General features: G+C 35.4%; 3 protein-coding genes and 1 long non-coding RNA gene across 6 annotated transcripts in view; 3 read left to right on the forward strand and 1 right to left on the reverse strand.

Moving 5' to 3' along the window:
- Positions 1–9257: 9257 nt before the first annotated feature.
- Positions 9258–13774, reverse strand: LOC149802300 (uncharacterized). Its single transcript, XR_016420521.1, has 2 exons — positions 13687–13774; positions 9258–10718 (listed from the first exon to the last, which is right to left on the reverse strand). It is a non-coding gene; the product is annotated as an uncharacterized LOC149802300 (long non-coding RNA).
- A 7676-nt stretch (positions 13775–21450) lies between these two features.
- On the forward strand, positions 21451–219202 carry LOC149802301 (uncharacterized). The gene is made up of 13 exons (XM_089956728.1): positions 21451–21620; positions 34774–35369; positions 129924–130722; positions 135263–135399; positions 157395–157527; positions 160698–160838; positions 180134–180374; positions 184622–184757; positions 188629–188939; positions 189674–189788; positions 199052–199184; positions 211764–211818; positions 216965–219202. The coding sequence occupies exons 2-12, from the start codon at positions 34792–34794 to the stop codon at positions 211776–211778; spliced, it is 2739 nt and encodes a 912-aa protein (XP_089812854.1). The 5' UTR covers positions 21451–21620; positions 34774–34791; the 3' UTR covers positions 211779–211818; positions 216965–219202.
- A 33591-nt stretch (positions 219203–252793) lies between these two features.
- LOC149802302 (multicopper oxidase 3-like) lies at positions 252794–271406 on the forward strand. Its single transcript, XM_089956730.1, has 3 exons — positions 252794–252937; positions 264533–266521; positions 269939–271406. The coding sequence occupies exons 2-3, from the start codon at positions 264538–264540 to the stop codon at positions 270058–270060; spliced, it is 2106 nt and encodes a 701-aa protein (XP_089812856.1). The 5' UTR covers positions 252794–252937; positions 264533–264537; the 3' UTR covers positions 270061–271406.
- Positions 271407–280074: 8668 nt separating this feature from the next.
- Positions 280075–288358, forward strand: part of LOC149802303 (uncharacterized) — a 105231-nt gene continuing 96947 nt past the window's right edge. For all 3 annotated transcript variants that reach the window (XM_089956724.1, XM_089956726.1, XM_089956727.1), the window contains exon 1: positions 280075–282424. The gene's annotated coding sequence lies outside the window, so the exon portion shown is untranslated. The remainder of the gene's footprint in view (positions 282425–288358) is intronic.

Raw genomic sequence — 288358 nt, forward strand, 5'->3', positions numbered from 1 at the left:
TAGGTCAGTTACGAAGAATTGTATTAGATGATGTTATCAACGACAGCATCAACAGATCAATCGCTGATGATACAATAAGAAAGAAATTAGCCGGTTACAAACAGAGCGACAAAAAAAATGGCAACGAGTTTGATCTCGACGAAACATTTATTATACAATTACAACAACAGCAGAATAATCACTGCGCGAGTTGTAATTGTTTATTGCTGTGGCAGTATTCGAAAAATAATCCAAGGCAATTTACCGTAGATAGAATAGATAGTAATCGCGGTCATACGCGTGAAAATGTGATGTTGACCTGTCTTGAGTGTAATCGACGCAGAGGTGCTGCTGCAGTTATTTAAGTGATCGAGGTGGTAATTGTGTATCCGCGGGGATCACCTGAAGTTGCTCGCGTGTGAACCCACGCTGAGGAGCAGTTGAATCTAATCTGTAGATTGCGTTTCTCCCAGTTGATCTGGTTATGCTAGATATCTTGTGCGTGGTAACACTCCATGTGGGATCGGTTGCTCTTTTTTTTCCTCCTTCGAGTTCGCCGGGTTCGTATAAATACCTAACGGTGACATTACCCAGCAACGGGGACGCTAGCGTCGTTGGCTGCGTTGAAACACGTTCACTGACGCGGGGTATATATTTTTTTGTGATTGCATTTACAGGTCTCATGTTTGTTGTTCTGGTAATTTCATTATTCAGTGCGGCTATCACGTTTGGCAGTCTTGCAACCCATTCACGAGATCTCGTATCGTAAATGAATTCCCTCGCGTACTGGTATCCGAATAATCTCTCAGCGAGTGTTCTATTAAATCGCTCAACAATTGCCTGATCCCGATGAATTTCAGTATGTCCTCGTCGTATGGTAACGTTATGTTGCTTTGTCAGTGATGACACCGCGCCCTGAAATTCCTTGCCAGGATCAACTTGTAATAATCGTGGCCAGTTTAGAGGTCCTCGCTGATAAATTCGCGAAAACGCAGAGGCGACTTCGGACGCTGTTTTAGTCGCTAACGGTTCTGCTTCTTTGTATCTACTAGCAACATCAACTACTGTTAGCGCGTATTTGTATATTTTTCTGCGGACAGTATCATGAGGCAGGAATAGTATGTCAGCCTGATGAACTTCATTGGGGATACTAACATCAAAATGTGCAAAGTTGATTTGTCGAGGTGGTGGTAAGTAGATTTGCCATATTGCTTGTTTTGACAGCCATTTTTTGGCAACCTCGCGTGTTACTGATGCCGCGTTGGCGAGTTTATTAATTGCTGAGTTACCTCTCCAGTATCCGATTGGGGAATAATAAATCGCTTGCATGGAAACACTAGCGTTGGAAGTCCTTGGACTTGTCTGCATCGTTATTAATTATCCAGCCCCGATTACTAATTTAGATTTCATCGCTGATCTTACTAACCAATTAGCGAGTGACTCCCTAAATGATTTATTTTTTATGGCGCTTAGTGCATGAATTAATTTCACATCCGCGATATGCCTGTCTTGTAGATCTTTACTTCGATAAGCAATATCATGTATGTGACACGCTGCGTCAATAGCGTTTATCGGATACTCGCCGGGTTTGGGCTGATCGTTGCTGTCAAGCCTGATATCTAGTCGTGTTCCCGGACCGCAGTAATTGTATCCTGGGAGATGTTTTTCTCCGGGATATTTAGCCCAAGGGGTACCTGGAAGTCGTCCGAGGGTTGCTGCGATGTCACCTCCGCCGACTTTGTCAGGCTTTTTTTTTGAAATCTAAATTTTTTTGTGCCACATTGCGCACACTTACCTGAAGTTGCTAGTCTGTTATTTTTTGTTGTAATGGTTGTTATGTCGTTTGTAGGGGTTCGTGCCTTACACTTCACACAATATAGATCCATAATTATTATTCCTTATATACAAATGGAGATCACTGATTTTTCTGCGACGCGAAGGAAAGAACCAGTCAAGCATAATTCAGTGCTACCAAACTCTATTAGGATGATCATCATAGGACCGTCAGGATCAGGTAAAACACAGCTGTTGCTGAACATGATAATGAAGTGGATGAAATGGGACAAACTATACTTGATAGCTCCGTCTGTGGATGATCAACGTTGTTATGATGTTATAAAAGATTTTAATGAGAGTGCAAAAGCGCTGAGTGAAGACGGCGAGGATGTTGTTGAATTTATAACTGATATTGAAGAAGCTCCGTCCGTGGAAGACCTCGACGGGGGAATAAATAACCTAGTAGTGTACGATGATGTGATGCTGGACAAGCAAAAAAATCCTGCAAGAATATTTTCACGAGGTCGTCATAAAAACACCGATGTGATTTATGTTACTCAGCGTTACACACAAATTCCAAAAGTAATCAGGGATAACTGTAATCTTCTTGCTGTGTTTAATGGAGTTGATGTTCACACGCTGAGAAATATTCATCAGACATGGTGTAGCGGCGATATGGATATTAATAAGTTTAAGAATTTCTTTAGTCACGCTCGAAGAAACCAGCATGGATTTGTGACAATAAATTTACACGATCCCAGAACAAGATACCGTATCGGACTTGATACACTGTATGGTTAACATAAAAATGTTTTCTTGGCGCGTTAACGCGCTCGGAAACTCATTTCGTAGAGCAGCAGAGGGGGCGCAAACTACACCTGATTTTCAATGATACCTCACCGTGGAAATTATCAGATACGAGTCGGATTTATTGAAGTAACTCGCGCGCCAGCGGAAATGCGAAGCATTTCTCAAGGACATTTTTTTTTGTCCTGTATTCTGAATAGAAGGGTTTATTTGTCGAAATAAGCCCTCTATCGGGAAAAGTTTCCGTGAAAGGGTTTATTGTGAAAATAGTTTCGGTCTGTTCCCCCCCTCTGCTGCTACCGTTGTCAACAAATACTTTATCGCAAGTGCCGCGACCATGCCTGAAGCCTGCCTGCTCAACAATTATGTTCTGCAAGTCAGGACCGAAATGGATAATTAGAGACTTCAGCACCATAAACAGACTGAATGCAAGGAGATTGGTACATTTCAGAAATTGCCCATACGTTGAAGGTAAATTGCTTGAAAGTTATTTTTCTTCAGAACCCATCGAATACATTTGTAACAGATTTGCAAAAAATCTGTCAACACTTTCTTTCGGGAAGTATTTAAGCCAGAATTTTACAACAATTATCATAAGAGTTAAAAATAATCTGGTTAGGTTGAATATTAAGAGAAAAGGCATATTAGAGAAAAGATTCGAGGCTTAAGTGACATTTAAAATAATTAATCTAAAAAATCCACAAGAGTGGGCATTACAGCATATCTCCGAGCTTTCCGCTCTGTCGTAGCTGTTTTGTGCTATCTCGTATGACTATGTTGTACAGCGGCAACAAAATGGCAGAATAGTAGAATGTCAAATGACAAATATACCGTGATAAAACGACATAATGAATTCGCCAAAACGGTGATACAATGGTATCGTGTTATCACGTTAGTAGGTTGTTTATCGCGGTATACTAGCATGTATCGTTATGGCATCTTGTCGTACTATGTTGCTGGTTTTCCTGTTTTGTTGCTGTGTTAAAAAATGACAAAGAGAGAGGGACGAGATCACGACATGGATTTTAAAGGTTCTCTCGGTACTCCTGCTTTATTGGCTATGTCTTGCAGACGAAATGGAAGCTAAGTATCTTTTTCAAGTTCATGCCGAGGCAACCTCTCTCTCTCTCTCTCTCTCTCACACACACACACACACACACACACAGACACACACACAGTGATAACGGAGCAAATTCAAAACAGTTTCCCAACATTTGGGACTAAACAAGCTCTTACATCTTACATATACTTGACAAACACTTAACACAAATTGTGTAGCATGCAACCCAGTCTAGATCTTACCATAGACTTTCTTATACTGATCTAAAGCCCAGATTTTCTCAGATTTTTCTGTCCTCCCTATAACTTTTGTTGACAGTGACATGTTAAATCTTTTCAAAGATCACAAGGTCATTAACCTTACTTCTTAAGCCTATAACAGTATCATTCCCTAAATAATACGCGACAGCCAGCCTCTTTCCTTAGGTGGCACGGACCAGTTTCGTGAATTGGCCCCTGGCAAATTTCTTAACTTAAGGCTATGGTATTATTGTTTACTATTTAAAGATATGGATATATTTGTGAACTAGGTGTTTCAGGCTTGTGCTGTTCTTGAAACTGATATCAGGCATGTACACCTTCCATGGCTACTCTGGAGTATGTTGAGAATGAAATACCAATAGTCGGCTAGGAAAAAGAGCTAACCTCCCATAACAGTAAACACATCGGTTTGGGGCAAGTAGAATATCTCAAAAACGGCTTGGATGACAACTATTTTCAATTGCATCGGTATGTTTAGTACACGCTGTTTTGCAGAACTGTTATCTAGGAAAAGGGCTTGTGTTTGCACTGTGAGCATTACATGGTGTCAAAAATGACCTTCGCACATTAAAATTCCCGGTAGAAATTTGGGGTTGCATAAACTTCTTCTGATATGAACTGCCACTGACTTCTCTGGTCAAGTGGATAATATTATTATGCTTTATTTTAATATAAGTATCTAAAAAAACATGGACCTTTTTGACCTCACTTGCGTATTTTATTTTTTTATGATTTTTATACTAGATCGCTGATTGCGGCATTTAATTTGTACATAAAAACTGGCCCCTGCCCCCTTATCAGATCGTTTCTCCATTTTACGATGCCATAGACAAACACTGGCTTAGTCACAGCTGCTCGTCGCGAGCTTGATGTTAAAAAAAACAATGATCTAAAGGAAAAAAAATCATACAGAGTGACAAAAATACCTTAGATTACCCCCATGACCCGTTCTGACATAGGACCCTCTCTATCATAATATATAAGAGAGAAGGTACGGAACTTCTAAATACTTCGCTCCACCCATGACCCTCGATTTCCATCTGCTATTTCCGTCTTTAAAGGCACACGACCATACTATCTGGCTTGTTTTACTTCTGAGATATTTTTCTATCCATCAAGCCATCGTTGACTTTTCTGCGTTGTACCAAACTGAAGTTACGGGCTCCGAAACGTGCGATTTTCGCGAAGTTTTTCATTGTGGACACTTGCGTGCTCCTATGGTAATAAGTATACCCTTTTGAGCCAATCATATTTCGGCGTTGACGCGTGTGCCGCATAGTTTACCTATTTTGAAAATAGAATCGAATGTATACAATGTATGTGCAGTGAAGAAGACAATGTCTAATTCTTGCATGGAACAGGATTCCTGAAGTTGAATCGAGTTAATGGTAAGTAAAAAACTTACTTTTGCATCTACCGCTGTTCTGTAATTCAAGAAGGGATGCACCATAGAGTTGAAAACATTGTCCATATCGCTCTTGTTACCGTTTTCCACATGTGCACGTACTTGTCTCAGCAGTAAAAAAAAATCGCGAAAATCGCACGTTTCGGAGCCCGTAACTTCAGTTTGGTACAACGCAGAAAAGTCAATAATGGCTTGATGAATAGAAAAATATCTCAGGAGGAAAGCAAGCCAATAGTATGGTCGTGTGCCTTTAAAGACGGAAATAGAAGAAGGAAATCGAGGGTCATGGGTGGAACGAAGTATTTGGAAGTTCGTACCTTTTCTCTTATATATTATTATAGAGAGGGTCCTATGTCAGAACGGGTCATGGGGGTAATCTAAGGTATTTTTGTCACTCTGTATGATTTTTTCCTTTAGATGATTGTATCTTTTTTTTCTTAACATCAAGCTCGTGTCGTGCACCTGTGGGCCTAGTGTGTTCTCTATCACTTAAAAGGCTAGCTTTGGAAACTATTAACAAAGTCGGCAAAGATACTTTGCTACAAATTCTACGAAAAATTCTGGACTCCTACGTGTTAGAATCACTATGGGACAATTTACAACAATAGATATACCAGTACAGCGTTGTGCAGAGATGATATACGAGCGGGTTCTTGTTTCTATCACCTAGCGAACCAGTATGTTTTGACCTAATTCTACGTTGTGAACAAAGGATGGAAACAGAGTAGCGAGAGATGAACGCCATCTACAGGATTTCGAAACGAAATTATATCACTGTAGAGTTATGGGAAAGCTTCTGAAGGAAAGATGTTAAAATAATTGTATATCGGGTTACTGGAAAATAACTACAATAATAATAATAATAATAATAATAATAATATCTTGGGTAAATATTAGTGCAAATCTTACTTCGGCAGAAAGACTGTCCGTAATTTTGGAAGCTTATATTGTTTCATTTAGGCCAAAGTCCGCATGAGTTTTCAACTGTAATGTCCAGTATCTTTCCTTACGTATGCGTTCTATGTCTGTTCACCTCAGGTTTGATTCAATCGGTTAACATCCCAAGAGACTCGACTGAATGTCCTTTCACGTTGTAAATGGTTGGCGACTTTTTTTATTACGTGCTGGCGGTGGCTGCTGGTCAGGAGGAAATTTTGGTGAGAGTCAGTTTAGAGTATAGATCAGTTTCTATGTTCCCCTCCAAAAGGTTAGACTGAGTAAATAATATTGATGGCATTCTATAATGCAAATAATATTGAATGTTTGATGACTCCGACGTAAATTTAATCGTAGAGTGAAAATTATTGGCGAGTTCAAGAAATATTTTGAAATTGTTGCCTGTTGCAATCTATGCAGTCTGTCGTCAAATGAATCTACACCAACTTAAGTGTCTATATTGTGTTATATATATATATATATATATATATATATATATATATATATATATATATATATATATATATATATATATATATATATATGTGTGTGTGTGTGTGTGTGTGTGTGTGTGTGTGTGTGAGAGAGAGAGAGAGAAAGCTAATATGGCATTTAGCTGTACATTTTATCTCTTTACATATTATACATACCACGGCATGTTTTAATAGGGTTTTAAAGAATAGGAAGAGTGGCTGTTAATTCATATTTGTATAAAAATATATCTAATGCTAAGAAATGCATGCACGTGACACCATCTGCTACATACATATATCGAATAACCTCCTACACTGCAATTTCAGTTTCGTTCATTAGTTCTTTTATTCTCACATTCATTGGTTTGTTTGCATTTCTGCGCTTTATAGTTTCACTGTCATAACTCGGTCATTCATTCACTTTTTTATTCACCCTTGTCCCCTTCCTGTTTTTTTTTTTTCTGGTCTAGAATCCCATCTTCTATAATATAACAGCTGGAAGATAAACTCAGTTTTCCTTTCCAAATTTTGCTTGTGACATTGCTCTTATTAACGTGAAACTCACATAACAGGACGGACAAATTAGATATTTAACTGATGATTTGGTTTATTATCTGGATAATAATTAGCATAAATGTATTGCAACTACATAATGAATAAAAGCATATGCAGCTGTATGGTTCAGATGTATATAAAATGTGTCCATTTATCATGTACTCGTAATCCATCATGAAACAACTTCAAACATTACATTTGGAATTTACAAATATTCTCATGGGAAAACATTTAATATTTGGCCATTTGCAATCAGCACAAAACAACAAAATATATATATCATTGTTTCATGTTCCATTAAATTGATATTAAAACTTTATTAGGGTAGAAAATGTAACTCGTGTAACAAGGACGGAAGAACGAACTTTATTCTCTATTTAAAATTCATAAATACTTGGGAGCCAGCGATTGACAGGTTTGGTGCTGGAACTAGCCACACTGTATTCAGCTTCTTCATTGCCCCTTAATTTGCCAACTTTCTTGACAAACTGGGCTAACAATGTTAATTCTGAAGTATTCTAAAAAATAGAAATATTTATGCACCATGTATTATTTAGTATACTGGGTCTGTAATGTATTTGTACATTTTCTTTAAAATATTGATATAGTCCTAGACGTATATTTTATTGCATTATTTTCATTTGTAATATATAATACTGATTCTTTATTCACCTCTTGGCTTTTATGTATGCTCAATGGCACGCCAACATGCTTACGGTGACTTTTGAACTAAGTACTTGATGTCAAAGGAAACGTTTTGGTCCTTATTGTTTATCTGATGTTGCTGTTGACATAAAGTTTGATACCTTTTTATTCTATTTGCTGAAAGTTTTGAATCAAATTGCAGTCAAAAGATTTCTAAACTACTTTGAAACAACCCCTGTAAGATGTACACCGCAGTAAATGCGCAGGTGACTTCATACCATACTGTTCTTAATAATTTCATTGTTGCCGATAAAACATTATTGTATCTACTCATAGCCAACACACTGAAGCATTAAAGTCGATATGACTGAACGAGACCCTCTTTCCAATCGAATCGACAGAACCAGGAAAAATTATTTTAGAAAGAGGGATTTTCTTAATATAAGCACTCACTTTTCGTTACAACTATCTATTAATAGGACTGCAAATTTATGGTTTTATAATTTGCCGGCATTTTGGTAGTAACAACATGCATCGGTTAAGTAGTATCTGCTTCAGTCTTTTTCGTATTTTCACAAAAATGAATGACGTCGACACAAAACAGCCTTGACCTTAACAGCGGTTTTTCGAATAATACAACATACCATTCGTTCTGCATGTTTCTGATCTACGTGACTGAATATTTAGACTAAATCTGCTATCACATAATATTTAGACTTTGTTTTCACTGAATTATATATCTTCCTTCATCTTTCTGTCCATTTATTTACGAAAACTGACAATATAATGATGTGTTATTTCTTAGACGCAGTGATGTCCGCCATTACAGGTTCAATTACGGTTTCAAACTGATTTTATAAAGAAAATAACGCAAACACGGCAGTTAAAATCTTCATGTTAAGAAAAATTAAATAAGAAAGTCCTCTTTGCCGCTTCTTTTCTCCAAAAAGTTATTATTTACATACCGATGTTTAATCTTGAAACAGAAATACATTTTCATCGTCAAATAGTACACTTTAGGAATCGAGCAGTGATATCTTGCTTTGAAAAGAGTTAATGGCTAGTTAGCTATTAAAACAGGGCTCATGATCATTCCGTACCAAAGAAGTTTCGTACCCAGTGGAAATTGGTCGTTTCGTACCCGAGGTGCTGGTTGTTTCGTATCCAAGGTGATAGTCGTTTCGTACCCGAGGTGGTGGTCGTTTCGTACCAAAGGTGGTAGTCGTTTCGTACCCATTAATGTACAAGGTCAAATATACAGTATTGTCATATTTACCGCTCCCTCTCTAGGCCTAATCTTTTTCCTACCTTAAAAATTGCATGAGCAAAGCATATCTGGGCAAAAATTAACCAAACGCAAATAATTACAGTAATTGTATTGTTTTCACTGTATAATAGCATATATGTGCTATAAAGAATGAACAAAAATTCACATTGCCATTAAAAGAAAAATAAAACGTTGGCCAGGTTTATTAACGTAATAATTCCATTCTTTTTTCTTAAATCTGCAGAAAATTATGGCTGCACACATCGGTGCAAATGTTTATCATATCAAAGCAACTAGAAATTCTGCGATATTTTTTTAACGGGGCTGAATGCAGATAAAACAGTGTTGCTTGATTACGTTTCTCTTCTCCAAGGACCAATACTGGTGTTAATTTCAATTTGTATAGCGTGATTTTAAAGGTGTTGAACGTGGTATACTATACGGACCGCCAAGCCAGTTTTGGGTACACTGCAGGCCGCATTAGCATACTTGTGCAAAGTTTTGGACACTTTCACCGATCACAAGAAACTAACAAGTTGGTGGCATAATTGAAATTCTCTCTGTTTTCAACTAAGTATAAATATTAATATTTTTTTCATGGCAAGTTAAAATTTGTTTTCATTGTTTAGCATAATCTGTTTTATTTTGTTATCCTCCTAAAAATAATGCACATAAATAATCGTGCACAGACAGAGAGAGAGAGAGAGAGGATAATTTAACTTGGCACTGCATTTGACAAATATTTACTTATGTGTTTTAAAAGTGATTTAATTATTTCAATAATCGAATATATGTATGCATGTTTTGATTCTGGCAGTATTGAAACGTTTGTAATACAGCACCCCAGTTAATACCGCATATATTTTTTTTCCAGAATAGAACAGCAAAAATTACAATCCAATGAATGATTGAAGGAGACGTCCCAGTAAGACGAAAGATTAGCTGAAACAAGTTTCTTAAAGAACAAATGACTAATAACATTATTCCGAATTGTACATTCCAGAGTTTGATTACATACATGAAGAAAACATAATTACTATAAGCATTTATGTTTTCAGATTTGAAAATCATTGTATAATAATGCAGTTAATTTGCCTTGTCAGCCAGTTGTCGGTCCGTATATGCTGCTGCAACGTTTCGGTAATTTTGAGGAGATAACGCCGTTCTGGTACTCTTCCCACACCGAGAATATTCTCGCCTGCATTTTTTATATGTTTTTCTCTGGTATCTTCTCAGCTTTTTTTCTGATACCAGTTGAATCTGCGTAACAACTGAAGTGGCTTCGTCGTATAAGAGGCTAACTAGCACATAGAAAGGAAGACTGGCTTTGCCGGCTTTTGCGTTGATCCTACGATGCCAACCCTCTACATCGTTGTTGGTTCGAACAGATTTTCTGAACACAGACCATGATTTACCGGGAATGTGGTGTTCGTAATCCAGGTTGACTCCACATAGTCAACCCAACTGTATAACAGGGGAATCTTCGTGGACTGTTCCTTAAGACTAGCAAAGGCAGGGGCTATATGTCTGCAGGCAAAAATGGTAGTGCCATCACCTGAAAATGAGACACATAATGAAAGCAACTTGTGAAACTGAATTAAGCTTGAAAGCTTCAACTTACTAGATATCCGTGAATTTTAACATTTGATAATTTAACATTTCAATTTTGCTTCCCTTTAAAGTATACAGGGTCATATAGTATTATCCCTTCATTATGTTCCTATTATTAATCGTATTATTATTATTATTATTATTATCCATTTATGTATAGCCGTTGCTTCACTAACACGTAAATTGATTTTAGCATTGATCGTTCGTGTAATTACCTTTGTAATATTGGTTGTTTATATCTATCTATCTATCTATCTATCTATCTATCTATCTATCTATCTATCTATCAGAAAGGGACAAAAGCAACATAGAAATAGTTTGTTCTGATGAAATGAAAACTATAGCATTAGGCACGAAACGACCAGCACCTTGGGTACGAAACGACTCATTTGGGTACGAAACGACTCATTTGGGTACGAAACGACTGTCAGAAATTCCTGACCACAGTGAGGGATACTCTCAAAAGTTACAAACTACTGACAGTATGAACCAATAATTTTTTTATTTCAAAGAAAACTCAATCAAAATTTGCACACATGTAATACTATTTGAAAGAAGCACGTAAAAGTTTATTTTATGAAAATATGTCAAACTGTATATTTTATGAATTTTTTTCAAACAATGTCGACTTAATACTGTTTAAAAATGAATTATGTTTGTGCCAAAAAGTGGTACCATACCCAGCGTTATTTTATTTGAAGAGATATCAAAACCAAATTTGGCACATTCATAGATATTATTTATCTGTTTATAAAATGCTATGTTTTCATTTTAAAATTTGGACCACAAATAGATTTTCTAGCATTTTAATATTTGTATAATTATATCAATTTTTAACAAGAGAGGACACTTCTCTCCTTTCTCGCGCGACCTATTTAAGAATAAACGCTTATAGTCAAGCTACATTTCTCGTAGCGTAAGAAATCTGGTACCGATGTTTAGCTCACGCATTCGACTTTGTATGCGTATCCTAAGTTGGGCTTACTATCATACCTTTAAAGAATGCCAGACCATTTACCACGCTAATGCTCGATATGGCCGTGATCGCACCCGCTTAATATGCAAGAACAACGCGCTGAATGGAATAATGCCTTTTCACTGGCCAACTGAAAATAAGGTATAAACAAATGCAGGACGTCATTTTTTTAACCAATGAAAGGACAGTATTCCATTCAGCGGGATTTCACTTGCATATTAAGTATCAACTTCCGGCTTGCTCACACACGACCCCTCAATTCAAATCGAAGTAAGTTCATCAAACATTTTACGGTAATTACACATAAAATGCTTGAAGGTATGTATTGTTAATTGATTGCGCTTCAAAGATATGCTAAACTTAAGCAGAGCAGAAGCTAGTACTATGGAAATCAAGCTTCTGAATTTTTCAAAACAATCGGAATCGTCGATTTCAGCAGGTTTTTTGGAACTTAATGTCACTGCACTACAAGCTTAATGTATCAAGAGTTCATATTGGATGTTAATTTTAAACAGCCAATGAAAATGAACGTAAGAAACGGCGTAATAGAACATCCCTGAGAGGCCAGTCAACGTGGACATGAAAGTGAGGCTGTTTTTTTTTTTAGTGCGGTAGGAGTTGGTTGTGTCCCTTGTTGGTTCATACCGTCATTGTACGTCCAAACAAGAGCAGGCTAGTATCGTTGCTTACAATTGACCTGTCATACATGTACTATACAAGTAGTTATTATATAGTACATGCATGACAGGTCAAATGTAAGTAACGCTACCAGCCTCTGTGGGGCAAAGTCGTTTTCGCGTTCCTAACAGGATCACAGGTGCTCGACGCGAGCTTGATGTTGAGAAGAAGAAAAAAAAAACAATAATCTGAAGGAAAAAATCATACAGAGTGACAAAAATACCTTAGATTACCCCCATGACCCGTTCTGACATAAGACCCTCTCTATGATAATATATAAGAGAGAAGGTACGGAACTTCCAAATACTTCGTTCCACCCATGACCCTCGATTTCCTTCTGCTATTTCCGTCTTTAAAGGCACACGACCATACTATTGGCTTGCTTTCCTCCTAAGATATTTTTCTATTCATCAAGCCATAATTGACTTTTCTGCGTTGTACCAAACTGAAGTTACGGGCTCCGAAACGTGCGATTTTCGAGAAGTTTTTACTGCTGAGACAAGTGCGTGCACATGTGAAAAACGGTAACAAGAGCTACATGTACTATATTTGCGACTCTACGATACATCCCTTCTTGAATTACAGAACAGTGGTAGATGCAAAAGTTTTACTTACCATTAACTCGATTCAACTTTAGGAATCCTGTTCCATGCAAGAATTAGACATTGTCTTCTTCACTGCACATACATCGTATACATGCGACTCTATTTTCAAAATATAGGTAAACTATGCGGCACACACGTCAACGCCGAAATATGATTGGCTCAAAAGGTTATACATAGTATCACATGAGCTCGGACTTGTCTCTGTAGTGAAAATTCTCGAAAATCGCACGTTTCGGAGCCCGTAAGTTCAGTTTGCTACAACGCAGAAAAGTCAATCGCTTGATCTATAGAAAAATATCTTAGAAAACAAGCCATATAGTAAGGACGTGTGCCTTTGAAGACGGAAATGGCAGAAGGAAATCGAGGGTCATGGGTGGAACGAAGTATTTGGAAGTTCCGTACCTTCTCTCTTATATATTATGATAGAGAGCTATTTTTGTCACTCTGTATGATTTTTTTCCTTCAGATTATTATTTTTTTCTCAACATCAAGCTCGCGTTGAGCACCTGTGAACAGAATAAGGTGAAATTTTAACATTTATCTGGCGACTTAGTCGCCCACTTTGCTTGGTAGCGCGATCCCTGCAATTTCTATTAAGTATATTTGCTACCACTAAAGAATTCTCTCATTTTGTCACATATCACGTAACTTACCGGTTCACGTAACATCCTTAAGGACATCCTTAGCAAGCAGCAACTGTAAACAACCCCTGATCGGTTTCGTGATGGTTTTTCACAACAGGATAGCAAGTGTGTCGTGTGCAAACTGAATTTCGTGTGCAGCTGTTTGGGGTTTCGATGAAAAAAGACCCCAATTTTACTCACGTAACGGTGACGATTTGTATATTAATTCGTAAATATCAAGTGTTAAATATATAAAAGTAGTTAAGGTTACTTTATTCAAACACAGTATAAAATAAATCTACAATGAACATCTTACTATTTAATTTACTGAAAATATTATGACAGGGTAAGTCGGTGACCATAACGTAACCAGTCCGACAGATGCATCACAAGTAACAGTGGAGTGATACAAATTACATTTTTAACATTATTTTTCCAACCAGCATGACCATTTTTACAAGTTATAAATCAGAATACACAAGTTTATACCAAACAGCCACAGTTGTATGCACTTGTAAAGATAAAAAAGCTACTGTAATATTTTTATGTAGATAAGTAATATCGAATTTTTATCTGGAATGTAATGTTTTAGAAATGACAGGAAATTAATAATTAACAAACACATGTTTTATGTCAAAACTATATTATCACAATAGCACACACACACACACGCATATATATATATATATATATATATATATATATATATATATATATATATATATATATAACAGTTATATTTATGAGCAATTTAAGTCTGAAATGCTTTTTACAGCCTTTTTTCAACAAACACTGGCAGTAGACTGTAGACACAGCCATCTAGATATCGTCAAAGGAGCCCTTCAACCGACGGTAACTCAACAGTCGCGAGAAGTACCAGTAAGGTCTCACTGGATAGTTTCGTATTTTGACACCCCCCTAATTTTTTAGGTAGAAGGCATGAATCTAATTATCACAAGCCTAACATTTATAAAATCACAAGCCTAACATTTATAAATTCACACATAAGCTAAATCTATAATGTGGTTTAGATTTACTTTGAATTAGGCTTGGAAATAGGTTGGCTTGTTGGTGACTGCCTGTCACAGATAGATGAGCAGTGAAGATCAATGCGTAACTTGGGCTGCAAATGAGCTGCCGATTTGGCTTACGTATTTATATGTGTCTGCTACAGAGGTAAATGTCTAAAAATCTAGATGGTTGACGGGTGATTAAAAGTATGCTAATTTGTTATAGTACTAGTGAACTTTATTCATGCATAAGGCACATACTGATTCTTTTAGCTGCCTTGTCACAGGAAAATATTCAAAATAGCTATTTCTTGTCAAAAATGAGTGTAAAATTTAGGGGTTGGTGGCAGTGTTGGTTCAGTATAAAAACCACCAGTTGCACCAGGAATTAACCTGATTACTGCAGTCAGAATCTCACATGTACGCTTTCCACAAAAATCATTAGTTTGTTTTTATTTGTATCTTCAGTGTAAAAGTATTCTCATTTTTCTGTAATTGGTCATTGTTGGATCAAAATTCACCAGATAAACTGTCCAGTGAGACTTAAGTGTATAAATTGTAACCGATGTAAATAGTGTAAAGAAAGAGAAAAAAAAAATAACGGAGAACTAATTCTTGGTTTAAGAAGAGTGTGTGCAAATATTTGCATGTATTGATAGATAGGCGAGATCAAATCAAAAAAAGAATAAAAAATACAGTCATGATCATTAAGGTTTGGGCTGATTTACCGGCTACTGACTATGCTCCATGCTAATAGATAGCAACACCAACAACAATAATGTGCGTGTTCTGGTGTCTATTGAACAAATATACTGCAAATGTATTGGCCCAAAAGGTAAAATAGAAATTTACCTTGCCTTCCGTATCTTGCTTTTTATGTGTTGTTCTTAAGTTACGTTCTTTTTCTTTCTTTCTTATTCGGACGAGGAAAGGATTCTTATGAGCACGCGGGATATTGCCACGGGAATGCACTCCATTTTTGAGGCCGCGATAATAAGTAATAAACTTAAAAGAATTATTTCCCTTTTTCCAGTACTGTTTGTATTCGTGGTGGTTCTCTGTTAATATTTCATCTGTAGTGGCAGTTATGAAAATAATTGAATAATCCCACTGCCTATGGAGTTAGAAGTAAAATAGTTGTGTGCTCTTTGACGTTAAACGCACGCACGCACACACACGCGCGAGCCCCGAGTGACCGAGTGGTCTAAAGCGCTCACCGTTACGGATCACTGCCATCTCACCTCTGTCTGCGATGGTATTAGTCTCGAGTTCGGCCATTGTGGGTACGTGAGAAAGCTTGCCAGCAGCTTCTCGTGGGTCGGTGGTTCTTTCTGGGGTTTTCCCGGGTTCTTCCTCTACTATTTATACTGGCTGCCATGTATAGCCTCTCTTGTGCTGAAAAGTGGCGTTAAACCCTACAACAACAACAACAACGACACAAGCGCGATTTATTCTTTTAATGGTAAATGATTGTTAGGTGTTGGTTTCGTTTGTAGGAGAGAGAGAGAGATAGAGACAGAGAGAGGGTGTGGGTGGATGGGTGGATTATGAAATAATTTAATAATCCCACAGCCCATGACGTTTGGAAGAAAACTCACAGCATGTCAGAGTTACCTACTTTTCAAGTTTCAATCATATATATTGCTATATCTTTACCAACATTTTATTTCTAAGACTGCTTGTCCTAATCAACTGTATTTTATTCGTGGATGCATTTTTGCAAATCTTCTCGCACCACACTGTAAAGATGCCACCGTAATATACAGTTTCATTCGCTGACAGCTTTGTCAGTGTAATCAAAAGCCGTCTATATATTTTGTGTATCCCAAACCCATGACACGTTTGCCACACACAACTTTTGTACTAGTCATAGAGATGGTCTTCTTCATTATCCAAAGAGTTGGTGTGAAACTGTTTCGTGACCACGGCGACTTTATTGTTACATTTCCATGTAGGCAACATGCTATATCTTGCAGGCATCCAAAGTTGCGTTTGATTCGTTTTGTCATGCTTCATACTGTACTAAACGAAATTAATGTACTATTTGTATTTACGCATCGATTTACAGCTTTGGTAGATTTGATTGATTCTTTTTGTTATTATTGGAAAGTATTTCTTAAACCGAGCAATTAAAAGAAATGTATCGGGGGCCCGAAGTAGCCGAGTGGTCTATTGCACTCACCGTTACGGATCACTGCCATCTCACCGCTGTCTGCGTGGGTTCGAGTCTCGGATTCGGCCAGTGTAGGTATATGAGAAAGCTTGCCAATATATTCGGTGGGTCGGTGGTTCTTTCCAGGGTTTTCATGGGTTCCTCCTCCACCATTTATACTGGCCGCCATGTATATCCTATCTTGTGCTGAAAAATGGCGTTAAACCGTACAACAACAACAACAACAAATTTCTCGGAGTAGACGTCATAATATACAGCACTGACAAGACTTTATCGTAGCACTGATTAGTTTCATAAAGTGGACCCTCTTGAATTTCGTAACATAGGGAATTCTCGCTATATTTGTAGGTATACCATCTTCGCTAGCCAAGGTTCCGGTGCGGTAATCCCATCTACACCTTGGATGAGCGAACATATATTTCAGTGCTTTGTCCGAGCAACATCTGTTGGGGTTCATGAATTATCTTCTTTAGTATGTTGTGCCGACTAACCAATAGCGTGCAACAACGGCGTATTGTACGTAGGTCGAAAATGGTGGGGGCAATTTACTTCAGAAGGATACCTTGTAAGTTTAACATCGAAAGTATGACTAAATACCAGAGATAAGTAATTACAGATGTATTGGCGGTGAGGGATGTATTTATTCAAACACGGACGGGCAGTGGAAAATTGCTGATTTATGAGTCCATTCCATTTTCGCGCTCCCATTGTCTAGATCATTATGGACAAGTGTTCAAGTTTGAACAACTTGATTTTGATTGGATGCGATGGCTTGCCGCCGCATCCAGTGAAATTAAAAAACCCGAAGCACTCAAATACATGTTCGATCCGCCAAGGTGTAGATAGGGTTAACATATTGGAACCTTGGCTAGCGAAAACGTAGGTATACGTATTTAGTAATTTAAGGTAGGAATACTTCTTTGTGTTAGATATTTGTGTTGTATCTCATGGTGCATGGCGTTAAGTACCAATCTTCAGCTTTGAAAGGCTTACTGATGGGTCATACAATTGTGAAACAAGAAAACCCATGCATGTTTTAAAGTAGGATTTCATGATGTGTGAACATTGGGTGTATACGTGAAAACTTATTTGTATCATTTGCGCTTTTAAAAAAAACCTTCATTTGACAATAGCTGTTGGCTTGAGGTACTTGGAAATAGGGGAAGCATCGACTTCAAGCCATGTTGATGCGAATGTTGTTTGAAATTTTCAGAAGTGAGTCCCGAAGCATATTGTTCAGTGAATCGCGACAACGTTCACATTGCGATATGCAATAATTCTTCCACTCACACTTGAATAGTTTTGAATCCATGAAAATTTATATTTAAAAAAAACAAAACAAAAAAAGTCTTTTTGTTTGAAATTTAATTCCTTTGAAAAGCTGAGACCTTTTTCAAACTATATCTATATGTCCTATTTGTTTTCGTGTAATTAATGAGTGGCGCGGACGAATTCACTTTTTACTTCCTTTGATGCAACTGGAGGCTGTGTAGATTCATACTATTTTTTTGGGGGGGGGGCAAAATAATTAATTTTTGTATTGTTTTGGTCTTTTAATTTAGCCATTGATTCTTGTCTGAAAACAATCTGCAGGTAAACCATGTAAATTTAATATTATTATTGCCTCCATTTTTCAAATATAACTCTGTTAGTAATTATAGCAAATAGCAATAACACAATAAGGACAGACCATTTCATCGGGGGCTTGGAAGTTTTAGGGCAAAAATTTCCGACCCTCAAATGGACTGAAAAATTGATTTATAGAAGATAAAAACAGTTATCCATTATAATAGTTTTATAAATATATTGAGGTAAAGAAAATAAAAGAAAATAGCAACAAAAACAAACAATAATAATGTAATAATTATTCTTAACTTAGTAACATTGCATTGCATATGCTCTCACAACTTCATCCTAATGGGTTAGTATGAGAATACTGGCATGCTGTGGGGGAACGATGGGGTCCGTGATACGTGTGTAGGGTGAAGATTTGTTATTCTTGTAGTTGTTTTTCAGTTCTTTTTGGAGAAGGGAGGATGTGAGAAAAAATAATTGATGGGCTCTAACGAGCCATGTAGCATACAGATATGAGAGCAAACCTCAACCCTACCCTTCAGGTTTGGGGTGGGGCATCATTACTTCACAATTTCGTCGCTTGAGACTTCGGATAGCTTAACTAATTACAAATGCCATCTTGTTACTTAGAAGTTATCTTTCTGACGTTATGGATACAAACTACATGTACGCAAAAAAATGCTTCTCACGTTGTCCTAGTGATTTACAATTATGACATGGAATCTTGAACAACAATGACACCTAATTAGGACGTTCTCTGAATACATATACATATCTTCCACCGAAATAGAAATGATTATTCACTATCATTGTAAGTTTCTCTGAATTTTTATGTAAAGAAAGTATATGTTAATAAATATGCATACGACAAAAATGTATCAGTGTTTATAATAAATCCCATTAAAGATGATATAATATCACACCATCCATAAATACGAATCTTATGTCTGAACGTATATGTGGGGTGAGAGAGAGAGAGAGAGAGAGAGTACGTGCGTTCCAGAATTGCAAAACCTTAGCCAATTTCATAAATGCATTTTACATTTTGATCAGTTTATTTCTGTAGTGTTATCTATGTTGCCATAAATGTGGAGCTGTATTTACCTATGGGTCGATGAGTGATGTCATTGAAATCCCGGCTGATGAAGATGACTCAACGCAGCATTCACTTCTAAATATGTAAGACATGAATTATTATCATGTCCATTGTGCTACAAATTGATTACCGTATGTATCCGACTATGTATGTATGTATGTATGTATGTATGTATGTACGTATGTATGTATAAAAAACTATTTTCCCTCCTAACAGAGATTACATAAGATTTATAAAATTCCCGAATACACTGTCTTAAAACATAACAAATAGTCGCATTAGCTATTAAATGAGTAATGCTGCGTCAGCTAACTATGTACAAAATGGAACATCTAAATAATATAATTATACACAGCCATGTGTGTATGTGTTTGATCTGATTGCTAACGTAGCTTTAACAATTTTTTCAGTCATATCGCTACGATGTCTGTAGTCTGGCAGTTTATAGTGTTGTCTAGCATTGGGGCATCATGCCGCAGACATGCAGCATCATGTCCCACCCAGTCACATTATCCTGACACCAGGACGACCAGTCCTAATATTAATATATTAATGCTGGACGCCTAGCGAAGCAGCTGTAAATACCATTTTTATGTCTTTGGCATCACTCCGCCGGGGTTCGAACCTGCGACCTCTCGCATCGGAGGAGGACGCTGTAACCACTAGGCCACCGGAACGGTCCACTATGATGTAAATACGTCTTTAGGTGTATCAGAACTGACATTGTTTAAGTTTGTATAGCACTGGTATTCTTTAAAGATGTGTGTGACGTAAGTAACGATACAAAGAATTACATGCAAAGTATTCGTCCTATCTACTGTGAAGTGATTAACATTTACTTGTTTTGGAATATATTTAAGATAAATGTTTTTTGTTATTTCTAGTACGAATATTATCAGACATATTAGTGAATTTTTAATTTGTTTCCTATTAAAATTTTAACCCAGGTCTGCGGATTAAAGTAACAATCGATTTGCCGGTACTCACAAACTCGTATGTCTTTGACCATGCGAACATCTTCCCGAAAATGTGTAACTATTCGTACGTAGCAGACATACACCCATGACAACGCAGCAAATAACTCTCCTCTTATACATATACACTCCGATTCCTATGACAAAAAAGCAAGGCATATATAAATTAATATCGATATACACCAGACAGAGCTTAGGGTTCGAAGCCATGGCAAAATACTCGGTACTTACCATTCTATGACGCTCACTCAACTGCGAACAATTTAAACCATTGTCTACCGTCGCATAATGCTCTTTCAAATCAGTGTCTGCGCTAGTTTTTGAAACAAAATGTAGCTTTGACAGAATAAACACTAATTTGGGGGCGTATTACGCAATGGCAAACATGGGTGACGGTCACCATGTTCGCATCTTTGTTCACCTACATATACGGTATAGACTGTATATCGGATACGGCCCATGCCTGCTTTTGTACGTATGGTCAGTTTTGGTCTTTGCGAAATATACAAATATTTTTGATAATGACAATGTTACCATGTTGTTATTAAATATTATCGCTGTGATTTTTTTTAAAATCACCATCCTCCTTCGTTTTCTTTTTCTTTTCATCGTTATCATATGATCATTTTCATCATCATTGTCATTATCGTTTAATATTGTTGAAGATACAGATGGTCGATATTAGTTATGCTGCATTCGAATACGGTTAAAACATAAGCTGATGAAATGTGATGTAGATAATGAAGTATTTACTTTGTAAACAAGCTCAACATTAAGTGTCTAAAACAGGCGCGCACATCAACAGAAAGATGCGACTTTTCAAACCACGTGGCTGTGTTGTTCCTCTCGCAACTACCGCCCCAAGCCATCTATGCATCCATTGATTGGCTAACACTTATTGTGGCTAGCCAATCAGAACTCTGCAAGCTGGCTCCTCGCTCAAGAATTGAACATTGTAAGGAAATTTCAGCCTCCCAAGTCAAAGAACATTTCGGATGATGGAGTTTGGAAGTCATATTTACATTTCAGGAAAGATCGACCATTAATTCTCACACTGTAGACGTCACACATTTAGAAGTAGACGAATTGTGAGAATATGTGAAAGACTGAACACGTGGAATATTGGTTTTATATTGGTAGGTGAATTTATCTAGCACGGGTTATTCATGTATATTGCTCACGGCCCGTCTCGCAACAGGCTATCAGGAAGATTGACAAATAATTGTGCTACTTCCTCTTTCAGCCGCATATAAGATGTATATGTTTGACGCAGCCTTAACGTGTCATTGAGAGGAAATTTTTACCTGTTTGCTTTTTTGTTTTGTTTCGGTTTCGTGTCTTTGATAGTGATAAAGCATGGGGGTATTCTAAAAACCGTATATCAGGCTTGTGAGTGGCATGCAGCTGGCCTGAAGGAATATTGAGGTAAGCAGTTTTATAATAAATATGTCACTGGCGTAGTACATGTTTGTTAACTGTACAGTAAGATGAGCTTATAGTACCACCTTATCCAGGATTGTTTCAAATGAATTTGTTACAGCGTCTGCCTCAGATGCGGGAGGTCGCGGGTTCGAACCCCGGCCGAGTCGTATTAAAGACATAGAAATGGTACTAACAACTTGGCGTCCAGTATTATGAGGTTAGTGTTTGGACTGGTTGTCCTGGTGTCAGGATAATGTGACTGGATAGGACATGATGCTGCATGTCTGCGGCATGATGTCCCAGTGCTAGGCAATACTGTAAACTGCTAGACTGCAGACATGATAGCGATATGACTAAAAATTGTTATATCTTCGTTAAAAATCCAAATCACACACACGCATGCATGCACGCACGCACACACACACACACACACACACACACGCGGATTAAATAGGTGGTTCGCATTGTGTAAAAGGATTACATTTTACCGTTTTTACATTGGAAATATTTTTTTTTATTAGATAAAAAGGCATGTGTGGTTGACTCCCACCCCACCTAAATCTGCCCCTGTAAATGTCATCGTTTTTGCACGGTGGGGTAGGAGATAAACTGGGAGTCTGTGAATTTTTCCAGTGTCAGCTCGGAAGTAACTTGAAAACAGTTTTGCTCTGATTTATAGCAACAACCACAAAATAATCATTGTTATATCCATTATATTAGTCGAAAAGTTTATTGAGGTAACATAAGAAAATAGCCCGGCTTTAAAAAAATTCCGGGCCCACACAACCCCTGAAAATAAAATAGTAGCTCCGATGGTCCATCAGCTTAGGCGTTATTTTCTTTTGTGTTATTGAGTTTTCTTGTTCAGGATTACACACGCAGGCACGTGTGAGTTTATTGTACGCACACCTGGGACTAGAATTATACAGGGGCATATCTCTCCGTCTCACCAAATAGCTGTCTTACTAGCAGGAATTCCAAGCACTTGATGCATTATTTTACAGTACGTAAGTACCGCTATCAAAGAAAAAAATATATATTTGTTGTTTCTAACAGTACCTGATCTGTAACCACACTACATGGTTATAATTTATTAATTTAAAGAGTTTATGCATATCTTTACATTTGTAAAATACATAAAAATGTACTGATGTGTGCTAGTTATAATAAAGAATTGTGCTGAACGAAAAGCTTTGAACTGTGCATAAAAATGGGCGCATCAGCGAACAGCAGTGGCGCCCGCAGAATATTTTTGTGTTGGGGGATGGAAGCAAACATGTAGTGGTCAGCTACCAAGATTTACGGATGTAGGCCAAAACTTGTTTGAATGTCAAATGGGGGGGGGGGGGGGGCAAGTGTCCTCCTTCCCTTTGCTCCTCTGTATCGGCACCTATGGTCAACAGTGAATAATTTATAACTTTATTATTATTTTTTTCATTTTGAAAAAAGTAACTCATGGGGGGATTTTGACATGATTTTATTCCATGTTGTAGATTTATTTTCAAACAAATGGGTAAAATGATATATAGAAGGGATTTGACATTATATTGATGCAAGTTTCCTCGGACCCTCCCCTCCCACCCACCCCCCACCCCCTTTGAGCTATTTTAACATTTATATTGGGGTGTTGGAAGAGTCAGAGGAAACTGGGGCTACAGTTTTAAGTAACCTTTAAAATTGTATACATTTCATAAGATTGAGAAACAACAAATATTCCCTCTATCAAAACACCAAATTTCACCTTCAGAAATATCTTCCATAGGCAATACAATAAGGTAATTAGCCCCAGGTAGGGATACCCTGTTGCTCAAATGTTGATGATCCTTTGATCTAAAAACAGATGCTTAAGACGATTCCATGTCATCTTGTGATGTGGGATGTGTATATGAGATGTTTTATCATAGAGGAACAGGATCACTACAATGCCTTGGCGCAAAGACCAGTACCATCACAAATTGCCCATCTATATATAAGCACAGTGTCGCACAAATCAGGGGCGGGGGGGGGGGGGCTCAGAATATATACAGGTATTCACAGACTTACATGACCATGGAAAGAACTATCTTGCAAGTTGTGGGTTAGCTCTATATCTGTATTTTGTCCCTGTGGTAGTTAATAATTTTACTTCTTTAGTCCAGTTAATTGTTAATTGACTATATTTCTTACATGGATTATAAAATTAAACTTGAAACTTCAGAAACAGCTTAGATAACAACCCCATTGTAATTTTAGTCACAGTACAGAAAAGACAGACAAATTCTCCAATACCTTTGTAATTTTTCTGATGCTATGATTGCCCCAAGCCATAGGTGCCAATCTACTATTTTGTTTTTATCACCCATGGCTTCCTGTGCTGAAATTTCCACATTTCTGATGACTGTGCATAAATCTGTTTAGCAAATCATTTTGTGTATGAGTAAAATGTTTTTGCAGTGATGACCTTGCAGGAACTTTTGATGCTGTTTGAATGAGCCAGTCTTCTGAACATGGTCTCCAATAAATAGGCACTTTAATTGGTGTTTATGAGATTATTGCATTATTTTGTTGATGACATAATTTTGTTTAGGAGATCTCAGGGCCACCACAGGAGATAAAGGAGTATAGTGGATTGTCATTTGTGGCTTGTGATGATGTGACATTACTGGCTGTGGCTAATAATGTAGAAAAAAAGCTGAAGAGAACATACATACATACAGTATATATAACACTGTTTCTTATAAAGTAGGTAGGGAATGATCCCATTTTAGTATGTAGTATGAAATTGCAGTCTCACCATAAGGTAATACACACTTCCATGGCAGAGTTGTGATTATTGGTGAAATGATAAATTGATGAATCAATATTTTTCTAAGAATCAATGCAAGAGATGAAGAATTAATCAAAAGCAATACTTGTCCTGTACAGGTTCCGTTAATTTTCAGCAGTCAAGAATAATTACTAGTTGTTCTGCCTTTTTATTCTTTCAGTTGAGAATTCATCTTAGATGTTGTAGGCACAAACACTCAATATTGTCACTAACAAAGAAAAACTATTGACAACACCGACTTGCCTTCTACAAAGTACCAAACACAGGGTGACTAACTAGAGTGGTTTGAAATCTTGAAATCAGTGAATTATTTTGTTACATCAGCACATAGCCGTAGCTTCACATTTAGTTTACTTGTATCAAATATGAGTTCACTTCTGGTGTGTCATGCAGTGAAGTGTGTTACATTCATTTCTGATTGTTTTATTCTGGACTTGATAAAACAATATAAAACAATCACCACCAGTAAGTACTAATGGGTAACTGTAGCTTATTCACTGCATGACACAGCAGAAGTATTGGCATCCAAACTCAACCTAAATACATGTATGTACAAAGCAAGAGAGAATCTTTGCACAAAAAATGGTTATTAAAATAATCTGTAGAGTACTTAAATTGAAAATGGGGAACCAGTTAGGAAATGTCTTCTGTACACTGCTTTATGTAATCACCAACTTAAAATGCCAATGGGGTAAAACAAAATTGGCACAGAATTGGCAAGGGGCTAGATTTCAAACTGCATGATTTATAGTTACCTTGTTAATTTTTAGTTCAAGGGGATTGGGTGTTGACAGTAATTTTCATTTGCACTCACAAATGAGTTTCTGTGCTTGCAGCAATTGTTTTGCATCTCCAGGAGGTACAATGAGAAGGTTTTGGTTGTCAGTCCTCTTGACTTCTATAATTAGACTTACTCTAAATAAGATTTTCCTTGCACAAGGAAATTGTACTATTTCTTCTGTTTTGAAGATAACATCATAATACCAAGTTCCAAATTAAAGTGAGGACATGAAATCAGTAATGTTTTAAAAGCACTTATGCAGTGCAGAACAAAGGGCATGGTGACCAAGACGAGTCTTGCACCTGTTTAAATGGAGATTGACCATACAGCTAAATAAACATCACTGACACCTTACATGTAGTCTGCTTTTGAGGATTAATTTTATCTTGTCATGGATCAGAATGGCATATGTACAAATGATAAGTCGGTGTCAGTCTGTAATCTGCATGCTAGAAATGTAAAATGGCACAACTGTTCCACTGAGAGAACTTCTAAACATGAAAAGACCATCACATTGATATGTGTATCAATAATGTACTGTAGGCTGTGTATCATGAATCAGATCGCTCTGTGGCAGAGGTGTATTGTTTCACCTCTTGTTGTAATGCGTACTGTGTAATGTATTTGATTAAAAGGGCATCATACTATAAGGAGGTAAACTATGTGGCTGCCAAAGACAGTGTTTTAATGAGGGAGTACTGTATAATATATTTCATAAAGTAGTCACACTGTAAGGTGGTATACTCTGGTTGCCATGGACAGTGTTATATTGAGGGAATAGTGTATAATGTATTTCATTACAAAACCATTTCATGATAAGGAGATATACTCTTGGCTTCCATGGAAAGTGTTATATTGAGGGAATAGTGTCTAATGTATTTCATTATAACATCATCTCATTATAAGGTGGTATACTATATGGCTGCCATGGAGAGTGTTATAATGAGGTAGTATTGAATTTCATTATAAGGCCATCTCACTATAAGGTGGTACATTTTGACTTCCATGGCCTTGAAGAGTCCTATATTTCTGAAAATATAAGCATGTCCTTGAACAATGTTTGTATGTTAAGCACTTACTCAATCTAACAGCTCTTTGATATTGCAAATTCCTCCTCAGATTAACTAAAGAATACCAAAGTTTATTCTGCAGAAGTTGTGTCTTTTTCTGTGGACAATTTCATTCTTAGGGCAGGTGAGGTAGTGTAAGTTTTGTCATGCACTTGTGGTATTGATTTTAAATAATAACCAGTCGAGTTACATATATCCAGTGCAGTTACATATTAAAGCAGTGCAGTTACAATAACCAGTCCAGTTACATATAACCAGTGCACTAGTGATAATAGCCTGTCCAGTTATGCACATTGAAACAAAATTAAATACCGGTAAGGTAACAAAGATTAGAAAGTTGGTTCTTTTAAAATAAATATTCCATGAAAATTTGTGATATCCTTGAGAAACCATTGAAGAAAGTTGTGTGCGTGTGTGTGCTTTGGATTTTTAACATAGCTTTTAAAAAAAATTAGTCATATCGCTATGATGTCTGCAGTGTGGCAGTTTATAGTGATGTCAAGCATTGGGGCATCATGCCACAGACATATAGCATCATGTCCCACCCAGTCACATTATCCTGACACCAGGCCAACCGGTCCAAACACTAACTTCTTAATGCTGAGTACCAAGAGAGGCAGTGGTTAGTACCATTTTTATTAGTCTTTGGCATGACTTCGTCAGGGTTCAGACCTCCCACAAAAGTATTAGACAGACACTCTAACCACTAGGCGAATGGATTGCCATGAAACTGTACAAACCATGTACACGATTCTGCTGCCATAGTACATACCATATCCTTTTATTTGACTTTAAAAGTCCAAAAAAATAAGGTGCTTTTTTCAGTAATGAGTGGATCACCAAAAAATAAATATGGGTTCAGTGTTACCAACAGTTTGTTTTAATCCATCAGATCCATCTACAGCTTGAAATTGCCACTAGAGGTCTAGTATTTTGCTAGCTACGATAATGCTGGCTTTAAAAAATGAATTAGATTTTTCTTGTTAGTGATATTTTGTGTTCAAAATATGAAACTTGCTTGTGCATATTGAAAATTGCTTGATTTTTGCTCTAGTTATTAGAACAATCAAAATGCTGCTAATACTGAAAAAGTTCAGTTTGATTCCTCATGTAAATACCTACATACCTTTTCTCCATCATTTTCTTTGATTGAAACTGTCCAGTCCAAAAGAAATGGTCAACTCCACTTTAAAGTACACTTTCAAAACAATATGTACATGATTGTGATATTTGTGGACATTTCAGCATGATGTTTTGAAAATAACATGGATTTTGCAATAATGCATTCATTTATAGGATTATAAGACCTTGTGTACACAGAATAAACGGTTTCAAGATCAAACATTCCTTGCACAGTAACAGTTCCTCCATTGCTTGGCTAACCATTATTGAAGGTTTAAGCAACTATCGCACATGTGCCAATGGTGACACACCAAACTCTTTGGAAAGGCACACAGTTCGAGTTGTAGTTTTGTATTATATGTACTGAAAGACATAATTAAACTAAATGAATGAATATGACTTGGTACACAGCACTCTACAACTGAGACGACCTGACACAGCAGGTCTAAAAGGCTGCAATGCCTGCATTACAGGAAGCATATTTATGTATTGGTAGAAAATTGAGCCATTGGAATTTATTGGTAGCATCTGTGTAATTGTGGTTTTGCTTGCCAGTAATAAGTCATTGAAATAATAGAGAAGAAAACATGCAGACATGGGAGATATTTGGGTAAAGTTTAGTGCAATTTGAATTGCTCTATCGATTCACATTTACTTTAATGTGACTGCTTCAATTAGATACAGCTATATGGTTGATATGATACATATCAGAGGTTGATATGATACATTTTTTAGTTGATAAATGTTTATAATTCTTTTATTCCATAATTAAGTTTAGCATGCTAAAAATGTCATTTTGGCTACATGGTACCACAAAAATACATTATGACATCACAACATTGCAATACATGTCATGAATTGTGTGTTTCAAATGATATCACTATATGTATGTCTGCAATGACAGATTCCTCTAGTTTGTATTACCTATCATTTCCCATGATCCTCCCACTCCTGGACTATTACCTAGGGTTATTACTGAAAGCATTAAAAATGTATGCATTTTGTGTCTTCCTTTTTTGACTTGATCTTAAATGTTTTATCGAAGAAATATGAAATTGTCACTGTAAATGAATATTTTGTACAAATTATGCATGCATACATACATACATACATACATACATACATACATATATACATACATACATACATGCAGTACATACATGCATGCTTGCACACACACACACACACACACACACACACACACACACATATTCTGTTGTGACTCTATGGTCTTTAACACTACAGAGTAAACACAAACAAGTTTAGTAAAATTCAACAAATAATTGTTTTCCAAGAATACAAAGTGAAAATTTGAAAAGAATTTAAATAATAGTGAATCAAATCCCAGATAGTTCTATCACAAGTCCAAAAGTAAAAAGTATTCTATATGAATTCCAGTGGTGTTCTGAATAAATTCCAATTTTGAACGTGTAGATGTACCAATAGCCTGGAATGGTGTTAATGTGCTAACATCTTAATGTATCACAGTTATATTAACTAAAATGTCTCTAAATAAATTCACAATAATCCAGAAATAATAATTTAGTCTGAAATTAGCACTTTATAATTCCAAGGATTAATTTAAATAAATAAATTCTCTCAAATGTTAACTGAAACACAACTAAAATTGATTCCTGTAAAGACTGATTTTAGGATAGGAATAAAATAATCTTGTTTACTTCAAACATGTATTAAAACTAAAGACATACTATGAGCACCAGGATGAGAGTGATGTTAATGGTTATTTCCATCATACTGTAAGCAAAATTTGTATCTGGTATCTTCATGGATTTAGAATCAAGGCTGAATCTAGAACTCAAACAAAATAAACTTGTTTACCCACAAATAATAATAATTTTTATATATATAATGCCCAATCATAGATGAAAATTACAATTTCCAATCATATAGTAAAATTTGCTATGTAATATGTTGTTTATTAAAAAAAAGACATTGGTGGGGTAGGCTGAACCTCTTACCCTCAATTGTGGACAAGGGTCAATTGCACAATACACATACATACATACATACATACATACATACATACATACATACATACATACATACATACACACATACATACATACTTTCTAAGTTAAGCAATTTAATATAGGAAGTTCTTATACTAAACAGTTCAGGCTAAAAAGCTAAACTTTAGAATGTTCTAGAAAGTGTGAATTTGATTGTTTGATCACTTGCTAGTATTTATACTTGGAGCTTGTTTATTGCAGTTCTGTGAAATAGGAATTTAAATAATGAGAAAGCGGACACATGGGTCATGAATATACTGGCAGCCTATGAAATGGACCATGGAAGAAATGGGAGCAAGTGAAAGTTTCCCATTAATGAGTGTTTCAAGAAGATAAACTTGTACTGGCTTCCTGTAATGTACCTGTCAGGTGTACTGATAAGGCACGCAGTGTTTCTGCACACTGCATACTAATATTTGAGGGATTGATGGGAAATGATTGATGCATAGTTATCCACTAGCCTGTCCACGCATATTTTTCTGTTGTTAGAACTTATATTTTCACTATACATGATTGCTGAAATTGTGTAGCCATCAGTCTCTCTCACTTCCATTATGAAAAGTCTTATTATATTGGCAGGATCTTCCATGTAGAAATATCTCCTCTTAATGCTTAGGGACTAACCATTTCATTTTCTAAGTGGGGCTTGGAATTTTATTTGGAACAGGAACTTTTTTCTCATTTATCTCAAGATAATTTAATTTTTTCAAATAATATAATAGATTCAAGGGTATTTAAAAGTTCAGAATATTAGTGCTCTTCATAATAAAGCGCTTTCATTAGTCAGTGCATGACCCCTCAAAATACTCCCCATCCAACTCTACACATTTTCTCAGTCTATCTGATTAATAAATGCATATTTCGTATTCACAGGTTTGTATGATGGTCATACACTGGAAAAACTGTACTTTCAACCATATGGCCTGACTTTCAGGTTATCCAGCAAATCTTTGGTAGAAGGTTTCAGCCAAAAATCACTTGGAGATTACTCATGGCTGTATAGAGGTCAAGGTCAGATGCTGTGCCTCTTTAGAAAGTCTGTTATGATGGCAGATTTAGTTACTGGTACACTGTCTTGGAGTAGATCAATACTGTGTGGATAGTTAGTTTTGTAGTGTTCAAGAACTCTGGCAACACTTTGGAGGCACAAAAATGTCCAGTGACGATAACATTGTACCTGGATGACCAGGCCTTTTACATAAAACAATAATGTATATAAAACTCTATTGACAGTCTAACAAAGTTGAATGCTTTGTGTTCTCTGTTCCAAACTTTATTTTCTTTTGAATAGGGTTGAGAAAAATAAATCCATTCATCATCACGTATGATCTCTTTCAAATGTATCTTGTCACTCTTCATCTTTGTTGAATACCTGTTTAGCAATTTCGGCCTAAGTCTGTTTTTATGAACTATTGTGTGTCCCATTTTGCACAAACCTTTTTTTCAAATGACTTTCTGTATATTACAATGTCTTTGATAATATAAATATATTACACTGTGGGGGCCCTGAGTGGCCGAGTGGTCTAAAGCGCTCTCTGTTATGGATCACTGCCATCTCACCTCTGTCTGTGTGGGTTCGAGTCTCGGATGCGGCCAATGTGGGTATGTGAGAAAGCTTGCCAGTAGCTTCTCGTGGGTTGGTTGTTCTTGCATGGGTTTTCCCGGGTTCTTCCACCATTAATACTGGCTGCCATGCGTAGCCTATCGTGTGCTGAAAAATGGCGTTTAACCCCACAACAACAACAAAAATATTCCACTGTGTACTGAACACTTTTGCCTCTATACAGTGGCCACTTTCCACTTTCAGACAAGCCTTCCAGAACATGGGTCATTCATGGACTCATGACCATCATTAAAACAATGAAATCAGCTCCAGTTCTTTAGGATACGTCTGTAAATTTTATACAAGTCATCCATGATATCAACAAGCGAACACCCTTAGAGCACCCAGATTTTACAATATGCTCTTTGTACAGTCACTTTCATTTACCTGTGTTGCGTAATGCATATATTTAGTGTCCAGTGTACTGCATTTGATGCTGCAGATGCTTTTTGATACAGCTTAAATTAGTCTATTGATTGTCATTAAAAGTTTTTGACAAATACCCAAGTACCCATTGTGATAGTTCTCTCTCTACATCTCAAAGAAAAAAAATTCTCAAGCTGTTGGGGGTGGGGTGGAAATGTTTTCATCCCCACCCCCAACTGGAAATTAAATGCTGGATCCCTTAGTGGTATATTGTTTCCTATAATTATTGCATCTCTGAAGTAGAAATTATAGGGACAGAGATGTCTAATAAAAGGGCAGATGAATTAGTGTGAGATTTTTTAACTTTGCACATAGAAAACTTGATTGATTGATTGATTCCCACATTTTTAGAACAAAGGATGCAGATTATGTGATTCTCAGCAGCCAGTCCATACATGTATACATTTGTAATGTCTTGCAGTCTGTCCATACATGTGTACATTTGTAATGTCTTGCAGCCTGTTCATACATGTGTACATTTGTTATGTCTTGCAGCCTGTCCATACATGTGTACATTTGTAATGTCTTTCTGCCAGTCCATAACATGTATACATTTATAATGTCTTGCAGCCTGTCCATACATGTGTTCATCTGTAATGTCCTGCAGCCTGTCTATAACATGCATACACTTGTAATGTCTTGCAGCCTGTCTATAACATGCATACACTTGTAATGTCTTGCAGCCTGTCTGTACATGTGTATATTTGTAATGTCTTGCACCCTGTCCATAACATGCTTACACTTGCAATGTCTTGCAGCCTGTCCATACATGTGTTCATTTGTAATGTCTTGCAGCCTGTTTATACATGTGTTCATTTGTAATGTCTTGCAGTCTGTTCATAACATGCATCCACTTGTAATGTCTTGCAGCCTGTCCATACATGTGAACATTTGTAATGTCTTGCAGCCTGTCTATAACATGCTTCCACTTGTAATGTCTTGCAGCCTGTCCATACATGTGTACATTTGTAATGTCTTGCAGCCTGTCTATAACATGCATACTTATGTCTTGCAGCCTGCTCATACAAGTGTTCATTTGTAATGTCTTGCAGCCTGTTTATACATGTGTTCATTTGTAATGTCTTGCAGCTTGTCCATACATGTGGTCACTTATGTCTTGCACCCTGTCCATAACATGCATCCACTTGTAATGTCTTGCAGCCTATCAATACATGTGTACATTTGTAATGTCTTGCAGCCTGTCTATAACATGCATACACTTGTAATGTCTTGCAGCCTGTCCATACATGCATACACTTGTAATGTCTTGCAGCCTGTCCATAACATGCATCCACTTGTAATGTCTTGCAGCCTGTCAATACATGTGTACATTTGTAATGTCTTGCAGCCTGTCTATAACATGCATACACTTGTAATGTCTTGCAGCCTGTCCATACATGCATACACTTATAATGTCGTACAGCCTGTCCATATAAGTGTTCATTTGTAATGTCTTGCAGTCCATACATACATACATACACTTATAATGTCTTGTAGCCTGTCCATAACATGCATACATTTTTAATGTGACACAGCTCTTCCAGTATGGGTCTAAAAAGGGATATCAGATCTTAGGATATGATTGTGGGCGGTCTTTTCATGCATAGAACCATTTTAGAGTTTAGATCCAGCCCTGAGTGAGGACAAAGGGGTAGTGGCTGTTTGGCATATATTTAAAATTAAACTCCCAAGTGATGAGATCAACTTGTGGTAAAATTGTAGTCCATAATCACTGATCTAAGTCTTAAAAATATCAGATAGTGGTGGCATTCGTGGATTCAGATGAGACTACTGGGTCATGTCCTGGGCATAAAGTTTACAGTTGTGGCCTCAGGGTCACAGCTTAGCAACTGTTAAGATCCCCTCTCAATGCAATGACTGTGTATGCACATGCATACATACATGCATACATACATACATACATACATACATACATACATACATACATACATACATACACACACACACTTACTGGGTAAGAAAAGAGATATTAGAATACATGTAGTGGTCAGCTATTAAGTTTATGGATGTATGCCAAAACATTGTTTAGAGGTGAAGTGTGGGGTGGGGGCAGGGCAGGTTCCCACCTTGCCCCCATGTGTGGGCACCCATACTCAGGCCATTTTGGGGTGGGTGGAACTAAGTAGGAATGTGTTCTTTGCAAATGCTCTACATGATTGTTGGAAATTGAATGGAAAGTTGCATCATGACCTTCTGATTACAAGTTGAGTACACTAACCACTGAACCCTTGCCTTAGCTTCCCACACTGAAAGGGTTGACATGTGACATGAATGGATGGATTAAATGGGGTCCCAGGTGTCTGACTGGTCTAAGGCACTCACCTTTAGAGATCACTCAATTGTGTCTGAGTTCAAGTCATAGCTTGACCAGTGTGGATATGAAAAAGTTTCTCAGCTTCCTTTGGATGGACAGTTCTTCCCAAGGTCTTTCCAGATTCTTCCTCCACCAAAAAACAATACTGGATGTCATGTATGGCCTGTAATTTGTTGGATTTGAACTCCACAAAACCAACCCAAACCAAACCAAGATTAAACATGTCTGAATAGATGTCCTAATGTGAAATATTTAAATGCACAAAACTACATATGTATTTGTTTGTGAGTTAGTGGGAATTTGACATTCCATTGGGTAGAAGCAACTTCCTATTGCATTGCAAGGTCAGAGGTAAAGGCTGCAGGAGCTAAATTTGTCCATTAGGGTTCCACACAATAAACCTACTTTCCCCAAGTTTCCCAGCACACAGTTTTTATCATCTTTATAGTTGTATTATATTTGAAGAGGGCAGCTCCCTATAGTGATCAATAGGTCAAAGGTGAAGGACATTAGATGTGAAATTGCAAAATGATTTTTATTTGTGTAGTACCTTTGGTTGGTCATGGGGGCTGCATCCATTTTTCTGACAACAGTTTTTCTGTCATTAGTGTCTTCAGGTTCATCACTCTCAAATTTGTTACTTATGAAACTAATTGTGGCCTCGTTCTCACTGTTTTGTTCTCACTCTTTACAGCTAAAGAGGCTACTAATAATGGATACACTGAAAACTTACTTCAGCAAAATGAAAATATTTCCTGGATCATCAGGACATTTCAAGTTCCAAGGAAAAGGAAGCTTGGGAAAGTCGGCTCCAAGAGCCAAGTACAGTCGCAGTCAATCTCAAAACACATACACTGAGCAATACAATCCTCGGATGAGTGCATATAAAGTCACAATTGAATGTTCTACACTTCCTTCAACTGTACCAAATTCAGCAAAGGATTCTTGCAGTTATATGGACCTTGAGAAAAGTCCCCCAGCAAAACCGCCACGTAGGGACCAAATTTTTTGTGTACAGTTATTACAAGTTCCATTAGCTGGTCTAGGTATTGAAATTGACAGAGTTGTTTCCCATCCAAGCAAGATTGATGACTTCAAAGACAAAATTGGCAATGAAAAAGGATGTGATAAATGTTACGGATCTACTGATGATCTCAGTGAGAGAGGCCTGGCAATCAAAGTTGTAAAAGTTCAAGAGGGGAGTATTTTACGGGACCGTGTTAAGGTCAGTGATGAAATTCTGGAGATAAATGGCAAGTTGGTTGAAATGGAAACAATTCAGAAAACTAGGTAAGGTCATTTTTTCCCCTTATTTGTTTTATGTATAATATAAATTGTTATCTGAGAATTCAGTGCTTTAGATACGAATTTAATAAATTGATTAATTTACTCCTTGGTTTAAAACTAATAGTGTTTCTTGAAATTTGATGGGGTATTTGTCATCACAACAAAGTGCCAAAGTTGCACAAGAAGACTGGTTCGTAATATCAAGATGTTTACCATGCCTTTCTGAACAAGACAAATAGCTTAGTGACAAGTCACAAAGACTCATTAAGGGTGCATTTTATATATTGGGTCAGTTTGAGTGAGTGTTCTCATAATGATCATTTCTGATGTACATAGCACATCTGGAACTTAAATCTATGCAATAGTTTATAATGATAGAATGCACAACCATGCATATGGACTGTACAAGTTTACAGTTGGAGCAAATAATGTTGACAACTTTGGACTTAATGCTTACATTTGTTTGCACAATTTTAATAGATTTAACAATTGATGCATCCTGAATTGACTGTGTAAAATATGCCAGTACTTTGCTTATTTAGAGCACAGTGATCCGACATGTAGTTCCACACTTTCCATAATAAATAGTGCCCACTCGCAATTCTTGTGGCTTAAATTGTATATTATCTTAATGTTTTATTAAATTTGGCAGCCATCTGTCCTTCCTTTCATCCATCTGTCCTTCCTTCCAGCTGTCTGTCCTTCCTTTCATCCATCTGTCCTTCCTTCCAGCTGTCTGTCCTTCCTTTCATCCATCTATCCTTCCTTCCATCTGTCCTTCCTTCCTGCTGTCCGTCCTTCCTTCCAGCAGTCTGTCCTTCCTTCCAGCTGTCTGTCCCATTACTGTTTCAGCGTAAAGAGCTTCCTTAACTGTTATTGAATTTAGATAACATCTGGCATGTTGCTAGCTCTTGATGAGAAATTGGAAGACCTTGATTGTCAGTGTTAAACGTAATTGTTTAGCAGAGTTATAGCCCCTGATTATCAGATATGCCTCTTTCTGAGACACTAACTCCCACAATTATTATTGATTTCAACCAAATTTTATATGCTGACTGATACTGAATTTGGTTTCCATTGTTCTGCATCATTCTATGCAGTCACTTGATTTCAACCAAATTTGGTATGCAGCATGTTATTAGCAGAATTCGGTTATCAGGCTTCTGCATCATTGTTTAGTAGATATATCCCCTAGTTGTCAGACCCATTCATTTTCTTTCTTACAAAAGAAACCACGTGGTTATTATTTAATTTTAAAAGAAAAATGGCATGCTGCTTGATAATTGTGGTTCACTGGCAGAGCAAGATTGCCAGCTTTCTGTTTGCGGTGGAGTTGTAGCTTCCAGTTATCACAAAAATCCACTTTTTTCCATCACATTTGTATTCAGACAAATTTGGTATGCAGCTTGATTTTCATTAGACCTTGGTTGAGTTTGATGTTCGTGTTTTGCATCATTTACCAGAGTTATAGTCCATGATTGTAAGCCCAAGCCCCATTTCTTTATGCACAGTAACCTCTTTATTTATTGAATTTCAAGCTTGATATTGATAAGGCCAATGAAAAACAGAAGACATGAATTACTGCAATTTCCTTGTATAACGTACATGTATAAATTGAAATGTGGAAAGGGTACATTGTAGGGCTGTATGTTCATGAATATGTCTGTCAGAGCTCTAAATAATAGCCTGCATCTGTGTGCATTTTACACAAACAATTTGACTTCAAAACTTTTGAGGTGGTAGTACTTAAATTGAGAATACTCGAAGAAGTAGATCCATACAATCAAACATGTACTGAATTTTTATTGGTGTGATAAACCTCTAGATGATTCATACTCTTTATTATAAATTTGTGTTCTGCAGTTTTCAGCCAGTAACAAATGCATTTGGTTCTGTATTACAATTGAAATGCCCAATAAAAGAGAGTTTCATATCTTTTGATGTGAAATTAAATTGGTATTTATGAAAAATTTGCTTTTCAGTTCTGTTGTCGGGGATAATTTTTTCAATTTCTTTTCAGCAAGAAAGAACTCTTTGCCAATGAAAAGTAATAATCATCAGTACCTCTTAAATTGTTAAGTAATTTTCAGTACCTGTAACATTGTTAAGTAATTATCTCAGAATATCCTTGGCCTTTTTCATCAAGTCATGAAAGGAACCTCAGGTGTAATTCGTTGAAATTGAGAACTTCATTATGTCCTACTTTCGTTCATATGGAACAATACAGTGGCATAAAGAGACAAAGTCACAATTGGAACAATCTCAGCCTTTGCTGTTGTGATATATGTGATGCATTCTGCCAGAGGCAAATCACCAAACACATCAAACTGATGTGTATTCCCATAATTAATATTTCTTAGGTTATTTAATGTGTGGCTGAGTGATGTTCCTATAGTAATTATCAGTGCCAGTTACATGAAGTAATTATCAGTGCCAGTAACATTAAGTAATTATCAGTGCCAGTAACATTATTCATTATCTGTAACTAACATTGATCAGTTCATAACTTCATTCCAGTTGTGTGACAAGATGACAGCAGGTTGAAAGTGATTCTTTTTTAATAGTTGTTAGAAAGTTTGGTTTTAACTCAGTTATATTCATGTGACAGTGTATGTGTCCTGTTGGTATCTCAGACTAATTTCATAATTGATAAGGGGCCCCAAGTGGCAGAGTGGTCTAAATCGCTCTCCGTGACGGATCACTTCCATCTCACCTCGGTCTGCGTGGGTTTGAGTCTCGGATTCGGCCATGTGGGTATGTGAGAAAGCTTGCCAGTAGCTTCTCGTGGGCCGGTGATTCTTTCCGGGGTTTTCCTGGGTTCTTCCTTCACCATTAATACTGGTTGCCATGTATAGCCTATCGTGTTCTGAAAAATGGCATTAAACCCAACAACAACAACATAATTGATATGTTTACTAAATGAATCATGAATAATTACTGTGTTGTACATGTAATTCAAAGTGGAAATCTGACAGCCAATTATAAACAGTTTCCTTGTGTATCATCATTATCTAAATTCATCTTCATTATTTAAAACATAGTTCAACATCATTGTTTTGTGTGATTCTAAAGATCTTGACAAAGTAGTATTCTACTAGTCCCATTTTCGGCTTTGGCACAGGTAAAGCACCTCACTTAAATGTCAAATGTGCTCTCTTCCTAGGCAGTAGGCAGCAGTTTGGTGTGATTTTCATAGCATCTACCCCCTGGGGAGGGGGCTGAGGAGTTAAAGTGGTACATACTTGTACATTAGTTGTACATGCATGGTACATGTTTTTTGTACACTTGATAAATACTGTTGTATCTGGAATTATGAAATATGGTAGGTGTGTTTGAAGTTTATTTTTCATGCTCTCTTCATGTTAGAATCACCAAAATGCATCTTTGTTAGTACCATACTCATAACATTCCCTTGCAATAAAGAAGTCACACTTTATTGATGTTGCTTAAATTTTGTTTTTTTATGGTTATTTATAAAGGTCTTTTCATGGTAGAATCATCAAACTAGGTGACTGCATGCATCTCTGATAGACATCTATTTTTACCACACCCATACAAGAACAAAAAGTCATTGTGACCTTTTACTGGGTTTGGTAAAGTTTCTACTTATAACTTAATATTTTTTTACCCAGCATCCATGCTGTTATACAGAGATTCATTAAAATTGATGAAGGGATGCATCTTGATGTCTAATACACCCTTGTTAAAAAAGTAGGCCACTGACCCATATTTTGAAGTGTTCATGCCAGATGACTGTATGCATCTGTATTATCCTACAAAAAATGCAAGATCTTTTTGTCATGTACATTTACTGGCATATGTTATTTGCTTTATAATATTGTTAGATCTAGGTTAGAATCATAAAACTTGCGAAGCATTGCAGTTTGATGAGTGCTACATGTACATCTTAAACATAGGTCCCTGACTCACTGTGACCAATATTTTATACTTCACTAACTTTATTTAAATTGTGCATTTTGAGCTTATTTCTTAAGTTCTCTTCATAGTTGATTTTGGCCTTGATGGAGGGAGTATAGGAGCAGTCTGCGCCAGGGTCCTTGGTTCATCATGAGTTATATCGGAGAAATAAAAACTTCTGTCTACCCAAGATGATGTAACATATTAGCCTTCCGAGAGGAAGCCACACGCGGGAGGAGGTGATTATGGGACATGAGCCACAGCATCACTTTGACTGTGAGGGCAAGGCCCACTAGCCTTTGGGAGCATAATGGACCATGGACCCTGAGGTGGAAGGTCCCACAACCCATAAGGGTTCATAGATCTAATTTGTAGAAGTCATTGACATGTAGGTTGCAAGATTTGTTTAGTCATGTGACTCAGAATGCAAATGACCAGATCCAAGTCAAATTTCAGCAACGACGCACTTTTGTCTCATCTGTCAGCAGATTAAAGACGTGACAAATGCTGTGCTCACGATTTTTGAGAAAATAAATTATATTCCTATTGATTTCATGCAGGTATATCACGATGAAAGGTCATTCAAGTTTGCTGGGCCGGCTTAAGTAAGCGGCTACCCCATGCCGACACCAAATGGTGTCGGTGAATTCCAACATTTCAATAGAGAATGGACTCTGACCCTACACCCCAACATAAATGTCCAAATATCAAAAATGGGGTGACATGGGTCAGAGGAAACTTGGACTGGTCCTTGAAATGGTGCCCTGGGTGGCTTTAAATGATTTGAGATGCTTGCCTTTACAGATCACTCATGTCTCACCTGTCTCTGTGTGGGTTTGAGTCTCAGTTTAGGCAGTATAGGTATGTGGGAAAGCTGTATCTTCCCATGGGGTGGTGGTTCTTCCTAGGTTTTCCAGGTTCTTCCTTCACCAAATATACTGGCTGCCATGCATCAGCCATTATACACTGAAAAGTTCCTCCATTTTCATAGTAATGGATATTTATTCCTCTCTAATTTAAACATTTATTTTTACCATCTGTTTGGATACTTAACAGTACAGTACTTAAGTTGCTAATGAGCAGTACAACCTTTTTTTGCTTTTAAGTACATAAATTGAATTCAAGTCCCAAAATTCACCTGGCAATTTATGCTACGAGTCACATGGTGTGACATACTAAATAATTTTATTGACAACTTCACATCCAATGCATAAAATAATGTTTTTTAATGATGGTAAGATTCCTGCTTCTTTACTGAAAAGCAAATATAGGTTTTAATGAGTGTTTGATATTTTAACTTGGGTCTGCTTAGTAAATATGCAGCAGAATATTCCTAGTCTTTGAAAAAAACCAGAATTTTAATTTGATGTGATAAGCTAACCAAAGGTACCATATAGAGCCCTGGTGAGTGATAATTATTATAATGCAGCCTAAAGTATGTTTCATGAATAGAAATAATTTCTTGGTTGCAGATTCTTAGTCAACTTTACTGAAAAGGTTGTTTTTTTCCAAATTAAGGACTGTCCACAGTATCATATTATTAATCATGGAATACCTGGAAGTGGGCTGCATGTGTGCCATGGTTGCAACTATTTTCAAGAACTATTGATTTAAGTAATACTTTCAATGGGCAAAGAAAGCCTGAAGTGTTAATATTCTCAGCAGCAGGACTCATATGCTTGCATTGATCAAGCTTTTGCTTTTCTTTTTTAAAATATTGATGATCAATGCAACTTGTTCATAATCTGGATGAATTGTACTGCTGTCACCTTTCAGTTTTCAAAAATATATTATTCTGTTTTCAATTCACTTAATATCATATTTGGAGAATGTTTTAATGTCAGATTTTAAAATTCTGTAAAGGTTAAAATAAGGTGCACAGCAATAATATGAGAGAAGAAATTGCTTTAACCAAGCCTTGCTACAAATTTGTGATTTGTCTTATCTCTCTCTCTCAATTACTTCTTTTGAACATTTCTGTTGAGAGAAGATGATCATATCTTCTGTACTTAAAGAGGAAGAGTAAATCACGTAGAAAGTTTCAGATCCTTGAACCTTGATACATGGCTGGTTGGGTCTTGGGGTGGGAGAAAGATTTTGAATCTGGATACATGGCTGGTTGGGTCTTGGGGTGGGAGAAAGATTTTGAATCTGGATACATGGCTGGGTGGGAGTTGGAGTAGGAGTAATATAGAATCTTTCATGTAACCTGAACTTCATATGCACTGATTGAAGTACACATTTAGAATACTTTGGCTATTTCTGTGAGACAAAAATATGCCTCAGATATGTTGCCAGTGTGGTTTGAATTTTGTTTGGCAGAATTTTCTTTACTAAAAAGAAACAAATCTATTCAGATGACTTTATCTATTCTACGATTGGATCGAATATATAATTGACTGAGAAATTACAAATGAAAAAACGTGTATTTTCATCTTTTCGTTAAAAACTTGTTTCGTAAATAATCCAAATGTCCAGAATGGCAGCTGTTGGCATACATTTGCAATGTAAACTGTAGGATTGAATGTAAGGGAGTATGATTGTAATGGTGCAAAATTTTGTCGATAGTTTCACAGCACATTCTGTCGTGGTCAATATGACAAGTAACCATTAAGATTGATGTATGGGTTAGGCTCACGATAACTTGGCAGCTTGTGATGGTGAACCTATCTTGTTTGAAATACATAATTTAATTTTAACTTGAGTCCGTTCAAGGACCTCTCTAATGGCCAAATGGTTAGAGCATCCGCCTTGGATGCAGGAGGTCATGGGTTCTAACCCGAGCCGAGTCATACCAGAGACTTAGAAAAATAGTATTAACTGCCTCGCTAGGTGCTCAGCATTAAGAGGTTTGTGTCGGGACTGGTTGGCCTGGTGTCAGGATAATGTGACTGGTGGGACATGACACTACATGTCTGCAGCATGATGCCCCAGTGCTAGACATCACTAAAAACTGCTAGACTGCAGACATCATAGCGATTTAACTGAATCATGACTGTTAATCATGACTGGCTAAGTGAAATGAATGATTCTAGACTCATTTTCATGGTTTAAGTGTCATACAGTGAAGTTTAGGCAGTCTGAGTTTTTCTGCCAAAGATCAGTAAAAAGTACTCATTAAATAAATCACCCAAGTGACAGGGGGTCTGGAAATTTGAGAGCCCAGAGTCAGAGAAGAGACAGAGAATTCTCAGATGATAAGTGAGTAAGGGCTCAGGAAACAAAGGTATGGTCTCGGTCACTTAAAATACGCATTGATGTTAAGTTTGTAATTACTTGTTGAAGTTATTCTTTTAAATTAATGCTTCAGTTTTCCTCCAGTTCAGAAAATAATCATCCATTCATCTGTCTTGAATGTAAAAGAAATCGTGTAGTATTGGAATTTCATGTATTATTCTGATAGCATTATGAGATTTAATTTATTTGTCTTGAATATTATAGCAATCATGTATTCTAAAGATTTCATGCATTATTCATGTATGCATTTTGAGAATTTATTTGTCTTCAGTGATTTTTATTATGTATGGTGAGAATTGCTTTTTCTGTGTATAGAAATGTATGTTAATAAATGGCTAATTAGCAAAGGAACATAGAACATCATTTGTGTAATTAAGTTGTGAATTCTTTTCAACTGAGAATCGATGGTATTAGCATTAGGAATGTGTGTTGACAAATATAGTCAGCTTGTAATTTACAGCCCACAGCTGGGTGTAATGGTTTCTTTAAGAGGTCTACTAATGTCACGGTTCCAGCAGGAGTATGAGTAGTTATCAAAAAAGACATAAATTCACATTAATATGCTGTTTGTTTATCAAATCAGGTTGCAGACTGACCATAGCTTAACTCTGTTGAATTCCCATGACTTAAAAAAGAGTGGGAATAGTGTTTGATCCCAGAAGAAAAAAAATACCCTGATACATATTTAGGTTGGGTATTATATTTTATTTAAAGGAAGAAAAAAATAGTACCATACCTGTACTGCACAGTGGAAAAGAGCAGTCTTCAACCAAGATGGTTGATAACCCAAAGAGGTTAGAGGGGGAGAGAGATAGGGGAAAAACATGACAATGCCAACCTATCACCAACAGTAGTTTGGAATGGACTGGAAGTAACCAGGTGATGCTGACATGCATGCAGTTTGAGTTTGATCATTCACTCAACTATATGATGAAATTTGTTTCATTGGTGAAACAGAATGGATAATTGAAGTTCCTATAAATTTTGTAACTCTATTTTACTCTAATGTCATGTTCAATTTCATTTTGTTTATGTAATTGATTAATTTGTTATATTTTACATATGGGGGATCTTGTTCTGTTCGATATCTCTACTCAGATCTCTGTTATTCCATCCATTAATTTCATATTTTATGTTATTAATTACTCAGTCTGGGCAATAACACTGTGGTCGATCATTTCCTAGATAACAATAACCAAAACACCATAAAGAAAGTGGATCTCACACACTTCATCACCACCTCTGACAATTATCATATTTAATATGATGCTACACAAGGATGAGTAATGGATAAAGGATTCAAGTTTTAATCCTAGATGAAGTTGTAGCGGAGAGGGAATTAAATAAAGCAAGCATGAATATTTGTGATTATTCCATCTTTATCATTTGTCTTCTCTTAGTTATAGAAGCTGGTCATCAATTGGATTGATCGATTATCATACTGGTGGCTGTTTTGGTGAGGCATAAGACTACTAATCCAAGAGTTTGATTTCCAGCCATGCTTGCCAGTCTAAATCAGTGTGTCCTTGATAAAGATGCTAAGTTCTCATTTCCTTGTCTTGATATAGCCAATAATGTGTTAGAGTGCCATTAAAACCAACCAGCAACAGCAACCCATTGTGGTCTGCTCTTCTGTGTTTGGAGATGGGTTGATTGATTGGTTGTTGGGTTTAATAGTACTTTTAACACATCACTGACTATATCATGCCAATGAAATTGAGACTAAGTGACTTTTCTAAGAAACCAAAGTGAACTGGCATAGGCATGTATCAAACCTATGACCTTTGGATTATGACTGATGCTCAAACGAGTTGCCATGGCTGCCCATTTTTGAATGGGAAGCACAAAGTTATATGTTTCATTTAAATGCTTTTAAATTTAATTTAGCCCAAAACTTCTGGACTCTGAACCTTGTAAAATTAGTATAAATTTACCATTAAGCATGTGGGGCCCCGAGTGGCACAGTGGTCTAAAGCGCTCTCCGTTACGGATCACTGACATCTCACCTCTGTCTGCGCCGGTTCGAGTCTCACATTCAGCCAATGTGGGTATGTGAGAAAGCCTGCCAGTAGCTTCTCGTGGATCGGTGGTTCTTTCCGGGGTTTTCCCGGGTTATTACTGGCCACCATGTATAGTCTATTGTGTGCTGAAAAATGGCATTAAACCCCACAACAAAAACAACCACCACTACCATTAAGCATGTCTATGAGGAACACATAGTGGTCCACAGAATGATTTCCTCTATGGACAGGTATATAGAATAGTAAAATATGCCCACAAGTTGGTTTCAGTAACAAACTGCATTGACCCAGATCTGCCATCACTTAATGCACCAGCAGATCTGGGTTTGTGCAGTTTGTTAGGATTAATCAGTAAAACAAACAACATTGACCTTGATCTGCCAGCACATTATGTGTAGATCAGATACTTTGTCGTCTGTAGTTGGATTCGACTTTGAAGGGAGCATATATATATATATATATATATATATATATATATATATATATATATATATATATATATATATATATATATATATATACACTTGAATCCTCACTGGAACAAAAACATGCTTCTCAGAGAACTCCAAATAAAATGTTCATGAATTGAGTTTTCTACTTTCTAAGCTTGGAACCTAGTGTTTTTAAAATTTTTATAGGGTATTTTGTGGACACATTACTACATAAATACAATACAGACACAGTCTTAATCATCCAGATGTTTATCATGCATGTACAAAAATTGTCAAATGGCCAAGTAAAAGAAAGACTAACTAAGGGCGTACTTGATTATATGTCTCTATATAATGACTCTTCTTTCCTTTGTTGGGTACTTGTATTGATGTGAACATGCATGGAATGTTACAGAACTTCTTCCAGTCTCATTAATTATATTAATCTACTGCACTATAATACACATGAACTGTACTTATGGCAGGATAAATATAGACAACGTAAGCTGTAATTCTTAAAATTACATTGTATCACATCATTTTTTAAATAAATTAATGATTTTAAAATAAAAAAATTATGGTTGATGAAAACACAGGTGGCTTGGATTACCACATCACTGTGTGAATGTACAATTGTTTAAATTAAGATTGATCAGAAAACAAACTCTCTCTCTCTCTCTCTCTCTCTCTCTCACACACACACACACACACTGCACGCACGTCCACACACACATCCACACACACTCTTGTTGCTATTTGCAGTTTTACTAACTCTAACACCTGTAACTATTAATGGTTCAAGAGTTTAAGATAAGTCCAAGGGGAATATGGAGAAGCCACATGCTTATTCTATTTTAAAACAAACCATTCCATTAGAGTGAAGACCTATTTTCTACTCTGGGAAGATACAGTTCTATGTAGCCACACACACACACACATCATTAGAGTGAAGACCATTTTCTATTCTGGGAAGGATACAGTCATGTGTATCCACACACACACACACACACACATCATTAGAGTGAAGACCATTTTCTACTCTGGGAAGGATACAGTCATGTGTAGCCACACACACACACCATTAGAATGAAGACCATTTTCTACTCTGGGAAGGATACAGTCATGTGTAGCCACACACACACACCATTAGAATGAAGACCATTTTCTGCTGTAGGCAGGTTATAGTCATATGTACCCATATATACACACAAAACATTAGAGTGAAGACCTGTTTTCTACTATATGCAGGATACAGACATATGTACCCATATATACAAACAGAAAACATTACAGTGAAGACCTGTTTTCTACTGTAGGCAGGTTACAGTCATGTGTACCCATATATATATATATATATATATATATATATATATATATATATATATATATATATATATATATATATATATACACACACACACACACACACACACACACAAACCATTAGAGTGAAGACCTGTTTACTACTCTGGAAAGGATACAGTCATATGTACCCCCACACACAAAAGATTAGAGTGAAGACCTGTTTTCTACTGTAGGCAGGTTGCAGTCATATGTACCCATATATACAAACATAAAAGATTAGAGTGAAGACCTATTTTCTATTGTAGGCAGGTTACAGTCATATGTATCCATATATAAACACACAACCATTATAGTGAAGACCTGTTTTCTACTCTGGGAAGGACACAGTCATATGTATCCTTGTATACACACACAAACATTAGAGTGAAGACCTATTTTCTACTGTAGGCGAAATATACACACGAAACATTTTGTGAAATATAGAATTGTTGTTCTTGTTGTGGGTTTAATGCCATTTTTCAGCGCATGATATACATGGCATTCAGTATATCTGGTGGAGGAAAAACTAGGAAAAATCCCGGTAAGAACCTCAGACCCATGGGAAGCTACTGGCAAGCTATCTTACATACCCGCATTGGCTGAGTCGGGGAATCAAAACCATGCTGACAGAAGTGTGATGGCAGTTATTGGTAAAGGCGAGCGCTTTAGACCACTTGGCCAACCAGGGCCCCAAATGTATATTTGTAAAGGAAAATAAATTGTTTGCATCAATATAAGTAATGATGTAACAAAAATGAATTCATATGGGGATATATTATCGTATATATTTGTGAACAAGTCAGATCCAACTGTCAGTTGCATGACCCATTATCAGTTTTGCGTAATGTGCTTGCAGGTCTGGGTCTATGCAGTTTATTAGAAGTAATCAGTAGAACAAATAACATCTGCTAGTGCATTACATTGTATCAGTTCTGTATTTCTAATATCACTGTATTATCAGTAACAATGTAAATGACAATTATTCACATTGGGAAACAGAAGGATGCATAATAATTACATATGCTAACCTTTGTTATTGCATGCTCCTGATGGAAGGAAATAAAATGGTTCTTATTAAAACAGGTGGCTGCCAAATGTTCATTTCATCTACACTTAATCCATCAGGACTGACATTTTGTTAAGTACAAGTAATTCTTTATTTTAGATTAAAAGTCACATAGGTCATGTATGGATTCAACACACTTGGTATTTCAGTAATGGGTGTCATTTTTTAGAATTTGATTCTACATACCTTTAAGTGGCAAGTATTTACTTCCTTTGGATTCTTATACATCCACATTCCTTTGGAATGTCATTATTTAGACACCCTAAGAAGTGCATATGACAAAATCAGTATTGCGACCATTCCACCTGACATGCCCTTTACTTGACCCAAGTTTAGTACATGGCCACCATTGCAAAAGACCACAGAGATTTAAATTTTTTGGCTGGAAGTTTATTGATGACAGTTAAGGTTCAGAGCATTCAATAGTCAGGATTGAATAGACTTTGGTCAAAGAAAATTAGTGTTAAATGTTAAAAGAACAATTTATATTTAATTTAAAATGAGTAAATAAATGCGCATACATGACCCATGTGATTTTTACCTTAGAAGTGATTTTGATGGCCAGTTTCACTATAGACAGTAGAGAATTTAATTTATTTAAGAACACAAGGCCAGTATTTTCTAATGGAAGAATAGTGGTTTTCAGGTTACTTTAGTCAATAAAGTATGTGTGTGTGCATGTGCATGCTTGCACAGTTCTGGCTGTATAGTGCTGAGCATATGAGTGGCAGCAAAGCCTGTAATGGTGAACCACATAATATCAAATTTTTATCCAATTTGGGATGCACACACACTGATGGACAGAGTAGATAATGATACATGTTGAAGTACATGGACAACAGTTAGTGGTGAAGTGATTGATAATGCCAGTTTGTATTGAATGGATTGTCAGCACCAAAAACAGGCTGTACTGGAAATTTAACAGCATACATAAACAAAAATGATGTATGGTTTATAAAGGCCATCAAGACAGCATATACAAGGGGCGTTGGATGAATTCTATCTGGCTTGGTGGCTTCTTTGAGGAAGGAAGAAATTTCTAAATTGAATGAATGGCCATAAATCTTAACATCCTGAAGAGAGAAAAAAGTGGTTGGTCTGTGGTCATATCTATAATCTAAATTGACCCATGATCCATGTATGCATATAGGACTCAGATCATTTATGGTAAACTGTAATACCATGGGATAATAGTAATGACAGTTTTGAATCAAAAGGCACCTTTAAAATGAATACTTTGGTATATGAGGGATCACAACCATATGTAGTGTAATTAGACTTTCATTAGTCTTGGTAAACAGCTAGTGTCTGCACTATCACCTGCCAATCTGACCTACTGGAACATTGCTAATGATACAGATCATTATACTGTAAGCACTGTAGTCTGGTACAAGGGCCCTGCTGAAAATATCTTAAAGGTCTGTCTGAAGGGTTTCTTAAAGTAATTTTTGAACATTTCACAGTTACTGATAAAGGTGTCTCTGGCACAAATCAGATGTTAGGGTGGAGTTTGGAACAATTGTGTCAGTCATTTTCTTTCACTAACTTATACTTAGCTAAATATAGGTACAAACTCTATAATGGATTAAAAATCTTTATCTCTAGGGCACAATATAATCTTTATTTACTAATATCACTGCCTTGCTGATGTGTAATCAAAACTGCCTTCTGAATCAGGATTGAACTACTAACAGAGTACTCTTCCAGCTGAGCTATGCTTAGTCTGGTTCCCTGCTTTGTATGCACCCTCTGTTGCACTAGTATAGCGGAGTGGAACCCAGGGAGCATACAAAGTAGGGAACCAGACAAAGCTATACTGCTTATTTGTAGTGTGCTTAAATATGGTGATGTGCTGACAGTCATGCTGCTAATTTGTAGTGTACCTAAATATGGTGCTGTACTGACAGCCATGCTGCTAATTTGTAGTGTACATAAATATGGTGCTGTACTGACAGCCATTCTCTTCATTTGTAGTGTACATAAATATGGTGCTGTATTGACAGCCATTCTCCTCATTTGTAGTGTACATAAATATGGTGCTGTACTAACATCCATGCTGTTCATTTGTAGTGTACTTAAATATGGTGCTGTACTGACAGTGATGCTGGCCATTTGTAATATAAATAAATATGGTGCTGTACTGACAGCCATGCTGGTCATTTGTAGTGTACATAAATATGGTACTGTACTGACAGCCATGCTGCTTATCTGTAGTGTACATAAATATGGTGTTGTACTGACAGCCATGCTGCTCATATGTAGTGTACATAAATATGGTGCTGTACTGACAGTGATGCTGGTCATTTGTAATGTAAATAAATATGGTGCTGTACTGACAGCCATGCTGGTCATTTGTAGTGTACATAAATATGGTACTGTACTGACAGCCATGCTGCTTATCTGTAATGTAAATAAATATGGTACTGTACTGACAGCCATGCTGCTTATCTGTAGTGTACATAAATATGGTGTTGTACTGACGGCCATGCTGCTCATATGTAGTGTACATAAATATGGTGCTGTACTGACAGTGATGCTGGTCATTTGTAATGTAAATAAATATGGTGCTGTACTGACAGCCATGCTGGTCATTTGTAGTGTACATCAATATGGTGCTGTACTGACAGCCATGCTGCTCATTTGTAGTGTACATAAATATGGTGTTGTACTGACAGCCATGCTGCTCATTTGTAGTGTACATAAATATGGTGCTGTACTGACAGCCATGCTGCTCATTTGTAGTGTACATATATATGGTGTTGTACTGACAGCCATGCTGCTCATTTGTAGTGTACATAAATATGGTGCTGTACTCACAGCCATGCTGCTCATTTGTATTGTAAAATTAAATCACTGGGAAATTGGGAAACTACTGTCCATCTGATTTAAATGAATTAAAAAATTTGTTTTAAAGAAGTAAAATTTGAATGTAACAGATGAAATTCTAAAATTTGATCTGTAAATGAAAAAGATAACAGAAATGCCCAATTAATTGGAAAATCACCCATTTATTGCATTTGATGGTTTTGTTGTTTACCTTTTTTTTATCTGTAATCACAAACTAAATAGTTATGGTCATTATAATAAATTTATTTTCCCCTTTTACTGGAAAATGTAAAGAAAAGCACTGACTATAATAGAATATTTTTCAAATGTCAGCTTATTTTAATGATTTTTAAATGTAAGTAGTTTCTGGGAAGAAATAAGATCTTTCTTTCATAATATTTATAATAACCTAATGAGTAAATAATCACTTTTATAATTACTAAGGAAAGGATGATACAGATTCAGCCAAAGTCTTTGATAGGCACAATCATTTATACTTTTTATGTTTTTCTTGGGAGTTTTCAGATTTGATATTTAACAGCAGCAATACCTTACATTAGAGAGAGCCTGTCTGTTCCTCCCTCTACTTTGAGACCTATGGTCTCTGCCTCTACTTAGTACATTCCTTGAAGGGCTCCCCAGTTGGATGCAGATGTGTCTCAGATGGGTATTACAACTGGAGCCTAGGCATGCCTTCCTGTAAAAAACATTGAACAGAAAGTCTGTCTCACGATAATCATAGCTTTCCATGCTGACTCTGTTGTTTATTTTACCCAGTCTCAAGAAGGTTGTTTATTTTACCCAGTCTCAAGAAGGTGGAACTTGCTCATCTCAGGACTTTGTTTGCATGGGACAGATATACCAAATCCTGGCACATCTGGAGGCACTATGAGTTAAAAGGTCATTGTCTGCTCACTGTTACCTTTACCTAGGGAAAGCCACTGAAGGACTTGTTTCTGACCAGGTTCAACAACAGACTTCTGTTTTGCATCTCTCCAGTCCCAGACCAGAGAGCATGGGCAGTAGATGCATTCAGCTTCCAGTGGTATTATCTGTTCGTGTATGCCTTCCCATGGTTTACAGTAAAATCTTACCCAAACCGAAACATACCCAAGTCAAAATGTAACCAAATTATTTTTTAGGTTTTAATTGTTTAATCATAAAAAGGTCTAAAGAAGTTGTTAATCCTCAATTGTATACATATCTGTTTCTAATGTGAAGTAGAAAACGGATTTAATTTTTAAAACTAATGCTACTAATTGTATGAACTATGCACATTTGAGTCATGGTTAAAACACTTGAAGGAGTCATGATTAAAACATTTGAAGGAGTCATGGTTAAAACACTTGAAAGAGTCATGGTTAAAACACTTGAAGGAGTCTTCGTTAAAACACTTGAAGGAGTCGTGGTTAAAACACTTGAAGGAGTCTTGGTAAAAACATTTGAAGGAGTCATGGTTAAACACTTGAAAGAGTCATGGTTAAAACACTTGAAGGAGTCTTCAAGCATCAGGTCAGTTGGTAGAATTTTCTCCACAGGAAAACACAACATCAGTATATTCAAACGATACTTCTTAACTTAAAGACGTATTTCTTAATGTGAGTTGGAGCTGGATCATAAGATTATAGTTCCATTGTGCCTGCCAATTTCCATTGCTCATCAGGCCGGTCACTGTCATATGAAACACAATACACTAAAATTATGTCATTATTTAAAGCGAGTGTGGGTCATGAATTAATTTGAGTACATTTTGACATGGGTAAGTTTTGGTCTGGGTACCTTTTGACTTGTGTCATTTCAGAGACCTGTTTCCTCTTCCCACCATTCCAACTGTTTCCTCAAGTTCAACAAAAAGTCAGAATGTCCACTGCTCATATCAGCCTGCTAGCCCCATTATGGCCCCATTGATTGTGGTTCAGTGATCTACTAGGCCTGTTGCAAGATAAACCTCAGTCAGTGCATCACAGGAGGGATCTTCTGTCAAAACACAGCTGCTTCCTCCTACACAACAATCCACACATTCACCACCTTCATGCTTGGTTCATCCCAGAACAAGTTTTGAAGACAGGTTGCCAGTTGCATCATTCAAGCCAGGAGAGCTTACACATCCAAGGTCTATGAGCCAGGTGGAAAATTTTAAGTGATTGGTGCAGTAGAAAAATTAATGATTCTGCTGTCCCTCTGTAATGTCTTGTTGATTTCCCTTTGTTCCTTGTTGAGAACAAAAACTTTCAGTATCAGCTATAAAGGGCTATAGAACCACCATTTCCAGCACACTTAAATTCAGTTGGCTCCGATTGCTGATCTCATTAAGTTTTATAAGCTGTGGAAACATTTTTTCCTGCTCTTTTACACCCAGGTGGAATCTACCTTGTGTTTTATGGTACTGAACCAAAACCCCCTATGAACCCCTGAGTGTTGTTGTTGTTGTAGGGTTTAACAACATTTTTCAGCACATGATAGGCTGTACATGGTGGCCAGTATTAATGGTGGAGGAAGAACCCAGGAAAACCCCAGAAAGTACCACCGACCCACGAGAAGCTAGTGGCAAGCTTTCTCACATACCCACATTGGCCGAATCCGAGACTCGAACCCACGCAGACAGAGGTGAGATGACAGTGATCCGTAACAGAGAGTGCTTTAGACCACTCGGCCACTCTGTGCCACAAATCCCTGAGTGAGGCATCTATTTGGAAGGATGTATTCACATCAAACAGACTAGATTTTTTGGCATGAAAAAATATTAAGCTTTGTAATAGTGATGGCACTGGGTAACTAAAACAGGAGATATGTTGTTTGTTCGACTGATTGCTTGTAACAAACTGCATAGACCCAGATCTGTAGGTGCCTTATGGGATGGTAGATTTGAGTTTGTGCAGTTTACAGCTAGCTCTGACTTATAAACAAGTACATGCAGTCTGGTATGCAGCTGTCCTTTTAAATAACTTATGCATGAGTACATACAGTCTGGTATGCAGCTGTCCTTTTACATGACTTATGCATGAGTATATACAGTCTGGTATGCAGCTGTCCTTTTACATGACTTGTGCATGGGTATTAACAGTCTGGTATGCAGCTGTCCTTTTACATGACTTATGCATGAGTATATACAGTCTGGTATGCAGCTGTCCTTTTAAATGACTTGTAAGATAGAGAAGACAACACTATTTTTCATATAAATTCATTTCAGGTTTACCTTGGAAACATAAAACAAGTGAACATTTGTTTTTCAGGTTTACCTTGGAACATAAAACAAGTGAACATTTGTTGTTGCAAGCCATGAACAGTAATCCATTATACCCTGTGGCAGCCTGTGCTGAGAATGCCTCAGTTTTCACAAGTACTCATCAACAAAATACACCATAGCAACACAATGTAACTATCACCAACATATCAATGAAAGTGCTTATTTTATTGGTCAATAAGGGACTATGTTTAGAAGAGATACTTTGATTGGCTCATCCAAACAATGTGAATGGTCATGTTTGGTCACTGACCAGACAAATTTATTTGCACTCGCAGTGATTGGTTAAGCAGGTTTATGCATGTTCATGAGAAATGAGAAAATCTCCTCACTGGCTGCTACAGGTGATAAAGGAGCATAGTGGATTAGCACATGTGGATTATAATGATGCTGTTTAAAACTATTGCATCAATAACTTTCTTATTTCTTTGAGATAGTTTTATAAGAAAGACAAAAACAAAAAAACAAATCAGAACTGCAACAGCACTGGAAGGGAAAATAAAACTTTCTCTAATTTCAGTGATAGGTTTTTACATTCTTGCTGCTGGAAATGGAAAATTTAACTGAATTATGTTTCCAGGATAAAAGATTGTACTGCCTTAGTTTGAGTTGCCATAAAAAGTATTAATTCAATAATTTTGTTCGCACGAGTTCATGTCTTCATCTGAAATAATATTGATACTTGCAGTCCTGGAAAAATGTAAAGAAAAGTTTGCTTACCAAGAATTGAGATGTTTTTAGTAACAAGTTTTTTCTTCAGCTAGAATTAATGTTATTATTTACAGTCTTGCATTTAGGAAATGGCTATTTCATTTTTGAAAAAAGTTGGGTGTAGGTGGGCTTTGGATTTTTCATACCCCCCCCCCCCATTCAGCAAAGTGGAACTAGATACTGTTCCTCTAATTTGTATAAAAATGAACTAATTCTATCCATCATTTTTTAAAATAAATTTATCCAGGTTGGAATTATAATTTCCAAGTCCGACCCAACAAGATCGGTCCCTTTTACCTTGAAATGGAAATGTATTCCATCCAAGGAGAAGAAAAAAAAACCACCATGGAAACAAATGATTTCTTATGCTTTTGGACTCTACATACATGAAGCTGCAGTAATGCATGTGCAAGAATAAAACTGGAAAAACACAAAAGTGGACATGAGTGAATTTTTGTATGAAGTATGCATGCGGTCTGAATATGTTTTCTCTATTTTCACAATGATAATGGAATACAATTTTGAAAGTCTGTTACAAACTGAGATTGAAAAATAGAAAATTCTGTTTGATGGTGTCCCCAGTTGAGTAAGAAAGTTATTATGACCACATTATACCTATTATGGGTGTTAATATAAGTGATAAATGTGAATGCATTTCTGAAATTGCATGACCATACATAAAGACGAAGAAAAAATCCAGAAGCAATCATCCAGGCTTTTTACATTTGATTAGGATTATACCCCGAGAAGTATGACCTCAGGATTCAATGAGTTGTCTTGGAAACCATTAAAAACAGAAATGGAAAATAAATTAAAACAAGTCTACAAAGGTATGAAAAACAAAGCTTTACTTAATATAACAGAATCAAACCAAAACAAACCAGTAGAAGTCAACATGATATACTGTATGATACCTTATACACAACCTGTTGCTGTAGTTACAAGTTTAGCTTTATCAACAAAACAATCACAGATCAGAACTCATTACCACATATATTAATCAAAACTTCTGAATCCTCAGAGAACCAACATTGAAAATTAATACAGACATTTTTTTCTAAAATAAATTCTTGTTGTAAAAATGGTTGCCTTGTGTTACAAAAGTATAATTATAATGTTGCATTATCCCAGTCAAGATGAATCTTTTCTTAGAAACTAAGCTACAAACGATAAAGAAAATGTACATGGTATACTCTGCCAAAACAGCTATAATTGCTGTCTCTCTCTCTCTCTTATATATATATGTTGTAGGGTTAAATGCCATTTTTCAGCATACAATAGGCTATACATGGCGGCCAGTAATAATGATGGAGGAAGAACCAGGGAAAAAACCCGGAAAGAACCACCGACCCACGAGAAGCTACTGGCAAGCTTTCTCACATTATATATATATATATATATATATATATATATATATATATATATATATATATATATATATATATATAATGTTACAGCATAAACTTTAATTCCGTAACACATTGAGAGACCCCCATGCTGCAGATCATTACAAAACAAAATGTCTTGCTTTCCCTATTGCTCTATAAAATATGGATGAAAACAGCTTCATCCTTGGATAATACATTATTATGCATGGAAGCAATTTCATCCCATTTGCAACAGCAGTTAATAGCCCTTTATTAGGACAGAAATTAATGTGAAAGTATCTTGAGGTCTACCTGCAGTATGCAATTCCTAATGCACATTAAAGTGTCATGTGACCATATTACTTATTGTCAGGGTCTATTATGTGGGGAAGCTCCAATGTGGTCTCAGCTTGACCTGTCTGTGCTCTTTATGTCCATTTTACTTTGAACATAATCTTAAATTTATGGTTTTTGACATATTCAGTCGTACCAAAGAAACCAATTCAATTAAAATTTATAAAACAGTGCTCTTTAAAGTGTTACTCCAAATTTTAGCAGCTAACGTTATTGGCATCCTTTGATGAAAATCTGCAGAATCTATTTTGAGCAACCCTATAAAGTGTCTTATGTATTTGTGTGGATGCTATAAATACCACGTCTGAACAAAGTACCGTATATACTCGCTTATAAGCCGAATGATTTAGGGGAAAATAAAGGCCTGGAAGAAGCGGGGGGGGGGGGGGGGGGTCAGTTTATCGCGGGCCAATATGTAAACGTGTCAGTTTTTAGGTCTTTTTGTTGACTACTGTAATGGCTGTAAATCTTGGGACAAGCAACAATACTTTCTTCTGTGTCCTAAGACATTGGCATGTACAAAAAGTAACTTTCGGTGACCCAACAATTATTAAACTGTTATAAGGTACTGAGATTGATTTTGTTATTATTTTCCATGTGCATATTTTCTGATTTCTCCAACACGAAGTTAAATAAAGGTAAATACAGAGTTCATAATTCGCGGGCCGGTTGAGTTTACCAGGGAGACCATGCTGAACTATAATGTTGTTGTTGTTGTTGTTGATCTAGGGTTTAACGCCATTTTTCAGCACAAGATAGGCTATACATGGCGGCCAGTATAACTGGTGGAGGAAGAACCCTGGAAAACCCAGGGAAGAACCACCGACCCACGAGAAGCTACTGGCAGGCTTTCCCACGTACCCACGCTAGCCGAGCCTGAACTATAATGTACATTACTTAGTGCAAAGTGTGCATAGCGTCACTTAAATCCTTACTTATTCCTAAACACAGATGCAGATTTTGCTTTATTCATTGTTTTGACCAAATTGCATTCTTCCAGATAACATTTCAGCTGGTCCTTAATAGCTGTTTCATTTACGTTGAATCACTGGCTCATGAGTTACTCATTTTCAATAATATAAGCGATCCTACAAATTGATGTCGTATTTTTAAAAAGGTACAAACGTTTATTTGTACAAGGCACATAACCATCATAATTTACATGTTCACGAAGAATGGTAATAATAAAGGCTAAAATTCTTATATAGGTCTACTAAGATCAACATCAATCAATGTTAGTTTTGTGTTTTAGCTAAACAAACAACTTTCCACACAATGGAAAGCTTGATGTTTCGGTGTCTCCTATGTTGATAGTCGATGAATTTATCTTTAGTACAGGCCGGTTAATCATTAAAACCCTGAAACTGGCTTGTGATAAGAGGGAAGTTTGACCGGTAACTATGCCAGTTTAACATTGGTATATACGGTATAAAAATGCCAGGTGTTCACTCGTGTAAGTTTCTTTCGTAGCATATAGAGTTGCAGCGTTCGTAGTGATTATTTTTGGGATTTAAATTAATTGATAATGATTTTATTGTTGTGGGGTGTTTTTTGTTTGTTCTGGTTTATTTTTTTATTTTTGTATTATTGTTGAGGTAAAAAAAAATCATTAATATACATGAATAATGTTTAAGCTTAACATTCTATTTAGTGGAGAAGCGAATTCTTTATACTAAAATAATTATTTCGTCACAACAATAATTCACAGGTGATACAACAGAACATATAAGACTTTTCTTGTTTAGAAGTAATGAAAATGGAAGACATAATGTAATAATCAGGAGATCTCAGCAAAAATCGGAAGATATTAGGAAATCGGGAGGTAGGCGTGGAGCGACCCCAAAAAATATGTATTGTTTTTCCTCTAGGCGTGAAAGTTGACAGGTATGTATGGTGTAAGGTTGCTTGCATCAAAGCAAACTACAGCTCAGCTTTTACGGTATTAGTATAATTTTTGAAGCATTATTTCAGAAACTTTAATATTGTATTTTGGAGATGTCATAAAAGTTCAGCGCGATGGTGCCCAAGGGATGTATTCAGCGTGTAATCAAACCTACAATGTACATGCGGTGGCGCCATTATGTAACGTTCAGTTGCCTAATTGCGAGCGTTGAATCGAACCGTATTATTTGTTCGTTGTGTTGTCATGCTGACACTATATTTTAATGAGTTTAGGTACTTATAATTTCAAAGCAAAGTAAAAACGTAATTACTGGTGCACTGATATAAAATGTCGAATGCAATAATGCATAAAAAAAAACAGTAATCGAGTCAAAAGTGAGAGGTAGTGTTACAGGAACTCGCGATTGCTAAATTCTTGTCATCGTTCGATCAAATTATACACAAATCTAAATTAGGCAGAAACAAAAAGAAAACAGAAAAATAAATTACTTTTCAAACAAGTTTATACCATTTCTTTTTAATAATCATGCACGCCAAACTCGAGATAAGTATACATGTAATTTTTTTAATTACAAGTTTGCCTAAATAAATCCATTTAGAACTTACCTCGTGCATCTTGAGATGCCTCGGAGTTGTAAGTGGGCTTATACGCGGGCCATGCACGTTTTAGTGTTTATACCTGTTAAGTTTGGGGGTCGGCTTATACACGAACGGGCTTACACGCGAGTATATACATTAGCTTGTCCATGCCGCAAATAAGATTAATGTAATTCAAGGAAATTATTATTCCATTTAGAGCACGAGTTTTGTTTTAAAACTTCTTCTTTCTTCATTTCCACTTTTCCTTCTGCAATCCCCAGTACGTATGCAATGGAAATGGAATGGAGACATGATATCATTGAGAAATTAAATTCTTGTTGTGTACACTGCTTTTTTTTTGGCATCAAGAGATTTGTACACAATATGCCTATTATAACATAATTATGTCTTGCATCAAGGTGTGACATAAGAGTCCAACATCTATTTACATTATACATGTACTTGATACACCATTCTGCTATTATGGTACATCTTTCCTAATCAAGGTGAGAAAGACAGAGTAACAAGGAAGCACTCCGTTACTTTAGTAAATGAAAACAGCTCCAAATACTTGTAGGTCGAAAACTGGTCAAATAAAGTGGACACTGTAGCATCCTTTAATAAACATTTACTCTTTTAATGTATATGATACTTACCAAAAGAAATGCACCATATTTTTATGATACCAATAAAGTCTGTGGATATTGTTTCAGCATTTCTAGTTCAGTTTGTTTTATAATAATAAACCCTAATAAATAGGCGGGGAAGGTCACCTGAATGAAATGTGCTCATTAACCTTTTTGTGTTAATCTAGTTATTCTAAGAGGGCAACAAGGCCAAACGAAAGATACAATTTTCTGTTGACTGAATAGATGCATGACATTTTTTTTTACAACATCGTCACCTCCTTGCTCTTGCATGTTCAATTCCCACACTAAAGTTGCAGTGATGTAGCAGTAAAGTCATTTGCATTGGTACAAGATACCACATATATACTCTTACAAGTCCACTCCAACTGCAAACCGCACAGACCAAGATCTGCTGTTGCATAATGAGCCAACAGACCTGGGTCAGTGTGGTTTATTTGGAGTAATTAGTAGTACAGCATAGATCCTGATCTACTGGTAAATGATGCATTGGCAGGCAGATTAGGGTCTGTGTTGTTTGCAGTTGGACTCGAGTTACGTGCAGGTATATACAGTAGGTCAGTTGCAACAGAATTTATGGAAAGGAGAACATTTGACGCTTTTTAACTTTGTTCCTGGTAATAATCTTTGATCCTAAGAATTTATCTCTCCCATACCAGGGCATTAATGCTTACTGTGTTTCTCAGATACTTAAATCAGAACCAGCTGATACTTTCCGAAATAAATACAACCTGAACTACACATGTAGGAAATGTAGAAACATGCTTGTGAACTGCATGGCTATAAAATGAGGTCAGTAACGATCTTATTGATGACGATGCAAAAATACTTCGTAACACATGATTCAGTATTAACAAAAGGTTGTAAGCACTTGTGATTAAATTCCTGAAATTGGAAAGGTCTTGCTCATGTATGTATGTATGTATGTATGTATGTATGTATGCATGCATGCATGCATGCATGCAAGTATGTATGTATGTATGTATGTATGGGTATATTATTGGATGGATGGATGGACAGACAGATGGATGTACTTATGTATGTATCATTTTAAGATCACATCAGCATAATTAATCCTGGCTACTGAGGAAAAGTGAAGCAGTTACAAGGTTGATAAAAATCTTTAGGTGGAAAAATTAAGAGTAAATATATACTCCTATAAAAGATAAAAGACACTGAAAATTGTAGATAAAAAAGGAATGGCCAAAATCCTTAAATGTCTGAATTTTCAATAGTTTGTGATGTTTCTTTGTGCCTGCCCATTAAATGTGCAGGAGTCATTTTAGGCTGTACCCTTGTGCCATTGATGCTTATTTTTTTATATCTTTTGGTGTAAGAAAGTTCCATCAAAAGCTCCCAAAATCATATAAATAGGACTCAAGAAAATAGATTATGTAAGGTATAAGACTGTTATGCTGGATTTTCACGCTAAGTGAACTGAGTGCATCCCAAGCTTGCTGAATAGGATGTGTATAATCCCAAAGAAACAAAAGATAACCGATTTTATTGGCTGACAAATTTCTCATTGATTTTGATTAGCTTGGGCACCAGTCAAGAGGACATGGTTGATGATCACTTCGGAAAGAGTGAAAGAAAAATGTAGATATAAGAATAGACCTAAATTAGATCATATTTTAAATATTTTCCATTTTTTATCTTTGAGTCACATGTTTTATCTGTAATGACTTGAACTGTGACCTTATAATGTATGTTTCATCAGATATAAAAGAATTTGATATTCTTATGTCTGTTTTGTACTATATTTCAATGCAGCAGCCATAATGTGCCATAAGCCAAGCTCTTAAATCCATTTTAAGGACTGTGTGGTAAGACATACTGACTTCCATATCAAAAGTGGGGTTGATTTTGTCAGAACTGTGACCCGCTATATATATATATATATATATATATATATATATATATATATATATATATATATATATATATATATATATATATATATATAAAATTCTGTGGACAAATCCTAACTAATATTTCAACATTGTTTTATAACATCCCTTTGTCACATAGATTACTTAGTAATTGGTTTGATTTGTTTGGGCTGCCAGAATAAATTAGCATTATTATAATGTTTTTATCACCTGGTGTGCCAAAACCAGGTAGCAATGGTGTGATAATCACACATCATTCATAATTGGTACTTTATAATCACAAGTTTCTGGTTCACTATACTAGTAAAGAAAGTTTTATTGCATGAAAAGAAATGATTTTGTTTTGTGCTTGTTTGACTTCATAATTTATAATTTAGAAATATCCTTTATCTATGATTTTGCACCTGTATGTTGACTAAGCGAGTACAGTTCAAAGTAAATCTCTCTCATGTTCATTTTGAATTCTGACTGTAATGAAAACGGCTGAAAATTCAAAAACAAAAGTTTCTTTGGACACGAAGCAATATGACCATTTGCATATCACTGAAAAATATAACAAACATTCTCAGATTAAAAAAAAACATATCACTCATGACAATTTTGTTCCATCCAAATAAATAAAGGACTAATTTGTTTGTCACAAACAAAGACATTTTCACACAAAAATAATTTGTATGAGTCACCAGCTGATACATGTACATGTATGTTGACACTTTCATCAAATGGTAAAAAAGTTCTGTTCTGTCATTTTTAAAAATCTAAATCAGTGGTTCCAAACCTTTTTGAGAATGAGGACCCCATCTTATCTTCAAAAAATGTTACTGACCCATACATGCTAGTAGTTGTACTTTTAGGCTCTGCTAATTGAGAAAATACATACCCCTTGGCCAGTTGCCCCCTTGTAATAACCCAGTTGCCCCCTTGGAATAACTCAGTGTTCCCCCAGGGTCCATGGCCCACACATTAGGAACATCATTGACATGGAAAAGTACAAAAACATTTTGAAAAGTATGAAAATTGTGATATTATTTGGTCATAGTGTTCTTAATTTTCAGTCTCAGAAATGTTGAACACAATCATTACTGTATATTGTGTTAAATCGTATTTGGATGGCATTTCAATAATGTGTATGTAAGCTTGGCTCATTTTTGTACAGATACTCTATGTATTTCATTTTTGATGGAAGTATATGCATTTATGTATAGATTTAATTAACACATAAACACAATTCTGGTTATTTAGTGCCAGTTAAATTTACTTGTCCCAAAAGGCATGCAGACCAAAGATACCATTACAAGGTGGTAAAATACGTAAATACTTGGTCCAGTTTTTTATATATAAATATCAACGGCATTCTTTTAAAAGTCCAAGATCTTTTCAGCTGATACATTATTTCAGAAGGCATCTGGTTGTTGTTGTAATAGGGTTTAACACCATTTTTCAGCACAAGATAGGCTATACATGGTAGCCAGTATAAATGGTGGAGGAAGAACCCAGGCAAACCTCAGAATGAACCACCGACCCACAAGAAGCTACTGGCAAGCTTTCTCACTTACCCACATTGTCTGAGCCAGAGACTCGAACCCACACAGATAGTGGTGAGATGGCAGTGATCTGTAATAGTGATCCTTTAGACCAGAGGTGGGCAAACTTTCCAGTGCAAGTGCCACATACACAAATTTACACCTTGTCGAGGGCTGCATAGTTTATTGAGAAAAATAATTAATATTTGAAATAGCAAAAACAAAATGTTTTTCTAAATAACATCTAATTAATTTTCAGTTGTTAATATGTTGTTAATATTTGAAAAGTTAAACTTAAACTTCAAAAGAAGCACATTTTTTGATAAACAGAGTAACATAAAGAGAGTCAGTGTGAATGATGACTTGTTCCTAGGCTGCATGAAAGCCCTTGGCGGGCTGCATGCGGCCCACAGGCCGTAGCTTGCCCACCCCTGCTTTAGACCATTCGGCCACTCGGAGCCCCGAAGCATCCGGTACAGTACATATAAAGTGGATTGACAAGTAGTTTTTATGAAGAGTGATGGTGAGTGTAGTTTAGTGACATACTGGTGTAGTTAAGACAATTCTTGTACTTCACTCAGCAGATGGTACTTCCACTGGACATTACAGACACAAATTGGGGTCTACCCATGCCAGTTAGGGAAATATCTTGTGTATTTGACCCCATCTTGAAAAGCCTTACAACAGGTGATTACAGTAATTGCATGTAATGAGTACACTGAAAGTGGATTGACCATGTTACACTTGAGCTGGGAAAGAATGATGTTGAGTTTAGTTTAATGACATAAACTCACTTTTTGTACAGGTGTAATTCAAGTAATTATTGTACTTCACTCAGCATGTACTAATTCAGACAAATATTTATTTGCAAGTGCCAGCTTATGCAAGCTGTAGGATGACACAAACTTTTATCCCGAAAAAAATAGACCTTGGAAATGAAACAATAAGTTGTTTTTAAACCAGTCCATAAAACTAAGCAAGGCAGTATGCAAGCTGTAGGATGACACAAACTTTTATCCCCATAAAAATATACACTGGGAATGAAACAATAAGTTGTTTTTAAACCAGTCCATGAAACTAAGCAAGGCTGCAGCTCATCCACATAGTGGAGCCTGCCTTGGCAGAATCCTATTTATATTGGCTGAATCAATCATGGCAGAATTTTGATGCAGTGTTTACCTTTTTCCAGTGTCCATACCAATCATTAAAGTCAAGGTTAAAGCTCTTAAGATAAAGCTCAGGGTTGAAGTTTTAAAAAAAAAATACTTTCTAGCTAAATCATGTGTGTGCAACTTCCTCTAGGGCATGGGCCAGATAGCCACTTTTAAATGTACAAGTACGATGTAAATGTAACCAGGTAAAAAAACCAGGTTGTGAGTTGACCAAGGAGCACATGCCTGAGCTACAAAAAAAGGTACCCTGAACAAAAGAGGATCACTTGTCCTATTGCTTTTAAATTTAGCATATATCTTCATTAATAGCTATATCAGTTGGGATGTCTATAACTGGTTGTCAACTGTGAAATGGAGCAGAATGTTAAGTGACATTTTTAATCTAAAATTTAAATTTGTTAAGGCTTTTATAGATGTATGTTAGAGACCTAAGCTTCATCAGAAATTAACCCAAGCTAAGATTAATGTTGATAATTCTAATTTTGAGTCATTTTTGTTTTATCTCTGGCAAGATCATAATGCTTGATACAATCTTCTAAAAAAAATGAACTCAGATCCTGCAACTGTATAAATCATGAGTCCTATATTTTGCTTCTTACATGAAGTGTGTACTGCGCCAGTGGCCTAGTGGTTAGAGCGACCGCCTCAGATGTGAGAGGTCGCGGGTTTGATCCCTGGCCGAGTCATATCAAAGACTTACAAAAATGGTACTAAGAGCTGCCTCGCATGGTGCCCAGCCTGATATCTGGATAATGTGACAGGGTGGGACATCATGCTACATGTCTGCGGCATGATGCCTCAGTGCTAGACATCACTTTAAACTGTCATACCACAGACATCATAGCGATATGACTGAAAATTGTTAAAGCTGCACTAAAAATCCAAATCACACACCCACACACCATGAAGTGTTATAATGGGGACAAAAAGTCTTTTCTATAAGAGTTAGTATGTGACTATTTGTTTGACTGCAAATTGATAGATTTCTCCTGTAATTGGTGTTTAAGGCAGTAAACATAATGAAAATTAGGGATGTTACGATTCATTTATTGTATTTGATAATAAACATATTGTATTACAAACAAGTATTATGATGCAGTTGCCATAAACTTGAGCCTAAAAACAATGAACAGGTGAGTCAAGTCAACTGCAGACAACATAGACCCTAATCTGTCATTGCCTGATGCCTAGTTGTGCTAGAAACAGCATTTTTCATTGGTTATTTTGCTTGCGCATGAGCAGAAGGGTAAAAGTTAGAGGTTTTTTTTTTTTGTTTAATAGAGCCATCATTTTCATATTGAGACCACTCTTTATTCCAAATGCCCACCTTATCCTACATTTTGCTGTTGTTGTTGTTGTAGGGTTTAACGCATTTTTCAGCACACTATAGGCTATACATGGCGGTCAGTATTAATGGTGGAGGAAGAACCCAGGAATACCCCGGAAAGAACCACTGACCCACTAGAAGCTACTGGCAAGCTTTCTCACATACCCACATTGGCTGAATCCAAGACTCGAAACCATGCAGACAGAGGTGAGATGGCAGTGATCCGTAATGGAGAACGCTTTGGACCACTCGGCCACTAGGGGCCCCCCTACATTTTGTAAAGGTTTTACCTGTCTGTGTGCAGTTCAGACCGGTCAGCCTTAGATCTGAGGCCAAAAAGTCTAAAATCCAGACACAAAATCAGATTCCGACCAGGGTGAATTTTGAATGAAAAAAAACAACAATGGGTCCTAAAAATTTGTTTTTTCGCTCTGTATTTTGTAGTGCAACTCAAAATTCCAGACTATTTGGTATTATTGTAGAGCTACATCTGTCTACCTTTCTATAATACCATCCACTTTAGTGTATCATGCTTGACCTTGACGTTACAGAGCTCCGCAGTAGGCTACTACCTCCTGCCACATAAACATGGTGCCAGGGGTTAATGAGTTAACCATGACTTCCTTTATGATTGCATCATTAACATCAGTAGGGCCAACTGCGGAGAAGCACCAATGCACCCATGACTTGATTTAAGGCACATTTAGTGTTACTTTCATTATCAACTACATGAATTTAGTCTTGTTAAATTACACTCTTGAACAAAACAGATGAGAAGACAAAAGAGAATTTACCGGGCAAGAAAGTAAACAGAAACAAGGCCTTTTACATGGAGTCACTTTTTTGCTTTTTCACTCTTGAACAAAACAGATGAGAAAGCAAAAGAGAATTTACCGGGCAAGAAAGTAAACAGAAACAAGGCCTTTTAAATGGAGTCACTTTTTTGCTTTTTCACTCTTGAACAAAACAGATGAGAAAACAAAAGAGAATTTACCGGGCAAGAAAGTTAACAGAAACAAGGCCTTTTAAATGGAGTCACTTTTATGCTTTTTCACTCTTGAACAAAACAGATGAGAAAACAAAAGAGAATTTACCGGGCAAGAAAGTAAACAGAAACAAGGCCTTTTAAATGGAGTCACTTTTTTGCTTTTTCACTCTTGAACAAAACAGATGAGAAAACAAAAGAGAATTTACCAGGCAAGAAAGTAAACAGAAACAAGGCCTTTTAAATGGAGTCACTTTTTTGCTTTTTCACTGCCTACATGGCTTCCAAAATGATACATTTTGTTTTATTTTTGTTATTTTTTTTGTTACAATTATGAATTTCTTACAGTATTAATTTAACCTGTTCAGTTTACTTGAAAGCAACTGCGTATCATAATCATTCTGTGTGAAATGATTTTGGTTTCATTATGAGTATGTAGGGAAAGAGTGTTTTGATGGAAAATTTGAAGACATTTATATGGAGTCATCAGCTTAAACATGTTGAATCATGTGTTTTCAAGATTTTGGACAACTCTCAGGGAGGCTTCCTATTGGCTCCTGAGAACAGTTAATTTACTTGATCAGACTTTGTGGATAAGAAAGATACTTATTGATTTAGGGGCAAAAATGTCAAAGAAAACTGAAATAGAAGTTTAATTTCAAACCATATAATATAAAACTTTCAGGATTGCTTGCTGTTATGGAACAAAAAAATGCCATAGATTAAATGTTGAGCTAGTCAGCTTAAGGTTCAAGGACACAATGACCAACTTGAGAGTATCTGTTTCTGCATCATAACTTGTGTTCTCCACCAATTTCTTTGAAAGACTTCATAAATGTTTTGAATTTGGGTCAAGAAAGGAACCTGTTGGTGGGCACTGTATACTGAGTAGGCAGTGCAGGATATATTCAAGAAATAGAAATTATGGGAGGTGAAGGGTATGGTTAATTGCAGTCTCCACTAGAAAACAGGATGGAATTTTCTGAATATGAGAGGTTTAATTGAGAAATTAAAGTTGGGCTTGAAAATGTGATGCATGATTTTGCATATTCTAAAGTAGACCAAGTTGTGTCAGAGTCAGCCATACCCTTTCAGTACCTGGAAATAGAACCATTAAACATAGGTTGGGCATTAAAGGTACTGTGTACAGTGTTCCTCCAGTTTGAGAGAGGGTTTCATCATAGTTTATTGATTAATGACTTCGTTTAGCATGGGACATTAAACCAATTTCAATGAAATAGCATCAGTATGAATCATTGCAGGGAAATTTAGATGATTGTGACCTACATTTTGTATTGATACACCAGTATTAGGATATCAATACAAGTATAGAACTTTTTTCCTCAGAAAGTGTATGGTGATACTATAATTGCAGCGTACACAATTTTTAGTGCTCATCCTCAGTCTCGTTTATTACAATAATGCCTTGTACATCCAACAAACCCTTGCTGGTCTGGCCTATGTATTTGCAAGCCTTTGAGAGATTTAGATAAAACTTTACCCAGACATTTCTGTGAGTATAGTCAGGCCTCATCATCATGCTCAAAGGTCAAGGCTGTGGCATAGGAAACTTAAGCTTGTGTATGCATTTCCTAATAACAGGCCTGCAACTTTTAAAGTTTTGTGACAACAGAATATTTTCATGACATTATACCCAGATATGCATCATATAGCTAGACGGTGTGTCATGTACCAAAATCACGTCTCCTTCCTTAATCAGATAATGGCAACGGAAAATGTACTGTATGACATGTTTTCTTGTCTGGGCTGCAGCTTTTTTAATACAGTCTCCCAAATATCACACAAACATGATTTGCTCATACAATCTGAATAAAGCAATCTGTACTGCTGGATGCCTGGACACATTGTCATTATGGGTATAAAATAGGGTGATAAAGCAGTGAAAGTTGCCCATCTGTCACCAGCTTGGATGCCTGGACACATTGTCATTATGGGTATAAAATAGGGCAGATAAAGCAGTGAATGTTGCCCATCTGTCACCAGCTTCTGAATGGAAGATTCTGTATTCCAACCTGAAATATTATCTAAATCTGCATGTTATGTATACTTGGCAAAATGAAAATCCACAATCTTCAGTTCATCAAAGCCATCATTGGATAGCAGCATCCATCAAATATAACAATGTGCAGAGATGAAGACTAGCACAGTGCCATTCAGGTTTTGGATATCGGACTCATAAATATCTCGTGAAGGATGAACTTTGACTAGAGTGCACAGTCTGCTTTAGTACACTGACAGTGGAATAAATTCTTTCTAAGTGTTTTGACTTCAGCCTTATTGTTGCAAGCCATGAGCAACAGTCTGCTTTATTTCTTTATGAATAGCATCTGTTGTGAAGATATTCCACCCTGTGAGACAGAAGTATTTAGAAACGATTCGATGAAGATACAGTACCACCCAAGACAGTCTTAGACATTTTGAGAAATGCCAATGATTTTTCATTTGTATTTTATTTTGTATACATGTCCGTTTATATAATTTTAACCTTGCCTTTCATATTTTATCTTGTACTTGTTATTTGCATTTATTTGGAAGGGATTATCTTCCTAAAGTTTCATGCAATTTTTCTAATTTTTACATCATTAGAGCATTATGTTTCATTGACACCATAAGCCAATTGTTGGTGCTGATGTTCCATCACACACACATACACACACACACACACAGACACACACACACTGGTACCTTCTAGATAGTGTCACATTCCTGATCTCAAAGGCAAGATAAGAGCAAGGGAAAATGTAACACTATGTCATGTTTCTGTGTGACCTTAAACTCCTCTGTGTCTGGTCTGAAGAACTTCAGGAAACATTTCACAGATGAACATCAGTTATTCCTTCTTTCATTCCTTCAGTTTCTTACCTTTAATATTCTCATCACAATATCTGACCATTATTCTTTCCATTTTCCATGCAAGGGAAGTGTCACAAGACTGTGTTTGACATGTGTTACTTGGATGATTTTAATTAGGGTTTTTAGGGAACTATAGTACTCTATGATGTCATTTACCCACTAGGCATTTCACCATGGGACATCCTGTTTTCGAACAAACATATGATACTGCGTTCAGTAGACCTTATTGTTTTTTACATCTTTATTTTAAGTGATAACTTTTGTGTATTGTCCAAGAGGTACTTTTAAATAAATGTTGTGAACCAATGTTACGGAAACTGGACTGACTGTTTCTGTCTTTATACATTGTTTTACCCAGCATAAAGATATGAAGATACTACTACTACTACTACTGCTACTACTACTACTACTACTACTGCTGCTGCTAATAACAACTATTATTATTATTGTTATTGTTGTTTTTAGTCATCTTTATATGATTCAGTTGCAAATTTTTGGAGGCCAATTACAAGAATAAGTGTATTTTAATAATAAAAACCCTTTCAAATTTGATCTTAAACACCCCACACCCTTCTGAAAAATCCTGTGATTTTAACAGACAGTAAAAAATATTTTCCCTTTGTTAAGAGTACAAGCTAGTTTATCATTAATTGCCATGATGTTACAGAAATGGTACAAAGACCCAATGGCCTGGACTCATAAAATGTCTCTAAGTTCACATCTTTTTATCATGCACTTTAAAAAAATGATTAAACAATAATATGTTGACTGAAATTCAAGCAGTGGGAGTCCATCGGGGTGCATACATGCTAAGATGTTTTATACCGAGCATTTCCCTACATGCTATTGTATTTTCCATTAACATTAGCTGAATTTATTTGAAAGGAATTACTAATATTTAAAATTACGTATTATTTTTATTAAAAATGCAAAAAAAAGTCATTTTAAAAACGTTTAAAAAAAAATAAAACAACAAAATCATAAAAATATATCACGAGTCTAAAATGGATCTTAAAATAACAGTTTGTATACATATGTATCATAGTGTGTTAATACACAGAGATGTACGAACAGAACAGAACATCTGTACATAGTAGCTTGCTAGGCAGCAAGAAAAGTATTTACAAAGAGATCGGGCAGATTAATTACTGCTTCATTATATTGATTAAAAGTTAATTTGCTTTATCCATTTTCTTTAAGTATGGTATTTTATAATTTAAATAATGGTACTGGCCTGCCATTTTATAATATTATCTGTTTGTCCAAAGCTTGGGCTACATTCTGTTTTTAGATACATGATGGTAATTCCTGATGTCATACAATGGCCACTACTAAACATCACTATTTGACACACATTTCCCTACAGTCATTAGTATCCAAGTATCATTTGTAATAAAATGTCTGTTGAAAAGCACCTTAATTTATATTGACTGCTAAATATACCATATGTTGATTGTACTTAAACACTAATAGTCATAGTTCAAATTTGTTAGCTTTGATACTATTATCTTGTATCATTGATCTTTATCAATCCATGAGGGGGTGGTGATGATGTAGAATAGATTCAAATCACTTGTATACATAAGAAATCTAATGGAGCGGCACAGAATTTAGCATGCTGAACTTGCAAATGAAATTATGCAAGTTTCAGTTCACACCTCTCAGATTTTCTCCATGTTAGAGCACAAGCTACTTCATTATTTATGTTACAGAATTTATAAAAAGACTCAACAGCCTGGACTCACAAATGACTATTAGAAAAATGATTAAACAGTAATATGTTGACTGAAATTTGGGTGTACATATGTAATTTCTTAATTTGGATGTTTCATATGCAACATTTCTACATATGCTATTTCATTTTCCATTAACATTATTTTATTTTAATAGAGAAGAATTACTAATGTTTATGATTATGTATTTTTATTATTAAAAATGAAGTCAGATTTAAAAATTGCTAAAATTACAATAAACAATAAAATCAGAAAAACATATACATGTATAAGAAGATGGACCTTAAAATAACAGTTTGTAGTTATTATAGTGCATTAAATCACAAGAATAGACAGTGTTGAAGAGATAGATGTACAAATAGAACAGAATGGCTTTACATATGGGTTGCTAGGAAGCAAGAAATGTATTTACAAAGCGATTAATTAGACTAATTACTGCTTCATTATATTGATTAAAAGTTAATTTGCTTTATCCATTTTTTCTTAGTACTGGATTTTACAATTTATAATTTATAATTTAAAATGGCACTGCCCCACCATATTATTATTCATTTGTCTGAAACTGGAGGTACATTCTATTTTTAGATATGAGGTAGTAATTGGCGATATCACAAGAGGGCCACTGCTAAACAACCCTATTAGGATCTTGTGGTTTTTACTGTATGTAGTGAACTTGGGTAATTTTAGGGTTATATCACAGTGCGAGAAAATTATTTTTTTTCTTCAGGCAAATTGCATGTAAATTTTATGACCCAAAAAAGTGTTTAGTACGAAGGTCATTGTTTTGCCTTGTGCGCAATATTCACTCACTTCATTTAATAGAGAAGTTTTGGACCAGTGTAATGGCTTCTAGAATATCAAGCAGTGTTTAAAGTACAGCAGATCTCAAGATAACCTCTATTTGCAGTGCCTCCCATAGATCAAAGATAGGTTAGGCCCTGTCAGAATCTTCACCTTACATTGTAGGCTTCTCTTGATAGGATAGGTTGGCTGTCTCTTGGAGCAGGGAGGGCATTTTTTGTGATCTTATCTTCCCCAAGTAAAGATAACATCTTGTTGTAAGACTCCACTTCTGGGTCTGTCTAAATGGTTCATGGAATACCATATTGTCTTCAATTTCAAACACTCTTTGTTTATTGTACACCATCAGTCCAAGTGTAAAATAATTTGATTAAAATTTTGAAAATTCTATTCATCAGACGTATACGAAATTGTACTGCTATGATTTGCAGTGCATTCACATCTTTTGACATAGTTAATTCCACATTATTCAGTAAGCTGGAGTAAATTACATTTTTTTGGGAGAGTAATTTCGTGCTAAACCAAAAATTTAATTTCATCAGTGAAATACATGTAGTAGAGTTAAAACAAAATAAAATCAATGAAGACGAAGTTAGCGCACTTGAGTCTTAATTTTGGAATCATTTGAACATTTTCACACCAGAGATGATTGTGTTATCCTCAATCTGTCTGTTTGTCCATCCATATATCCCTTACCTGCTCTATGTACTTGCTTATAAGTTTGTTAGGAGTCAGCAGTAGAATGGATATTCATCTACTGGCACATTTTGAAAGGCAGATCAGGGTCTATATTGTTTGCAGTTAGACTTATAACCAACGTATATATATGGTTTCATAACAGTTGGATTGTGTATAATTTGTTGGAATTGGTAGCTAAATTTTAAGGTAGCTAAGTTGAAAGCTATAATAGTGAATAGGTTTTTGCTCCTTCACTTGGGATCACAGTGAAAGAGGATGAAAGATTCAAATGTAAACAAGTTGTACTTGGATTGGACTTGATCCATTAAATTCATTCCTAATGCCAAGAGACAGCATATAACAGGTTTTATATTATCAAGGTTAGCTGTTTGATGTATTCAGAAAGACATGATTTATAACCTGAGGATTAAGATTAAGTATCAGGGAAAATGTTTGTTTTGTGGTGTTTTCAAAATACACCATTGAATTTCTAAAATGAATTCCAAATGAGAAAGAGGAAAGACATAAAGCCTCTTACTCATCATCTTCCTTCTACATTTAAACGGTATGTTGGAATTCTTAAAAAATTTAGTAGCACTGGTATGAAGAACTAAGTATAAAAGTGGATACTCTTATCATCAGCACCAATAAAATCATTTAATCTCAGCCTATTACCCTGACCTGTTTACTTGCTTCTGATAAGCTTTATGATTAAGCCTTGCAGCAAATAGTGTCAGTAGTTCATTACACAATGTGGCATAAGGAAGAAACTAACACAACTTTTGGACCATTGCTATGAATCTGTTGATATAAGAATACCAGATAGCATATATGCTTGCATGCATGTCAAATCTAACTGCAGTGACCCAGATCTGCCATCGCATAATGAGCTAGCAGAACTGGGTCTGGAACTGGGTTAGAAGATTAATCAGTAGAACACACAACATAGACCCAGATCTACTAGTGCATTATAAAGCCTGCCTTGAGTGTTGAGAGATCAATAAAAAGTGATCTTTCAAGACAAGTATCTTCCATTAGAGGTAATCCCATATTATATAACAGTCAAGTCATCATGAAAAAGCCTGGTCTTTCATGACAGGTGGTATTCCATAACTGGTCTTTGAATACAGTTTTGATTGTTCCAGTGGAATTAGGGGCCCCGTGTGGCCGAGTGGTCTAAAGCGCTCTCCGTTACGGATCACTGCCATCTCACCGCTGTCTGCATGGGTTCGAGTCTCGGATTCGGCCAATGTGGATATGTGAGAAAGCTTGCCAGTAGCTTCTTGAGGGTCGGTGGTTCTTTCCGGGGATTTCCCGGGTTCTTCCTCCACCATTAATACTGGCCGCCATGTATAGCCTATTGTGTGCTGAAAAATGGCGTTAAGCCCTACAACAACAACAAAAAAATCCAGTGGAATTAAACCTTCCTCATAGGATAGTAATCGAACAATACAATTATGTCCTTTATAGAAAGGTGTCCTCCAGAAAGTTAAGAATTTAAATTTAAAATATGTACATACCAAAAATGAGTGATTATAGATATCCACCATCTTGCATGATTTCATCTTGTGTAAATTTTGTGATGTGATTTCATGATTTTTCTTTAAATGTAATAGTTTCATTGAAGAGAAAAATCTAATGAAATTATTTGTCTAAAACCAAAAAATCAGGAAGAAACTAAAAATGTCCACATTAAACAGACATGTCTTTTATACAGAAGTAGTATGTCCTTAATATTCATGAAATTTTCATTATGGACAGGTAACCATAATATAGAGGTATTATTTAAGGCACGTTTTACTGTTCATTGGCCATCATAACCCAGATTTCTTGTTTGTTTCTTAAATAAATTAAAAAAATCAAATGAAAAATATTCTTTTTCTGGAATTTTTCTTCAAAATGCTAAAGAAAATTTGGGGAGTTGATAAAAAAAAATCTTGCAGATGATGAAATAAAGATGTCAATGTCAGACTGTTTATTTAGGTTTTTTGTGTGTTGATGTATCCTCTGTTCAGTTTTCATGTCACTGAATTTCTCATTTTATTAATGCAGACAAAATTTAAGAAGAATGTCAGTCCAGATCACAGGCTGGTTTCCAACTTGAGGCATTATTTCACATACAAAATGAACAATGTCTAGCATGCAGACTAGGTAATATGGGTTTTAATAGGAGTATTATTGCAAGAAGATGGAACTGTTTAATTTTAGAGGAAATAAGTGAGCCAGCTGGTTAATATCCATATTTACTTGTGCCAACTTTATATATACCCATGGTTCCTCATATTTTATCCACTACATTTAAAGATGTTGTTGAGATTTTAAAATGTGTGTCCGCGATCAGACAAGTGCAGTAAAACCTGGCCACCCTTTCTCCATCCACAAATGGTCCTTGACACTATCCACTCACTCTCTGAAGGTTTCTTGACTATGCCAGTAATTAACAAATTATTATGTTAAATAGGATGTGCATGGATTTTACCGACATACTTCTAGTCTGGATGCTTCTAGGTGGCATATCAATCATTCATTATATACAACTAGGGCATTCAACAGTTTAATGAACTATGAGAAAACAGAACTTTAAATCTGAGTCACCCCCAAACAAATAAAATGCTGAAGCATTAAAAGGTAAATTAAACAGTCTGTACTTAAAACGGAGTATGCATTATAATCAACAGAGACATGGAATGAAAGCGATAAACAGAGTATTCAATATTATCAGTAGAGACATGGAATGAAAGCGATAAACTGAGTATGCAATATAATCAATAAAGACATGGACTGAAAGCAATAAACTGAATATGCAATATAATCAATAGAGACATGGAATGAAATTGATAAACAGTATGCAATACAGTCAATAGAGACATGGAATGAAAGCGATAAACTGAGTATGCAATATAATCAGTAGAGACTTGGAATGAAAGCGATAAACAGTTTGCAATATAATCAGTAGAGACATGGAATGAAAGCGATAAACTGAGTATGCAAGATAATCAATAGAGACATGGAATGAAATTGATAAACAGTATGCAATACAGTCAATAGAGACATGGAATGAAAGCGATAAACTGAGTATGCAATATAATCAATAGAGACATGGAATGAAAGCGATAAACTGAGTATGCAAGATAATCAATAGAGACATGGAATGAAATTGATAAACTGAATATGCAATATAATCAATAGAGACATGGAATGAAAGCGATAAACTGAGTATGCAATATAATCAATAGAGACATGGAATGAAAGCAATAAACTGAGTATGCAATATAATCAATAGAGACATGGAATGAAAGCGATAAACTGAGTATGCAATATAATCAATAGAGACATGGAATGAAAGCGATAAACTGAGTATGCAATATAATCAATAGAGACATGGAATGAAAGCGAAAAACTGAATATGCAATATAATCAATAGAGACATGGAATGAAAGCGAAAAACTGAGTATGCAATATAATCAATAGAGACATGGAATGAAAGCGATAAACTGAATATGCAATATAATCAATAGAGACATGGAATGAAATTGATAAACAATATGCAATATAATCAGTAGAGACTTGGAATGAAAGCGATAAACAGTTTGCAATATAATCAATAGAGACATGGAATGAAAGCGATAAAGTGAGTATGTAATATAATCAATAGAGACATAGAATGAAATTGATAAACAATATGCAATACAATCAATAGAGACATGGAAGGAAAGCGATAAACTGAGTATGCAATATAATCAGTAGAGACATGGAATGAAATTGATAAACAGTATGCAATACAATCAGTAGAGACATCGAATGAAAGCGATAAACTGAGTATGTAATATAATCAATAGAGACAGAATGAAATTGATAAACAATATGCAATACAATCAATAGAGACATGGAAGGAAAGCGATAAACTGAGTATGCAATATAATCAGTAGAGACATGGAATGAAAGCGATAAACAGTTTGCAATATAATCAGTAGAGACATGGAATGAAAGCAATAAACTGAGTATGCAATATAATCAATAGAGACTTGGAATGAAATTGATAAAAAGTATGCAATGCAATCAATAGAGACATTAAATGAAAGCGATAAACTGAATATGCAATACAATCAGTAGAGACATGGAATGAAAGCGATAAACTGAGTATGCAATATAATAAATAGAGACATGGAATGAAAGCAATAAACTGAGTATGCAATATAATCAATAGAGACTTGGAATGAAATTGATAAAAAGTATGCAATGCAATCAATAGAGACATTAAATGAAAGCGATAAACTGAATATGCAATACAATCAATAGAGACATGGAATGAAAGCAATAAACTGAGTATGCAATATAATCAATAAAGACATGGACTGAAAGCAGTAAACTGAGCAAAATCCATGCACCAGAAATTAATGAATCAATTTACCAGCATATATTTTTGCAGCATCAACATACCCACAAACATTTGTACTTAATTATAATTTAAATACCTGTATTCAACAATACCTGGGAAATTTAGTTGTTTGTACATAAGTCATCTGAGCAACCTGTATCTGTAAATATTCAACAGCAGTAAGTGTGACAGAGGGATTCTATCATAGGACAAAGTTGTAAATCCTGAATGGAAAGTCATGCCTTGAAAATATTATCTCTACTCCTCTCCAAATCAATGTTGATATCATCGTGGGGTTTTTACCACTAGGCTTCTTGTTATACCTAGTTGGTCTTAAATGAAAATATGGCTGCCATGAGGACTGTCTTAAAAATCTTGTTGTCACTACACCCCTTGAATGAATGATCATTATGACATGGATTTTCACCAGAAGACTTCTCATGATGCCCTTTTTGTCCTAAATAAAAACTGTGTCAAGCTGACATTCAGTATGTGAACCACAGCAGCTAATTTAAAAATGTTGTTTCTGAAGAATATCAGAGATGGTTTCAAAACTTAACAGTTGCAAGGAAGAAATGGTCTTATTTTGAATTCCTGGAAATTCTTTTCACCTGTTAAATTATCAGCACCTTCAAGGGATTCTTCTTAGCCAAATTTGACAGCCAGAGTTTATTGCTAGTCAATATGGCACTAGAAAATGGTAGTTTTAAATTTGCTGATTTTAAATATTGATCTCTCTCCTTTTCCCAAATGTAGCAATTTAGGTCATATTTTACTGTGGATGCTTTTATTCTTGTTGAAAGATATATATATATAATTTATAAAAAAACGTGTTTTGAAAGCATTAATTGTGTGCAATCTGTACTTCTAACACCACTGCCTAGGCAAACTGGGACCTGGGTACATGGCATTGTGAAGTTGGTGTATAAAAAGTACAGATTGAGAAATGCTGAAATTTCTCACTGTCAGTTTAGAAACTTTTACAAAGTTAAGATTCTTGATCAGTTAAATAATTCCAATAATTACTTTAACTCTTTAGATCCCTTGCTACTTGTTATTGTAATTTTCCGGATAAATAGCATCAGATTTTTTGCAGAGTTCTGATTTTTTGCCCTCCAATGAGAAAAAGAATGGACAGTTTATTGCATTGAGAATGGGCTCAAATGTTGATGTCAAGACAGGCCCAGAAGATACCTTGCATTTGAAACAATTCTTTTATAAGAAGCATCGAGAAGAATTTGGCCAAGTTGGACAATAAACCTGGATTTACTAGCAAACTGCACTTGTATCAGGCTTATGCCATGCCATGAGCATCTTTCAGCCTCATTGAACCCACTGATCTTCTAGATGCAGTTAGAAACCATGCAGGAAATGAAAAAAAAATTCATGTTACTCAGTGATTTTTTTTTATGTGTGTGTGTGTGTGTGTGTTGCAGTCTTTAAGTAGAAACTTGTTACAAACTGAATTAAGCACAACCAGTGCTGCATGAATACAACAGGCTGCTACTGAACAACTAGTGTTGCATGAATACAACAGGTTGCTGCTGATATGGAGACAAACTACAGAAGAACCTGTCTTGAAAAATCACTTGTGCAAAAAAATAATGGTCTCCCAGAACATGGTATCTCATGACAGATCATAACACATTATGATCAATAAATCTGCAAAAGCAAAACCTGGTCTCTCAAGACATGTGGTCTGTCAGTAGTAGTAGTCCCTATAGACTGGTTTTATTGTATTATAATAATCAGTTGAGGCTGAGCTATAGCATGCCATTCATGAAGCTAATCCACCATTGGTTTGGACACAATTTCCAATAATTTGTTTTAAGTGAATCCCCTGTGGTTCAAGGATGTAGATTAGCATCCCTCTCCATGTGTGTTTTCTATTGCAATGCATTTAAAATTAGGGTAGGTAGGAAGGTTTTTTCTCTCTATTTATAACATTATATATCGATATATTATAATGATTATTATATACAGTGTACTAAGTACTTCAAGTACTGGATCAAACTGCTCAGTTAGAAACACACATTTCTGGAAAGTTTTTAAAAATTTAATTTTTTTTAGATGTTGTCAGGAGGTGGTGGTAATTTGAGATCTCCCCCCACTCCTTAGGTTTTTTGGTTATTGTTGCCTAGGAGATGATCGACCTTAGTATTATTGCTTGGATAGACTAAACAATAAAATATGAAATTAAGGGATGGAATAACAGAGATCTGAGCAGAGATATAGAACAGAATATGAAGAATCTCTGTATGTAAAATATAACAATTTAATCAGTTACATTTAGAAATGAAATTGAACATGACCTGTGAATCATTTATTTTCTTTCAGAAATAGAGTTACAAAATTATGCAAAATTCAATTTGCCATTTGGTTATGCTGATAGAACAAATTTCATCAAATGATTGAGTGACTGATTGAGCTCAAATTGCCAGGCTATGCCAGCATCACCTGGTGCTTCTGATCTTTTCCAAATCACTGCTGGTAATCAGTCAGCATTTCCATCTCTTTCTCTCCCTCTCTTTAGCCTCATCGGGTCATCAAACTCTTGGTTGCAGGCTGCTCTTTCCCCACTTTCTAATACAGGTGTGTATAGAGCTATTTTCTTTCCTTAAAAATAAAAATATAATGACCAACCTAAATACATGTCGGATTTCCTTCTTCTAATGGGATCAAACAATATTCCCACTCTCTTGCATCAGATATTGTATATCGAAACTCGGCAGAACTAGCTATGGTCATTTGCAATGTAATATGGTACAAAATCACTATCCTGTTATCCTAAATCGATGTCTTGTTATCAGCTACTGCATTCCAACTGACCATGACATAATCAGACCTCTTTAGAAAAACCATTAAACCCCACTGTTTAAAGGTGCCAACAGGTACCTGGGTACCCACCTGATCATAATTACCCAGGTAAGATAATTAGCTATAGGGTACACGTTTAATCCATGTAAAAAAAAAAAGGTTTCCAAGTTCAGATAAAAGATTATATCTGGCAGCGTCAGGAGTGAGTGAGACACAAAATAACGAGAACAGTTCGAGGTTCGTTTTTTTTGTGTGTAACTTTGATCCATTATGTACTTTCATCTTCTTATCATCTTGTATTTTTAAAGTATGCCACCATTTGGCTATATGTACGTCAAACGGTTTCCTTTTTTTCTATTTATAGTAACTGTCCATGACACATTTCTAAGAAAATGGATGGGTTTCTAATTTGAAACCATATGCCACAGATTTGTTATAGTTAAATACACACTTGAGTAGCAGAAGTCTATATTGAAAAAGTGGCACCAAACAATAGGGAGTTATTGATGTGAATCTTGGAAGTTATATGATTGAAAAATATTAGAAGAGAGGGATTTTGTTAAACTGAAGAACATGTTGCATCAGGAAAAGGACAAATCAATAATGCTTTACAAATTTGGCAGGAGTAATTCGATAGTGATGTAATACAGCATTCAGAATTTATGGACTTGACTTTATGACCTTTTCGAAAGTTTAACCTGTGATGTAGACTAGTTAAAGTGAATGTTATGCATATAAATAATTTATCATTTTGTTTTGTGTCTGTATTCTCGTACTGATCCATATGGATTTAGCCGATTTGTGACAAGAATTTTAACTAATTACAGATCCAGGCAAGTAGCAATAATAAATATACGTTTTTCATATGGTTTTCTGTAATTATGCTATGTAATGTAGATCTTACTCTTTTTGTGCTCAGATTGCACTTTTTGCCGCTCATATTAATAATAATTTGAGATCTTTACCGCTGTTGCTATTAATTTGCCAGCAGAACTAAGCCAGTCAACACACATTACTTGATATTGGTTGAAGAGAATTCACAACTTATTTACATATGAATTAGTGGACTTCACTCCATGTCCTAACTACATTACTTTGCTAATTAACAATTTATTGACATACATTTCCAGACATAGGAAAAATCTGTTCTCAGTACACCTCATACAGAGAATGAAATCTTTATGTTACAAATCATTTAAGATGGATAATTTACTCCTCACAATTTGTGTCAGAAGAAATACATGAAATCTAACAACATGATTTCTATTACATATAAAACAACTGAATCTGAACTCATACATATATCAAAATATTATATGACATTCTTACCCAACATGAATCATATAACATACATGATTATTTTCTGCATACATATAAAAAATATTGTATGACACCCTTACCAGACATGAATCATATAACATACATGATTATTTTCTGTACATAGATAACAAAATATTATATGACATTCTTACCCAACATGAATCATATAACATGCATGATTATTTTCTGCATACATATAAAAATATATTGTATGACACCCTTACCAGACATGGATCATATAACATGCATGATTATTTTCTGCACATATATAACAACATATTATATGACACCCTTACCAGACATGAATCATATAACATGCACGATTATTTTCTGCATACATATAAAAATATATTGTATGACACCCTTACCAGACATGGATCATATAACATGCACGATTAATTTCTGCACATATATAACAACATATTATATGACACCCTTACCAGACATGAATCATATAACATGCATGATTATTTTCTGCACATATATAGCAAAATATTATATGACACCCTTACCAGACATGAATCATATAACATGCATGATTATTTTCTGCACATATATAGCAAAATATTATATGACACCCTTACCAGACATGAATCATATAACATGCATGATTATTTTCAGCACATATATAACAACATATTATATGACACCCTTACCAGACATGAATCATATAACATGCATGATTATTTTCTGCACATATATAGCAAAATATTATATGACACCCTTACCAGACATGAATCATATAACATGCATGATTATTTTCAGCACATATATAACAACATATTATATGACACCCTTACCAGATATGAATCATATAACATGCATGATTAATTTCTGCACATATATAACAAAATATTATATGACATTCTTGCCATATATAAATCATACATCATGAATTAATATTCTAAAATCAAAGAAAAATTGAAGTGTGAATTTAAAATGAATAAATTTGACAAATAGTTACAGTTTACATCAATGAATATACATTGCATGCAACTGAGACTAACACTGTGCTTGACTCACTCTTACTATGCATCTTTTTGTGTCCTCAACTTTCCAACACTTTTCCTTAACATGATTTATATAATGAGAAGAGTACTCATCTTAGAGCCCCTCAGGCTTTACCCCTCAGGCTTTGCTCCTCAGGCTTTGCCCCTCAGGCTTTGCTGCTCAGGCTTTGCCCCTCAGGCTTTGCTCCTCAGGTTTTGCCCATCAGGAGAAAAATTTGGACTGTCTAATATCATGAGGGAGATTATTTTAAGACTCCGAGTTCTGACTGGGAATACACACACCCTTGTGTAGCTTAGTTAATTAGGATTACAACTTGAAATCTTTATCCATCCCATCAAAGTCAGAATAATCCCTCTAGTCTGCCTTTTTGAATAACTATGGGAAAATTTTGACACCTGTTCCAAACACTTCTCTGAGGGAGTCCTAATTAAACTTTTAATTCATGACCTTAACAGGGGATGTTAAATGTTGCTAAGCTACCAAATTCATTGGCAGGGTAGCCCATATCCAGTCTTAATTTTTATGTGACACAGTGACCATGAAAGGATGTACTGTGAAATATTCTACAAAATGTTGCACCTTACAAACATCATATATAATAATTGGCATATATAATGTACTTAAAGCACTTCAAACACCAGCTCAATGAGATGCACAAATGAATTTGTTTTGTTTTTTTAAATTATTTTTTACCCTGGGGGAAAAAAGTGCTGGAGTCAGTACTGAAAGAAACATGATGGTCAGCTGACCGGAAATACATACATGTATCTTTTTTTTTGGGGGGGGGGGCCTTACACCCAATGTACCCTCAGCATGTTTGTTAAGTGACTAATGGAGTCAGAATTTTGGACCTGGAATGCAGTTGAGAAGATCTTGGAAATGTTAAAAGAGCAAAGTTGAAAATCTGAATTGATATTTTAAGGATTTTACCCTTTAGAGATTTTTTTAAAACCTTTTTACTTCTATGTTTTGTGCACCTTTCTTGAGGAGGACACCTAATCCTACTCATCAATGTATAACTAGGATTGTGCTTATGTGTTATTAAAACCCATACATACATAGATACATACATACATACTCAATCTCAGGCAAAAATAATTATATTTTTTAACTTGAAGCATATTAAAGCATGAGATGTAGTATATTGTTTCAAGTTTAATGGACATTGTTTACATTGTGAATTGTGTAAGAATTATTTGTTTTGTTTCAGAATAACTTGTTAAAACTTATATCATGGGACAATGGAATTTCCTTTGCTTTGATGATTAAAGACTGCTTTAAACCACATCATTCTGAATAACTTTGCAAGTGAAGCCATACTCTAGCACTTTGAGCTTAGCAGGTGGAAATAAAATCTATCCTCTAACTTCCAAGTTTTGGAAGTTGAATACATGTGCTCCAACCACTTTGTCAGTTATATGATAGGGTTGAGGTGTAAATTTATCTTAGCAAGGTCAGCAACACTGAATACCCCTTGAAGGATGAAAAGAAAACTCCAAACAACTACAGAAGCAGTAATTTGCCCTGAATATATATCATAGACACATTTCATTATTGATAAGCCAAGGACTCTAATTTTAGCATCATCCTTGTAGTAATTGAATATATCAAATACATTTATAGGTAGAGAGAAGTATGTATACATGTGTGTGAGGGAGTGATATGATCCCCCACTCCTTGTGGGGCTTTGGTTATCATTATCTAGGAGGTGATTGATCATGGTGGTGTTGCCCAGATCAGGCAACAGTAAAGTAAAATATGAAATTAATAAATGGAATAACAGAGATCTGAACAAAGATACAGAATCAAACAACACGAGCCCCCATATATAAAATATAACAATTTAATCAATTACATAAACAAAATGAAATTGAACATAACGTGTGAATGATACACTTCCTAATAGAAATAAAATTACAAAATTTTTACAATATGCAATTTGCCATTCTGTTATACTGACAAAACAAATATCATCATAGAATCGAGTGATAGTCAAATTCAAATTGCCAGGATGTCAGCATAACCTGGTTGCTTCCGGTCCTTTCCCAATCACTGTTGGTGGCCAAGTCACTGTGTTGTTTTCCTTCTCTCTCTCTCTTAAACCTCTTTGGCTCATCAATCATAACTTGGTTGTAGTCTGCACTCCTTTCCACCATGTATCACAGGTATGGAGCTATTTTTCCTATTTGTGAATTTTCGAAACTTGCTCTTTGTTTGCAGCCAAATCTTTCTCTCTCTGATTCTGTGTCTCTCAAATTCTTTAGTGGTTAGAGCATTTGCTTCGGATGCAGGAGGTTGTGGGTTCAAATCCTGGCTGAGTCATATCAAAGACTTATAAAAATGGCACTTGCAGCTGCCTTGCTTGTTGTTCAGCATTAAGAGGTTAGTGTTAGGACTGGTCATCCTGTTGTAAGGATATTGTGACTGGGTGGGTTATGATGCCACATGTCTGTGGCATGATGCCTCATTGCTAGACATCACTATAAACTGCAACACTGCAGACAGAATGAAAATTGTTAAAAGTTACATATAAATCCAAATCATACACACACACACACACACAAACACACATACACATACACAAATTGTTCCAGACCCCTGTCCCTTGGGCACTTTATTTAATGAGAAAAATTATTTGTTAATATCCTCAGTCACTCAGACTGTCCATTCAGCAGAAAAGCATGGACTGCCAAAATTTGCAAGGAAATTACTTAAAACATTGAATTTCATGTGGGAAATACACCCCCTCATTTAGCTTAACCAGTTGTAATTAACTCTAACAGCCAAAATTTTACCACTCCCATCAAAGTGAGAATAATTCTCTCTAGTCATCCTTTATTAATATCTATTACTGGACAATTTCATTTTATGATACCTATTTTCAATGGCCAAAGATTGGTTCTGGCTTGTCTCAACTTTCTCATTTTCTGCTACTTGATCATATGTTAACATTTTCTCTTCTGTCTTACCATTATCTGAACAGATTCTAATCAAAATTTAATCATGCCCCCAAACACAGCATATCTCATTCTTTTGCAGGCAGCAATTTATTTCAAGTCTAGCCCATATTTCAAAGTTAATGGTTACGTGTCATGCTGACCACAAGAAAATGTGCTGCAACAAAACATTTAAAAAAAATATGCATCATTAGAGTGTGAAACATGCACATTAAATAATCAGATACATTACTAAGAAAACACGTTGAATTTTTTAGCTTTTCATATAATTTCATCTTTTAGACATCCATTTGAAAATCACAATCTGCAAATTTACAAAGAGTTAAAGAGAAAGAATTGTAATATATAGTCTTTAAGTCTGTTCAAGGAATACATGAAACTGCATTACAGTGAATCATCTGTGTGCAGAATTTTCTGTTATCTTCTGCTATCAGTAGTTAATTTACAAAGAATGCTTCAATACTTACCTGCACCAGTAAAAATGACTATCAGTAAAATTTGTACACAAATGAAATATCTTCGGGGCATGCAGTTAATCCATAATACATGTAATTCCATTGCAAAAATTGCGTACATATTTAAACTACATGTATTCAATAATTTTGTCAGGATCATTTATGTGTCTGAATTCAGTAGGAAAAATTAACAGCAGAATTAGGTTAAGAAAGATGAAGCATGTGTTTGGTTCATTACATTCCAGGGTCTATGAACGGTGTCTGTACAAATTTCATACTGCTAACATTTTCTCATATGCGTTTCTGTGTACATTTATCCATTGCAAATTTCCAATAATTAACGCTTGTACACAACAATCAACACATGCTTTCAGCATGCATATAACTTTTACTTCAGATTTTTTGAATATCGAAAGAAACGTGTGAAAACTACTATACTAATCATTGCGCAAAGTGTAGAGAATGACTTGCATTTGTGAACTTGCATTCCATAATGGTAAAATATTTTTATAAAAAGTATGAAATTAATAACGAGTTCATAAGTAAACCCCATACACATGTAAAACCGGACAACCAAGTGCAGTAGGCCTGCAATTGTCACGAGTCACTTTTATAAAACTTTTTAAGCTGAACGCATGTACAATTTCATGCCCTTTAAATTTTCCAGCTAATAAAGTGGACATTATTTAATGGTCAACTGATTGTGTCTAATAACACCGCCAAGCCCAGCAAACATGTTGGCCGCTTTCGTTTTTTGATGTTTATTAAATTATGAGAATCTTTTATCAACCACTGCATTGTCTTCCAGGGATGTCATTTCAACTTTTTTCGGGGGGAGGGGGGACTTGATTCAGGGAAGGGGAAAACTTGATGGGCTTGTTAATTTGCGTATATAGGCTACAGCAGTTTTACAGCACATGCAAATTCGGGCAGGGGGTAATGCCTCCCCCTCCCAATAACGTCCCTGTTGTCAGCTGCTTGGTTGTGTATGCAGTTAAAGAAGAAACAGATGTTGGCTATTGTTTGAGCAATGATTGTATACAGAATTAATTGAAGACAATCACAAAGATGAACTACTGGCTTTACTCGTGGATCAGTAATAAGTAATATTTCCGATAATGTTTATTTTGGCATAACAATTCAAGAACCTGTACTTGGACCATAAATATTTTTCATGTGCGAATGAATAGACAAAATTTTGGGAGCCATGCCACGACAGCGTTAATCTGAATTCGCATTATCACGGGGCGCATTATGGCGGGGTTACACTGTACTCCTGCTTGAAGCCTTATACATATTTTATTGTAGCTAAACACCAGTTGTCAATGTTTTAATATCTTTTGTTATCTAAAGACACCTCATCTTGTAAAAATTGTGCATTTTATATATATATATATATATATATATATATATATATATATATATATATATATATATATATATATATATATATATATATATATATATATTATGTCATTGTAGAAGCCCCATGGAAGATTGGTCAGTTGACCAAACGAGCTTCTTCTTTAAATAAAGTCATTATTATTATTATTATTATTATTATTATAATGTATACAACATCGATATGTCTCTTAGAAAGTGAGTCATTGAAATTGTCAGAAACTGATGCTGTATGATAGATTCAGTCCATATCTGGCACCAAGAGGTCATCTGATCAGTATTGTGGATCACATGACATTATTTGACATAAACAAAAGGAAATGGGCGAAGCTCAAAATTTCACTGACCAATAAAACAAGTGGTATAGAGAACAGGGTTGTGAATTGTTCGGTTAGATAGATTAGAAACTGCTCGTCCCATTCATTATACATAACAGATTTGATTCATGTCCCATTCAGTATACACAACAAATTTGGTTCATGTCCCATTCATTATACATAACAGATTCAATTCATGTCCCATTCAGTATACACAACAGATATGAGTCATGTCCTGTTCATTATAAACAACAGATTTGATTCATGTCCCATTCATTATACACAACAGATTAAATTCATGTCCCATTCATTATACTCAACAAATTTGGTTCATGTCCCATTCATTATACACAACAGATTAAATTCATGTCCCATTCATTATACACAACAGATTAAATTCATGTCCCATTCATTATACATAACATATTCGATGGAGAAGATTACGAGTAGTAGGGGTTGTAAGTTTTAATATTTATGAAATAAATGCATTTCTTAGGTCAGTACTTTAGCTTTCTTTTATTCATAACAACTGGTATGACACATGTATACAGTATGCTGTATAGATTTTTGTAAATTCATTGATGAATTAGGCTTACAAATATTTTAAGGATTTCCATATTAAAAGTTAAAGCTCCAGGTCAACTTTCATTAGGTCTCTACTATTCATTGAATGATTATTATCATTAATTAATACTGCTTGTTTTCATGTTTCACAATAAATATGGTAGGTTGGTAAGGGACATACAGTGTAACCCTTTTATCATGATACTGGCTGGTTGGGGCATGCAATGCAACCCTTTTAATATGGTAGGTTGTTAGGGGCACATACCATGTTACCCTTTTCATCCAGTTTAGTTTTGTGTTTATGTTCAGTTTTGGGCATTCAGATGGGGCATTTGTATTCCTTAATCACATTTGAATTATTTTTGTTATTATTAGAATGCTTTAATGTATTGTCATCTCTTTGAGGTCTTGTTACATGTCAGGTCGTGAAATGGATCAATAACCCTTATCTCCATATTAGGCAGTATAGATATTAAGTAGGATGACAGACCCTGATACAACGGCTGATTATATTAAAATGCTGTGTAAATGTGAGCACTGTAAAGCCTCTTGTGTTATGTTCTCGGCTACAAGTCGGGACCAAACACAAACAAAATAGACTCTGATCTTCTGTTGCATAATGTGCCAGCAGATAATGGTCAATGTTGTTCATTGTATCAGCTACTCCTAACAAACAGTGTACACCTAGATGTGCTAGTGCATTATGTTATGGCAGGTCTGGATCTATTCAGTTTGCAGTTAAATCTAATATATGAGTGTATATGGTGTTATGTTTACAACTTACAGTACCAAAATTCTTCTTGTTATTGCAAGTAATTATTCTATGCTGAGTCACCCTAGTTATACTTTCCAGATGCCTTTACTTATTAGAATATTTTGTGACAGCCAAGCAAGTTCAGATACAGAGGAATAACCAGATCTGATTAGAGGATCTCACATCAAATAAGGAAAAGTTTTATCAATCCAGTTTTTCTCATAGCTGTGAAGCATAATGAGACAAAGATATCATTTTTCTGACATTGTTTCTATTCGCTGCTTCTCTGACACTGTTGTATGTACAGTCATGAAACTCGATCAGTGGTTTTAATCTACGTAAAAGAGTAAAAGAAAAGAAATGAAATCAAAAAGTTTTGTAAAATTCAAGAAATAATTAATTTTTTTAAAATACAAAGTGAAAATTTAAAAAGAAGTTACAGTACTGTGAATCAAACCCCAGTTAGTACTAAATGTTCTATCACAAGTCCAAAATTATAGAGTATTCCTAATGAATTCCAGCAGTGTTCCAATTTTGAATGTGCTGATGTGCCACTAGCTTGGAATAGTGCTGCTGTGCTAACAGTCTTGATGTATCACAACTATATACAGTAATCCACAATGTCCTTGAATGAATTCACAATAATGCCAAAATAGTGATTGAGTCATAAGTCAATGAACACACTTTAATTCCAATGAAGGATTTAAATAAATAAATTAAATCCTGTCAACCAATACAACTAAAATTGACTCCACAAGGACTGATGCAAAGATATGGAATGAGTAATTCTAATATAAAAACCTTAATATTAAAACCTGAGACACAATTTGAGCACCAGGTTGAGGGTCATCTTGATGGAAATTTCCATCAAACTGTAAAGAAGATTTGTTTGTAGAAAATTCATAGGTCAGAGTCAAGGCTGCATCTAAAACTAAAACCTAGTAAACATGTTTACTTGACATGACATTAGACATGTAGGTCAAACTCCTACTCTCAATTATGGATGATTGTCAGTTACACAGTGCAAATTAAATATACATAACATATAATCATGGACAAAGCCAACACACAATACAAATTAAATATACATAACAGTTCATCTTGGAGGGTGCTACTAACCATGGTCAAGAGTAGGTCACAGTGACCATCATTTTGTGCTTACATGATTTTGCTCACTTTTTTTCATGTTGCTTAATTTACTGACATTTTTATATTGTACAGTTGTGAAACAAGATGGGTATATTCATCTTGAATGATACTCTTCACTATCAGAACAAAATAGGTCACTGTGACCTTCTTTGTTGCTTTACTGACTTCATAATGGTTTTGGATTATGTCACATTGGAGCAGATGAGATATAGCATTCTGCAGTATTCTTGTTTGTATGTTAAACTGGATGTTCACATGTATGTACTTGATCATCGACTGGATGTTGTGTACGTTATACTTGTGAAACAGCCTTCAGGGAGATTCATCTCCAGGAGATTTTACAAAATATGTGTACAATGAATAACCAAATTCTTGGTTTCAGTTAAAAGATTTACAAGTTTTTTATTTCCTGATCAAATTTTAGAGTATGAATCAGGAGACTATCTGCCTAAAAGGAAGATATCATAGATTATGTTCTTATCATCCTAGATATTTATAGATTACTGCATTTGTATGGGAAAATATGAACAGTTTTCTGACTAATACTGTATGACATACAAACATTGTATAAAAAAAAATAAACACAGAAATTTGCAAAGCAGTTACTGTATGACACCTAGTGGAAAAAATACTTCTTTCTTGTTTTGGCTTATTGGCTTCAGGCTCTTAATTTTGTACCAGCTATGTAAAAAGTTATGATCATTTCTCCTAAATTCCTCTTTCAATGATCAGAATGGTATTATTGATGCTGCATCTCTCACATTTGTTGTGGACATTGCAAATAACACATTCATTTGTTTGCTTGTTTGAAAGTTTCATTTGTGACTCAGTGAACTCATTCATATCATTACAGGCAGGTACATGAAATTTGCTTGTCTTTCTCACATCTAATATTTGCCATGTCCAGCAAGAGGACTGTTATATCTTGACATAGTTTTCTTTCCTGATTAAAATATAGTACAACATTATTGCGCCAGGGATTAAAAAAAGGGTCAGTGGAACATTGGTGCATCTAAGAAAAAACACTGTAGTGCCATATTTTCACACTGAGATTTAATTAACACCAGAAATTTAATTAATTTGGTCAAATAACCTTTTTAAATTTTGAAACTTGTTTGTTAAAAGAGAATGTCCATCTTAGTTGAATAACTCACCATGTTGTCTTCATTCATAATCACTTTAATGTATAACATGAAGGGTGTCTGGATTGTGTTGACATAACACCATGCTGTACCTAACAGACTGGTTGCTCTGATACAGGTGAAACATACCTCAATAGAACCTCAAATAAACAATCAAGCTCAGTCAATAGATAACTGATACTACAGAGTATAACACTGAAGATCACAATTGGGTACACCATCATGATGACATTTTACAGAAATGGTCACTGTCCCATTTAGGGATTTAAAATTTATTCTTGCTGATAAAATGGCATTTAAAATTTGCCTGAGTGAAAATTGTATACATGTATTTCAGTCTTAATTAAGTGGATATTTATGGCAGATTTTAAGGTTATAATTTAAAGCCAGAGCATCCAGATCACGGCTTTTGAAGAAATAAAATTTGAAATGGTTTGGCAGTGGCTTAGGCATCAACATTAAGCATTTGCTGAAGTAAGAAATATAATTAGTAGCATGAAAGTGGGTGGTTTGGCATTTTTGGCTCCTTTGGGTCCCTTCCAACTGTCCTATCACCCCCCCCCACCATGACATAGTTAGCCCACACATGACCCATGTATGTTTAGCACTTTTAATTTTGCACACACATAACCTAATCATGAGGGGGTAGAATCTATGATGTGTATCAGTGCCCCAAAGGATATCCACAAATTGGCACCTTATGCTGCCTTACTCTTTCCTCCTTTACTGTGTTTTCAAAGCTGGGCAGATATAGAGTATCATAAAATCCATCACATGACTCTGTGGTAAATTTAAGTCTAAAAGGCATTCTCATATAAAATAACCCATTATCTCTGGTACTATCAAAGCCATCTGCAAAGTCAAATAAAGTATGTCTGAACTAGCCATCACCCCAAATGACCTACTACCACAAAATATTACACCAGTTAGAGCAACATCATCTGAGCAATATCAAATTTCTGAGAGCATTAGTAAATTTCCTCAATAGTGTTTGCTCCATTGCTTTTAGCAATAGCTTCTGAAAATTGCTGTCAGTGCTTGTGCTGCTGCTACTCTGTTTCATATATTATTTCGTACAAAATTTTCTCTTGCTTGGTGGGTCTGTTGATTACAAAACATATATATTCAATTGGCATATGGCATATGTCTGAATGCCATTGGTGTTTTATATAATAAAGGCCAAAAGTATTTGTTTAATTAGGCTGTACTTGGATAGCTTATTACTGGCCTCATCAAAAATGTCACTCCCTTCAGATGCAGTGTTGAGTTATTTTGCTTTTGTTACTGTACTTTTTCTTGCACAATAATCTGCAAATTCTTTTTAGCCTCAAAAATCCTCCCAAGTTCATTTTGTTCCATTCTGAAGGTCATTCCCAGGTTAACCAATTTATCAATGTGTTCTGATATGTTTCTGAGAATGCATATAGCACTTTTTGTGCTTCCTTGATAAATCTGTATGATGCATTCAAACATTACAGTGATCTCAGTTTATACATTACACTCTTGGTATTCCAATCATATGGTAAGTTAAGTTTAAGACTTTCATAAATTCACTCAGAATACTTTGAGAATCCATCCTGACTATTGCTTAACATTTGTATACAAACTACTGCATGCAATCCTTCAGTATGAAAATATTTGCTATAGAATATACCACACTGTGTAGGTATTGTTATAGAGAAAATCAGTACATGTACATAGCTTCTGCTGATACAAGTATAGTTACAGTCAGTAATACAGGCCTGTCTGTATGCAGTACTGATTAGTAACAAACATAGCAATACCACATCCATAACAAGCACAAGTAGTATCAAATGGTGGTTTGTCCCTTTTTTTAAAATCCTTTGGAGCACTGACATACATCATACACTCTGCCAACCATGACTGGGTCACATGTGTGCAAAATTGAAAATTGCTAAATATGCATGGGTCACATTTTACATTTGGGTTAACTATGTCATGGAGGGAAGTAAATGCTAGGATGGGTGGCAGTAGACCAAATGGGCCAAGAAAGCCAAACCACCCATTTTAGAACTAATCAGTTTGACTTTCTTTTAATAATGAAGGCTATTTTATTAGGATTCTTGTTAGGATATGTTGACTGGGGTTTATGGCTTGCTGGAAATATTTGTCAAGATTTCCTCTAAAGTTGGCTCTCTATGAATGCGACCGGTAGGTGTTTTTTAAAATTAAGATTGAAAAAATATATTTCTTATGATTTAGATGTACTAATTTTAGTTAAATATACATTCTGTTGAAAATACTTTATAATAGCTGCTAATTTTTATCACATGCTGACTCTAGAGAAAGTTTCAATATAGAGACATAAAAATGCCAGGCATTACAAGATAATTAGGCATAAAACCTATTTTCCATAAATATTATTTTTAAATCTGAACTTGTTGATCTTCCTATCTGTGAACATTTTAAAAATAAAGCAAGTATCTCTATGTCAAATTGAAGTAACAACAATTTGTCATGTATAGAAAATTCACCATATACAGGACGATTGAAGGTACACAAACGTATGTCACACAGTTTTTCTCACTGTTGTAGTATGTACAGTCGGTAAGCAATCATGTACATGAGAAAACTAGGTCACAGTCACCTACTTTTAACACTCCAGTAGAGACATTTTTAGCTCACCAAGAACAAGGCCAAATAAACTTATACTGCAGTGCATCTCATGCATCAGTCTACAATTGTTTGTTACCACTCTGGAGACCATATTTCTGATCTGATTTTGATCATCGTTGTTTGGGACATTTCAAACTTGAGCATGATCCACACATTTGTTGTCTGTTTTTTTGGTTTATTTTGTTTTGTAGGTTTAGCAGCATTTTTTCAGAACATGATAGGCTATTCATGGCACCAAGTATATTTGGTGGAGGAATAACCTTAGAAAAACAAGAGAAGAACATCCAAGCCAATACTCTGACCCATGCAGACAGAGATGAGATGTCAGTGATTGGTAAAGGCAAGCACAATACAACCTGGATGCTCCGGGCCCCCATCCACATATATTGATGAGATTGTCTTGCTTCTGATTGGTTACCTTATTAGAACTCTTATTTACAGTGAAATGTTGAGGACCTTTTAAAGTCCTTGCCATGTGTATTCAGCCTTCTTCATGTCAGGCACACATGTAATGAGTTGCCCTGATGTGTGTTGTGACACATGTAAATCAGAACCATGATGTGTGTTGTGACACATGTTTTAATCAGTACCCTGATGTGTGTTGTGACACATAGTGGCTAAAGGGAGATAAATATATATGAACTTTTGTAGTCTGAAATGGGATAAACATGTGGAAATTAAAGGTTAACAAATTTCTGTAAAGATTAAAGTGAGTTAAGCATAAAATATACAAACTAAAAAGTCTAAAGGACATGGAATATTTTGTATTACAAGATAATACTTAAAGATATTACTTGTAGTTCACTTAAATACCTTTCACTGACAATTACTGTTATATAAATACAGCTTCAGAGTTATGACATCTACCATTCCTGTGATGTTTACTGTTAACACTGCATCTGCATACATTGCAGACTGCAGACATTGTAGTGATATGGCTGAACTAGTTTAAAGCTGTGTTATAAGTCCTAATCACACACACCAGGCTGTGGCAATTGCTGTTGAATCCTATGATTTGAGATAATAATTGTTTATCTGTGTTGTGATTTCCCTAATTATATGAGCTCTCTTACTATAATTAATCATGTCCCTAGTCTGTCAATCTGTTTTCTTTAGTCTGTGCATCTGTACATCATTTCATCTGTCATTGTTAGTTCTGCCTTAGAAGAAACTTTTGGAATGGTCTGTTGTCCATCAGTTGTGTGATGTTCATGAACCTGTTCATCCTTTACCACAAGTTCCTTAAATGGTTGCTCTTCCTAAACAACTTGGAGAATTGCCATGAAACTTTACAGATGCATTCATCACATGGTACTAAATGAAAATGGTGGTGCATGGACATCCAGTTTGGCATGAACACCTTACAGGTTTGTACAAATGATGCCAGTCCATTATTGGATGTTGCCACCATTACTAAAAGTAAAAACCTTTTACTACATGTAGTCTAAACAAATTTACAAATACTAACATAGAGACAGAAAAACTGAAAAGCTTTTAAACGACTTCTTTCAAAAAAGTCTCTCAGCAAAATCTTATCAAATTTGACCATAAACAGCTTGGCATAAAGAACCCTCAGATTTTTTGTTCAAACAATTCTACTACGCTCCAACCCGATGGTGCTTTTCATCTGACCCATTAGGTTTCTATCACTTCTGATCAGTAGGTTTCCTTCTTCTGGCTTCATGGTGAGGGTAGACTCAGTGGTGTAATATTTAAAACATTAAATTATTTTGGCAAATTGCTGTTTATTTCTAAATATACGTGTTCATGTTCTGTCAACCTCTCCAAGTTCTACACTATAGTTTAGCTACGTGGTTTCCTGATACAGGTGTCTACTCTAATGCTATCTATCATTCCATTATGTACATCTTTAACCATTATGTCTTTCTATATTATGTCCATCTCTATCCTTCTTCTATTAAACTCCTCAGTTAAATTCCTATCAAGTTCCTGTATCATGTCTTGTATTTCCTAATTCTATCTGTTCTCAATCTTTATGCCTTTCCTGTCTGTTCTGTCTCATGCATCCATATATATATATATATATATATATATATATATATATATATATATATATATATATATATATATATATATATATATATATATATATATATATATATATATATACACACTGTATCACATACCAACCCCTCTTCCCTTACATACAGAATATGATTGGCTAAGCCTTGCTAAATGAAGGACAGCCTTAACACAGACCATCCTTTATACTAAATGCCAAATGGTACTGAAACAGCATTTAAAAATAGGACCCAGTTTCCCATATTTGTCATGATTCTGGCATAGAAGAATATGACCCAGTTACCCAGAATTTTCATAGCCTTCCTGAATCCCACAAACTGTCCCTGATATTGCTGTTTTCCAAATTCTTACCCACCCAACTTCTTGTTAAATAGAAACCTGATACTGGTAACATGCAGCTGACTGTGTTACTTCCTCTACTCAGCCTTGTAAAATTTTAGCTTTTTCCCACACTAGAATGCCTTTGGTCATAATGTCATCTAATGCTGTTAAAATACAAACAGCAAACTTAAAATGACTGACTTTCAGAAACGGAATTACACAATTTGATAAAATTCAACTGAAATCAAACTGGCATAAAGGCCATTCAAGCCAGAACAAATTATGTCATTCTGGTATCAAATTTGGCCATCAATACAAATGACTTAATATTGCTCAGCATAATTTAACTAAATTGTGGAAAAAGCATCTTCGGATGAAGGCCTTTGACATTAATACCATTGATGGAAATCTGCTGTCCAATATAGCTGTTTTTAATAAAAATATAAAAATTGTTAAGGAACTTCTGGAATTGGACAAAATCATTCTGGTTGAAGGTCTTTAAATTTTGTTCCATTTATGATGATCCATTATCGGATATTTATAAGGATGATAGGAAAACATGACTTTTTTCATAACTGGTCAACAAAAGTTGAAGAAAGTTTGATGCAAAGGTATTTACCAACCCAGGTTTCATTTTAAACTGCCTTGCAGTTTTCTTTTTGGTAGATATAAGATAGTTAAGGAACTATTGGGCCTCTTTTTGCATTTAAGTAATTTTTTCTTATACCTTTGTATGCACAGTCATGAAACCCCTCTTTGAGGGTATTACTAACCAGAGGCAAAAGTAGCTGTAGGTCATAGGAGTGACTTACTTTTTAAACAGCAGAAATGAAGTTAAATATATAAATTTAGTTGACCATGAAACTTGATGTGTACATTCATTATAGAGGGTACAATTCACCACAGGCAAAATTAAGTCACATTGACCTACTTTACATGCTTAAGCATTTAAGTTTCTCTTAAACCATTGTATGCAAACTCATGACATTTGACGGGTACATACATCTTGGAGGGTAAAACCATAATGAATGGTAGGTCAGAATGGCCTATTTTTCTTGTTCAAGCAACTTTGCCAAGTTTTTTTTCAGTATATTATATCATGGTGGAGCAAGTTAGACATAATATTCAAGAGAAATTATTGTTTCTTTCCAGGCCTTGAATTCTCAAGATGTAACTATGAGCAAGTATTCAAGAGAAATTATTGTTTCTTTCCAGGCCTTGAATTCTCAAGATGTAACTATGAGCAAGTATTCAAGAGAAATTATTGTTTATTTCCAGGCCTTGAATTCTTAAGATGTAACTATGAGCAAGCATTCAAGCTCATACTCTAAGAATAAATCTTGTATCAGTAACTTTAATTAGAATTTAGAACTTTAGAATCATAGAATTTCTTAAAGTTTTTTTCTTCTTATATGCTTCCATTAAATGACTACTATGCCTTCATTTTGGTTTTGAGGGATGGCCAGAGCAGGTACACTGAGCAGGGTTGGTCTGACTTGTTCCCTTTGTTTTCTGATGCTGAATTTGCAATGCCATGTGTGGTGTCTTTCACTGTCAATTTATACACTAACACGATGACCTCAGTTTTCTTTATTTGACTTCACAGTGGAATATTTATATGTGCTTATTCCACTCAAAATGTGTACATTGTGCCTGCATGTTTTGTCATGGTTATCTTGGCATCCAGCATGAACATTGCATATTATATTACTATACTGTATATCCAGGTTTGTAAAGCAAGCCCAATATGAAATGGTCTTTCAAACAATTGTATATACTAGAACTGATGAAGTATATTTTTATAATTGTATATTTTATCTACTTTAAGTCAGTGGACAATTACTGAATGTTAAAATTTCTCTGTAATTGGGAAGACAGTTTTTAGTAAGCGGCTAGCTTTTTAGATAGTATTGTTATAAATCATGCATAAAAATATTTTCTTGAATAAATTCTTTTCAAACAAGTCCACAAACAAAACTGCAGAAACCTGATCTGCCATTGAATAATGCACAACCAGATCTGTCTCTTCGGTTTGCTAGGATTAATTATTAGAATAAACAACATATACCCTGATCTGTTGGTGTGTTATGTGATGGCAGATCAGGGTCTTTTTCATTTGCATTTGGAATTGTCGTATGAATGAGTATATATGGTAATTTTTTCTCACATATACTACCAGTACTAGGGTCCAATACAATATGTAGCCCAATAAGATCAAAGGTGAGAGAGACAGGTCAATCTTGCCTACTTAGATATTGGGAGCTACTGGTGACAAATTAAGTGAAGTCATTGAGCTTTACAGATCCTTGTAACTTTGGCATGGTATGTAGAAATGCTTGCCAGTAGCTTCTTGTGGGTCAGTGGTTCTTCCTGGGTTTTCCTGGGTTCTTCCTCTGCCAAATATACTGACCACCATTAAATTGACAACGGCCATTAAAGTCATAACAATGATACAAGTAGTAACCTAGATATTGAAATAGGACTTTCTTGCTTGCAACCTACAATTATGCTGTTTAAATTCATTAGAATGGCCACATATTTTTCATTCCGTACTTTATACTCTTTGTAAAAATTTCTCTTTTTTTCTCAGAGTGACAGCTGTTACCAATCACTTTTAATGTATCCCTTTTTTTCCACTATTTAAGCAACATAGATCAGCATCAGGTATTTTAGCACAATTGGGACCCCTGGCAAATTTCAATGAACCTTAAGTTGTTTGTTTCCTCATCAGCTGTTAAGTTCATCCAGCACATGATAGAAGTTTACAGGGCAGGAAATTGTGCAAGTCAGAGTAAACTGAAAAAATTGGAGAGATGTGTTATCACTTTGGAACACATGGCTGACACAAAGAGAGAGACTGTGTTCCACATTTAACTCTGTAATTGCCTGCCTTTCATAAATAAAATGCAGTATTCATATTGGGGGAAATACTGCATTCCTCCAACTGTGGCAAATGAACAGGCAATAAATATAAAGCTATGGGGAGGAGGCAGATAAGTGTCAGATCCAGAGCAATTATTTACCTGAGGTTAGACAAACATGAATCTTCTTTTTACTGTAATCAGATGTGTGCACAAAGATTTGATAAAGGTCATAGCTATATTCATATAGTTTAGGATGAGGTTAGTGAGATTAATCAGTGTTTAAAATTGATGTTATGTTGGTGGTTGTGATATATTTGGCTGGGGAGGAAGTGTGTTTGATGGTCCTTATATTTGTCAGTCATAAATCACATTAAAACATTAAACTGGGAAAATGGAGCAAGCTTTATATGTGCTCAGATATGTGTATTATCGCAATTTTAGTTTGTACTTAATATATTGAAAATAAAAGAAATAAACATCCTGAAAGTTGAAAACTGTTTGGTTTCATCGTGATGTATTGATTGCTCCGGGTGAAATGATAAACCTGTGCCAGGTATCTATATGATTCACAGTTCATTGCCATTACAGTCAGCGCAGATATTTATAGGGTATCAACATAATCATGTTTATTGCTGATTATTAACTTTCAAGGAAAAAATGGATTGTGAAAAAAGTAATTTGTTCCTGTATTCTTCACTTACATACGAGCAAAGAACATTCCCAACTTTATTGTTTCTGGTCAGAGTACATGTAATAGAATCCATGAAGGACAAGATGAGAAATGGTCAACATTTTAATTCCAAAAATTAATACATGCATTCAAAGAAAAAGAGATTACAGACTTTAAATTGTTTTAAACATAAATGTGTCAGACCCAGAATCTCAATCCAGTAGATTCTTTATCAGCATAAATTTTACGTTATAAATGAGATTTAAATTCTGATTTTACAATATTAATTAATAAGTCAGTATATCGTCAGTTAATGAAAATGGAAGATTGTTTATCTTAGAGTTCACTGCAAAGAATTTTGAATAACATTCAATAGCATTTTTAGCTTCCTTCATAAGATTACTGTCAGGTGACCACTGATGACATTCACTGTGGTTATTAAGCTTCACACTTAACAGGCTCTCTGTAGTTTTCTGGTCCATATTAATTAGCCCCTGAAACACTATGTATTTTGTAAAGAATGGACAATGTCCCCTCTGTATCAGTATTAGAATGATTTAATGACAGGACAACTATCCTCAGCCTGCATATAATTTTGGGTTCCTGTTATTGGGTTTGTAAGGTTGCGGTTTGCTCTCCAATCCTTCAAGTTAATGTTCACTCTTGGAAAGAAGTTCCTGACTTGGAGTTGGGATGCATTTCCGAGTCTTATCCTCAATGACTTCTTTCTCTTCATAGCTCATACAAATCTTTTTCACCATTGTAAATTTACCAACAAAAAACCCCATTAAGATTCAGACTTTAAATAAACACTAAAAATTACATGATGTATTTATGCTTTTGTGAATAATTTATCCCAACATTACAATTAATTGTCTTGTAATATACTATTAAATGATATATTTTATCAAGGGATTGTACTTAATTTAGGTGCATGAAACAAGATTCATACCTTTCTAATGCACAATGCAAATCAAGACCTTTGCTACTTGCTTGCACCAATCTAAAGCAGCATAAAGCATGCTAACTTGAAGACCTTTCAAAATGGTACAAATAATGCACCTTGATAAAAATCATGCTGGCATAAATCCAACATTAAGTATTGCACAAATGATTCTGAGGTGCTGGCAAATATGGATGAAGATACATATATAGAGAAACCTTGAAAATTTGTTTTCATAACATATGCAATAAATAGGATTGGAAGAGATAACTACAGAAAGCATATTACTGACTTGCATGTCTTGGCCAACAGCGCTTGCATTGGGCTGTTAGGCAGATGACAGATCTAACAGCACTTGCATTGGGCTGTTAGGCAGAGGACAGATCTAACAGCACTTGCATAGGGCTTTTAGGCAGAGAACAGATCTAACAGCACTTACATTGGGATATTAGGCAGATGATAGATCTAACAGAGCTTGCATTGTGCTATTAGGCAAATGATAGATCTCAGGCCCACTTTGACCTCTTGTTCTGCTACACTTAGACCTCTTGTTCTGCTACAATCTTGGTCAAATTAAACCACTGCAAATTGTTTTTTACTTAGATTATATTGCAGCCAGCTGTGCTACATTATCATTGTTTATGTTATCTGTTAAAGGTTTGCATGATCTATATCAGCATTGTTCTAATGGCAAGTTGTAATCTGCCCTGTTACCCAGGCCTCCCATGATGCTCCACATACAAGGCCAAGCATGAGGGGGCAGGGTCCAGTTTTTATGTACAAATTCAATGCTGCAATCAGTGACCTAGTATAAAAAATCATAAAAAATCAAATAAACAAGTGAGGTCAAAAAGGTCCATATTTTTGGATACCTATATTAAAATGAAGCATAAGAATAATATCCACTTGACCAGAGAAGTCAATGGCAGTTCATAGCAGAAGAAGTTTATGCACCCCAACCCCAAATATCTGCCGGCAATTTTCATGTCCAAAGGTCATTTTTTATACCATGCGATGCTCACAGTGCAAACACAAGCCCTTTTCCTAGATGACAGTTCTGCAAAACAGTGTGTACTTAACAGGCTGATACAATTGAAAATAGTTATCATCCAAACCGTTTTTGAGATATTTTACTTGCCCCAAACCCATGTGTTTACTGTTATGGGAGGCTAGCTATTCTTCCTAGCCAACTATTGGTATTTCACTATCAACATACTGCAGAGTAACTATGGAAGGTGTACATGCCTGACATCAATTTCAAGACCCTGTCACCAGAACTGTTGAGAGGCTGATATTGGTGGAAAAATTCAAGGTGGTGAAAGCAATAAAAAGAGTGGAATAATAAAAAAATGTCTTGGCAATAATGAAATAGCAATAAATCAGATATTTCCAGCTATGTTGTTACTTTTATGTTGCATTTAGTCACAACTGTGTTGATTAAATTAGTCCATATTAAAGTGTCACTATGCAGAACTGTCATTATCAGCCATTTCAGCCATAATATGCGAGTTGGGGTTGGGGGAATGGTAAGATATTGCAGAATCATATGGTTGTGCTTCTTGCATGTTTGTGTGAGTCAGAGATGCATTATTTGAATGAAAGGTTGATCTGTTGTGTTTTACTATTTGTTTACATTAGGTTTCATTTATTTTTAATACACAGACTTTCCTGTAATGATGCATACCGATATGCATTTTAAATGTATTTATGGAACACATACTGGAGTTGGGGTGGATGAGATTAATTTGGTAATGCAATAGATACCTGTTTATGGAACACATACTGGCATTAGAGTGGATGGAATTAAGTTGGTAATGCAGTAGATACCTATTTATGGAACACATACTGGAGTTAGAGTGGATGGAATTATGTTGGTAGTGCAATAGAAACCTATTTATGGAACACATACTGGAGTTGGTAATGCAATAGGTACCTATTTATGGAATACATACTGGAGTTGGGGTGGATGGAATTAAGTTGGTAGTGCAATAGATACCTATTTATGGAACACATACTGGCATGGGGGTGGATGGAATTAAGTTGGTAGTGCAATATATACCTATTTATGGAACACATGATGCAGTTGGGGGTGGATGGAATTAAGTTGGTAATGCAGTAGATACCTATTTATGGAACACATACTGGAGTTAGAGTGGATGGAATTATGTTGGTAGTGCAGTAGAAACCTATTTATGGAACACATACTGGAGTTGGTAATGCAATAGGTACCTATTTATGGAACACATACTGGAGTTGGGGTGGATGGAATTAAGTTGGTAATGCAATAGATACCTATTTATGGAACACATACTGGAATTAGAGTGGATGGAATTAAGTTGGTAATGCACTAGAAACCTATTTATGGAATACATACTGGAGTTGGGGTGGATGGAATTAAGTTGGTAATGCAATAGATACCTATTTATGGAACACATACTGGCATGGGGGTGGATGGAATTAAGTTGGTAGTGCAATATATACCTATTTATGGAACACATGATGCAGTTGGGGGTGGATGGAATTAAGTTGGTAGTGCAATAGATACCTAATTTTGGAACACATACTGGAGTCGGAGTGGATGGAATTAAGTTGGTAGTGCAATAGATACCTATTTATGGAACACATACTGGAGTCGGAGTGGATGGAATTAAGTTGGTAGTGTAATAGATACCTATTTATGGAACACATAATGCAGTTGGGGTGGATGGGATTAAGTTGGTAGTGCAATAGATACCTATTTATGGAACACATACTGGAGTCGGAGTGGATGGAATTAAGTTGGTAGTGCAATAGATACCTATTTATGGAACACATACTGGAGTTGGAGTGGATGGAATTAAGTTGGTAGTGCAATAGATACCTATTTATGAAACACATACTGGAGTTGGAGTGGATGGAATTAAGTTGGTAGTGCCATAGATACCTATTTATGGAACACATAATGCAGTTGGGGTGGATGGGGTGGATGGGATTAAGTTGGTAGTGCAATAGATACCTATTTATGGAACACATAATGCAGTTGGGGTGGATGGGATTAAGTTGATAGTGCAATAGATACCTATTTATGGAACACATACTGGAGTTGGGCTGGATCGGATTAAGTTGGTAGTGCAATAGATAACCTATTTATGGAACACATAATGCAGTTGGGGTGGATGGGATTAAGTTGGTAATGCAATAGGTACCTATTTATGAAACATACTGGAGTTGGGGTTGATGGAATTAATTTGGTAATGCAATATAGGTACCTATTTATGGAATACAATTTTTGGAGCTTTACAGTTTGGCCATTTCTTACTGTCTTGTTTAGAATAATATTTTGCAAGTTACCACAACAGGAAATCTGGATAGGTCAAGTATTAATATTAGTACCGCATGAAGTAATTGTTCATACTAGTAGAATAGATCTCTTTTTTAAATGACTGATTCCTTTTAAGACACAAACTACTAGATTTATGTTGCTGGTAAAAGAGCATTGTTAACAGTGAAAAAAATGTACCCTGCAGTAAAGGACATGTTGATACTAGGTTTAAACGCAGACAGTCTGAAGGTATCTGTAACATTTTTACTACCAAATATATCTGTAACATTTTTACTACCAAATATATATGTAACATTTTTACTACCAAATATATCTGTAACATTTTTCCTACCAAATATATATGTAACATTTTTGCTACCAAATGTATATGTAACATTTTTTCTACCAAATATATATGTAACATTTTTACTACCGAATGTATTTGTAAGGATTTTGAATTCTTGTAATGATCTTTTAACTTTGGGGTATGTCATTTAAGATATAAATGTTTTTGAAACGGAACAGGTGTTAGATGTTTTAAAGTATTATTATTCCCTTTTTTTGCATATATACTTGATAATTCTTGCAAGCAAAGATTCTGACCAAGCATTCTTCTAAAAAATATTGCATGGCATCAATAGGTATCTATTGTACAGCTAAAATAATACCACTGATCCAACACCATTATCTTTTTGAATAATGCATTCTAAAATACAATTATGAAATGAAAATTAGTTTATTATAAAAAGATAAAACCTAATGAAAAATAACACTAAAACACAATCAATCAAATATAAAAGCATCACACACAACACACACAGTCACACACTATTATAACATTTTGCAATCACTCGCTTTACATCCACTCATCCCCAACTCAAATATTTTTGCTGAAAATGACTGTACTGCTTAGTGACACTTTAAACAAACACTTAGTACTTCTTTAATTGACATAGTTGTGAATAAAACAATGAAAAACCCAGTCATGACTTGACTATAAATAACTATTTAATGCTATTTCTTTATTACCAATGCATTTTTGTATTACTGTGGCCATCTTGAATGTCTCTGCTGGTATCAGCCATTCAATGGCATGTGCCTTGTCTTGTGTGTAGAAGGCCTGGGCTAGTTGTTAGCATCAAGTAAGTACATCAACAATCACTACTGCTACTTACAGAGTTTTTGTCTTAACATATGAACTTCACACATTACAGGAAATCATGTAGTTAGGAAGCTTAGAAATTGATTACACACTGCATGAATGGCCATAGCAAAGCAAAGCAAAGGCCATTCATACATATAGTATAATTGATTACACACTGCATGAATGGCCATAGCAAAACAAAGCAAAGGCCATTCATGCACAGAGTGTAATTGATTACACACTGCATGAATGGCCATAGCAAAGCAAAGGCCATTCATGCATAGAGTGTAATTGATTACTATGTCACTTTATGAATGGCCATAGCAAAGCAAAGGCCATTCACGCATAGAGTGTAATTGATTACTATGTCACTTTATGAATGGCCATAGCAAAGCAAAGGCCATTCATGCATAGAGTGTAATTGATTTTTAGGCTTCATGAATCATGAAAAATATGAAGTAACATTCTTTAAAATTACAAATAATTATAAGATTAATGATGAATCTTGAAAAATAATTGTTGTTGATGTTTTGGGGTTTAACATCATTTCTTAGCACAAGATAGGCCATATATGGCTGTCAGTATAACTGATAGAGGAAGAACCTGATGAAAGCATGAAAAAAACACCAACCCATTGGAAGCTACTGGCAGCTTTTTCACATGCCCATATTGGCCAAGCTTGAGACTTGAACACAAGAGGACAGAGGTGAGATGACAGTGATCGGTAAAGGTGAGCGCTAAATTGGACCATTCAGTTACCCTGGTCCCCTGAGAAATAAATGACAACTGTATTTAACCATTGTGTACAAGTACTGTCAAAGAACACAAGAAAGGTATATGAAACAGAAGTACAGATGTTTGGTCACATAGCTCTATATTTTGGGGTTCACTGCCTTTAATTTTCATTGAAAAATATGTCAATTTTAATACCTTCATTTATTTTAGCCATTTATCAATCTTGTATGTTTTGTTTTATACAAATAATTTCATTTTTTTTTCTTCACAAATAAATTTAATTAAAAAACTTTCATACAGAATTGTTATAATGTGAAATTGATCTGTATTGTTTGTAACCAACAGCAAATAACTTAGTTTTCTGCATCATGTGATGTGATTTAAACCCAGTCTTTTGCAAGCACTTGATACAATGGCTTGGTAAAATTATTGTCAAATGTAGAGGGACATGATAATCAGTAATCTTTGTTATAGAACTGTAATGCGAGTAATGTTTGCAAACTATTAAAATTATCCACAGTTACTTACTCTTTGGTGCCTATTGTGACCATGTTAAGTTTTGGTTGGTAGGCTATGTGATCCTAATGGCACTTTAACACATTATTGGTTCTTTGATGAAGAAAGGCGAACCAAGTGCCATTCTATATGAACACGAAGGCAGCTGATCCATTCTGGCCTTGGTCAGCATTGAACATGCAGCCCTAGATTACAAGCAGACACTCTACCAGCTGATCGATTCTGTCTTGGGCAGGCATTGAACATGCAGCCCTAAGATTACAAGCAGACACTGACAGATGATCCATTCTAATAATAATAATAATAATAATAATAATCTTTCTTTAACAAGGATAGCACATTCTGTTATGACTGACCCATTTTCCATGTGATCCTCAAGTTTTGAAATTGGTTTTACTAAATGTAAAAAAAAGAATAAAAAAATCCTAAAACCACACAAACATCCAGGTATTGTCACAAACTCATTCTTACATATTTAATAATGAATGAATATGTGTGACTATATTGGGAAACACACATATATGAACAATATTCTATACACAGGTACATACATTTCAGCATGACCTCTCGGCTGGCGTGGGTACATGGGAAAGCCTGCCAGTAGCTTCTCGTGAGTCGGTGGTTCTTCCCTGGGTTTTCCAGGGTTCTTCCTCCACCAGTTATACTGGCCGCCATGTATAGCCGATCTTGTGCTGAAAAATGGCGTTAAACTCTAGAACAACAACAACACCAACAATCAGCATAACCTAAGTCATATATATATATATATATATATATATATATATATATATATATATATATATATATATACACACACACACACACACACACACACACACACACACATACACACACACATCAAATAAGACTTGGACATATTATTTATGGACATAATGATAACATTTTTTATTCACAAGTTTTAAAATTATATTCCAGCTGGTCAAGAAAGAATTTCTTTAATGATATTATAAAAGAAACAAGGGAATTTGAATATGTATCCTCATTGGTAAGGAATTCCATACAGTAGGTGCTGATTTGGTGAATGAGCTCTTCTTATGGTTGGTGTTTGACTATGGAATCTGGAGATTGTTGTTAGTCATTGATCAGAAGTTATGCTCAGTATTCGATGATCTTAGTTCATTTAGGATAGAAAAATAATCTGGAGAAAGATCATTTAAAGACTTATGTCATGATTCTTTTAAAATAAAGAATATATTTTTGTATGGGTAGCCATTGCAGACATGAAAACAAAACATTCAAGGGAGTCATAATAGGAGGTTTCAGTATTATTCGGGCTGTCCTTTTCTGGAGTTTATCAATTCTGGACAGATTATAATTAGATGTGTTTCTCCATATGCTACAGCTGTAGTCTATCAGCGGTAGTTACATATATCCCCAAAAAGTTCAAATGACTGGGGATGTAGAAATCTTGACAGCAATTTTAACAGAATTATTCTTTTGACTACGATTGCACATAGGTGATCGATATGTGCATTCCAGCTGAGATATTGATCAGTGTAGATACCAAGAAGTTTTGTTATTTTTGACAATAGACATGTCTATACCATTTTGAGTCAGAAGTAAATCCAGGTTAGTAGATAGGCACTGCCTTGTTCCGATGGTCATACATTTCATTTTAGAGATATTAATATGCATGTTGTTTTGTTGACACCAAACTGATGTATTGTTGAGGTCGATTTGAAGTTTATTTTTAATGGTAGTCAAGAGATTAACCAGAGAAAGCAATTTAGAGTGCACTGGATAAACAGTAGAAAAAGAAGAGGCCCTAATATAGATCCTTGAGGAACACCACTTAAGATATGACTTGGCTTGCAAGTATATTTACCTATGCATACAACCTGGTGTCAGTTAGTAAGATATGAAGTGAACAAGGTAACTGAGTTTGAAGAAAACTTGTTGGCTGAAAGTTTTTTAATGAGCACCAAATGGATGGTCAACCTAATTGAATGATTTTTTTTCTAAATAATGAAGATTGTGCCAGTAAGTACACCTGATTCAATTACTAGTGCCACTGGTCTGTAAGTTTTGTACATTGAAGTTTGATATGAATATTCTGTCGAAAACCTGATTGTGATTTATGGGGGAGTGGGTACTTGTCAAGATATTTGAAAATATGCTTGCTGACATGTTTTTCAATAATTTTTTGAAGTACAGATAGAACAAATATGGGTCGATAGTTGGATGGGTCATTCTTTTCATTTCCCTTAAAATTGTGAATACTTTTGCTAATTTCAATGAGTCGGTGAATTTATAGGAAGTGATACTACAGTTATTTATTTCTTTCAATGACTCTGAGATTGATAAAGCTGAAATTTTCAGAGTTTTGGGGTAATTCCATCTAGACCCACTGATTTGTTTGTGTCAGTTTTATTGAGAATATCAAAAGTGTAATTTATTGTTATTAAGGGAATGTTGAAACTATCATGATCAAGTACCCTTTCATTCATGAATTTAGTAAGTTGGTCTATATTAGGCTCTGTAAAATTAAATCTGTCAAGGGTTTGGAATATATTAGTATATGATATTTTTCAATATGAAGTTTGATCTTGCAAGTGATTCCAGATTGATGTGTTATTGGACTTTGAGGTGATGGTTTCTTTAAATAAGGAGTACTTGTGTTTTACAGCGAGTGATTTGACTTTCTTCCACCACAAACAATAGTTTGTAAAATCTTTATATTTATGATAGTATTTTCATTTATGTTGTGCCTTGGTGATTTCATTAGTATTGCATTCTGGTTGCTTTGATCGTTTAATTCCTTTGATGTGTATGGGGGCGCGCTTATTTAGCATAGTAAGAAAACAGTGGTTCTAGATAGACAAGTCATAATTTGGGTCTATATTAGAGAAAGTTAAGTGGTTGATCAGGGTAGAAGTATATGTACAGGCTGTTACTCTTGTTAGAGCATTGATTACCTGTGTAAGGTCCTGTTACTCTTGTTAGAGCATTGATTACCTGTGTAAAGTCCTGTTACTCTTGTTAGAGCATTGATTACCTGTGTAAGGTCCTGTAGTTGTATCATTTGTATCCATATAATAATAATAATAATAATAATGAAGACTTTGTACAGCGCCTAATCTTTAGAAGCTCTAAGCGCTTTACAACATTAGACAACACCTATAAGATAAAAAACATATAATGATATGATTACAAAAACAAATAACATGAAATTAGAAAACATTAAAAAACATGCTGAGAATATTTAAGGTAGGAAACATTATTAGGTCTTTAAGTTTGTTCTTGCAGTCGAAATAAGTGAGTTTTGAGAGCCCTCTTGAATGTGATCACTGTGTCTTTGTGTCTAAGTTCAGTGGGCAATTAATTCCACGTTGCTGGGCCCTGGTATGCAAAAGAACGCTGTCCATATGACTTTGTTTTCATAGTGAGAATAATGAATATACGATTGTTAGAAGAGGAGCATTATAAAGTATCTTGCTGGTGTGTACACATGGGTGAGGTCAGATAGGTATGTTGGGCTAGAGTCCAACAGTGAAACGTAGCACAAAGAAAAGATCTTGTGTTTGATTCTGGATCAAATGGATAGCCAGTGTAGGGTACAGAGCAGTGGGTAGGTGTGCTCTGATCGTGGTACTCTAAGTGTGATCCGAGCAGCTGTGTTTTGAACTTTTTGAAGTTTCTGGAGCAGATATTGAGATGAACCAGACAGAATTGAGTTACAATAGTCCAGTCTTGAAAGTACTAATGAACACGCAAGTGTTTTAGTGGCATCAGCTGAAAGATATTTGCAAATTGAGCTGATGCGTCTCAGCTCAAGATATGCAGCCTTGCATATGTTCATGACATGTTGGTGCATTGTGAGAGTACTGTCCAGAGTAACAGCTAGGTTTCATACTGATTGTGTGAATTTAATGTTGGTGTTGCTGATATTTATTGTTTGAGGTAAAGGATGTGAATGAGAAAGTCTTTTTGTTGTGATCAGAATGGCCTCACTTTTATCATCATTCATCTGCAGCTTGTTACATGTCATCCATGATTTCACATCAGAAATGCACCTCTCTACACCTTGGATGGTAGCATCAACTTCAGTTGGGTGGCTAGATTTGTATATTTGGGTGTCATCAGCGTACAATTGGTGAGACACTGGATGATGATCTATGACACTTGAGAGTGACTGAGTGTACAGAATGAAGAGAACAGGTCCAAGAATAGACCCCTGTGGAGCACCACAACATAGATCAACTGGGCTGGAGTGTATTCCATTTGCAGATACAATTTGTGTCCTGTTGACCAAGTAGGACTTGAACCACAGTAAGGCTGTATCATGAATGCCAAATACATGCTGGAGACGGTGAAGTAATATATCATGGTATATTGTGTCAGATGCTGCAGACAAATCAAGGAGGGTGAGGACTGTAATCTTTCCGCTATCCAAAGCAGAGAGAATGTCATTAACTACTTTTAGAAGAGTAGTTTCAGTACTGTGTCTAAGGCGATATGCAGATTGTACATTGCTAAAAAGACTGTTTGAATTTAGATGAGATACAAACTGGGATAGAATAACTTTTTCTAAGGTTTTTTATATGAATGGGAGATTAGAAACTGAGCAGTAGTTCTCTAAATCATTATGGTTTAGTGTTGGTTTCTTTAGCAAAGGCTTTACAATGGCAGTTTTGAAAAATGATGGGAATTCCCCAGATGAGAGAGAGATATTAATAACATCAGTTAGTGAAGGCAATACTGGATCTAGGCACTCAAGCAGCAGTGATGTTGGACTTGGATCAAGTTCACATGACTTTGGTGCACTCTTCATCAGGATTGTACCTACGAAATCCATAGAGACAGGTTCAGATGCTGCTAATGGTTGCCGCTCAAATTCTGTATCCCAACTGTATGGTGACAACGAGTCAATTGAAATTGTGGTGTCAAGCTTATCTCTAATGGTTTGTACTTTGTCATGGAAGAAATTTGCAAACATGTCCAGAAGGTTAACTGGAGAGAAGGTAGTTGGAAGTGGTGTAGATTTGTTCCTTGACATTAGCTTGTTAGTAATCTCGAAGAGCTCTTTGCAGCTGAAACTTTCCGTGATCTTAGTAGTGTAGTGGGCTGATTTCGCTGCATGGACTATATTTGTGACCTTCTTCTTAGCGGCTTCATAGATTTGCTTATGAATAGTGAGTCTGGTGGAAAGCCAACGCCTCTCAGCTTTACGGCGGTCTCTTTTAGCAGCGTGAAGCTGGTCCCTAACACTGCTATACCATGGAGAACACTTTTGAATTGATACTCTGCACTTGGTAGCTGGTGCATGTTTGTCAAGCAATGAACGCAGGCAGTTATCAAGTTGTTCTGCAGTAGGAGGTAAGCAAGTTGTTAGGTTATCTTGGATGTCGTGCATTAGTTTGGTTCTATTTATCATATGGGGTTTCTCTTAGTAGCAAATAAAGGTGGAGGGTTAGTGACTGATACGTCAAGATGGCATATAATGCAGAGGTGATCTGATGCAAGGTCATGGGATACCAGGGAGGACCATAGAATGTTATCATCAGGTCTATGAAGAATCCAGTCTAAAATGTGACCATGTTTATGGGTGGGATGGTTAAATGACTGTTTGAGGTTGAAAACATTAATGGAATCTATGAGTTTTGATGTGTTTGGGTTTCTGGCACAGTCAGCGTGAAATCTCCAAGAATAATCAGGTTGCCGCCTATCAAATTTCCATATTGCAGGAGATTCAGAAACTGCTCCAAAAAGAGAGATTCAGCCAGCTTGTTTTTTCTACTAGGAGGAGGGCGGTATAGGCAGAAAAAAAGAGAAGAATATAGAAGTACATTTGCAGGCTGCTACTCTTGTACTCCATTGTTGGAAGATAAAGCAGCCTTTAGTTCATCTTCAGATTGTTCAGTTCATGATGAGAGGGAGTTTGGAGGTCGGAAAGCTGAGCAGATATAGATAGATTGACTAATGACCAAACTTAACTCAATCAATGTTGATTCTATGGTAGATATTTTGAAATCTGTTCTTTTGTATGTTATGCTATTTGAAAGTGTTCTGTCTTGGGCAGGCTTTGAACATGCAGCTCCCAGGTGAGTTACTGCAGCTACCATAATGCTGCAATGGAACCATCATCACAAGGAGACAGTTTGCTACATTTCTTTATCACTTGTGGCTACCTGTGTGGAGATTTCCTAATTTTGCCCCAATGTGCATAAATCTGCTTAACCAGTCTATGTGAGTGCAAGTAAATTTTTCTTGCCATTGTGACCCAACATGACCTTTCATGCTGTTTGAATGAGCCAATCAAATTTTCTCTTCCAAGCAGTTGTTGGACAAAATGGGCACTTTCCTTGATGTGTAGGAGATTGTTACCTTGTGTAGTTGATGAAGTATTTTTGTTTATATCTACTCATGAAAAATAAGGAAATATCATCACAGAGAGCCATGGGTGACAAAGGATAGCAGATTATTGCCTGTGGCTTGTGATGATGCAGTGGAGCCAGAAATAATACATTCAAAGGGATCTATTATTTAATTGGTTGGGGGGGAGCAGAGATTTTCCTTTGAGCTGGGATATTTTTTTCTTTTATCCTTAATAGGTATATATTTTCCAATAAAATTGAAGGAATATATTGTTTTCAAGCTATTTGAGATTCTGATTTTTTATTATATGAAAAAAATAATCCAGCTACTCTGCACTTCCATAGATTAAATTGTTGGTCCCTAACCATTCAAGGGAACTTTTATTATATGTAGCAATAAAATGTGAAGAAATTAAATGATTTTCCAAATTTACAGATATTGTTTATATGAGTATAATTTTTTCGTGCATATAAGTGGTGCCTAGGGTGGCAAGTGGTCTGAAGAGCTCACCTTCACCAGTCACTGCCCTCTCACCTCAATCTGTGTGGGTTTGAGTCTCAGACTTGACAATGCGGATATGTGAGAAAGCTTGCCAGTAGCTTCCCATGTGTCAGCAGATCATACTGGGGTTTTCCCTTCTTCCTCCACCAGTTATACTGGCCACCATGTATAGCTATAGTGCACTGAAAAATAGCATTAAAACCAAAGCAACAAAACAATGTACATATAATTATGAGTGTTGTACTTTAAAAAATCAATTTCATATTGTCAGCTGAAACTATATAAGGTAACACAAGTCATCTTGGAACATATTGTTTAATTGGAAAGGATTCATCTTGGATTTAATAGGTGGTCTTACCTACATGTGGTTGTGTAATGGGGCATTTTACGTCTGCTATTGTATATATTTCCCAGGCACTTGCAAATAGATCATAAATTGTCATATCACATGATGTCCAATCAGATATGAAGCTCCTTCCTGTAACTATTGTATTTTTATCTTCCCCATCTTCTATTCACTTGACCTTATTTCCAATACTACAGTACAAATTTTATAATACTCAGAAAGTATTTATAACTCCATGAATATTACACATTGCTCATTTGGCCTTGTATTTTCTGTTGCCTTGTTACTGTTACTAAAAATATAAATACAGAATTTAAATAACTTCTTCACAAGGACTGCAGAACAGAATTGAACAGAAAGCATCCTAGCATAAAAATCACTCAAACTTGTACAAATTGTGCAGATCCACCATCAAATAAAGCCATTGTCACTAAAATAAAACTTTTAAACAACTTGTCAGATATTGCTGAAAACATACTTGGACAAATTTGTCAGAAAACCTCCAGGCATAAAGGACTTTGAAATTTGCTCAGATGATGCCAATCTGTCATCATATGGACACTGTTACTGAAAGCATAAAACCTTTAAGGACTCACAGTACTAATTCAGTTCCCATAATAAACCTACGCAAACACCATGATATTAAAAATTCAATAACTTAAAATTTTGAGTGCTGATCAAACCTAAGTCAGGTGCTAATTTTAGTAATGACTGTTCCTAACTCAAAGACTGTTAAAGGACTGAAATTCCGTCAATAAAACGATGTCTCTATTTTTTTTCACTTACAACTAGGATAAGCTTCCAAAAGATTCTTTTTCCTACAACAGAACTTACATTATTAACCAATCCTGGTCAGCCTAACCCATATATACTCTATTTCTAGGCTGGTTCCCATTTTTCCATACCATTAGTACCGTGTGTATTTAAAGGGCTTCTTTTCAGGAAGTGTTAACAGATTTGACTGAAAGCACCCATGTGCAGAAAGGCCTTTAAAATGTGTACAAATAATGCTTATCTTCCATTAAATATAGTGGCTTTTATTAAAGATTGAAAAACCATAAAGCGACTTTAAAGACTAATTATTATTATTGTTATTATTATTATTATTATTGACCTAATGGTATGGCCCATTCAGACATGCATTATCTGTCTATCAACAGCATGTGACTCTGGGGTCTGTATTTCTGATCCAGTTTCACACTTGATGTATGGATGTGTATCATCATAATTTCAGTCAAGTTTGATATTGAGCACAATCCATGCATATTAATGAGGTAATCTTGCATAGATCCGAATAGCTGTTACCAGTCAGCATGTGACATATCCGGTCAGATTTTGTTAAAAAATTGAATATCTGCTTATATCATTAAGATCTCAGATGAGTTTAATAATAAAATAGATCCAGACAAACTAATGTATATGGATACATTTTGATATTGCATCTTATTGGCTGCAGCTTCTCATCTCTCAAGAAACCATATTTCTGATCTGACTTTGATCAGACTTGAAATATGGGCTTATATCATCAAGATCTTGGAAGGGTTCAGTGAAGAGTGATACCTGTGGATATATATGCAGTAATCTTGCATCTGATTGACAGCTTGTTACCATATTTCTAATCAGATTTTGATCTGATTTGGAATATTCTTATATTATTACTTACATCACCAGGATCTCAGAGGAGTTTGATAAATGAGATGCATGCATATTAATGAGATGATCATGTATCTGATTGGCTGAACTTGTTGCCATACTTGAAGCCAGATTTCTGATTGGCTGAGCTTGTTGCCATACTTGAAGCCAGATTTCTGAACTGATTTTGATCAAACTTGAAATGTGAGCTTATGTCATCAAGATCTTGGATGGATTTGAAAATGAGCAAAATTGACACACAGTAAAGCATTCCTCAATCTGATTTAAGTTCATGCACATTGTCATTTTCTGATTAACAGTTTATTTGCAAAATACTTTTTTTGCTGCAGAATACATTCCAAGTTCAATAAAGGTGCTACTATTATTGTTCTTGTTTTCTTCAAATTTTCGTTTTATCAGTTTCATTGAGTCATATCAACAACACACACACATGAACAAATAGTTTGTTTTGTTTAAAATATTTCAAGATTTAAGAAAGAATAACATTGATACAAACCATTCAACTTAGATGGATATTCCATATCAAAGCAAGAATAAAATACATGTGTGGGGGATGTAAATTGCAAAATGGGGACATGAGCCTACGCAGCCACACACCTTATAAACAAGGACCTTTTTCAGCATCCAACAATAAATTATTTTCTATAATTTCATTTAAAACAATATTGTTTGTCATGAACATTCAACTAAGTATATTCAGATGAAATCAGAAGCTAATTCATTTTGACTGGTGAAACTTTATTCAACATCAAAGAGATATTTTAATGGCAAAAATATGAAGCCTGAAAGATTTTCATGGCGATCCCTTTCGTAATTTAATCACTACCATTTCCAGACTTTAAACCTTGATTTTTGTTGAAATTATGTTATGCTGACTTGTACCCTGTGACTGTAAGTTTTATTTTTGTCTGCTATGTTTTCCACTATAAGCGGAAGTATACTTTGTTTATGAGTGAAATGCACAATTCATCTATGTCATTTATAAGTGACTTGTAATGCTTACATTACACTTATAAGTGAAGTATACTTTATACCTTATATACTCGCATATAAGCCCATTCGCATGTAAGCCGACCCCCCAAACTGAACAGGTATAAACACTAAAAAGTGCATGACCTGTGTATAAGCCAACTTAAAACTCTGAGACATCTCATTAGATGCACTAGGTAAGTTCTTAATGCATTTATTTAGACAATCTTGTATTTAAAAAAATTACATGTATACTTATCTCGAGGTTGGCATGCATGATTATTAAAAAGAAATGGTATAAACTTGTTTGAAAAGTAATTTATTTAATTCTCTGTTTTCTTATAAAGTTTTGGAAATAATGCTTTGAAAATTATGCTAATACTGTAAAAGCTGAGTTCTAGTTTGCTTTGATGTAAGCGACCTTACACCATACCTGTCAACTTTCACGCCAGGAGGAAAAAACTCCCAATTTTTGGGGTTGCTCCACGCCTACCTCCCGATTTCATAATATCTTCTGATTTTTGTAGAGAACTCCTGATTATTACATTATGTCTTTGATTTTCATTTCTTCTAAACAAGAAAAGTCCTACATGTTCTGTTGTATCACCTGTGAATTTTTGTTGTGACGAAATAATTATTTTAGTATAAAGCATTTGCTTCTTCACTAAATAGAATGTTAAATTTGAACATTATTCACATAAATTGATGATTATTTTTACCTCTGCAATAATACAAAAATAAACCAGAACAAAAAGATAAACCACAACAATACAACTGCCCACAATTAATTTCAATCCCAAGAATGATCACTATGAATACTGTTAACTCCATATGCTATAGCTCCATTTCCATGAAAGAAACTTACACGAGTGAACACCTGGCATTTTTATATCGTATATACCAATGTTAAACTGGTTTTAAGTTACCAGTCAAAATTCCCTCATATCACAAGCCAGTTTCAGAGTTTTAATGATTAACTGGCCTGTACTGCTGTCGCAAAACGAAAGACAAATTCGCCAACTTATAGGAGATACCGAAATATCAAGCTTTCCGTTGTATGGAAAGTTATGTTTGTTCAGCTAAAACACAAAACTAACATTGATTGATGATGTTCTTAGTTGATCGATATGAGAATTTTAGCCTTTATTATTACCACTCTTCGTGAACATGTAAATTATGATGGTTATGTGCCTTGTACAAATAAACGTTTGTTCCTTTTTAAAAATATTACCTCAATTTGTAGAATTGCCTATGTCATTGTAAATGAGTAACTCGTGAGCACGTGTTTCAATGTAAATGAAACGGCTATTAAGGCCTAGCTGAAATGTTATCTGGAAGAATACAATTTGGTCGAAACAATGAATAAAGCAAAATCTGCATCTATGTTTGGAAATAAGTAAGGATTTAAGTGATGCTATGCACACTTTGCACTGTGTAAGTACTGTACATTATAGTTCAGCATGGTCTCCCTGGTAAACTCAACTGGTTCGCGAATCATGAAGTCTGTATTTACCTTTATTTAACTTCGTGTTGGAGAAATAAGAAAATATGCACATGCCAAATAATAATAAAATCAATCATAGTACTTTTATAACAGTTTAATAATTGTCGGGTCACCAAAAGTTAACTTTTTTTTACATGCCTGTGTCTTAGGACACGGAAAAAAATTATTGTTTTGTGACCATAGATTTACAGCCATTACAGTAGTCAACAAAAAGACCTAAAAACTGTCAAGTTTAGACATTGGCCGGCGGATAAACCGACCCCCCTTCTTCCAGGCTTTTATTCTTTCCTAAATTATTCGACTTATATGCAAGTATATACGGTAAATGAAATGCATGATTTGCATATGAAATGCCAAATTTTAATACAAAATCCTTCATTTTTATGTCACTTATAATAAGTATAATATTATAAGTGATCTGTAAGTGCAGAGACTAGTCTCTTTTGTACCCTAATGAATATAAGTGACCTATAAGCTACATGCAGGTTTTTTTTCTTTGGGGATTATGTTTATACCAAGGTTACTATGGAAACATTACCAGGATTTTATACAATTTAAAGAAATATTTGATGGCATAAAACTAAACATGGCAGAGTACATTTCCAAACACACCCTCTGTGACTTGATAAAGATAGATTTTCTGTATCTATTCCGTAAACTTCAGAGATCTATGTTTGGTGCTGGGTGCCCACTTAGCTATCCAGTGGAAAAGAACAAGTAATTATGGCATGGATTTTATGCAAGTGGTATTACCAACAGGGACTCTTATGATTGCTTACAATTTAACTCTCAGTCATACAGAGAGTATAAATACTATATGTGTGACTGACAATTAAATTATAAGCAATGATATGAGAGTATAAATTCTGTATGCATGTATGACTGACAGTTAAATAGTAAGCAACAGTATGAGAATATAAATACTATATGTATGACAGTTAAATTGTAAGCAGTGATACAAGAGTATAAATACTATATGTTTGACTGCTGACAGTTAAATAGTAAGCAACGATATGAGAATATAAATACTATGAGTATGACAGTTAAATTGTAAGCAGTGATACAAGAGTATAAATACTATATGTTTGACTGCTGACAGTTAAATAGTAAGCAACGATATGAGAATATAAATACTATGAGTATGACAGTTAAATTGTAAGCAGTGATACAAGAGTATAAATACTATATGTTTGACTGCTGACAGTTAAATAGTAAGCAACGATATGAGAATATAAATACTATATGTATGACAGTTAAATTGTAAGCAGTGATACAAGAGTATAAATACTATATGTATGACAGACAGTTAAATTGTAAGCAAAAAATCAAACCCCTGTGGTATTACCATGTTCTTATAGCAATAGAAATGGTGCAGAATTATGCTTTGACACTAATCAAGGAAGACTGTCCAAATGTTTTGCCCTTACAAGGATTGGTTTTTCAAGAGAAATTAGCTTTTAGCCATAGAACTTCAGTTTTTTAAAGCTACCTGTTTTGTTAACTACAATGCATGATAGGGGGAGTATGGGGATAGACTCATAGGGAATATGGATGAGTCTCCAGTATTTTGACTAATTAGCTCCTGATAAAACTGTTGACAAGTTGGGGACACAGGAGGTCCATTTTCACTTCTGTGGTGGAGAAAAGTGATGCTGCAGATGGTGACTTTGACATGTACAACAGCTACAGTCTTCATCCACTGTTGATCATTTTGAAGTTGAAATATCTTAAAGGTGTAAATGCTAAAAGAAAGGTTAGACAAATAAGGATCTCATAAAGATAACAAAAATATGGAAGAGGCATTTGCAGAATGCCTTAACTACTTGTATCGTTTATGCTTGACATGAGTTACAGAAGCACTCCAACATGGCTAGGTAGAGTTTCAAGGTGTACAGTATTTGCAGTATCTTAAATGGAAGGGGACCATCCAAGAAAGGATGGCATTTTCGAATTTATATGATGCTGATATTGGTGATGAAGAATGGTTTGAAGTTTGTGAACATGAGAACTTGATGTAGACAATTCCTATTCTCATTATAGTGTACTAATTTGTCCGTTATAAAGTGTTAAATATGTATGCAGTTTCTTATCTTTTTGTTTTTTCTTTTCCTAAGTAAGGTTTTTGTGATAAAGTGGTTAAATCTCTGACAAATTAGTTTCACAAGTTTTTGCAGTCTCAGTTTTAATCCATGTCAGATTTTCCCAGTGTGGATGTAACATGTAATCATTTGGGTTTACAAATACAAGTACAAATGATGGCAATCTGTAATAATATTTAATGAACCAGTCAGAGTGATTTGGCTATTTATGGCAGTTATCACCTTTTTTGGATTTGTTGTGTTGAGATCGCTTTCAGTATTTTTGAAGGAAAATATTGATTATCTTTCAGATTTTCACTCGCTAAATAATATGAATACTGTTTGTATGTTATTTTGGTGATACATTCTAATGTTAACCATTCATGTTATGAAACAATATCGGTTAGAACAGCCTTTCCGGTCACGTTCATAGATGAGTTTCTGTATAGATTTATCTGTATCATCAATGGCAGTGCATGTACATAATGAACAGAAGAACAAACACCAGAAATAAAATGAATTCTTTTTATTTGTAAAACAAAACACTGAAACATTATCATGCAGGTGTTTCGTTACTTTCAGGCAGGTAAAATTATGCAACCTCATTTACCTACCTAGACCAATTCCAACTGGCACTGCATATTCATTGATACACAAGCATGATAAGAAAGATATTGCTTTTTTGGCCAAAATATTTGGGAAGTTTAGTAATTTACATTAGTACACTAATTATCCAGAGATAAAAATAATTATTTAATAGTGTCTGGATATTTGGGTCAGTGATGGTAGGCTTCATACTTTGAGTTCAGTAGTATGTGTATCCATGAATGTTAATGAGGTGATCTTGCAGCTAATCTTGTTTGCACTCTGGAAACTATTCCATGATCAGTTTTGATAAAGCCTTGTAAATACAGTACCGGTCATAATGGTTTAAATCATTATGACCTTGGACAATTATTAGCAAAATTCCTGCATTGGCCAAAAAGGGTGATTTTTGCAGCTGATAGTTGAGCTTGTTATAGTAAATGTCATACAGGTTATGTAGGCAATCAACACTGATCATTTCAGTAATGGGTGTCAAATTTTAGACTTTGATTCTACATACCTTTCAATGGCAATTTTTACACCTTATATGGATCCTATATTCCTTTGGAAGGTCATTATTTACATGTCCCTAAATCAATGTTAAAGTTTCTGGACATTTTTGGACAATATCAACTTAAAGGTGTGATCCATTACAATCCAGAATGAATGTTGCATGCTGTGATGTCACAATGAAAGCTTTGCATGTGGATAAGCAAATTTGTACTATCCTATATTGTGAGAATTAGACTCGACATGCTCTTTTCTTGACCCAGTATAGTATCTGGCCACCATTATAAAATTCCATAGTAATTGATAATTTCATCTGGAAGTTTCTTAGTAACAGTTAAGGTGCAGATCATTCAATAATCTGGATTGAATAGACTTTACCGAAGCAAAAATTAGTATTAAATTTTAAAATAACAATTTATATTTAATTTGAGTAAATGCACATACATGACCTGTATGACTTTTACTATAACATTTTAATGACTATTTCTAATCATATTTGATCAAACATTGTATATAAGCTTATGTCGTCAAGATATATCATTTGTTTTATCATGAGCATGATCTATGCATATTAATGAGGTGATCTTGGATATTATTGGCAGAACTTCTTAACACTGAAGAGACTGTATATATATCTGATGAAACTAAGAATAGATACCTTTCTGTTGCATAATAGGTTATGACTCCTTAGCTTTCAACCTTATCACAGGGCCTTCTTAAGAGGAATGACTTCTGGACTGGAGTCAAATGATCAGCTAAATGTTAACTGAGTGACAAAAGTCATCTGTAATAATGAGATAGCTTGCATCTGATTGGCTGAGTTTCTTACCTCTGTAGATTTAGAGACTATATTTTACACGCTTGGTATAAAACTTGGTTAATGGGTTTATCTCATCAAGATCTTGTATGGTTTTAATTATTCCTTATCTTTAGAATGGACTTTTATCAAGGTATAAAGTCAAAACAGTCAATAAGCAGAGAGTCATCAGAAAAGAATTTTGTTCAATAGTGACTGTACACAGGTGCACCTTTCAGAATTGGATTTTGAGCTAATAGTATGCACTAATTATCATTATTATTATTATTATTATTATTATTATTATTATTTGTCATATGTGCACTATTGAGCAAAATAATAAAATATATGTGTGTTCTGTGATTTATGTTTACCGGTAGTACAAAATTAATGTATGACCTGTTTACTTAAACTATCCTGTAAAATAATCAATACTGACTTAAAATAATGACTGATCTTTGTTTTGTGCACCAATATATAACCCTGATTTCACTACTAATTATTGACAGCTGACTGTAAGACAGAACTGACTGATTTGTAGGCAAACTTCTATAAATTAGGCTTGAAAACAGCTGTTTGTGCTTAAATTATAATATCAGAATTGGCTAGTTAATCATCTTACCCAGATCAAAAGACAGTATCTGCCTATGTGAGAGGCCTTTCCTTAATAGGGAATCAAAAGAAGCCATATGTAGCTATTTTTATATCCAATGAATCGAATCATCACTTGCCTTTACAGACAAGTTTTAAATATTGAATGACCCCTAACCTTGATGAAAAGGGATGTAACTTATATCTCTTCTCAAAGATGAACTTTTTTTCATCACAGATAGCTTTAATTCACAGCTAAAAAGATGAAGAATTTGAACTGTATCTGTCACACTGGCACAAAAAGTTGACTTCCATCTTTGCTGTGATAACACAACATGGTGGTCATTATATCTGGTGGAGGAAGAACCTGAAAAAAATACCAGAAAGAACCACTAACCCACGACTGGGGGTGGGGGGTGGGGTGGAGCTCCTGGCAAGCTTTCTTACATGCTCATGATAGCTGAACCTGAATCTCAAACCCACACAGACAGAGGTGAGATGTTGATCTGCAAAGACATTAGACTACTCAACCACCTGGGACTCGGCTTGGAAGAGAAACTTTGATTCGCTCATTCAGATAGCATGAAAGTTTATGTTGGGTAACAAAATGGCAAGAAAATTTATTTGCACTTGCAATGATTGGTTTATACATAATAATAAGATGTGAGGATATCTCTGCACTGTGAGGTGGCCATGATGGATTATTACCCATGGTGTGTGATGATACCATCTACCCTAATAATAAAAGCCTCTCTTTCAAAATTTGACATATTGACACTTTTGAGTTACATTTACAATGTGACTGGAGTATGCAGAGTACAAGTAGGATAGAAAATGTTTGCACATCGATTCACATGGTATTCCTGTGTCTAATAAATGCCATCCTCAGTGGTTTCACCCTTCCTTACACAGTGACCGCTTAAGGCAAGAAGAAACAATAGTTTGGTGATGAAATACCTGGTTACTTAATGCAGAAAGTAGGTGACTATTAACACACATATTTTCATATAGGAAATGGGGGTGGGGATTAGAATTGTTATTGTGACAATGTGACCACTATGTAAAAGTGACTGTTAGGGCAAGTTGGACTACAGTAAAATGGGTAGTATCAACATGCTATCAAGATCAGGACCTAGTTTACATATCATGTGGTCTTACAATAATTAATGGTCAGTCGTTATGTACTAAGGTCAGCCATATCATAGGCCCCTTGGTCCACTTGTTATTAAATTTCAGAAGTTTCAGAAGTCGGCATGTTCCTTAATTATTTTTGATGCATAGCTGACATGTCAAATGTTCATATCGTTAGAGATCCAGCCAAAACTACAGTTAACTAGTTCCATATCTGTACTACAGGAATGCTGCTGGCAGCTTTTTGTACTTGTTAGGAAAAAGGTTATGATGTTTCTAGCCTGGATGATCTAAAGTGTCTCTAAAAAATTTTCTGCTTTGGTTATGAGAGTAGCATTGGTATTTTAAATATTTTCCACCTGGTTATGAGAGAATAAGTAATAACGTATTAGTCTTTATATCAACAGAAGTCACAGCACATTCTTGAATAGGCAGCAGTAAATCTCAGACACCGTAAGGGACAGTGAAAAATAAAAACACCCAAGTTTTCATGTCCATCATTTAAACTGAGGCATAGCAAAGCCTTTAACCATTTATTGCATTATCTTCTCTGTCAATAGCAATACAGGTGTTTTTAATTCATTCCATTTCCATTTAAAATATAAATGCTCGCAGTGAAGCAGTGAACCTAAATTTCATAAATAAATTTATAATCATAATCATTTTTAACCATGAATGAGTTGAGAAAGTTTCTATGAAAAAGATGGAGGAAAATTATAATTGGACACCTAATATGAAAGCCAACATTTTCCTACATCACAGGATAATTGCAATACACTGAAAGGAAATTAAATTTTGCAGAGGACACCATTTTGTCAGTGTGAATTTTTATCAGGAAATGTTTATATGGGTGTATACTGTACAATAGTGTATTTGTCTACAATGTGTGTCATTAGGTCAGCACTTTTCCTTAGTACTCAGACTATAATGACAAGAGATAGGGAAAAGGTCAAGTACAAAAGTTGATTTAGTTTTACTCTTACATGCAAGTTTGAAAAGCATATAGAGTATCAAGAATGTGGAAAAAACATAATTGTGTCATGTCTTTTCATCATTATTAATTTTATTGTCACACTGTATTTTTTTTTATAAAACTAAATTTATATGATGACTTTTGTAACCTGTCATTATCAGTCCTAGCAACAGTTTTTGGTGTTCTGGGTTTTCTTTTGTGTATTTGTTATTGTTTTTCTCTTTTGTTTTGCTATCTTTGGCTGGGTTACAATATGTACTGTTTACAAGACCCCTGCAGTGGCCTCTTGGTTAGAGTATCTGCCTCGAATGCAGGAGGTCTCAGGTTTGAACCCCAGCCGAGTCATACCAAATACTGATAAAAATGGTACTAGCAGCTGCCTCGCTTGGTGCTCAGCATGAAGAGTTTAGTGCTAGGATTGATTGGCCTGGTGTCGGGATAGTGTGACTAAGTGGGACATGATGCTACATGTCTGCGGCATGATGCGCCAGTGCTAGACATCACTATAGACTGTCACACTGCAGACATCATAGCGATATGACTAAGATTTTTTTTAAAAGCTACATTAAAAATTGAAATCACACAAACACTTGCTTACAAGTCGTATCCAACTCAGGCAGCATAGATCTTGATCAGCCATCGCATAATGCACTGGGAGAGTAGGGTCATTGGTGGTTCTTCTTCTGCTCTGGTTGGTCCATTTATCAGTTAAGGTTTTCACAATCTTAGAAATTTTGCTGGGAAATAAGAATGCAAAAAATGTTAAAGTTTTTGAGACTTTTTTGGAATCATCTTGGTTGTAGTTTGTTCGAATTAAGAATGATTTTAAAAAACATTAATAATTGGAGTATGATAATATGAGATGGAAGGATAGAAACAGTGCACAGTCTAGCTATCCAGAATAAAAACAAATCCCAACCATGCTATGTTCCCATAACTCCTCTTGTTTGTTCTTTAGTCTATTACTTGAAAATTAGTGCCTTCTGGAAGGGGTAACTTGGATTAAAGATATAACTATGGAATGGCTTACTGGAATATCTCAAGTTATGAGTTTAATGCTACTGGCCTACAACTTTTCACAGTAGTTTGATAAGTTTTATTTTTGTACCAGCATGAAAGTCCTCTTGTTGATTGCTTACCTTGGCGATGTTGTAAATTATACTAATTTTCAATGATCAAGGTCTTACTTTCATGATGTCAGATAATTTCCTTTTAAAATAACAGAACCCACAAAGAAAAGGCTTCTCCAGATGTTTAGCGCCCAAACTATAAGACCCAATGAAAAATGACCACAGGCGTCATTTCACTGAGAAATATTTTTTAAATGATGAATTTAAATTTTAAGTTATTCCTATGTTCTCTAAACTCAAGATAATACATTTAGATACAAACTTGTGTTTAGTATGTATTGTTTATTTTGTTACAATTTAACAAAAAATATAAAACCTATGATAAAGGTCATTTTCAGATTTGAGTCAGCACTGAAGTTGATATGAGTGTTCTGGATTAAGTGAGTTGGGTTATCTATTTTGTTTTCTTTCTTATAGGTTGGACATGGGGTTGGGGGCCTTTCCCACACTCCATGAAAAATCCCATGAGAAATGCATTGTTTAGTATGAATATATGGTAGGGGAGAAATGTTACCATGGATATAATGGTATCTGGAAACTATTACAACTGTTTGGTCTTAAACTTAGTAATCGAAAAGAGCAAAAACCAACTAGTTTTATCAAATTTAACAAATATTTTATTTACCTTGAATACAAAAGTGAAAATTTAAACACGTGAATTAAATCCCACATAGTGCAAAAAGTTCTTTCACCAGTCCTAATAAATAAAGTTTGAACTAAATTCCATTGGTGTTGTAAATAAGATCTAACACTGATTTGTTGATCTGCCTTTTGTAGCTTGTGATATGAAGGTGTGCCAATAGTATTTTAAAGAAACAATAATATAATCCAAGATGTCCTTGTCTGAATTCACTGTAATTTTAGCACCATAATTACTTCTTTTAAGTTGGGAGTCCAACTGTAACAACATAGGCTGTGATCTGTCATTGAATAATGCGCTGGCAGATTAGGGTCTGTGTTGTTTGTTCTAGCGATCACTCCTAGTCAAAACCTCCACTGACACAGATCTGATTGTACTTAATGCTATGTCAGCTCCAGGTCTATACAGGTTGCAGTTGGATCCAACTTGTATACTTGTATATGGTATATAAACACACACACACACACACACACACACACACACACATAGATTACAGGCTGACAGCTTTCTTTGTGCTCTGTTGATGTTTAAACATGTAGTATACAAGACTGGGTCCTATATTCTGAAACCATGCTCAAGTTTGAAAAACAAATTACAAATGATACTTTAGTACTAAGTAAATTGAAGTCAGTGTTGATTTTAATTATGGTATCAGTCTATGAGAGGGAGCAATGGTGAGAAAATCTGACATTTCTGTGATTCTCACATTATTTTGATTCTACTAGCAAGGTTTTGGAAACTTAAAGCTTGAGTTTCATGTTAAAAAGGTTTTCAGATATGCTACACACACACACACACACACACACACACAGACACACACACAGACACACACACACACACACACACACACAGACAGACACACAGACACATACACACACATACAAACACACACACACATGCATTTGAAATTTCAACATACAAAAATACTGTTTATACTTGCTTACAATACTTCTTTAACTGCAGACTGCATAGTCTCTAACTTCAAACTGCTTAGACCCAGATCTGTTATCACTGAATATGATGGCGGGTTGGGTCTGTGTTGTTTGCCTGATTTACAAAGTAGTATATATAGTATAAAAATTACACTTTTGTTAGGCTTCATAATATAGCAGACATTTACTTTAAAAATGGTTTACAGTGGTGAAAAAGAGTTACATTATAATTTGACGTTTCGCACAAAAAATCAGCAATTATCCAGTCATGAATGATATGTGAATTGATGTGTGCTTACTTGATTTTAATGTTGCTTGCCCAAGAAATGGAAACTAAGTGTCTTTCCGAAAGGCACAATATTACAACTCCGTGGTCTTAAAATAAGTAATAGAAAAGAGTGAGAAGCAACAAGCTTGTAAAATTCAACAAATAATTTCTTTCCCTTGAATTCAAAGTGAAAATGTTAAAGAACTTAAAGTATTGCAAATTAAATCCCAAAGAAGCCTAGAATTACTAACACAAGTCCTAATTAATAAAGTTCTGAATAAACTTTAGTTGTATGCCAAATAATTCCCAAGCTGAAGATGTTGATGTTCCTGCAGTGGCTGGTAGTCTCTAATGTACTAGTATACCAGTGGCCTGAGTTTTAATGATGAGCCAACAGTCTTTTGTTGAATCACTGTAATAAATTTCAAGGTTTCCTTGTCTGAATTCACTATAATTCCAACTTAATGTCTTTGTCCAAGAATATTATTGAACACCTTGTATTTCCAGAGAAGAATAAATAATTTCACCCAAATTAGAATCTGAATACAACAGTATAAATGGTTTCTGCCTAAATGTTATTGCAGAAATAAATAATTTTTCCAATAAAGAAGATTATATAAAAAACTAAAACACAAAAAAAGAGCTTGGTTCTAAGATAAAAGTTTATTTTAAATGACCCTATATTTCGCAAAATTTGTCTCTAGTTTACCTCAACGTTGTCTTGTTCTGCTACAAGACATTATGCTAATATCGCTCTCTCCTATCTGTCTTACTATTATCCAGATGGACTCTAATTAAAATCCACTTGTGCCCCAAACAGAACATAACCCATCCCTTGCAGGAAGCAATTTATTGTGAGCCTAGTCCATGTGTCAGAGTTAATTGTTACATGTCATGCTGACCATGAAAAAATGTACTGTGAAAATATCTAAAATAATTTGCACCGTTACATGCTCTCAGATTTTAATACTGTCAATTCTAGTTGTATAGTATACCATCTTCATGTGAAACCACCAAATAATGAAACAAAAGATACATATATTTTTACAACTCGGTAATAAATGGGATTGAGCACCATACTTGACTTATAACAGGAATTGTGTTAGTAATTTATGGGGTGGGGGTAGTATCAGCACTTTGAAAACAATATTGGCTATATCCTGGTGAAGAAAGGGGAGTCATGTTCCTTTCTGAAGGACATCAGTAGTCTGGGTGAGTAACATTAGCCTAGTCCTGTACTGAGTTGCTAAAAGTTCCTTTTAAAGATTATTTGCAGTGCTTTGGGTCTGTGAATTTCATTGGATGAAGTGCTAAGCCACTTCATCCAATCATAATCCAGTTTCTCAAAGTTGAGCACTGTTCCTGCATAATAGAGACAAGGGATGCACACGGCTGTAATGGATTCATAAATTAGCAATTTTCTACTGCTGGCCTGTGCATAAATATATCCTTACTAAATACAACTGTAATGGCTTCCTTATGTAATGTAGTCAGACTTTTCATAATAAACTTGCAAAGTATCCTTTTGAAGTCAATTGCATTGACCATTTTTGGCTGATGTACCGGTTTAATGCTCTGCTATTTAACCTATTGATTAGTTACATACTAAGGGAGGTTGCTTGTGATATCCAATAGATGTTGCTGGTGCAAAGTGCTGAAATGATTGATCTGCTAAAGTGTAGATAGGTTTACTTATTGCAACCTTGGTTTGGGAAGATCTTCTTAATAGGTCTTATAGTAAATGTGTGCTGTGTAATGAATACCAAGATGTTATTAAAGGGTCTTATAATAAAAGTGTACTGACAAAGATGTTTTTAAAGGGTCTTATAGTAAATGTGTGCTTTGTAATGAATGCCAAGATGTTATTAAAGGGTCTTATAATAAAAGTGTGCTGACAAAGATGTTTTTAAAGGGTCTTATAGTAAATGTGTGCTTTGTAATGAATGCCAAGATGTTATTAAAGGGTCTTATAATAAAAGTGTGCTGCTTAATGAATACCAAGAATAAGTACCAAGGGTCTTGTAGTAAAAGTGTGCTATGTAATAAATACCAAGATGTTTTTAAAGGGTCTTGTAGTAAAAGTGTGCTGTGTAATGAATACCATGATGTTTTTAAAAGGTTTTGTAGTAAATGTGTGCTGTGTAATGAATACCAAGATTTGACCCCATGGAGCACTTATTCATGAGGAAAATGCTTCATTACAATGAACGCCACATTTTCAAGCATATTTCTATGAAAGAATTTGATAAATCAGCTGTTTATCTCTCTGGTATAGAACTAATGAATTATCAAGACGTTAATCATGCTGTTTTGCATCTGTCAAATGGATTTTCTCACAGCAATCAATTACTCCCCTTTCAAATATATATGGGGCATCAGGAACTTGAACTGAATGTATAGTTTATGTTGATCAATGCATCATTATAGAACATAAACTGTGCTTACAATAGAAGCAGCATGCTGACAACTTTGAACTGAATTCTCAGAGCTGAAATGTCTAATTTATCAGATAAGATCAAAACATGATTTATTTTCATAGTTATGCTTCCTGCTTTGATAATTTTTAGCCCACTGTTTTCAGCTTAAACATGAAGTCAAACACAAAATATAACTTTTACAGAAGAGCATCCAGAACTTATTCATATATGGAGAATGAAAATAAAAGGAAATATCTATGCAAAGATGTTAATGCTTCATTTACTTCACAATTTTCACGTCAAAGTTACAGTATTAAAAATTATACTGGATGATATCTGACAAAGAATAATGGCAACCATCCAAATTTATTTATTTCCATGGGTATCAATTTGTATGGCTTTGCAGAAGATGATGTTTCCTGTGGCACTTATATTAGTAAATATCAGAACAAAATCTATTACTGTCTTTACAAGCAGATTATTATTTTTTGGGCCTTAGATTTGTTGGTTTGTTGCAGTCCCTGAAATTGTACCCTATGAATAAAACTGACCTATTGAGTGAACAAACGCAATGCCTACTTATATGCATGAGCAAAATATGTTGTATAAAATCAGAGTATTTGATGTTGAAACTTAGCCCCATGTTAATTAGTGTTAATTCTTTTATGTTATGAAAATGTTATGAAAAATGGTTGAAAATGTTGAAATTATGAATATTTTAATTTGTATTTCACATACGGGGCATTTGACTACATAAAAGACTTGAGGATGAATGTCTGACAAGTGTGCATCTAAACCACGTAATGCTGTTTTCACGGCATTAGTAATGGTGGATGGTCCATAGATATAACTAAATGTTTGGTATGTACTGTAGGGCTTTTTGTTGCATTTAATGGCACTAAATTTAACGCATTATTGACTGTATCATGCAGTAGAAATGGAGCAACTGCCTTTCTCAAAGACACACAGAAACAGCTAACCAGGGTTGGCCTAGGTGGGTATCAGATTTGTCGCCCTTGGATTATGAGTCTGTTTGCTTAATCAGCTGATCTACCATGGCTACCTATACAGCAATACATTAGTTGAATTTATAGTTCATGACACTAAATTTGTATTTATCTTGCAGGAGTATGCTCACTGCTGCAGTAGCATCAGGAAAAATTGAGTTAAAGATAAGAAGACGGCGGAAAAAACAAGCCCCACTTCCCCCTACCTCAACAGAACCAGCAGCAAGTTTTTCACGTCAGATCTCCACACCAGTGTTGGATATTGATTCGTCGTCACATGGGACTCAGACATTCCATTCTCGATATTCAAGTCAAAATGGCCTGTCACAATCCTTGAACTGCATCCATTCAGACACTTATCATGACTATGTTAATGAGAGTTCTTTAAATGTGAAGTCATTAAATAGTTCATTTAATAGTTTGACTACATCAAATGATGATGTGTTCATGGAGTCTGCAGTAGAATCTAGTCTTTTACCACAGATGTCTTCCTATTTTGACAAATATTGCAATTATGTGGCTTCCCCATCATCACGAAGAAGAGGTGGGACAGCAGTTGAACTTGAGGAGTCAGAGAATTTTAATGAAGAAACATTTCGAACTCATAGTGCCTCAGCAGTTGAGGATGTTCTTGAGTGGAATAATGTGCCTGTTAATTATTCAGAAATGAATTCTTCAGATCATCAAGACCACACAGGACAAGGGGACATTCTAAAGCTGTTATCCAATTCTAATAATCACTTACATAGCACTATTTATCAATCAGATCCAGACTTGCTAATGTTTAACAAATACCAGAAAAGAAAAGTATCACGCACGGAAATGTACAGACTGCAGAACAACTCTACACCTGGAAGTGAATGTAGCTTGGACGAGCTAGACCAAGGCGGAAACTGTTCGCCACCTGTATCAGGAAAGGTGAGCAAGCTTGACTGTTTCATGAACACAACTTAAATTATCCAGGGCTTAATATCTGTAGCATTTACTTTTCCCAGATAAATGTAATCAAAGCTTTAGTATGAAAAAAGACAACAAATACAGAACAAGCAAGAGCAAACATCTGAAAGTAAACAGTAATATTAATTATAGCTTAGTCACTTACTGTTATTCAGATATCCAAAATGTCATAAATATCCATGTGAACAAGCATTGTTCATGTAAGTGTTCAATGCCATTTAGAAAACGAGGACAAGTCTATTATTTTAAAGCATCAGTATATTCTATGGATGGGGCACAAAGTATGAATAAACATCTATATCAGTCTTGTATGCCACAATCATATACCTAGTCTTGTATATTATGCTCATACATTGAAGTTTTGTATGTCACATAGCCATATACTTAAGTCTGGTAGGTCACAAAGCCATATACTTAAGTCTAGTATGTCACTAAACCATATACTTAAGTCTGGTATGTCACTAAGCCATATACTTAAGTCTGGTATGTCACATAATCATATACTTAAGTCTAGTATGTCACATATACTTTAGTCTAGTATATCACATAGCCATATACTTAAGTCTGGTATGTCACATAATCATATACTTAAGTCTAGTATGTCACATATACTTAAGTCTAGTATGTCACATAGCCATATACTTAAGTCTAGTATGTCACAAAGCCATATACTAAAGTCTGGTATGTCACAAAGCCATTTACTTAAGTCTAGTATGTCACAAAGCCATATACTTAACACTGTTATATTGCATAGCCATATACTTAAGTATACTTAAGTCTAGTATGTCAAATATACTTAAGTCTAGTATGTCACAAAGCCATATACTTATGTTATGTCATATAGCCATATACTTAAGTCTAGTATGTCAAATATATTTAAGTCTAGTATGTCACAAAGCCGTATACTTAAATCAGTATATCACAAAGCCATATATTTAAGTCTAGTATGTCACAAAAGCCATATACTTAAGTCTAGTATGTCACAAAGCCATATACTTAAGTCTGTTATGTCGCATAGCCATATACTTAAGTCTAGGATGTCAAATATACTTAAGTCTGTATTTCACATAGCCATATACTGAATTCTAGAATGTCACAAAGCATATACTTAAGTCTAGTATGTCAAATATACTTAAGTCTACTATGTCACATAGCCATGTGCTTAAGTTTACTATGTCACAAAGCCATATACTTAAGTCTAGTATGTCACAAAGCCATATACTGAATTCTAGTATGTCACAAAGCCATATACTGAAGTCTAGTATGTCACATAGCCATATACTTAAGTCTAGTATGTCAAATATATTAGTATGTCACATAGCCATATACTTAAGTCAGTATATCACAAAGCCATATACTTAAGTCTAGTATGCTACAAAGCCATATACTTAAGTCTCGTATGTTGCAAAGCCATATTCTTAAGTCTAGTATGTTACAGAGCCATATTCTTAAGTCTAGTATGTCACATAGCCATATACTTAAGTATGTTATGTCATATGGCCATATACTTAAGTCTAGTATGTCAAACATTCTTAAGTCTGGTATGTCACATAGCCATATATTTAAGTCTACTATGTCACAAAGCCATATACTTAAGTCTAGTATGCCACAAAGCCGTATACTGAATTCTAGTATGTCACAAAGCCATATACTGAAGTCTAGTATGGGGGCTGTGAGTTGCCAAGTGGTCCAAATTGCTCACCTTTACTGAACACTGCCATCTCACCTCTCTTTGTGGGTTAGAGGGTTTTCGCAGGTTCTTTCTTCACCAATTATACTGACCACCATGTATCACATGCTGAAAAATGGTATTAACAGATACAACAACAACAGTCTAGTATGCTACATTGCCATGTACATGTACTTCAGTCTAGTATGTCACATAGCCATATACTTAAGTCTAGTATGTCACATAGCCATATACTTTGGTCTAGTATGTCACATAGCCATATACTTAAGTCTAGTATGTCACATAGCCATATACTTTGGTCTAGTATGTCACATAGCAATATACTTAAGTCTAGTATGTCACATAGCCATATACTTCAGTCTAGTATGTCACATAGCCATATACTTCAGTCTAGTATGTCACATAGCCATATACTTTTGGACTAGTATGTTACCTACATCATGAATTTCATTCTGCTCAATAACAGAGATCTAGATAAAGCAATGCATTTGAGTATTTGACACATTTAAAAGGACAAAAAAGTCCATAAAGAATCTTTTTAATTTGTTCAAAGGCATAAAATAAATTAATTTTAAGTATTTAGGCAATGTTGTCTGAACAGTTGTTCTGCAGTTAGCATATGTCAGTATTTTCTTATCATGCATCAAGTTAATAAAAACTATGTACCTGAGAGAAACTCAGGTCCATGCACATTTTCATTAACAGTACATGTACAATAATCATAAGAAAAGTCATCAAACGCGGACTTGTAAGTGATTGCACCCAAAATTGGTCTTTATCACTGAGCTGTTTGACATTTTTCTCAGTCACAATAAACATGTTGCTGATTAAGACTCCATTGATATTGTATGTTTTAAAACATTCCCCTCCCAACAGGCAACATCATAATACCACTGCCCAAAAAACCATAGGACTCCTGGATCTGACCTCATTTTGAAATTACCATTGTTTTTACAACTATTTTACATGAGAAAATCTGTAAATTTACTACACCAGCACTAGATCTTATGGAGCCCTTCAGTAACTTGCATCATTTTAAGTAAACTTAATAGCATGAAGTCACTTTTTTTCCTTACAGGGATACCAAATTTTCTTTATTTTGTTCTTGCTACAAACTGCAAAGTTATAGACCGATTGAATGATTTGTCCATCTTAGGAAATAATAATATCTTATCCCAATTTTCTAATCTAAATAGCTGAAAAAATGACAATTTTTACAAAACCTTAAAAATTAAAACTCGTGAAAATAAATGGATTTATGGTATCAATAGATCAAGAGCTAGGCTAAGGTCGGATCAAGTTTTCATGCTTATATGTCAATATTTGTCTGAGTACTGACCCTTGTTTGACTTGGAATTTGTTCCATGTATTCAGAACACATGTTTCCTCAATTGTATCAGATTTTCTTGGGAGTCCATATTGTGACACAGTATTCATTATCATTTATGAGAAAAGTTTCAATGAATCGTAGGTGGAAAACTTCATGATGAAAATGAATATGTGTGTGTTAGAGTAATTTCTCCATTACCCTGTTAGCAAATTTTATCTGTATATCACTCTTTAAGAAGTCTCTGCTCCCAAACCAAAAAAACAGTATACAAAAGATTCATGTAATTAGTTCACAAATGCCATCTCCATGATTGTTGTAAGGTGAGGCCTGTTATGACTAGTATCCTTGATCACATCAAACTTGGATAGACTCTTTCAATGTGCTAGCACCAAACCATCACAAAAAATGAAAATAATAAGAATTATCATGTATACTTGCATAGAAATAAGAAAAAAGAGACATTAGAATGATTAGAAAATGTGTTTCTAATGTGTTTTAGCAGTTCATAAGCCATCATTTTGTGTGTGCATATAAACTATAGTAGACAGAAAATTAAAAAATAATGTGACAGAGGGTCATAGTTTCTATTTCAGGGTTAATGCTGTTTTGAGTTTTTGAGGTATCATCATGATGATAATATTGGACATTAATACAGATCAATTATATTGTATAGAAATGAGATTACCCTGAGCCCATGTAAATCTGTTTTTGTTTCCAATTCATTGCAATACGGAGTAGAAGCATATTTACTGCAATTAACCGTGTTCTCAGAAAAACTACAGAAAGATGGCATATTCCTGGAATTTTTTGCAAGTTGTAACCTTTGCCTTGGCTCTTGGCCATTCATGCATTAGTATTATCAGCATGATATTTTATCTCAGTTGTAAAAATGTGACACTGTGATGATACAGCTTTAGCTTCACAGTAACATCATAAAGTCAGTTACAAGAGAAAGCTGGATGCATAAACTGCGTAAGTTATTTTAGTGATACAGAGTATTTTATTGATATAGAGTATTTTATTGATAGAGTATTTTAGTGATACAGAGTATTTTAGTAATACAGAGTATTTTAGCAATATAGAGTATTTTAGTGATAGAGTATTTTAGTGATACAGTGTTTTAGTGATATAGAGTATTTTAGTGATACAGAGTATTTTAGCAATATAGAGTATTTTAGTGATAGAGTATTTTAGTGATACAGTGTTTTAGGGATATAGAGTATTTTAGTGATACAGAGTATTTTAGCAATATAGAGTATTTTAGTGATAGAGTATTTTAGTGATACAGATTATTTTAGTGATAGAGTATTTTAGAGATACAGAGTATTTTAGTGATATAGAGTATTTTAGCGATACAGAGTATTTTAGCAATACAGAGTATTTTAGTGATACATAGTATTTTCGTGATATAGAGTATTTTAGTGTACAGAGTATTTTAGGAATTGATGTTTAAATTACCAAAGTTTTGCCTTTCTTTTCAGAAGCGTCTCATCACAAGAATGCATCTTCTCAAAGATGACAGTGGTCTGGGTCTGCATATAGCTGGTGGAAAGGGGTCCAAAAGAGGAGACATTGGAATATTTGTTGCTGGCATTATGGAAGGAGGACCAGCTAGCAGGTTGTAATAGAAATTGTCTTATTCCTTCATATTGATGTTTTTGTTAAATACAGCATCTGAATACAATCGATAATGAACAACCATCAATACTTAAAAAATCCTTTTTTTGTTTGTTTGAATCAGAGGTGGGATGATTTGTAATCCTCATGGCGTTTTGGTTATCATTATCTAGGAGATGATCAACAACAGTGTTATTGCCTGGATCGAGTACATAATAAAATAAATAGATCTGAGCAGGGATATTGAATAGAACAACAGAAGCCCCCATATATAAAGGATAACAACTTAATCAATTACAGAAACAAACTGAAATAAAACATGTTATTTGAATGATTCACCTTCTCTTAGAAATCGAGCTATAAACTTTGTGCAAATTTCAATTAGCTATTATGTAATACTGATAAAATAAATTTTAAGATATAATCAAGTGACTGATTTAACTCAAATTGCTGGCATGTCAGCATAATCTGGCTTCTTCCAGTCTTTTTCAAATCACTGTTGGTGATAGGTTTGCGTTGTTGTGTTTCTTCTCTTTCTCTGTCTCTACATGTAGCCTCTTCAGGTCATCAACCATCTTAGTTATACTGTGCTCTTTTCCACTGTGCAGTACAGGTGTGGAGCTATTTTTTCCTTCAAATAAAATATAATACGCAACCCAAATACATGTCATGTTTGTCCCTTCTGAAATCAAACAATATTCCCATTCTTTTTACATCAGATCATCTTATCGTAATTAAGCAGAACTAAGCTAATGGTCAGTTTGCAACCTAATACACACTTACAGCCATATTACCATAAATTAATGTCTTGTCTAGATGCTACTCACATTCCTAATTTGGACCTCTTAAATAAACCATACACCCTGTTGCAGGCTATAAATCACTAGCTGAACATTTATCAGTTGACACATGTTCTTAATGCTAACCCCAGGGAGTCTTGGTTGAAAAGAATTCACAACTTAAGTACACAAATGAATTAATGGTCTTCTCTCCTGGTCCTAACTACATTCATGCTAATTATCAAGTCACTGACATCCATTCCCAGACAAAGAAAATCAATTCTCAACATACATGATACAAATCATTTAAGAAAGATAATTTACTTCTCTGAATTCGTGCCAGAAGAAATGCATAGAATCTTTAGGATACATGATTCCTATAGCTCTGAATTCGTGCCAGAAGAAATGCATAGAATCTTTAGGATACATGATTCCTATAGCATTCAAGACAAATAAATTCTCAGTGCATATCTGAATAATGCATGAAATTCCTACAATACATGATTTCTATTATATTCAAGACAGATGAATATATGATTATTTTCTGAATTCAAGGAAAATTGAAGTATGAATTTAAAACAAATAAATTCAACAATAATTACCAACTTACACCATTGAACATATTGTATGCAATTTAGACCAACCTTGTGCTTTATTGAGACTCACTCTTACCATGTAGCTGAATCTCTCACTTTCATGTACCCTACTTTCTGACACATCTCTTGGGCAATATTACAAGAAATACTTATTATTTCCTGGAGCTAAACTCTGGCTCCCTTTAGAACTTAGAATTACTAATTTAGTGAGGGAGATTACTTAAAGCTTTGAATTTCATCAAGGAACACACACACCCTTGTTTAGCTCAGCTAGTCAGGATTACCTTTTTCAGCTGCCAAAAACTTACTAACACTCCCATCAAAGTCAGAATAACTCTCTCTTGACTGCCTTTATTAATAAGCATTCTGGAAAATATAATTTTATGACACCTTTTTCAAACGGTCCAAGATTTCCCAAAATTTTGGCTCTGGTTTGTCTTAGCTTTGTCATTTCCCACTACATATCTGTCTCACCATTATCAAAAGACCCTAATTAAAATTCCAAACAAGAGAGGTTAACCATTACAAGCTGCAAAGTTATTGCAAGCCTAGCCCCTATAAGTCATATGGCGCTCTGGTGGCCTAGTGGTTAGAGCATCTGCCACGGCTGCAGGAGGTCACGGGTTTGAACTCCAGTTGAGTCATACCAAAGGAAAATGGTATTAACAGCTACTTCGCTAGACATTCAGCATTAAGATGTTAATGTTAGGACTGGTCTGCTTGGTGTCAGGATGATGTGACTGGGTGGGACATTATGTTACATGTCTGCGGCATGATGCCCTAGTGCTAGACATCACTATAAACTGCCACACTGCAGACATCATAGCAATATGACTGCGAAATTGTTAAAGCTACATTAAAAATCCATATCACACACACACATTAGTCATTATGGTTACATGCCATGCTAGCCATGACAGAATGTACTGCAAAATTATTCTAAGCAATTTTCCACCATTACAGTTTGTAACTGGGATGAGGTTCAAACAGATGTTTTATCTCCACTGGTTGCAACCAGCAACTTCATAAATTAGAGGGGCCTCGAGTGGCCGAGTGGTCTAAAGCACTCTTCGTTACAGATCACTGCCATCTCACCTCTCTCTGCGTGGGTTCGAGTCTCGGATTCGGTCAATGTGGGTATGTGAGAAAGCTTGCCAGTAGCTTCTCATGGGTCGGTGGTTCTTCCCAGGGTTTTCTAGGATTCTTCCTCCACCATTAATACCGGACGCCATGTATAGCCTTTCATAAGCTGAAAAATGGCTTTAAACCCCACAACAACAACAACAACATTATCATAAATAGAAGCTGAAATTTAGCCCCTGAGGTCTGTGTCAAGACTAGATATCGGTCATTTCTAGAAATGACCTATAAAATGAAAAAGAAGTTTTAAAAAAAAAACAGTTGTATCTTCAGCATTTTATTCATCCATTGCACATCCTTTAGTGGTCATTGAGTTATTATTTCTTGCCTTGACTTTGGGAGGGGGTATATTTTTTTGCCCGTTTGTTTGTATATGTGTTTGCTTGTTCATTATATCCACAATATCTTGGAACCTATTTCACCTACACTGATGAAAATTATTATGTGGATGTATCTTAGGAAGAGTAACTCGGCCATGCACAGTATTACACATAGATACCAAGGCCAGGGGCATTATGTCCCCCATCCTCCACACATCATTTTAAAGGGACAAAAGAATATAGTAGATAGTAATAATGTGCCATTAATGCTATAAAAGTGAGATAATCTTATTTGTTTTTGCCACTTTTGCCACCTTATATTTGTTGTCTGCACTGTACAATCCTAGGACACTTTCATTTTGTAATAAAAGTTTTATCAGGTGCTTAAGTAACTCATGAACACATTAATATGTTTGATTATCTGATTCACCTGAAATAAGTTGCATTCCTGATTATGCCCTGATTTTGTTTTAGTATTCACTCATTTAGTACCTTTCACATTAAGATAAATCATTGCCACCATAGGCCTTGAAAATGTGCTACACCAATGGCCTTGAAAACAGTCTACACCAGTGGCCTTGAACACAGTCTACACCAATGGCCTTGAAAACAGTCTACACCAATGGCCTTGAAAACATGCTACACCATTGGCCTTGAAAACATGCTACACCAATGGCCTTGAAAACATTCTACACCAATGGCCTTGAAAACATGCTACACCAATATCCTTGAAAACATGCTACACCAATGGCCTTGAAAACATGCTACACCAATGGCCTTGAAAACATGCTACACCAATGGCCATCAAAGACTTTTGGAACTCTACAAATTATCATACAGTTTGAATGATGCCAAACATGTTGTTTTAAAATGGATAATAAGTGCCATCCTAAGTTTTTATCACCTTTACTTTGGGAGGGGGCATAGTTTTTGGCCCATTGTTTTGTATATGTGTTTGCATGTTCATTATTATCCACAATATCTTGGAACCTATTTCACCTACATTGATGAAAATTATTATGTGTATGTATCTTAGGAAGCATAACTCAGCCATACACAGTATTACACATAGATACCAATGCCATTGACCACTGCTAGCACCAAAATAGAAATAGATGGACATGCACTAAATAAAGCTAGTATGTGTATTTTCTATTTTTTTTGTGAGCAAATATTGTGCCCAAAGGGTCTAGATTTGGGGGACAATGCACAAAAATGCACAAAATCCCTGATCATGCTCTTAAGTTGCAACTCTGTATACTAAATCTAGGTCACTGTGACCAAATATTTCATGCTTGGGTGACTTTTTGAAAATTTTCAGAAATTTGTTTCTTAATCCTGATTATCATGGGCCCTGTTTCACCTGCATTCATGAACATTGACACTACCATCATTCCATTCACCTGTCTGCTGCACCTAAGAATTGACCAATCACGTGTCAGCATTAATTGGTTGTTGTTGTTGTTGTAGGGTTTAACGCCATTTTTCAGCACACGATAGGCTATACATGACGGCCAGTATTAATGGTGAAGGAAGAACCCAGGAAATCCCTGGAAAGAACCACCGACCCTCGAGAAGCTACTGGCAAGCTTTCTCACATACCCACATTAATTGGTGATAAGGTCTAATTCACTGTACACATCAAACTTAGTAGGCAGCTGACCATATTTTAGTTGAATTATATAACTTTGAACATCAGTATCTAAGGGCCAACTTTTAAGTTAAACTCATCATGAGCACTATCGTCAACAGATTTGAATAACAAATATAAGAAATGAATATGCTGATGATGTAGGGTCAAGGTCAATTGGTATAAAGTATAACTCAGCTATATCATAGGGTGTCATCTTGACAATTGGTATCAAGTATTACTCAGCTACACCATAGGGTGTCATCTTGACAAGGTCAGTTGGTATCAAGTATAACTCGGCTATACCATGGGGTGTCATCTTGACAGTTGGTATAACTCAGCTATACCATGGGGTGTCATGTTGACAGATGGTATCAAGCATAATTCAGCTACACCATAGGGTGTTATCTTGACAATTGGTGTCAGGTATTGCTCAGCTATACCAAAAAAGGTTACATTTACGTAATTTTCAAACTTGGATGACTTCGTATTTTCTGCTATTTGTTCATTATGCTCTAAATATCTTGCACTCAATTTTGTCTGAGCTCATGAAATTTAGTATGTAGATCAGTGTTGTCCAACCCTTTTGACACCAAGGGCCACTGAAAATTGTTTTTCTTGAAGCTGAGGGCCACAGCAGGAAACTGAAAAGCAATGACTATATAGCTGATCGAGCTCTGGCGGGTCATTTAAAATCAGCCTGCGTGCCACGGGTTGGACAGCACTTATGTAGATGCAGCATAGCAACACAGCCATACAAAAGGGAGGTCACTATGACCTAACTATCATGCTTGAGTGACTTAAGTATTTTCAGGTATTCATTTATTACACCCTCAATGTCTTAGACCCTATTTTACCAATGTGTGAAAATTGGCATGTCATTGCATGTTTCACAGGAATTCAGGCATGTAAAAACAAGATCACTGTGATCTGTTTTTCACACTCAAGCAACTTTTGTATTTTTAACCATTCATTCAATGTGCTCTTAAGAACCTGCACTCATGAAAATTTTTATGAAGGTACATCTTACATCCTGAATATCATGGGCCCTGTTTCACCTGCATTCATGAACATTGACACTACCATCACTCAATCCACCTGTCTGCTGTACCTAAGAATTGACCAAACACGTGTCAGCATTAATTGGTGATAAGGTCTAATTCACTGTGCACATTTTACTTAGTAGGCAGCTGACCATATTTTAGTTGAATTATATAACTTTGAACATGAGTATCTAAGGGCAAACTTAAAGACCTAACAGTGTTTCCTACCTTAAATACTTTCAGCATGTTTTTTATGTTTTCTAATTTCATGGTGTTTAGTTTTGTAATCATATCATTATATATGTTTTTTATGTTATAGGTGTTAGAGCTTCTAAAGATTAGGCGCTATACAAAGTCCTCATTATTATTATTATTATTATTATTATTGTTATTGTTATTATCTCAGGGATAGGTTAGAGTGTCCGCCTCAAATGCGGGAGGTCGTGGGTTTGTTCCCCAGCTGAGTCATACGAAAGACTTACAAAAATGGTACTAACAGCTGCCTCACCTGGCACTCAGCATCAAGAGGTTAGTGTTAGGACTGGTTGGCCTGGTGTCAGGATAATGTGACTGGGTGGGACATAATGCTACATGTCTGCGGCATGATGCCCCAGTGCTAGACATCACTATAAACTGCCACATTGCAGACATCGTAGCGATATGACTGAAAAATTGTTAAAGCTACGTTAAAAATCCAAATCACATCACATCACATCTCAGGGATAGTAACTAAGTCATATGAAAACTAGGTCACTCTGACTTAATTTGCAGACTTAGAGTGATTTATGTATTACAGATATTTGTTCATTATGTTCTCGATATCTTGGACTCTTTTTCACCTCTGTCATGAATTTTGTTATGTGGATGCATATCAGCAAGGGTAACTCAACTTTACTAAAAGTTTGTTACTAGGACATAATTTTCATGCTTGAGTGACTTTTGTATATTCAGTTATCTATTCCTCATTCCTGCACTTATTTTAGACTCTACTTCACCTTCACTCATGAAAATGAAAAATTTCAAATTAATAATAAGTTATTAACCTTTGTGACTCACATTGTTATCTCAGATTGCTAATACAGGCATTATTGCTGAAAAAATGTGCAAACACCATTTGGGACTGAGTTTATTAATGTATATGTTTCTAAAGTGTACACGTGCGGGTGGGGGAGGGCAGAAAAGGTTCATTGACTCTTCTACATGTAGTAAGAGTTTACTGATCAAAGTAGGAGTCTCTTTGAATCAATGTTTAGCATTCCAGAATTGTTGAGACGGAAGGATGCATTTGATCATAATGAGAAGTTAAATATACTGTTGAGTGCTGATATTAACTGTACCTGAAAATAAAGTAGAGAAAATTAATTCAGTCTTTTAATAGACTTGAGCTGAGATCACTCAGTAGTGAAAGTAGCATTTGAATTTTTAGAATGGCTAAGACATTTCATGCACATGTAGAATTTTTTTTAAAATATTGTTTACCTCCACAGAGAAGCTTGCATCAAAGATTGGTCTATGCTGAGAGATAAAGTTTGATTTTGAGTATTTAGAAATTGAAAGGCATTGAATTTGTAATATTATGGTGTTTCCATAACTTTACAATGGGGATTGATAAGTATCACGAGTCTATCCAAAACAACAGACTACAGTAGTTCCAAATATGCATTTACAATTAAGTTACAGGCAATATTCTGGTTCTATTTGTGGATAACAAGGTATAATAAATAATGAATACCTTCTATCTACCTCTATGATGCCTTTTAATCAGTCATTCAGATATGATAACTCTTGGGAGGGATTAGTCTGCAAGTTTGCCACATTCCCTGGAAAAGAATATTTTGGCAGAGAAGGGAAGATAGTCCTTAATGGTCTCTACTACACCAGGCCAATGCAGATTCCCTGTTCCAGCTTTAGGGAACTTCATTATTGGACTTGTTTGCTACAATGCTTAAGAACAAACTCCACTTTTGTGTTTCCCAGTCCCCTTCCAAAGGGCCTGAGCAGCGGATGTTTTTAGACTAAAGTGGGATTGTCTGTTCGCTTACCCCTTCCTATACTCTTCAAGATGATACCTCTGGTACTTCACAAAGTCAGGGACTCCACTGCTCAGCTAATTTTGATAGCCCCTTTGTGGCCCCATCAATCATGGTTCGGCAATCTTCTCAACTTGTTAGTAGACCATCACAGAACATTACTTTCCTACACAACAGCCCACAGACTGCTCCACCTTTGTGTTCGAATCATGTCAAATGATCTCTCTGCAAAGAGTAGTTTCTGAACAAAGTTGCATCACTCAGTCCAGGAGATGATCTATGTCTAAGGTGTACATAGCCAAATGGAGAATCTTTTGTGATTTATGGTACAAAATGTGTCAGTTAGCTGTCCCTTTATGAGCACAGTGGCTGATTTTTTCTCTTTCTTTTAGAAGAGAAACAGTGTTCAGTTTCTACTGTCAGGAATTATGTTATATAGCAGCCCTATCCAACACTCTTTATTTTTAAAAAGTCCAGGTCATTGGGACCCACTGTCACTTAGCAGACCTAATCAATTGTTTTGAGCTGCAAAGACCAATGTCTCACTCTAAAATGCCTAATTGTAATCTTTCTTTTGTCTTGTAGTTTCTAAAAATCCTTGGAGTTAAACTTCCTTCAAGAACCTTACCGTCAAGAATGTTTTCTTGCTCTCCTTAGAGGCCATGAGACAAAGGAGTGAGCTTTATGATCTCTCCATAGAGCTGTATAAGGTTCAGTGGAAATTATTAGTTAATTTCCCGCTTCTGCCATCTAGATTTTTTTTTATTATAGCAAAAAGCCATCTTCCATCTGCTGCTCCACTCTTGATTGAAATTCCAAGTCTTGGAATGTTGAGGATGACCAGGACATACTTTTTATGTCCAGTTAGGGCTTTTCTGTTTTATTTGGCAGCTGTTACAGAGAGAAGAAAGGGTTACAGAGGAATCATTAAAGTTTCATCTGGTATATCAATTTACACCATTTTAAGGTGGATTGCAATAACTGCTAAAGAGCTTATCAGTCTCTTCCTGAGAATGACCTTCCATTCATAAAAATTAAAGCCCATGAGGTTTTGAGCCATTGTTAACCTCATGGGCTTATCTAACTCATTCATCACTGGAGGATGTGATGAAGGACACACAGTACTAATGATACGGAAAAATGGGAACCAGCTTGGAAATGGGTGAACATAAAATATAGTAAATATGGGTTTGGCTGAACAGGATTGGTTAATAATGTAAGTTATGTTTTAGGAAAAATAATCTTTTCAGAGATTATCCTAGTTGTAAGTGAAATTTTATTTTAGAGACATTGTTTTATTGATAGCATTTCAGTCCTTTAACAGTCTTGAGTTTGGAACACTCATTACTAAAACTCTTTGGTGCGGAATTGAAAGCATATGTTTCAAACACATGCAGGTCCAGAAAATGCCGCGGCTCATATCTTTTCCTCAACACAGAAATTGACATCCAGGTTTCATCTATACTGATAGGTTTGATCATGAGCACTCAAAAATTTTAAATTATTGAATTTTTAATATTATAGTGTTTGCATAGGTTTACTATGGGAACTGAATTAATACCATGAGTCCTGAAAGCTGCATTTTGGAGATCTCACACCACTACCATCTCTTTTTACCTTTGCTCATTTGGTCACCAAAGCAAAAGCATATTTTCCTTAGGTCCAATTGTCATAAATGTATCTCAAAAAGTGGCCAGTTCAGATACCATCTGGCAGTAGTCTTCTATTCTACAATGAGGTGTCAGTATTCCTTGTGTTTGTTTTTCTTTTACTAGTTGTGGGATCATCAGCCTTGCACCAAACTGACAAATTCAGCTATAATATTGAATGATTTACTTCATTTACTGAAATTAAAATATTGGGGGGAAGGGGGAATAAAATAATTTTAATGATATAACATTTCCCTGTTGCTATTGCCAGATTCCCTCCTCGCCCCCCCCCCCCCCCCCCCAGTTTAGGCTGCACCCTAAAATATACATGTATCAAAAGAGTGTTGTACATCATGTTTTGAAAAACAGTCAATCTTTAATATCTGGGTGAGTGTCCATTAATCCACGATTTTTTGTTATCTTGTGTAAGTGATGCATATGCAAGCAGTGTTTGGTTGATATTATAAGTGTAAACATGACTTTAATATCACTACATGTATCATTTGAGTGATGGAGGGAGTATAACTATTAGTGTAAACATGACTTTAATATCACTACATGTATCATTTGAGTGATAGAGGGAGTATAACTATTAGTGTAAACATGACTTTAATATCACTACATGTATCATTTGAGTGATGGAGGGAGTAAAACTACTAGTGGAAAGCATGACTTTAATATCACTACATGTATCATTGAGTGATGGAGGGAGTATAACTATTAGTGTAAACATGACTTTAATATCACTACATGTATCATTTGATGGAGGGAGTAAAACTATTAGTGTAAACATGACTTTAATATCACTACATGTATCATTTGATGGAGGGAGTATAACTATTAGTGTAAACATGACTTTAATATCACTACATGTATCATTTGAGTGATGGAGGGAGTATAACTATTAGTGTAAACATGACTTTAATATCACTACATGTATCATTTGATGGAGGGAGTATAACTATAAGTGTAAACATGACTTTAATATCACTACATGTATCATTTGAGTGATGGAGGGAGTATAACTATTAGTGTAAACATGACTTTAATATCACTACATGTATCATTTGAGTGATAGAGGGAGTATAACTATTAGTGTAAACATGACTTTAATATCACTACATGTATCATTTGAGTGATGGAGGGAGTAAAACTACTAGTGGAAAGCATGACTTTAATATCACTACATGTATCATTGAGTGATGGAGGGAGTATAACTATTAGTGTAAACATGACTTTAATATCACTACATGTATCATTTGATGGAGGGAGTAAAACTATTAGTGTAAACATGACTTTAATATCACTACATGTATCATTTGATGGAGGGAGTATAACTATTAGTGTAAACATGACTTTAATATCACTACATGTATCATTTGAGTGATGGAGGGAGTATAACTATTAGTGTAAACATGACTTTAATATCACTACATGTATCATTTGATGGAGGGAGTATAACTATAAGTGTAAACATGACTTTAATATCACTACATGTATCATTTGAGTGATGGAGGGAGTATAACTATTAGTGTAAACATGACTTTAATATCACTACATGTATCATTTGAGTGATAGAGGGAGTATAACTATTAGTGTAAACATGACTTTAATATCACTACATGTATCATTTGAGTGATAGAGGGAGTATAACTATTAGTGTAAACATGACTTTAATATCACTACATGTATCATTTGAGTGATAGAGGGAGTATAATTATTAGTGTAAACATGACTTTAATATCACTACATGTATCATTTGAGTGATGGAGGGAGTATAACTATTAGTGTAAACATGACTTTAATATCACTACATGTATCATTTGAGTGATGGAGGGAGTATAACTATTAGTGTAAACATGACTTTAATATCACTACATGTATCATTTGAGTGATGGAGGGAGTATAACTATTAGTGTAAACATGACTTTAATATCACTACATGTATCATTTGAGTGATGGAGGGAGTATAACTATTAGTGTAAACATGACTTTAATATCACTACATGTATCATTGAGTGATGGAGGGAGTAAAACTATAAGTGTAAACATGACTTTAATATCACTACATGTATCATTTGAGTGATGGAGGGAGTAAAACTATTAGTGGAAAGCATGACTTTAATATCACTACATGTATCATTGAGTGATGGACGGAGTATAACTATAAGTGTAAACATGACTTTAATATCACTACATGTATCATTTGAGTGATGGAGGGAGTATAACTATTAGTGTAAACATGACTTTAATATCACTACATGTATCATTTGAGTGATGGAGGGAGTAAAACTATTAGTGTAAACATGACTTTAATATCACTACATGTATCATTTGATGGAGGGAGTATAACTATTAGTGTAAACATGACTTTAATATCACTACATGTATCATTTGAGTGATGGAGGGAGTATAACTATTAGTGTAAACATGACTTTAATATCACTACATGTATCATTTGAGTGATGGAGGGAGTATAACTATTAGTGTAAACATGACTTTAATATCACTACATGTATCATTGAGTGATGGAGGGAGTAAAACTATAAGTGTAAACATGACTTTAATATCACTACATGTATCATTTGAGTGATGGAGGGAGTAAAACTATTAGTGTAAACATGACTTTAATATCACTACATGTATCATTTGAGTGATGGAGGGAGTATAACTATTAGTGGAAAGCATGACTTTAATATCACTACATGTATCATTTGAGTGATGGAGGGAGTATAACTATTAGTGGAAAGCATGACTTTAATATCACTACATGTATCATTTGAGTGATGGAGGGAGTATAACTACTAGTGGAAAGCATGACTTTAATATCACTACATGTATCATTTGAGTGATGGAGGGAGTATAACTATTAGTGTAAACATGACTTTAATATCACTACATGTATCATTGAGTGATGGAGGGAGTATAACTATTAGTGTAAACATGACTTTAATATCACTACATGTATCATTTGATGGAGGGAGTATAACTATTAGTGGAAAGCATGACTTTAATATCACTACATGTATCATTTGAGTGATGGAGGGAGTATAACTATTAGTGGAAAGCATGACTTTAATATCACTACATGTATCATTTGATGGAGGGAGTATAACTATTAGTGGAAAGCATGACTTTAATATCACTACATGTATCATTTGAGTGATGGAGGGAGTATAACTATTAGTGTAAACATGACTTTAATATCACTACATGTATCATTGAGTGATGGAGGGAGTAAAACTACTAGTGGAAAGCATGACTTTAATATCACTACATGTATCATTTGAGTGATGGAGGGAGTATAACTATTAGTGTAAACATGACTTTAATATCACTACATGTATCATTTGAGTGATGGAGGGAGTATAACTATTAGTGTAAACATGACTTTAATATCACTACATGTATCATTTGAGTGATGGAGGGAGTAAAACTATTAGTGTAAACATGACTTTAATATCACTACATGTATCATTTGAGTGATGGAGGGAGTAAAACTATTAGTGTAAACATGACTTTAATATCACTACATGTATCATTTGAGTGATGGAGGGAGTATAACTATTAGTGTAAACATGACTTTAATATCACTACATGTATCATTGAGTGATGGAGGGAGTATAACTATTAGTGTAAACATGACTTTAATATCACTACATGTATCATTTGAGTGATGGAGGGAGTATAACTATTAGTGTAAACATGACTTTAATATCACTACATGTATCATTTGAGTGATGGAGGGAGTATAACTATTAGTGTAAACATGACTTTAATATCACTACATGTATCATTGAGTGATGGAGGGAGTATAACTATTAGTGTAAACATGACTTTAATATCACTACATGTATCATTTGAGTGATGGAGGGAGTATAACTATTAGTGTAAACATGACTTTAATATCACTACATGTATCATTTGAGTGATGGAGGGAGTATAACTATTAGTGTAAACATGACTTTAATATCACTACATGTATCATTTGAGTGATGGAGGGAGTAAAACTACTAGTGGAAAGCATGACTTTAATATCACTACATGTATCATTTGAGTGATGGAGGGAGTATAACTATTAGTGTAAACATGACTTTAATATCACTACATGTATCATTTGAGTGATGGAGGGAGTAAAACTATTAGTGTAAACATGACTTTAATATCACTACATGTATCATTTGAGTGATGGAGGGAGTATAACCATTAGTGTAAACATGACTTTAATATCACTACATGTATCATTGAGTGATAGAGGGAGTATAACTATTAGTGTAAACATGACTTTAATATCTCTACATGTATCATTTGAGTGATGGAGGGAGTAAAACTACTAGTGGAAAGCATGACTTTAATATCACTACATGTATCATTTGATGGAGGGAGTATAACTATTAGTGTAAACATGACTTTAATATCACTACATGTATCATTTGAGTGATGGAGGGAGTAAAACTACTAGTGGAAAGCATGACTTTAATATCACTACATGTATCATTTGAGTGATGGAGGGAGTATAACTATTAGTGTAAACATGACTTTAATATCACTACATGTATCATTTGAGTGATGGAGGGAGTATAACTATTAGTGTAAACATGACTTTAATATCACTACATGTATCATTTGAGTGATGGAGGGAGTATAACTATTAGTGTAAACATGACTTTAATATCACTACATGTATCATTTGAGTGATGGAGGGAGTATAACTATAAGTGTAAACATGACTTTAATATCACTACATGTATCATTTGAGTGATGGAGGGAGTATAACTATTAGTGTAAACATGACTTTAATATCACTACATGTATCATTGAGTGATGGAGGGAGTAAAACTACTAGTGTAAACATGACTTTAATATCACTACATGTATCATTTGAGTGATGGAGGGAGTATAACTATTAGTGTAAACATGACTTTAATATCACTACATGTATCATTGAGTGATGGAGGGAGTATAACTATTAGTGTAAACATGACTTTAATATCACTACATGTATCATTTGAGTGATGGAGGGAGTAAAACTACTAGTGGAAAGCATGACTTTAATATCACTACATGTATCACTTGATGGAGGGAGTATAACTACTAGTGGAAAGCATGACTTTAATATCACTACATGTATCATTTTAGTGATGGAGGGAGTAAAACTACTAGTGGAAAGCATGACTTTAATATCACTATATGTATCATTTGAGTGATGGAGTAAAACTACTAGTGTAAACATGACTTTAATATCACTACATGTATCATTTGAGTGATGGAGGGAGTATAACTATTAGTGTAAACATGACTTTAATATCACTACATGTATCATTGAGTGATAGAGGGAGTATAACTATTAGTGTAAACATGACTTTAATATCTCTACATGTATCATTTGAGTGATGGAGGGAGTAAAACTACTAGTGGAAAGCATGACTTTAATATCACTACATGTATCATTTGATGGAGGGAGTATAACTATTAGTGTAAACATGACTTTAATATCACTACATGTATCATTTGAGTGATGGAGGGAGTAAAACTACTAGTGGAAAGCATGACTTTAATATCACTACATGTATCATTTGAGTGATGGAGGGAGTATAACTATTAGTGTAAACATGACTTTAATATCACTACATGTATCATTTGAGTGATGGAGGGAGTATAACTATTAGTGTAAACATGACTTTAATATCACTACATGTATCATTTGAGTGATGGAGGGAGTATAACTATTAGTGTAAACATGACTTTAATATCACTACATGTATCATTTGAGTGATGGAGGGAGTATAACTATAAGTGTAAACATGACTTTAATATCACTACATGTATCATTTGAGTGATGGAGGGAGTATAACTATTAGTGTAAACATGACTTTAATATCACTACATGTATCATTGAGTGATGGAGGGAGTAAAACTACTAGTGTAAACATGACTTTAATATCACTACATGTATCATTTGAGTGATGGAGGGAGTATAACTATTAGTGTAAACATGACTTTAATATCACTACATGTATCATTGAGTGATGGAGGGAGTATAACTATTAGTGTAAACATGACTTTAATATCACTACATGTATCATTTGAGTGATGGAGGGAGTAAAACTACTAGTGGAAAGCATGACTTTAATATCACTACATGTATCACTTGATGGAGGGAGTATAACTATTAGTGTAAACATGACTTTAATATCACTACATGTATCATTGAGTGATGGAGGGAGTATAACTATTAGTGTAAACATGACTTTAATATCACTATATGTATCATTTGAGTGATGGAGGGAGTATAACTACTAGTGGAAAGCATGACTTTAATATCACTAAATGTATCATTTTAGTGATGGAGGGAGTAAAACTACTAGTGGAAAGCATGACTTTAATATCACTATATGTATCATTTGAGTGATGGAGTAAAACTACTAGTGTAAACATGACTTTAATATCACTACATGTATCATTTGAGTGATGGAGGGAGTAAAACTACTAGTGGAAAGCATGACTTTAATATCACTACATGTATCACTTGATGGAGGGAGTATAACTATTAGTGTAAACATGACTTTAATATCACTACATGTATCATTTTAGTGATGGAGGGAGTATAACTACTAGTGTAAACATGACTTTAATATCACTACATGTATCATTTGAGTGATGGAGGGAGTATAACTATTAGTGTAAACATGACTTTAATATCACTACATGTATCATTTGATGGAGGGAGTATAATTATTAGTGTAAACATGACTTTAATATCACTACATGTATCATTTGAGTGATGGAGGGAGTATAACTATTAGTGTAAACATGACTTTAATATCACTACATGTATCATTTGAGTGATGGAGGGAGTATAACTATTAGTGTAAACATGACTTTAATATCACTACATGTATCATTTGAGTGATGGAGGGAGTATAACTACTAGTGTAAACATGACTTTAATATCACTACATGTATCATTTGAGTGATGGAGGGAGTATAACTATTAGTGTAAACATGACTTTAATATCACTACATGTATCATTTGATGGAGGGAGTATAACTATTAGTGTAAACATGACTTTAATATCACTACATGTATCATTTGAGTGATGGAGGGAGTATAACTATTAGTGTAAACATGACTTTAATATCACTACATGTATCATTTGATGGAGGGAGTATAACTATAAGTGTAAACATGACTTTAATATCACTACATGTATCATTTGAGTGATGGAGGGAGTAAAACTACTAGTGGAAAGCATGACTTTAATATCACTACATGTATCATTTGAGTGATGGAGGGAGTATAACTATTAGTGTAAACATGACTTTAATATCACTACATGTATCATTTGAGTGATGGAGGGAGTATAACTATTAGTGTAAACATGACTTTAATATCACTACATGTATCATTTGAGTGATGGAGGGAGTATAACTATTAGTGTAAACATGACTTTAATATCACTACATGTATCATTTGAGTGATGGAGGGAGTAAAACTATTAGTGTAAACATGACTTTAATATCACTACATGTATCATTGAGTGATGGAGGGAGTATAACTATTAGTGTAAACATGACTTTAATATCACTACATGTATCATTTGAGTGATGGAGGGAGTAAAACTATTAGTGTAAACATGACTTTAATATCACTACATGTATCATTTGAGTGATGGAGGGAGTATAACTATTAGTGGAAAGCATGACTTTAATATCACTACATGTATCATTTGAGTGATGGACGGAGTATAACTATTAGTGTAAACATGACTTTAATATCACTACATGTATCATTTGAGTGATGGAGGGAGTATAACTATTAGTGTAAACATGACTTTAATATCACTACATGTATCATTTGAGTGATGGAGGGAGTATAACTATTAGTGTAAACATGACTTTAATATCACTACATGTATCATTTGAGTGATAGAGGGAGTATAACTATTAGTGTAAACATGACTTTAATATCACTACATGTATCATTTGAGTGATAGAGGGAGTATAACTATTAGTGTAAACATGACTTTAATATCACTACATGTATCATTTGAGTGATGGAGGGAGTATAACTATTAGTGTAAACATGACTTTAATATCACTACATGTATCATTTGAGTGATGGAGGGAGTATAACTATTAGTGGAAAGCATGACTTTAATATCACTACATGTATCATTTGAGTGATGGACGGAGTATAACTATTAGTGTAAACATGACTTTAATATCACTACATGTATCATTTGATGGAGGGAGTATAACTATTAGTGTAAACATGACTTTAATATCACTACATGTATCATTTGAGTGATAGAGGGAGTATAACTATTAGTGTAAACATGACTTTAATATCACTACATGTATCATTTGAGTGATAGAGGGAGTATAACTATTAGTGTAAACATGACTTTAATATCACTACATGTATCATTTGAGTGATGGACGGAGTATAACTATAAGTGTAAACATGACTTTAATATCACTACATGTATCATTTGAGTGATGGAGGGAGTATAACTATTAGTGTAAACATGACTTTAATATCACTACATGTATCATTTGAGTGATGGAGGGAGTATAACTATTAGTGTAAACATGACTTTAATATCACTACATGTATCATTTGAGTGATAGAGGGAGTATAACTATTAGTGTAAACATGACTTTAATATCACTACATGTATCATTTGAGTGATAGAGGGAGTATAACTATTAGTGTAAACATGACTTTAATATCACTACATGTATCATTTGAGTGATGGAGGGAGTATAACTATTAGTGTAAACATGACTTTAATATCACTACATGTATCATTTGAGTGATGGAGGGAGTATAACTATAAGTGTAAACATGACTTTAATATCACTACATGTATCATTTGAGTGATGGAGGGAGTAAAACTATGAGTGGAAAGCATGACAACTTGTACTTGAAATCATTAAACAACACTGAATTGATTCAGTGCTAGTTTTGATATACATTTTAGTTACATTTTAAATTCAATAGATTTTGCATTTGCACCTAGGATTGAATCCCCCATACTATTCAAAATAGAATATACAGTCAATTTCTGAAGACAAACCCATGTGTGAGTCACCCTTTCCTAAAACCCAGAACAGCATGATGTGGCCATTAACAGTTCGAATGCATTAACCACTTTACAAGTTGCAAATTCTGCAGTGTTGTAAATAGCTGCTGTCGCTTATTTGGATCTGTGACATACTGAAATAAAATTTCATGCCAAAATTAAAAATATTCTGAAGAGTCTCAAGCAACAAGTTGCTTTTTGTCAAAAAGAACATTGACACTGATGCAAAAGCCTTGAATTTGACTTGTTTCAGATCCTGTTTTGGTCCCTAAGAGTGACACTGGTAAAATACATAAATTTCTCCATTGAAATCATGCATAGTTTCATGATTGAATCAAGTGTTCACACTCCTCAGTGCAATGACTGAAGTAACTATATAGCTCTGGTAATTAGGATTTGATTTGGAATGCAGTCTGTAGCACACAAGGATGCAATGATGTTCCATTTTTTTAGAATCCTTGTCAGAATTGGCAATAGATGTAGATTTTGTGTTGCATACAATAAGCATTTGTGAGTTGTTGATTATTACCACTATAGAAATGAGACAAAACAGTAACAGATGTTAGATGAAATGATGGAAAATAGCCAAAATATAGAACAATCTTATTTCCTTGATTCTTCTCAAGTTATGTGCAGGTGGACAGCAACATTCTTTTTGATAATTGACCAAAATAGGGTCTGTCAGTCAACCAGAAAGTTTTATTTGTCTAGACCAGACACGTGTTACATTATAGATAAAACAAGTACATGCTGTCACTCCTATGGTTTATTCCACACAGATTCAGCTTGGGTCTATCCTGCTGATTTGATCACGAGTATTAGAAATTCAAATGTCATGTTAATGTTAAGCTGTTTTTATAGGTTTACTAAGGGAGTCAAATCAATACCGTCCAGGAGTTCTCTAATCCTAACTTGGCTACCTGGTGTGTCTTTGGGCAATTAAAGGCATGTGTCACATGGATTGCCTCGGTACTAAATAATCTGTTTGTGTAAAATATCAAACCAATCCAAACTGTGAAACATTTGCAAAATCCTATTTTGGTCTGAGTTTAAGTTTAGCAAACCTTTAATAAAATTTTGTTCACCAAATTTACAGAACATCAGTTTAGAAGCATTTTTTGACATTATTTCTCTAATCTTTATCAATTTATGCTGTTGTAATGTTAAATTCCTATTCACTTAGATTTTAAGGGCAAACACTGAAGTAAATCAAGTAAATCACTAAATGTGCTTTAAATTAGCAGTCACAGTTGAACCTATCAGCTGCTATTTAAGTTTGTTAGATTTGCTCCAGTTAGGAACATTGTTAAAAGGAGAAAAATGTTGGCACTTAACATTCCTACTGTATTAATTTTATGCATTTGACTGCCAAATTCCTGTTGAATGGTGGGTTCATAAGTATAGAGAGGGTAAGAAGTGACATTGATTGCGAATAAGAGTAATATACTTGATGAAAAGACGGCTTAGATCAGGCATCAGTTTCTAAATTTGATACCTGTTGTACCCCAGGTACTGTTGTCAGTGTTACAGCTACTAAGGGTTGTTCCGCCTTTTAAGTCAAGTATAAAATCAGAAGTATAAATAAATGAAAAAAAATTGGTACATTTGCTGTGTGCCAATGTAATTTGCTGCAGTATTAAATGTGCCAGTGTCATTTGCTGCAGTATTAAATGTGCCAGTGTCATTTGCTGAAGTACAAAATGTGCCAGTGTCATTTGCTGAAGTACAAAATGTGCCAGTGTCATTTGCCGCAGTACTAAATGTGCCAGTGTCATTTGCCGCAGTTCTAAATGTGCCAGTGTCATTTGCCGCAGTTCTAAATGTGCCAGTGTCATTTGCCACAGTACTAAATGTGCCGGTGTCATTTGCAGCAGTATTAAATGCGCCAGTGTAATCTGCTGCAGTACTAAATGTGCCAGTGTCATTTTCTGCAGTACTAAATGTGCCAGTGTCATTTGCCACAGTACTAAATGTGCCAGTGTCATTTGCCGCAGTACTAAATGTGCCAGTGTCATCTGCTGCAGTACTAAATGTGCCAGTGTCATTTGCTGAAGTACAAAATGTGCCAGTGTCATTTGCTGCAGTACTAAATGCGCCAGTGTCCTCTGCTGCAGTATTAAAAATGCCAGTGTCATCCACTGCAGAACACATTGTGCTTGTGTCCTTTTTTATACAACAATTTAAATAGTGACCTATTTAGTTCTACCCACTGATAAGGCCATACAAAATTATGTGTGGTTCAGGTTACCCAACCGACCCTACTGTTTATCCTCCAACCCTAATGGTTTCTTTTCGCTTAAAGAAAAAATGTTGCTGAGTCGCCGGCCCCATCTGCAACGATGACTATTTGTACCCATTTAGACCATACCAAAGTAGCATTTGGAATACTCGGTTTTATTGGCTCATTTGCTTGTAAAATGGACATGCGCAGCTGTGAACAATAAACAGACCTGTTTCAGTCAAAACACCCAGTCATCAGCCTGAAAGAAGAATTTTTTTGGTCATGTAAGCCTGAACAACACATATAATTTTTGTTGGTCTAAGGGTGGAAGAAAGCAGAAAAATATGCACAATTGCATCAGTTAAGCTTTAATTTTAGAAACCTTGTTAGGCACTTGAAGCAGATATATTTTTACAAACGTTCCCTACCCTGTTTGTAAATTTTGGGCATATCACATGCACCTATCACAGTAACCACAAAATAATGATCTAGTCCAAAAGTAAATGAGCACTATGTAATTCCAATGAATAATTTAACTAAATAATTCCTCTCAAAACTAGAGCTGAACACAACTAGAAGACTGACTCCACTAGACATACAGAGTCTCGGATTCGGCCAATGTGGGTATGTGAGAAAGTTTGCCAGTAGCTTCTCAAGGGTCGGTGGTTCTTTCCGGGGATTCCCCAGGTTCTTCCTCCACCATTAATACTGGCCGCCATGTATAGCCTATCGTGTGCTGAAAAATGGCATTAAACCCTACAACAACAACAACAACAACAACCACTAGACATATATTAAGATTGGAATAATTAATTCTGTTCATCACAACCTTCATATAAAGACCTTTGACACAGTAAGTGGACCAGGATATGGGTAATTTTCCTATCAAATTTGTAAACAAGTTCACCTCTAGAACATTCTAAATTTCTATTTAAAAAAACCTTGACCCAAACATCAGTAAATAACCATTTTGTAACTTACAAACAAGCAGATTATTTGTAACTTACAAACAAGCAGATACACCTTCACTAGAACCTTCCAAGGTCAAAGGGTCATGTCAACATGTTTACATTATCTTAAGGTACAATATGTACAATCATGTACAGAAGTTAGCTATGTAATATATATTTACAATTGACCCTTACAATCTACAATCATGGACAAAAGTTAAACTCATGTTATATATATAATAACAGTTGACAAAGATGAAGCTTAGACAGGTGCTCAATGTAGTGCATGTTAAATTTGCTGATTTCTGGTATTGTGTCACTATTGTATAGTTGATACACTTATAAATCCGTGTACTTTTATTATTCTTTTCAGACAATTTACATATCAAGCAGCACATTTTATTCATTTTATATAACCAGATATGAAATAGGCCAGATGCTAGCACTAGTAATGCATAACTGGTCTTTGGCAAAAAAGATCAGTCCTGTATCTCAGACCACTGTAATTTTCAGGCTCAAATATTCATGTTTTTTATATTTTTGTCACAGGGATGGGCGATTAAAAAGAGGGGATGAACTTCTAATGATAAATGGACAGAGTCTGATTGGGCTAGCCCATCACGAGGCTGTTGAAGTGCTTAGAAATTCCCCTAGACTGGTTCAGCTGGTTGTGGCAATGAAGGTGAGTTTATAAATGACAGAGACATGGCATATTTATTATAAAAATTCATATTATGGGAGCTTTAGAAAGGAGGTACTAAATAGATTTTATTCAGTGGGAAAATAATCCATGCATAAGATGCAATTCGCATCAGTATGGTCTCGGTTTGCATCAAGTTATACAAATTCTGATAATTAATAAATTAAAGTCACCAAATTATTTTTATTCATATTAACTCCAGTTACTTTAATATCAATAGCTCTCTAACTTTTGTTGCACTTTGGTGTACATACTCGAAGAGTTGGTTCCCTTTGGCCATGTTGCAAGTTCTTGTATTCTTCAAAGGTGGCACAAGAATTTCTCAGGTTGCCAGATTTTACCCTGAGAAAAATATCTATGTACTTGATTATCTATTGTACCTGAAAAGGGCTGAACTACGGAAATTTCCTTTTCTGAACGGGCTCTTTTTCAATTTCATCCATGAACCATTATTAAGTAAAACAGTAGAACCTAGCTTGAGAGATCACCAATTCTGCCATCAAAATGAAGTTTCTCAAGACAGGTGGTCTGTTATTACTGGATGGAACACTATATAATTGATTATCCAGTTCATTGAAAATGTAGTATTTCAAAACAGGTTGCTTACCCTGACAGTGGTCTGACAAGACAGGTTTTTCTGTATTTACTTTCATAATCCTTTTATTTAACAGAAATTTGCCTTTTTAAACAAATTTGTTTATTTATTGCTAAATTATGCATTTCTGTATGTTACTTTATTAAGAAATGTTGTATATTAACATCATTTGTACAGCTTCCAAGCACTAGCAGATGTGTGGGCAATTTCAGCCCAAAAATATGCAGACAGCACCATAACCCCTCAGTTTTCAGTCACCAGATTGGTTGTTTTTGTTAGCTCTTCTGGTTATAAACCAAGAGAGTTTATGCAGTTGTCTCTTGTCTGACAGCCCTTTGCAATAGTATGTAATTGTTATTCCTTCTAAACTACTTACAGTAATGCCATGAAACTTGACACACATACACATGCACATTCAGACCAGGGTATAATTGGTTCTAAATGAAAATATTCCTGCACAGAATGGAATATGGCCTCCACAGTTCCCATTTTGCAAATTGTTTTATCATTATTCCTCAAGAACAGTTGGTCATGTCAGCATGAAATTTTCCCTACAAGACTTCTTATGATGTTCATTGATCTGATATTAAAATGGTGCTAATCTGACCTCCAGTATGGGGCATTCTTGAAAGTATCACTATTCCTGGTTGGATGGTCATACTAACACGGATTTTCACCGAAAAACATAATAATGTCACGTAAGCCCCAAATGAAGATGGTGCCAATCTGTCATCCAGTATGGCCACCATTTCAGCCATCTTGAAAATTTTGTTATTGTGACTCCTTCTCAATATGGGGTTTTAACTGAAGACTTCGTATGTTGTCTATTCGGTTGTAAATGAAAATGGTGCTGATTTGACCTCAGATATGATTGCCATGCCACCATATTGAAAATCTTGCTATTGCTGCTTCTTCTAAATAGATCCTCATATTGATATGGGTTTGTCACCAAATGACTTCCTGTGATGTCTAGTGGGTTCTAAATGAAAACTATAAAGATCCGACATCTGAATAACCTTCATGGCAGCCATATTGAACTTCTTCCTGCACGAAAAGTAATATTAATATGGTTTTTATTACCAGAAGACTTATGATGTCTAGTTGGTTCTGAATGCAAATGGTACCATTCTTAAATCCAATATGGCCACAACAATTGCCAGTTTGAAAATCTTGTTATTACTCAAGAATATCGGAGATGGCTTCAACACTCAGCAGTTCAATAGATGAAATGGTCTAAACGTCATTGTTTAAGTTTTTAGTATGGCTTCAACACTCAGCTGTTCAATAGATGAAATGGTCTAAACGTCATTGTTTAAGTTTTTAGTATGGCTTCAACACTCAGCAGTTCAATAGATGAAATGGTCTAAACGTCATTGTTTAAGTTTTTAGTATGGCTTCAACACTCAGCAGTTCAATAGATGAAATGGTCTTAACGTCATTGTTTAAGTTTTTAGTATGGCTTCAACACTCATCAGTTCAATAGATGAAATGGTCTAAATGTCATTGTATAAGTTTTTAGTATGGCTTCAACACTCAGCAGTTCAATAGATGAAATGGTCTAAACATCATTGTTTAAGTTTTTAGTATCTAGCTCAGTGAATTGTCTCATCAAAGCTTGGGCTCAGCATGCAGACTATTTCTATTCTAGTTCTTTGTTTTATGAAAGTTTTGAGGGTTACAGTAATAATGACTGCGGGTAAAATGCATTATGCTTATTGGCGTTTTCTTTTAAAATTTATCAAAAATTATTTATGCACCAAAAACAATGTAAAAATTCAGTCCTAATTTACTTTATACAAAAACATTTATATAACCAACCTAAAATTCGGCATTATGGGTAATTGTTTTACCCTGACTGACCTCTGAACTTGAGACCTTTTCAGTGTGTAGAAAGGAACATTGTTTGTAATGGCAAGAGAACTTTCAATTTTCGTATTTTGAATATCGTACATGTATCCTGTTTTGGGGATAGCAGTTACAGGTGAATATAGAAGAATTGTTATCTCCATGCAATACTAGGGGATATTTTGTTACCCTCTATCTATCCATCTGTCAATCCATAACCAAATTTCTTAATTTATTTGCTAAACTTTTTAAGTCTTGGTACATAGGTTGGCTACATGATAACCATTTATAAGAAGGGTATGGTTTTGGTGTCTGCACCCTAGAGCCCCTGGGAGGGATTCAAAGGTCAGATATGCACAAAATTGCAGATACAGTAACATTTTCTTTTAATACTTTTGACCGCACTGTAAATATATAGTTGTACATGAAGACACATAGATGTAATGGGTTTTGGTTTATGGACCCCAGGGTCAAGATCATTGCAAGGGAATTAGGTCAGTTGGAGAAGGAGAATACATAATAGAGTGAGTTATGGAATTATCTCTGGTTCATTTCATGAAAGGACCATGGCAGTTAATCTTGTTCTGCAGAATAATCATTGGTAAGAAGTTTCATTGATTTAGACTTCCAAACTTAATCACAGGGAATATTTTCTCAGTTTAGAATATATTCATGTGTTTTTTTTAGCAGTTTGGGAATTAATCTTTTCCAGGTCAGGAAATCCTCATCTCAAGCTTCTTCCTCCATTACGACTCCCACACTAGCCGATGACATTTTCGTACAGCCTTCCATTCCTGAGGTACAAGCACATACACCACAGGGAACTCTCATCAATGTCGATGAATTGTTTGAAGTAAGTTACTTTTTGTGGAAATTGTAATTGTGATTTTCTAGACTGATGTAGATCATAAAACAATCAAATCTCAGAAGTCCTTTTGGATAAACCATTGACAGAGTTGCATCAAATCTGCAACTTCTGGGGACATACTATAGTATATGTAATATCATTGTGCACCTAACAAAATATTATATAGGTAAATTTTGTTAGGTTAAAGTTCATTCTAATAAATGCACATGAAATCATAAACATCCTCTCTATCTGTGTGTGTGTGTGTATATATATATATATATATATATATATATATATATATATATATATATATATATATATATATATATATATATATATATATATATACACACACACACACATATACACATACATACATACATACACTAGAAGAATCAGATCCCCTTTGCTTTTGAGTCCTCTCCACTATGGAGAATCATTCTTTCTCCCAATATGGCCATGCCCAATGAAGCACTTGGATGATCTGTTTTTAAGACAAAAGATAAATGGTCACAAGACAGGTGCGTGTTCTGGTAGGTTCCAAGGAAATCATAAGATGTTCTTGATGTTTTTTTGCAGCAGTTCTATTTCAGAAGAATGCTAGAACTGAGACACGTGTACTTAGAAATGGATAATTTTTAGATGAGTTTTTGACCCCAAAAGAGGTGTGTATTTGTAATACATTATATATGAAACCAAAATATAAATCAGCACAGAATAATGAAATTTGAATGCACTGTATTTAAAGGAATAGGGAATGTACATGTTGGTTTGTTATTATTTGATTACCTGTCTTTCAGAACTTGCTTATATGTTCTGCCTGCACACATGATTTTGGGCCCTTTAGTACTACAAGAAAATATATAGGTTATCCATGAAGTACCTCGAGAGATAATTTGATAGGTATCACATGGCAGGTAGTGATGTCAATGGATCTTTAGCAACCAGTCAACAGATCTAACTACCTAGTCAGGCTCAGATGATTTATTTTGTGGGTATTTTTTCATCAATGAAAATTGTAAAGTCATTTTCCCGACTTCTTCGTATGCCTGAACATTTTTTACCTATCAGTTTGAGCCGTGTTGAAGAGTAACAATGAAGAGGGTAGTTAGTGATGACATGGTATCGGGATCTTTGAAGGATGCGGCTGCTATTTTGCAGAGTGAAGACTCAGGAATACACAATGGTTTGTACTGATTTACAGCCTGAATTTCATATTAAAAAAGTGAGCAACACCCATGTTACTCTTCATTGTTTCAGAGTATAGATTCAAGCAGAAGCAATGACATTCTCTATACTGTAATCCCTGTATTTTAGTTGTCATTATTTTAACATTCATTTATATTTTTTTCATTTATGCATTATAGTTTAGGTTGTTTTCTTTAATTCAAATAAAAAGGAAAAGCCCACTCAGAATACAAGACTATGATAATGAATGTCAGTACACACCAAAGACTAGCTCTTTCTGTAATCTGTAAACACAGGCACCATAGTTCAGATTTCATCACAAGTACTTCCACTGATTATGTAAACTAAACAAGCACAAATCTACTCCTAATATCACATTGACTACTTAATGCTTACTCTCTGTATAATTTGAAACACAAACACATGAAAACTAATGTTGCTTTGTCAAACTTTATTTCACTTGCAGAATCAGCATGCTGTTTAGAACCTGCGTTTTTTCCTTTTCATTGCTCAGAATGTTTACAGATGATTGCAGAGTGATTTGAAAACATTCAAGGATGGTCAGAATTATCGTGTACAATTTCCTCACAGGTTTCATTGTGGATATTGCCAAGTGCTGAACTCAGCAATCGAGTGCTTAAGCCATAAAGAGATGGATATTAAGAGAAAAAGAAGGTTGACTTGACATTTTAATTGCAAACAGCTTAAACAGACATGTGCTGGAAGTATCCCTGTATGAGCACCTGAAACATGGACCTTTGGATGAAAATGAGCCTCTACATGAGTAATTTGTCTGAGATATGTGTGTTTCTTTAGAATTCATGTTGATGTATTTAACGAGTTTTTACTACTCCAGTGACTGTTTGGGTCTCATTTAATCAGTCATTGCTACTCTAGTGAGAATGTTTGGGTCTCATTTAATCAGTCATTGCTACTGAAGGGACAGTGTTTGGGTCTCATTTAATCAGTCATTGCTACTCTAGTGACAGTGTTTGGGTCTCATTTAATCAGTTGTTGCTACTCTAGGGACAGTGTTTGGGTCTCATTTAATCAGTCATTGCTACTCTAGTGACATGATATATTGTATCAAATCTATATATGTACTCATGGGCCCTGGTTGGCCAAGTGGTCTAAAGCACTCAACTTTATGGATCACTGCCATCTCACCTCTGTCTGCATGGGTCCAGGTCTTGGGCCCAACTAATGTGGGTATGTGATAAGGCTTTCCAGTACATGTAGCATCCTGTTGGTTGCAGGTTGTTACTGAAGTTTTCCTGAGTTCTTCAGCCACCAATTATACTTGCTGCAATGTATCACAGGTGACCAATGCAAGCTTGATGTTGAAAAGAAAGCAGTAACCTGAAGGAAAAAAATCATACAGAGTGACAAAATTACCTCAGTTTACCCCCATTACCTGTTTTGACATAGGAACTTGTCTATCTTACTATAGAAGAGACAAGGTAAGAAACTTCCCAACACATCGCTGATCTAATTGATCCATTACTGTAGTAATCATCAGTAATTTCAGTCCATGATGCAACCAGTAAATAAATGCTGACAGATAGCAGCTGCTTCATTGATGATTTCAGGTAAACTATTGCCGGCTTATCTTCCACCAATCAAAATTTCCAGTAAATCAACATCAGCAAGGATGTTATTGGGACAAAGTTTATCACAGGTCATCAGTGAGATTTGCTTTTTATGACATGATCACGAGTGGCAAGGCCACTTCTGGTTGCTCCTTCAAGCAACGATTCATCATGTGGTTCCAGAGGGCTGGGGAGTGCCCCTAATTCAGCTGATGCCTTTTGTTTCTTCTTATTCCAGATCTAGTTGTTATGCCTAATTTTCTCTTTTCTTTTGATGCTGTTTCAAGTTGATGCTTCACGTCTTGTTTTTCTCCCTTTTTCTGTTTTACAGTTTCAGCATGTTCCATTACTACCTGGTTAAAGATTTCAAAATTATTAATATCTTCCTCAGATCTAATCTACTGAGTATTAGCAGCAACATGATATACTTCTTTTACCCAACCAGAAACATTTAGAGTTAATATATTCAGATTTTACAAATTGATCCCTATCACTATATTCAAAGGCGGCAATATCAAGCATTTAGCAGCAATAACAAGTTTCTCAGTAAATTGATCTACTATGTTAGTTCTAACTTTGGGTTGTAGTTGAATAGGTGGTGTAGTGGGTTGAAGACGACTAGCAATATCAGACAGTAAAATCTCAAAGAGTTTTTCATGTTGCCTCAGTTGCTGTAACAATTTTTGGGGCTGATGTGGCAGTTGATTTAAATAACTGTTCTGTACCTTCTGTAAGTTCTACTTGAGCTTCCTGACATTGTAGATGTGTTTGACAGAATCATGGATGGGGAGATATTTCTTAATTGTCTCTAGATGTTGTTGAGTTTTAGTTTAGCTGCACAAGATTTCATAGTTAGCACAGAATCAATCATTATTATTATTAAACAGCAACTTAATTACACATCACCTGTCAGCGGATATACTAAAATTCACATCAATCTCAGTAAATGCATTGATATGTATGGCCCATATGTTTTATGCACCACCAAGACTGCACTGGGCATTAATGTTGTCGTGCTTCGGTGAAGGATTTCATCTTGCCAACCAGGCTTACATACAAGTCTTGGAAGAAATCAACATTTTTCAAGATCCAGATTGTAAGGGGGGGGGGGGGCCTGGTCACCATACAAGGCTCTAATTCGCTTTTGGCGATTAAGAAATCAACATTTTCCAAGGCCTGGTGGGTGGGTGTCACCTCCCTCCTGCTGCTTCACCTCAAGCTTGAGTTGCAACATGTCTACTTTCACCTTGATAAAATCCTTAGCTGCAGTACTTTAAAATCATCAGATCACTTAGCCTGCTTTGCAGCTGATTCTAACTCTGCTGGGAATGACAGGAAATCTTCTCATTCATGGTGATTTGTTTGAAGTTTTACCTTAAATGGCAAGGAAGGTAAAGATGTTTTCTCCATCGTGGTTTCTTAATGTTTAATCTTTCAAACTCAATTTCTAAATGATTCATTTCCAATCCATGTTCCGTTCTTAATTTATCTTTTTCTGATTCCAGTGTTTGAAATCTCATTCCCAATTCATACTACTTTTGTCTTAATTCCAGTTCTCTTTCATTATTCTTTGGGGCTTGTTTTCACTTGGGTTTCCTTGGGTGGTGGCATGGGCTCAAGGTTAAGGTCCTCTTCATTCTCTGGTGTGTCAGTATCTGTAAATTCCATTGAATTCTGTGCTGCCGCTTTTCATCAAGGTTGTCCTGAAGCATACATTACTCCCTCAATGTCACCAGTAACTGACAATTACTGACAAACTATATGCATGTACTGTAAGTTTTATCACTCTGTCCAGTCACTGGACTGTTTTTGCAACAAATTTCTGGGCTTTTACCTGTACACTTGTTACAGTGTTACACACTTGTACTTAGCAGTCTACAACTGTACGTTATACACTACAGTACAACTATTCACTGCTATTAACACACACTGGTTCACTGAATCCACAGTTTCCAGAATTATTGAATATAATTACAACATAATGAACAATTCATTCTAGAATTATTGGAATCTATACCACTGCCACCAAAAATGTTACATTCAGGTTCAAAGGACACACAATCGCCAAATAAGGGTGCTACAACTTTATGAAAAATAAAGCTAAAATCTAAACAAAACAAAAAACCAGTCATGCTTAAGTAGGATGCCCGTATTTGCCTGCTCTCCCACTCTTGTTTTTGGAAGGGTTATAGATAAGGGATTTTAATTAATTTAACATTTTTGCCTTATTCAAGGGCATGAACTGGTCCAGGCTTAGATAGCCATGGAAAGATAAACAATAGAACCATACCTGTTGACAGTCTCTGGTATCAAATATCCAGAATGATGGGATTAATATTATAGCCAACTGTCACTACTAATAGCAAGAATCTGTTATGCATGGAGAGTGAAAGGATGCTTATAACAATACTTTACTCTAAGTACCAATAATAGTTTACAATGTAGCAAGATTTACCAAAGAAGAATTTCCCAATTCCCTTACTCTTTGCTCTGACATTCTTCCTTTTTTCTTTTCAGCACATATAGACATATAGCTTTTCAGCATTTTGTCAGTTGGATTTGGCATTGACTGGGCAGACAAATTCTGTGTGGTGTCAAAAATTAGAGAAGCATTTCCCTCAGAAGAATATTTTGGCTTTTGATTTGCTAGACCATAGGTGTCCTAGGAACTCAGAAAACATGATGATTCTATTATTGGTGGTGGTTACTGAGATGCTTCTTGTAGAACTTTTGTGCCTCTGTGTTTGTAGGCAGCTCTGCATCAAGTCCAGCAATGCCGGCTTCAAATGTGCAGTGTAACCTGGAAAAAAAAAAAAATGAAATAAGTTATCTTGCGAATAAACCTGTTTAATTTCAATGAATTATTACATTTTCATAATGATCAAATAACCTGTGTCCAGATAGTATCAACTTTAATAAAAATGTATTCCATGAATTATAAATGTGTTTAATCATTGTATTTCACTATAGATTATAGTTCTTACAATTACTTGTTTAAACCGGACATTAAATTTATACTTTAAAAATTGTTATTGTCAATCTATGATTGACATCAATCATCCATGAGAAATTCTGACAGCAGCTTTTGTTTAACACAATGGTGTAGAAAAATAGAACTAGCTCAGATATAACACCTAAAAGAAATGCCACCAACATCAAACACAGCACCTAACAGATGTACCAACAACCTATTTAGTCAGAATCTTACTAAAGGTCAGATCTTCTTTGAAGGGCATTGCCTATGTCCCTTTCTTGCTTTTTGGATAGTGATTCTCTGCTGCTCCTAGCCAGTCTTCATCAATGATCCTGGCCAATCTTCATCAACACATGTGCATTATTTGAATTTTCATTGCAATTGAGGGCAGCCAGATGCAGTCTGAAGAAAAAAAAGCAAAAAATAATCAAAATATAGTTGAGAATAATTTTTGTTACTGTTGGAGCTGTTGATCAAAATGCCCAGCACCATTTGACATAAATAATTAAATCATATATTTTTACCTTCCAGGTATTGTGTATTTTTGTTTTTAAGTTTTTTTTTATGTATAATTTAATTCCATATTAGTTACCTTTGCGAGCATGGATCCATAAGAAGTGTGTGCACTTTGGTGCATAATGGTTCGCAACATTGTGAAAACTTCTAAACCGTAAGTTTGATGTAAAGGCCTTAGTGTCTAGATGTCATGTAGAATTTGAGGACTGCAAACAACTTTATCAATAAGTTTGTATGCATTGGAGCCTAATAAAGGGAAACAAGTGTATCAGTCTATACTAACATGTTTGGTTAAACTAGAGGAATATTGTAGTTTAACTTCTTTATAAAAAAATCCTCAACATAACCCCCCCCCCCTCGAATCTTACATAGCAAATTCTGATTAGTAAAAATGGTAAAATAATGTGCAAATCTATGATTCCTTGTTTGGTTATACCTCAGATGTGAGCATGCAGAGCTAGTATAAATGGATATTGGAATACAGCATGTAAACCTTTTGACATACAGTAATGGTAAACATACCCTCTTTTAACCACTGTCTTTCTTCCTAAATGGGACTGTGACACATTTGCAGAAGATGGTAGAAAAGTTCACATGCTTTTTTGCAGTGTGGTTCATCAGTGATTCCCATTTAGGAACCTTAAGATTTATGTTGTCCCCACAAGAGCTGGCAAGCCAGTAGGCCTGGTTAATGGTTGACTTGTTTCACAGCCAAATCATCTTGCCATTAGCTGCCTCCAGCTCCTTGGATGTGCCTGAAATTGCAGAAAGCATGCATTCAAATAAAAGAATAATTTTGCTTAAGAATAGCATCCCCACAATAAAAGACAAAATCAAAATTTCCATTATAGGTTTACAATTATGTGTGTGTGTGTTTACTTTTTGCCAAGTGCCATACATCAGAGTAGTGTTTCATATCCCCTTGCTCTTTTATCTTGTATTTCTGCACCATATTATGCCAATCTGTTGTTGTTGTTGTTGTTGTACGGTTTTATGCCATTTTTCAGCACACGATAGGCTGTACATGGCACCCAGTATTAATGGTGGAGGAAGAACCCAGGAAAACCCCAGAAAGAACCACCAACCCACGAGAAGCTACTGGCAAGCTTTCTCACCTACCCACATTGGCTGAATCCAAGACTCAAATGCCAATCTGTAACTTGGGCTTTGTCACGTTTGCTCAGCCCCAGTTAGTAAGTTGTGTATAAACTAAGGTATTATTACAAGCCATGGTTTGATGTCTAAACATTGCCGCAGGCTAGAGTTAATCTCTTACGCAAGTTTACAGTGACCAGAGAGAAGACCTGGCATCTTGGATCAGCACAGGCGTTAGATAGAGCGACTTCCCATCTAGGTGTTGCAGTTTAGTCCTAAGATCAGAGAAACCCATGAGGGATCGGGGCATTTAATAAATCCATCCCCACATGGACAGAAAGTGAGAAGACATTGTCTGCTAAGTATGATTGGATCGGGTCAGAGAGACACCCAATCGGAATTGTAACAATTTCGATCTGAATTATAACTTCTAACTAGCAGGCACAACTTTAGTTTCGCCTAGGAAGATTGCAGAGCAATATAGGGTTATTCCGGGGAAGCCATTCATTAATTGGGCTGTAAAATTTAGGAGATTCTAAGGAAAGGCAAAGCTTCGTAAAGGAAGCTTTTGGGGGGACAGAACTTCTGGTTCAGTTGAATCCCGAGTCTCTAAGAGGGGAGACAGAAGTGAGACTAGCAGAGCAGTTGGAGTCAACAAGTCTTGTCGGTGGAGAGAGTCGAGGAGGAAGAGGTAAAGCAGTCGAGGTGGAGAGAGTCGAGGAGGAAGAGGTAAAGCAGTCAAGGAGGAGAGAGTCGAGGAGGAAGAGGTAAAGAGGTAAAGCAGTCGAGGTGGAGAGAGTCGAGGAGGAAGAGGTAAAGCAGTCAAGGAGGAGAGAGTCGAGGAGGAAGAGGTAAAGCAGTCAAGGTGGAGAGAGTCGAGGAGGAAGAGTTAAAGCAGTCAAGGAGGAGAGAGTCGAGGAGGAAGAGGTAAAGCAGTCAAGGTGGAGAGAGTCGAGGAGGAAGAGGTAAAGCAGTCAAGGTGGAGAGAGTCGAGGAGGAAGAGGTAAAGCAGTCAAGGTGGAGAGAGTCGAGGAGGAAGAGGTAAAGCAGTCAAGGAGGAGAGAGTCGAGGAGGAAGAGGTAAAGCAGTCAAGGTGGAGAGAGTCGAGGAGGAAGAGGTAAAGCAGTCAAGGTGGAGAGAGTCAAGGAGGAAGAGGTAAAGCAGTCAAGGTGGAGAGAGTCGAGGAGGAAGAGGTAAAGCAGTCAAGGAGGAGAGAGTCGAGGAGGAAGAGGTAAAGCAGTCAAGGTGGAGAGAGTCGAGGAGGAAGAGGTAAAGCAGTCAAGGTGGAGAGAGTCGAGGAGGAAGAGGTAAAGCAGTCAAGGTGGAGTATACATGTATAGAGAAATCAAGAAGGAAAAGGAATTTGGAGAAAGTCGGGAGGAATAGGAGAGAGGAATAAACAGATGAATAGAATACAAGGACAGGTGGAAATTTATCTCACACTACTAATTAAATGATGCAATAGACTATCACAGGGTCGAGCGGAAGGAGAGTACATGGGAAATTTTATTCATTTGACTATTGAATTGTCATTAAATTGTTATTTGTTGAATTTCACTTTTTTGTATATTCAGTCATTTAACCATCAGCATTGCTGACTGGGGGCTCAGAGCTTTACATCTATCTTTCACTAATTTAACTTCCAACCAAAATTGAGCCTGGGTGGGACTTCTATAATAATTTAAATAGAACATTGGGAGCACCCCACCCCAACCATAAAACACCTATCACAGTGGCGGCATAACAACCCATCACGCCACAGGCTTTAAAGGTCAAACTATGATGATTAATGATTTTATCTGATCCTCTCTGCAGTCCTTCATGTATTTCAATTTGATGAGCAGTCTATACTTATCTCACCTGTGCAGACATGAAATGAATCTAATGCACTATCTTAGGGTAGTTTTCCATCGAAATAACATTGGATATAGCTGTGATACCAAAGCATAGGCTAAGTACAAAAGCATAATATAAAACATTACCCACATGCCCAAAAACCCAGTCCAAATTGTGTGCTATGTATAATTGAAATTTGATATCCTAAGAGTAACAAATTTCAAGAAGACCTCATGAGTTCAACAATTCTAACTCCATTCTATGCAGAGTTACAGGTTGTCTTTCCGTCTCCTTCCCTTATGTGATAATATGAAAGTTTTATAGATTATCATAATGACACATACATATTCCCATATAATGCACCTATACTAGATGCATGTCAATCACTCACTTTTCATCCAAATCCATTAAAGTATAAGCCCCATATTTGGCTGAAAGACCATGGGAATCACAATGATCATCACTTCCACATATTATTTGCTTTCCAGTGCGCTCTTAAATTAAGAAAGCATGGCGTTTCTCACATACCACTTGAACCACAGGTACAATATCGGATGTTTGTAATGATGTAAATATCCATTTATGTAACACTGTAAACGTCTGTTTGCCAAAACTATGCAGATTCATTCCCTCAAATTGGAATAATGCTTTTGCTCAACTGATACCAGAGAAGAACATTGTCCTATAGTAAAATATTACTCCATGATTAGTTTTCCATCACAAGGCTGATTTCTCCATTTTGAAATGTGCTCATCGACACAAAACTGAATTTGTTGCAATAACTGTTCCTAACAAAAATTTCACAAATACTGGGAGGGTAAACAACAGGGTAGACGTACAGTCATCCATTCTGCCAAAACTGACTCAGACACCAGAAACTGGTGCCGGTCAACTGGTTTTCATTCAATCTAGCCTGCAGTTGATAGGTATATCTTCATCAAAGTCACTGTTACCATTGCTATCCCCTTCATCATCTGATTTACAATCTCTGTCTGAATCATTTCTTGTGGCTGGGCCTGAGAACTTGATTCTTGTTGTTTGACCTGAGGACTTGATGCTTGTGGTTGGCCCTGAGGACTTGATGCTTGTGGCTGGGCCTGAGAACTTGATGCTTGTTGTTTGGCCTGAGGACTTGATGCTTGTGGTTGGGCCTGAGGACTTGATGCTTGTGGTTGGGCCTGAGGACTTGATGCTTGTGGCTGGGCCTGAGAACTTGATGCTTGTTGTTTGGCCTGAGGACTTCATGCTTGTGGTTGGGCCTGAGGACGTGATGCTTGTGGTTAGGCCTGAGGACTTGATGCTTGTGGCTGGGCCTGAGAACTTGATGCTTGTGGTTTGGCCTGAGAACATGATGCTTGTGGTTAGGCCTGAGGACTTGATGCTTGTGGCTGGGCCTGAGAACTTGATGCTTGTGGTTTGGCCTGAGAACATGATGCTTGTGGTTTGGCCTGAGAACATGATGCTTGTGGTTGTGCCTGAGGACTTGATGCTTGTGATTGGGCCTGAGGACTTGATGCTTGTTGTTGGGCCTGAGGACTTGATGCTTGTGGCTGGGCCTGAGAACTTGATGCTTGTAATTTGGCCTGAGAACTTGATGCTTGTGGTTGGGCCTGAGAACTTGATGCTTTTGGTTGGGCCTGAGGACTTCATGCTTTTGGTTGGGCCTGAGGACCTGATGCTTGTGAATGGACCTGAGGACTTGATGCTTGTGAATGGGCCTGAGGACTTGATGCTTGTGGTTTGGCCTGAGGACTTGATGCTTGTGGTTTGGCCTGAGAACTTGATGCTTGTGGTTGGGCCTGAGGACTTGATGCTTGTGGTTTGACCTGAGGACTTGATGCTTGTGGTTTGGCCTGATGACTTGATGCTTGTGGTTGGGCCTGAGGACTTGATGTTTGTGATTGAGCCTGAGGACTTGATGCTTGTGGTTTGGTCTTAGAACTTGATGCTTGTGGTTGGGCCTGAGAACTTGACGCTTTTGGTTGGGCCTGAGGACTTGGTGCAAAAGTTGGTGTGTTGAGTTCAGCATCATCTACCTCTACCATATCACATGAACTTGCAAGGGTCTCAAGCACATAATTGGCATCATAACTTTGAATTGCCCATTGTAGAACCTGAAAAGAAAAAAGAAATAGTATTATTTACGAGAAAAGACATACTTGTAGTATATGTGGAGTATATTGGTGTAGTCAGAGGCAACATTTGATTATTAGATTTATGGCTATATGTCATGGAAAAGGAAGAAAGGGCACGAAGAAGTAATCTTATCCAGAGTCTTAGCCCCAGTCTCACGTTTCTCATGATGAAGCAACACTTGAAATTATGCATTCCATTCTACTTAAAATACACAACACAGTTACTCTGGCTTGAACAATTCTTTCTGTAACAAATATCTGTTTTAGAAAGATACAGTGTACGCAATAATTCGATCTCTGGGGTATATGGGGTGGGGTGGTGGTGACAGAGCTTGAGAAGCATTGGAATCGGTGTTAAATGTTTTTTTTAAGTGCAGATATTTTTGTTTCAGGACTAAAGTTACATTATGAACACTACATTGATGGAACTTAGAGTGCATAAAACTTACTGTTATTCTCCTCTGCATTCTGCCACCTTTTGAGATTGGCTCCATTTACACATTGTGGCTTCACAGTTGTGGACATTGTGCTGCTGTCACTGGCATTTATTAGTAGATTTTTTCCCCTGGCCCAGTGTTGGAAGAATGTCTGACACTGCTGTCAGCTTCATTCTTGCCATGGCATTTAAATATCCCATTTCTGCATGTCTTTCTGGATCAAGTTCATACTGATCTTTTGGAAAATGCAAGCTGTAAAGTTTAAGAGTTACTTGCCGAAGGTTTTGATCCATACCTTTCAGCAGATCTTGTCTTTTGGAAATCTAATGAAATTTCCATTTGATGCCTTACTCAAATTATTGTTGCATACAAATGCTGCTCAGTGCAAATCTTTGGAAATAAACTTGATTACAAGTAATGATAATCCTGCTACCCACAAGCACAACAAATCAACAGGAGGCTGAGCAATGGCTGATAGCTGCAAGTGATCCTGTGATGTCTTATTAATTTGGCCTTGTTTATACTCAGCAAATATGCAAATCAGGGCACTCTTGCAAAAGATTGCTTATAATGTCCAGTCTCTCCCTTTTGGTGTAACTAGCTTGCCCCAAAAATATAATGAATTGATCTTTGTGCAACAAATGAGTACTTTAATCACAATTTAAATTGTATATTTGATATTCCTTTAAGCAACATCATATTTGATAAATCTAATTTGATGAATCTAATTCAATATGATTAATTGCAACCTAACTTTTTGGCAGAAAGAAATTTATGTGAAAATCATCATGATTCATTTTAGTATGTGCTGTTAAAAATATAAATATCAGTATTTCAGTATCTTTCCCAAATTGAATTTGTAAAAAAATATCATCTAGATAAATTTGTTACTATAGTATTACTGTAGCAGTTATGGATCTCTTATTCCAGCATACATGTGAACTTCCTGGATAGGGTTTTTGTCCCAAGTTGATGGGTGTCTCCTATTCCTCAAATCACCTATGGGTTATCTCCTGAATAGGAAATTTTTTTACTGAAAAATTGTTGCATAGTTTTCACATTTCATGCAGTATGTTTATGGTACTGTGACTGAGCCTGCTTAATTAGGGAAAGACAATTTAATTGCTAATTTCAAGCAGCATAAAACAATTAACATCCTTTGAATTTGTCTGCAAGGTCAGTTGTCCATACTGTATGCAAGCAGAAGGATTAAAGGATTAAAGATGTTGATGGATTACTAAAGAGCTCAATCAAAATATGGAAGGTGTGTTCTGTTTCAGCGCCTAAAGTTGTTGAGATGGGTTAGAGTCTGTACTTTGTAAGAGTAAAAGTAATTTGGAAAGAACTGAGAACGTTAATTGATTATGGCTGGGTTACTCCAAAGATGAAGTGGCTTAAAATAGGCTTGGAATGACTTGGGCTTTTAAAGTTTGGCAAGATGTCTAAGTGTACATTATCCATCTCTCAGTGCCAGAATCTAAGCAACATAAATATTACACAAAATTCAGTTGTGGATGGAATCAATTTTAAGGGGCTTAAATATGCATTATGCATTTAATGTAAAGCTGATTTTAAAATATGTTACAGTGATATTACTTGTCATGCAGAAACCTCATCTCATAAAAGCATGTTAACTATGTTCTTAATGTACTATAACAATAATAATAATATTAATATGAATAATTGTTATATAAACTCACTGTTGTGAGCATCCACCTGCACAATGCAACCATTGACAATGATTTTTATGCAGAATACATGTTTGACACTACTATGAATGACAGCATTGCTAAAACTGATATAAACACCTTGTCAGGAGGTGGTGGGACAATGTGAGATCCCCCACTCCTTATGGTTTTTTGATGAAATTAATTGATAGAATAATGAAGATCTGAGCAGAGAGATAGAATAGAATAACATGAGCCCCCATATATAAAATATAACATTTTAATAAATTACATAAATACATTGAACTTAAACATGATGTCTGAATGACTCTCTTAGAAATAAAGTTACATGTACTAAATTTATGTGAAATTCAACAAGCCATTCTGTTATACTGTGCAAATTTCATCATACAATCAAGAGACTGATCGAACTCAGATTACCAGCATGTCAGCATCACCTTGTGTTTCCTGTCTTTTCCAAATCGCTGTTGGTGATAGGTTGGCATTGCTGTATTTCTTTTCAGTCTCTGTCTCTGTCTCTCACTCTCTCTTTCTCTCTCTCTCTCTATCCTTTTTGGATCTGAAAACCTGAATTTATGTCTTTTCTAGTGGCTCCTCACATTCTTAACTGGAACCGTGATATAATTAGACCTCTCAGATAACTATTACTGCCCCACTGTGGCTATAAATTACCCACTGAACTATGCCTGTCAACTCACTCCTAATGCTTACACCATCAATTCTTGGTTGAAAAGCATTCACAGCTTCATTTCACAATAAATTAATGACTTCACTGTTGTCCTAACTGTTACTTTGCTAATTAGTGATTTATTGACATACATTTCCAGATGTGGAAAAATAAATTTTCAGCATACATGATACAAATCATTAAAGACAGATAATTTACTTTTCACCAGAAATGCATGAAGTCTTTATGATAAATGATTTCTGTTACATACAAAACAACTAAATCCAGACTCAGTCATATAATACGTGAGTCATATAACATTTGACACAAATTGTACGCAAACATTTACCTCTGAACTCTAGGAAAAATTGATGTATGAATACAAAATGAATAAATTCAGCAAATAATTACAAACTTACATCAATGAACATATAATGTGTGCTGTTGAGACCGACCTTGTGCTTTATTCCAGACTCTCACCTTTCTATGAATTCAAAACTCTCTTGTGTCCCTCTGTTTCCAACACACACCCCTTAAACAGTTCAATGAGAAATGCTTATTATTTCCCAGAGCTAAATTTCTGGCTTTCCTCATAATTCTGCTTAGGAAATTTCTTAAAAGCCTGAATTCCATCTGGGAACACACATACCCTTGTTTAGCTTAGTCATTCAGGTTTACTTTCTTTACCTGCTAAAAATTAAATCACTCCCATCGAAGTCAGCATAATCCTTTATAGTCTACCTTTATTAATAACTCTTCTGGAAATAATCATTTTATGACACCTGTTTCAAATGGCCCAAGACTTTCTAACATTTTCCCTGGTTTGTCTCAACTGTGATCATTTTCCACTATTGAACTTGTGTTAACATTGGCATCTTGCATGTCTGACGATTATCGAACGGACCCTAATTAAAATTCAGTTCATGTCCCCAAGCTTGAGAGATTAACTGTTTACAAGCTGCCAAGTTATTGCAAGCCTAGCCAATACCTCAGTCTTAATTGTTGCGTGTCACACTGGCTAGGACAGAATGTGCTGCAAAATTATTCTACAAAATTTTGCACTATTACACACCATAAACCTTGCTTTAATCCTTCGTAAACATGAATGTCAACCAGACTAAGGTACAAACCGCTAAGTGCCATTGTAATCATAGAATGAATGAGGTCCCTGTCTTCATCTTTAACACTTGCAAGTGATAATTGCTTGACAGATTTGATTGTCATTATTAAAGAGGGGTGATAGTGATGATAATAATGACAACAAAGGTGTCTGCAAATTGGTCTTAAAGTTATTTTAAAGTTATTGAAAATCGTGTTATGGGCACAGATAATTAACTAAGTTGCCTTGCACAGTAATGTTAAAGCTTTGTCAAATTTACAGTATTTTCATGGTAAGATTGACACATCCTATGAAAGAGGTGTCAAAGAGGAAGCTTTTAAAATGGTGAAAATGATGTGCCCTCATTTATAAGAGAAATGACCATGTAGGTGTCCACTATAAAAATACAGCAGGTTACAGTGTTCCAATTTTCAATAGTAATTATGCAGTGTAAAACTAAAATAGTTCAAGGTTCAAGCCTAAAAATGGCACCTTTGGCAGACTCTATAAACAAGTGTGGTACAAAACCAGTCTCAAGAGAGATACAAAGATCAACATCTACAGAGCTGTCATATTAACCACCCTCCTACATGGCGGCACATCCTGGGTCACCCACAGCTGCCACCTCTGCCTCCTTGAATGTTTCTATCAGTGTGCTGCCTCCCCACCATCCTCAACATCCACTGGAGTGACTTTGTCACCAACACTGAAGTCCTCAAACAAGCAGGGATCGCCAACATTGATGCCACACTCATGAAGATACAGCTATGCTGGGCAGGGCACATCGTCAGGATGGAGGATCATCGCCTGCCAAAGACCGCACTGTATGGTGAGCTGTCCACTGGCGACCGTGATAGAGATATAGACTCCTTGAAAAAGACACTCATCACCTGTGACATCGATCACCAACAATGGGCATCACAAGCTGCTGACCGTGAAAGCTGGTGACATACAGTCCACTGAGCCACTGCCACTTTTGAACAAAAGACAGGTCATCTTGGAGGAAAAAAGATGCCAAAGAAAAAGCCGGGAACCATCAGCAGCACCCACCACAACCCAGACATCCCTGTGTGGACGGACATGCCTGTCATGTATTGGGCTTGTCAGCCACCAGCGAGTGTTCAGTAGATGTGGACATCTCCCTTCCTAAATCTTTGCAAGTAAAGTCAAGCCAACAGATGGTGTGGTGGTATGTTAAATACGGTACTTCAAATAATGAAAGTTGCTGAGTGATTGGAATTAATTACTGAAAATGATTAATGTAATTTTTCTATTTATGGGCAAACTGTCCGCAATACAACCCAATACATGACAGGCATGTCCATCCACAAAGGGATGTCTGGGTTATAGTCAGTATTATTTCTGACCTGATCAAGCTGGTTTTCATGTAGCTGGATGACAATGGTAAGGAACTTTGGAGGACAGCTAGCTTTTCAAGGATCTGCCACAGTCCAGTTGGCTGTGGCAGGCCACTGTGGGGGGTAAGGAGACAAGCTTTGGTTAGGCCACCTTTTCTATGCCCCTCTCCATGCAGAGCAAGGAGTTCTGTCTCTTGAAAAAGCTGCTTGGTCGCTCAGGCTGCTACCTGGTGATGGTGTCATCTCCGGATCAACATCAGACAGCCAAAGGCCTGAGTCGCCTGCATGTAGGATTGGGAATGCAGCTTCCAGTGACATCTTTTATCTGGTGTTTTTTCCCCTTTCCCATCGCTGCAGGGCTTGATAGAGTCGCATAGATGTAGGGGTTGACATAAACAGTAGATGGTAGACAGTTCCTTCATGCCTGAGCAATGGAGCTTTTAGGTGGAGTGCAGTCTGTGCAAACTAGCCCCACCCTTTAAACCTGGGGTTTATTTGCCATGGCCCAGCAAGCCTGGAGGATGGTGACAATGAGGTCCACAGGCCATAGGTTTTATATCAGAGTTTCCCTCTCCTAGGCAGATGGCCAACCATGGCTGAAGAGATCTGCCTTCCTTGCTATTTTGAACCATAGCTGGTTGACCACAGCAGCAGCCCAGTAATACATATGGTGTGCCCTGGTTGGGAACACTTGGCCATTGATCTGTAGAGACCTTCTGCCCTAGCCGTTGACTTCACTGTAGAAGTTCATAGGCCTAGTGATGCAGTTTTAACATCAACCCTTCAACGTTGTGTAGCCTGCCATCTGAAGCAGTGTACTGGGGTATGCTGGTAATGATACATTCTTGGAGGCAGACATGAGAGATTTGGGAGATGGATGAGGGCCAGTGCATCAGTCCACTCAGAGAGTGGAGCTGCCAGACAACAAAGGTACTACCTCTTTCCAGTGCCCACTATACCCCACCACCACACAATATAGGCTGATTCTAAAACTCGTAAAGTAATAAGTTACCTCTGACCTAACTTACGTGAATAATAATTACTTGTAATCAAAAGCAGTTTCCTTGAAAATTCACACAAAAGCATAGTTCTCGCATAATTTCCAGTCTGAAAAAATTCACACAAAAGGATATTCTAAATTTGGGAACTGAATATAATGATACATTCAGAATATCATCTGTAAAGAGTACAATTTAAATTAATCCCACTGAAACTTCTTGATCCATGCCAAATGGCATATCTTAGTTTCAGTTTATGACTGTAGTGTATATCCTAAACTAAATATATTTCCATTCGTATTCCAGCAGAACTTTGACAAACATAGGTATTCTATAATTGTTACATTGGTTTCTTGTTGATATAAAATATTCCAGATACTTAACATCCTTGAATATACTTATAATTGATAATGTTTGTGCTTTGTCCTGTCTGGCAAATGTTTATATGAAAGGTGTGTGCATACAGCGATTGACACAGAAAAGGGAAGTAAATCTTGGAACCATTTCTCATATCTTCAGACTTCAGTTTTCATTGCTTTAAGAGGCCAAACAATTTCTTTCACTTTTAGATGAAGAGAGATCCAGCTTTAATAAAATCCATGAACCATTTGAGAAAATGGATGAAAATTGTGCAAAATTAACAGAAAATATCACAAATGGATTGTCAGGTTATAGAAACAAGATACCAAACCTAACAGAAAATGATCTTGTAACCTCATTTAGTGGTTCATTTTGTCTGGGTAGATGTACCCAATTTCACAGTATAGGGTAAAATGCAAGATTTCTGTATCCCAAGTGCATTTTCCCCATTTGTTTCTCAACTGATGTTTTCACATGAACTGGGGGTGATTCTAGTCAAGATATTAAATATTTGGAATACCTTGGATATTATCCTAAGGATCATGTTACAAATAAGTATTTTATTTAGCATTTTTGAGAATGAAACAAATATGGTCAGTGGTAATTTATTTTTGTCTTTCAAGTTAACTTTCGACGTAAAACAACCAATACAAGATAGTCGATGATTATGTCATAGTTGTTTCTAGTGTCATTGTGACCATGAACACGGCTAATATGAGTGGGACCAGTTAGTTCCTGTATGTGTCTGATGTCACAAAGCCTGGACCCTAGGATACGTTGACTCATGCTTTTGTTCCTTGATAAAGTAAATAACATATCAATGGAAAACAGGGTCGAGGTTATATTACCAAAGGGCACAACTTGAAGATGTTTTTCATTTTGATAGATGGAGTAGATATGCAAATCAGAAGGTAAAATGGAAATAAGTCATATTCATAGAAAAAAGTGATTTCTTGGGCCAAAAAGTGATTCTAATCACTTTTTCACCTGCTGGTTTTATCAGAGATATCCACAACAACATGCACTTGCATAACCTGTGTCATGCTTTTGGGGTTGGAAACTTTGCCCCGGGTCATAACGTGGAAGCTGTCAAGCTTCCCACCCTGTAACCATTTATACATCAAGTGGTCATGAAGAGACAAATACACATTTACAGTGTTGCAACATTGGCACCTGGATCAGGCCTTGCCCTTGTAGCATAGGGCCCTGCCTCTAGTTGCATAGTGCCCTGCCTCTTGTAGCGTATGGCCCTGCCCCTTGTAGCATAGGTCCCTGCCCCTAGTAGAATAGTTGGAAGTGCAGGTATATGCAGTGTCATGCCACTGACCTAATTCTAGTTCACCATTGTACTTTTTCAGAAATTTAGTAATGCCAATGATGTCATGATGTCTTCCAAAAGTAATTCTTGTTGGTCAAGAACTAGTCCTTCTCCAGGTTACCTGAACCCTAAGGTCATAATGGTTTGTAAAGGCAACAGGGGAAAGGGCCTTGGATTCACTGTGGTGGGAGGAAGTGACTCCTCTATTGGAAATATTGGAATCTTTGTAAGAAGAATTTTTCCAGGAGGGTTGATAGCAGAGGATGGTCGATTGAAAGAAGGTGGGTTATGTGTTGCATCAGAGTGTAATAATGTTAGCAGACACAGGTATTATGATATGCTCATTTTTTTTTTCTTCATTTGCATTGTCAGAATTGTGCAGGTTTTTTCGATACTACATGGCTTCATACTGCACACCACGTGTCTAAAAATAGTTTTGTGTATTAAGAATTACTTTTTAAACAAACAATTTATGCTCATGCAATACACGCTGAGCTTTTGGTTTGTTATATTTGTTTGTGGATGAACTCGGCAAGCTGTTTTGTCCATTTTGAAAGTAGAGATATAAAGCTCAGAATGTGGATGAGTTCACTGAGTCACAAATTAAACTTTCAAACAGGCAATTGAATGAACATGGTATTTACAGTGTCCACAACAAACGTGAGAGATGTAGTAACTGAAAGTGCCATTCTGATAATTTGAACAGTTATTTAGGAGAAATATTTGTAACTTTTCACAAATAGAATGGTTCAGACTATGAACTGTGCTCTCTATAAAAAACATAGACAAACATGCTATGGCTAAGAGCTATCACACAGAGAGGTACCATTTTACAAGGCAGTCCAAACACTAAATTTGAGACAAAAAAGTAACTCATAGTTTTGGTAGGTCCTAAGAACATAAGAGCCAATAAGCCAAGACAATGAAGAAGTCTTATTTCCGCTCTCTAAATGAACTGTTACAGCACAGCTGCTTTGCAATTTTCCCCATTTAACTATTTTGATACAGGTCTATCGATAGAAGCAATACAAGTCATAACTGGGGTCCCTCCAACAGCAAGCATGCAAGCATGGCGCTCTATTTCCCACTTTCCCAACAATCAGATTGAAATCAATATCTCTTACATTATGGAGATCAGACAGACACTGATAATAGTTCAAGTTTGGTGACCTTTTAGAATTCCTGGTCCACTTATTTTTAGTAACCTATTAGATAAAGCCACAAATAACTCTTAGGGAGAGTTATAACCTATCAGATAAAGCCACACATAACTCTTAGGGAGAGTTATAACCTTTTAGATAAAACCACACATAACTCTTAGGGAGAGTTATAACCTATTAGATAAAGCCACACATAACTCTTAGGGAGAGTTATCATTAAAGTATTCAGAATATCATTTTTCCCTTATATTAACATGAAAGCAGTAATTATATGATTGGTGAATCAAAAGGTCACCAGAACATGATCTATCTGTGACTGTCAAGTTTTCTTATGAATAAGTAGACCACAGTTTTTAATTATTTGGATATCCTTATTTTTTTATACATTTTGTGAAAAAAGTTGTCACAACTTTGTTACCAGTTTTAGCTTGTTATGAAACCAAGTGTGCTTATGGTATGGTTCCATCATATGCTGTCTGTAACTGTACATTCTTTCATGGTTCTAGATCCATAATATGCTGTCTGTAACTGTATCATCTATCACGGTTCTAGATCCATCACATGCTGTCTGTAACTGTATCATCTATCACGGTTCTAGATCCATCATATGCTGTCTGTAACTGTATCATCTATCATGGTTCTAGATCCATCATATGCTGTCTGTAACTGTATCATCAATCATGGTTCTAGATCCATAATATGCTGTCTGCAACTGTATCATCTATCATGGTTCTAGATCCATCATATGCTGTCTGTAACAGTATCATCTATCACAGTTCTAGATCCATCACATGCTGTCTGTAACTGTGTCATCTATCACGGTTCTAGATCCATAATATGCTGTCTGTAACTGTATCATCTATCGCGGTTCTAGATCCATCATATGCTGTCTGTAACTGTATCATCTCATATGCTGTCTGTAACTGTATCATCTATCATGGATCTAGATCCATCATATGCTGTCTGTAACTGTATCATCTATCATGGTTCTAGATCCATCATATTCTGTCTGTAACTGTATCATCTATCATGGATTTAGGTCCATCATATGCTGTCTGTAACTGTATCATCTATCACGGATCTAGATCCATCATATGCTGTCTGTAACTGTATCATCTATCATGGTTCTAGATCCATCATATGCTGTCTGTAACTGTATCATCTATCATGGTTCTAGATCCATCATATGCTGTCTGTAACTGTATCATCTATCATGGTTCTAGATCCATCATATGCTGTCTGTAACTGTATCATCTATCATGGTTCTAGATCCATCATATGCTGTCTGTAACTGTATCATCTATCACGGTTCTAGATCCATCATATGCTGTCTGTAACTGTATCATCTATCACGGTTCTAGGTCCATCATGTGCTGTCTGTAACTGTAACATCTATCACGGTTCTAGATCCATCATATGCTGTCTGTAACTGTATCATCTATCATGGTTCTAGATCCATCATGTGCTGTCTGTAACTGTATCATCTATCATGGTTCTAGATCCATCATATGCTGTCTGTAACTGTATCATCAATCATGGTTCTAGGTCCATAATATGCTGTCTACAACTGTATCATGTATCATGGTTCTAGATCCATCATATGCTGTCTGTAACTATATCATCTATCGCGGTTCTAGATCCATCACATGCTGTCTGTAACTGTATCATCTATCACGGTTCCAGATCCATGATATGCTGTCTGTAACTGTATCATCTATCACAGTTCTAGATCCATCATATGCTATCTGTAACTGTATCATCTCATATGCTGTCTGTAACTGTATCATCTATAATGGTTCTAGATCCATCATATGCTGTCTGTAACTGTATCATCTATCACGGTTCTAGATCCATCATATGCTGTCTGTAACTGTATCATCTATCATGGTTCTAGGTCCATTATATGCTGTCTGTAACTGTATCATCTATCATGGTTCTAGATCCATCATATGCTGTCTGTAACTGTATCATCTATCATGGTTCTAGATCCATCATATGCTGTCTGTAACTGTATCATCTATCATGGTTCTAGATCCATCATATGCTGTCTGTAGCTGTATCATCTATCATGGTTCTAGATCCATCATATGCTGTCTGTAGCTGTATCATCTATCATGGTTCTAGATCCATCATATGCTGTCTGTAACTGTATCATCTATCATGGTTCTAGATCCATCATATGCTGTCTGTAACTGTATCATCTATCATGGATCTATATCCATCATATGCTGTCTGTAACTGTATCATCTATCATGGTTCTAGATCCATCATATGCTGTCTGTAGCTGTATCATCTATCATGGTTCTAGATCCATCATATGCTGTCTGTAACTGTATCATCTATCATGGTTCTAGATCCATCATATGCTGTCTGTAGCTGTATCATCTATCATGTGTTTTCCATCAGCAGTTGTTATGTTCAACTTCTTCTCAAAACCACTGGACCAGTTTCAGCCAAACATGTCACAGGATATTCTGGTGTTAAGTCTTCAATTTATATTCTTATCTAATCCTATTTAGATAGATTCTGCCATCCTTTTTTGCCTGAAATCTACCTATTTTGTTCTATTTTTCCCTACTTTTAAAATATTCAATCCTACTTTATCCCTGTATTTTTTTTTCTTCATAAAAGGGTGCTGGAAAGACTGTTTGTACCAAGATTTAAAGTTTTGAAAAGTTGCATGCTGGGAATTTTCATCAAGGCACAGTTACCAAGTGAGACATTGTGTACCAGGGAACAGATATTTATGCCATGAATACTTGTGGCTGGGGAATCTTGATCATGTGGTCATGTCCGTCCATCTATGAGATCAGAGAAAAATATTAAGCAAGATTTAAAAACAAAACACTCATGGTGAACCGATGAAGTTTCATATTTGTATCCATATGTAGATGACCAGATTAGATTTTTCAAAAATATCGTGGGTAATTAAATTTTTATGGCATATTAATATTCATTTTGAGATGACCCTCAAAGGTTATAATGACATTAAAGCAATTTTCATTTGCTTGGACATTTTTTAAACTATTTCAGTGGACATTTTGTTTTTTGGCACAAAAACTGCTTGAGGTATGCATGTTTGTTTCGATATGTAAATGACCTTCAATGATTTTTCATGCCATTATTGTAGTTTTAAACTTTTTCCACATTTTTGAATTTTTGGAAATGAGACTTTTGGTCTGCAGTCAGGGCAATTGTACTTTCCAAATATAAATCTAGTACTTTTTGTTGTCAGTTACATTTTATAAAAATTTATTTATTTTAACAAATGTTACCAAATATACCTATTTAAAAATAGAAGTTTCAGATGTAAAGTGCAGTTTCTGAAGTTTCTCCATCTTGTGATTTTAATAGATTGTATTTTGCAGGTGATGAAATTTTGGAGCTAAATGGAGAAAGCTTACAAGGTTTGAACCACAAAGAAGTCATCACCAGATTCCGTGCATTGAAGAAGGGACCAGTCACCATTACATTCCGTCATAGAATTAAATCACCCTGCAGCAGGTATATACAGGGATCCAATATGCTTTACTTAAAGATGATATATTGTTACATGTTTTTCAGAACTATTTCAAATTTTTAATAATAATGTATCCATAATGAATAGTTAGGTGATTGGATCTCATGGGTTTCCACTTAAGTCCTGACTACCCAGTATATCAGTTGAAAATGTCATACATGTCAAACTTCAGACGGCACATATCTAAATCTGAGTACATATCTAAATTTAGATCTATTGAGAATCTTCAGATTCTGAGTACATTCTGAGTACATATCTAAATTTAGATCTATTGAGAATCTTCAGATTCTGAGTACATATCTAAATTTAGATCTATTGAGAATCTTCAGATTCTGAGTACCGGTACATCTGAGTACATTCTGAGTACATATCAAAGTTTAGATCTATTGAGAATCTTCAGATTCTGAGTACATCTGAGTACATATCTAAATTTAGATCTATTGAGGGGATGATAATCTTGAGATTTTAGTCAAATTTGACATGTTTTGATGACTTTAAATAAAATCAAAACTTGTCTGAATTTATATAGTCTATTAAGATGTTTTTGCTGTTGGATAGGGAGGGGAGTATGGTAATTTCTGATCTTTTTCTGTGAAAGTTATTATTTATTTATTATCCCTGCTGTAGCTTGAGCACTCAGCTGGGCCATTGAACCAAAGAAACCACTTAGGAAGACCCCAAAAAGACTTGTACTACTCTTCTTTTCAGTGACTCTAGTGGAATGCCAGCCAATAATAATAATAATAATATTAATGTGGACTTAGTACAGAGTCTAATCTTTAGAAGCTCTAAGTGCTTTACAATATTAAATAACGCATAAAGGCATATACAACGACAAGATTACAAAAACAAACACCATGAAATTACAAAACAAAAACATGCTGACAATAATTAAGGAATCAAACATTAAGTCTTTAAATCTGGTCTTGTAGATTAAATAGGTGAGTTTTAAAAGCATCCTTCAATGCTATTATAGTATCCTTGTGCTCTAAACTCTGAATCAAACAGGTAGCCAGTGGAAGTTACAGAGCAGGTTGGAGGTGTGCTCAGTTCTTCCTACTCTAAGGATGATCCGAGTAGCTGTGTTTTGAAGTTTTTGTAGTAGATACTGAGACAAACCAGATAAAGTGAATTATAATAGTCCAGTCTTGAAGGTAATAAGGAACATACAAATATTTTAAAGGCATCAACTGAAGAAAAAAAATGAATGGAGCTGATGCGTCTCAGCTCCAGATATGCAGTCTTGCATATGTTCATGACATGTTGATATAATGAGAGTAAAAGTGACATCTAGATTTTGTATTATCTGTTTGAATTTAATGTTTGTATTGCTGATACTTACTGTTTGAGGTAAAGGACGTGAAAGAGAAAGTCTTTGTGTGGTGATCAGGATGGCCTTAGTCATGAAAAATATAATTATTTTTAAAGTGAAAACCTTTTATGACATGCTACATGTCTAACATCTGTACACCTTTGTCTAACATCATTTAACTAAGTACATTCACCCAGTTATTTAAAACAGTTTGAGAATAAGGGAGACAAATCACCTATTATCATAGTAAAATGTGAATCGTTTTAGAAGCACCATTTTGACATTTGAAATAATGTTAATAATTATAGTTTCAATAGGCTGTGAAACTAATATTCTAATGTTTGTTCAGATACAGTTTTCTTTCTTGAGAAGCTTAAATTATTATTGGTACAAATAACTCGAAGCTCACTCTTAAGGATGAAAATCTGCAAATTTATGGAAAAATACTTTTTAATTTTTTTTATAAAATACTAAAATTTAATAATATTTAATAATAAATTTTTTACAGAGTGACAATAAACTGAAAATTTGAACATACAAATTGAGAAATGCAGTATACATGATAGGAGCAATTCAAACAAAATACGGCCTAAATTCCTGTCATTTCTATCATATAATATGCAGTGATGTTGTCCTTTCTTCTCTTGAGTTGATGTCTCCCTTCTTCTTCTTATTTTCCCTTTGAGGGATTTCATCATTCAAAGTCTCTGGCTGTCTTCTTGCTAAAAATAGTTAATGCTTTTAACAAGAAGGCACTTTCAGGACACACGGTACTAATTGTACGGAAGAACTGTGAACCAGTCTAGAAATGGGTGAAGAAATAATAGAGTATTTATGGGTTGGTGGTCCATAATTGGTTAATAGTGAAAATTAAAATTTTAATAAAAATATCTTTTGAGAGCTTATCCTATATGTAATTTAAAAAAAATATAGACAAATTTCTACTGATGCAATTTTAGTCTTTTTACAGGCTTGACTCAGGAGTACTCAATAATGAAAGTAGCACCTGATTCATTTGGTGCAGAATCAATAACATGTGTTTCATGCACATGTATGTAAACAAAATACCGCGGCTCATATGGTGTTCTCCACACATAAGCTTGCACCAAGGTTAGATGTGCATGGAGAATTATAGGTCTCATCATCAGCACCCAGAAATTTTAAGTTACTGAATTTTGAATATGATGGTGTTTCCATATGTTTACTATTGGAGTTGAATTATTACTGTGTGTCCTTCAGTATTCAGTTTTTCTTGCCTTTTGACTTGGGAAGGCCAGACAGTATACAAAGGGACATTACCCAAATTATAATCATGTGAGGAAATTTAAGTTATAGTAGTTACCTTCCTTGATGTAGTTTGTTTACATATACAGCACTAGCAATACAAAAATACATTTATTTTTCCAGGCTATGTATACTGCTTTTGTATTTCATGTACAATATTAACTTTTGTGTTCAAGGATCAGTATAAGGCTGTAAAAATATAGTACCTTATCATTTTTGATAAACTTTTGTGTCATTTACATGATTATTTATGTGTACAATTGGATCTCAATCTACGAGAATCCCAAAGAATATTCAGACCTGAAGTTGTTGAAACTCCATGCATTTTGCAGCCCATTAATGGATAAATCATTACACTGTGGAGCTTTTATAGGCTGATTGTTTGTAGAAGTTTAGAAGATTATTTCATATTTTGTCCTGTAAAAGCAGAAAGAAAGGACTGGTACCTTGATATCTTTCACCTGATTTCATTAGAAACCTATTTTTGAGGATGCCATCTTTTATGTGACAATATAGTACAACAATTTTACTGAATAAAACTAATAAAATCCTACTATTTTCACAATTTATATTAAGTATTTTTTTAAATATATTATTGAACTAAAAGTTTAATAAAATGGCTGTTTTAAACAGCTATTATAAACATTCTATATTTTGACCACTCTGCATTCACTTTTCTATTTTCTCACCACTTTGCCCTCTTCAGATAGGGCATGAAGTCCTATAAAAATCTGAGTCGAGCTTGGACCCTGTAGATGATACTGTAATACATGGGGAGAATCCTTTACTTTCCATCATGCATGCATAAGAAATGTATTGCTCAAAATAGGAGTTCTTCTTTGACGAATATTTAAAAAATTTATGTCAGAATTAAATAGATCTTTAGTATGAAGCTTAAAGCACTATAAAATATAGATCACCCCATAATGTGTTTTTGATTCATCTGTATAAATAAGGTGAGACAGAAATATTCATTTTTTCCAGTGGTGGAGGCATGAACAGTTTTTAAGTTTTGAGTTCAAGTTTTTGTAATTCAGCCACTGGGCAGAATATGTGAACGTACAGACACAGATTAGACACCAGGTTCTGCAGAACATAAATTATATCTGCACATAAATTTTGATGCATGGGAGATTTGCTGCTGCATCCCAAAATAAACTCCCAAGAGCAATTAATTTATTGTCAGTGGTAAGCATTTAGAATTCGCAGTTTTGCACATGTTCACATTAATTGTGGTTCTGTTCAATGGTTTGTTTCAGTCCTGCCAGATCACCAATTATGACTCCAGCAGCATCCACTGATGGTAGTCCTGTTTCTACACCTGGACATTCCCCACATGGAAGTCTCGCTGATCTGCATGACTTTGCCAGCTCACAGGACAGTGACAGTGGAGTGTATGTTAATGGAGGACTGACATACAACATTTTGGATGTTCCAGAAGGAAAACACAAACCCATGTTCTTCCTTCCAGCACCATCATCACCAAAAAAATCATCCGAACTACCTAATCTAGACAAACTGGGTCCAGATCGTACTTCATTTAAACAATACGAGATAATACTTCAGAAAGGTAATTGGTCTCTACACTTTGAACAAGAAAGAATATATTACACTTTGTTTTAGCTGATGAACTTCTTGTGACTGAAGTAAATGTTTGATGTGCAATTCAATTTTTAATATTATTTGGTAAAATAATTTACAGGCCATTACCTTTGCTGGTTTCTGAATTAGACACCTTACATAAAACATACTATTTGTGTGAAGAAGCTTTGGTGTTTGCATACCTATGGACCTTTAAGTAGAGATTAATGGTAGCATATGTTTGATTTAAGAAGGTAGAAATTGAGCAAAGTTAAGTAGCTGCTTAGAACAGGTTCATTGCTTATGTAATTTTGTTGAAGGGATCTCCCAATTATTGTTGTATAAGGTAGGTGATTGCTTAATAAACATGATCTTTATGGTACTGTTGGCTTTAATTACTTTCATGAATGGATAGTGTTCCACATCTCCAAATAGACCAAAACTTAGTATTTGTGGCTGATCAAAAGATATGCTTTGCAATTTTAGAAATTTATCCACAAAAATTGTTGTAACCTTTGTACATTCACTCATTGTGCTGAGAAATTTTAGCCAAAGATTTCCTCCTAGCCACATTTTTAATCTATGCTGTGTGCCTGTTTTATGCTGTGTTAGCAATTTGTGAGAAATAGGTATACATTTTTAAAGGTGACAACCACAATTGTCCACATCAAAGGCATTAACGTGTCACTTATAATCATCTGGAGAAGAAATTTATTTTTTCAGAACAGGGAGTTGGCCTAGGAATTGCTGTGATACGAAAGTCCCGTGATGGCATCAGTGAAATCCTCATCCAAGACATTGCCCATGGGTCTACTGCAGAGAGGGATGGCAGACTAAAGTAGGTTCATGAAGTTTGCTTTTAGTTGTAATATTGCCTAATAATTTTCTCATATAAAATGAAGGGAAGAAAATATAGGCACTGTAAACCCACTATAGCATGTTTTGTTATAGCACAAATTCGGATATAACATGATTGTTTCATGACTCCCAAAATTTTTTATATTTGTTCGTTTATGAAAAATTAAAATTTATATTTTGCAAGTATGAAAATTAGTGTATAAAAAGTGAATTATCATTTTGGGGATGAGATTGTGCATGAATTCAGATAAAATAATGGTAGCATTATTCACAATATTTAACAGTAATGTCACTATTTTCTTGAAGAAGTGAAAAATTTCATGCAAAAATAAATAAGAATTTGATATAATGATTCGGTAAGATGTGATGCACTCTTGAAGAAACAATTGTCTTTTGATTGTATCTTGATATGTAAAAAAACGTTAAAAATTTCTATAATTTTTAATAATTTCATATGTGTCAGTAGTTTTCATCTTAGCCTAGTATTGAAAGATGTCAGCTCATTAATAAGTGTTAATCTTGTTATTATTGATCAGTGAATAATAAAAGCTAGTATGTCTTTTCTGTTTTCCTTCAATACATTCTGTGTACAGTTTTTCCTCGAAGGAAAGAAAAAAATTCTCATCTGAATTTATAAACAATTAAGCTAATCATCAATGTTAATCTCAGTACTTATGGTTGTTACAGTTACGGGGTGATGATATATGAAAAAAAATATGAAAAAAAAAACCCAAAACAAGAAAGCTACCAACATGCACATGTGGCTTCGTGGTATTATCAATTGTCATCCAGTCAGTTGACCAGTTGACCTATTCTGCATTTCCCATAAAAATGATTTTGTTATTCCTTCTTTATGTAGTTGTTCAAGCAAATAGGGGTAGAAGTGTTAATTAGTGTTTATCAAGCAAATAGGGGTAGAAGTGTTAATTAGTGTTTATCAAGCAAATAGGGGTAGAAGTGTTAATTAATGTGTATCAAGCAAATAGGGGTAGAAGTGTTAATTAATGTGTATCAAGCAACTAGGGGTAAAAGTGTTAATTAGTGTGTATCAAGCAGATAGGGGTAGAAGTGTTAGTGTGTATCAAGCAAATAGGGGTAGAAGTGTTAATTAGTGTGTATCAGGCAAATAGGGGTAGAAGTGTTGATTAGTGTTTATCAAGCAAATAGGGGTAAAAGTGTTAATTAGTGTGTATCAAGCAAATAGGGGTAAAAGTGTTAATTAGTGTTTATCATGCAAATAGGGGTAGAAGTGTTAATTAATGTGTATCAAGCAAATAGGGGTAGAAGTGTTAATTAGTATGTATCAAGCAAATAGGGGTAGAAGTGTTAATTAATGTGTATCAAGCAACTAGGGGTAAAAGTGTTAATTAGTGTGTATCAAGCAAATAGGGGTAGAAGTGTTAGCGTGTATCAAGCAAATAGGGGTAGAAGTGTTAATTAGTGTTTATCAAGCAGATAGGGATAGAAGTGTTAATTAGTGTTTATCAAGCAAATAGGGGTAGAAGTGTTAATTAATGTGTATCAAGCAAATAGGGGTAGAAGTGTTAATTAATGTGTATCAAGCAACTAGGGGTAAAAGTGTTAATTAGGGTGTATCAAGCAAATAGGGGTAGAAGTGTTAGTGCGTATGAAGCAAATAGGGGTAGAAGTGTTAATTAGTGTTTATCAAGCAAATAGGGGTAGAAGTGTTAATTAGTGTGTATCAAGATAATAGGGTAGAAGTGTTAATTAGTGTGTATCAAGCAAATAGGGGTAGAAGTGTTAATTAGTGTTTATCAAGCAAATAGGGATAGAAGTGTTAATTAATGTGTATCAAGCAAATAGGGGTAAAAGTGTTAATTAGTGTGTATCAAGCAAATAGGGGTAGAAGTGTTAGTGTGTATCAAGCAAATAGGGGTAGAAGTGTTAATTAGTGTTTATCAAGCAAATAGGGGTAGAAGTGTTAATTAGTGTGTATCAAGCAAATAGGGGTAAAAGTGTTAATTAATGTGTATCAAGCAAATAGGGGTAAAAGTGTTAATTAGTGTGTATCAAGCAAATAGGGGTAGAAGTGTTAGTGCGTATCAAGCAAATAGGGGTAGAAGTGTTAATTAGTGTTTATCAAGCAAATAAGTGTAGAAGTGTTAATTAGTGTTTATCAAGCAAATAGGGGTAAAAGTGTTAATTAATGTGTATCAAGCAAATAGGGGTAAAAGTGTTAATTAATGTGTATCAAGCAAATAGGGGTAAAAGTGTTAATTAATGTGTATCAAGCAAATAGGGGTAAAAGTGTTAATTAGGGTGTATCAAGCAAATAGGGGTAGAAGTGTTAGTGCGTATCAAGCAAATAGGGGTAGAAGTGTTAATTAGTGTTTATCAAGCAAATAGGGGTAGAAGTGTTAATTAGTGTGTATCAAGCAAATAGGGGTAGAAGTGTTAATTAGTGTTTATCATGCAAATAGGGGTAAAAGTGTTAATTAGTGTGTATCAAGCAAATAGGGGTAAAAGTGTTAATTAGTGTGTATCATGCAAATAGGGGTAAAAGTGTTAATTAGTGTTTATCATGCAAATAGGGGTAGAAGTGTTAATTTGTGTGTATCAAGCAAATAGGGGTAGAAGTGTTAATTAGTGTTTATCAAGCAAATAGGGGTAGAAGTGTTAATTAGTGTGTATCAAGCAAATAGGGGTAAAAGTGTTAATTAGTGTGTATCATGCAAATAGGGGTAAAAGTGTTAATTAGTGTTTATCATGCAAATAGGGGTAGAAGTGTTAATTTGTGTGTATCAAGCAAATAGGGGTAGAAGTGTTGATTAGTGTTTATCAAGAAAACAGGGGTAAAAGTGTTAATTAGTGTGTATCAAGCAAATAGGGGTAGAAGTGTTAATTAATGTGTATCAAGCAACTAGGGGTAAAAGTGTTAATTAGAGTGTATCAAGCAAATAGGGGTAGAAGTGTTGATTAGTGTTTATTAAGCAAATAGGGGTAAAAGTGTTAATTAGTGTGTATCAAGCAAATAGGGGTAAAAGTGTTAATTAGTGTGTATCAAGCAAATAGGGGTAGAAGTGCTAATTAGTGTCTATGAAGCAAATAGGGGAAAAAGTGTTAATTCATGTGTATTTGCAATTGACAACAGGATAGAGAAATGACAAGCTTGAAGCCCCAGGCAGGATTAAGTTCAGAGCTAAACAAATGAAATTGGCTTTGAGATTTAGTGTTCATAAGTCAAGCAGACAATGTGCTGGCCTTGAAAAGGTTCTTAACCAAAAATTTATAAATCAGTTAATTTACCTCCATTTTACAGGAAACCGATAGATTATTGATGCCTGCTCAAACATCTGCCATAAATACCCACTTAAATAAGTTTATGCACTGAGCCTAAGACATTGAGTGTCAGCAGTTTTGGTCATTGTCACATGCATGTAAAACAACCCTGACCCACCCACCCCACTCCCATCATCTTAACCTGTTCTATTTTCTGGCTTCAAATCATTCACCTATACACAGGAAACTGTCCTTCCAGTGTCAACACTGGTTGGGATAAAACCCATTGAAGTTATAGGGGTGGAGCAATTGGCCTTTATAATGAAACATTCTACCCCTCTGCTCTGCAGTGAATTAAAGTGATAATCATAAAACAAATGTCAATAAATAATTTTTTCTATTCTTTTGCTCTGTCCTTTAGAGAACAACTCATGATTTTTTTTTAAGAAACTGACTGGGAACTCATACAGGTGGATGGTTTACTCAAAAACTGGTTTCAGGCATTTTACATGTACACCTGTTCAATTCAAGAACATTACTAGGTCAATACATTTGACCTTTTTCAGCTGAATTACTTGTACTATTCAAACCTAAATACATTTTCCTTTTACATACTCTCAGTGTGAATTATGCATTTTATTTTCTGTCAAAAATCAGACCCTTTGGACAAATACAAATGTTGTGAAGAAAAATAACACCTATTTCATAAATTTGTGTGAATGCATTAGCAGAAATGTTTAGGGATGCGAATGGGCCTAGAAAATGTTTTTGTTTTTTTAAACAAATGATGCTTATTTATGCACATTTTTGATGGAATTACTATCGTGGAAAAAAAACCAGATTTGACTGATGAGTACATGCACACAAACTATTTATGCTTCTGTTACAGATTTTATATACATAAAAATAAATATGTAACAACAGTTTTAGGTACTTGTTTAATTTGGATCAAGTCAATTTTATAATATGCACTGATTTGAGATGGTAACTGTACCAATGAAGCAAATAAGTTTGTCCCTGCCTTTATTACACACACACACGCACGCCAGCCATTTTTTTCTGCTTGTATCATTTTATTCAGCTAACTGAATTTGTTATAGCACAGTTTGGTGTATAACATGGTCTTGTTTTATGGACCCAAACCATCATGTTATAGTGGTGTCACACCGTTATAATAAATGTACAGACTAAATAGTCAGTATTGAGGGGTGAATCAGTCATTTGTTTAGCTGTAATGGTCATAGACCAGCAGAGCTTATGGAATGGTCTGTTGACCATCAGTCTGTTAGCACAAGTTTGTTACTGCTACTCCTGCTAAATGACTTAGAGGATTGCCATGAAACATCACACATCACACACACACGCACGCACGCATGCATGCACACACATATTCCTCCTCTGGACTTGTTTTTTCTAAAAGAAAATACTGCTGCTTGGACATCCAGTATGTCCACCACAGCAGCAAATTTTGAAACTCCAATGTTATTATGACTTCCTGAATGGAGGGTTGTATCAGCATGGGGTTTTCACTAAAAACAATTTGTATGTCTAAATAGTCCTATATAAAATGGTGCAGATCTGACATCCAATGTGGCCACCATAAGAGCCATCTTGAAAATCTTGTCACTACTCCACATTTGTAAATGGTCAGATCAACATGGGATTTTCACTTGGTCAGATCAACATGGGATTTTCACTGAAATTCTTCTTATGTGAAGCCATATTGGGCCTAAGTAAATATGGTGTAATCGGATGTCCAATATGGCCACAACAGCAGCCATCTTGAAACTCTTATTTGTACTCTCACTTAAAGGACAGTCAGTTTAACATCAGTTTTCACCAGTGATGTCTAGATCTGATGTCTGCTACAGCTGTCATCTTAAAATGGTATTGCTACTCCTGAATGGATGGTCATATCAACATGGGGTTTTCACTGTAATATTTTTAATGATGTCTTGTTGGTCTCAAATAAAACTAATGCTGTTCAGACATCCAGTATGGCCACCACAGTATTCATCTTGAAATCATTTTATCGCTGTTATTCCTTTAAGACTTCTTTATGATGTCTAATTGGTCTTAGAAGGAAATGATGTCCGTCTGATATATAGTATAGCCACCATGGCAGCCATGTTGAAAATCTTGCTTTTGTTACTCCTCCAAAATGCATTCACATCGGCATGGGGTTTTTCACCCAAAGACTTCCCATAATGTCTTGTTAGTCCTGAATTAAATTGGTGCTGATGTGACATTCAACATGGCCACCATGGTGACATCTTGAAGATCTTGCTCATGCTACTCTTAAATGGAAAGACAGTTGGTCCTAAATGAAAATATTAAAAATTGACCCTCATTATATGGCTGTCTTAAAAATATTGTCTCTACTCCTTCCAAATGGTTGGCTATATCAGTATGGGGATTTTCACTTATAGATTTATTATGATAACTCGTTGGTCCAAAATGAAAATGGTACCAGTTGTACATTCAATAAAGCCACCACAATGGCTGACTTAAACTCTTGCTGTCACTTTTCTCCCTTTATAATGGATATTCATATTGACACGAGGTTTTCACCAAAATACTTCTAATAATATCTACTTGTTTTTTAAATGAAAATAGTGCAAATCTGGCATCCAGTATGTCCACCACAGCAGCTAATTTGATAATCTTTTCATTGCTGAAGAATATCCTGAATGATTTCAACACTCAGAAGGTCAAAACAAAAAATAGTCTCATCTTGAATTCCTAGAAGCTCGTTTTACCCAGTAGAGCATCAAACCCATCGCAGGAGTCATGTTTTGTTCTGTCTTAACTCTGATAGTTATAGACCAGAAGAGCTTATGGGATGGCCTGTTGTTCGTCATCGGTTGTCTATCAGTCTCTCTGTTAGCATAATTTGTTATGGCTACTTCTAAACTATTTGAAACACACACACACACACACACACACACACACACTGACACACATCCTATGGAAAGTCACTTCAACATTGGGTTTTCACCAGAAGATTTCTTATGATGTCATAGTTAGTACTAAATGAAAATGGTGCCAATCTGACACTCATTATGGCCACTATGGCAGCCATCTTGAAATCTTGTTATTGCTATTTGTCCTAAATGGAAAGTGATATCATTATGGAGTTTTTGTCAGAATTATGATATCTAGTAGGTCTCAGATGAAAATGTTGCTAATCTGACCTTAAACGTGGGTGCCACAATGAACTGTTATTAAAATTTTGTTACCTATTTTCCTGACTCAGGAAATTTAGTCATATCAGCATGGTGTTTTCACCAAAGTTTTCAGATGGTGTGCAGTTTGTTCTACACTTTGAATGATGTTGATTTTACATCCAATATGGCTGCCATGGTGGCTAATTTGAGAATTTTTCAGTCAAGAAGATTTCAACATGGCCGTTAAACAGATGAAATGGTATTGTCTTGAATATCTGGAAGTTCTTTTTGGGTGATAGAGCATTAGTCACTTTGAGGGACTTTTGTTTTTCTTGACTTTGAAGGCTATGAACAGAAAATACACAATGGGCATAATGTATGTCCATCTGTATGTCAATCCTGTATCAACATAGCAAATAGTATGAAAGGCAGTTAAAAGGTAAGGGAAGTAACTCTAATTCAAAATGGTGATGGCAAACAGGAATTGGACATAATAGATGTCCAATTGCTGAGCTCACCTCGACAGAAACTGAACATAGTTATCACTTTGGCATCCATGTGCATATCTGTATATGTCTGTCCAAGATCAAGCTGATAAGGATTAAACTGATTAAGCTGAATGCTACAAGTTTGTTACTTCAGTGTCTTGTACTTTTATTTTATTTAATGTTGTTGTTGTTGTTGTTTAACGCCATTTTTCAGCACACGATAGGCTATACATGGCGGCCAGTATTAATGGTGGAGGAAGAACCTGGGAAATCCCCAGAAAGAACCACCGACCCTCGAGAAGCTACTGGCAAGCTTTCTCACATACCCACATTGGCCGAATCCGAGACTTGAACCCACGCAGACAGAGATGAGATGGCAGTGATCCGTAACGGAGAGCGCTTTAGACCACTCGGCCACTCGGGGCCCCTTATTTTATTTAATAAATTACTTCTAACAATAACACTTGTTGCATTGAAACATTTGAAGTAGTACAGTTAGTGATTTCAGTTGTAGTAGTACAATTAGTGATTTCATTTGCAGTAGCACAGTTAGTGATTTCCGTTGCAGTAGCACAGTTAATGATTTCATTTGCAGTAGTACAGTTAGTGATTTCATTAGCAGTAGTACAGTTAGTGATTTCAGTTGTAGTAGTACTGTTAATTATTTCAGTTGCAGTAGTACATTTAATGATTTTGGTTGCAGTAGTACAGTTAATGATTTTGGTTGCAGTAGTACAGTTAATGATTTCAGTTGCAGTAGTACAATTAGTGATTTCATTTGCAGTAGTACAGTTAGTGATTTCAGTTGCAGTAGTACAGTTAGTGATTTCAGTTGCAGTAGTACAGTTAATGATTTCATTTGCAGTAGTAGTACAGTTAGTGATTTCCTTTGTAGTAGTATGATTAGTGATTTCAATTGTGGTAGTACAAATAGTGATTTCAGTTGCAGTAGTGCAGTTAGTGATTTCAGTTGTTGTAGTACAGTTAGTAATTTCAGTTGCAGTAATACATTTAGTGATTTCAGTTGCAGTAGTACAGTTAGTGACTTCAGTTGCAGTAGTACAGTTAGTGACTTCAGTTGCATTAGTATAGTTAATGATTTCAGTTTCATTAACCCCAGATTTTAAATCATATAACCTTTGCCCATTTGAGTTTGTGATATTTGTTGATTTGATGGTTTGTATTTGGAATGGGTATATAATGTATAATAATTTTCCTTGTTTAATATTGGGGACAAGAAACCAGAATGAAATCAGTTTACTGAAAACTGCATTTTAACTAAACATAGGAAGATAGCTGAATCACACATTTTTACTTTGCAAAGGCATACTTAAATCCTGGATAACAATAAATCTATTACCATGATAAAAAGTCTGATAATATAATATAATTTTAAAGTCTACCAACAAGTACAGGGTATTACCTTCATCAATCTGGGCAGTATTAATGTTCATTTTGGTTTCCAAATGATTACTTTTTGAGTTACAGTGACCATTGCAGTGGCCTAAATGGTAAAAGTGTCTGCTTTGGGTGCAGGAAGTCATGGGTTTGAACCCCCAGCTGATTTGTACCAAACACTTATAAAAAATGGTACTAGCAGCTGCCTTGTTTGGCACTCAGCGTTAGGAGGTTAGTATTAGGACTGGTCAGCCTGGTGTGAAGATAATATGACTGAGTGGGACATGATGCTACATGTCTGCAGCATGATGCCCAAGTGCTAGACATAGTATAAACTGAAACACTGCAGGCATTGTAGCGATATGACCGGAAAATTGTTAAAGCTACTTCACACATGCATGCACATGCACACACACACACACAGGTACAGCGTATATGTTTCAACACAGTTTGGTAAATGTGTTGCAAATCCTAATGATTTCCCCAATTAGCTGCACAGTCAAGGTCATTGTTGCAACAAAAAAGGAATTCTGCCCTTTGCATTCATTTTCGGGTGATAGCTTTAGTTCTAGACCATAGAATTCAACAAAATGTTTTACATTTGTTCTTGTTAGACCCCAGGTTGAACTGTATTGATTTGAGGGGCAGTAATTCCAAGCACAAGATTGCAGCTACTAAAAATAGGTTTTGGCAATTATATATAATTTCTGTCAAATAACATAAGCACTACACAACCTATTCATTTCTGTCCAAGAAAGACCCATATTCACTTTTTGGGGAGGAGGTGTACCTTGAAAGTCAAGGTTGCTGTTGAAAATAGGTTTGGCCTTTCCATGTTTTGTCATTTGTACTCAAAGCACACTGAAAAAAATACATTCAAACAAATAACCTATGTTTTCCATATAGTATATCATTTGATATTTTAAGGAGTTTTTTATATTAAAAAACAGACGAGGAGATAGGATCTGTGAAGTAAATGGCAGATCAATGAGAGACATGACTCTTCTGGATGCCTATCAGCTGTTCCGTAACCTTGACCCAGGACCTGTCCATTTGGTTATCCAAAGAGGTGATACAACTCAGGTAGGATTCTTGCTCTGATTTATTCTTTTGTGACATTGATGCTGTTTGTTTTTATTTTAAGGAACTCAATTAAAACCTATCACATAATGGTAAATTATCCTCAGTTCTAAGAATTGTTGAATGACCAAGAATTTGATTGTCATCAGTCATGCATTCCAATAATAATGATGTCTAAATATTACAAGTCAAACAATTCAGAGAAGCATACAGTTTTTACACATTATTCTTCACAAATCTTTATTAATAAAAAATTAAATTATAGATTCACATTTTTGTTTCATGTATCACTTAGAATTTTATTTACCCTGTGCAGAAAAAATTTTATTATCAAAATCTGTACATTTCCACAATTAAAATATAGTTTTGTTTTGTGCAGAGTTTTGTTTAACATTTCCTTTTATATCATCAGTTTACCATTTTTTGCATGATTACAGCAAAACAGCTCTTCAGTAGTCTCTGCTGTGTAGCAACTGTATGGTCATTCGATTTCACAGGCACTAGGTGACAAGCCATACAGAACCTATTTCACGTCACTGCAAAATGCTGTTGATAATGTCCAAGGCACTGTTAGAGAAACCACACAGGGCCTCATTTCTAGTCACCATAAAATGATGTGTTTGGTGTCTAAGGCACTGTCTGACAAACAGTACAGTGCCTCAATTTAGTCACCATAAAATGATGTGTATAAATGTCAGTGGCACTAGCTAAGAAACCACACAGAGCCTCAATTTAGTCACCATGAAATGATGTGTATAAATGTCAGTGGCACTATTTAAGAAACCACACGGAGCATCATTTTGTCACCATGAAATGATGTGTATAAATGTCAGTGGCACTAGCTAAGAAACCACACGGAGCCTCATTTTGTCACCATGAAATGATGTGTATAAATGTCAGTGGCACTAGCTAAGAAACCACACAGTGCCTCATTTTAGAACCACGAAATGATGTGTATAAATGTCAGTGGCACTAGCTAAGAAACCACACAGAGCCTCATTTTAGTCACCATGAAATGATGTGTATAAATGTCAGTGGAATTAGCCAACACACTGTACAGGGCATTTTTTTCTAGGTACCCATTTAATGCTATGTACAATGCACACTTTAAAAAATTGTAATGTTCAAAATCGGCATGGCACATTATATAAGAAAATTTATATAAGAGAATTGAATTTTCTCCCAAACCCAGTATTTAACAGGAATTTGAAATATGACCCCCCTGGCATTGCAGTGTGAAACCAGTCCTTTTGATGACTGATGCTTTGTGTTTGTGAAGATTGCACATGCATGATATAAATGAAAATAATTATATCCTTTTAACCCTAACCCAAATTGTTATGGGTTTGAAATGTGATTTTCTGAAGTACCTTTAGTTACTGTATAAAACCAGACCTGTTGATGTTTTTTAGATTCCGAAGATACAGTTGACAACTGGGATTTGCTTAGTTAGTCATGCCTTGATAATAAATAAGCTAATTAAAATAACAAAATAATTTATCACATCATACCTACCATATAGACTAGCCCTCACAGAAAACATCCTAGGAAAACATCTACAGCTTTGTAAACTCGTACTTAAAACAATCACTTGATACTGATAGTTCACCTGTATATTCACATTCAAGACATGACCAAATAGACAAACCTTATAACAAACTGTATAGACACAGATATGTTGGTTCATTATTTGATGGTAGATATGGGTCTATACAGTTTGCAGATGGATACAAATTGCAAGTAAGCATATATTATATATTGTTCCTACCATATAAAGAACCATGAACACATAATGAAAACACAGTAATATGAATTTGTCACTGTGATCTATATTAAATGGCTACACCACTATGAATTGCAAAATGGAATTATTTGCAAGAAATTGTTTCAGTGTGGGGTACATGTATAAAAAATTCAGTCAAAATAATTAAATAGTCAACCTGAATTTATCAACAGAAATAAATTATTGCAATTTAATTGTTATACTTTGATTTTCCTGAAAACAGTTATGAAAGATATATGAAAGATATATATGTAGATAAAGTAATCCACCTGAATTCAACGTGACCCTGTAATGACAGTTTTATTAATAATTAGCCTTCTCTAATGACAGCTTTATTGATAATTAGTACCCTGTAATGGCAGCTTTATTAATAATTAGTCTTCTCTAATGACATTTTTATTGATAATTAGTACCCATTAATGGCAGCTTTATTGATAATTAGTACCCTGTAATGGCAGCTTTATTAATAATTAGCCTTCTGTAATGACATTTTTATTGATAATTAGTACCCTGTAATGGCAGCTTTATTAATAATTAGTCTTCTCTAATGACATTTTTATTGATAATTAGTACCCATTAATGGCAGCTTTATTGATAATTAGTACCCTGTAATGGCAGCTTTATTAATAATTAGCCTTCTGTAATGACATTTTTATTGATAATTAGTACCCGTTAATGGCAGCTTTATTGATAATTAGCCTTCTCTAATGACATTTTTATTGATAGTACTCTGTAATGGCAGCTTTATTAATAATTAGCCTTCTCTAATGACATTTTTATTGATAATTAGTACCCTGTAATGGCAGCTTTATTAATAATTAGCCTTCTCTAATGACATTTTTATTGATAATTAGTACCCTGTAATGGCAGCTTTATTAATCCATAGCACTCTGTAAGGACAGGTTTATTAAATCATTAGCACTGTGTAATGACAGCTTTATTAATAATTAGCACTTTGTAATGACAGCTTTATTAATAATTAGCACTCTGTAATGACAGCTTTATTAATCATTAGCACTTTGTAATGATAGCTTTATTAATAATTAGCACTCTGTAATGATAGCTTTATTAATAATTAGCACTCTGTGATGACAGCTTTATTAATCATTAGCACTGTACTGACAGCTTTATTAATCATTAGCACTGTGTACTGACAGCTTTATTAATCATTAGCACTGTGTACTGACAGCTTTGTTAATCATTAGCACTGTGTACTGACAGCTTTATTATTCATTAGCACTGTGTACTGACAGCTTTATTAACCATTAGCACTGTGTACTGACAGCTTTATTAATCATTAGTACTGTGTACTGACATCTTTATTAATCATTAGCACCGTGTACCGACAGCTTTATTACTTATTAGCACTCTGTAATGACAGCTGTTTTAATCATTAGCACTCTGTAATGACAGCTTTATTAATAATTAGCACTCTGTAATGATAGCTTCATTAATAATTAGCACAACATGACAGCTTTATAAATCACTAATGCTCTACACAGCAGCTTTATTAATCATTAGCACTCTTTAATGACAGCTTTGTTAATTAGCATAACATAATGACAGCTTTATTTATCACCACCATTCTGTAATGACAACTTTACTAATCACTAGCACTGTGTACTGACAGCTTTATTAATAATTAGCACTCTGTGAAGACAGCTTTATTAATAATTAGCACTCTGTGAAGACAGCTTTATTAATAATTAGTACTCTGTGAAGACAGCTTTATTAATAATTAGCACTCTGTAATGACAATTTTATTAATAATTACCACTCTGTAGTGACAACTTTATTAGTAATTAGCACCACATTAATTAGCTTCATTATTAGCACTCTAATTACAGTTTTATTAATAATTAGAATTCAGTACTGACAGCTTTACTAACTCATTATTCCCTGGCTCCACATTTATGTGTCAGGAGGTAGTATCCTGCTTCCAAGCTCTGTAACATAAAGTCATTTAAGATGCACCAAAGTGGGTCATATTACAAAAAAGTAGACAGACGTAGCTCTACAATGATAACAAATAATCTGGACTTTCTACTCGCATTACAAAATACTGAAGAAAAAGCATTTTTTGAGACCCAATTTTTTTGTCAGAATTGGATTTTGTGTCTGGATTTTAGACTTTTTGGCCTGAGATGTAAGGCAGACAAATCTGAACTGCACACAGACAGTTGAACTTTTGCAAAAAGTAGGATAAGTTGGGGATTTGGAGTAAAAAGTGGGCAGAACATGAAAATGATGGGTTTAATAAACCAAAAAAACCAACTCCATCTTTTACCTTTCTGCACTTGCGTGAGCACAATAGCCAATGAAAAACAACATTTCTATCTCTGAAAAATGGTAACTCTTGAGCTGATGGGTCAAAATATATAAAATAGTAATTGACATATTTTGTAAATGTGCATTGGAAGAATGAGATTTGGTAAAAAATGATGAATAAAGCAAAATCTGCATCTAGTACTTTGGAGAAAAAACAAGGACATACAATTTGCACTTTATATGTACTTTTCTGTATAGTATATATATTTAGTACCAGTTGCCCAGTAAACTCTAAGCGCCCCATGAATTACTGAAGTCTTTATTTATCTTTATTTTATTTCATGTTGGAAAAATCAGAAAATTTGCACATAAAAAAATAAATAAAATAGTAAATGAACAAGAGCTGGTCGTTATTAATAATTAGCATCCTGTAATTACAGCTTTGCTTGTAATTAACAACCTGTCATAAAATCTTTGTTAATAATTAGCACCTGTAATATCAGCATTGGTAATAACTATCACCCTTTAATGATAGTTTTGTTACTAATTATAAAGGAACAGTAAGCACAATCATAATCAGAGTAGGAAAGGTTCCAGGGAAATTTACAGGACACAGAATCACAAAAGTAATAACCTTGGACGGTATACAGTAATATAGTATTTACATTACATTTAAACTTGTAATGCAATACATTATGTGCTTTAACACTAGCAGTATTCAACTGCAGTGTCCAAAAATATCTTATTGAACTCCTAGTTGTCACCATCTAAGAATGTCTTGTATCTCATACAGTATGGCACTACTGGTCTTAGACTTATCATCCAATAGAATGTCCTGTATCTCATACAGCATGCCACTACTGGTCTAAGACTTATCATCCAATAGAATGTCCTGTATCTCATACAGCATGCCACTACTGGTCTAAGACTTATCATCCAATAGAATGTCCTGTACCTCATACAGCACGCCACTACTGGTCTTAGACTTATCATCCAGTAGAATGTCCTGTACCTCATACAGCATGCCACTACTAGTCTTAGACTTATCATCCAATAGAATGTCCTGTACCTCATGCAGCATGCCACTACTGGTCTAAGACTTGTCATCCAATAGAATGTCCTGTACCTCATGCAGCACACCACTACTAGTCTTAGACTTATCATCCAATAGAATGTCCTGTACCTCATACAGCATGCCACTACTAGTCTTAGACTTATCATCCAATAGAATGTCCTGTACCTCATGCAGCATGCCACTACTGGTCTAAGACTTATCATCCAATAGAATGTCCTGTACCTCATACAGCATGCCACTACTAGTCTTAGACTTATCATCCAATAGAATGTCCTGTACCTCATACAGCATGCCACTACTAGTCTTAGACTTATCATCCAATAGAATGTCCTGTACCTCATGCAGCATGCCACTACTGGTCTTAGACTTATCATCCAATAGAATGTCCTGTACCTCATACAGCATGCCACTACTGGTCTAAGACTTATCATCCAATAGAATGTCCTGTACCTCATGCAGCATGCCACTACTGGTCTTAGACTTATCATCCAATAGAATGTCCTGTACCTCATGCAGCATGCCACTACTAGTCTCAGACTTATCATCCAATAGAATGTCCTGTACCTCATGCAGCATGCCACTACTAGTCTTAGACTTATCATCCAATAGAATGTCCTGTACCTCATACAGCACGCCACTACTAGTCTTAGACTTATCATCCAATAGAATGTCCTGTACCTCATGCAGCATGCCACTACTAGTCTTAGACTTATCATCCAATAGAATGTCCTGTATCTCATACAGCACGCCACTACTGGTCTAAGACTTATCATCCAATAGAATGTCCTGTACCTCATACAGCACGCCACTACTAGTCTTAGACTTATCATCCAATAGAATGTCCTGTATCTCATACAGCATGCCACTACTGGTCTAAGACTTCTCATCCAATAGAATGTCCTGTACCTCATACAGCACGCCACTACTAGTCTTAGACTTATCATCCAATAGAATGTCCTGTACCTCATGCAGCACGCCACTACTAGTCTTAGACTTATCATCCAATAGAATGTCCTGTATCTCATACAGCATGCCACTACTGGTCTAAGACTTCTCATCCAATAGAATGTCCTGTATCTCATACAGCATGCCACTACTGGTCTAAGACTTATCATCCAATAGAATGTCCTGTACCTCATACAGCACGCCACTACTAGTCTTAGACTTATCATCCAATAGAATGTCCTGTACCTCATGCAGCACGCCACTACTAGTCTTAGACTTATCATTCAAATGAATGTCCTGCTCCATTCCATCAGTTTTATTGCTAATGCAGTCATTTGGAAATGAGGATGTAATTGTTTCAGGATCCAGGCTTAATGTATCCATGTAGCTATATGAGGCACTTCAGGCTTAATGTATCCATGTAGCTATATGAGGCACTTCAGGCTTAATGTATCCATGTAGCTATATGAGGCACTTTAGGCTTAATGTATCCATGTAGCTATATGAGGCACTTCAGGCTTCCTTATTCTGCAGCATTGATGTCTGTCCTGAAAATCTTTATATGAATGCTTCTCAAGAACAAATTGTATTTCCAGCAAGTTTTTTTTCCATTAAAACACTATTATAGTTATAAGTAGATGTCTCTGTGGTTATGAATGGAGAGTAAGTTTTATCTGACAGATGACATGGCATGTGAGAAGTTATTTTGAAAGTCTTATCACAGGGCCTTTGCAAATATGCTGTCATTGATATTAGGTTTTCACTAAACACTTTTTGCAATATTAAATTAGTACTGAATGAAAATCATGCAGCTAAGACCACCAACACATCAGCACTTTTGTGATGGAGTTTTGAAACCCAGAAATAATTGACCTTGGAGTCATATTAAAATATGTTACTTTGCATTTTTGTACTTAACAGAGCTTATGAACATGGTGAATTGTAAATATGTATACCCAAAAAAGTGAACCCTAATTAAACTGGAATCTTCACAAGATCAGACATAGGTGGGGAAGATGAATCTGACCTTCTTAAATATAATTTTCTTTAGTAAACTAAAACCTCTCTACTCCATAAAAACTGAAACAATTTAAAATTTAAATTTTGCACTTAAGAAATCTCCCATAAAACGAAATTTCACTTCAAACTTGGTAATGTATTTTAGCTGCGAAATTTTGGACACATGATGGACCAGGTTGTTTGTGGTTAGTAAATATCATAGTAGGTTTATCAATAAGAAAATATTAAAATGTCCCAAGGGCACACAAGGTTAAAACAATACAAAAATGCTGACAGATTAAGGCTGACACTGTAGCTGAATCTAAAAGTCTTTGCACCATAAAAAGGAGACAGCTTTTAAGGTAAAATATTTATAACTAAATGCTTGTAGATAATCCATTTAAGAAAGATTATCTTTATCTGCTTATTTTCTAATTTTGATTGGTGTTATTTATTTGTATAAATGATCAACAGAACATGCTTTGGTTGTTTTTACTAATTAAATACCTGGACTGGCAGGTGACGTCTCTTCTTTATGCTTTGCCGACAGTGACAGACAAAAGTCATATTGACTCATCTGATTTTCACAGGAGTCTTTAAATAGCCATGACTCAGATTTGTCTTCACTCACATGTCACGATGTCAGACTGACCAGGTGAGCTTTATAGGACTGATCTATCCCTACAAGATAAAATTTGTCTCATCAAAGATTACAAGTCTATACTGAAACTCATGTTGCAACTTGGAGAAAATTTGGCATTGGAATTTTATGAATTATATGAGGTACTTTGACATTATGGTTGTTGTTGTTGTTATCACTGTTGTTGTTATAGGGTTTAATGCCATTTTTCAGCTCAAGATAGGCTATTCATGGCGACCAGTAGAAATGGTGGAGGAAGAACCCAGGAAAACCCCAGAAAGAACCACCAATTCATGAGAAGCTACTGGCAAGCTTTCTCACATACCAACATTGGCTGAACCCGAGACTCAAACCCCGCAGACAGAGGTGAGATGGCAATGATCCGTAATGGTGAGCGCTTTGGACCACTCAGCCAATTGGGGCCCCCTAGACATTATGGATTATAATTCATACTTCAAAAGGACATGTAATCAAATTGTAAAAGTATCTCATTCTCTAAGTGTTCCTTGCAGTGAGAACTGTATTTCTGTGGAGAATAAATTTATTTATTCATGCAGCTGGATATGATTTTCAGAAGGAAAATATATTGTTCAGGAAATCGTTCATTAAATGTTAAAAACCTATTAACAGTTTTCCTTCTTTTGTGCACTATTACACACATGTATTCTCATTACATTCAGTCTGTCACTTTTCAAGTGACATAGGTGCTTATAAGAAAGAAATTTGTTCACATCTGCAAAAATCACAAAAAAACCCCAAAACTTCTCAAAACCCAAAACTTATATTTGGTCCTAAAGATCTTGACTTTGTTTTTGTTTTAATTATCGAATCCAGTTTGTGGATATATCAAATGAATACCATGAATAAGTCCACTTAAATAAGTCTGTGTTGTTTTCTTCATCAAAACAAAATTTAATATTGATTAACCAAACTTACTACATGGGTATATCTTGACACTGTCTGAGAGACGTTAATTGGTTTTCTATTCCTCATGTCTGGCTGGAGGTCAGTAGCAGTGACAACAAATTTTACAGCACTTATGAGTATCTTGCGACAATCTCAGCTTTAAAAAAAAATAATTTTTAATCGAATTTAGTTTTTGAATTTTTCAAGAATATCAGTGATGGTGTTAGTACTCACTAGTTAAAAGAAGAAACTGTTACCTAGGATTCCAGGAAAAAATTTGGCCAGTAGCGTGTAGGTCCCTTCGAGGAAAAATATTCCGAATCATTTGAACCATTTGAGTCATTAATATACTGGCACTTAACTTGATATAGTGATGAAATAGGAGAGAGCCCAAAAAAAAGTGATTCTAGGCCATGGCCTCGCTATCACTATCACCAGTGATCACCTTGTTACGTGAGAACATGATACAAGGAATGAATTGTTTAATAACAAAAGCTGGAATATTGCCATAATAATAATAATAATAATAAGCAATAATACAATTGATGATAATAATAATAATAAGCAATAATACAATTGATGATAATAATAATAATAATAAGCAATAATACAATTGATGATAATAATAATAATAATAAGCAATAATACAATTGATGATAATAATAATAATAATAAGCAATAATACAATTGATGATAATAATAATAATAATAAGCAATAATACAATTGATGATAATAATAATAATAATAAGCAATAATACAATTGATGATAATAATAATAATAATAAGCAATAATACAATTGATGATAATAATAATAATAATAAGCAATAATACAATTGATGATAATAATAATAATAATAAGCAATAATACAATTGATGATCATAATAATAATAATAAGCAATAATACAATTGATGATAATAATAATAATAATAAGCAATAATACAATTGATGATAATAATAATAATAAGCAATAATACAATTGATGATAATAATAATAATAAGCAATAATACAATTGATGATAATAATAATAATAATAAGCAATAATACAATTGATGATAATAATAATAATAATAAGCAATAATACAATTGATGATAATAATAATAATAATAAGCAATAATACAATTGATGATAATAATAATAATAATAAGCAATAATACAATTGATGATAATAATAATAATAATAAGCAATAATACAATTGATGATAATAATAATAATAATAAGCAATAATACAATTGATGATCATAATAATAATAATAAGCAATAATACAATTGATGATAATAATAATAATAATAAGCAATAATACAATTGATGATAATAATAATAATAATAAGCAATAATACAATTGATGATAATAATAATAATATAACAATAATAACACTTAGGAAATCAGTTACCATATATACTTATAAGTCAATTCTAGCTGCAAACAGCACAGGCCCAGATCTGCTGATGCATTATGCACCAGCAAATCTGGGTTGGTGCAGCTTGTTGGAGCAATCAGTAGAACAAAGAAGATGGACCCTGATCTGCATCTGCATTATGCTATGGCAGATCAGGATCTTTGTGTTTTGCAGTTTGAATTCACTTACAAGTGAGTACATATGGTAACCATCCTGTCCACAACAAAAGATACCTATTCGGCCTTGAAGGAGCTGCAGACAAGTGGAGGAGTTATTAACTGTTGAATGTATTTGTATGTAATTTACATAGTAAGGTTGATTTTTACAATATTAATGACTCCTGAATATTCCATTGCATTATCTATGACAGTATGCACAGCATTTTATGGTGATACACATATATACTGCATTGTGAAGGGGACAAGACTGCATTGCTTCAGTGCATGGTTGAGCTTTAAAAAAATTGCCATTTCAAAACCAGCATTACTCGGCAGTCTTTACTTAGTTTCAAAGGACACAAGTCAGAGTGGTTAAGTGCTGTTTAAATGCAGTCTGTTATAACTTGTAGAATTTGTTAAGGGCCACTAGGTGAAGTCATTTTGGTTTGGTTTTAAAGTACTATTACCTGTACCCTATAGGCTTGATATGATACACCTGTACTCACTGATAAGCACTTCCACCATTTTGTGAAAATTATATTAACCATTGGTTTAATATAGCTTTATCCAATGAGACCACCCCAATCACACTCACCCCACTTTTAACACAATTCATTGGGCATTTAAACCCATCCTCTGCTTTTGGAATTTTTTAATATCAAATTTGGATTTTATAAAGCATTTTAAAATAATGAGACTACTGCCACTTTTCATGAATGTATTAGATGGTTTCCTTGGCATATCAGATGAGAAATAATGTATTATGTTCTATACCAGTAACATGGTGCCACGCATGATCATTCACTACAGTAGTCTATGAAGAGCTGTATTGCTTGCAGATTTTTACAGTATTTTATTGTGTGCCCTAGTGATGTTATCATATAGATGTATTGTCATTGCATTCCATGTGACAGCAATATTAGCAAGGATACAGGATGGCTATTTTGTCTGTATTTGAAATTACCAACTCCCTGAGGGCCATGTAAACTACCAACTCCCAGAGGGCCATGTAAATTACCAACTCCCCAAGGGCCATGTAAATTACCAACTTCCTGAGGGCCATGTAAATTACCAACTCCCAAAGGGCTATGTACATTACCAGCTCTCCGAGGGCCATGTAAATTACCAATTCCCAGAGGGCCATGTAAATTATCAACCCCCCAAGGGCCATGTAAATCACCAACTCCCCGAGGGCCATGTAAATTACCAACTCCCCAAGGGCCATGTAAATCACCAACTCCCTGAGGGCCATGTAAATTACCAACTCCCCAAGGGCCATGTAAATCACCAACTCCCTGAGGGCCATGTAAATTACCAATTCCATGAGGGCCGTGTAAATTACCAACTCCCCGAGATCCATGTAAATTCTTTTTCAGTTCTTTGCAATAAAGAGCACTATAGCTGATGGTAAATAATTTTATACTGGTGTTGTTTGTGATAATTATATTCTTTATCTTTTTTCATTATCTTTCTTTTAGGCCAAGGAAAAAAATGTGTTTCCTATTGCACTGATTTTAAAATTAGGGTAGGCAGGCTGGTTGTTTTTTTTTCTTTTTTCTTTAAACATTATATATATTTAATGTGATGGGGGGGGCAAAGTGCTAGGGTCAGCAATGAGACATAGGGATGGTTGACTGACTTGAAACACATTTGTTTGTATGGCTTTAGTAATAAGCATGAGATATCTGAATAAAAGCAGCTGTATAGAATCTATTTGTGAAGAAATAACTTGGAAAAGCTATCCTTGATAGGATTACAATATGATTTCGTATAGTCCGTAATGACAAATCACATCCATTTTGGATAAATCAATAAACAAGGGGGTTAATTCCTATTGACATATTCTTACAACAGTGCTGCCATTTTTGTGCTGGAATCCATGGAAAACCTTTGTACACATACAAGACATTTTGCAGAATGGAATATAACTGTGGATCCCATATCTCATAGCATCCATTATATTTTAAAAAATGCCAGTATTTGCTCATGTTGAGCAGACTGCAAGTCAGAGTAACATGTTTACAATAATTATAAGCCAGGTCCCCAGCATTAGTACATTCCAGTCCATATTTTTGTCATAGGTTACACAGTCTACAGGCAGTGGTCTGCTTTTTGGTATGGATATCATACATTTTGACAAAGTGGCAATATCACAATACATCTTTGGGCTCATGATAACATCACTAGTGTAATCTGCACTGAAATGAATAACATGATAGACCCAGATCTGCTGGTGCATTATAAACTGTCAGATCAAAAAAGTCTGTGCAGATATGATTACATTATATATTGGTGAATCTGGGTCTACATAATTCACAGTTTGCTGTGCAATGTACATATTTATGTTATTCTCATAGCCAGATGGTTAAGGTATGGCATGTGTTTTTTCTATCCTCACTACAGGTGGATGATTCTTAAAAGTCAGTAATTGTTGGTGATTGGAATTGCTATCACTCAGGTAAAGGTATATACTTTGTAGGTAAGACTTTATTCAAGTCAATATAGCATGATGTTTAGATAATAATTGACTTCTTCCTTATGTCTCATTAGGGCAAAGTGATGGAAAAATAAGAAATAAGTTATAGGGTTCAGATTTTGTAATTGTAAAATAAGTTTGTAAAAAATGTGAGTTTTATTAGATTTTTAAATGGAAAAGAAGTAAAAGACACATTGTATTTGATGAATATATTAAAAACTTTCTATCTGTTGCAGTTGCTTGAGAAAAAAACAAATCTGTAAAACTGCTGTATAACATTAGGGGTAGAATTAGATGGTAACCTAATACAGGTACAGTATCTGTTTACAAAAAGTGTCTACCATTAAAACTCACTGAGGACAAATCACCATATCACATCTTGTTTTCAGGTGAAATATTGAATAAATTCAGTCAACTGTTCATAGCGTTTAATCTAAAAGCTGATTTTAAAATAATTTTGGGACTGTAAAAGCCTGGAATTTCCATCATTTCAGATTTTAAGGTTGGCAGTAAAATCATAACTCTTTGCATTTTTTAAGACAGAAGAAGGTATTAAATTGGCTCAAAAGTTTTTTTTTAAACCATACTTTTACAGCTTTATGCATACAAACACAAATTTTAGAACTAAAAACCATGTAAGATTCATCCTTTTGGGCAATGGCAAAATGGGGGAGATAGACATGAATTCATGACAGACCCAAGTCCACGTCATTCTCCCCGCTACCTGTGCTCTTGAAGCAAGATTTAATGGACTAGGTCACATTGGTTGCCCTTATCACCCCCAGCTGTAACCCCTGACACATTACTCCAGTGAATACTTTAGATTCAAAATAATATACTGGCTTAAAAGTCCAGACCAACTACAAACTACACAGACTCAGTTCTGCCGTTGGATAATAATGGGTCTCCACTGTTTGTAAGAAGTAATTAGCAGATCAAACAACATAGACCCTGATCTGCACTAATTTTAGCTTTGTGAATTTATATTTTAGCAGTTACATCTTAGGGAGGTTATAATATTTGAGATTAGAAATTCTAACTGGATTTATTTTTAAAATCTTACTCTGACATCAAAATTGTTAAATTATCTTCACTGTTGAAAATAAGTTGTAGTATAGAGCATACGTTTTGGCAACCTGTGGCATGTTTGCCAATAGTGGAACACCAGACCCTTGGAAGGGCATGTGGTACAGCCATTCTATAAGGTTGCTGATGCCTGTGGTAACTGATTTCAACAAGGGTAATAAAGTTGATGACCGCTGCAACTGAAATTTTTTAATTTAAAGGCATATAATATTCAAGACATGTTTTAAAATATGGCAAGAATACTGTATCTATTTCTGCTGAAATGTACATGGTGGGAGGTGAGGTCATTTGCTGGACAACCTGGCTTAAGCCTTGGATCCTTTGGACTTGGGACAGCACCTGAAAAAGCAATGCAAGCCCTCCCATAACAAGTTGCAAAACATGCCAGGCAAGTGCAGAATTACCATTGGCATACATGGTCTGACAATTTGAAAAACACGCCAGACAATTACAAAATTGCAATTGGCATACATGGTCTGGCAAATTTTTTTTCAACTTAAATATTTACATGTGTTTGTGTACTTGAGAACATCTGTCACTATCATTATTACAACTCTAAGCATTGCAGCTCAGTCTTTTGGATCTTGGTGATTGTTACAATCAACAAGTTTATGTTTCTTACACACATTGGAGTTTTTGAGAATTGGGCATACCAAAATTTTCACTCTATCTTTTGCACAGTATTGAATAAAACTCTCAGATATTTTTTGCACTACATCCTATATTCTGAAAGACATTTTCATAATTAAATATTTGAAAACCTATTTCAGTCATGTAAACCACTGTAATCATTCTTTAATGTGATATCCAGGAAAATTAGTCCAGTTAGATGGTTACAAATGAAAACAGTTTGCTGAGATTTTTTTAATATAATTTAGAAATATTCACTATATTTAAATGTATTTTATTTTATCTTAAATCTTTTAGTGATTTGATTGACAAGAATTCCCATACCTTATGGCTAAACATGCAATCAGTTTGTCAATCAAGCAATATTTAGGTTGAACATAAACATAAGTTTTCTGACAAAGCAAATCTTTTAAATAGAAAATAAATCACCTTCAGGTGATTTTGATGTCTTGACATGACACTTGACTTAGTAATTAAAACAAAAGGATAATCCATGGATAATCTGAATGAGCATTCAATTGAAGCAGAGATAAAGCTTTTGTCTGAGTTTTATATGCTTTATATGTTTTGTACTTTGTACATATATCTTATCATGCTATGGTGTTGTCCATCATTTCCCATTTAGTTTCTGCACAATAAGTTATGTTCTCAACCATCTACCATACTTTCAAAGTAGCAAGCATTTGGGACAAGAATGAAACCAATTGATGTTTGGTTTAAAAGGTAATTTATTCAGGTTGCATGGACTAAATGAAAGACAAATTTCTGCACAATAACTTGATTTGTATACCAGATACCTTGGCCAAACTTTATAAACAGCTTGCACTCAATATAAGAAGACTCTGGTTGGGTCAAATATCAAAGGTTAAGGTCATTGTGACACTAAGAAGAAAAATTCCTGCTGCATGATATCTTGATATCTTTGTCACCTACTTTGATCAGACTTTGTGCTGGCTTGCATTTGATTCATGGAAGATGTATGTTCAGATTTTGGACCAAAAAGGTCCCAAGATTAAGGTCATTGAAATGGAAAGAAGAAAAGAATATCCCCAAATTTACTTACGTATTTCATTCCTTGAAAACAAAATTGTTGGTGGCTTGCATTTGAGATAAGGAGGAGACCTAGAGATTTTGTGGTTTGAAGGTCAATGGTCAAGGTCAGAAGAGGTCCAAGAGGGAAAATGGCATGCAAAAGTTCTAAGCCACAAACTGTCGTCAGATTTTGAGAGAAGGAAGACATTTATTGATTTTAGGGTGAAAATTTAAGTAGTCAAGCTGATAAGGACTCCAAGAAGAGTTGTAGGCATTTTATATACCTAGTCCAAAATTCCTTAGTAACTTGTATTTTTGGCATCCTTTTGTTTTCTTGCTAATGCATATTAGCTTGTTGAGAAGAAACCTATTGATGTGGGGGTCAGTGAGTGAAAAGTCCAGATCACAGTGAGAGTGGTATAGTACACAAGTTTGACAGGCATTGTGTCTTACAGTACCTGAGTATCAATCAATGAAAGGTTTTTCTGCATAAATGTATCTACTCTTAACACAGCAGGAATATGATGTACTTTTTACAGTATTGTTATGTTGAGGTTCATCATATCCTCATGATTATGTATACAAACATGTTTCCAGTGTCTTGTTCTGCTGCTTTAGGATCACACATTTAAAAATGACTTGTAAGTTTAGGAATAAACAACAGCAATAAGAATAGATGCTATGCTCTCTCTATATAATGCCATTCATGGGATCCATAAATGTGGCATACATGATAGTTGAGGTAACCCTATACTGAGAGATGTTCCAGCAAGGGTTCTATCTGTGCATCAAAAGACAAATGTAGTTTTCAGTGACTTTAAATCCTATGGACTCGGCAACATGAGCAGAACTGAAATTAAGTGAAATAAATTCAATAGCAATGATAAAACAAATTGAAATAATTGAAGTGGATCCATGACCATACCAATATTATAAGAGGGAAGGTGGTATACTGAGTGACTTAATGTGTAGGGATGACTGACTGTACCAAAATCAGGGGTTATGAATCATTATTATTTATACAAGTATTAATAATAATTCAAACAGAATAATATGTGTAACCCTCTTGTTTGTTTTGCAATAGCAGTTGCACTTTTTTTAAGATCATGGAATAGAATCATTTTCAATTGGTGCCTCCAAACTGAAACGTTGAACAATTTATTTAAGATGCTTGCAAACTATAAATTTCTATTTAATAAAGGAGGTAATACAACCATAATTGTGTTTTTATAGCACAGTGAAAAAAGTAATTACATACAGGGACATTTTTAGCATGGCAAATTGATTTTATTACAGAGCAAGTAAATTTTCTTTGGCATGACTTGTAGGAAGGTGGAGGAAAAATAAATTTTCCAGCTTTGTGGGATCTGACAGTGTAGCTAATTATTACACAGAGGACCTGGGTTGGAGCCTTTCCTGTTAGGTTTGAGACTAAGATTAGTGCCTATTTATTGGTGGCCGTGGGGTTGCATGAGCAGTGTTTCAGCCACTTTTGAGAGAGTTGTGCAAGATTTTGGGATAAATTTTAAGGTAAAGGGACAAGACTGAGTGGTTGAGGTATTTATGGAAAGCCCATTGACAAGTGTGTAACAGGGTATCAGTCTGGATCCTTTAGTCTTAAAGTATGTGCACCTGTATGCTACAAGAAGTATTGGGTTTGATCCCTGATGGCAGCTTTACTTTCATCCACATAACCCACTATAAATTATTCAACTTTCATAAATAGGTGACAGCCGCCTGAATGGAAACCTATGTCAAGGTTGCAGAATTAATTTGTCACATTCTGTCATCACTTAGGTGTTTTTAGCTTATGGCATACTGTCTGCTCTATTCCCTGCAAAGAATAAGTTTTTGTGTAATGATGGATACCTAAGACTTAAGCTTGGTTGGTCTTTTGGCATTGAAAAAGTCAGTCATTGAAGGGACAGTACTCAAATTCTGTTGAATGATTAGACTTGGAATGGTTACTTTCATTGATATACTTTGACAGCTTGTATGCGGTACATCTAGAAATACATCATTTCAATAGAAATGATAATAAAAGTTAATTTCTTAAAACTTTTCTCAAAATATTTTATGAATTTATTTTAATGTTTTTTCTTTCAAGAGATAAAAAGAAAGATTTCAGATATTTATTTCAGATCACATGAATTTAGTATTTTTATATTTGTTTGTAGTCGTAAAAAGATACATGAATATAATTTTTTATTCATCCTTTAAGCCTGTATAATGTACCATATTATTATTAAATCCAAACCGCCAGTATTCTCAATACTTTGATTTATATGATTCTTGTAATTTGATTATGTTTTCCTTCCATGATTTCGTTCTATTTAATTTCTACTGACCTTTAAACCTGACAATATATCTTTGTTTACAGGTGGTCATCCTTGAAAACCCTGGTCAATCATTCACCCTTGTATCAGATTCAGAAGATGACATGATACAGGTGTACATAGATGAAAATGGAGTAATTAAACTGACAGAAACAAAACCTGACCAGCTGACTGTTCCCAAGGTACCCGTCCGAAAACGACTGTCCACAGTGTCAGAAGAGGGGTCTCTTGTCTAATCTTGATCATTTCTTTGTAAATTGTTTGTGACCTTCTGGACTCCAATTTTGTGATATTCATCCATCTGTAAAAAATTTCTCACTCAACATTTATCCAGCTTTTTAGTCTGAAAATTTTGGCTGTGTTATTTCTAAAATTTCTTGTAACTATTTTTTGTTAAATAAAATAAGACTTGTCCATTTATATTCACAGTATTTATTAATGCAATAAATCATACATATTTTTGGTATCTGATAAATCAAATATGAAGTATTTAAGAATTTATTACTTTAGAAGTGCAAAAATTGATTCCTAGATATATTTAGTTTAGTAGATTTCAAAATAGACTGCTCCATGGTTATAACACCATCTGTGTGAGACTTTGACTATACTGTCATATAATGGTGAAACAGTATAACATATAATTATACTTTTACATAATGAAGTGGAATCTATGACCATAATTGCTGTAGAATGAAGGGTGCTGTACTGTAATGAAAGTCTTTGATAATCTAATTATTGATTTTACTTGGTTGTTTGGATTACTAGAAGAAAGGTTACTTTGTTTTGAATCTCATTGCCTCTTTGTATTATTTTGCAGAAGACTGCAGCCATCTAAAAAATGTGTATTTTTGTTGTAGTTATTAACGTTTTATTAGTTTATATGATGTGCCATTGAATTTAGTATAAGAAAAGGTGCATATGCAGATGGGAAGGTTGATATAATGCCAGATGGGAAGGTTGATATAATGCTAGATGGGAAGGTTGATATATTGCCGGTGGGAAGGTTGATATAATGCCTTATGGGAAGGTTGATATAATGCCAGATGGGAAGGTTGATATAATGCCAGATGGGAAGGTTGATATAATGCCAGATGGGAAGGTTGATGTAATGCCAGATGAAAAGGTTGATATAATGCCAGATCATAAATGAGTAGCTACCTCTATGAGAAAAGTCAACATCATGTTATGAACTATGATATCATTTAGCTATTTTGACTGCAGTCTGAAGTTGTACATTTTTAATGTGTGTTGTTTTTAGACTTCCCTGTTGTTGTAAACAAAACAATGCCTCACAGTATGGAAATGGCATATGGTCATTGGCAATTGATATTTCACTTAGAGGTATAAAAGACAGTTGAAATAACTGGAATATCATGTTCGACAATTCATAGTCTTTTGAAAACTGTTTGACAAAAGAGGGTCCATAGAAACTGAAGAATAAGCAGGAGACAAAACATGACAAGCAAAAAGGGCAGATCATGTATTTTCTCATCTTGTTCATTGCAATTTGTGACACTCATGGACAGTCTTTGCAGGATCTGATCATAGGTTTTAATCAGTCTGTCAGTGATCCAGTTGCTAAAAGCAAACAGATTCAGGTGTGTAGGATCAGGAAATGCACTGTAAGTGAGCTAACTACTTTTTTCAGCAGAATTTCACATCTTGCATTTAATCAGTTAAGGAGAAACGTTACTGAACTTTGGAAAACTAGATCAATTTTTTGGAAAAAGATAAAAGGTTTTTGTTGGGAGAAAAGTTGAAGAACAATTGCAACCTGAGGGCTTTGGTCTGTACAATGTACTCATGATATTCTAGAATAATCTAACCACTTTTATGCGGAGGTGCATTACCTGCAATGGTTTTGGAATTGGATCACATTGGAGGGAAAATTTATCTCTGGCAAATGTATAAGAACTCATTAATTACAAAGTTTGAACATATATTTCAAAATGGTTTCCTAATAGGTTATAAAAGTTCCAGGAAGATAACTGTCTGGTCCACATTCCTAGAAAGGCAAGACGGTGAAACAATGAATTATTAGCATGGGCATCACAGACCCAGGACATCAGTATTTTGGAGAATATATGGAAGATAATTAAATCCAAGCTTGAAAAACTACTACATGAAATCCAGTCTAGGCCTGATCATATTTATGTTGTTCTTGATAGTTGTGAAGGTTGATCTTATCCAGGGGATCAATGTTCTAAGCCATTACAAGCTATGATAAGAGTCCAGAGGATCAATGTTCTAAGCCATTAGAAGCTATGATAAGAGTCCAGAGATCATTTGTCTCAGCCATTACAAGCTATGATAAGAGTCCAGAGATCATTTGACTAAGCCATTACAAGCTATGATAAGAGTCCAGAGGATCAATGTTCTAAGCCATTACAAGCTATGATAAGAGTCCAGAGATCATTTGTCTCAGCCATTACAAGCTATGATAAGAGTCCAGAGATCAGTTGTCTAAGCCATTACAAGCTATGATAAGAGTCCAGAGATCAGTTGTCTAAGCCATTACAAGCTATGATAAGAGTCCAGAGATCATTTGTCTAAGCCATTACAAGCTATGATAAGAGTCCAGAGATCATTTGTCTCAGCCATTACAAGCTATGATAAGAGTCCAGAGATCATTTGTCTAAGCCATTACAAGCTATGATAAGAGTCCAGAGATCATTTGTCTAAGCCATTACAAGCTATGATAAGAGTCCAGAGATAATTTGTCTCAGCCATTACAAGCTATGATAAGAGTCCAGAGATCATTTGTCTCAGCCATTACAAGTTATGATAAGAGTCCAGAGATCATTTGTCTAAGCCATTACAAGCTATGATAAGAGTCCAGAGATCATTTGTCTAAGCCATTACAAGCTATGATAAGAGTCCAGGGGAACATTTTTCTAAGCCATTACAAGCTGTGATAGGAGTCCAGAGATCATTTGTCTAAGCCATTACAAGCTATGATAAGAGTCCAGAGATCATTGGTCTAAGCCATTACAAGCTATGATAAGAGTCCAGAGATCAGTTGTCTAAGCCATTACAAGCTATGATAAGAGTCCAGAGGATCATTTGTCTAAGCCATTACAAGCTATGATAAGAGTCCAGAGATCATTTGTCTAAGCCATTACAAGCTATGATAAGAGTCCAGGGGAACATTTTTCTAAGCCATTACAAGCTGTGATAAGAGTCCAGAGATCATTTGTCTAAGCCATTACAAGCTATGATAAGAGTCCAGAGATCATTGGTCTAAGCCATTACAAGCTATGATAAGAGTCCAGAGATCAGTTGTCTAAGCCATTACAAGCTATGATAAGAGTCCAGAGGATCATTTGTCTAAGCCATTACAAGCTATGATAAGAGTCCAGAGATCAGTTAGCAACAATTAGACAGGGAAGTACTGTTTTCTTTCCAATTTTTGTTCTGTAAATTCATTAAGAATGCCAGTCACATTAATTTTCTTCCTGTGAAATCAACATAAGTGGCTACTCACTTTTGAACCAGTGTTGTAGGCAAAGAGTTTTATCAAAATTGGAATACAGTAATGCTGATCCTCAGTCAAATATGTGTCTGAGCTGTTACTATAAGTAGACAAATTGTTAGGTGACTACACAAAAACTGATCAATAAAATTAGGAGTTTCTGACAGCAGGGTTCATCAATCATTTTATGAATGTCCATGATAAGATGGAGCCACTGCAACAGCTCATAAGAAAGAACAAACACCCAGAAGAAGAAAAAAAAAAACACTTAAGAGAGGATTCCAGCAAGAAATCTTCTTATGTTTGCATATATGATGCCATTACTAAAATCAGAAATAACTTTGAGTTCCTTATTTTCAAAAACCCCTGACAACAGTTTCACCATAGCTTGACAGAGCATCAAAGTATCAAGGCCTTTCTAGACTAAACAGAGAATTTTGATCTTCCAGAGATGGGGTTACTAGTTATAGCTTTTACCAAAAAAAGAAAAATTTGTGTATTCTATTAAACTACTTGACAGAATTTGATCAAATGTAACTTCTAGCAGTAAAAACTTAACTTTTATACAAAATATGCTAACCTGGCATTGGATCTGGCCACTCTTTCTAAAGATAAAACCAGTATTTCACATTAAATACAGGATTGTGGGTTTCACACAATTTTTGTCCCACATACCCAAATCTTAACCCCACTGTTTTTTATACCATTTCCTGTAATACACAACAATTATTTTGTCCATTTGAAATCTGTTGTGTCCCTCCCAGATTTGTGGAATACATTCCTAGCTTACTGGGTCCTAGATACAACACTGTAGAACAACCTTAGAACAGTTTCCCAAAAGTGCTGAACTTAATAATAATAATAATATGATAATAATAATAATATAAATAATATCCTTTGTTTATCAAGGGTGATATAATTAGTTAATAGTTAAATTGTGCTGAGATGCTGTTAAACCCTTTATGTTCAAACCTACATGACATCAACTGTAGCCTGTTAAACTCTCTATGTTCAAACCTACATAACATCAAATGTAGCCGCTGTTAAACCCTCTATGTTCAAACCTACATGACATCAAATGTAGCCGCTGTTAAACCCTCTAAGTTCAAACCTACATAACATCAAATGTAGCCACTGTTAAACCCTCTACGTTCAAACCCACATGACATCAAATGTAGCCGCTGTTAAACCCTCTGTGTTCAAACCTACATGACATGACATGTAGCCGCTGTTAAACCCTCTGTGTTCAAACCTACATAACATCAAATGTAGCCGCTGTTAAACCCTCTATGTTCAAACCCACATGACATCAAATGTACCGCTGTTAAACCCTCTGTGTTCAAACCTACATGACATGACATGTAGCCGCTGTTAAACCCTCTGTGTTCAAACCTACATAACATCAGACGTAGCCGCTGTTAAACCCTCTGTGTTCAAACCTACTTAACATCAGATGTAGCCGCTGTTAAACCCGCTGTGTTCAAACCTACATGACATCACATGTAGCCACTGTTAAACCCTCTGTGTTCAAACCTGCATAACATCAAATGTAGCCGCTGTTAAACCCTCTGTGTTCAAACCTACATAACATCACATGTAGCCGCTGTTAATAAAAAAATATAGAAAACTTTTAAAGAACATTTTAAAAAATCACTGAATAGAACTTGGGTACATTTGTATACATTAACATAAAGCATCCATGCACGAAGGCACTTCAAGTTTATATATGTTTATACACACTGTATTCTGATCTGTCAAATATGGCCACCATTACAAAAAACAGAAATCTTTTATCAACAGTTTCTCAAGAACTTCTCAACAGAATATGATGGAATGTGGCTTTCAAGTTGTGCAAATTCGCCATTACATATCGCAGGCATTAATACAAATGGAAGACAGTTTTAACGTTTTCTTCTCAAAAACTGCTAAACACAATTGGACCAAATTTGACAAAAAGTATCCTGACATTTAGAGCGTTCAGTTTGATACAAATTATGCCAGTCCACTATCAAATATGGTCACTGTTGCTAAACGTAGAAATATCTTGAGGATAATCCCATGTGAAATGTTGGAGTATTTAACTTTTTTGAAAATATGTTAATTTTCATAGCTTATGTCCAGGCAATCCAATATCAGTTTGATAATTTTACATAGCTTATGTCCAGGCGATCCAAGATCAGTTTGATAATTTTACATAGCTTATGTCCAGGCAATCCAATATCAGTTTGATAATTTCACATAGCTTATGTCCAGGCAATCCAATATCAATTTGATAATTTTACATAGTTTATATCCAGGCAATCCAATATCAATTTGATAATTTTACATAGCTTATGTCCAGGCAATCCAATATCAATTTGATAATTTTACATAGCTTATGTCCAGGCAATCCAATATCAGTTTGATAATTTTACATAGCTTATGTCCAGGCAATCCAATATCAGTATGATAATTTTACATAGCTTATGTCCAGGCAATCCAATATCAATTAATATTTTACATAGCTTATGTCCAGACAATCCAATATCAGTTTGATAATTTTACATAGCTTATGTGCAGGCAATCCAATATCAATTTGATAATTTTACATAGCTTATGCCCAGGCAATCCAATATCAATTTGATAATTTTACATAGCTTATGTCCAGGCAATCCAATATCAGTTTGATAATTTTACATAGCTTATGTCCAGGGAATCCAGTGTCAATTTGATAATTTTACATAGCTTATGTCCAGGCAATCCAATATCAATTTGATAATTTTACATACCTTATGTCCAGGCAATCCAATATCAATTAATATTTTACATAGCTTATGTCCAGGGAATCCAGTGTCAATTTGATAATTTTACATAGCTTATGTCCAGGCAATCCAATATCAATTTGATAATTTTACATAGCTTATGTCCAGGCAATCCAATATCAGTTTGATAATTTTACATAGCTTATGTCCAGGGAATCCAGTGTCAATTTGATAATTTTACATAGCTTATGTCCAGGCAATCCAATATCAATTTGATAATTTTACATAGCTTATGTCCAGGCAACCCAATATCAGTTTAATAATTTTACATAGCTTATGTCCAGGCAATCCAATATCAATTCAATCTTTTAGTTTGTTTGCATTTTCATGAGCAGTGTTTATGTATCTTTCCCCAAGTAAGAGTTATTGTATATAAATGTATGGCAAAAGCTAATTGGCCATAAACTAATCACTGATTAATAATTTATCATGTTTGCACAAGTTGAAGATCATTCATATCAAATATAGAAGAAAAATTTATGTTTGTGAGTCAAATTATTTAGTGTAAAAATTTATTGAAATCACATCTTTTCTGCTTTTCTGCAACAGAATGCCTGTGTGCCTGATTTATAGTCTTTCAGAAAATTGCTAATTATGTCCCTTGGTCGCATACGTTTTGTTGATTTTATTATTTTATAATTTCCTTCCACAGAATGGTTATTGGAATTATTTAAATTGAGTAAGCGTTTTTCCTTTTAATTAGACCGCTCCAGCGGCCTAGAGGTTAGAGCGTCCGCCTCGGATGCGGGAGGTCGTGGGTTCGATCCCCAGCCGAGTCATACCAAAGACTTACAAAAATGGTACTAACAGCTGCCTCGCTTGGCGCTCAGCATTAAGAGGTTAGTGTTAGGACTGGTCGGCCCTGTGTCAGGATAATGTAACTGGGTGGGACATCATGCTACATGTCTGCGGCATGATGCCCCAGTGCTGGACATCACTATAAACTGCCACATTGCAGACATCGTAGTGATATGACTGAAAAATTGTTAAAGCTACGTTAAAAATCCAAATCACATCACAAATCACATCCTTTTAATTATTTAATAAGGAATAGAAGTTGCAATCATATTGTTTTATAGCTGGTCTCTCCCAGTAATCATTAATATACAGTAAATTTCAGTAACATCATATCGATGGCATAATGATCATGTGATTTTAAACTGCATAGTACAGTATACAAAAGTGGATATCTTTAAAATGACATTTTCGCAAGAAAACAAAGAGAATAAATATAAATGTTACAACATCCTGGTATCAGGGTATGTCACTTTAGTGTACATAACACTAATATGCCACCAAATACATTGCTCCCTCATTATAACGCTATTGATGGCCCCAATTATAAGTAAGTTCGCCTTAGAATGAGATATTTTGTGCATAATATTACTATTATGTACATGTTCATACCTTTATTATAAATGGGCTTTTCATACTTATATTCTTACTTATATTGCAGGTGTAACTGTAATGTGTAACTAAAAGAAATACTGAAGATGATAATAATAATAATAATAATAATAATAATAATAATAATGATAATAATAAAGACTTGTGTCAGTATTTTCTTGGAAACCACTCAACAGTGTGTGACCAATTTGACAAAACTTTTTTATGAACCAGGGTAATTCAAGCTATCAAGGAAGTAGCTAAGTTGGTGATGTCATAGCTACTTAAGGCACTTGCTGCTTTTACATGTTTGGCAACACCTGGCATTGTTGATAACAGAGCAACAGGCATCAAGGCCTTGAATTTTGTTTGTTTCTTTCTTTCACATTTATGGCAATTGGCATTGTTGATAATATCCTGACATCATTCTTTCAGTTTGGACCTGTTGTCACTTTCAGGTATATGGCAGCATCTGGCATCACAGTCTTTCATTTTTTTTTATCTCATGGCTGTAAGCCCAAGCAAGTGTCTCTTATAGCCTTGTGTCTCACATGTTTTATTATTCTGCATAAAGATAATAGAAAATCACAGCCTTTCAGTTCTTTTACTCATTTGGTATAAACATGGTTAACATAAAACATGTCAGATTGAAAACCAGTGATTCATGATAAATAGTTTTATATCCATTTACCTGAATCAAAGAGTAATTACATTTTCTCAATCATAATTTGAATTTGTTGTAATATTTTTAACTTGAGTAAACCAGCTATGGTATTAAACCACATTTGATTTTAATGTGGAGAGCACAGTATTGGCTGTGTTGATTTTCCCATTTCAACTATGTATCTTTACATTTGATTTTAATGTGGAGAGCACGGTATTGGCTGTGTTGATTTTCCCATTTCAACAATGTATCTTTACATTTGATTTTAATGTGGAGAGCACGGTATTGGCTGTGTTGATTTTCCCATTTCAACTATGTATCTTTACATTTGATTTTAATGTGGAGAGCACAGTATTGGCTGTGTTGATTTTCCCATTTCAACTATGTATCTTTACATTTGATTTTAATGTGGAGAGCACGGTATTGGCTGTGTTGATTTTCCCATTTCAACTATGTATCTTTACATTTGATTTTAATGTGGAGAGCACAGTATTGGCTGTGTTGATTTTCCCATTTCAACTATGTATCTTTACATTTGATTTTAATGTGGAGAGCACGGTATTGGCTGTGTTGATTTTCCCATTTCAACTATGTATCTTTACATTTGATTTTAATGTGGAGAGCACAGTATTGGCTGTGTTGATTTTCCCATTTCAACTATGTATCTTTACATTTGATTTTAATGTGGAGAGCACAGTATTGGCTGTGTTGATTTTCCCATTTCAACTATGTATCTTTACATTTGATTTTAATGTGGAGAGCACGGTATTGGCTGTGTTGATTTTCCCATTTCAACTATGTATCTTTACATTTGATTTTAATGTGGAGAGCACAGTATTGGCTGTGTTGATTTTCCCATTTCAACTATGTATCTTTACATTTGATTTTAATGTGGAGAGCACGGTTTTGGCTGTGTTGATTTTCCCATTTCAACTATGTATCTTTACATTTGATTTTAATGTGGAGAGCACGGTTTTGGCTGTGTTGATTTTCCCATTTCAACTATGTATCTTTACATTTGATTTTAATGTGGAGAGCACGGTATTGGCTGTGTTGATTTTCCCATTTCAACTATGTATCTTTACATTTGATTTTAATGTGGAGAGCACAGTATTGGCTGTGTTGATTTTCCCATTTCAACTATGTATCTTTACATTTGATTTTAATGTGGAGAGCACGGTATTGGCTGTGTTGATTTTCCCATTTCAACTATGTATCTTTACATTTGATTTTAATGTGGAGAGCACATTATTGGCTGTGTTGATTTTCCCATTTCAACTATGTATCTTTACATCAGCTAAAAAGTCTTGGAAGTACAAAATACATGCATAGAAAATATCATTCACAATATCAGACTTTGGAAAGTATATTTTGACATAATATACTCATTCATGCCAGTTTATACATATATTTTTTTATTATTATGTATGAATTTATTTGTATTTTGTAATATATACTTTTAACTGTCCCGAAGATATTTCAACAAATCATTTACTTACCTGTCTTGTCTGGAAGTTTGTAAGGAATATGAATATTGTTACTATTTTTATTCTTCTTCATGCAAGTATCTTTTCAATAGAAAATACATTAATGCCATATACTGCAATTATATTAGGGACCAAAAGATTAATTAGTCTGTCAGTAGCTGGAAAAATATGCCTTGCTATGATTTATAGCAAAATAACACCATATTATATCCATTATATTATTTGACAAAAATTAATTATCATGAGATAGAAGAAAATTAGATAGCTCAAAAGAAGATGACAGATCCCCCCGCTTTTTTTTATATGGTCAGTACCTTGTAGTAGATGAATTTGATATTCGTATGTTAATTGTTTTGTAAATTGTAATATAAAAACTGTAACTAAAGTGGGGTGATTGAGTATACATTACAGCTGACATGCAGTAAAAGACATTGTGCTGACATTAGAGAGCTTGTTGATAAAATAAAAAGTGTTGACACAGAAGCATACATAACAGCTGACATGCAGTAAAAGACATTGTGCTGACATTAGAGAGCTTGTTGATAAAATAAAAAGTGTTGACACAGAAGCATACATTACATTTGACATGCAGTAAAAGACATTGTACTGACATTAGAGAGCTTGATAGAATAAAAAGTGTTGACACAGAAGCATACATAACAGCTGACATGCAGTAAAAGACATTGTGCTGACATTAGAGAGCTTGTTGATAAAATAAAAAGTGTTGACACAGAAGCATACATTACATTTGACATGCAGTAAAAGACATTGTACTGACATTAGAGAGCTTGATAGAATAAAAAGTGTTGACACAGAAGCATACATTACAGCTGACATGCAGTAAAAGACATTGTGCTGACATTAGAGAGCTTGTTGATAAAATAAATTGTTGACACGGAAGCAAACATTACAGCTGACATGCAGTAAAAGACATTGTACTGACATTAGAACTGCTCCAGTGGCCTAGTGGTTAGAGCATCTGCCTCAGATGTGGAAGGTCGTGGGTTCGATCCCCAGCCAAGTCTTACCAAAAGACTTACAAAAAATGGTATTAACAGCTGCCTTGCTTGGCGCTCAGCATTAAGAGGTTTGTGTTAGGACTGGTCGGCCTAGTGTCAGGATAATGTGACTGGGTTGGACATGATGCTACATGTCTGCGGCATGATGCCCCAGTGCTAGACATCACTATAAACTGTCACACTGCAGACATCGTAACGATATGACTGAGACATTGTTAAAGCTAAGCTAAAAATCCAAATCACACACACACACACACACATGCTCACATTAGAGGGCTTGTTGATAAAATAAAAAGTGTTGACGCAGAAGCCTACAATTTACTAGCATGTATATTGATGTAATAATAGACAGGGAAATTTTGAGTGGGATGCCAACACCCAAGCAAGATGTATATCAGGGACGGCCAGTAAACATAAAACAAACAATGATCAAGAAAAAATATAGCGTACTTTAAGGAACTGTATAAAATTGTACTCCTAAAATCCTTGGATGAGTTGCAGTCATACAAAGGGGAATACACATTAACATATGCTAGCAAATACAGCTCTCCCCTGTTATAACACATTAATCAGGGTCCATTACTGAAAACTGCCATTATGTACTGAACAGCATTATAGCGAAAATTATTAAAAATTGTAGGGGGGTAAACAAAACGTCAGTCCAATGTATATTACAGTAATAACGTTAGTTGATGTAAATTCTGTGTCTTCATTCACTACAGAATAACAGAAATAATCAATAACAAACTTTCATGTACATGTATGGAAACCATCTAAAATCCAATGGTGTTCAAAACAAACATGTTTGTTCACAAAAGGTACAAATTTCTTGAAAAACTGTGGCAATCATCCATGCATTTTTGCTATGTCCATACAAAAATGCCCATATTTCCATGTTTGCATGATGAAAGCAGCATGGAGATTTAAATCTTCCAATGGCCAGGGGTGCAGTTTGTGGTTTCCTATCTTGTTTGTGCATGCAAGGACTGTTATTCTGTCTACATTTCTTTTAAATCCCTGTTTTTTTTGCTCATCTGATCTCATGGCTAGAGTTTTGTCAGGAAAGAGTTTATAACACAGCCCAGTTTCCTCACAGTTAAACTGTTCTTCACAATATCCTCCCTCTTGGAAAATTAGTCTCAATTTTCTGGATAAGCCTCTGCAGCAGCATTGTCACATGTGTAACAGCTTATTTCATGACAGGATTGGAAGCGATATAACCAACCGTTGCTGGCTTTAGATCCCTAATCTTTTCTATTTAACTCTTGTCAAATTTCTCTGCCTGTGCCCTCATTATTGTACTGGAAATAGTCACCACCTGCCATCATTCCTGAACAAACCATGTGTACAGTGCACTGTCCACGTCTGTGTCATTAGCTAATCTTGTGTTTAAATCCTGCATCTGAATCTAAACCAGTCAGCATATTGCTAATTTTTCCCTCATCTTTCTTCCAACCTTTGCAAAGTAGATTCAGGCATACCTATACTCCTTTGCAATGGTACTTTGCATTTCACCAGATTTAAATCTTTTTAAAACATTCATCTTATTCTTCACAGAATAAGCTTTCCTTTTTCTGGACATTTTTATATAGAGATTAAATGTCTTAATGTACTCATAAATGCTGATAATACTGAACTCACTTATAAATCTAAATTATTTCAAATGAAAGTGTGATACTGTAGTTTGGTTTTAATGGACCTTATTTGCAGCCACATTATACAAATGACTGTCTATCAGTTGCTGTCGCTGGGCTGACTACAACAGATTACACAAAACAGCAGAAGACCTGCCAATGCACTCTTTTTTGTGATCTTGTGCCTCTAGGTGTCAGTAAACAATGATTGACCATAAGCTGGTCATCTGTATAATTGGTGAGCTGTGTTTACTGAGATTAGGTCACTGGTCTGCTGGGGTGGCTTTAGTGCTAAAGTAAATTTTACAGTCCTGTATGCTTTAGCCAAATACAATAACTGACATTTAAGACTCATGACAATTATGGCTTATTAGAACTATGGGTTATTTCCAGTGTGCTATAGTCCATTTGTAATAAAATATCTCGCATTGCCTGAATACAGTAGTAACTAACTAGACTTATACTAACTGTAAAACACGTTCTGGTACAGTCTAGTAGTTTAAATGTATACTGTAACTGTAAAACACATTCTGGTAATGTCCAAATCATGTTCAGTAGTTTAAATGTATAATGTAACTGTAAAACACATTCTGGTAGTGTCCAAATCATGTCTAGTAGTTTAAATGTATACTGTAACTGTAAAACATATTCTGGTAATGTCCAAATCATGTTCAGTAGTTTAAATGTTTAATGTAACTGTAAAACACATTCTGGTAGTGTCCAAATCATGTCTAGTAGTTTAAATGTATACTGTAACTGTAAAATATATTCTGGTAATGTCCAAATCATGTTCAGTAGTTTAAATGTATAATGTAACTGTAAAACACATTCTGGTAGTGTCCAAATCATGTCTAGTAGTTTAAATGTATACTGTAACTGTAAAACATATTCTGGTAATGTCCAAATCATGTTCAGTAGTTTAAATGTTTAATGTAACTGTAAAACACATTCTGGTAGTGTCCAAATTATGTCTAGTAGTTTAAATGTATACTGTAACTGTAAAACATATTCTGGTAATGTCCAAATCATGTTCAGTAGTTTAAATGTTTAATGTAACTGTAAAACACATTCTGGTAGTGCCCAAATCATGTCCAGTAGTTTAAATGTGAATTGTACCTGAAATACGTTCTGGTAATGTCCAAATCATGTCCAGTAGTTTAAATGTATACTGTAACTATAAAACACATTCTGGTAGTGTCCAAATCATGTCCAGTAGTTTAAATGTGAATTGTAACTGAAATACGTTCTGGTAATGTCCAAATCATGTCCAGTAGTTTAAATGTATACTGTAACTATAAAACACATTCTGGTAGTGTCCAAATCATGTCCAGTAGTTTAAATGTAAATTGTTGTTGTTGTTGTTGTTGTTGTTTTGGGGTTTAACGCCATTTTTCAGCACGATAGGCTATACATGGCGGCCAGTATTAATGGTGGAGGAAGAACCCGGAAAACCCCGGAAAGAACCACCGACCCACGAGAAGCTACCGGCAAGCTTTCTCACATGCCCACATTGGCTGAATCTTAGACTCGAACCGCCGCAGACAGAGGTGAGATGGCAGTGATCTGTAACGAAGAGCGCTTTAGACCACTCGGCCACTCGGGGCCCCTAAATGTAAATTGTAACTGAAATACATTCTGGTAATGTCCACATCATGTCCATTAGTTTAAATGTAAACTGTAACTGTAAAACACATTCTGGTAGTGTCCAAATCATGTCCAGTAGTTTAAATGTATACTGTAACTGTAAAACACATTCTGGTAGTGTCCAAATCATGTCCAGTAGTTTAAATGTATACTGTAACTGTAAAACACATTTTGGTAATGTCCAAATCAAGTCCAGTAGTTTAAATGTAACATATTTCCATCAGATGTTTACAATTATTATTGTATTTTTTAAATTTTTTTAACTTTTGATGATGGGTCTATAGCATTACTGCGTTATATCTGGAAGTGCATTATAATGGGGGAGAGCTGTAATATACACACACACACACACAGAGAACTAGATAAACATCACTTGCCATAATTCATTGGGAATTTTACTCTGGAATTATTTGCAAGTTTTGAAATTAGAAAGAGTATTTTGTCAGCACCAAAAAATGAAAACCAACAATTCAAGACTAAGTCTTAATCATTGAGACATTATTTATGCCTTTTAAGAAACATGAAATGGCTTTTTAGCCAAGTCTAATTCATGGTGCATTTGATTGTATGGTGCTATTTGAGCATGTTTACTTGTTATCAAGTACTATCATTTCAAACATTCATGAAAAAAAAAAAAATATATATATATATATATATATATATATATATATATATATATATATATATATATATATATATATATATATATATATATATATATATATGACTGAATGTGCCATAATAAAACATGAATTGTGTTTACAGCTTCAACAATACAATAACAACTTTGGATGAAGTGCTTTAAATGAATTTGTTTTGCATAATTTGAACTTGTTATAAAATCTCCCTATGCATTTTTTGTCACTTTGTGTAAAATATGCAATACCCAGTAATCCACTTAATTAGGACACTGACTATATATATATTCAACTGCCCTTGTTAGCATGTTGATTAGTTGTTTAATTAATCGCATAAAATCACCATTCACAGATTCTTTTCTTCATCTCAGTTGACATATTCTTTAAGTTTTTTTGTGCATATTTTATACTTAAATACTCTTCATTAGGCACAGATTTTTGTCTGTTAATTGCCTCTAGTCAGTCTTTAATTGTATAATTAGAAATGATCATGATAAAATCGTTAATGGAGCAATTGACCTGCAGCGGTCTAGCAGACTTCACATCCCAGTGCCCTGGCAAGATAGCATGGCGACTAAAATTTGATATGTCACAAGAAGGATAACGCAGTTATAGAGGGTAGATTGGTATGTAAATGGCTATTCAGTTTTGTTTATGAACTTTGATCAAATTAGGTCATTATCATCTTGTAGCAAATTTCAGTTGTGTCTGAATAAAATCTCATATTGAAAACACTTGAAAGACATTTATGTTGTGCTATCATTGATATCACTAGCCAAGTATTTGGAATAAGTAAGAGGAAATGGAATGATGTATCATTTGGTGATAAAATAAAAGTCATTCAGATACTGAACAGATTAGTCTTATATGGTGCTAGAGTGGCCAGTCCCCAGTTTTGGGCTACCCCAAGTCATCAGTGGTAATAGGGTATCATTTTTTGTTTTAATTGTCATTTTGATTTCCTGATTTTTGTGTTGCAACTTGAAAAATGTTCATTTAAAATTCAGAATAGCAAAATGGTCCAAAATATATTTCTGCTTGTAGTATTGATGAATGTTAACAGTTTCTTTTTTTAATATTTAATACATATGTCTCTGAGTTAAGTTTAAAGGTAGTATTAAAAATATATTTAGAAAGTCTGTGTGTATTTATGTGTTCTAGATTGGTTTAGTGATTATCTTTTGATGAATGTTAACATCTTACCAGTCCAGTCATAAGACGTACATGTATGCAGCAGTGACAGTTATGAATATCACTACTATAAAATGACAGTTTTTGAACCTGTTGTAACCAACACTTTGAAATAACAAACCATTTGTTTTACGTTATTACTGTAATATCAGTGTAGTATGATATTCACTGCCAGCAGTACTGGCACTGATGTACACTAATGCAGAAACTTAGTGTTTATTTCATGACTTTGAGTACTGTGTACATGACTTTGTAACGTTCTCTTTATTCGTATAATGTTTTTTTGCATAATTTGTTACTTTTACAATTACTGGTAATGCAATAGCTCTTTGTTGTTGATCTTTTAACTCTAAATATACTGAACTCATTTATCTCCATTTGAAATCAATAAGACAAATTTTCCTTTCTCACATTTGTTGATTAATTTGGTACTTAACGTTTTTGTTTCAAACTTGAATCTGGTGCTTTGATATGAAGGTGTTTAATGTTTCTTGTCTTCCATTTGATAATATTTGAGACCTACTTATATATTTACAGCCATTTTCAGGTGAAGAGAATGTGTCTGTATCTTTCGTCAGTATCACCCAGATAAATGAAACTTGTACACTATAAACAAAATGGGCATACTATATTCTCTCATTTAAAAAAATAAAGAAAAGATAAAGGATGTGTTCTTATTTTTCTTGTTTGATAAGTAGATAACTTAAAATTTTCAGTAGCTTGCTTCTTCTGTTTTTCCTGTCCATACAAAAGATTCATGTAACTTAGTAACAATTTCAAGTTTTGTTTGCATACTTTTTTATTCACTAATGATGTTGAACATTTGCCCTTATATTAGTACAGTTTTATGCACAAACAAAACTTTTCATCTTAGTTTGATTAATGGTTTATTTAGACTTGTAATTGATATTTTTCCGATTTATTGCTTCAAACTTGACTGTATGATAGCATTTAAATGTAAATATATAATTGTTGACTTTTAGATCTGATATTCAGTTCTGCAGTTTTGTGCGATATGTGTTCAATTTCTGCAAAGACTGACATGTGCAATAATACATTGCATTTTTATTATTAAAGGTATTATTAACTTTATGATGTTGTTCATGCATTTAACCCCCTATTATCATTCCCGTCTGAGTTAAATTCAGTTGAAGCCACTTTAGTGTATGCCCATGATCAGCAGTGCTGGTGGAGCCCTATTATATTGATCTTATCCGTCTGACCATTGGACCACTCTGGTGGCCTAGTGGTTTGAGCATCTGCCTTGGATGCAGGAGGTTGCAGCTTTGAACACCAGACAAGTCATACCAAAGACTTGCAAAAAAGGTACTAACAGCTGCCTTGCTAAGCACTCAGCATTAAGAGGTTAGTGTTAGGACTTGTTGACCTGGTGTCAGGATAATGCGACTGGTGGGACATGATGCTACATATCTGTGGCATTATGCCTCAGTGTTAGATATTATGATAAACTGCCACACTGTATACATCTTAGCGATATGAGTGAAAATATGTTAAAACTACATTAAAAATCCAAATCACACACATCATCAACAATCTGATTTTTACAAGATAATTTTATAGAGAACAATATGATTCAAGTTCAGTTTTGTATACAGCATTGTACTCGTGAGACATCAAAGGAGTTTGAGTTCTAGCATTTCACATTTTCAGGAGTTAGGGTCCTTTATAGCCCATATTTTTAACTTCAGCTTCCACAGCATAGCTTTACATGGGTTGTTGGATTTGAACTAAATTTGTCATGCATCTTTATGTTGGTAAAACCCAGATGTGTTTAATTTCCAGATTCCAATACATCATTTACAGGAGTTATGGCCCCTGATTGCATCTACTCCGAAACAATGGTTTTCACAGCATAACTTTGCACAAAGAATGTTGGATATACACCAGATATTTTTGGTAACTTTCTGCTTATGAGAACTTGCATGTCTTTGATTCACAAAGTTTCATGACAGTATTTACAGGCCATAATGACCCTGATTGCCCTAACTTTTGGTTTTCAAACATTACTTACCCAATGAATTTTTTAAATTTCAAACGAATATGGTATGCAGTAAAATAGTAACAAAATCTTAGATGAGATTGATTTCAGTCTTCCCATATTATGATTTAAGAGAGTTGTGTCACTTGGTTGCCTGTAATCCAGAACTTTGGTTTCTGCTCCATAGCTTTCCTCAGCAAATAAAAGCCACCTCCCTCACAGCCCACCAACTCTCATGCAAATAATAGCCACCTCCCTCACAGCTCACCAGCTCTCATGCAAATAATAGCCACCTCTCTCACAGCCCACCAACTCTCGTGCAAATAATAGCCACCTCACTTGCAGCCCAGCAACTCTCATGCAAATAATAGCCACCTCCCTCACAGCCCACCAACTCTCTGCCAGGAAGACGATAGCTAACAAATGTTACCATTTTGATTTACTGTCTTTATAGTAAGTACCATCAAGTGCCCTACTCTTATCTCCTTTCATTTTAAGTAAGGTGTAATCTTTATCTTATTATGCTTTTAGTCCTTAATTTTTGCTTTTGTTTTAAATTTAATTAAATTTTGATTTAACCATTAATTTTTAGTGACCTTAATTTTATTTCATCCCTCAGGTCCAAACCTATGGCTTTGTAGTTGCCTAAATACTCGGTTTCCTTTTAATTACTGCCTTTTCTAAAATGCTTTGCTTGCTTGTATTTTAAGATCTGCACAGTATGTTTTGTCCCATTGTATCGATGTAATTGCTGTGTTTTGTTCCATTGTATTGATGTACATGCTGTGTTTTGTCCCATTGTATCGATGTACATGCTGTGTTTTGTCCCATTGTATCAATGTACATGCTGTGTTTGTATGTCTTCTTCTTCTTCTTCTTGTTATAGGGTTTAACGCCATTTTTCAGCACAAGATAGGCTATACATGGCGGCCAGTATTAATAATAGAGGAAGAAAAATGGAAAACCCCGGAAAGAACCACTGACCCACGAGAAGCTACCAGCAAGCTTTCTCACATATCCACACTGGCCGAGCCCAAGACTCAAACCTATACAGACAGAGGTGAGATGGCAGTGATCCTTGATGGAGAGCGCTTTAGACCACTCGGCCACTCGGGGGCCCCTTTGTATGTTTTGCATATCATGCTTGATTTAATATCTTTATTGTTTTTCTATCATGCTAGTAAAATTTTGCTACACTCATGTTGAATGGTTATTTTAAATCATGCCAGCTTTAAATAAATCTGACTTTCAATCAAATTTAGTATACAGCATTATACTGTTAAGATCTCGTATGAGTTCAATTTTCATATATCTACTTCTTGTGAGATTATTTGTAAGGTTACAAAATGGTGTGTTAAGTACAGTCCCATACCTGCCATAACATGCAGTGTCACATGAAAAACAATTTGGAATACCAAACCCACCCACCCAAACAGTGATGTTTTGAGGTAAAAAGGAATCCAAGCTGCAAAGACTTTTCAACAAAAAAAGAAAACAAAATTTTCTTAACCACTGCAATATATTTATGCGTGTAATGATTATGTATCAACAGTAAACAGTATGCTCAAACCTATTTTCGGTGCATACTGCTGGTAATAATGGGAATTAAAAGGCATGGCAGTCTGAGGTAAGTAAGCTAACATTTGTCTTACAATAGCTGGAGCTTCATGGGTGATATGTTGAGTCAAATTTTGCTGTGGGAGTTTGCTAATTTGCATAGGTACACAAAGTAGAACAACCCAATTTGTTTTTAGTAAAAGTACATCAAAGAGATGTACTGAAGCGATGTTGTTACACATCAATGCATTGAATGAGAATGTTGAAGCTAACTTTAATAAAGTTTGTGATCAGCAGCAATATGTCTTTGAAGTTGGATTTTTACTCCATATATAAAATGCAAAACATGATTATTTCATTTGTCAGAACAGTGTTCAGGCGTGATTCATTTTCGAAGAGTGGGACTCATGAAGCAATACACTATCAACAAAGCAATCAAAACTAAATTTCACAACTGCAGATGGACTGTGTTTTGCTTTGTCGAGCACAACAGCAAGAGGGAGCATTGTATTCATTGTACATACTGCAACATTAGTCTGTCTGTTGTCAAGCACAACAGCAAGAGGGAGCATTGTATTCATTGTACATACTGCAGCATTAGTCAGTCTGTTGTCAAGCATAACAGCAAAATGGAGCATTGTATTCACTGTACGTACTGCAACATTAGTCAGTCTGTTGTCAAGCACAACATCAAGAGGGAGCATTGTATTCATTGTACATACTGCAACATTAGTCAGTCTGTTGTCAAGCACAACAGCAAAATGGAGCATTGTATTCATTGTACATACTGCAACATTAGTCTGTTGTCAAGCAAAACAGCAAAATGGAGCATTGTATTCATTGTACGTACTGCAACATTAGTCAGTCTGTTGTCAAGCACAACATCAAGAGGGAGCATTGTATTCATTGTACATACTGCAACATTAGTCAGTCTGTTGTCAAGCACAACATCAAAATGGAGCATTGTATTCATTGTACATACTGCAACATTAGTCAGTCTGTTGTCAAGCACGACAGCAAGAGGGAGCATTGTATTCATTGTATTCACTGTATATACTGCAACATTAGTCAGTCTGAAGTCTATCATAATAGTAGCACTATCGCTGAATTGAACAATCGCATTAATTCTTTTTAATCTAAGTTCATTATCTTAATATTGTTAAAATACTAATTTTTATTGACCCATGCTTGTCAGGATGATTTTTAGCTACAAAATAGATTGATTAAAAGACAATAATAAGCATTCACTCGTATTTGGACAGTTGATTTGTGTTGATAAAGCATTACCACCCAAAGTGGAAGGAAGCTTTTATTACTTCTGTATTACCTATAAAGAACTAATTAAACTTAGAAATATATTCTCCCCCTTCCCCAATGAAATGGTCAGTCTCGGATGTGATTTATAGTCATTTTGTCTACTCTGACCAGGATTCGCTCAGAGAATCGGTCAAGGAAGTTTGTACAACACTACCATCTAGTCTTTAGTGAATGCAAAGATGAATACTTATTGCACTTGCTTTACCTTTAAACCCACTATTAAACTATTGAGAGAAAGACCATATCAAATTAAACATATGTTTTGCCATCCAAGGGATTTTAAAGACAGAAACTTCATGTACCGTATGTATTTTATTGAGTGTTAATGTGGTTGTGATTATATGAGTATTTGATTATGTGTGTGGTGTTGATATCTGACAATGCTAAGTCAACCAAATAATATTTTTATCTGTAAATACATGTATATTAAATGATGTGAAAAAACAGACAAGTTTGTTAAAATTCAGATTTGAATTTCCAAGCATTTTCTAATGTCTTATATAAAAAGAGAGCTTATTCTCAATTCAACACCACATTTTGCTTACACATGCACTGACCCTTCACATTTTGGTTACACATGCACTGACCTTTAACATTTTGGTAACATGCACTGACCCTTCACATTTTGGTTACACATGCACTGACCCTTCACATTTTGGTAATATGCACTGACCCTTCACATTTTGGTTACACATGCACTGACCCTTCACATTTTGGTTACACATGCACTGACCCTTCACATTTTGGTTACACATGCACTGACCCTTCACATTTTGGTAACACCCACTGACCCTTCACATTTTGGTAACACGCACTGACCCTTCACATTTTGGTTACACATGCACTGACCCTTCACATTTTGGTTACACATGCACTGACCCTTCACATTTTGGTTACACATGCACTGACCCTTCACATTTTGGTTACACATGCACTGACCCTTCACATTTTGGTTACACATGCACTGACCCTTCACATTTTGGTTACACAAGCACTGACCCTTCACATTTTGGTAACACGCACTGACCCTTCACATTTTGGTAACATGCACTGACCCTTCACATTTTGGTAACACGCACTGAGTCTTCACATTTTGGTAACACACACTGACCCTTCATATTTTGGTAACATGCACTGACCTTTCATATTTTGGTAACATGCACTGACCCTTTACATTTTGGTAACACGCACTGACCCTTTACATTTTGGTAACATGCACTGACCCTTTACATTTTGGTAACACGCACTGACCCTTTACATTTTGGTAAAACACACTGACCCTTTACATTTTGGTAACATGCACTGACCCTTTACATTTTGGTAACACGCACTGACCCTTCACATTTTGGTAACATGCACTGACCCTTCACAATTTGGTAATACACACTGACCCTCCTTGGAACCTCATACTATAACCCCTCAAAACTGTCTAGAAATATGGCAGGTATAGTCCAGTTTTTGAAAGTTAATTTTTTTCACCTTAACAATACAGCCAAAAATCATTTAAGGCAGATTTTATGTGCAGATTTATACTGTTCAAATCTTGCTTGAGTTTGCCTGCATTTTATATCATCATTTTTTTTATAGTTTGTGGATGTATTTGTAAGATTGCTTCCATTTTGATTTCTCAAAGTTCCTTTGTTGCAAGGCCTTCTTTTTGCAGTCTGTTGTGATTGGTGACTCTTTGCAATACACCATTACTACTTGCTCTTTATTGTGTTGACAATATGAATGAAAAAGAATCTTTGTGTTGGTACTGCATCAGGTCTGTTGCACTCCTGTGAGGAAAGGAGGATCTAAAGGTTTGTGCAAAAGTTGTACAATCGACAGACAGTAGCACATGGATGGCATTAGATTCAATGCACACTTAAATATACACAACACTGGAGTCAACACTAGCATCATAAAGACACTGTATTAAGTGTCATTGTGGTGCTAGACTAGAAGTAACTCTAATGAGGGTTGCAATCTGATCATGGATGTTTTGCTCTCACTTAATTTTAAGAGCAGCAATAACTCATCCGTTACACAGCTTTTACTTTCTCATGTTCAAAATCTTGTCCATTTGATGTAAATGCATCCTCTCACAATGGAGAACTGTCAGCAACATGGGGTCCACTCGTGCACCTTGCATGGCCATGCACAGAATACTCTGAACAGTTATCTTTTTCAAGGAAGCCATGTTAATGTTTGTGTCATTCATAATGTGAACAAAACTTGCAGCTGTTTTGAACCACCTTCAATAATACTTCATCTAGTGGTACATTCATCTGTCACATCTGTTCTTATGCTGGTAACCCCTTCCCTTTTTCAGTAATTCATTTTAGAAAGGTCCTCCTTGGTTATCTCATTGATCCCAACTTCAGTGTCACCATTGTATTTTAATACAAGTTATATGAAGCATTTTTATTGTGTGAGTTTCTTAGCTCCAAGGAACAATAAACAATTAAAAATTGGACATCTTAGTATAGGAATAGGAGAGCGACTCTCCTTGTTCAAATACACAGGGGTGGACATACCATACAGTACATACAAACCAGTGAGTTTCACTTGCAAAAATACACAGGGGTGGACATACCATACAGTACATACAAACCAGTGAGTTTCACTTGCAAAAATACACAGGGGTGGACATACCATACAGTACATACAAACCAGTGAGCTTCACTTGTAAAAATACACAGGGGTGGACATACCATACAGTACATACAAACCAGTGAGTTTCACTTGCAAAAATACACAGGGGTGGACATACCATACAGTACATACAAACCAGTGAGCTTCACTTGCAAAAATAAGACAATATTGTAATTATTTTTTTTCTCTGTCAGACAGATTTCATTTCAGAAAACAATGTCACGACAGTCTGGGGGAAAATGTGGTCACAAGAAGGGCCCCTTGGGACCCTCGCACAGACTTTCTTACATATTCAAAGTATCCCCTTGGGACCCTCGCACAGACTTTCTTACATATTCAAAGTGCATATAAACACCATTAGACATTTTGCAATATGACTAACAGGAATCAAGCAAATTCCAGACATGCATATAGAGGGTGGAGGAAAGATAAATCCCCCTCATTATTTGAATTTTCTAAGTTTTCTCGTTAAGAGCCCCAAGAAGAAACCCACTGTAAAAGACTAGTTCTTCTGCTTGGAGAAACACTTCCAGGTCCCAGGAGCCTATGGGAACAGTCTCTTCAGAGACAGATAAGGCCCCTTCTGTAAGAGGGAATGAATATTCAAGTAGATTGCCTCCCCATGAATGGGAGAAGTTGAACACCTCTCATATTCAGTATAGCGTGATGCTGCTTTTCATAAGGAAGAAAGTGCACCGCTCATCATAGGGTAACATTTCACATCATCCTGAGAGGGAGTAGCTGCACCACACCCAACACTTCTAGGGTAGCATGTTGTGCCCTCCTGAATTCGAGGATCAGCACTGCAAATTAATAAGTGATGAAAAATCACCAGACTCTGGAACAAATTGCACATGACCTGTCGCTGACCAGTGTGGTTACTGGACAATATCTAGTTATCGAGCACAGGGTGCCAGTCACAAGGCACTTTCCAAGGAAGGTGTGACAGCCCTAGGGACTCACATCCTCTCCTGCCATGCATTCCTCTCTCAAAGATCCCATTAAGTTCCCATCTAAGCCATTTTCAAAGCTTGATCAAGCATCGTGGATGATGGAAGTTTCCTTTCTATTGCAAGCGAAGGTTATCGCCTCCTATGGATGACCCCCATGTTCTTAAACCAGCCCAATAGGTGAAAGTAAGGGAAGAGGTACACATCGATTTGCCAAAAGGAGTAGTCAAGAGGATCATTTTACTCCTGAATTTGCCTGGTCACCAAGAAAAGTTGAAACTTTGTATCCTACTCAATCTCTCCCCATTAAGCTGGTTTTGTCTGAGGGACATCTCAAGATGGAGATCACTTCCTCACTCCAGAAGGCAATGTGTTTGTCAGATTGGGCAGTCTCCATTGACTTTCAGGATGCTTGTTTGCACATTTGGATGTTTCCTCCACCAGTTTTGTTTGGGCAAAGACGTTTTTCAATTCCGGGTTTTGCTGTTCGGAATTGCTTCTGTGCCCAGAGTCTTCACTCATACTATTGGAGTAATAGCATCCTACCTCCTGATTCTCAAGTATTTCAACAGCTAGCTAATCCACACTGTTTAGGTTAAGTCCCACCCTCTGGACCTGTTTTATTGTTGGTCTATAGTAACTCGATTGTGTCCCTTAACCAACCTCGAGAAGTAGAGTAGTATCAATATTCTGGTTTTACCTCCCCCCCCCTTCCTCCTTGGTCCTCACCCAAAGCCATAGCCTCTAACCCTTATGACTTGAGAAACAAATCACTTACAAGAAATATGCAACCTGTTGATTATTAATCCATGAAATTAGTCAAAATATATACACATTCTTTATGTTGTATACGGCTACAATGTAGCTAGCAGCATTGAATCGATCATTAGTTCCCAGGCTACAAAAAGCTTTTGCTGTGATTATATCATCCACAACTGGTGCAAATCATATCAAAATGGTCGATCTTAATGTGCATTTAAATTCAAAGAGATAAGCAGTTTTGATTTATTCTGCACCGCATCAGCAGTTGCTAATATCGAAAAGCGAAAAGTAATATTTTGAGTGAAAGAGCTGGAAATATTCAGTTGGCCTATAAGTACTATCTACACTTACCATTACATGAGACATAAATAGTAATAGCATGTTTTTTTATCTTAGCTCATAAAGGGAGAGGCCTGTGTGTTTTTCAAACAATTAATGCTAAATATGTGGTTCTCTTTGCAGTCTCAACACAAGCCATAGCTGAGACAACTAAAGTACCATACTCTAAGACACAAGATCGCTTGTTTGAATCCAAGTTTGGACAGTTTGTTTCTTATTAAATAGGGAGACAACTCAGTCTAGCTGGCAAAAGTGAAAGTTAGATATATTAAATAGGGAGACAACTGATCAATTTATATAATATGGTGCAAGAACAAGTTGAGTCTCAGACTAAATCGTGGATTAGGTTTGATGATTTTAGCTAATGCTGTGATCATGAATATATATAAGAGCAGGCCAGTTAAACATTATTTCTTTTCAGGGGCGAGTATTATTTCGAAATGGAATTGGAACAGTTTTAAAACTTACCATGAGGCAGAGCAGTATGAGCATAAGACGGAAATTAATAATGGCTGTTTTTGAACACAAACTTTTTAAAAGTTTTTATGAAATGCACAAAATATTTGACATTATTGGGTACGTACGACAGTCGGACAAAATTTTTGTTGATATTGTACTGAGTGATGGGTCATTTGATATTCTTTCTGATATTCTTTCTCAAAAGTATTTTCCTAAGGGAATTTTGCTATGAGAACCCAGAAACAGGCATGTTTAATTATTTGATCATGGTTGATTGACAAGTTTGTTTTATTGCGGCGGACAATACGGGTTTTTGTACAAAATACCACTGGAGGCTTATAATAAGATAAACAGGAAAAACAATGCTTACAACCAATTAGATAAGCTTCTACATACATACATACATACATACATACATACATACATATATACATACACACAAACACACACACATGCATACATATATACATGCATCCATCGATCCATACATACATGCATGCGTGCGTGTGTGTGTGCATGCAGGCAGGCAGGCATGCAGGCGGGCAGACAGATATATACACACACATACAAACTGTGGCAGAACATGCCATAATGAAAAACACAAATGCTAGTGTTTCGTACTGATCCAGGTCTTAAATGTGGCATTGGAGTCACATCACATAATCAACTCTGTCAGCCATGTGCATCTGTTTGTGAATATTATGTCACTTAAAAACAGACACAGACACCTGTGATTACACAAAAACCTGTGATTGCACAAACACTGGTGGTTGCAGAGACTTGTACGTAAGTAAATGACATAATAGCTAGGATCAAGGCAATTGTAGTTTATCATTCTGGTAAAATGCAAAAACTAAAACAATATATTGATGGGTTTCCTAATTAGAGAAGGTTTCCTCATATATAAGCATGCCCAGCTTATTATAAGCAAATCATTTAACATCATTTATTGAGACCAATACTTACACCGAATCCACCAGTGGTCACTAATCCACCATGAGATGTTAATCCAAAAGCAACAGTACAACAACTAAAACAGTTTGCATGTGAGCATATAATAGAAATACCAAGAGGAGCAAGAAAATTTCTCATACTTGAGGTATTAGATGAATTTCAACAAAAACGTCATATTGAGGATGATTAACACCATCATCGTATAAAGGATAAACACCAAAGCTGCTGAATTTATTTGTAACCCAACACAGCAATCACTATTACCTGAATTCAAATTTCATACATGTAGTGGTGAATTAGAAAATCAAGCAGCAATTATCCCACTCACATCCCAAACCAGGCAAACACACTCAACAATGTTTAACAAATATGATACCAGGAATTACATCGGTGTTACAAAACGTTGGCCACTCTGGAGTTAAATAAGATACAGTTCTTCATGTGCATGTGGTTATTACAGCTGTTACAAGGATCGATTTAAAACTACTACACCTTGGATTTTCAGCATTGCTCGTATAATCATGAAACGTAGCGACACCAGCGCCATCAATGATGAAATTGATAAAGGCATTGGAAAGATTCTAGAGACGTCAGAAAAATATATCAATGCAGGATCAGGATGGACTATTGACAGATGTGTCCAAGTGAAGGTGCGTATATCACCATGCCAGCCGTTTTGTGGATCCAGTTACATACCAGCACCAGAGTGGGTACATCCAAGGTCAGTGATAAACGTAAAGAATGTTAACAACATATGTTTTGAAGGTATGTGCATTATATCCGGCTAGTGAACACCAAGATATGCACTTGACGGAAAACCAACTTTGGTGATATCGAATTTCTTGTGCAGGATACCAAATCTACACTGAACAAATCTGAAACACTTAACCCTGGATCGCTGTTAATATGTTTTCTTAAGATAAAGAATTTTATCAGCTTTCACAATTCCTACATGGACAAACTCAGATTATTTCGTTGTTGCTGAGTGAAATGAAAGAATCAGAGTCGGTATCGCACTACGTATGGATAAGGAATCTTGATCGGTTGCTTAACTGACACAGCAAGCACACGCATAAGAAGTTTCCATGCAGACCTTGCATCCATATATGTAGCACCCGACAACTGCTCACCAACCACGACTTGTACTGCTGTGGGATCCGTGAAAAACCACAATGGACAATAATGTCTGACCCAGGAGAAAACATTTTTAAATTCATTGTGGCGCAACAAAAGATGAAATTTCCTTATACCATCTGCGCTTATTTTGAATGTCTCAACGTTCCAGTAGTAGATGCATTCAGCTCCACGTCTAGCCTTACAACACAAGTCGCTGACCAACCACCATCTGGACTTTGTTAAATGGCAGTTAGGTGTGATGGGAAAATAGAACCACCAATGTTATATCGTGGCAAGGCATTGGTTCACGTGTTTCTTAAATCGGTCGAGGTTACAGTGAAATGGACTCGGCAATAGCTCTATTCACCAGCAGTCATGTCATGATTATGATGTAATATGCTTATTGCTGGATCTGTAATGGGCCTCTTAACAAAGACAAAGGTCTTTTGCCTAAAGTTCGGTTCCAAATTCTGTGATCACTGTCATGTAACTGGCACGTGCAGAACAGCCACACACAAAGCACGCATTCTACAGTTCAGAATTTATCCCAAGAAAACAAAAATATCTGTAGTGTTTCATAACTTGCATGGGTATGATGACAACCTAATAATGCAAGCAGTATCCTCAAGCATCAAACTCACGAATAAGCATAATCCCCAACAACATGGAAAAATACATGACAATTGCTGTTCATCGAATAATTACAGTTTAAGAATTTATTCTTGGACAAGTTAGTGAGCAATCTAATGGCAGAGAACTCTGCAATCACTCGTAGGTATTGTCCGAAAACACAGACATACTGACGAGAAAAGGTGTGTATCCATATGAGTACATGAGTGACTGCGACAAATTTGCCGAAACTCAGTTGCCGCCGATCGAAGCGTTTTATTATCGAAGTTGTTGTTGTTGTTGTTGTTGTTATAGGGTTTAACAGCATTTTTAAGTACAAGATAGGCTATACGTGGTGGCCAGTATTAATGGTGGAGGAAGAACCCGGAAAGAACCACCGACCCACGAGAAGCTACCGGCAAGCTTTCTCACATATTATTATCGAAGTCACGTGAAGTTATCTTAGAAAAGATTATGAGCACGAAAACAAAGTTTGGTCCACATTCGAGTGCAAAAAATTATGTGGCTGTCATGATCTGTATTGTATCTGCTTACCAATATATTGTGCTGATGGTTCAGAAATTTCATGACACTGCCATGCATGTCAACGAGTTATATCCATTGCATAACTTAACATCACTGGGAATGGCATGGGATGCGTTGTTATCCAAAACCAAAGTCGAGTTGGAATTACTCACCGGCATTGACAACCAGCTGTTTATTGAGAAATCTCTTCTTGGTGGAATATCTATGGTGAATCACATACATGCTCTTGCCAACAACCCAAACCTGGGCAGGTGTGACCCGTCTGTCCGTAAGTCACAACATGTATCTAGATAATAAAAAAAAACAAAACTTTATGGATCGGAACTGATACAACCGTTGCCGGTTGGTGGGTATCCGTGGATTGATCCTGCACACACTGACGTACAACAACACATAAACGATCATAACATCAACTACAAATACTTCTTTGAAGTTAATCTGGAATATCCTGAACATTTTTATGATGTGCACAACGGTTATTCACTGGCACCAGAAGCTTGGTCTGAGCCCGCCACATGGCTGTGCTCAATCAGTGCTCAATAGTTGATGAGTCCGGACGCAAATATGCTCAATGTGCCAACTAGTACCAAGTCGTAGAACTAAACTCTTGGATGGAATCGTATATCAAGTTGAATACAGATCTGAGAACTAATACCACCAATAAGTTTGAAAAGGACTAGGTGGACTATGTGACCCTAACGACCTTGCGGATCGACTGGAAAAACTTGTGGATTCAGTTCTAGCGGAAAACAATGCACTCAAAGTCATTAATGAGGCCAGATCGATTTGTCAGCGACTGATCACCAATGACATGGACAGAAAAATATATTATGCACTGATGTATGAACTTATTGAAGATATCAGTGATAAATACGACTGATGATGTACTTATACCGATGACGAGTTCTGATGAGACACTCCGCGTCTTCTGTGAAATCTATGTTGTGATGCAACTTTTTTTGTTGTAAATACAACCCAGGGCGTTACCTTGATGATTACAATCTCATCAACGAAAACAGAATTCAGCGTGACTTTTCCGCACCTGTTACTGCTGCGGAATCATTCACTCTTGAGATCGCACTTGCATCTCTGCCAGTATATTACAGATGGTCAAATATATGATCACAATCGCTTCATGGTCTTCCCGCAAACAACTCATTTATGTTTTCAGCAGACACTGTTTCCACCTATAATACTACTGAACCTTCTGCCGACGCGTATGAAATAGAATCGATCAATGAAGAAATTCAACACAGAATTAGACTGGTGACTGGCAAAGAGTCTAAAATTTCTATACATGTCAATGAGTCCACAATCAGTTCTGTCACTGCAACAGAATCTCAAACATTTGCGGTTTATATTAAACGGTCATCAATAAGATCAGCTTAAGGTTGACCAGACGACATTTCAGATGATATACAATTTTTAAGTGCGGGATATATCAGGCGTGACATTGTAAAAATTACTTAAAAGATGCAGGTCAATTTAACCTATAACACCATCAGTGGTAGTTATGAAAGCAGGTCTGAAACGACAAGCATGGCAGTTCAAGGTTATATACTGTTTGAGTTTTCACCAACCATGAAACCAGGTGATTTGACAACGATCACGCCATCAGCACCTATGTATCTTCTATGTCATAATAGCTGGTTAACACAAATACCTTTAACCATTCTGGACCAAATCGGGCTCGTTGTTGATCTGCGATGTGAAGCATTGACTGTACAACTGTACATTAGAGATCAACCTGACATTTAATATAATATTGACAGCCGTACGTGGACATAAGAGACGCATGCGCTTTGTTAACCAGTTTCCACGACATTTTATGGGATGGGCCTAGGTGACGTTCGTGCAATGTTTACGTGTGCACCAAAGGTGCTCGGGGCAGTGACTCACGTGCTGCACCAATCTCTAAGTTGCAATGCGGGTCATTAATAGCATCAAAATAACTGCTGTGGATAGGCTGAAACAACTGGAATCAAAGCTGCTCAATCGCTTTGATATCGACTACGGCAATTAGTGACTCAAGACCAAAGGTTCCAGTTACACTACCATCGACAGAAACAATGCCGCCTGCGGTTAGAAAATCATTAATGAAGCTGCTCAGCAACGATTATTAGATTCGATGTCTGGCAATGGAAATATATTCACTTTCCAAAAAGGCATTAAACACAATCGACAATGTATAAACAATGACTCATTTAAAAGATATATCGGATCCTGCAATTGACTTGAGTCCGCATGTGCTAGTGGATCGAAGTAAAAGAGATTTTCAGTATTACTTATACCCGGCTAGAGATCCTAATCAATTTAAATAGTATTACGAGTGCAGGACATGTCTGTATTTTTCCTTCCATGTGAGGCGTTCTTGGGACTTCAGGGAAAACTTGTACAGGCCGACGATGCAATTACGGTGACAATGCCCATGTAGAATTTTTCAACAACGGTGTAAATTGTTCAACATTGCACGTTATTCCATCGATGGAAAGGAAATCAAATCAATTCTTGGCATTGTAGATGTAGCCACTATAATTATTGGACTCCCCAGATACAGCAATGATTACACACGCACAGTTGGACCAGCAATGACGGTTGTCAAAGATGCAACTAACAGAACGTGATAATCCTCAAACCCGTAGTAAGATGATATTTGACAACTTAAAAGTGACAGAAGAAAGTTTCTTTGCGGTTAAACAGTCACAAGGAATCCTCAGAAGAAATTCGGCTTCACTATGCAGAAGCCATTTCCAATACTACACGTGCATATCACAATATGTAGCTTTATATGGACCGAGATCAAAACATTGACACTGGTATACAAATTTTCCAACAAGACTTTGGGACGTTGTACTCGATTTATTACATTGAGGCAATCCGTTGTGGCAATGTATTTTCATGTTCATATAGGTAACGCTGTTGCTGTTACTGATGTCATATTGTGATACTTTCCAACAATACTATGTTGTTGGAGGGTGTTGCTGGTCTAATGAGGGTCAGCGATACAGCTATGAAAAATTCATAGACTTTTCTCAGGTACATAGGTGATACATATTTAAGTAAGGTCATGTCACGAAGTGAACGGCGGCCTTTGTGAAACCAACATTAAAAAATAAAAAACGCAATTAAAAACGAGTGTGAGGTCAAACTGAAACTTTCTCCAGCAAAATTAACTGGAAATGTCCACATGTGGTTGACCCAAACAACCTTCTCAGCTTAAGTAACAAAGCACAATACTACCTCAGTGACATTAAACTTATCCAAGTCAGAGGTGATACAAATGCCAAGGACTGATTGGTGGAATATTTCCATTCCTGGTTGCGTTGTTAGCATCAGTAGCTCCATCGATTGCAAAAGCTGCGGCTTTTGGAGCTGCACAAGAAATGGCACTGAAAAAGGCTGTTGCTGGTCGTATAATAAAGGAAAAGGCCTTCAAATACCAGGAACAAGTCACCAAATTTCATCGGGAAGTGTTCTTCAATTACCCGATCGCAAAAGATCACACCGTTTATACTTCCATTGACCAATTTTGATTTAGTCGCGATGGCAAAATCATTAAAAGAAATTGTGGTGTCTTTATGCGAAATGAACTTGCAACGCACACTTAAAACTGGTATTATCAACCTGAATGTGATAACAGGATCTATCACTCACTGGGTCGCATACGTTGTGGCACCACAACATCGTTCATATTTTGACTAATATAGACTTGCACCGCCGGTTGAGTCTGTTAATAATTTAACCAGACATGGTAAACTACTACCATTTTATTTGACTATACCAGTACAAATTCGGTTGGATGGACCAATATGCAGTCCTCTTGTTTTTGAAGCGTTGCTTGCACTTAAGCTTTCACCAACCCCGCCACTTATTCATATATTATTAAAGTACGTTTAATGTTATACAAATGTCTATTAACATTTATAGAGTTTACTAGTGGTGTTGTTGTTGGCATTGTTTCAGGCAAGCTTGTCGTTTGTGAAGAGCAAGCTGGGAAACTTAAAACGTCTAATGATGACAATCGTGATATTATTGAACAGTTGAATGGCGACTTTGTAGTAATGAATCTGGTTGAAGTAACTGAAAATGGGTGAATCCGAGATGCTGGTGTGTTGGCTTCACTTACGAAAAATTATATTTATGTAACCGAGGCTGCGGTAAAACAGCATATGGATGCAAAGACCAGAGAGTTGGCCGCGCGACCACGCTTCTTAACTTTTTGGAGCGAAATTACGGAAATATTAATCAAAGAAGGCGAGTGGCCATTTTAGGCCAAGCCTCAGCAAATGGTCAACTTGTTTAAGGTTATCATGATGATAAAGGTTTTTATCAACCTAACGGTTACATTTTAAAGGTGCTAGATTGCGTATCATACTTGTTTATCATAATTGGAAGCAAAGGAACGTTGGGTCAGATGAAAATACCGATAAATGATGAACAACATCTTAATGATGTGTCACTATTATCTTATTTAAATAACATATTTGCAGGTATCAACATCAATATTCACTGGAGATAAAATTCTGTTTGAAACACTCAAAATTTATTCTATCGGTTACATAACCGTCTTTGGCGTTTGTGTTTAAGATTAGATTTTATCTTTGCATATAAGTAATGGATTCATACACACGCGCGCGCACACACACACACACACACACACACACACACACACATACATACATACATACATACATACAGTTCAGTGGCATTGCGACATAATAATTGCAAAGGTTTTTGGCTTCGAAAATATGAACAATGCTTCAGAACATTTTATTATGAATATTGCAAATCACATTTACTCGCGTATCATGTTGATACAAAAGCTGGACTATATCTTAAATATGGCATCTGAATCCAATCCCATAATCAACTTTGTTAGCATTGTGGATCTATTTATGAATATTATCATGCGTGCCATCAGCGACTTGCTTTACCTGTGATTGTACAAACACCTGTGATCATCCAAACACCCTTGACTGCACAAACATTTGACAGTATTGAAATAGACACAGAAATAAATTAAATGTAACTAGGGACGAAGCGATTGCAGTTTCTGACATTGGTAGAATAAAAAAAATTAAAACAAGATAATGACGGACTTTTGATTAGATAAGGCTTTATCCTTAAATATAAGCCTGCCCACTGTGTATCTGCTAAAACATATCACACAACAGTATGGAATACCAAGCCATATGGGAACAGATGATATATTATTAGGACACAAAATTGTTCTGGATCTACTTGCTGTCCCAGATATTCATCACAGGATGTAATACAACAATGCTTGCTAATACAACAATGATTGCTGATACAATAATGATTGCTAATACAACAATGATTGCTAATACAACAATGATTGCTAATACAACAATGATTGCTGAGACATGTTGAGAGTGCAACAGCAATGGTACAACAACTGAAACGATTTGCATGTTAGCGTAGTATACGAATACCAAGAGGAGCACGAAAAGCTGATATACTTACATTATTAGATGTGTTTGAGGATAAACAAAACCATCGTATTGCAACTGAGAATGAACAAACCATCGTATTGCAATTGAGGATGAACAAAACACTTGTATAGCAGGCAATTGAGGATGAACAAAACACTCGTATTACAAATGAGGATCAACAAAACACTTGTATGGCAGGCAATTGAGGATGAACAAAACACTTGTATTACAACTGAGGATGAACAAAACACTTGTATTATAATTCAGGATGAACAAAACACTTGTATTATAATTGAGGATGAACAAAACACTTGTATTACAACTGAGGATGAACAAGACACTTGTATTACAACTGAGGATGAACAAAACTCTTGTATTATAATTGAGGATGAACAAAACCATCATATTACGATTGGGGATGAAGAAAACACTAGTATGGCATTTGGGGATGGACAGAACACACATATTGCAATTGAGGATGAACAAACCATCGTATTGCAATTGATGATGAACAAAACACTCGTCTTGCAATTGGAGATGAACAAATCACTAGTATGGCAATTGAGGATGAACAGAACACTTGTATAACAATTGAGGATGAACAAAACCATCGTATTGCAATTGCGGATGAACAAAACCATCATATTATAATAACTGAGGATCAACAAAACCACAGTATTGCAACTGAGGATGAACAAAACCATCGTATGGCGAATGAGGATGAATAAAACACCAGTATGGGCAATCAAGGATGAAGAAAGCACTCGTATTGCAATTGGGAACAAACAAAGCTCTAGCATGGCAATTGAGGATGCACAAAACCGTATTGCAATTGAGGCTGACCAAACCATCGGATTGCAATAGAGGATGAACAAAACACTTGTATCTACTTAGAATCTAACCCAGGTCTGCTGGTAATGGCCATTTAACATGTTTTTTCTTTCTTCAGGTCATCCAGAAAAATATTGTTTTGATCAAAACTGTCTGTCAAAAGTTTACAATAAATAATATTGGACACTTGTACAATAGTGTACAATAAATAATATTTTATACATCAAGAAAGTATACAATAAATAATATTGGGTCTACTGAGAAAATGTAAAATAATAGTGGATACATTAAAAAGGAGCGGAGCCTCTCAAGCAGTTATTGGCCATATTTTGCTTGTATTGTAATTTGCCGTATAAGTAAGATCATTTCACGTGATATATTCGCTTTACATAACTTTCCCGTCATGTGCCAAGCTCTGCAATGTGACTTTACAATAAATTTTACGCAACATTGAGTAAGTCATATGACGCGATTATGTAGTGATGTAGTAGGATATTTTATCGATACTGGTCGTGCAGTCAGCTTTTGAAAATTTTGATCAACTGTTGTCTGGTAAGCTGCTCTTAGTCTCTGTTTTCTAGTGATTTATGAATAATGAATGATTTAATTTGCTTTATCCTGCTTATGATTGTTTGAAACATTTGTCATATTTATCCACTGCCGACTGTGCATACGTTGATTCATGTATTAATTAATACGCTACGCATATTCACCTACATGTATTAACGTAAAAACCACGTATATAAATATTGCTTCGAAAGTTTATAAAAATATACTGTACTTGGCGTACGTTTAGATGACGGTAAATGCATTTCAATTTACTAGTTGCAAGTTTTCTTCACATGAATGAATCATGATATATTGATGTGCAATCGAAAAAAAATGAAGAATAAAAAACATGCATAAATTATTCTAAGTAAAAGCCGAAACTCAGAACAAGAGGTTTGAAGGTCAATTATGAGCCCCAGAATTTAGATATAAAGACGGTACCGGATTCAGGATAGAACTCAGGGATATGGGCCAATGGCCCTCTAATATTTTCTGAAGGGGTCAGGTCCAAGTTTGAATAGCCAATATTTTGCATTGTTTCATTTTGTTTTTGATAAGATAACCACTTTTTCGTTCTTTAGTATTTTCACCCAATGTAATTCATAATCTTGAATGTAAATAAATCAACATTAAGGATTATTTCTTCACTGGAGTCAATTTTTGTATGATATCATCAGCCTTCCCGTATTTAACGCAAGGGACTATTCACTATTTACTTAAGTGTACGTCAAAGTCACGAACAATTTGATTCACTCTAAGATCACTACGCCATAGTCTCAAAATAAGCGAATGTGCTATATGGCGATATACTACCCAATTTTGGATAGTATCCCGACGCCGACCAACTCTCAGGTCATGTCTGTATATTAAAAGTAAAAAATTCGTTCTAAACATGTGACCCCATTACTTTGTTAATTTTCTTGACATACTGAAATCTCATTACTTTGTTAATTTTCATGAAATATTTAAGTCGACCCAATACATCTCTTAGAGGTAATTTTAAACTAAGCACAATTCTTTCAACAACAAAAAAGTTTGTTAATATGTGTTTTTTGCAAAGCGTAGAATATGCCGATGCTTACTGGAGGTAAGTAAATCTTACTTGCAGTTCGCAATCCCAAAATGCCTAAATAGAAGTGATCGGTTCAATACAAAAACACACAAAAAAAAAAAAAGACCCCCCCAAAAAACTTTTAATGTTTGCTTTCACATTTCTTAGAGCTATATTTCCGTTAATTCAAAGGTCACAAAAACAAGAACCTTAATCGATCGCTGTCAGATCATCACGTAGGACAGTGAATATATGAGTTTTATTAAATTGTTTAGATAACAACACCTGATCTGTTACTTAAGGAGATTTTACCCTGAAAATGCGCCAACATATTAACAATTCACCTTTGTTGAAAACGTCTTTTTGCATGTTGTGTGAATGATTTGCACTTTGTTAAAATAAGACTTTGTTGGCATCTAGCAGTGTCCCAGTAAACCGTCAGTTTCTGTAAGCCAAACGCTCATCTAGACAGTGTACATCAGAGATAAAGTGCTGAATCCAAAACAAGTTTGATATGCTGGCTTCCCATGGTGCTATGCACACAAGGCCACGATAATATGGTTCCCTGCTTCGTATGCTCCAGGGGTTGCATTCCGCTCTGCGAAAAGTAATATCAAAGTGTTTTACCTTTTTTGTCCCCTTTGGGTCCCTGCCACACGTCCTCGACACCCCAACCCCATGACATACATAGCCCATAAGCAGCCGTTGCACTGTGCACATACGTGACCCGGTCAAAGGGGATGGTAGAGTCTAGGACGGACGTCAGTGTCCCGAAAGGTATCCCCCCCAAAAAAAAAGGCAAAACCATGCCTCTGATCCTACTGTAAGAATTTGGTACCGATCGATACTGCCCGGGCATCTCACAATGGCAGTTGCTGTTTCAATCAACAAACCAGTTCTCTGCGGGTTTTTTTATTTTTTAATTCGGCTTTTACTTTTCGTGAATCCATACAGTTTCTTATTTGTGTCTATACCTGTCTGTGACTTTCCATTTCCGCCAGCAAAGTCTCAAACGAAGCCGCACTGATTATTTTATAGTATCAATGTATAATCTACCGATCACCACCAAGTATAATTTACTGATCATTTTGAGACTCCTCTGTGCATCTCTTAACCATTTGGAATAGACACGTAGTCGTGAATACAATTGCATCGAAATTAATTTGCTAGCAACATCAGAGACACTGGTTACTACTCAAAAAGCTCCGAAAATAACTCCGATTGGTGCATCTACAATGGTTGATGTCGTCGTGCTTCCAGTCACACCAAGACCAACATCGTCCTTTTTGTGAGCTGTAATATTAGTCTTACAAACTCAGGGCTAAGATTCCGCTTTTCATTTATCAACATTCCCAATTGACCCCACACGCCATTAGTTCCAGTTATGTTTAACAGGTATGATCCGGACTCGCAAACATTTTAAAGATGTGACGCTTAGTTTTATTTTTGTTTACAAAAGCAGTGGCACCAAAACTAAATATAAGTCAACCATTTGCAAAGGTTGATGCGTAAATGAATATACCTAGAATTTGGAACCATGACGTTACCACGCGTGGTGGCACGGGCACGTTATCGGTTTGTTATTCCACGTATTGCTTTGTTGTAGCATTAGTATCATCAACATACTCTTTGATAAACGCAACTGATATACCGCTGTATGATTCCGCCGTTTTCAGTTATTTCAGCCAGGTTCTTTGCGACTGCACCTTTCAACTTGAAAATAATATATTAGATGTCAACATTAGGTGTTAAAAATTTACCAGTTTGATCTTCAATAATTACAAGCTCACGTGGATCAACACCAAGCTTTACCTTCACTCCACTTCTAAGTTCATCAAGTATTTCTTCGAACTGATTCCACAGAGTACCGGTAGCTTGCTTGCTTCCAGTAAACACCCAAAATATCGTATTAGGTCACTCCCTATCCACGTAATTTAGGATGTGTCTTTGACGGAATTTTAATCATATTGATTTATGTCTGCGCGTCATATAAGCTTTCAGAAACACATCCATAGGGCTGGCAATGTTGATTATATGATTTGACTCCGATGCCACATTTAAGATATGATAGTGCCGTTGGACTATCACGGAACACCTGCGTATGTGTTTTACAGTACTGATAATGGTATTTCTTTCACAGAGTTCGTACTATCATTTTGCATTTGCATTTGTTTCGTCCCAGTGTCATAGAGCCTCCCATACATATACTCGAGCGTTTTGTCTAATTGGTGGAAACATTGCAACATTTCAGTTGACCCGTCACCAAGTTTTTTTTAAAATGTTTTTTAATTACTCATCATCATCATCAGGTAATACACTGATTTCAAGATAGTCCGAGTTTCCTCTGATCCTTGCCACCCCATTTTTTGATATTTGGACATTTATGTTGGGGTGCAGGGTCAGAGCGCATTCTCTATCGAAAAGATGGAATTCGCCGACACCATTTGGTGTCGGCATGGGGTAACCGCTTTCTAGCCGACCCAGAACACTTGAACACCTTTCCTCGACATATACCTGCATGAAATCGATAGGAATATGATTTCTATGATTTATTTCCTCAAAAATCGTGAGCATAGCATTTCTTTAATGCGCTGACGAGACGAAAGTACGTCATTCCTGAAATTTGACCTACATCTGGTCATTTGCATTCCGAGTCACATGACTATACAAATCTCGTAACCTACATGGCAATGACATCAGAGATCATATAGTCACGTGATATCAACAATAAACAAATTTCCCAAATTGTTGTACATAGAATTGGGACATATTATATAGAAGTCTCTTAATGTTTCTAAATAAATATAATGCACACCTAATTCTCAACATATTTATTCTGAGAAGAACGAACAGAAACCTGTCGGTATGGCAGCAGGGTGGAGAGACCATTTTCAAGAAGTACCGAGCACATGTCAGCGATGGTTTTTTGCTGGTGTCACGTGACTACCACATTGACACGTGTTCTTCGTAGTGAATCTAGTTTAATTCAAATTTCTGCAACAGTTACAGATTTTCGTCATTGTTTTCACAATAAATATTTTGAGAAGTTTATGTTTTTTACATTTTTTATAAAAATTACATGACTTTTATTTATATGTTCGAATTGTTTTCCTACAGCAACACTAGAAATGGCTGTTGCTGATATAACTTGACTGTATGACCTCTGATGTCATTGAGATGTAGGTTGCGAGAGTTGTGTAGTCACGTGACTAGGAATACAAATGGCCAGATCAAGGTCAAATTTTAGCAACAATGTAATTTCGTCTCGTGTGTCAGCGGATTAAAGACATAACGAATGCTATGATTGCAATTTCTGAGAAAATAAATCATATTCCTATCGATTTCATGCAGGTATATCTCAATGAAAGGTCGTTCAAGTTTGCAGTGCCGGCTAGTAAGCGACTACCCCATGCCAACACCAAATGGTGTCGGCGAATTCCAACTTTTCGATAGGGAATGCGCTCTGACCCTAAACCCCAATATTAATGTCCAAATATCAAAAATGGGGTGACAAGGGTCAAAGGAAACTCGGACTAATTTCAAGACTAGGCTGATGTCAAACTTCCATTACGTGACTTTATTGTAACTCGAAATTTTAAATCAGGCTTTTCACATAAAATGGCTCATTATAATCGGCCTCATCAAATTCATTTACAAACTCAGATAAGATAAATTCCAATGTCCCATCAGCCCACCAATTAAAGTCCAACCAAATTTTGTGCATTTAAATCTAATAACATCAAATTTATTAGAGCGTGTGTCAGTGTCCTTGATCATTTTTGCCATGTTCTTGCTTTTTGGTAAGAGCGTCTGAAAATTGCAGTTGTTCCGTGCGCTGCTGTTCTACTGCTTCCTCATAAAACCGTTCGTATATCCACTGAAGGGCAGTGAGTTTGGATGTCATTCTTATATTCATGGCTCAAGAGCATTTGTTTAATAAGGACAGTCTTGACCATCATCATCACTGACCTCATCAAAACGTCACTCCTTTCAGTGGCAGCAGGCGAGTTATTTTTATTTTGCAGGCGTACTCTTTCTTACACAATATTCTGAAGTTTCTTAATAATTTTATTTGCCTCAATGGCCCACGTGTATTCCATTCCATTTCTAAGCTCACTCCCAGGTTAACCAACTTATTAATGTGTTCCGAAAATGTTTCTGACAAAGTATACAACATTTTTCATGTACGTTTCCTTAAGAAACCTATATGATCTCAGTTTATCCGTTACACGTTTGATATCCCAGTCTCTTGGCAAATTAATGTCCCTATTAGAGACTCAATCAACTCCTTCAGTATACCTTGAGAGTCGATGGCCTCCTTATTGCTCAACATTTGCATATAAACCACCGTGAGCATTTATACAAAAATGTTGAACAATAGGGATGCCATCGACTCTTCCATACGAAATTATTCACGAATCAACTATATATTTCTTTTCTGCCACCACAAAATCATTACCCATTCTACAGAGACTATACCACGCTGTGAAGTAATTGCCATCAAGAGAAATTGATACACAGTTTATGTTGATACAAATATAGCTACAATCAATAATAGAAGCCTCTGTGCCAGTAGCTTCTCGTGGGTCGGTGGTTCTTCCCGGGGTTTTCCCGGGTTCTTCCTCCACCATTAATACTGGCCGCCAGGCATAGCCTATCATGTGCTGAAAACGGCGTTAAACCCTACAACAACAACAACAACAACAACAAGCCTCTGTGTATGCATTATCGATCGGTACCGTACTCAATCCTATTATATGTTCAATTTTTTCTCTGTTAAGTTTACATTGTCAGAATCGTTCAGTATTTTGCACTCATAAAAGAACTACTTTATATTGTAAACAAACAATGGACGCAGACGCCAGCACTTTTGATTTGTGAACAAATTATGTTCACTCACGTAGTAGGCGTTTTATGTTTTGGTTGATTCAGTTTGTTTCTGAATGAACTAAAGCAGATGTTTCAAGGACTGACACGTATCAGCTGTCTTGCAACATTACGCGTTAACATTTTTCATTTAACAGATTTCATAATATTGCTAGGTCTTTTACGAATAACATGCAAGTGACAAGGAATAAACTGTCTTCTTTAGCTGGTAATAATAATAACAAAAATATACTTAGTTTTACATCCTGAATTTCCTCAAAATGTACGTTCTTAGTTCTGCAAATCCGAATTACATGAGCCATGTCATGGGTTCTTGAGCTTGATTACACATTTCGACATTGTGCTTTTATTTCGACTATATTCCAAGTGCAATTACATCATCCTTACTGCACACAAAATAAAATAAACATTTTATTTTTATAGCGTCGTTTTGATAATTGCAATTGAAAGACGTCATATTTTTCCAACATTATTATTTCAAACATTCAGTGACAGAACAGAAACACACTTCAGATGTAGCCGCTGAAATCCGATGTACTTCATATAGAATTGGCACAGAAAAATCCAGTCCATAATCACTAAATTTTGAGGAAACGACAAAAATACCAAACTCTATTCATTCCAGATCAAATGGAAAAAGTTGTTTCAATGCGCATTCATTCACAATATGACTCCAACTTTCAATTTTAAGTACCCCAAAACGCAATATTCTTTCGAAAGTTATGTCGAACACGCAACTAAGTTCAAATTTATCTGGGCGGAATTATGTGCGCATTAATAATGTTGTTGTTGTGTAATGACGAATCTGCGCTTGTGCATTTAGTTTGGAATAATGCATACATTCAGTTACTTTGTTTCGTGTAGTGTATTTTTGTTTACATAATTAAGCTTTAAGTAGAATAAGAAAATGAGCATATAATAAAAAGGTTGCTGTAATTGTATGGGAAAATATGAACTCGTTTTGTGGGATGGATATACTGCACTCCCAAGGTCATGCAGTATTTCCTTCCGAAAAACTCGTTCATATTTTCCCATACAAATGCAGTAACATAAATATTTATGACGAAGCAAAGTAACATCGATGCAACCATATTAATAATGTTATGTTGTCATGTCACCAAAACAAAATGGCTGTATGTGGAGAAAGCTCGATAATCAAACCTTAGCAAAAATATTCCTTTAATTTTCTTTTTGTTAGTGACTCAGTACAGAATTTAAAATAACTTTCGGTTTGATCGTTATCTTGTGTTCGAGCTTAGCTAGCATTTTGGTCACATCGTTATTTTTACAAATAGTTAATTGTATGCGATGATGAAGGAAAGGAGTTCACACAAAGATACTTTGTTAATAGTCCACATTTCCTGTTGGGTTGCATCATCCCCACACATTCAGACTCCTATCGATTCCTTAATAAAAATTTGATGTCGAAATTGGTATGAGGTGATAGGTGTCAACCTGAATTTTGCCAAAGATTAAGGTGAAAACATCAGCCTTCTTCTATAAATAGGTGGGTAATGATTTATTTGCCAATTTTATACACTTTTACACTGTCTGATCAGCAATCGATTCCTTGCTAAAAAAAAAAAGTTTTACATCATTATTAATATATCGTTTTATATGACAGCTCAGATTATATCAGCAATCGATTCCTTGCTAAAAAATTTACATAAGTATTAATATATCGTTTTACATGACAAATCAGATTTTGTATCTTCGAAATACGAACCCTCTTCCACTAGAAGATGAGTGCCACAATATTTTTTATTAATGTTGTACATTCCAACAGCATCATGTAAAACATTTCATTTACTATCGATTCATTGTTATATTTTACTTTGGAAGTTATATATTGTTGTAGCCTTAGTTTTCCTAAGATTAAGAACAAACTGCCAACCTTTTTCAACTGCTGCACATTTGAAACTAAAAGTTCCATTTGCATTTGATGTGGCGATACTGATATATTGTTTTACATGACAACTCCGACTTTGCCAAAGATTAATCATTCTTCGACTATGAATTCATCACACACGGGAATACTTACATTGAAGGAAGGGGAACTATTTTGAAAACAAAGGTGCATGTTTTGCGTCACACAGGGGAATACTTACATTGAAGGAAGGGGAACTATTTTGAAAACAAAGGTGCATGTTTTGCGTCACACAGGGGAATACTTACATCGAAGGACGGGGAACTATTTTGAAAACAAAGGTGTATGTTTTGCGATAAAAGAACTTGATGCAGCTGAATCAGTTCTAAATTTCATCCTTTAGAAAATACGAACAGATCAAAGTATACTCGTGTCTGTATCATACATGCACTAGATGAATATAGAAATATGAGAAATCAATAGAAAACGGCACAGGCTGAAGGAGGTGCTTTAGAAATGTGGAAATAGTCCGACAGGAGGGTACTGAGGGTACAGATGAGAGTGCCCCTCTATTTCCGTATAGATGGAGCACTGATTTAACCCAAAGTACCAGAGGGTTGATAGAGAGTAGTCAGATGGAAAATCAAAATGTATCCTTACTAAAATTTGTATTACTCTGATATTCTGTGTTTACATGGACATTGAAAAAGTAGAAAAGCATGTTAGTGTTTCAATCATTAAATAAAAGAACATGTACGTGACAGAGTTTATGAGGAAATCTGCGTGGTATTCAATTAAATACATATCTTTTTTCTGTGGAATTTAAATTTAATATATTTGTATATGTAAATAACGTGAATAGCATACGATGGGTGAAACATTTTCACTAATAATTTACCTGATGCTTTCACTCAAATCTTTCTTGAAGCTATATTTTATCGCAAAAGTTAAAGGTTATAATTTAAATGCTTTATATATACATAAACGGAGACAAGACAAGACAAACACCAAGCACCAAAAGGCTTTTCCTGATTATTTCTAATCGAATTAAAGCTTTAAAATGTTTGCCTTTTCACCTAGTTGGCATCACCTTTACTCATTGTGTATTAAACTAGTTGGTATTTTTAATATGCATCCAGTTCCAACTTGTTGACCATATAATCAGTCTGTACCTGCACTCCAAATCGAGAGGACTGGTCTTAAACATGTTGTGTTCTTTCAGCAGATAATATCTAACAGATTGTAGATCTTGCCACTTGTCAAAAGATAAAATAACCCAATCAGAAGATACATAAAGCTCATCTGTAACCTATTCCTACATTTGACGAACCATTTGGAGAATAGTAGACTGTCTGTCCTTTACCTAAGACCAAGTCATGTACCAATGCTTATTGACCATGATGTGTTCGTCCACAAAATTTCCAGAGGCTAATCCTTTGAGGAATATTACAACTAAAACCATAATAAATGTTTTGATAAATCTTTTTTTTTTTTTCGTTTTCATTTCTAAATCTATCCAGTCTGATTGAGGGTAAAATTTTATGTTGGAGTTTTCCAGAAATATGTTCACCAATTAGGTATCCAAGAGTTTAAATATTCTCCCTATCACCATGCAAATCAAGAGACTTTGGAAAGATTTCATCAAACATTGAAGAATATGATTCGGTCATATTGCTTTGCCACCGAAAAAGATTGGGACAAGGGTGTTCATTTGTTAGGGCATCAGTTCAAGCATTTTTGGATTTTAGTATTTTTGAACTGGTTTTTAGACATATTGTCCATGGACCATTGAAGTTAATTGGTTTTTAGACATATTGTCAATGGACCATTGAAGTTAATTGGTTTTTAGTCATATTGTCCATGGACCATTGAAGTTAATAAAAGGGACAGTTAATTCTTTCAGGCTAAGATTCAGAAATTAATCTGTATGAGTATGTTTCAGATTTCAAATATAAATTCTCAAAGGTCTGTGAAGTAGCAATAACTAATCTTCACTATTCTCAGTCAAACACGAAAGTGTGACAGAAATACAAAGGAAGGCGCTTTCAGCCTGGCTATAGAATTCTAGCTTTCCTGTTCGTACCTAGAAATCCTCTTCGGGCTATGCATTATGACCCGAATATAGTTGAAAAGAAAGTAAGTGGCTTAAATTACATCATTAACACTCATAGAAGGTGAAAATAGAAATCATTGTGTCATATAAATATGTTAGAGGAGTATGTTGATTGAGATAGCCCTGTATATTATTAAATCAATTTAGGTGGTGTACCTGTCCCACACAACGAGGATTTAATTGATGGGATGCTATCGGACTATAGTGAATTTGGCATAACCAGTCTTCGAAAATGAGAAATACTGAACAGCCTGGAACAGAATTCGCTTCTGCGCAGTAAGAAAATAGGGAACTAAAACAGCTATTACGTGAATATGAGCACATATTTCCAGATGTACCAGTACAAAGAAATGAAATCAACCGTGAAACAGCATACTTGCAGGATGAATTCTCTGAAACAAGGATGTTGCAAAACTAAATTCTGTATTTGCTGGAGAATGATGTAATAGAATCAAGTAAAAGTAACTGAAGTTCACCATTTGTTCTTGTTATTAAACCAGATAGTACTTTTTCCATATGTGTACTGATTATGGAAAGTGAACAGTGTCACCAAAACAGATTGATTTCCAATGCCAAGAATCGATGGCTGCATTGACAAAATAATAATTGCAAAATATGTAACCAAGTGTGACCTTTTTGAAAGGATCCTGGCAAATTCCAATTATGGAAAGAGCAAAGGAAATTTCGGCATTCGTAACTCCAGTTAGACTTTATCAATGTAAAGTAATGTCCTTTGGTATGAAAGGTTCGTCAACATTCAAGAGCTTAATAAACTTGATAACATCTAATCTTGATGACTGTGATGCTTAGATCAATGATGTCATCGTTATGCATGTGTTATATTTTTGGGACATGTTGTGGAACACGGTCAACTAAACCTATAGAAGTTAAGGTCAAGGCTATCTCTGAATTCCCAAAGCCTATCAGTAAAGAGCAATTGATGTGACTTTTGGGCACGGCTGGATATTTTAGGAATTTTTTGTTATAATTGCTGAACCTCTAACCAATTGTTGAGTAAGAACATCAAGTTTCATTGGTCTGACAAATGTCAGGAAGCCTTTGATAAATTAAAGGCTATACTTAAGAATGCATCAGTTCTTTCAGTTACAAATTTCCATTAATCATTAAAAATGTATGTTGATGCAAGTGATATAGGGTTTGGTGGAGTAATCATTCAAGAAGACAAAAATGGCATGGATCATCGAATTTGCTATTTTTCTAAACATTAAACAAGAACCAAATAAACAATTCCACAATCGAGAAGGAATGCTTGGCTTTGATATTGGCATTGCAACACTTTGAAGTCTAAATCAGTTCAGCCCCTTCTCCAGTTCTAGTATTCAGTAATCATAACCCCCTTAATTTCATTAGCGAAATTGGACTTCATTTGGAACACCGCTGGAACTCATTTGGAATAATCTATATTTTTGGACTTGCGATAGAACTTTTAGAATTATATGGAATTTTAATTCATAATACTGTAACTGCTTACATTTATATTTTGTATTTATGGAAAATAAATAAACACACACACACACACACACCACACACACACACACACACACACACACACACACACACACACACACACACACACACATGCATTTTCATAAACCCCTGATTCATAAGAATTCCTTTCTAAATACTTCGTTAACAAGACTGAGGTCTCATTCTTTTCAGGTAAAATGGCATCATGTATCTGTACAATCCTAGCGATGCTCATAGTCGTCACAATTGTTGTCCTAGGTGAAGATAACTGTCCTGAATCGGCCACAGTATGCGAATTCTACCTGGAGTTAGACCACAGACTGACAATGATGAAGGGCAATGATCTTGTCTTCGTGAATAACGGACATATCTACAAGTATGATGTCATAAACACGTCAACGGCATCTCCAATTGATCCCAATGAAGTCATCACCGCAGATGGTTGGGAAGACCCTCGATTGGTAACTGTATTCAATGGGACTATGCCTGGGCCGCCATTAATAGTTTACGAAGGCCAGACAGTCATTGTGCATGTCAAAAATAGTCTGAAAAGTGAACCTACCACCATACATTGGCATGGTCTACATCAACGAGGAAGACCCTGGATGGATGGTGTTCCTTTTGTTACTCAATGTCCAATCCTTCCCGGTCAGGCCTTTACTTACGAGTTCTTGGCTGAACCTAAAGGTACTTTCTGGTATCATTCTCACATGGCGAGTCAACGCACGATGGGAGCATTCGGCGCCCTTATCATTCGTAAAAGGACGAAGGAAAATGCAACACGGGAGCATGTAATGACAATACAGGAGTGGAACCACGACTGGGATTCAGAAGTTGCATATATGAAAATTCAGTATGGAATGTATGAGGGAAGGAAGAAAGTTCAACCCTCTATGTCCATTGATGGGGCATTATTAAGCATTTTTAAATTTGAGGCCGGTCTAATTAACGGAAGGGGAAGGTACCATGACCCGGTGACCGGAAAAAGTAATGGGGCACCGCTAGAGGTTTTTGAAGTAGAACATGGAAAAGCGTACAAGTTCAGGGTTATTGGCGTGGGAAGTCTATACCCATTTAGAATATCTGTTGATGGACATGATCTGACAATTGTTGCATCTGATGGATTCGATTTAGAGAGTGAGGTGGTCGAATCTTTTATTATAAATCCTGGAGAGCGTTTTGATTTTATTCTATACGCAGACAACCCAGTTTCAAATTATTGGATTCGAGGTTTGAGTCTTGAGGCAAACAGCAATCATTCAGCTGAAGCCATATTGCGATACAATGGGGCACCTATCGAACAACCAACCACAAGTAAAAGATCATGCACAAAAGATAATAAATGTGTTGTCCTCAACTGTCCATATTCATATTACCCTTTGCACGACTATACGAAATGCAAGTCATTTGACAAACTAAAAGCGGCAACCTACAAGTATCCCGCTCCGGATATTGAACCTGGAAAATTCAAGGAATTTTTCCTTAATTTTGGTTTTCCAGGTACAAATTCGACTCCAGCATCTGTGAACGGCCATGTATTTGAAAATCCACCTGTTTCAGCTATGACTCAACCACAGGAATTTCATTCTTCCTGTGACAGAGAGGACTGTGGTGAGGAAAAGATTTGTAGTTGCTCTTATGTGATCAGTATTGATGATGGGGATACTGTGCAGATAATTCTCTTGAATATGGGTAACGGAAAAGGCTATTCACACCCTGTGCATCTGCATGGACACGCCTTCCATCTAATAAAAATGGGTTACGGACAATACAACGAAACCACGGCCAAAATTATTGGAGACAACTTAGACATTAATTGTAGAGGTAATCCAGATCGCTCCATGACCTTCTGCAATAACGCAACATGGGCCAACAAAACTTGGCTGGGAGGAAATGTGCCGGGAGTCGAATTAGAACGGCCACCACGCAAAGACACAATAATTGTGCCTACTGGAGGCTACGTGGTGATACGGCTAAAGGCTGATAATCCTGGACTCTGGAATTTCCACTGTCACATAGAATTTCATAATCTTGGTGGCATGCAACTGCTTGTGAACGAGTCCTTTAGTCTAATTCCCAAACCACCGTCAGATTTCCCCAAGTGCTGGAACTTTCCATCCAACTACCATGCCAAGACAGAAGCTAACGACAAGCACTTCCATGAAAGTGGAACACTATACAGTAAGCATGCTTCCTTTTTAATACAAATCAAAGTAAAGTGGATTGTATTTTTATCATTTTTTATACAAAGTTATATAATCTCCACGTCATTTTACTTCAGTTTTCATGGAAAAGCCATAGTATGAGTAATGAATATAATAGTCACTTAGTCCTTAAGCCAATGAACACTTTGTAATTCCAATGAATAATTTTAACAAACTTCCTCACAAATCATAACTGGACACAACTAAAAGACTGATTGCACTATATATATTAGGATTAGAATGAGTAATTATGATGTAAACTACCTTTAAAAATAACTTAGGATACAATACTAGGACTAGGATGATGGTCAAATTTTCATTTCCATAGCATTACAAAACAAGCTCAGGTCTTTCACTTAACATTTTGTAAGCTACTTGGCAAAGATCAAGTAGACCATGTTTTTTGCGAGGGAAAAAACAATTACCTGAACCAAGTTAACATGTTTTTAAAAAACTGACAATAACCAGGTAGGCCCAAACTCCTACCTTCAATCACACAGTACCAATTAAATTTACATCACACTCATTCATTTTATTTTTCTCAAAATATTCTTGTTTATTCTCGCCTGCAATTTGTACTCTGTTGTTTTGATAGGCCTTTCTGCACACTACTAGCAGATAATATAGTGTAACCAGAAATGGCAAGTACTTTTAAGTTGTTTTATGAAATCGCCTAAATTCACGTCCATAACCATCAAATTTGCTTCATTAATAAAGGAGCAATAAACAAACATTTTGATTACATTAAAATCATCATCGTCAGACAGAGACTTATTTCTTTTATATGTATTGCCATCTCATTAATCATTTTGTGAACTTTTAGGCTACAGTTTCCTGTATTAAGATGTGTCAAAGTTTATTTCATTTTTGTTAACTATGCAGTTGTGTTATTATGAATGTGAACTTGATGATTTCATACAAAAATACAAAATTACTTTATATTTTTGGCTACTATGTATGAATCATAAGTTGTGCTAAGGAAGTTGACAGCAAACTGCAAGAAGGCCTATTGACTACCTTCAATTCTCCGATTTATCTGATTCAGGAAGCCAAGTGACAAGCTTGGATCGTCTGACTCACTGAATTGCCTTTGTGCACATTGATACACTATTGTCACTGGTCCGATACATTAACCCCTCCCCGAAATCTGCGATGATACTGATGGACGATATGTGGGTTTGATGTCACCTTTTTATTAAAATGTGTGATTTTGCTGCAACAAATATTTGCAGAACACACCTGCATACCGTTTAAACACTTACCAGTATTTGGTAATAGGACATAAAACACAATTAATTTTACTATATGTTCTCTACATTTGTTTCTCAATACTGACATTTCCACTGTTTGACAATCAGTACAAATCATATGTTAATTTAAAATACCTTCAAAGATGACTTCACGGTGAAGTTCTTGTCAAAGGTTGACCTGCATTTGTTTGAGAGGCTGGACTTGTCAACAGAGCAGCATAAACAGAACACAGATTTCACTTCCGGATCATCACCAAGGCCTTAGTACTCTCTGTGCACTGTCGCCGAAATACACATGGAAAACCACACACTCAGCTCATATTCTCAAGAATAGACAATTACCTTTAAATCCCTTTTTAAAAAAATGCATAAATATAACTCTTTTATCACCACCAAAATGAGAGAGGAAAAAATGTTCTAAAAATAGGCTAGAACTACATTCGTGGGTACTGAACTGGAAGTACTTATAATTGTTACCCGATTCCAATAGACATATCTAGCGCAAAATTCAAAATGGCCACAGGACAGAGGGCTCTGCTATTCCATGTAGATTTACAAGTCACCAAACACAGGATTTGATCAGGAAATATTATGTAAATATCACAAAAATAACACTTTAGGCAATGGTAGCTCAACAGCCGTTTGAAATACTGGTGAGTGCATAAAATATACATTAATATGTGCAGACAAGATTGTCTGCAAGTTTTGCAGGTTTTAAAGAATACACGATATCATCCCCTAAAACTCCTGTGTATCATTCCAGGTGTGGGGCTGATTTATCGGCCTACAGTGTCACCTAACTCATTCATCTACAAAACAACACAACCCTTCTTCCAGTAAAATGCGACAGACATCAATACATGGAATTTGTTTGAATCAACAATGCGAATGCGAAAGAAATTTAACAAGAGACCAAAGAGTGTCTGAGATCATTTAATTGATTGATAACTGTCAAAATACAAACACAGATGTACTCTGTCAAATTTAGTGAAGCGATCAAACGTAATTGTGATATCGAATGACAGATCAGAATCACAATTAGAAATGTAAACTATCAAATTTAGTCAAAATATCTGAAGCGGTAATGAGAAATCATTGAATGATATGTGTCATATGAACTATCACCAGCCATATTTGATGATTCGTCAGTCTTGTTCGTACAAGTTAAAAATGGGTTGATGTTAGGATGATCTCTACCCGCGGTCAAAGATCCATGACTTGGACACTGGAGAAATTGACACAAATTTTGTAGAGCATATCTTAAGGAACCAAGATGAACTGGAAAACACACACAGATCGTCATTTGTAAAAATTACTACTAGCACTCACACTGCATTTTATATGTGATATTTGATACTCAAATTCACTTTCAAATGATACTTTACTATTGAAAATATAACAAATTTAAATTTTCACAACAGTTGTATAAATTGAATATCAATTATAATACTTACAGACAGTTAAGCTTGTGTATAATGACCAGCTGGAAGTAATTTTATGTATGAATAAGTGGTGTATATATATATATATATATATATATATATATATATATATATATATATATATATATATATATATATATATATATATATATATATATATATATATATATATATATATATATATATATATATATATATATATATATATATATATATAGAGAGAGAGAGAGAGAGAGAGAGAGAGAGAGAGAGAGAGAGAGAGAGAGTGGCCGAGTGGTCTAAAGCAATCATCATTATGGATCACTGCTATTTCACCTCTGTGTGGGTTTGCGTCTTGGGCTCGGCCAATGTGGGTACGTGAAAAAGCTTGCCAATAGTTTCTCATGCCGGTCAGTAGTTCTTCCCAGGGTTTTCCTGGGTTCTTTCTCTACCATTTATACTGACCACCTTGTATAGCTTATCTTGTGCTGAACAATGGCGTTAAACCCTATAACAGCAACAACATGAGAGAGAGAGAGAGAGAGAGAGAGAGAGAGAGAGAGAGAGAGAGAGAGAGAGAGAGAGAGAGAGAGGTTAACTGTTAAAACAATTGTTATTGTGAATTTAACAAAAAAAAATTAAGTTAAGCTTGTTTATATGTATGGATATGTATGGATAATATTTTAATTCCTAGTTAACACCTTTGTCATTTCTTTTTTTCAGTGATTTTGACTTTGATGTTTGCAGCAGCCTTCCTTGGCCTGCTTGTGTATACATTATATTCTAGTCAGTCTAACAACGGTCAGATGGATCAAGACAAAATGCCTTTATTACAAGGGCAATAAAATCATCTTTTTCATGTACAGCAACCAAAGTTTACTGTTCAAAACACACACACAAACACACACACACACACATGCATGCACAGACACATGCACGCATGCACACACACAAAACACACACACAGACATACATACATACGTACATACATACATACATACATACATACGAACAGAGCGAGCGAGAGATTGTGTATTATTATTATTATTATTATTATTATTATTATTTTCAAGTCACCTTTCACCACCGAAGAAACCTAGAAATCTTGATTCAGATACATTGTATTATCAAGATAAAATCCCCTAACATACCTGGCATTTCCTAGCCAATTCTTTATACTCTAGACGAGAATGAATAATAGAACGTATGTTAGGGTGTGTTCCGATACAAGGAAATTACAATCAAGAGGAGGACAAATAAATTAACCCCACGATGGGAATTTCCTTGTCCTGGTACAAACACATTTTTGCAATGTAGTTAGCAGATTCAACACATAAGTATTAATCAGCTTCTATTATTACCTCTCACTTTATATAAAAGTCTTTTAAACTTTTATGAAAATCCGAATAATCGTATTTATCTAAGCAGAATCTAGCTATATAAGCCGCTATTAGAAAAGAAACAAAAGCAAGAAAATAATTTATAATTGTTATGTGTTGGAAGTATAGCACATAAAGCATCCGGAGCCACGTGCTATTGTTTTTTTAAATACCATGCATAAATACAAATATGTTAATGAAGGCAATGGGATGACCTGTCGACCCTAAGTACACATGTCCTACACATGAGAAAACGAAACATAAAAACTATTATCACATTAGCCAGTTATGAGTATTGCCTGTGTGTCTGGAGGGAGGTATTCCAAATAGCTCAGCTTCATGCGTGTCTATCTCAAAATGTTTCGTATGGTGTGTTATCAAAATTGGAGTGGCCACGAGTTGCTTTAATATATATATTACAACCGAGTTCCTCTCATGACAATGATGTACATGTAAGGATGATGATAATATACTCTCAGCTAATCAAGAGTATAGACGACCATCTTAAAGTTTTCAAGTGACTGTCATACGATTAGATAAAATATGGTATCGAGTAACCTTTAATTGTAACATACATAAAGGTGTGATCCTCATTGACAAGCCCAAATTCATCCATATTCACTTGCAAAATGTGGCTTCTTTTTTCATATTTTTCTCCTGCTATATAGACATTCTAATGTTTTTGGAGAAAGATTTTTAAGGTTCCAAATTTTCTCACTACAAAACTTGAACTTTACTACGGAAATAATTGTGATCATTCAAAATGGTTTGTTTATCATTGCATACGTTCAATAAAAGAAGTAAACTTGAAACATGTTCCTATTTTGGAGTTCTTGTCTAAAATGTTTTCAGACATAAAACCATCAGGCAAAAGGAACAGTGAGCAGTTACCCGTATGAAATCTGCAATCTCTGTTTTGTGTTCTACAATAAAAATAACTTCATTAATAAGGGCAACTGATAACCCGTTGCATGCTAAAAAGTCAACGACGCTGATCTTTAGCACTTGTAAAGGGTCATGCAAGAATGAGTTTTTACTACATAAGAAATTCATCCATTTATTGAAGGCAGCTGTTTAGTGAGTGTCTTAGGATGAATGTTTGAAGGGGGAGAGGTGATAAAGGGTAGTTACTCTGTCTCACTTCCACCTGAACACAATCAAGATTGATTTGCATTACCTTAAGATTCAGCGTAACATGTACAAAAATATTCACCCAGACACTCCTTTGTAATTTACACAATTATTTTCAATGGCATCAAAATTTTTTAGGAATATTTACATTGCACCCGCAACCCACCTAGATGCTACATTGCTGTTACCTTTCAAATTCACACACACACACACACACACATATATCACCATCATCATCATTTTCATCATCATCATCAATCCCTTCAGCCAAGAGGTCGTTGGGGCACCATAGTTGACTTTACAACCAATTCTCTCCATCTTTTCCTGTTTTCTACTGTCCTTTGGGAATCTCCAAATCCCTTGCCTTCCACTCCTTAATATTGTCCTCCCACATCTTTTCTATCTGCCTCTTCTTCTGCACCCTCGCACTGTGCCTTGCAAGATTGTTTTTGCCAGTCCAGATGATCTTGCGAGACATGACCATACCACTACAGTTTGCACTTTTTTACGGTATATAGTTATGAGTCTATGCTCTTAAAATAAGTAAGTGAAAAGCAATAAGCTTTGTAAAATTCAGTACATAACTTTTTCCCATGAATACAAAGTGAACTTAAATAAAGAACTTACAGTACTGTGAAATAAATCCCCCAAATAACCATATAATTACAGACACAAGTCCTATTAATAGATGTTCTGAATAAACTTAAGTGGAAATCCAATGCTGAAAGTGTTGATGTGTCTGTGGTGGCCTGTATCGTGATGTGGTGTTGCACAGTCTTTTGTTGAAACACGATAACATAATTCCAGGTTTGAATTCACTATAAATAGCGATACCTGTATCTGTCCTAAAATGTAATTTTTATGACCACTCTGTATTTCCAGAGAAAATAAATATCACTGAATTAAATAATTTGAAGAAATAAATTCCAGCTCAATTGAATTTCTGCAGACAGTAATATTACAAATTGATTCTGCTAGACCTTAAAGCACAAATAAATAATTTTCAAATAAACAAGATTTATATTTTAAACTAAGACCTAAAAACTACATTGTTCAACAAAGATCTTATTTATAAATAGAAAGTCCCTCACCAAAATCACAATAAAGCATGTGACAATCATCACGTAGTCCAGCTGTACAAAAAACAATCTCCTTGACTCATATATGCATGCAGTGTCAAGTTGAGTTATATAATTTAAAAAGATTATGGCTGCCAAATTGGATCTAACAAGATTGGCACAATTTTCATGGAGCCCAAACCAGACACCATTAGAAGATTTTTATGAATACTCCAAGTAAATACAACCATCCATGACAAGATTTGTAATGTGTTCAATATGGTAGCCATAGCCAAGGTCAGATCACCACCATTGTCAATTAGAACCAATTATATATCATAATTAGCCTTCTGGTGAAACCCCATGTCATTATGTGTGTGTGATTTGGATTTTTAACGTAGCTTTAACAATTTGTCAGTCATATTGCTACGATGTCTGCAGTGTGGCAGTTTTTAGTGATGTCTAGCACTGGGGCATCGTGCCACAGACATGATGTCCCACCTAGTCACATTATCTTGACACAATGCCTACCAGTCCTAACACTAACCTCTTAATGCTGAGCACCAAAATGAGGCAGCTGCTAGTACCATTTTTATAGATCACTGGTATGACTCGGCTGGGGCTCGAACCCAAGACCTCCAGCATCTGAAGCAGACGCTCTAACCACTAGGCCACCTGAGCAGTTGAACATATAATAAAATGAAATGAATTTTAAAAACTAACAAATAATGCAAAATAAATAAATAATTCTCTGGTCTTAAAAGTAACTAATAAAAAAGAGCGAAAACTAACAAGTTTTGTCAAATTCAACCAATGATTTATTGTAGTGGAAAGTCCATTTGCTATGTTACCCCGAGTTTTGCTATCTCTGGTTCTTTAGGATAGATCTTTGTATTTGGAGTGATATCCCACTTATCTGTCTGAGAACTGGTGCTCCAGATTGCAGCAGATATCTACTCCAGTGGGATACTGTCATATTCCTGGCTCCTTGTCACCGACTGGATCGTCAACTGAGTTGATGAGTTGTTGACTGTCATCCTTCTGAGTCACCAATTGGATCGTCGTCAGGGTTGCTGAGTGGCTGATTGAGTTGTCCTGCTGAGTTGACTACTGGGTTGCTGACTGAGTCATCGACTGAGTCTTCTTTCTGGGTTGCTGACTGGGTCAATGAGTTGCTGATTGTGCCTTCAAAACAGCTCGTGGTCGTGTGTCATTACTCGATCAAGATCAATAAAGAGAGAGAGACGAACAGTGCAAAATGATGAGAGAAGAGAGATGTTCAGTTAAAACATGTATTGTCGCAAGGTTGTGATTCCAAGATTTCTGCGCTACTTGGACATGCCTTGTAGCGCCTGTACCGAGGTCAAAGAAAGACAAGACCTTTTCCTTACACTTTTTAGATTCCCTGGCCTGACCCTTTCCAGTCTGACAAACTATGACCAAATGTGCTTGCTTCGGTGGGTGGTTTTAATGCTTCACTTGCAAGGGGACATCTCCACACAATACCACCTCATAACACACCACTATTGCACCGCAGCTGGCACATATATATACCCAGGTGGAATGAAGTGACCCAAAAACTAAGATGCTAGAAGGCTGGCTAACATTTAAAATCAAATATAAACTTTAACAAAATGAAAATTAGCTTATACAAAACAAAAATTATTGTCCATGGGGTTTTTCTCATTACATTATTCCCTAGAATACAAAGTGAAAAAAAATTAAAAAATAGCTTATGGTTTTGTGAATTAAATCCCAAATAATCCTAAAATTTCTAACACAAGCTGTAATGAATAATGTTCAGAAGAAAAGAAATGTATTGGTATTTCAACATAATTTCCAGTGTTGTAACCATGTGCCAACAGTCTTTTGATGAATCACAATAATACAATCCAAGAAGTCCTTGTTTGAATTCACTATAATTCCAAGTTAATGTCCTGGTCCAAAAACATTATTAGAGATGAGCACTTTGTATTTTGAGTGAATAAATAATTTGAATAAAAAAAATTCCAGCCCAAATTAAATTCTGAACACAATAATAAAACTGATTCTGCTTCAGGATCTTACAGCATGAATGAACCATCTCTAGATAAACAAGCTTATAAAGCTCTCTATTTGACCTAGGTCAAAATTATCATTTTCTATTAAAAAATATTCCTTAATGGAAACTTCTGTTCTTGAATATTTTATTTATGTAAACACAACGTCCTTAACTCAGACCAAGATAAACTGTATAGTTCTATTGATAATGATCCTTAAATATTAAATCGGGGCACCAATTAGCCGAGTGGTCCAAAGCACTTTCCATTACGGATCACTGCCATCTCACCTCTGTGTGTGTGGGTTTGAGTCTTGGATTGGGCCAATGTGGGTATGTGAGAAAGCTTGCCAGTAGCTTCTTGTGGGTCGGTGGTTCTTTCTGGGGTTTTCCTGAGTTCTTCCTCCACTATTAATACTGGCCGCCATGTATAGCCTATTGTGTGCTGAAAAATGGCATTAAACCCTACAACAACAATAAATATTAAATCAACACTAACCTAGGACATAGCTATGTGTTAGTTGTTTACAGAATTAAAAAAAAGCAATGATTCTCATCAGGTTGACAATGAACTATATTTTGGACATGGTCAGCTGCAAAATATGTTTTTAAACCCACAGCATATAATGAAAAAACAATAACAAACAAGTTTTTAAGGTTACTTTAATATTTTTGTCATATTGCTACAATGTCTGCAGTGGCAGTTTCTAGTGATGTGGCAGTTTATAGTGATGTCTAGCACCACAGGGGCTCATTACAAAGAAAATTAGGAGTTTCCATCAATGAATCGAGGGCAGGTTAGACCCACTGCTCTCGATTCATTGATGGAAACTTCTAATTTTGTAACAAGCCCCTGTGTCTAGCACTAGGCATCATGCCGCAGACATGTAGCATAATGTCCCACCCAGTTACATTATCCTGACACATGAGGTCGACCAGACCCAAGCGAGGCAGCTGCCATTGCCATTTTTATGTCTTTGGTTCAAACCTGCGACCTCCCCCCCCCATATATATATATATATATATCAGATATTCTGACATTATTGTACTGTACTACCTTGATAGAATTTCAAAAGCCTTTGGTTAGATCCACAGGTATCAACAAAGACTTGTAAAGCAAATGGGACAAGGTAACTCTTGACTAACCAAAAGTTTGTCTTATAGTCTTATGAGAACTAAATTTGTTGTGATTTTGATATTCAAAAAAAACAAGAAAACAAGAACAACAAAGATCTTACACATCACTGATATCGGGGAGACTACCCGTTATGTTTTCTTGTCTGTGCCGAATTTATATTTAAGAAAAAATATTTTCTGTATATGTATGTAATCAAATCATTCATCATTGTTAATGAATTTACCAAATTATTAAGTTCCAACCTAGGACAAAATTTAGTAGTCAGTATCTTTTGTTATAAATCGACTTCACTGTCAACTGCATAGACCCAGTTTATATGCCTATTCTGATAGTTGATCTCATAAAATGAACAATTTTAGGACCTTATTTTGTATTACCTGTTGTGTATCGACTGGACTTGCTCAAGTTATAAATCGATTTCAGCTGTCAACTGCATAGACCCAGATCTGCCTTCACATAATGCGATAGCATATCTGGGTCTGTGCTAACCTAGACCTTGATATGTTGGCAGATCAAGTTGTATAGTTTTGCTGTTTGATCCTAGTTATAAGTGAGTACATATGGTGCATTTCTAAGGTAAGGTAATTAACATGTATTTTATGATTAGAGAGATTAGGAAGTGGAATAGTACTTACTTCCCTTGCAAAACTGGCAATCTGTGATTGATGGCAGATGTCTAAGGATCTAGGAATTTGCGATTTATATTTCGGATAAATGTTGTCTTGGTTATATTTATTGACATAGTATTTTAAAAAATAAGATAAGGGAAGGCAGACAGACCAGATATCCACACACCAACCCTGATAGTCTGATAAATCAACCCCCCAAAATATGTGTTTGTACTGATGGACAATATCAACCCGAAATAACCTGAAAATCAATACAGTCACGAGTGACGTGTTGATTTATAGGCCTACCCTGATAGTTAATCATATAAAATGATCAAGCTTGGGTCCTTTATTTTGTATTACCTGTTGTGTATTGACTGGACTTGCTTGAGTTATAAATTGATTTCAGCTGTCAACTGCATAAACCCAGGTCTGCCTTCACATAATGTGCCAGCATATCAGGGTCTGTGCAAACCTAGACCCTGATATGTCAGTGCATGTGCAGCGGCAGATCAAGGTGTATAGTTTTGCTGTTGGATCCAAGTTATAAGCCAGTACATATGGTGGATGTGTGCATGCGTGCATGATTAGGATTTTTAACGTAGTTTTAACAATTTTTCAGTCATATATCGCTACGATGTCTGCAGTGATGTCTTAGGCACTGGGACATCATGCTGCAGAGATGTAGCATGATGTCCCACCTAGTCACATTATCCTGACACCAGGCAGCTGTTAGTACCATTTTGGAAGTCTTTGGTATGACTCGGCCAGGGTTCGAACCCATGACCTCCCGCTTCTGAGGCGGATGCTTTAACCACTAGGCCACCAGAGCAGTCATAGTAGATATGGTCTTGAAGGATTTCTGTGATAAAATTATTGAAAGATTATTGAAGTAATCACTTTATTTTCATAGATTGATTTTTTAAAATGAATTGATCAGTCCATTAGGAACAACCTCGTCAAATTCTAATGCAAGTCGATTAACATCGACACTCTGATAGAGACTTAAGGTAATCATACTGATACTTCCAGTAAGTTTTTGGCAGATGAAAATCCAGTGGGATTTGCAAAAAACAGTTTTATAACATTATAGGACTTGAAAAGGACAATGATGTTTCAACAATCAATGGAATACCTGCTCCTTTGTGGCCCCTGGTGGCTGAGTGGTCTAAAGCTTTAACTGATCACTGTCATCCTGTCTCTGTCTGCATGGGTTCTAGTGTCGGGCTCCACCAATGTAAGTAAATGAAAAAGCTTGCTAGTAGCTTCCTGTGGGTTCTTCGCTCCTACTGGGGTTTTCCTTGGGTTCATCCTTCATCAGTTAATGTACTGGCCCCATGATGTAAAGCCCATCGTGTGCTGAAAAATGGCATTAAATCTAAAAGAACAATGTCAGCAACCCACACATTTAATTTCCGACAGTACTCCTGCAACTGTGTAAAAAAAATTAAGAATATTGTCATTTTGTTTAAATTATGAAATTACCAATGGCTTGAGGGTAGTTAAGAATGGCTATTATTCAAATGTAAGAGAATTTCTTCCAGCATGAAATCAAAATGGCTGAGAATGACTCTGTTGATAATCAGCCCTTTCTTGTTTGCCATCATAAGGTTCTGACCATTCAATTTTCTGTGTGAGGGCATGGAATTTTTTTTGAGAAATATTCTGGCCCCCAAATAGCTTGAAAATATGTATTTCTTGCTCTGATTTTGTAGTGGAAAAAACAGTCCATTATATCAATATAAAAAATAAATTGTCTTGAAGTAAGAGACCAAAATATTCTGGTTTGAAAATCCCAGTAACCATCTCCCACTCCCTCAAACCCCTTCCCCCTTAAATATTTAAAATTGTTGAATCTATGTCCCTGACAAGGACATAGATTCAATGTGGGGCATGACTACCTTTTCCTCAAGGCACGTTACACTTTTGAAATAAAATTAAGGTCACTATACATAAATAATGTACATTATGTGTTGAATTATTTCAAGATCAACCACACACTATCTTTAGACCATAATCAGTGAGTGTGCACATAACAGTCTCAATACAAGATAAACTTGATGATTTCATGATTCTTAGGATCAAGTTTTCACCTCAGTCACAAAACACTTGTATTAAAAGACCTGCTGTTTCAAAATTGTGTTCCTAGCAGAAAATGCTGAACATTCATCACATCAGCTGAGGTATTCCAATGTAATGGAGACAGAAAAAATGGCTAATTACATTGTAAAAAAAAAAAAAAACACCAGTAGGTGCAATGTGCATAGATCTCTGATCCTTTATCAGGTTAAAAAATGTTTGCTGAGGGGGGCATGGTATGGGTTAGACCCTAGAGTTTTCATTCTGAAATGTGTTGACACTTGGGTTACTGATCAAACAAGTGACTTCTCTGAAATTATGCTACATCACGCTAGTACCCTACAAATCCTCGAAGTACTTTGTCCTATGGTCATAACATGAACATTAGAAAGCAGCTTAGTTACGAGTATGCAAAAGCTCCACTGGAGTTGGTCAGTATTATGGATTTAAAAGCACACTCTGAATCCAGTGTTTGTATGTGGTCAAACCTTTCTATATCTACGCTGTAACCATAATATAACTGGACAGAAACAGAAATTTATAACTGAAACTGGTATTAACCCATATATTGTCTGTCTGTACCCGCAGGGACTTGGCGATGGACATAATTGCAATTGATAATTGTTGTTGTTGTTGTAGGGTTTAACGCCATTACTCAGGACAAGATTAAGGCTATACATGGCAGCCATTATAAATGGTGGAGGAAGAACCCGGAAAATCCCAGAAAGAACCACCAATCCATGAGAAGCTACTGGCAAGCTTTCTCACATAACCACATTAGCCGAATCTGAGACTCGAACCCACACAGACAGAGGTGAGATAGCAGTGATCTGTAATGGTGAGTGCTTTCAGCCACTCAGGGCCACCTCAATTGATAATTGCACCATACTTCATCCTTACCATCATGAAAATAAATCCCAAGGTCACACCTTGGAAACTACAGGATCCCCTTCATATGTATTAAGATCCCCTTCATATAACCATGTACACTTAAGGGTCTGAATTAACACAGATATTTCCAGTGTCCAGCAGGGCAAGGTCATATGGAAATGAACTGACCCTGCAGAATATCATCTGCCCCTCTCAGTGAAATAAACAAAATTACTTCAGAAAATGTAACTGCCTCCCCCCCCCCTTCCAGGCTGCAGCAGTCAGTATTAACTGACCCCCAGGACATTTGGTACTAATTGTATGGGAAAATGGGAACAAGCCTGGAAATGGGTGAGCATAAAATAGAGTATATATGGGTTTGGGTGGCCAGTATTCGATCGGTTGATAATGAAAGTTATTTTGTAGGAAAGATAATTTTTTGAGAGGTTATCTTTATTGTAACTGAAAAAAACAGAGACATTGTTTCCTTGATGGAACTTCAGTCCTTTACCAGTCTTGAGCTTGGAACACTCATTACTAAAATTAGCACCTGACTCTTTGGTGTGGAATTGAAAGCACATGTTTCAAACACATGTAGGTCCAGAAAATGCAGTGGCTCATATCCTTTTCTCTACACTGAAGTTGTCGTCCAGGTTTCATCTATACTGATAAATATAGGTTTGGTCATGAGCACTCAAAAATTTAAAGTTATTGAATTTTTAATATCATGGTGTTTGCATAGGTTTACTATGGGAACTAAATTAGTACCGTGAATCCTCCATGAAATCCACAGGACATGGTAGCTACATTGACCTCCATACTTACTGGGCATCAAAGACACAGTAACAAACCCTGGAATCTACCACTGGGGCAGTTCTTACCCATGAAGGTCAAACTTCAGTGTGGAGGTCAAATCATGGAAGCGCAGGGATACTATTCTATGGAAACAGAATTCTAGTTTTATAAGCAATTGTTCACGAGGGAGAAAAATTAATTCCTCTTAAATGAATGAAAATTTGGTCTTAATTGATGTAACAGCATATTTCTGTTTCTTCAAGGGAATTTTTATCCCTTCAGTACATATTTTCCACCTTTAACGCTAGATTTTAAAGAACAGGATTCTTCTTTCTCCTGTTGTGAATATCACATTGTTTCTAATGCATGACAATATATTTTTGCTTTATTTTCATGATATTTCAACTTGAGAAATCACTCTTTTTCAATTTCTCTTCATTAAAATTTATAGTGCAGTGATTACTTTTTTACATTATTGTGTAAGATTTTACATTATTGTGTAAGATTTTACATTATTATGTAAGATTTTACATTGTTTAAAAGCAAATTATGGGAAATTTCTTTACTTCTACAATAGAGACCACCAAAATATATATTTAAGAATGTCTGAATGAAATATTTACATGTCAGTAATTGTGACTTGTCTCAGCTTTCAAATGAATTTTTACATGGTTTAACTAAAATGTTTATCTCCTACCTGAGTCACGGTGCTGAACATTTTCTTATTGCTACATCAATCCATTGATTGACAGGGACTCAAAGAAATGCTACGTCTAGCCCATTTTTGAGTTCTCACTGCACAGAGACATTTTGATTTGGTTTGCAAAAATTTTTAAATTTCATTGAATATCCCACCACTAACATCAGCATCTCTATCTGTCACATTTTGGCCTGAAAATGGCAAACCAAACAATCAGGTCACAAGGGTTGTTTTGTCAGTACAAGTGCAGGAATTACATCCAATTTATTGTTATTAGCTAACAACATTTTTTTGTGTTGCAAACTGCATGCTTGCAGCTGTACCTTTATTTTACCAGTCCAGTTTTATTATTAGTGAAAGACTCTTGCCCTAGGTCCTTTGCTTGTACACATCTTGGGCACACATCTCCTAATAATGGAATCTCCTTACAAAGCTTCCTCTTTGTAATGCTGTTAATGGGTACCATACAGGTAATCTGCATTATAAGTATGGGAGCCTTATATAGAAGGATTATGAAAGCCTTATACCAAGGGATTATCGGGTGTTATACTGAGGGTTTATGGTAGCCACTACTGAGGAATTATGGGGGTTTATACTCGGGGATTATGGGGGACTTATATTTGGGGATGTTCCAGTGATGCTGTGACCTGCATTCAAAATCAATGTCTGAAGCTGAGTGTTTAATGCTGTAAAAGCATATTATAATTGGGTCTCATGAACCAAAAACTAAAATAAAGTGAAATAAATTTTTAGAGGTAATAATTTTAAAACATTTGACCAGTTTAATGAGATCCCTAATCAGGTCAGCAATTATATAGAGGAGTTTTATAGTATGGAATTACTGTATAATGTAAATTCATCATCTTAGTTATTCATATTGAAAGAAAGCGATATCTGTTAAACAACTGTCACTATCACTAGTGTCTAATTATATGGCACTAAAATTCTTTGTCACTGCAATTAGAGCTGGTGTATTCAGCCATGAGTGGGCTTTTTATGATCTAAGTCTCTGCCACTCTGAAATCCACTCTACTGTACACTTATCATGCTCGACTGGTCTTTTATTCACAGGACTAAGACTCATGGGGATAGGAGTGAGTGATCAGAAAGGGCACATTGGGTTCCTCTCAGTGCTGTCAACATTCCCTATTATTGGAGTTCAGGTAGATTTACCAACTCTTTACCTTTAGATGTTGTATAGTCATTAACCTGAAAAGACGGCAGGTTTAATGAAGACAGGTAGATAGGACTTGACAGTTGTGTTGAGAGGTGTGACAATGACAGTATGTGCAAGCAGTGATTTAAAGTCCTACAACTGCATGCTCACTCTTTCCGTCCGATTTAGCAAATACATTAGTGCTGTATAAGAGATACCATATGTCATGTAGAAGGCCATGCATGCGATAGTATGAGGTAAGTTGACTGATGTGTGGATATGATTAGATTTGTCTAGCTAAAATCTTCATAATGATTATGACATTTGTTTTTTTTTTGTGCATCTGCTTGCCTCGTTTAACATACTAATAGTGTTTTCATTCTAGAATCATTTACTATAGGTGTCAGAATTAGTTCAGAGGGAACTATCTAGACTGGAGTTAGCCACCTGTTTTATTTTAGTGTTGATTACGTCATTAATATCCTTATAAATTATCAAAGATTTTGTCTTACTTGCAATAGCAGATTGTATAAGACTAACAGAATTGATCTTATGCAGTTAAATTATGTGAATCCTAGACAAAGCCTCATCTCTGCCTGTAGAGTAGGAGTTTCTGATTCTGAGATTGGATTTCCCTACCACAGAACAATGCATAGCGACTGATCATTTTTCTGACATTTCTGTATCTGGTAATATGACTTGGAGCATTATGTTAAATAAACCGCAACTTTGCTGTAATTGTGATCTACATCGTTTTGGCCAGGATCAAGATGACATCATTTTCATGAATAAGCCACTTGTGGGATAATTATATAGCTTTCTCACACTTCAGTACAGCTTTGAGGAAATGAGAGGAATAGCTGGTATCATATTCCTGGAGGCAACAGCATTACCATTGACTCTGAGCTCTATGTAGACTTTGGACGCTGGGGGACCTGGTGAGAAAAGAGGGAGTCCATCAGTGTGCATTAAATCACTCCTTTTTAGAAAATCAGTCAAATTTTCACTTTAAAAATATGAAAACTATTTTTCTGTTGCATGTAGTTACACATACTTACAGTTAAGTTAACATTTTAGTAAGTCAGTGGACTGGGAGGATAAATTAATAGCTTTTGCAAATGCCTACATAATAATCCCAGTACAGTTGTGCCACTTGCTTGTTGTGATAATGTCTATATCAAAATATAGTATGCTTTTCAAATGTTTCATCTTCCAGAAATTTCTAATGATATCAGAACAGGCTTGAGTGTTGGTAAAACAGCAGAAAATCTCCAATCAGGTTTTGACTGATTTATTTTAACTTTGTTGTTTAACCAGGGGACAATGTGCCCAGGGAAATACATATCAATCTTGGATAAGTGAGTAATTATGTACCTCCCATATAAAAGACTAGCTTATGCAGATGTTTTCTCAGATGTACAAAATTCTCCTATGGATATCTTGTAAATGCACTTATGTATGTAGCTCAAAATTTTGGTACAACATTCCTATAGGACCTGTATAATTTGTACTTCTGCAAGTTTTAAAAAGGCTTTTTACTCAAAATTCCTTTGGATCTTAGAGTCTGCATATGGTAACATATAATATATAAACGTAATGCTTAAAGGAACAGATCTAGTGTTTTGATAGTAAATTTATAGAATTTCTTGTAAAAAAAAGTAATCACTAAAAAAACAAATGACATTTAAAAACTTAGGCTGACCCTAAGGTAGGAGAGTTCATGTAGGTATTGGTCAAGTTTATTCTGGGGAACCAGTCTAACTAATTTATGTCACAAATAACCATCCTATAGTACCTATTATACATGCACTGGGCTCTACCCAGATTTGCCTGAAATAAAAAAAGGATATGTTGACAGTTTGAAACTAAATGAAGCATGCAACAATGTCATGTTTGTTGATCTATTTCGAATACTGCCTGTATGTATATATAGAAACATTTTTGCTCTCATTCTAACTGACATTAATATGCATAAAAATTATTTAACAGTTGCTGTTTATTGCTAAAATTTGTAAGGTTTCTGATCAGTATTCAAGTTGAGATGAAAATATTTTGTTCATCAAAATAAATTGAATTATAGATTACAGTAGTAAGTAGCTATGAAAATGAATGACACAAATGCATTATGGATTACAATAGTAGTAGCTATGAAAATGAATGACACAAATGCATTATGGATTACAATAGTAGTAGCTATGAAAATGAATGACACAAATGCATTATGGATTACAGTAGTAGTAGCTATAAAAATGAATGACACAAATGCATTATGGATTACAATAGTAGTAGCTATGAAAATGAATGACACAAATGCATTATGGATTACAATAGTAGTAGCTATAAAAATGAATGACACAAATGCATTATGGATTACAATAGTAGTAGCTATGAAAATGAATGACACAAATGCATTATGGATTACAATAGTAGTAGCTATGAAAATGAATGACACAAATGCATTATGGATTACAATAGTAGTAGCTATGAAAATGAATGACACAAATGCATTATGGATTACAATAGTAGTAGCTATGAAAATGAATGACACAAATGCATTATGGATTACAATAGTAGTAGCTATGAAAATGAATGACACAAATGCATTATGGATTACAATAGATGTAGCTATGAAAATGAATGACACAAATGCATTATGGATTACAGTAGTAGTAGCTATGAAAATGAATGACACAAATGCATTATGGATTACAGTAGTAGTAGCTATAAAAATGAATGACACAAATGCATTATGGATTACAGTAGTAGTAGCTATAAAAATGAATGACACAAATACATTATGGATTACAGTAGTAGTAGTAGCTATAAAAATGAATGACACAAATGCATTATGGATTACAGTAGTAGTAGCTATAAAAATGAATGACACAAATGCATTATGGATTACAGTAGTAGTAGCTATAAAAATGAATGACACAAATGCATTATGGATTACAATAGATGTAGCTATGAAAATGAATGACACAAATACATTATGGATTACAGTAGTAGTAGTAGCTATAAAAATGAATGACACAAATGCATTATGGATTACAATAGTAGTAGCTATGAAAATGAATGACACAAATGCATTATGGATTACAATAGTAGTAGCTATGAAAATGAATGACACAAATGCATTATGGATTACAATAGTAGTAGCTATAAAAATGAATGACACAAATGCATTATGGATTACAATAGTAGTAGCTATGAAAATGAATGACACAAATGCATTATGGATTACAATAGTAGTAGCTATGAAAATGAATGACACAAATGCATTATGGATTACAATAGTAGTAGCTATGAAAATGAATGACACAAATGCATTATGGATTACAATAGTAGTAGCTATGAAAATGAATGACACAAATGCATTATGGATTACAATAGATGTAGCTATGAAAATGAATGACACAAATACATTATGGATTACAGTAGTAGTAGTAGCTATAAAAATGAATGACACAAATGCATTATGGATTACAATAGTGGTAGCTATGAAAATGAATGACACATGCATTATGGATTACAGCAGTAGTAGCTATGAAAATGAATGACACAAATGCATTAAGCTATGAAAATGAATGACACAAATGCATTATGGATTACAATAGATGTAACTATGAAAATGAATGACACAAATGCATTATGGATTACAGTAGTAGTAGCTATAAAAATGAATGACACAAATACTTGTCATTGAGATGTAAATCGAATTCTGTTTGTTCCAGAAAATGTTATAGTGGCTTGGGATTATTACTGCAAAATTACAATGACCATATAGTACATGAAATCTCTCTCTCTCTCTCTCTCTCTCTCTCTCTCTCTCTCTCGTTGAAAATAAGAAGAAAAAAACTTAAATAACGCATTAAGAATGAATAATAAAAAAAAAAAAGTTGTTTACTGATTCTGAAACAAGGTCAGAAACTAGGTCAGCATTAAACAAAATGTAAAATTCCAGTAAATAAAATTACATTACAATAGCATTTAATGGAATAATAGAAAATTAAAACTAACAAACAAACAATTAAATTAAATCAAATAGAAATTAAATCAAATATATATATATGAGGTTGCAATACTTAAATTATGAATGTTATGCTATCTTCAATAGCAGAGACAGAATAGTTAATGAGTCATGGACCAATCTGATCAAGTCCTGTAGCTTTCTTGGTATCAAGTTCACTGAGACATTATTTAACAAAGTTTTTTGATACACCGGCTAGAGAAACACCTCCTTAGAGATTTTTCTGCTGTGTGTTTGTATTTGTGATGGATGACATTTTCTTGGTCTACAAACTGCTTTCTGTTTGACAGTTTACTAAATGATTTACATATTTTTTAAAATCTTTTATTGTAATTTGAATTTATAGTTCTTTTTTGGGTCAACCCTGTCTCCAGTCTTGCATGTTGGCAGGTATAATCAACCATGAAATTCAGGAAAATTGGTACCCCCATGAATTATTGTGAATTCCCAGTAAAATCTGTACCCTGATGAGTTATAGTGAGTTCCCTGTAATCTGTACCCTGATGAGTTATAGTGAGTTCCCAGTAATCTATATCCTGATGAGTTATAGTGAGTTCCCTGTAATCTGTACCCTGATGAGTTATAGTGAGTTCCCAGTAATCTATATCCTATTTATAGTGAGTTCCATGTAATCTGTACCCTGATGAGTTATAGTGAGTTCCCTGTAATCTGTACCCTGATGAGTTATAGTGAGTTCCCAGTAATCTGTACCCTGATGAGTTATAGTGAGTTCCCAGTAATCTATATCCTGATTTATAGTGAGTTCCCTGTAATCTGTACCCTGATGAGTTATAGTGAGTTCCCAGTAATCTGTACCCTGATGAGTTATAGTGAGTTCCCTGTAATTTGTACCCTGATGAGTTATAGTGAGTTCCCAGTAATCTATATCCTGATGAGTTATAGTGAGTTCCCTGTAATCTGTACCCTGATGAATTATAGTGAGTTCCCAGTAATCTGTACCCCAATGAGTTATAGTGAGTTCCCAGTAATCTATATCCTGATGAGTTATAGTGAGTTCCCTGTAATCTGTACCCTGATGAGTTATAGTGAGTTCCCAGTAATCTGTGCCTGGAAGAATTATAATGAATTAACAGTAATCTGTGCCCTGCTAAATTATATTGAGTTCAAAGTAAAGGGTACCCTGATGAATTATAGTAAATTCATAGTAATCTGTACCCTGATGAGTTATAGTGAGTTCACAGTAATCTGTACCCCTGGTGTCAGAATAATGTGACTGCTTGGGACATAATGCTACATATGTCTGTGGCATGATGCCCCAGTACTAGACATCACTGTAAACTGCCATACTGCAGAGATCATAGTGATATGACTGAAAAATTGTCAAAACTACGTTAAAAATCCTAATCACACACATGCAAATTAAGTGAGTTCACTGTAAAATATACCCTGATGAAATATAGTGAGTTAAAAGTAAAATGTACCCAAATTAACTGTGAATTCACAATAATCATGATATATTCTACATGAATTCAAATGTTGCCCAAGCGAAATTGTTGTTTTGACCTAAGGCTTTTAGATATGGGATTTTCAAGTCCTATGATGCATTTGGTTTAATTTCATTGTTGACTGGGTTATGAAAATAGGTTCATGTATTTGTTTGCAACAAACTGCTTCTCAATCTGTTTTTTCAATCAACATTACCTGAGTGTACTAGTGGGTTTATAAAATGTGGCCCCAAACACCTATAACAGCTCACCATGTTGCAAATCCCAATCCCCCAATATACCCAAGGTACCCCCCTCCCTCCAGCAATGACCCATAGATCATAATGTACAATTCATCACATGTATAAATGCATCTTTCTAGTGTGACTGCATTTATAAAGTTTGGTCAGGAGATATTTTAAAAATGTCTTTGTAAAAGAAATTCATGAAAATTTTACCTTTGACTAATGCTCCTGGGGGATCTCAGGGGGTGGGAGTCACGGATGATTTATTGCATACACATAGATGTCCCAAGAGCATTTATAACTGATGAAGTTTCATTAATTTCCACCAAGTATTTTAGGGAGAGAAGTGGTAAATAACAGATAGATGGGACAGATGGATGGATATATGGGGGATATACAGATAAACAAAGGGTTACTCAGAAGATCCCCAGCTAGAGCATAATGAGGTGTTGAGTCTCAACTGACTATAAT

This window comes from Sinohyriopsis cumingii, chromosome 4 (genome assembly GCF_028554795.1).
Source record: "Sinohyriopsis cumingii isolate HCF-2022 chromosome 4, ASM2855479v2, whole genome shotgun sequence".
Lineage (NCBI taxonomy): Eukaryota > Metazoa > Mollusca > Bivalvia > Unionida > Unionidae > Sinohyriopsis > Sinohyriopsis cumingii.

Bases quoted from the DNA above. Each gene is read 5' to 3' on its own strand.
- LOC149802302 (XM_089956730.1), top strand. From the start codon at position 264,538: ATGGCATCATGTATCTGTACAATCCTAGCGATGCTCATAGTCGTCACA. The intron at 266,522-269,938 runs GTAAGCATGCTT...TCTTTTTTTCAG, and splicing joins TGAAAGTGGAACACTATACA to TGATTTTGACTTTGATGTTT.
- LOC149802301 (XM_089956728.1), top strand. From the start codon at position 34,792: ATGGATACACTGAAAACTTACTTCAGCAAAATGAAAATATTTCCTGGA. The intron at 180,375-184,621 runs GTGGGTTATGTG...TGTATTTTGCAG, and splicing joins GGATGGTCGATTGAAAGAAG to GTGATGAAATTTTGGAGCTA. The intron at 188,940-189,673 runs GTAATTGGTCTC...TTATTTTTTCAG, and splicing joins CGAGATAATACTTCAGAAAG to AACAGGGAGTTGGCCTAGGA.